Source organism: Triturus cristatus, chromosome 9, assembly GCF_964204655.1.
Source record: "Triturus cristatus chromosome 9, aTriCri1.1, whole genome shotgun sequence".
NCBI lineage: Eukaryota > Metazoa > Chordata > Amphibia > Caudata > Salamandridae > Triturus > Triturus cristatus.
Window position 1 is genome coordinate 701609606 of NC_140592.1, and position 243793 is coordinate 701853398.

Consider the following 243793-nt stretch of genomic DNA (forward strand, 5'->3'; position numbering starts at 1 on the left):
GTTCGATCAGTAGTGCCCCCCCCCCCCCCCAGTGCCTTGAGACCCTCGCGGGTATGTAGTGCGCTTAACAAATGACCGATTGATTGAATGAAATACAGGACACATTTTGAAAAAATAGGGTCAATTAACGGGGAGTTTTAGGTTTCTTTGGCTTGAAACATCATGAAATGATTTGAATATTTTAGGAGTGTCCCTTCAGAGCCCATGGATTTTTAACTAATTTATGTGAAAGTCGTGCTTCAAAATGCAATATATGGGCACATTTTTTAAAACATTTTTACCGGGGCAGGAGCCCGAAACCTGTTAGAAGAAGTCTGGCTCACTTTCTTCACTTGCTTGCTACAATTTAGGGCTAGTATAAGGCCCCAAAACTTTCAAAGATCATATCAGCACCCTAATATAGGTGGTATCTAAACAGACGTGTATGTGTTGTGCTGTTATAATAACCATGCATTTATTATGGCTTTTCAGTGGTGTCACTTATTATGATGTCATCGGTGTCACAGTCATGCGACATAAACTCCTGGAAAAATTGAGGGTCAAAGGTCATATGATGCCACTACTTGTGATGTCATAAGGTCAAAGGGCAGGTGACGTCACTTCCTCTCCCCCTAGCATTTTAGTAAAACATCCATGCTTGCTGGCTCTTTCTCATTCAGCTTTTTCCCTTTTTAACTATTTTCCTATTGTTCTCATCCTCCATTTCCTTCCATTCTCTTTCTTACTCCGGGTCAAAGTCTAATAATGAAAAATAAGTCACTGCCCTCCACAAATGAGTGCTTGCGTCCCACTGCCCACCACCTGCAACCACCAGCACAAATTAAGCACTCAATGCATGTTTCGATCACACGCGTGAGCATTACATATTGCCGGCCACCAAACATGTACTGAAGGTTAATCAGCCCTCCTCCCCGTTTGCACTGGTGTCTCCATTCCCCATCACTGTGTCTCTTTCCCTTATTTCTATCTTTCCGCCTCCATCTTCCCGTCAGTCACTTCCTTCCCTCTTCTTATTCCTTCCAACTGCCGAGTTTACTATTAATCCGCAGACACAATTTCTCTCGTCATCTCTCTGTACCTCTCCCTCTGTTGTGTACCTCTTCCATGCCTCATCTCTCTCTCTCTCTCTCTCTCTCTCGCTTCTCTTCTTTCATTCCTCGTCTCCTCCATTATCCTTCATGTGGTATAAACAAGGCTAACACCAGGTGTCTGACGAGTGAAAGGTCAGACCCTGGAACAGTCAGAGGACATGACTGTGGGACTTTCATGTTAGTCGGGGAATTTTTCTTGGGTTTCCTTCCGCTACCTCCCTTGGTCTGTTTCTTCATACATTGTATGCGAAGTGGCTGATAGGGTGTTCATCACATGTTTTGGGACTCGAAAGAGACGCTGCTGTGCGGGGGACTGGGGTGTGATGTGCACTGCTGGCCCCTGGGCAGGGCTGGACAGGCCTTTTAATCCCTGGGTGGTCTGGAGCCCCTGGAGGCCATTTTTTTAAGGACGTAGGTCCCTCGTAGTGCCTCTGTCGCTTTCCCCAGCTCCCTGAGGTTAATTGCAGCAGGCAGAGGGAGGCTTCAATAGAGATAGATGAGGGGGTAGAGAGAAAGCGATCAGAGGCAGAAGAGAGAAGGAGAGGGAAAATGGATGGATGCAAAGAGAGATTACGCAAGGAGGTGAGTGGAGCAGCGCTGGAATGGGCTGCTTTGGTTACCTAGTCTGGCGCTGCCCAGGGGCTCATGTGAGTGCTGTGCACCTCTTAACCCCAGGCTACAAGTTAGTGCAGTGTCTCATGTACATATTGTCCCTAAGTTTAACAAGAGCCAGGGCTTTAAGTGGGCCGGGTCTCACCGGTGCTGAGCACCAGCAGTTTTTTAGGTCTCGCCTAGCGACGCAGTGCATGCGCGTTGCTCGCCTTGGCGAGATCTATTGTTGTCGGTTTCTTGGTCGAAGGGGGACAAAACATGTGCGCGCCTCGACAGGCAATGTGCACGCTCACACCGTCTCTTCTCTGCCAATGTCAGCTTGGGGCCGGACAGCAGATGTGCACGCGCACCGCACGGCGTCTCTTTTGCTCGTGGGCTTGTTAGGTCTTCAGAGACGGACAAAACGTGCACGCGTACGCATTCAGGCACGAACACGCTCGTACCACTCGCGGGACGCTGCATTTGTTTTGCTTTAACGTGAAAGCCGTCCCGAAGCTGCTCCGGCCTAACCACTTTCACCGCGCTTGTTTAAAAGGGCTGCCGGCGTCGGATGCCAAAGTCTAACCCCATCCATCAGCAGGCCGCTGGCGAAAGGAGAGGTCTCTGGTTTAACGGAGGTAGGCGACATTTGTTTTGCTTTAACGTGAAAGCCGTCCCGCAGCTGCTCCGGCCTGACTGCAGCCCGTGTTTGTGTTTTCATTTATAGTTCCCGTTTCGGCCATGTGGAAGGCATTATCTTTTCAGCACGTTATAAAACCGTGAATTAAACGAGCAAGTAGGTACACTGCACCAGTGACGTCACTTCTTGAGCCAGAAATCGGTGCTGTCCCGTCCTGTGATTGGGCAAAAGTGGAGTCTAGTCCTGGTATCTGATCGCTGTGATGTCACCCCTCTACTGCAGTCGAATAGTAGCAATGTAATTGTTTATAAATTACAATCTGCTAGCAGTGATGTCACTTCCGGCAAACTGATAGTTACATAATTCTTGTTATTCGTAGTGGTCCCATCAACTGCGCTAAGATGACACAAATTATGTTGCCTCCTATAGTTGGACAGTAGCCACCCCATGGTCTGAGCCTGGACAGCCATTATGTAACATCCCTTAATACAATAACTTTGAAAACCCCGCCTGCGCTCGGAACAGTTTCTTTATTTAAAATATCTGTATTTGGTTCCTCAGTGGTTGTAGCACTATACACGATAAAGGACTGAAAACCATAAAATATAAATGTAATCCGATACCAGGGCTATGTCTTCTTGTAATCTGATGTGTGGTGCGCCTTCCTATCATAACAAACATGGTAAACACTGCTATTAAGTGATTGTTTTGTCATGTTTATCACCTGATAACGTAAATCTTGCCTCCTGTAATTCAATGACCCCGCCTTGCCACATTCTGAAATGTTATAGCTGTGATGCAATATCCTGTAATCAAAAAGCTGTGATTTAACCTTTGAATAACTGAGAGAAGTGACGTCATATTGTGTGATGGAAGAAAAGTCCATCTCCGTTTCGATTGCATCTGAAAGTGTAAATTCCAAAAGTGAATCGTTTGAACCCCTAAGACTTTCCTGAGAAGACGCAGAACCCACATGTGTACCTTACAACACATTTAGCGCTTGGTATGGATGGATTATGCCCAGGGGGAACAAGTGACTCCGATGCGACCTTGACTGCCTTCTTCAGGACTAAACCTATCTGCAGTCTTCTGGAAACAAATATGATGCAAGACCAATAACAGATGCATCATTTAAAGCATTCTGAGGACGGGCTCCCCTTCCCTGGTCCTTACCAAGTCTTCATTCAGTCATTAAACTGTTCATGGCCTCGGTATATTCCTCTGAAGAGCATCCGAGTTTGAATCGTAACAGGTTATAAGCACCATCAGACACCACACAGCGCACGATGCCAGAGTTTGTATGGGCTAATCGGGTTTATTTTTGCTGCTTCTCCAGTCTGAATACATCCACGGGGTCGATATCGTCCGAATTTCTATTTGCACATTGCAACTAAAGTGTAATTGATATTGCCTAAGTTCCTTGATATGTGTGTAATATTATGTACAGTGTCTCGAGCCCTCCCTTCAATGGCCACATTCAGAGAGAATCTTTCTTGCACCTGCGTTGAGAAAAGGAGAGAGCATTCTGGTTTACTCAATGTAGGACAAGAAAGTTTTTATTTTTGTCTCATACCCTTAAATAATCCCAGTGGAGCCAATTTGTTTCCAGTTAGTGGTGTAAGTGGGGGCCCATCATGAGTTGCGCGAGCCTTCCCCATCTCAGCAGTGGTGTGAGAATCCTCCATGGCGTCAGTGGTGTGAGTGAGCCTATCTTGAGTGGTGTGAGGGGGCTGATAATGAGTGGGGTAAGCCTTCCCCATGGCGTCAGTGGTGTGAGTGGGCCTATCTTGAGAGTGGTGTGAGGGGGCTGATCGTGAGGCACGGTCACCACAATTGTGAATATTTTGTAACAATAGAACTGGGTTTGTGAGCTTCACAAATCAACGCCATTAAACACCTTAAAACAGCGTGGGACGGCAACAACAATGCAATTTCTAAAGAGTGATGCTCTCAGCCATGTGCCCAGTTCTCCTCACTGCATAAAAGCGCGCCAGGGTCAGGATAGAGCAGTGCAGTCTCCCTCACCCAGTGGCCTTAAGAAGGCCGGCTGCTTGGAAATAATTCATGGTGGGCGGTAAGGCCAATAACTTAGCTCCTGGGCCTCAGGGTGGGCAGCCTGGTAGGACAGGTCTGAGGTGTAGACCATAAGCTGTGGAGTGCATGCACCGTATGCCTCAAATATTTCCAAATACATTCACTGCCAGTGCCGACTCCAAAAGTTGCGCTGGGCCTGGTGCGTACTTGCACACTGCTGTTATAAATTGCAGGGACTCTCCGCCTCCAGATCCACGTGACCACAGCCTGAGGCCAGTCCGCCGGCCCTGGGCCCACAGCAGGAGCTAATGTCTATAAAGGAAAATAGAGGCAAGTGCATGCATGCTGAGCCAAGCCCCATGCTGTGGTTCCTCATAATTGCCAGTGTGATGCGCCAGCAGCACAGTAAATCACAGCAAGCCGGCGGGGTTGGGTCCATTGTAGGATCATACCACAGCCGGCCGCCCACAGTACAATGCTCCGTGGTTGGTGTTAGTGCTCACTATTTGTTGTAGTACCAGGACAAAAGTGCTGTGACTGTCTGCAACGCCGTAACGGCAAGCACCGTGCAGTTCCCTGTCTGCTGTGACTGCATTCGGCTTGCACTGCTTTCAGATACCGCACTCCTGCACTGCCACGAGAGTGGCCACTCTGAGGTGAGAGGGATCACTTCACTACAACAGTACAATGCTCTGTGGTTGGTGTTAGTGCTGACGAAGTACCAGGACACTCGTGTATTTATCAGTTCTAATGTATGGCTGAATTCAGATTTTAAAACCTAGTATTCAAAACATAACAAGCATTAACAAGCATTTGCAATGCAATAGGCCTCGCATTTGCAAGAGTTTGAGCTATTGGCATTGTAAATGACAATGCTTTTTATTTATGTGTTGTTTTTGAAAACAGAAAAATAATAGGCATTGTCATTTACAATGCCAATGGCTCCATCTTTCGCAAATGCGAGACCTATTGCATTGCAAATGCTTGTTAAAAGGGCCGCGAAATGGGTTTCTATCGGGCTCTTGTTTGTGCCCTGGCACAGGTGGTCTGTTTTTTTTCCGGACTGCAGTGACAGCAGGCACATCGATGTGCACGTGCTCACACTGCTCACTTCTCACTAGTGGAGAAGTTACGGCAGGACGTCATGCCAGGTGAGCGTTGTTGGGGAAAGGAAATCCTTTAAAGAGAGTTTCTCCCTGGATTTTAGCAGCAACATTGTCGTGGTGTCAATAGGGCAATATTATATACAAGCCATAGTTGCTGCTTACTTATCTTATGCAGCCAACAACCATTGACAAAGCCAATAGTCCTGACGTGTTGTAGGTGTGATGTTACTTGTATCATATATCTGGATGCAGTGACAGAAACAGCAAAATACAAGTCGGGTGGCACACTAAGCTAAGCACAGATTTTTAGTTTACGTGTTTTTAAGCCACGTCCTTAATTACATTGGCCACGCCCCTTTGAGAGACCCCCCAGTTTTTTCATCCCACTTAAAGCTCTGACAGGAGCAATGGGCCCTGCTTGGGCTTGATATTTGTCCTGGGCACACCTTGGCCCGAAGATAGGCGGCGGTGCTGTGTCGTGATGAAAATCAGCTGGATTGCCAGGTGTTCAGTGCTTAGTTTGTAAAAGCATAAGTGCCAGGGCTCTCGTCAGGAAGCACTGCAGCTTGCACCATTCCTTGCCCCTACCAGCGCTGCTAATGAGTAACAACACGACTACTAACCACTCCTACAAGTGTGACAGTGTAAGCTATTCAAGGCCACCCAAAGCTATAAGAATGTCTTGGGCAGCAGGTATTAGTCTTTTTTAATATATATTGAATTATTAAATTGTGGTTGTGCTCATCTCAAAATTAGACGAACAGCGCCACCATGTTCCGAACTGTCACAAGTGCCGGTATTGACAATTAAGTGCTGGTGCCGATCTCCAGAAACCACCAGCTCAAATTAAGCTCTGCAGGTGCTGCTTGGTTCCATGTAGGTGCGTTTGTTTTTTAGATTTGATCTTTGTGTTTGGCACCCTTGGCCGCGTGGGTTGATGGCAGTGCTCTGTCTTGTGTGCTGCTTGTCCCAGGGATAGAAAGCAGTACTGAATGCTGCTAAGCCTTGATGTGCACCCCTGACTCGAGGCTTAACTGCGGTACTGGTTGTTTTCTGGGGTTCGGGGTAGTGCTGTGCGCTGCTGATACTAGGGTAGTGGTGTAACGCAAAATAATGCACACCGCAGGTAAAATGTGAAAGGGGGCCCTTAGTCTCCCGTATCTCACAGATACTTATTGGCTTTGGGCTGAATGAGGGCCACCTTGAAAGGTTGGGGGCTCCTGAAAGGTTACTATAAGCGCCACAAGGGCTGCAATGGTCTTTGTTATGCCTCAGCACCGGTGGTCGACTGACGTCTTGTTGCTGCTCCTTTACTCATGTCTACTTTCCCTCAACACATAGTCCACCTTGTCCGTAAATTCCCCTGATGCAATTCCCTCTCGACTCTACAGCACCCTTCAAATCCTATACCACCTCACCCCTCATTCTAACACCTCTAATGCTAAACCCAGTCTTTCACTTACTACTAGCTTTCCCCACACCCAATTCCTCTTGCTCTGTTATTCTCTCACCACAGATTCCCTTTAAAAAACTATACCAGGTGTGTAACACTGGCCCATTCAGCACCTATGGTGCAAAGGGCCCCTATCGCTTCAGGGGTCCCCATCCTTCAGTGGGGCCCTATTCGGGCCCCTTTTCATATTTTACAGGAAGGAGACTTCATTTTACATAGAGGTGGGCGAGCCACTGAAAGCTTAAGCCGGGCTTCAGCCTGAAAGATTGCTGTGGCTCAGCTCGAGGTCCTGTTGGAACCTTGAACATTGCCACCCTACTTCTACCCAGGATGTGGTTTAATGGCCAGAGCTGCCGACTTTGCAACTGGGGAATTAGGTTTGAGTAACTGCATCAGCTAAAAATCATAAGATTCTAGGCAAATCACTTAATATCCCTGTACCTTTAAAAAAAGAATGTAACCTTGTGTAATGTAACGGGTGCTCATGTAACACACGCCATTACCTTCAGGTCAAGTTTGCCTAGATAAAAATGCACACAGAGGTAAAAACAAAGTATCAACACAAAAAAAGGAAAGACATTTAGTGGCTCATTTGTACAAAGGGATACCAGAAAACCTGGATAAATTGTGGCTTACCCACTTAAATTGTGTGCACTTAGGCAATTTTTTTATGTCATCAAAACTCTTTTTCTTCACTGTCGCTTAAGAAAGCACTTTCAAATATATGAGTTCAGAACGCCAGTTGTACAAAACCTATTGTGCTTGATTTAATACACTATCTTGCTCTATAATAATCTGGGCCACATACAGAGATTACATGACAACTGTGACCTAATGATTCATGTTTTAAAACTATCACTTTTAATACGTACTCTCAGTGCAGTGCTATAATGAGACGTCTTGATGTCAAAGCTTTGACATGCCAATACACTTTTTTGAATTTTGTAGAGACTCATATTTTAAGTGACGCTTGTTGAATTATTTATAAAGCTAATATTTTCAGGGCTCGGCTCATGCATGGGTTCTAGGAGTCTGAGTCAGACCCTTGGCTCGGCTCTCCCTGTTAATTTGTTGGCTCGCCCACCTCTAATTATATGTAATGCCACTGCCCTAAACCCCTCGCCAACCCTAATTTACCATCACCTCCTCCCCTTAATTTCCTCACTCCCAATTCCCTCTCATCTCCTGATCTCCCCAAGGCCCTATTCCCCTTATCCCCCATTCTTTAGTTCTCTCTCAGATTGTAATTATCCCCCTAAAATTCTTTTTTTTTTTTTTTTTTTTTTTTCAAAACCTTTATTTAGCACTGTGTACAAGACAAATACGGGCCTACAACCATCCGGCCGGCCTCGACACTTCTGAAGCTTAATAGCAAAGTATACGACCACTCGGTGGCACGGCAGCACATAAAAGCATACGACCTATGTTACAATAAATCCACGTGCACCGAGTGGCAGGAGACAGTAAGGTTAATTTTAAAAAATTTTATGTAAGGAGATACAGAAGCTAGAACGGATCAGTGTACAGAACAGACGATCATATGATAAATGGGTAACAGCCAACAGGAGAGTCAACTAACAGTGAACACATCTAAAATGGCGGCACGAAACTATAATACCAGGATATGGATACGCAGCGAAGTGTGCCTCCCAGCCGCTACCCTCCGAACACCAGTCCCCCCCACTGACCCTAGAAAAAGACGTAAGAAAAGGACGGAAAAAAGAAAAAGAAGGCCCATAGAAACAAAAAACGTGCCGAAGAAGACCCCCCACCCTACACGCATGCCGAGGCTATGGCCTACCCCCCCCCCCCTAGCTACGTGACTGTCGCCCCATAGGAACCCGAAATGTAGAATTAAGGAAAGAAGAAAAGAAAAAGGACCATAATATCACGGTTGAACCCAGGGAGAAAAAGAAGAGTGCACTACCCTACTACTCCCAGGAAAAGGAAAAGCGGGGAGGAGCCCACCTCACTGCCGAACTCCCGGACTCCCGCGCCGCCCATACATCCTGCGCCATGTGCAGCACAGTATCAAAAGACCCACGTAAACCCGGTGGTCTCGAATCAATACCACCCAGCACTTCACAAGTCCTCCCCCCGGCAGAAGAAGGAAACAGGAGGCGAAATCACAGCGACATGTAGCAAAAAACAGGTCATTAAAAACTACTCAGCCAATATTGCAAAACGTGTATCAGTCCAGGTCCCCGTCCGCCGATCCAACCAAAGCGACAACGAGCATGCCATCACCCCTGTCCGGACCGGCAGATGTGGTTCAGGCCCGTCCATTGCTGCGAGTCACCTTCAGCCAGGACAAAGAGACAAGATGGCCGCTCTCGAGGAAAGGGGACAATGAAGCCGTATCGTACCGCAGGATCCCAAACGCAGCAGTAACATGCCACAGAAACTCCAGCGATAGGTGCATTCAGGGTAACATCTGGCAAGAGAAGTGAAAGGCTAGGTCTCAACAGGTAGCTCGTAGGCAGAGTCACAGCGTTCAAAGTGAATGGTGTCCCTGCAACTGTATCCGTGTCGATGGGTTGACGCGTTACATTGTAGCCAGGAGGACTCCGCGCCACCGTCCCTCCGCTCTGCAACATTGTTTCACCTCCAGGAGAAAACATGGGCGGCGGGGGATCCTCCAGCCGGGAACGTCCCGTTGCAAACAGTGCCTCATCGATTCTCCGGGTCAGCGCCCGGCAAGCACTCAGCATTGCCACTTTTAACGCCACGAGGGCGGCCAATACGTCCCCACAGGTCGGGTCTCTCTGTACCAAGCATCGGTCCGCCCTATCCCGCTGCTCCTCCGATGCGGCAATCAGCTCCGGGGCACATGGGCGCGCAGACACTGCGAGTCCAGGGTCAGCCAGCGTCTCAGCAAGAAGAGCAGGCGCCATTGTCATCTCCGCTGCAGGCAATTAGTGGCGGGACAAAAGTGACTATGTATACCGGAGATCCGAGGATGTAGACACCGGAAAAGCTTCGTGCTCCACTCGGGAACTGCACAGGGCGAGAGCGCCCCACGGTTGCCGTGAGGACCGGCCGTTCGCCGCAGGAAGACACTTCAAAATGGAGTCCGCTCGCTTTTCTTCAGGGTGGCGGAGGAGAGCTAGTATTAGGGGGCTCCAACGTCGTACACACCACTGCCAGCGCGAGGGGGAGTCCGACCCGGACGTAAGGGTCCGACTCCAGTCGCACAGCCAGCGTTTTCACCCCCGCGACCACCCGCAGTATTCCAGCTCAGCACCCCGTCCACATCCCTCGGCGTCCAGCAGCGGCCATCTACGCAGGGACCAGGGGGAGCGCCGGAGGTCGAAGTAAACACCGAGTCTGCTACCAAACCCGCCGACAAAGGTGTCAGGAGAACGCCAGTCACTTCAGTGCCGGTAATCCGCGGCGGTAGAGCGGCGCAGGTCAGGAGAATTGATCAGGATTAACAAAGGAAGCCAGACGGTCCACGGAGCCGGGAGCTCAAGCGTCCGTCCCGTCGGCCATCTTGGCTCCTCCCCCCCTAAAATTCTTAATCCCCCTATCAAATCCCACTCTGCTAATTACTCATAATTGCCTCTTATTTTCATCCCCATTCAACCTGAATGGTCCATCAGCCATTATTTTCTGAATTTCCTTTCACCAAGGCTGAATTGGCCCTACCAGGCATCGGACATTTCTCTGGGAGGCTAGAAGGTTGGGGGGTCAATTTTGATACTAGAGGTCGTTTTTACAGCAGTGCCACAGTTTTGAAAGCACCCATGCAGAGTTCCTTGTATATTCAGTAGTTTTCAGGCAACAATAAAAGTGTCAAGTTAACTCTGGTGATTAATGCATCAGCTGGAGAGAGTTCAGGGTTTTGTCTAGTAGCAGTTTTGACTCATTTAAGGTAGGGCAGAGGGTTAATATGCCTGCTGCAAAGGACATGTACCATGCAGAGCACAGAACAGTAGTTTATGTGCATAGCTTAGAGAGTTACTGCTTTTGTCACAGGGACCCTTTTGTTACTGTGCACTTCATAAATTACAGTCATAATCTAACACAGGGAGCTATGAAGTGTCATCAAAGAGCTACATGCAAATACATGGTATAGGCTAGAAAGTTATGTTTTTTTTAGTCTTTCATTAATTAAACGTTGCTAAAAAGGGCTAGTTTGGGTAGAAATGAATTCTTATTATTAAAGCCAACCCGAACTACTGTGTTATGTTCTAAATCCTGAGTTTGAGCTTCTACAGACCAAGCACTCTTAAAAAATGCCTACCAGTATGGATGGGGTGAATCCTACACCTTGTAGTTCCCTTTGTCTTTGTAACGTTTTGTATACACTAATTTACACATGTATGATTCATTGTCTCTGTATGTGTGTGTGATATAAAGTTCTTGGACACCCTACACTGGTATGAGAGGCGCTATAAAACAAATTAAATGCATGTGAGAGGGGCTATGGAGAGACGAGGGCCACTGTTGGAAGGTGATAGTGAGGGCATCATTAAAGGGCCCCAACAAAGATTGAGCTGTCCTGGTGCACTGTAAGGTCAACATTTACTATGCTTGAATAGCTAACACTATCGAATAAATAATTAAAAGTGCATTTCAGAATGCACCATTTTTGCCCTATGGTTCTTGGGGGGTGAGCCTCTTTGTAGTGGCCAGGCTCGCTCGCTGCACATACTCCACAGGGGCTGGTTTGATAAAATGTGCCAGGGCTGCTTTAGGTTCACAGTCCGGTCTGCCCCTCACTCAGTGCCCTCTCAACCCTAAGTGCCCCAAATGACCATAATAATTAAGAGAACTCACGTTTCGCCTTCATCCCTAATTCCCATTCACCCCTATGTGTCGTCACTCTCCCTTTCGCCTTATTTCCCATCGGCCTAATCCGCTGACACCCGATTCCCCTTCAGCACGTCACCCCTGCCCCATGTTCCTCACGTAATCGTAATCCTCTCACCTCGGACCCCCGCGGCTCCCTCGCTTCTCATCCGTCGCCCCATTCCATCACTAATTCTCTCCCCTCTTTCTTATCCCCCCACCACCATAAATCGCCTTCCCCGCCCCACTGATGACCCCCTCTTGACGCCTCCCACAGACCCCGTTTTTTAATCTCCCCTCGAGACGATTATGTCCTGCACCTCTTGTTCCACCCGAGTCCCAGTAACGGCATTCCCTTTCACCCTCCAGATCCACTTCGCCTTCCCCTGCAGCATTCCCTTCAGTCGGCACTGTACAGTTCTCACCGCCCCCTCGCACGTGCGGCCCATGGGGACCCCCCTGACGCGGACAATCCGGATATTATTCAGTGCTGCGTCAGGAAACGGCCGGCCGCTGCCTCGTGCAAAAGGAGACATTGAAGCGCGGGTCTGGGGCCTGGAGGCGTGGCCGCACTCGCTCTGCACCCACCTTCTGGAAACTTCACCAGGCTTAAGACATGGCCATGCTCGTCGACAGCCCCCCACCCTACCCCTTCACACACGTGCACACAAGGGCAATAGTACCACCCGAGACATCGGTATTATTTTATTGGGACGACCTTCAAGATTATAGGACGAGTCTACTAAAAGTAATACAAATGGGGCGTCAGTCAAATCAAGTATTGGGGACCAGCACCCCCAGTTTTGTTGGTGACTAGGTGAAGCATAAACGAGCGAAATCAAGTGTTGGGATGATACTTTCAAGTGTTGGGGGTGATTATAGGTGTTGGAGTTAGGTCATCAAGCGTTGAGTTGATGACGTGCAGTGACATCAGATGTTGGGGATAGTGCTGGGGTGATGGTATCAAATGTTGGGACAAATAACATGAACTGTTGGTGTGAGGACACCACAGGTTAGAGTGATTATATCACGTTAGGGGGTGATGCCATTACATGTTGGGAAAGAAGATATATAATATTGAGCTGATGCCACCAAATGGCAGGGGTGGTGACATTAAGTGTTAGGGTCAAAGACATACAGTGTTCAAGATGACAAAAGGTGGGGCAAATCCATATGGTAAACCATCAAATTGTGAAGGTAGGCGAAACTATGTCATGGTGCTGACGATGTCTAGTTGTGGGAGGGTGACAGTGCCAGTTGTTGAAAGGCACATCTTGGGTGATCATGCCAATGACAAAAAATGGGGGGCATTGTGTTAAGTGCTGGGAGAATGAGGATGCCGTTGAATGTTGGGGTGATTAAGTGAAATGTTGGGGTGATGCTGTGTTAACAGTAAAGATGACGCGTGCTTGGATTAACAACATAAAACGTCAGAGCAATGGCAGATGTTGGGGTGATGACCTCAAGTGTTGGGTGATAGCATGAAATATCGGGGTAATGACGTAATGTGCTAGGATTTACTACTTGTGGTGTAGGAGGGAGAAAATGCCAAGCCTTGGAGAACATGGAGGCAAAGGGTTGGAATGAAATCACAGTTTAAAGGACACACAACATCAAGTGTTGAGAATTAAGAAGAGTACACTAAGTGTCAGAGGATGACAATAGCGTAAAGTCATGGGGGGCGATTATGTCAAGTACTTGGGGAGGTCAGCGACTTGGGGATACGGTCAGGTGTTAGGACCAACAGTAAAACGTTTTGAAGACATGACATCACGTCTGCGGAGGTATCGCCCAATATTGTTTGACGACAAATTAAGTGATGTCTTAAGTGTTAGGGACAACAAAATCAGACCTTGTGGGCTGGCGGTCTTGCGGGCAATGTCACAAAATGTTAGGAAGACGATGTAATGTGTAGGGGAAATAACTTCAAGCGTTTGGGCTAATATGCCAAGTGGTAGGTAGGGCACATCAGCAGGACATTAGTGCCGCGAGGACAGGACGTCAACTTTTGGGGCACAGTTCTTCCAATCGTTGGTCAAGTGTGGGGGTTAACAATGACAATTGTTGGGCGGGGCTCCTACCACAAGTGTTGGGGGCGACGACGTCAAATGTTGGTGGGGGGGCCCTCCAATCGACTACATGTTGGTGGGGCTGCTGCTCCAATCGTGAAGGGCACTGAGATTTCTCCTCTCTCTCTCTCTCGCGCGCGCGCTTGCAGGCGCTGCTGTCATCGTTAGGGGGGAAAGGAGGGGCCGGAGAGGAAGCAGCAGCAGCAACGTGAGAGACGGCCGTGGCGGTGAGCGAGTGGCGAGAGCGCCAGAGAGCGGCAGCATGCTCGGAGTGCCCTGCGGCGGCGCGGGGTCAGTCGTAGCGACAGGGCACGCCCAGTGCACTCGAGGAGTGTGTGCCTAGCGTGACCGTGTGAATGCTGCCCCAGGACCGGTGGGCACCCTCTGAGCGAAGAGTATTACACCCCCCCCCCCCCAACAACATTTCTTCAGTCATTTCTCAACGGCTGAGGGCACTGGAGGTTCTACGGTGAGCATATTGTGTTTTTCTGTCTCTTGTGCCCCCAGTGCCACACCGGTACCCTCCCTCAGGCCGGCTGCATGCAAGCTGTTGTAAAACAAGGGTTCCCGTAGGGCGCCGCGTTTGCCTCCGCTCCTTTCAAAAGAGGGCAGCCGGCGTTAATGCCAGTGGAGCGAAACTGCAGAGCGGCAGTGGGGGGCGTCTGGCCCCGCAGGCGTCCGTTTCCCATCATCTCGGTAGCGGCCATCTCCTCTCAGACAGCCCCGGGACCCCATCCGACCCTTTCCTTGTAATCGTGCATATGGCTTTTTTTTGCTGGGCAAGACGCTTATTTCCGTTATGTCTTGAGAGCAGCAGCAGCCCGAGAGAGGAAGAGGGCAGTGGGGGCAGAGGGGGAGGGGAGGCGGTGGAAGCAACGGTGCAAAATGTCCAGGTGATGGGCACGCTATCCCAGGTGGAGGACGGGGATTCGGGGTCCTGGAGGGTCGGGAGGGGGGTGTTGAGAAAATGATGCTATAACAGTACCCGGCTTTAAATGAAAACCTAAGTTTGGTGACGGTATTTTACAGGAAAGGAAGGAGGCAGGTTGTTGTGTGTCAATGTCCCAAAGAATTGATGACCTTTGAAGGGAGGGTGTGGGGTGGCATTGTACGGACATAGTTAGCCGACAAGGTGAATGGAATGGGTGGTACAGGTCTGATTTTGAGGGAGGGGGTCTTCCTGGGTGGCAGGGTGTGTGTGTGTGTGTGTGGGGGGGGGATGCAGGGCTCGAATTGCCCAGGGGAAATGTGACTGACATATTCCGCTAGTTTTAACCCCGAGGTCTATGATATAGGGTCATCATTCCCGCCCCCCCTTCCCATCACCCCTTTCAACAAAGCGAATCAGGATTGATTTTTAGAGGAAAGGAGGGGCGGGGAGAGTGAGTGCATGCTGTCTGTGGCATCTGTGCAGCTGGCCTAGCCCCGAAGGACACGACTGGAGAGGCAGGAATCTACAGCCATGCCGCTCCGAGTGGCCATTATGCATTGCTAGGCTGAGCAATATTTTGCTATGCCGCGGTGTGCTTTGTAATGCGGTACAACAGTATGTTGGGTCAAAGTATCTTCTGCTTAACAGATATTATTCTAATGCGCTGCATTGTGCTATGCTTTGATATGCTATGGTTTCGTTTGCAGTGTTATGGCGTTCAATATCACGCGGTGCCACTTAATGGTGCCACATCGTATGTTGTGCTCATGTTACGTCACGCCCTGCTGTGTTGTATTGTGCTTTGTTATGATATGCTGTATAGTATAATATATTATGGAATGCCCTATATACTATGCAGTGCTGTGCTATATTATTATTCTCTGTTCTGCTGTGCTACTACTGTGTTGTGCAAATTGTATACTACTCTTGCACATTTTTGCGGGCTCCACGCTATTGGACAAGCCAAATGTGTTAGTGTGTCTGCCTACACTTTTGGGGTGTTTTCAGCCTGCTAATGGCAGGAATACCAGTAGTTTAGTTGCTAAATGTGTAAGCTTGAGTCCTGGGCTATAACCCTTGCATGCACATTTGATTACACTAAATTTGATGCACTACATTTGCGCCATGGCAATATACAAAATTAACATACTTTATCCCCCCTGTGCACCTGTTCCTTTACCCACAAACATTTGATAATTTTGTAAAAGCCAAAGGTGTTAGTGTGTCTAGCCTGCACTTTTGGTTTTTTTCAGCCTGCTAGAGGTTGGAATACCAGTAGTTTAGTTGCTAAATCTGTAAACTGAGCCCTGGGTTATAACCCTACCATGCACATTTGATTACACTAAATTTGCTGCTCTACATTTGCGCAATGGAAACATACACATTTAACATACTTTATCCCCCTGTGCATCAGTTACTTTATCCACAAAAATTGGATCATTTTGTAAAATATTGCTATCACTATCTGAAAAATAGATATTTACATGTGCATTTGCATTACAAAATAAATACAAAGATGCTGCAGTACTATCTTGGTACTGCAATATTTGGGCTCCTTAAAATTTTAATGATCATAACCCCGTGTACCAATGTTAACCCTAGTAACATGGCCCTGACTTGCCTTTATCCACATTTTAAGGTGGTTATGAGACAAAATTCACCAGGCCCTACCAGGTAACACGGAGACAACCAGGAGCCCGGGCCCTGTTAGTCAATCGCACTGAGTTACTTGACGATGACAGTCTGTCTGACTACTTTGAAAACAGGAAGCCAAAGAACGGCGACTCTGGTGTCCCCCAATTGGAGAGAAGTTCGTGGCTGCAGCGGAATGAGGAAGTGCACAGGGAGGGGTGTCTGGGCCATTGTCGGGAGTTGGGGAGGCTGCAGTAGGCTCTGGTTCGAGCTCCCTGTCCCTAAGGTGTGCAGACAAACCGCAGTAGCTTCTGAAGTGATGGTTTATTACTGAGGAAACAAACACTGCCTCTTAGGTGTGCAGGCACGCTGCATTACACCCCAGTGAAGACATTGTTTATGAGAGAAAATCCATGCCTCTGCACTGTGCAGACGCGCTGCATTAGGCTCTGGGGCCGAGGACGGTTTGTTAGTGGTAGGAAAGGCACCGGACGTCGGTGTAGGGCACGTGTTGTGATTAAGAAGCTCCGTGCCTCTGAGGTGTGTAGACACACACACTTCAATGGGCTCTGGTGTTAGGGATGGTTTGTTATTGATAAAGAACATGTATACATCAGAGGTGTGTAGACACACTGCTTTGGGCTCCTTTGCTATGGATGGTTTATTTGTGGTAGAGAAACTCCCTGAGTCTGAATTGTGCAGACACACTGCATCAGACTTTGATGTCGGGACACTTCGTTAGTGATAGAGAAGCTCCCTGGCTCTGACGTGTGTAGACACAGTGCATTAAGTGCTGGTGCTGGGGCACTTTGTTAATGATAGAGAAGCTGCCTGGTTCTGGCGTGTGTAGACACAGTGCATTAAGTGCTGGGGCACTTTGTTAGTGCTAGAGAAGCTCACTGGCTCTGACGTGTGTAGACACAGTGCATTAAGTGCTGGGGCAATTTGTTAATGATAGAGAAGCTGCCTGGATCTGAAGTGTGTAGACACAGTGCATTAAGTGCTGGGGCACTTTGTTAGTGCTAGAGAAGCTCACTGGTTCTGACGTGTGTAGACACATTGCGTTAAGTGCTGGTGCAGGGGCACTTTGTTAGTGATAGGGAAGCTCCCTGGCTCTGATGTGTGTAGACACAGTACAAAAAGTGCTGGGGCACTTTGTTAGTGATAGAGAAGCTTCCTGGCTCTGACGTGTGTAGACACAGTGCATTAAGTGCTGGGGCACTTTGTTAGTGCTAGAAAAGCTGCCTGGCTCTGACGTGTGTAGACAGTGCATTAAGTGCTGGGGCACTTTGTTAGTGCTAGAGAAGCTCCTTGGCTCTGACTTTTTGTAGACACATTGCATTAAGTGCTGGGGCACTTTGTTAGTGATAGGGGAGCTCCCTGGCTCTGATGTGTGTAGACACCATGCAAAAAGTGCTGGGGCACTTTGTTAGTGCTAGAGAAGCTCTCCGGCTCTGACGTGTGGAGACACATTGCATTAAGTGCTGGTGCTGGGGCACTTTGTTAGTGATAGGGAAGCTCCCTGGCTCTGATGTGTGTAGACACAGTGCATAAAGTGGTGCTGTGGCATTTTGTTAGTGATAGAGAAGCTCCCTGGCTCTGAAGTGTGGAGACACAGTGCATTAAGTGCTGTTGCTGGTGTACTTTGTTAGTGCTGGAGAAGCTCCCTGGCTGTGACATGTGCAGACACAGTGCATTAATTGCTGGTGCACTTTGTTTGTGATGGAGAAGCTCCCCTGCTCTGACGTGTGTAGACATAGTGCATTGAGTGCTGGGGCACTTTGTTAGTGCTAGAGAAGCTCCCTGGCTCTGACTTGTGTAGACACATTGCATTGAGTGCTGGGGCACTTTGTTAGTGATAGGGGAGCTCCCTGGCTCTGATGTGTGTAGACGCAGTGCAAAAAGTGCTGGGGCACTTTGTTAGTGCTAGAGAAGCACCCTGGCTCTGACGTGTGTAGACACAGGACATTAAGTGCTGGTGCTGGGGCACTTTGTTAGTGATAGGGAAGCTCCCTGGCTCTGATGAGTGTAGACACAGTGCAAAAAGTGCTGGGGCACTTTGTTAATGATAGAGAAGCTCCCTGGCTCTGACGTGTGTAGACACAGGACATTAAGTGCTGTTGCTGGGGTACTTTGTTAGTGATAGAGAAGCTCCCAGGCCCTGACGTGTGCAGACAGTGCATTAAGGGCCGACTCTGGGGCAGTGTGTTAGTGATAGAAAAGCTGTGTGCCTTTGAGGTGTGCTGACACACTACTTTAGGCTGTAGGGCTGCAGCAGTTTACCAGTGATAGGCAGTCTAGTGCCTCTGAGTTGTGCACCCACTGCATTAGGATCCAGTGCTGGGGGTGCCTGCTAGTGACAGATAAGCTCCAGGATACGGAGGTGTGCAGACACCCTGCATTGGTCTCTTGTGCTGAATTCAGTTTTCAGTCATAGAGAAGGTCTGTGCCTCTGAGAGCTGACGTCACACTACATTTGGCGCTGGGGCATGGGCAGTTTTCTAGTATCAGAGATGCTCTCCGACTCTGAGGTTTGTGACACACTGCATTGGTCTCTAGAGCCAGGGGTCGTTTTTAGTGACAGAGAATGTCCTTGCCTCCGAACTGTGCAGACACACTGCACTCCTCTCTGCTGCCGGGATGCTCTGTTGGTGGCAGAGAAGCTCCCTGCCTCTGAGGTGTGCAGGCTGCAATCCTCTGTATTCTTAGAGCTGTTTGTGAGTGAGAGAAGTTCCATTAATAGATTCAGTCGATTTTGCACGATTTACAGCCCTGAGCTGCAAGTATGTGGAATCCAGAAATTCTGGCGCCCAGGATGTGCTTACAGTTTCTGCTAGAGGTGGACCCCACAGTTTAAAGGACAATTTGCATAGTGTGGAAGATTGGATTTTCAGGAGAGAGCGCCATTAAAAACATGCACTGACAAGATAATTAATTTGGGCTTTATATTGCTAGTAGGCTTTACCACTATTGACTAACACAAGCAGCTCAAAAGCATAGCTTTGGCAGTAGCTGTCAGGCTTCCCTCTAATACAGCAGGTGCAGCATGAGCATAGGAGCAATGCTCGCTTCCCCACGCACACAACAGGGACAGTATGAGCAGAAGGGGGTCACCCCCCCACACCCACCCACACACACACACACGTTAGAATACAACCAGCAGGAGTCAGGATTGCAGGTTTTCTTCACTCACACACAGATCAGCAGTACAGTAGTAGTACAATAAAGACATTAGCAGCACAGTTTCCCTCACACACAGAATATGTCCCTATATACTCAGGTCTCTACATTGGCTACTGATTAGGAAGATACTTATCTTCAAATCCTTCCTCATAATCCACTCCTTTATCCATCCCTCACCTCCTACGTGAATGGCAGCTAAATCGCACTTCCTTCCCGTGATAAACTCTTAGTAGAAATCCTAATATGATGGGGTTTGGGAATAGAGTGTTCTCCTTCACTGCTGCTCATGGATAGACCTCACTCCCCTTTCAGTTAAGTTGTCTTTCTGCCTTGTCCATCTTCCATAATAAACTCAAAACCCACCTTTTTTTAAATTTTGCATATTTGAGTCTTTTTTGTTTCAGTATGTTGTACCTCTTGTAGTCTGCTTTTTATTAACCTGCTGATTTTATCCATAGTGTGAGGGAACTGTCGTACATGTGCGTTGACACATAACATAACAAAACACTAGGTACAGTATGTAAACAGTAGTTTAACCTTCAGTCACATAAACACTTAACACTTGCTGTAAATGCACAACACACTAAACCATCACCCAGAAACACCCCAAATCTAGTATGATTTTTTAAAGAGCTACTGTGAGCCCTAATAAGGACCCATAACCTCAAGTACAAAAGACTCATCTTTCAAGGCCTACAATTCACATCCCATTCCGTTTAGACAGCTTACTCTTGAATTACTTAAGACCTCTGGTTTCAAACACCAAACAGTGCTGATCATCACAACACACTGAGCACCAAAGAGATACCCAAAAGCAGCATACTATCCACACCTACTATACTGATGGCCAAACTCAGTCAGACATCAGACTTGTGTCTGTGATAGAATCTTCGAGATTGCAGCATGAAGGTATCCAAACTCCACCAGTGGCGCAAAAACATACTGATAGAATGCGGTGCTATACAGATCTCAGTGACTTAAAATAATATGTACTTTACACATGCTGAACAGTTAAATCCGAGGCAACAGCAGTGCACTCTTTCTTAATCCCTTGATCATTTTTGAGTTCGCACATTAGGTGACCACAGATTGTGTAAACAATATCTGATGATCTAGGGGAGAACAAGGGTAGTGTGAAGATGCAGATGGAAAGATATAACAAACAGAAAAATGAGTTTCTGTTACCACACTACGGTGTACACGTCACTGGTAAAGTCTCATGTGGCATACTGTGCCCAGTTGCGAAGGGCTCATCTGGACTATCATGTGAAATTCTCAAGGCCTCACCTAGATTATTGCTCCGGCTTTTAGAGGGCACCTCAGACCAGTTATGTCCAGTTTTGGAAACCACACCTGAATGTTTGTGTGCAGTTCCTGGAGACAACTACTGGCTTATTTGTCTAGTTCTGGATGCCACATCTTGAGTATGGCCTTCGGTTCTGGAGGACACAAATCAAGTTTTATGTATGAGTGGGTGGATGGGTGATAATGGCTATGTGAGTTTGTGGATGGATGGATAAATCGACATGGCATTAGATGGATGTGTAAGTGGATGGATGTATATGTTGATAGACGAGTGAGTGAGTGTGTGAGTTGATGGTCCAGTGAATGGATGGAGGAGTGGGTTGATGAGTTTTCATATGGGTGAATAGGTGTAATGGGCTGGGAATACTGAATTGATCTGTGAAAGTGGTTATTAATATGTGACAGTATATGGGTAGTTGCATGGTTAAGTAAGAGGGCGGGTTGAGAGGGTGAATAGAAACGGAGTGGGTGGCTTCATGAGTATGGGCAGGTTAGTGAGTATATGGGAGAGTTTGTGAAACTTGGTGGACTCATAGATGAGTGGATGGGGTTGGGTAGAGCAATAGGTGGGTCTGTAGGTGGATAAATGGGTGAACCTAGATTTCACGACTGGAGGCTCATCAGAACAATCAGCTACTGGAATCACTTCCCAGTGACAAAAAAGTTGAGCCAAAAAATGAACTGGAATTTTAAATATTACTTTTCATCCTTCATGTTTTTATATAGGCGGAAAATGCCAAATTGGTTGTTGTAGAGCGTGGACCCAGAGGTTCTGGTGAGCCAGCAGAGCTTTGAGGATCGATGCGCTGAGTGTAACCTTACCTGTTTTGCTATGAGGTTGAGAGCACAAGCCCAGCCAATCACGTCAGAGAAGCCATGCTGCTGATGCTGCAATCGGAATATGAATGGGTAGGGAGATTAAAACTCTGCCTCCATAGTGCAGCTCACACGTGGTGCTATTGAGCCTATGGCTGCCTAATGTCTCTAAATGCAGCTTTATCCTGTGGAAACTCGCTTCAATAGCCAAAGACCAATCTAACAGCTACACCACCACATTCATCGACCGCACTGCATACTGGGATATCAAAACTTCCAGTACTTGGTTCAGATTCTTCCTGCCAATCTGCACAGAGCAGTTCATATTAAGGGCCTTATTCAGCATTTGGCTGACGGGCCACTCCATCACAACATGACAAATGTCCCATACACTGTATTGCAGGTGCCACAGGCTATGTTACGCTTGTAATAATACACTGGACGGGACATCAGTCCCATTAGTGTCCCATCTGCCAAGCTCTAAATAGGGCCCTAAATCTTTTCCGCTATCATCCACGTCATGTGCAAGTCCCCTGAGCTCAAACCTCCCTGCAGACCTCTTCAACATCTATAAGCTCCCCAGACGCCATCCCTCTGCAGTCAGAATGTTGGAAACTAAAGTGCAGGCAGGTGGCAGCCAGAGCCACATCAAACTGGAGAAGCCATCTGTAGGTCTTGTAGCCCGCTAGTAGAAGTACATCTAGCACTGGATTCTGGAAATCAGCTCTGTTTTGATAGCCAAATGACTGAGATCATCACACCAGTGCCAAAATGTAACCGCCCTGAATTACTTTGTGCATCAAATGAACACAGGTACCAAAAATGTCTTCCATTGCTTTCTTTTGCTACCAGAGGACACCCCCTTCAGTCTCCGCTCTGCAAAATTAGCCTTTGTACTTGCTATCATCACAGGAGGATTTCAGTTTCAGCCAGTCCACTGGTTATGCCACGAAGAGACAGGGCAAATTGGAAAGAGTAAAAATTGTGATGCTCAGCTCAGATTTGGGCCACATTGTGATGATCACAACGGGTTATCGCTCCATTAGCTTTAGGTCAGTGATGGGACACAAATCAAGGCACTTTACATAGTCCACATATCCAACCTTGACTGTACAATAGGTGACCTGGCTAAAGCCCTGCACTAGGGCTCTAGGTGCCCGAGAACAATTTTCCTGAACCTACTGCCTGTATGTTGATTGAAGCTGAAACAATTTGGAAGTAGATCTCTCCATTTACGAGGATTCCCCTCCCGGGAACGCCATGCTTTAGCCCTTGAGATGCGAGGAGAATTTTTTTAAGGATCCAGAAAGAACAAAAAAAGATTCTCCTCCACTTGGCCTACGGCTCGTGCACAGTAGATGCAGTCTTGGGATGTTATTTAGGGATCGGTCGACGGTACTCCATTCTGCCTGGATAGCGGAGGCATATACTCTGCATTTCTGGCAGCCTACATCTCACCATATTTGGAAACCTCTGTTTGCCTGGCAGATATCTCTATCCCTTTAGATGAGCTTCAACTACAGCAGCTCATTTACATGCACTGTAAGTTTGCTCAACGGCCTCCATGTTTCATTCGGTCCCTCAGGAGTCTGTTCTTTAAAAAACTAAAAAGTAGTGGCCCTGACATGTTTTTGGGATTGGGACAGCTAGGCTTTTCCTGTCAGGCACAAACAGCGATAGAACAGTACATCAGAACGTTTACCCTAAAAAGATTGGATAGTCTGAAGTACTAAGACAGGCAGCCCAGTGTCTGTGGGACTGTCAGGCTAAGGTGCTGTTGGCGGAGCCAGCAGCGGCTCTAATGGCGGAATAATTACGGGTCGCCCAACTATACTGAGCAGGACGACAGTTAGTTTGGGACACAGGGTACTCTGGCCCGCTAGCAGTAGTGTACCTTGTTAGTGAAACTTTAAATAAGGCCCATGGTATCCAGCAACCTAACAATACCTACTTACAGCTTATCAGAGACCTCAGACTGAAGCCTGGTCACCAATATTGAGGCCCTTACCCTGTTCCATCAAACCTACAACAGAGGGACTGTCTAAATGACATGAACTTTATGGCGGATGGATCATGAACCCCCCCCATACCACCGATAGATCTGAAATCACACCACCAAGATCGTTAACAGTGGAACAGTGAATCACTCATGCCCTCTGCCTTATATTATGGTCCTTGGCACGTTGCCAGAAATGTGGCATACAACTTTCACAAAAACTTGAAGGCAGGAAATAAACACAAATAGCCAGGAACAAGCAGGAAAACGTCCATTGGACCTATGGAGTTCCATTAGGCAAGCACGTGGGCAAGCCATATTGGCATGTGGGAGAGACCCCAATCTGCCACCCTCCCCGACCATTTCTTTGCATTAATGTAACTACAAAATCTTATATACTCAACATAAAAGTGACAGAGGTATAAACTGCAGGCGTTCCAGTCTTTTGGGCTACGACACCCAGCCACTCAAGGCAACTCTCACCGCAAAGCTTGACCAGATGTCTAAAATGAGGTGTCCATTCTCGCCCTAATGTCGAAATTTTCTTTGATTTCGAAGCTTGCCCTGCTCCCGAGGTTTGTTGTTACGTCAAAGGAGACCTTTACATCAGAACAATGTCAGGACAGGTGTTTTTTTAAATTTTTCATAAACTTTTTATTTTTATTTTTTCCATCAAAAATAGCATCACACAGAAAATGTGCCAGTGTCCCATATACAACTCACAAAATCAACGCAGTAATTGACATATGTCAATCATAGCATATAGATGCTAATTAAAAAATGAAATGTGGATCAACTTCTGTGTACCTCTGTGGAGATCTCTTGACAGAGCAGTTCTCGCTTGCGAATTTTATATACCAATTTTCGTACTTTTCTGAGATTGGGGCTCAGGACAGCAGAACAGCAGAACAGCAGATTCCTTCGGAATTTACGTTAGAGACGATGATTTCATTCTTTGTTAGGGCAAACGGCACACCCTCACTCGCCATTTCCCCTTTGCGAGGCAAATGATGACTTGGACGGTTGAGACTAAAAGGTTTCAGAGTTTTAGTGTGCCCGCGGGCGTTTGGCATCGTCCCCTCAGTCTGGGTGTTCGTGTTCGATGACGTCAGGGCGTCCCACAAGTAGAGAGGTTCACGCATTGGAGGACCAGCCTGGTGATGACGCAGCCCTCGGACCGGCCCCAGCGGCCAGGCCTGACGCGGTGGGATTGGAATCTGGAGCCCGTCCACCCTGCACCCCGGGTCGGCCGATCCAGGGCTCGGAGAATAGGGAAGGCAGTGTGCGCTTTAGTGCGCGGGCGGTGTGTCAGGGGCCAGTGTGTATGGAAAATGGGATGAATGGACCGAGGATCTGTCATCTGACTTGCAGGGAGCCAGCCCTCTAACTCCCTCATTCTTTCTTCCTTTCTTTCTTTCTTGCCTCAACTATTTCTTTCTCTTTCTTTTTTCTTTCTTTCTTTCTGTCTTTCTTTCTTACTTTCTTACCTCGCTCTTTCGTTTCCTTTTAGTCTTTCACCAATTTTTTTTTTTAATTGTTTTAATTTTTGTCTCGTTTGCTTTAATTGTAATTGCATTTATATAGCGCTTAATACCCCATATGAGACGTTATAGTGCTTTTTGGCTAGTAGCACGCTAACCTGGAACTTAAAAAGTATTCGTGGTGAATTACTATAGGGATATAAGAACTTAATTTGAGTGGGGCATATGTGGGTTTGTTATTTGGTTTGAAAAAGAATAGTGCAGGGATAGAAGACGGAAGGGTTTGCATTTATATAGCGCTTACTACCCCTGATGAGGTGTTGAAGCGCTTTTCAGCGGGTAGCTCGGTTAGCACGCTACTCTGGAAGCCACGCAAGATCAGTGGGGAAATAGTATGGAAATATGAAACTAATTTGAGCAGTGGACATGCAATGTTAGTTGGTTTGAAAAGGATAGTGGAGGGTCAAGATAGTTTTTTTTTGGAGACAGCAGTAGGCGGAGGTTTGCGATGCGTAAAGGGGGAGGGAAGGGAAGAGTCAGGGAAAGGTTTAGAAAGGCTTGTTTGGGAGTTCTGAATAGTAAAAGAGGTTTGAGATGATGCAAGGAGGAGTAAAGAAGGGAAGAGTCTGGAAAGGGCTATTTTGGGGCTCATAGAAGTAAAATGGGGTTTGGGATGAGTCGAAGAGTGGAGGTAGAAGATATATTGAGAGATGCATAGGGTGTGGCCCCTCTTGATTTCAACATTTCCAATTTCTTTTCATGTTCATTTCTTTTCCCTCTCTCCATCGGCACCTGCACCATTTCACTGTATGTCTGCACCATTTCACTGTATGTGTCGTCAGATCTGCCATGTTTTGTGAACTCTTCCGAGTGCTAATAACAGCTTCAGAGCACACTCACAGGATTCTCTGCAAGCTTTCTCGTGAATGTCAGGGCGCTTTTCACACTTTGCTGGAGACGCAGCACCCATGCGCCGAACACCTGCCCCTTTCTGTCCTCTAGCTAATTTCCAGGCTTTTCTTTCGCTCTTTCCTCGCTCTGCTTTCCGGTCCTTCCCGTCCCTACTGAATAATTCATGTTCCCACATCTGTGATTACAGAGGGAGCATTCTGGTCACAAAGCCAGTGTTAAAACACGGAAGAGCTTCATCACAAAAAAAGCAGTGTTCCTGTATTCGTTCTACGGATGTGGCATACAATTGTGCAGCATTTATGTCACAAAGCTTTGGCCCTCCGTAGTGAGGTACAATTATGCATTTTGGACACTTCAGTGCCGTATTACTGTAGTAGGGTTGTAGTCAGTTACATTTCAGTGCATTTCCCATTTGAAACAATTTAGTTGTAACACAGTATACTGCAGTATTTTTTTATTATAATGCTGATGTGATTTTTTGTGCTAAAGCATTTTCATTGTAGTGGCGTAGATTTAGTGCACTATACTGCAGTAGTAATTATTGTAATAAGAATTTGACGCATTATATCGCTAATGTTTGTTGATTCAGCACGTTATATATCGAGTTATTCTAGGAATAATGCGTTGAATTTGGCAAACTATTATGCAGCGTTCCCACAGATTTGGCACTGTACACAGTATTGCTGCATTCCTGTGCTAAAGCTGGTATTTGTTACATCGCACTCCATTGTTTCTGTGGCAATTATGCTGACATGGCACACAATATTGTAGTATTTGTAGTACGTCTATTGGTTTGCTTTGGTGTCTACAACATAGAGCTAATATGATATATTATGGTGGCTTCAGGGGACAATCATAAACTGTAAGCATGAAATAATGTCAACAGTTCGGCCTGTGCACTTAAAGTGATCATCGTGCACCTAAGAGTGCATTCTGGGAGGTGATTCACATTCTCTGAAGTGCCTGAATTCATCCTTCTTGGTGGAACCTGCAAGACCCCGACTGGACCAGAACGTCCAGGTTCTATATGAAGGTGAGCTGAATGGGACTAGGGACACCAATGAGAGTGAACCTTGAACAGGTGGCCCTCTGAGTGAAAATACTCGGCTTTAGAGGGTGGGAGGCGCACACGTGCTGCAAAAAGCCCTAGGAGGTGGCTGAGGCTTGCTAGATGCTGGGCTCGTAGCCCAGGACTGTGACCCTACAGGAGTTTTTTATATAAACCTACCCCCACCCTACTCTCACACTATGGTGCAGTTGCTACTTTGGTTAACAGAGTGTCTCAAAGTATCCCCTAAAATATAAGGTAATAAATGCATCAGTTTACTTAAAAAACTAGCCTTTCACGCTGGCCTTTGCTGGCTGGTAACGGTCGCAGACCAAGGCAAGAACGAATGAATGAGTGACTCTGTGAAGGAGTTTGTAGGTGTTTGGGGATACATGGACTTTTGCCACAGCACGCAGTCCTCAAATGATCTTGTGCTGTCACATCATGATTTTTCCAAGGTGGCTCTAGCTTGGACTCTCGTGTCACCCAATCTCCAAGCTCCTACAAATCCAGACTGGGGCATCCAGACAAGTCCCAATCCTTAACGAGCATGGATAAATTACCCCTGCTGTAAATGGCCCTACACTGACTGCCAGTTGCAAGCGGAATCTCATACAAAGTCCTCTGCGTTGCCCTCTTTATGATCCATGGTTTGGCACTAATTTTTTTTTAATCCAAGCTCAAGACTGTGCAGTCAAAGGAGAAATCTCATATCTACAACAACCCGTTCCTGATATTTCATACATTCAAAAACCTCAATTGGTTGGAGCTCCTTGTATAACTATACAAGCTTTGGAATAATATCTAGAGCAAAATAAGGATCATCGGCAGTCACCTGGAAGTCAGGAAAGCAACATAGACTTTCATGTAAACTACATCATGATTCAGCTGACTTCAGGATTGAAAATATATCGGCTTGTATACCGAATCTGTGAACCCGTCACTTTTTGAATGGATGTCCCACTTTACCAACAGGTATGGACCACAGAGAGAAACCAGTTAGGAGGTAATCTGCCAATGGAGTTAGAGAGAATTGCTAGCCCTTTTTCATACATTGCTGTTTTCTCACTCTCGCCTTCACTGTTTTCCATTTGTGTTCACATCAAAGAAACCAACCATAAAAACCTATAACATTAGGGTAGAAGAACATCTAGCAACATGAACTACCTAGATAGGATCCTGAGTGGAAGACAACCAGTCTTCCTTACCTGTAATCCAGCTTCCCAAATATATCAACAGTCAAACTGGAACACATATTTTCATTTTACCACGGCTGCCTCTCACTAGTAATATCTGCAAGTTGTTGGAAATCCCCTGTTTAGAGCCTTTTCCACCAAGGCAGGTTCTGTGCTTCTAGAGTTGTGCTATTACTATTATTATTACTGTTAATTGAATGTATAGAGCCCACTGATACCGTAAAGGTGTCCCGGCCCTAAAGGTAAAAACTACAAATGTAAGCAAAAGAGGAGCAACGAAAAAACTGAATTATAAAGTGTAAAGCCGGGTTATTAATGATTTTCAACTTGACGGATTGCTATGTGGATAATGCAAAGTGATTAAACATCACCCTTTTTCATAAAGGCAGCCAGTTGCGTGCATCCAGTGCTTCTGTTGGCTAAGTATGGCGAGGACGACATATTGCTAATCTAGCTGACACCACTTGGATGTGGGAGAGGTGTTTCCAAAGATATTCTGGAGCCCCCCCAAAATGGAGTTCAAATAATCTAACCTGCTCATAATGGCAGACTGCACCACTAATGGTTGATTGTGGCTAGATAAAAAGTGGCAGAGTCACTTGGAGTAGGCCAAAGATTATGAGAAAGAGGTAACAGTAGTGTTCCAGAGGAAGAGCACAAGATTTCTGTCTTCTCCTCATGGAATTTTAGGGAGTTTTGACTGAGCCTAGAGCATACACTGGAGGAACGCCTCAAAAGGAGTGGCAGAAGTAGGGTCAAAGAGTTGGGATCCTGGAACGTGAGGGTGGTGTCATGTCATCCCATAACCACATTGTCTCTTGTAGGTCTTTCCTCATTTTCTCTTGATTCATCGGGTTTTGATAAAATCAGAAGGCAGGGTTCCCAGTTTCTATTACTTGCTTCCTTTTGGCCCTAATGAGGTAGTTATCACCTTAAAGGCAGAGGGCCATTGCCACAGACTGGCTCTTTACCCTCTGAATTGCTAGTCCTTATCAGTTCCTGTGTTTATATCATTCCATAGCTGTAGTGATTCAGGTATCCCATGGACCATTTTCCATTTGGTTGTACAATAAACACGGGGATATTGCCAGTCGAGGTGAGGCGTTAAGGTTATAAGTGCCTTGAAAGGTGCCTGATTTGTAGTTCACATTTCTAGAGAAGAATGATCCGAATGGCCATGTTGTTGCCACCTCAATGGTTAAATGTTCAGATATAATGGTAACTGTGGAAAGGGCTGCTTTGGGTGAAAGGTTTGTCTCTTGCCGTCTGCCCTTTGAAGCTTTAATTTCGTCCTTGGGATCTTCTTTTAGTTCGAATGACATTGCCGATACCTCCCTGTGAACATTTAGCCCAAAATTCCCATACAGTTGTTAACCGTTAAGGACAACTTTCCAGGTGTACTCTAGGGCTGTGAGGTTATGCCTCGGCAGGACCAGATCTTTCAAGGTGTTTTACCATCTATTTGTGGCCAATGATGAGATGTGGCACGAATATTGAGTTTAACACGATTATTCAAATTGCTCACCTTTTTAGTAAATGACCAAATTCAAACTGCGCGTCGTACAAAAGCCTTGACAAGAGTCTCTTCCTCGTGGTCTGAGTTGAAGGATATTTGTCGAGCGATCACCCGAGTACCTCTTCGGATCTTTGAAATTCACTACAGGATGCATGCTCGTGATCAGTCAGGGACATCTTTTGGTGTGGTTGATCTGCTTTCTGTTTCTCATTAGAAGGTAGATTTGTGCTGGAATTATATTTCACAGGTGCACATTTTCATTAGTTGTTACCTGTGGTTTTTCATTGATGTCTGGTTTAATTTAGCGCTAACTGCTTTCAATTTTCTTATATGGTAAGGAGTTTGTAAAGAAAGAGTGGTGAGAATTGAACCGATATGACTTATTAGTAGTCATCATTACTCCACACTTATTCTTCCTTGTCACAGTCCTTGCATTCCTCCCCCTTCCAAACTGACTTTTTCTTGTCTTCAAATACTCACCGGAAGTCAATACGTGACATTAAGTTTATTGTTGAGTGATCAAAGCCTTTTCCATGCTAGCAACCAAGCTCCTAGTCTCAGAGAGCATGCCAGTGTTTAGCCTGGTTAAATGGTTTCCGCTTTTAACTCTTCCCCACCTATTATAAAGTATATTCATCATCAGGATGTTATTTTGCCTTTTTGTAGTGTTGAATGTCTTTTATTTATGATATCATTCAGTTGTGTTTCAGAGTTATTTGTTTATGTAGGTGATACTTGGATTCAGTTCACTCATTTTTCTGCAGGCACTTAGCATGTTGCTCCACTTATGTCCAACACAATTCCCTTCCACTGCCATTTACACAGTGCACTTAATCATTTTATGTTACCTTACTACAAATGTTGGATTGCACGTGGTACATTGATCTTCGCTTGTGTCTGGTGGAGCTGTCACGAAGAAAGGATGTCTTTTCAAGGAAGATATTTGTTTATGATGACACCTGTAGTAAGATTATTTATTTTTTATATATGTCAGATCGAATGTAAAGCATGGTCCCTGTTCAATATATTGCGGACCCATCCCATATATAGTAAAGATGTTAGCCTAAGGCCAGACAAAACCCATCTGCTTTTATGAGTTTTCTGAAGTGCATGCGGTCGGTTAAGCCTCAAGATTTAGGCCAAGAACGTCCAGGCATTCACTCCAGTATTTTTTGGCGCTGGAACGTGCCTTGATTGATTCGGTGTAAGAGCCAAACCTAGGATCCTAGATTGCATAAGGCAGAGTGTATTACCTTTTCCACGAAAACAAACAACTTATTGTTTCAATTCGGGTAGAACAGTAAACATACCTTTTCTCAGTACAGTACACCCCATAGATAGACCCCTTTCTTCTCAGAACTCAGCAAAGCCCTTCCAACAGGAAAATGTGTTCTATTTGTATTCTTGTGGCTTTGACTTTGTGCAGGTCTCTGTTACCTCCGGCTAGGGTTGCCCTTGATAAATACCACTACACCCACGTACCCGGGCCTCTGCTCCAGTAGGATTTCCACATAACGCATAGAATTGTATACTTGATTATCGGTAGCAGAAGCTAGAGAAGTGCTTTTATTTCAGGATTTACGTCAACATGTTTACAGAGGTGCAGACTTCGGCTGTCTTTGCATCCTATAAATTCCTTTTTGGAAGCCATGATTTAGAGTACATCTCAATAGTCCAAGCATGTTATTACTATGGTTCTTGTCAGCTACACATGGTGGTTAGCCTGGAGTGGTGGAGGATATTCTAGAGCATGAACACCGGTTGGTTAATGCCATTAACTACACTATTAATTTGGGAAGCCAGTTACAAGTCAACAACCAAAATAACTCCCAGGTTTTTTGCCTTTTTGGTGTGGTGAGACTGCTGTTTAAAGACCAGTCATAGGCGACTGACTTGGTGTCTGTGCCACTTAGAATGAGAGCCTCGGTCTTGGCTCAGTTCCAGCAGAAAAATCCTTTTGGCATCCAATAATATATGTGATTTATGCATTTGTTGTTGTCCCTGAACCTTACAGTTTAATTGTATGTGGATTTGCTGTCATTGGCGTACACATGGAAGGGCGACCTATGCTGTTGTAAGACGTGCTTTGGGTTGCTTATAGATATTGAACAGCAGAGATGAAAATGAGGATCCATGTAGCACTTCCCATGACACCATTTGCATGACCAATTTTGCTAACTCTATCCTTAAATGTTGATTTTGTTTATGGAGAGAAGACCAGATTGACTCCAGAGCAGTATGAGTTTTTCTAACCTATTATTTGATGCTCATAAATAGAATATCAGATTATTTAGCAAAATGATTGGAATGGTCTTCTTTTGTTGATTCGCTCTGAACTCAATTGCAAAGTCTTCCATAAAAACCATAAGTCCTGGCTATTTACAAGATAAATTCTTCTGCGCTTCGCTGAGATGCTGGCATCTTAGCACCAGGATGCCTAGTTATGGGTCACAGTGTCCTTTACATGATTAAATAACTCATTCATTCATAACAAGTGGTGTGGAGCTCCTTCCTAACGTTTGACAGTGTAGTTAAATTTTCTCTCATGAGGGTAAACACTGATCGAAACCAGACTGATGATTATGACAAAGGTGGTTCTGCGCCACATATTCTTGTAGTTTTTGATTTCCTCTCTCTTTGAAGAATTATACTTAAATACTGAGGTTTGTCATTATTTGGCACTAATCTCTGGGTATCCCAATGTTTTTTAGTAGGTGTGAAGTGATCAGTTGTTTTAAGAGTCCAGAGTCCATTCCTCCTAAGTGGCATCATTTTTCCAATCATGATGCCCTCATCAATTTATTTTTAATGATTTATTTCATACAAGTTGCTAAGTGTGCATATACAAGCAAATTGAATGCCTTTTAATTGCCAGCCTCATTACTTTTTCTTTTTTGCTTCAAGGATTGTAAAGTTTAAGTGTGGCGTTTGTAGACATTGGGGTAATGGCGATGTATTTGTTATGATTAAGGTACAATGTTGAATTGATGGTCTTGTTGATTTACTATATTTTTGACTTAAAGAAAAATATTTTTGCAGTGTTGTGTGGTGTCAATTAGTGGTTGTTTCCCATTCTGTCAGGGCTAGATATCTTTGGGAATGTACAATAAACATCTTATTTTGATAGGTGCCTTGCTGATGCACCTCACAACTAGGCCTTTTCGAGTCTCCTCATGGCTTTATGAAGGCTTTTATAACTTTTCCAGTATGGGCCTTACCCAAAACCATAGACTCTGCTTCTGTCTATTGATGATATAGTTTACAGTGATGATAAAAACCCAAAATGGCTGCACATATCCAATCCCTCTGTGCTCCAATGGGCTTTCCGAAACTTCACAAAAGGTCGATTAGTTTCTGCATCTCATCTCTAGTTGCAGAATAAAAATAGTTTTGCACTTCTGCCCTTTAAGTGTGCACCTCCTCTTTATGTATCTGCCGCCACCAGTAATCACTGAAAATTTACCATTTGATCATTCGTAGACTACCCTTTGGCCCAATTAAATTATTCTTTGCACCATGCAGAAGGAGAGCACAGTTTTGTATGCTCCTTCGGTGGGCGGCAATTGGGAGCCCAACAAGTGTGGCTAAAACTTGTAAAGATATTGCTTTTTTTAAGCCGTCCTTTAGGAATGACTTGTGATGTTAAATCTACATCCCAATCTGTCTATCACTGCTTTTTTGAAGTGCCAGTGTTTGTTGCACTTAGCAATGAAGCGAGAATGCAGCAGTCCTGTTTTTTGCAAGTTGTTCTGGCACCACGGGGAATCAATTGTGATGGTCCTTGGCCTGGTTGATGTTAGTACTCTAGATATAATTCCAGAAACACGCCATTCTCCAACTCCGAGCTAATTTGTTTTTTCTACAACCAAATAGATTTTATTTTAGAAGATATGGATTCTTAGGATACAAAATCTTTAGTGACTTCCCTTTTTTGTGTCATTGGATGAGGGCTGCGACCTAAGTTGGAAATAGGGATGCATTCTTGTATTAAAGGTATGCACCATCCCTTCCATCTCTATTTATTTTTTTCTGTTAAAGAGCTTTTCAAAATGGCAGTTCCACTCCGGTTTAGCAACCTTCTTTTAGATCTGAAAGAATTTGTATTTTTGTCCAAGAGAATTAGAAACTTAAAATAACATACATATAGCTTAAGAATTGAAAGTAGCTGTTTCTGATTTCCAGGGCTGGGAGCCTTTCTTATGATATCAACTAGATATCTATTTACCCATAGAACATGCTCGAAGAGGTAGTGACCCTGGTAAGTGACACAAGACGCGATGAAATGAACCTTTTACCTTTTAATGATAATCCATTATCTTCTATTTGCCTTAAACTATATTAGGTTTCTTTCAGTGCCTAATCTGGATCCTGGATCCTCTTGGCATACACTCAAATATTGTAATTGAAATGTGTGATCTTTTACATTTTAAAAACATTTTAGGCATTGCATTTTGCCTGTCAGGCAAGACAGTAACCAAAAACTACTTGAGTTAATAAATGAGTTACATTGTTTAAATTTAGGGTGTGGCACCAGTACATAGAATGTAGAAGAGTGCCCGTAAATGCAATTTATGTTCAAAGCCACAGTGAAACATTTTGGAGAGGAAAGTCAGATTATTCCACAAGGTACTGTATTATTGCTCTTTGTAAAGGTGCACTCTGTGCAAGCTGCCCACTATTTTCAAAACTAGCAATGGTGAGATACTCAGTAGACCCAAAGGGTTGTATCATTCCATTGTTGTACCACCTTTCTCATAAATCTGTTTTCTGGTCTCTAGAGATAATGGAAGTACGCATCACTGCTTACATCATCTGTACTACATTGGCATTAGGTCATACTGCGTACAATGCCTCTCCGTCAACCAGAGTAATTTGTTAAATGCTCTTTGATAGTTTGGATCACATATCCACGCTCACTGTCACTGCTTACGTGGAGCATGCAGAACTTGGTAACAAAGTCAGTGCTGGGACCAAAGGTTTTCTTGGGAGCCTGCAGTCAGTCTGACTAATGCCGGGGTTGACGGATACCAAAGCAGCCAGTTCTTGATCCACCTCAAGCCTCTTTTTCCACCAGCCCACCCTTCCAGTCTCTTTAACCGATCCATACAGGCTCTTTTCAATAACTTATTTCTTCTTTCGTCACATTTTCCCTGTCCTATTTCTTTTTCTCGTTCCTGTCTTTCTCTTGCTCTCGGTGACTCCTATGATGAAAACAAAATCCTTGTCCCCAAAAGTGAATGCTGATGCCCACCACCTGCAGCCACTGCAACAAACCGAGCAGTCTCGGGACTATGCTAAGTGGATTCATCTTCTTGTGTTTTGGGGATCCAGACCTCCCAACTCACAGATGCCACTGCGTGCCGCATGATATGGGCTCCCTTCACACGGTCAGTATCACAGTGTGCTCTCAACTAGGCGGAAAGTGAGCAGGTTTCCAGCTAATTGTGTGGAGGCTTTACGCAAACCATGTCCGTTGCAGGGTATGAAACCTCCCTAGGACATCAGCTGCAGCCTCAGCAGCTTTGTTTTTTATGGTGCTTGGGGGAGGGAAGGCAGTTGAGAATTTAAAGTGCACAAGCCTATGCTTGGCACAAAAGCCCAGCTCCTCCAAGACCATGGCCCCACCTCACAAGGTGAAACCTTTTCACAAGTTGGCAGTCTGGTGATCCCATCAAAGCGAGTTTTCTGCCTTGTACTCTGCTTCTCGATTCTAGTTCCCACTTCTTGAATTACAATACAGCTTAAGAAAACTGAATACCTCGACTGGCACTCTAGCATATACTCCAGACCATATACCTGGTGTAATCAGGGATTTTGATAATTTTCAGAACAGCCAGTCATTAACCATTTCAGATATTAAGGCAAATCGAGAACTTAATTGACTAACCTTGATATTTGTACAGTTTTTGTGGAGAACTCACAAAAATATATTTTTCGATTGTTTACTTGTAATTGGGTAGTAGGTCATAACCAACAGTTAATGCACTCTCTAGATTTTATTATTTCTCTCAGCTTGTCAACAAACATTTGAAAAATGGCTCTTTTCCCTGGCACGAGACAAGGTCGTAGCATGATTTCTTTAGGAAGTGACTGCACGTTGCTATGTATTCGTATGATATGCTGTTCCACATCTCCTTTAACTGCTCCATCTTTGTGTATTTTGTCAAGCTGCAATCCTAACTGATGCTGGTATCTTAATCTTATCAAGCACTGCTTTAACACTATTCGATGAACTAATAGTTTACACTCAGTCCAAATTAAGCTCAAGTACTCAACAATTCTGATTGCATCTCCGATTGCTAGATCTCTGCTGAATCAACCTAGTCATAAGGGTTGTGGCGCTTATCTTGGTAAAAAATTCTAGTACCTGCATCCCGTCATCTTTACCCGTGGCTGTTGGTAGAGGTATTAGTAAAGACTTTACTTTCAAGGCCCAAACATTGTGACACAAATGTTGAGTCCCAAACATTGTTATGGTTTGTTAAGATGATTTGTATGGCACACATATCACCAGGAGAGCATCTTGGCGTCTGATGGGGGATGGGAAGTCCTGACTGGGCCTATTGGAATAACTAGGTTTTCAGTTTCTTGCAGAATTCTAAGATGGAGCTGGACATTGCAATACCTTTCTTTGCGTAGTGTTTTTTAGGCATGTGTGAGAACCTTGAAGATGATATGTTAGTGTAGAGGGAGCTATAGGAGGTGTTTGGCTATGTGAGTCCGGTGTTAGAGTTTGATAGTGAGTTTGGCCGATGTGTTTTCCTAATGACCTGGAGTCTTTCAGTGAGTTGCAAGGTGATGCTGGCGTAGAAGCATATTCCAGTTTGCTGGTGATAAGGGTGTTAGTGACAGATCTTTGGGTGTTTCACAGGAGCCGCCATAAAACTTTTTTGAGAAGCTTATGGGTGTTAAAGCAGATGGGGTGACTTGGTTGACCGGATTGGACGTTAAGATATGATTGTTGTTCATTATCCGTAGGCTCCTGGCTGATTTTGACCAGCTATGTGTCAATCCTACTTCTGAGGACCCCCAGGCCAAGGGGAGATGGTGTCTTTTTCCAAAGAGAACCACCTCTGTCTTGTTAGAGTTGAATTTAAATCAGCTGGCTCATATCAAGTTTGCGACATCGGACATGAAGCTGATGAACTTCATTGAGTGTTTGAGGTGCCATTGGAAAGGGAGAGGATGGGTACGTGTTGGTCCATGGTCCCGCATCATGTTTGCAATTGGGGTTATGAGATGAAGAGCGAGGGCTGAGCAAGGAACCCTGAGGGACGCTGAGATCAGCCTGGAGGCAGTGGAGGAATACGTGGCAAGGTTGATTGTTTGGGGGCATCCTGTGAGGAAAGAGCTGCTGGTTCACATATTCCGGTCTTGTGGCTTTGGAGGAGAGGGTGGGAGATGCTGTTGATGTCAGCTGAGTTGAATGCGTGCCGCTGTGTCCCCTTGTCCAATATTAAACAGATGTCATTGGTGGCAGCAATTATATGGTCTCTGTACTGTGGTAATGTCTGAATGCAGATTGTGAGGGGTCCAGGAAGTGGTTGGCGTTAAGATGGGCAACCAGTTTCTTGTTAATATGTTTTTCCAAATACTTTGGCCAAGTAGAAGAGGAGGGAGATGGGTCTGTAGTTTGCCATGGTCTTCGGGTCTGCTAAAGGGTTTTTCAAGAGTGGTAAGATGGTGAAGTGATTCCAGGAGTCCGGCAAGGTTGCTGCAGTAAATGAGGTGTTGATTATTGTATTTAGGGATGTGCAGATGGGTTCAAGTCCTCTGGTGAAGATGAAGTGGCGGCAGGGATCTGAGGCGGCTGCCTAGTGGATGGAGCGCATGGTAAAAGTGTGGCTCGAAAAAGTCGGGAAAGATAGCAGAAGGAAGCAAAAAGAGTGCAAAAACAGTTGTAGATTGTTTATCTTGCAGAAAAAATACCATGTCCATTTATGAGTGTAAGCCAAGTTACACAAATTGTCTTCCGGTTTGTTCTCCAATAATTCTCTAGCATTATAGGTTCTTGTTTGGTCTACAGGTAAAAAGGGTAAAGAAGGCACATTTGCTATCTTCTACCCTTTTTTATGAATGCAAAGACGCGTGGTAACATCTTGGTGTAGACATTCATTAAAATGAAACTGTATGTGTGCATTCAATATGTGGGCTGTCACATTTGTATAGTAAGTTTACTCGCACGTACGCAATTCCCAAGAAGTTTTGTGATGGCTCTTTATAAAAGATACTACTCATCTTTCAATCACTTTCTTTCACTCATATTTATGAGGTGGTAAGCACTCATCCTCATTGTCTCATCGTGCTGTCTTATTAATTCAGTTCAGTATTAGCTATTAACAATGTTTGTTATTTGTCAGTTCATCCTACACCCCTGAGGATATCCTCCAGCCTCCTTAACTTGGGTTTCTCTATTATAGTTCTTTCCAAATGTACATTCAATCCCTTCCAATCTTCAAAAACGTCTTACATATTACAGGTTATAATATATAGCTTTAGTGTAGTTGTTCTGTTCTATGCTTTTTCCCTTGCTTTACGAATGTGGTCCTTTCATAGTTGTGTGGATTTATAACATTATGCTTTTTTTAACTTGCTTCAGTTGTGAATTTGGCACACTTTTGTGCAGTAAATGTGGTTTATTGCTGTGTGCACTCTACTTTAATATCAATGGGATATTGCAGTCGAATTGTTATGCTACAAAGCAGCATTTCTGCGTCAAAGCTGCGAATTTGTCTCTCTCTCTTGTGGTGCTTTTCACCGCACTTTGGATTTGGCACACTACGGTATTACTTTAAGAAGAAAATAATGTGGTCTTGGCCCTCTTCACTGTGGTTTTCCTGTGGTAAACGTCTGAGTCTGGAAGCCTTCCCTAGACCAACTGCATTGATATATTTTACTATATCCCATTGCCAGGGAATCTATCTGTTTGTCTCAATGTTATCACTGCATAGAAAAAGAACACTCCTATGCACTTATGTCTCTTTATTTTCAATATATAGCACTGTTTCAAGCCTCTTGTACGAGTCCAGCAAAGACATTCTTACTGGACAGTACTTTGGTGATTAGCTGTCATTTCTCATCAGTATCACAGGTACTTGGGTACTGTCGTGCTGCTTACTGGGTGAAGTAGTATTCCTGGAGGGGCTTGACTGTCCGGAGAGTAGGGTGGTTGAGCAGTCGAGGCTTACATAGGAAGCAAACAAGTTTTAGAGATAAAATACTCTAGGACACAAATAAAAACGTCACTGGCCCTGATTATAAGTGCACTCATGAGGCTGCTTATCCCACTCAATACATCGAATTCCTTCGGCTCAGAATTTATCAATCATGATAAATTGCACGTTTTGCAAGTTTTTGGCAAAATAACATGAGGGTTATGGTGCTTTTAGTGCCAAAATCTGCAGGCCATTGTAAATACCATACTCTTTTCTCCAAATAAATTTTATCAGATTTGATCTGTAAAACGTTTACGAAGAGTGCGGGCTTTATCGCACCAGGCAACTACCAGGGTCCTTATTACACAAAGGACGCACTTTTCCTGTTTGCGGCACTGCGCACCTTTAAATAGGTGCGCGTGCTTAAACAGGGAAAGTCCACCCAATTACAGTGAATGTGCTGCCCCCAGGAGCAGCTGCGAACTTGTGCTGCCCAGGAGGCAGCGCATTGAAGTGAAATGTAGAGAGGCTGCTTCAAAGCCTCTCCATGTTTCCCTTTGCAGGCGACAACATGCCAGTACTTTAAAGAGGGATTAGAGATCCATGGCAGGCGGAGCAGTGAATGACTGCACCCAAAATGCAAAGGGATGGCTGGGGGTCCATGGGACTCTCTTCCTCCCTCCAGAGGGCTGCTATCAGGGGACGCGCTAACTGTGACGCACTAACACTGCACCACCTTCTTGTGACAAGGTGCACCTGACAGCTTTTTTGTCTTTGTGGCCGCATCCATAATAGCAAAAGGAACAAATGATGGACGGAATGCTGAACAATGCAAACATTCTCCCCCAGTCACAAAGATCTAGATTTAATCCATCATTCTTTTGCTCACAACGCCACTCCAGTTTGGACCTGGCCATATGCAAATCAGTCTTGACTCTGTGCCTCATGGGAACAGTCCAGCCCGAACTGCCAAGCCATGTCCTCCCTGGACCGGAAACAAGCATCCTGGGACCGGTTTTGAGGCATCACCCCTCATCAGCCAGGCTAGCTTGAATTCAGTGGTGCAGTGAGCATGAGACCCACGTTTGGGCATACCCTTCCCACTTAGGGCGACAAAAGCAAAAGGAACAAATGATGGACGAAATGCTGAACAATGCAAACATTCTCCCCAGACACAAAGATCTGGGTTTAATCCATCGTTCTTTTGCCCACGACGCCACCCCAGTTTGGACCTGGTCATATGCAAATCAGTCTTGACCCTGTGCCTCATAGGAACAGTCCAGCCCGAACTGCCAAGCCAGGTCCTCCCTAGACTGGAAAGAAGCATGCTGGGACCGGTTTCGGGGCATCACCTCTCATCAGCCAGACTAGCATGAATTCAGTCGCGCAGTGAGCAGGGGACCCACGTCTGGGCATACCCTTCCCACTTAGGGAGACAAAAGCAAAAGGAACAAATGATGGACGGAATGCTGAACAATGCTAACATTCTCGCCCAGTCACGTAGATCTGGGTTTAATCCATAGCTCTTTATTTTTTATGTCGAAACACAGATTCCTGCTGGTTATTCCCCAAAATCCCATAATTACAGGTATATCTTTCATCTGGAGTTACTGATGTCCCTAGTATCGGTAACTCTTGGGGTGATAGAGTTGATTTGTGGAATATTATGCTGTATTTTGCCTGGCTTGGAATCACACCCACTTTATACTTTTCTGCTATTCAACACATAATACAGCATTTATGTTCAGCTTTGGGATGCAGGAATAGCAGGAGGAGAGCAGTTCCAACAGATATGTTTGTTTGGGAGATGGATTCCAAAAATGAGTATTATGTTTCGCATACAACTTTCCGTTCGGAGGCCGAATATCCTGAGTAGGCCTGGGCAAAAATTTCGTTCCGTTCGCGGAAATTGCGATAATTTGACATTTTTGCGTTCCGCGGAGAGCGCGAAAATGTCAAAAATTCCGGTTTCCGCAGCTTGGCGATAATTTGTTTCTTGCTCGCGCTGTAAAATGATACATTCTCGCGCGCGCGCGATCGCCTTACCTGAATCCCTGCGTTCGCCGACAAGTTTTCTTGATCCGGTCGCGTTCTCCATGAGATGTTGTATTGTTTTTAGCCATTTGCGCTGTCTCGCGACAGTTCGCGCCCGCAGTGACGTCATGCGTCGCGCGATCACGTCTTTCTTCTCGCGATCATGCACCGCGAGAACAACTCAAAACAAGATGGCCGCGCCCGCAAGCAACCACATGGGTAAGTTGGCGACCCGCAACCATGCAGAAAATCTCGCGAACATGCCGGAAAAAAACTTCCGCATCTTTGCGATATTTCTGCTTGTTTGCGATAATTTTAAACATTCTCGCGATAATTTGCGAAGGTTAATTCCGCAAATTCCGCCCACCCCTAATCCTGAGTCACTACTTTTAACATCTTCTTTGTGAAGTTTTTTTATTTGAGCATTTGACATAGGTCGGTTCACACTGTCAGCACCTGCTCCGTTAGGTCATTAAAATGTGTGATGAACAAATGAAGCAATCTTAGGGTCCATTATTATTGTGCCATACTAACACTATCCGTGCTTTGGTGCTAGCCTGAAACACATTTCTCATATAAACGGATATTATAATCTTCAAAAAATTAGCACTATTGTTTTGTTGTAACTTGTTTCTTTTTTCTTTTTTAACAATTTTATTTTGCATTTTCAAGTAAAAGAAAACAAATGAACAAGATTCACCGCACAGAATCATCGTACATAATAAATCAAGCACACATTCAATGAGGAGAGCAAGTCACGTACTGTTGTATACAATAGGAAGCAGAAATTGACGATTACCATCCCAAGTTCTCACACAATGTTCACATTTCCACAGAGTCGATATGTTGTATCTGATTTCTAATGGACAGTGGAAGAAAATCGGTGCACAGCATAAAATGGATAGTCGTGCCGCCCTATGTTATAAAAGCAACATTTGTTCTTTTCAGCAGATTTTGGCTTAGAAGGTATTGCGGGGTACAAATGGTTGCTGTTTACTTGTGGCCCCACAACCCTGCCAACTGTGGATTAAAATAGCAGGCACAGAGGTGCAGTGGCAACCTTTGAAGGTAGTATTGCGGTGCTAAAGCAGCCAATTGAGCATGTCTGTACACAGGGTCAGTGAGATGCTTTAGGTCAGATGGGACATGTAGAGGTCAGGCGACTGACAACAAGCAAAGCGGTTCTCTTTCGCCAGCAGGTTGGGACATGTAGAGGTCAGGCGACTGACAACAAGCAAAGCGGTTCTCTTTCGCCAGCAGGTGTCTGAAGGCTGTTGTGAGCGACTCAGCTACTTACCAAATGGCTCGCCCAGTGTCGATTTGTTTGTCAAATGTGTGGTCCTTTAAAGAGGGTTTAATATTGGTTACTTTCTGTGTGTATGGTGTACTGCATAAACTGGGGGTCACTGTTCCTCAATAGGAGAGGCAAAGAGAAGAGTTTTTTTGTGAGGTTAGGGAGATAGAGAGGGACAGTCAACGAGACTGTTTCATGTTCCCTCATACATCCCGAGGAATGTCATACTTCACCACATTCGCGAGAAGCAGAGGTCCAGGGTAGGTGCGACGATCGGCTCGTACTCGGGAACCTTGAGCACTCCTGAACGTGGCACCTCTGTCTCATCCCAGGGGGCACCTCTATTCACAGGTTTAGGTTGGACAGCCAACACCGAGACTAGTAGGTACCACTCGTAGGGCACTTGTATCGACACAAATGTGAGGTAGGAAAATTCACCCATTATCTTTGTCCTAAAGAAGTGCCATAGATCCTTTTGACAATCAGGGGCACGAAACATGTTGACCAGAATTTGACCCTAACAAGAGTGAGAACGTCAAGCTACTAGGATACTTTATTACCCGATTAGTAGCAACAACCTATGAAGGGGAATCAAGATATTAAAAGTTACAGTGACATCCCCAATCAGTTTTAACTCACATCACAGCACACCCAACACCACCCCACGTAGACATTACTTGCACTCATCATATGGCAAAAAACAAAAGATCTCTGCCAAAGTGACCCTTCGGGGGAACCCGTAGGGCATTGCAGCACCGGCCCGACGAGGAGCAACCGCCCTATGATGAAGCATGACATCCCTTCGGGATGTGTGAGGGCAACATGAAACAGTCTTGTTGACTGTCCCTCTCTGTCTAACCTTGAAAAACCTCTTCTCATTCCCTCTCCTATTGAGGAACAGTGACCCCCAGTTTTTAGGTCTCGCCTACGCAGCGCGCAGGCGCTGCATTGGAGAGAGACCTTTAGCCATCGGCACAGCTTTGGGGGCAAAAACATGCACGTGTTGCATTGTTTGCAATGGCAACGCGTGCACGTCTGGCGATTCCCTTGCGGGAGCGAGCGGCGCCATATGGTGGTGCCATATGGTGGCGCCATATGCTCGCAATCATCGCACCTTGCTGCACGCTCCCACAAGGGAATCGGGCACGCCCCTCCCCCTGCTGCCGCGTGAGGCACGCGCTTGTTTAACATGGGCCTGCTAAAAGTAGCTGCGCCGCACAACCACAACCCCTATTCTAAATTGTGGGTACCCGCAGCAGAGTCTTGCCACAGCCTCGACCAGCTGTCAACACTGCCCAACCCTTGATTGACTCGGCCAACATTTTGTACAAGTTAGATCAAAAACGCCTGGAACTAGCAAACAGGCGTATTACAGGTCGGGCAGTATTTTACACACACCACTGAAAACACATGCAGAGTCCACAGCCAATAAATACTTGGAATTCTGTACAGTGCACTATGATTGGCTAAGTTTCAGCCCATGCTCGGAGCCATAGCCACTCTACTTAATACGAGTCCCTCCCACCCCTAGACAACTACAAAAGACAGCTATTGCGATTCGTTGTCTAGTGACCCGGAAGCACTAAAACAACTGCAACTATTATTTTGTTAAAGAGGCCAATCCCGGTTGTAAGGTTTAATTCACGGACTGCCCATGTAAGTAGCAGACACGTGGTCACCTTAATGTTAGGGTGTTTGTGTCTCACCCTTCCTTAGATTATACTTTGTAAAACAGGTGCTCACTGCATCCAGATATGGGGAGGGCAGGGGAGAGGGTGCCACTGGATTACTGCTCCGCAAAGACTAGCGATACAGCACGTCAGAAATGCTCAGGCACTCAGTACTTTTGAGCCATTTTGAAAAGTTTATATAAAAGGGTTATAAGTGCTTAAATTATGTTATTGCTTAATATGCAACATTAGTGCTTGAATAAGGACCCCATTTATGTGCCGATTTCTTTCGATTAATTTTGTTGATGCATTCCTTCTTTCACATCATGTATCTGATATTGCCTTTGTTATTTCGTATAATACTGTCCTCTTACGATTTTTCATCATATTCTGTTTGCTTTGTTTCCAGTTCTTAAGTGCACTGCCAACGCAGCTGAAGTTTAAATGATTCTATATCAAACAACGTAAAATAAAGACTGCAGGTGCCCTAGCCCAGTCTGCAATTCAGCTGCGCTTCTGTTAAAAGAAACAATTACTTCAGTCAGTACAGCACTGTTGCTTGTCTGTATTAATAGCTCTGCGTTAACATCCCTGTTTGCCCCCGTTATTCCTCATTTATGGTTAGTGCTTCTGTATGTCTCTTTCTCTCTAGAAATTCGGGCAGAGATAGCAAGTCTTCACGTAATTCACTGTTAAGTCTTATAGTCAAAAACAGAAAGACAATAACGTTTATTTCTCAACCCTGTGCAGCCGACTTCACCCATCCACCTCTAGCTCCAATGGTATAAGCAGCAGTGTACGATTTAAGGCTAAGAGCTTCTCAGACATGACTGACAAGGAGTGTACTGGGGTGGCGTATGTGTAAAGGAAGTAAATTGTGATCTTGTTGAGACGGTGTATTTTGTTTGTGGCGTTAATTTAACACCCAATCCGTCATTGCAGATGATTAGGTATGCCAGCGGTGACTCGACATATTTGGAGGCTTCCATTGGACATCGAAGTTCAGTCACCCATGTTAATGTGTGCCATCAGAAGTACAAATGTGTATATTCCTCTGTTGGGTGATTGTTAATGTCCGAGTTGCAAATTAATATTCTTGGTATTTGGTAGTTGAGGCTAGATGACTACCACATAAATGTATTCCCATTTATACATCGGTAGACGTGCCCATGGCCTTACAGACCAATGTATGTCTATGGCACTTTGTGAAAGCAAGAGTTGTTCGGTGCCATAATAGCTAGTTGTTGGCATATTTTGGCTTAGTCGCATGTATGTTAGTTCTGTCTTAATGCTTTCAATTGTTAGTTGTTGGGTGCCATAATAGCTAGTTGCTGGCATATTTTGGCTTAGTCGCATGTATGTTAGTTCTGTCTTAATGCTTTCAATTGTTTAATAGTGTTTGGCGTGTCCTTGGAAAGATTGCTGTTGATAGCACAATGATCATCAACTACAGGGAATATCTGTGGTGTGGAAGATGTGTGGACCTTGTCCTGTCTAACATATACTTTTGGATGTGACTTGTGTGGATCATGAAAAAGGATGCATGCTGTAGTGAGTGCAACAATACACAACTGTGTGGCACATCTGTGCTGTTTCTGATGTTTGCTGTGTTCTGTCTACCATATGCAGGATGTTATGCATCTGGCATGTAATTAAAAATAACTTCTTCAGTGAGTACGGCCATACATTACCGGACGGCGCATCTGTTTTAAGTAGGATGCTTGTGCAGCGTTTTGTCTAATATATCCTGTTTGGATAATTTGTGTTTCCCAGCCCGTTAGTTGTACTCGAAGCTTGTAGAGGGAGAGTTACAGAGCTCCAAATTTCTCCTTGGCCACTTGGAGTAGTTAGAAAGAACTATTGAAGTTTAGTGTTTTGAACTCTTTACTCAATTAAAGTGGTGAGTAAATTAATTTACCAGTTATAGATTACCTATGAATTTTTAGAAATTCTTACAGGCCTGGAACCTTTGACACATGTCAAAAATTTCCTCTACACTTTTTTTTGATATAGCACAACGAAGAAGCCAGGGTTAAGTACTGTATCCTAAATACCACACTGGATTTATAATAGTAGATGTCACATTGCCACCCTTTCAACTCTGCACGTCATTTCATGTGCAGAATACCCCTATAGGTTATTGCAAGCACAGTAACATCATAACAGGCAAGGCGGAAGCCCTCCTCAGCTTCTGAACTCAGTGTTGTCTTATAATCTTTTGGTACTACCCTGCCCACAAGTATTGGTACAGATGTAACAAATATAAATTTTACTCTAAAAGAAAGCAAGGCCTATTGGAGATCTGATGGGCCTACTAACTTTATTAAGTAACTCGAAATGAAGATCTTATAGCAGTGGATACATTTATAAAGACCTGGTATATCTGGATGTTGTCATATGTATGTGGACCAAACCAGTTCAGCTTCCTGGGAAGCGCATGTGATGAAATGGGTGTAATCCACAGGGAGCGGTTCATTTGTTATTAGACAATGTTTTAGAGGGTTCCCGGAAGTGGTTTGTTAGGAACATGGCGGATTATTCCATTGTCAAGCAAGCATGTATCAGATCTACCAAACAAATGAACTACAAGCTTCAAAGCAAGATGCAGGTGATATTTTGTAGGGACTCAGCAAGACCCACCGGTATGTAATAACAAGCATTGGCATAGCCAATAGGTCTCGCCTTTGGGACCTTATAAGTGTTTAGTTATCCAGCACAATATCCTTGGTGCAACAACATTAACTGTTGCATGGCTAAACACTTATAAGGTCCCAAATGCGAGACCTATTGGCTATGCCAATGCTTGTTGTTTTTATCTCAACCCCAGGAGCACGGGCACTGGACCTTCTTTTAGCTCCTAGTCCCTCCTCCTATTCTTTTGATAGATATGGTGTACTGCAGTCATTGGTTGGTCTACAAATGTTGTGACTTGCCATGGATGTGTGTCATTTCCATAAAAAAGTGTGAAGTGTCCTGCAGTGTTGTTTTGGTGGTTTTGTGATATTAAGGAATTTGAATGACATGCAGTTGCATTTAACTGCGCTAAATGTTGAGACACATTGTTTGTTTTGCCTTTATTGCTGGTCTGGTATCTGCTGAGAGTGTAGGAGGCTTGTCATGGTGTATTTCTGATTTTTCTCATGTTGCTCGTCAGGAAGGGATCCCCAGAAAGAGAAAGGTTTTGCTTTTTCCCTGAAGGTCAAATGTTACAGAATGTTATCCATATGATTTGGGAATGATTTCCAAGGTTTAGAAGCTCTAAATGTGAAAGAATTCCCATTCAGTTTCGCTGTGTTCAAGGAGGGGGCAGCAAGAAGCAAGGAGATGGGCTTTTGCGAAAACGATAGAACGTGGGACATTTGATTTAGGGGTTTGAAGGACACGAAATAATTTAGCGGCAGTGTTTTATCAGTAGTCTATCAGAATCCTGTCGTTGGAGGGAGTACTAGTGCGGATAAGGGGAAAGTAGAGTAAGCGGCCATCTTTGTTACAGGTTGTGCTGTTTGTGCGGTATCTACCATAGTCCATTCCGTGTGCAAGGATGCATCGTTTTATCGTTTATTTTCCTCAGATATGCTTTGGGTGGCTGGGGACGCTTGTTGGTGGGCGGGACGGGACTTGATGCAAACAGGTAGACAGTACAGCTCAAATCTGAGAGTGAAAGAGGAAACGCAGACAGCTGCCCTGCATTCTCTTCCAGGGCTAGGCCTGGCGTACGTTGTGCTCCTTGACGTAGAAACAGTGCCAGTGCTGCGTACGGGAGGTTTCTGAAAACTTTAGAGGGAGGAGGGCTGTGTCGCCGTCAGGGGCAGACAAGCAGGCAGCGGAAACAAAGAAGTGTCCTTTACTGTGCGCGCTGTTCCTGTTCCCCTCGCATTGCACAAGCAACAGTCTCATGGTCGGAAATTGTCACAATGTCTTTGCTGTTTTGTAGAAAAAAAGATAGCGTCAGAGCCCCAAACACGCTTTCCGCTGGTGCTGCCGAATGCCACTTTTGCCGAATATCAGTGGTGCCTAACCTTGACTCCGACTCGGGCCCCCATCTTCCGCTATCCTACATTTACTTTCTCCCTTACACTTGTGGTCCGTTTTTCATCCCTGCGTTCTTCTCCTTTGTCAGTTTTTTATCTAATTTGTCTTTCCTTTTCTGCCTATCTCTCTGGGTCGAAGTCTAATGTTGAAAATTAAGTCTCGGTCCCAAATATGATCGCCAGCGCCCATCACCTGCAAGCACCCGCAGGGTTTACTTTTAGGCACTATCTGTGCTGAAAAACAGAAACTTGCAGCGCTCATGTATGTGCTTCAAACACCGGCTGTGAGCCGGAATCATTGAAAGGAATGGGACGTTCACGCGCACTGGTGCGGTGTGACCATAAAGCGCCTTCCCAGGCCAGCGCTCATTATTTGCAGTGGCGGTTTGCATGTTTCTTGGTGCTCAGGGGTGATGAGGATTCTCTGCCAGGTGTCCCCCTCTGGATAGCTTGAGCCCAGCGACGGGCAAGGATCCTGTGTCATGGAGCGAGGAACAGAACGAATAATGCCTCCATGACCGACTGCACCGGGAGCAGCACCCTAGTTTTGATGCACAAGGACAAAGGACACGCCTGGCCGGCTGTTTATCTGCAGGAAAAAATGACAGAGCTTGGCGTGGAGGACAAACCTAAAGGAGTAAATATCTATAGAAAAACAAACGGGTGCACCTCTGGAGAGGCGAGGGCTGATGCAAGCGTTTGCAGTTAGTCTTCTACAGGCCCATCCTGGGGCAAAAATACTCTTTTCTGTCACTGGAGTACAGACCCTTTCTCATTGTTGAGGTGATCATGGCTGTAGTCCTGGTAGAAAAGTATAGTGTTCCTGAAACTTGAGTTGGGTCTGAGGCAGGTTTTACAGTGCGGGGCGACCCACAGTGGCTGCGTCCATGGAGGGCTGGGAGTGGGCGAGACAAGTAGCCTCAGCCCAGCAAAGAAGGCACAGCCGCAGTGAGCGCTGGGCAGTGATACTGCAGATGGTAGGCCAAGCGAGTCCCAAAAAGCAGGCATTATGGATTCCAGGGGTTGACTCTCGATGAGGGCCACTTCCAGAAGGGATTGGGACTGCCCGGGGACATAAATAGCCTGGGTGTGGGAACAAATAGGCTGCTTGAGTTGAGACCACCAAGGAAAGGTTAAAAGGTGCCACTGAGTCAGTCTTCAGGACTGGAGAACAACTTGATATCATTGTCTCGTGGGACCCTATCCCAGGTGGGTGCACAGTCCTTGTGGGGCTATGCTTGTGCTTGTAGGAACGCCATTCACCCTTTCCAGCGGCAAGGGGAAAGTAGAACAGTCTTACTTGCCCAGTTGTCCGCAGAAGTAGGCCTCTGCTGCAATTGTTCTGGAAGAGTTCTGTAAGGTCATTAGACCTCCTCACAGCAGTGGCCAGTTCAGATCATGCAGCCAGGCCTCTGTCTCGTCCATGCTCAGATCCAGGTGTGCCCCAGGGATTCTGGTGTCCTCCGTGCTGACAATGCCTTTCGTAGAACCGTAACCTCGCCAGAGTTCTGTTCTGCAGATGGATGCATTCTGTGGAGTGGGACTGAAGTTGTAAGGCAGTGTACACATCGAACCATCCTCAGGCCCTCTCACATCTCTTTTGGCTCACAGGAAAGGTGGGGAAAGCTAACTCAGCCTGCTGCCCCACCCAAAGTCAGTCGTATGCTGCCAGGCCGGTCCCTGGAGAGATAAGCAGTCGATAGATAATACCGCTCTGCTTATGTGGCTTCTAAGATCTCCCGCATAGGGACCACTCATGCATATCAAACTCTTCCTTCACTGGAGAAGGCATCATCTGTTAAAAAACTTAAACATGCTTTCCAATTTGAGGTAAGACATTTATTTACCAGAGTACCACGTCATAATGCAAGACTGTAGTAAGGTAGGATCTGCTTTTATGGTTGCCCCCACTTTTTGCCTGGTGCTAAGCTGTTACTGACTAGTCTGGCTGGAATCCAGTCTATCTGCTTTCTCCCTTAAATTTGTATGTTCAGTACCAGTGGCGGCTCACCGAGGGAGTGCTGCGGGGGTGCAGGGCGGGGCAGGGTGGGGTGGGGGGTAGTAAACTCTGCCATACGGCGTAACGGAGTTAAGTAAATAAATAAATAAATAAAATAATTTACATTGCGCGCGCTGCATCGCCGAGTTGGCGCTGCAGCTTGCGCAAAGTAAATTGTTTTATTTATTTATTTACTTAACACCGTTACGCCGTATGCCAGAGTTTACTACCACCCACCCTGCCCCTCCCCAACCCTGCCCCTCCCCAACCCTGCCCCAACGCCCGCAGCTCTCCCTCGGCGAGCCTCCACTGTTTAGTACTTAAGTACCTCCCAGATTGGATACTGGGGTACCCCTATCAGTCCCTAGAATAAGGTACTAAGGTACCCAGGGCATCGGTACCCCAGAGGTCCCACATGGGCTGAAGCATGCATTATGCCACCCATGGAAGACCATTCAAAATGGAACTACAGGCCTGCCATTGCAGCCTGTGTAAGCTGGTGCTAGCACCACTTACTACAGATATAGGTTTCCTATATCTGGGGTCACTGCACTTAAAACATATAAGTCACCCCTATAGCAGGCCTTACCAATCCTGAAGGCAGGGTGCTTGGTTCTAAGTGTGAGGGTGCCCTGCATGAGCAGGATACCCCTCCAGCCGTCAGAGTCCATTCTCCCGGGTTGTAAGTGAAGCATCCATACACTATAGAGAGAGGCATCACGTAATTATGCAATGACCATCTCGAAACTGGCTGCAATGAATGCTATCATGTTTGGTATCAAACCTGTTGTATTCATACCCCCACACCGTAAACGGTGTGGGAGGTATGATTCCAAGCACTGGAAGTCCCCTCCGTTAGGCTCTAAGTGCTCCTGGTACCAGCACAAAATGGTTGCTGCCGACCAGAGACACGATTCTGCCCTCTTGCTGCTAAGCCAAGCTCGAGCAGGGGAAGGCAGAGCAATAGGCATCCTGTCACAGAGAGTTGTGACCACCTCCCAGACAGGATTTAGTGTTTTGGGCAGGGTGGGTGCGCTTGCCAGCGCCACTCAGTCTTCATGAGGGGAATATTTGGTGTCCCCATGCATAGTCCAGTTCAAACCAGCTCTGGGAGCCATTGGCACCCGCTTTGGCGCAAAACTGGACAAAGGACATAGGAGTAACCTCCCCCTTGTCCAGACCCTCCCCTGGTAGGGTCCCCTGAATCGTCCCAACCCTTTCCTTAGGGTACTTAAGGGCTTACCTGTGGGTGGGACCCTAGATTTATCGTGGGACAAGATTGAGATCAGACACCACTTCTTCTTCTACCGTCTGGGCACTCTGGACTTCGCTGTACTTCGTTTGGGCTTGACTTTGTCTCCCTTCCAGCCTGCTGCATCGTCCGTGCCTGTGCACCATACAGGAACCTTCCAATGCCTGTGTGCATCAAAGGCACCTAAAAGAATCTCCCTTGGAGTGAAGCAGACACTCCCCTGCATTTGCAGGCAATGCAACTAAATCGACCGGTCTGCTGATCCTGAGCTCCTCTGGACTCTCTAAGGTTCTGCAACACAGGTGTTGGTTTTCCACAGCTCCCGATGCCAGCTCTGCCCTCTCACCAAGTTTGAGGGTAGTATTCCTCGTGGGGGTTGCAATAACCGAACCCCTGTGCTCCACGTCAATTTGCAGTTGCAAGGCTTGTTTGCTTCCTTCCAAGAAGATCTTCAGGCTTCAAGTAGCCCCAACCTCGAGCACCTCCAGTGACCAGAATCCGCAGCCACACTGCATCGTGTGCATCGTGGCCTGCATCTTTTGGTAAGCTGCTTGAGGTCCTCCTGTGACTCCAGTGCTTCTGGCCTGTAGGTCCAGTTGAGGGTCACCTTTGTTTCTTTTGGGCTCCCCTGATTGCTCTGGGCCTGCCCTGACTCCCCTGCTTGTGGTGAGTCCCCTGGATCTTGCTGGTCCAGACGTTGCACCTTCTTTTATGTCTGCGTTGGTTGCGTTTGCCAAGGCTTGTTGGTGCTCCCGCCGGACACCTACCCCTCAGCACTCGACATCCGACGTGGGACAGCTCGTGCATGACTCCTGGTCTTTCTCAGCGTTGCCTGGTCCTCACAGCTGCAGAGTCAAGGTCATCATCATCCATCCTGCAACACCCAACATCGGAGGGCATTCGTCTTCCAAGTCTCCTAGTCACTCCTGAGTGACATAGACTCTGTCCCCCCTGCTTGCAGGTACCTCTCATTTAGAATCCATCTTCGGATTCCACCGGACACTTTCTCCTTCAGCAGCCGCACTTTCCTGAAGTCCTCCATTGAGTTCAACAGAGGGTTCTGACACCACTTCACACCTATGCCTCATGCTTGCCTGGTGTAGGTAGCGTGGATACCGTGGTATCCAAGGGTGGGGTGGCTCTTCAACCTTCTGTCTTCCACAGGGTTTCTTCAGGGTCCACTGGGAAGGGTCCTTAATCTTTAAAAATCCAACCACGACTTACATGTAGAGTTGTACGGAGCATGCGGTCGTGTTCCCACACCGCACACTTTCTCCGTGGGGTCCCTAGCTACTCACTTTAGGTGGTTCCTTGGATCCCCAGCACTTCTATGTCCTCTCGACCTTGTCTTGACCCGAGTCATGGTTCTTATACCACTTTCTTAGTATATGTTTTGGTCCCCCTCTGGGGCCCACTGTGTATTCTGTGCTATTTACTGTGTTTCTCTGCAAAGTATTGTGTGCATTGTGATTATCTCTGGGTAGGAGATCTCTAAACCTGTTAGAGAGTATATTCTAATAAATACATATTTTTTATAAATACCTTGTGTGGTTCTTTTTCACTTAATCTATACTATAAGATTGCATTCTGGTAAAACAAGCTGCTTTACACTCCTGGTCTAAGCCTGAAGGCTGCTCTCCACAGCTACCACTTATAGAACGTTCTACGGTTGTCTAAGACCTCTTAAATCACCATAAGGGTTGTCTGGACGCGTGCAAGGTCCCCACTTACATTAGTGGACATCATATACCAGGCCAGCTTCTCACAAAGACTAACTATATACATTCTTTCTTAGCCTAGATGTTATGATTTCCAATAAACATTGAAAAGTCAGATGGTTTAGCCAGTCTTTAATTGTGATTTTTATGTTCCAATTTCACAGTTTCGATTTGTTATGATTAGACCTTTGTTTATCCAGGTCTACCAGAGGCTCACTGTGATTTTATTTGAATGATGTCTTCAAAGAGATAATTTGGGTTGGAGGTAGAACTGAACATCCTGGAATTAGTTCCTTCCAGGTTACAATTTCAGATTAATAATCGCCTACTGCATGACACGTCAAGAACAAATGAACATACCTAGTCTGAGGTTAGTCACAAGCCCAGCATTCAGTCTTTTCTCTGATGCTCGTATTACTAATCTCAAGCGCTGTCGAGTGAACTCTCTGAAGGGTTCATAGTCAAGTGAGGAAAAATTGCAAATCAGGACTTCGTTTCCTGCAAGACAATAAGAATTATGCAGAATATGTTGATATCAGTGTTTTATCTATTTCTCCTTCCCAGCCAGTGATTGATTTGGAATGGCACCAAAAATCATAGTTTTTTAACAGTTTGTAGAAAGAGGAATGATTAAACCAATTTTTACATTTCGCTGGTCAAGCATTTCAACAAGCCATCCTTGCTAAAAAAAAACATATTGCTTTTCCCAACTTCAGTGGACATAAGTCTAAACTGAGAAAGAATGTATATAATTAGTCTTCAGTTATGGGGGTGGTACTTGGAAAAATGAATTTCTTTCCTCAAATTAGAAAGCGGGTTTAAGTGTTAAACAGATGATGTCGTCTTCAGTGAAGGGAGAGTTTGGCATGCCGGAATGGTCCCTATGATGGGGATCTTAGGAGCTACATAAGCGGGTTTATAGGTAGCATCTATGGTCTGCCTCTCGCTCCGGGGACGGGACTGGCATCATACTGTTGACTTTGGGAAGAGCTATGTGCTGAACTGGTTGTCCCCACCATTTTTGTGAGCCAAGGGAGGGTGACGGGGGGTTGAGGAAGGGGCCAGTTGCACATAGCATTACAACTTTAGTATCAACCCACAGTCCAGAACACTGGAGAGGTTAGCGTTGTAAGAAGGGCGTGAAGGGATGAATGACATCCACTTAAAAGGATGGTAAATGAGCTATGCTGCAGGAGGGGCCAAACACAAGAAGTAGAAGGAAAGCCATTGGATAAGATGCAAGCAAAGGAGATTGATAAGAAAGCCAACCATTGGTAGGCAGTGCGCTCACCAAAAGCCCACTATATGTATTGGTACAGTAAAAAATACATCTTCGACAACATACAGTTAAAAGATGTCCCTAGGTGAGACTTAAAATGTCTCATGTCCTGGGTAGTGAGAGACTTAGGACTTAATCTAGTATTGGTTGAGAAGAGTGTTTAGAACAGACTTGGTTTCAGAAGGAGCGGTATCCGCACATGCTGGGTGGGGTGAAGTGTTGAAAGTAGACTGTGTGGGGAAGTGTTTAACCCGGGTGGATGGGCGTGAAGCGTAGAGCACAGAGTGTTGAGAAATATACTCAGATATTGCATCCATAGTATCGGCCATACTACTACATCTCAATGTAAGTCCGAGAAAGGCGTATGTGGAGTTAAGAAGAGTAAATGTGTACTTACATTTATGATGTAGCTGTAGACAATATAGTTGGGCAATATTAGTGTAGGTTGGTATTTTAGTTAGAGGCAGCCGTTCGGAGGAGTGATGACAGACTGACTGCTGGTTCGCTTGGTGTAGTGAGCGCATGTTGGTCATCACTTTTTGTTGTATCCAGTGTTTTTACCAGTTAGTATAGGTGATGGAGGTTGTTGGATGTTGCGGCAAAGCCCTGCTATCATAATGCAGCTATGGCTGCGGGGTGCAGGGCCTAGTCAGGAAAATCTTTCTGCTTTTGACTCTGGCCTTGTTTCATGAGGAATTTCCCTCCCCGTCCCCCTTCCCCCTCCTGAGCCTGCCAGGATCCCCAGTAGTGACATCACTTCCTGACATGCAGGAAGCTGGTATGGCCCCATTAAAGGGCACCTGCAGTTATATCTCCCTAGGGCAGTGTGTCCTTACTTCCCTCACATAAGACAAACAGGAAGAGGTGTGTGAATTACGACAGGGATCTCGTCTCGTCCTGCCTCTTTGTATGTGATTGCCCAACAACCGGCTGTGGCTGTATATGTGTGCACAGCACCTTGTCATGTCTATCCGTTTGTCCTTGTTTATTGATTTTGTGTCTGTCTTCGGCGTAACATAATGCAGTTATGCATTCTTCCCACGTGGATATGGTGTGCGTGTATCTGCACTTGTGCCATGGCATAAACATGTTTTGTCGTAATGGATGTATGGCATCATTGATGTTTAAGTATGAGGGTGCCTATCAGTGTGACGTTGTGTACGTCTCTGTCGTTCTGAGTAATATTCTATGTGGTACTTAATGCCTTTCTTTTTCATTTTATAATCTTTGTTATCTTAGTGTCTGACCAGGAAACAACCTTTACAACGCAGTCATTACATCGCACTACATTTACAATGCTGTCATTACATCGCAACATCCTTTACAACGCATGTCACTACAAGGCAGCCATTACATTGCATGTCACTACAACACATGACACTACAACGCATGTCACTACAACGCAGGCATTACATTGCATGTTATTACGACGCATACCATTATAACGCATAGTACCCCTACACTATCCAACACTTACCCTACTTTTGCACCCCCTGGAGTTAGAATAGTAAGTTTAACCCCTACACTATCCAACACTTACCCTACTGTTGCACCCCCTGGAGTTAGAAGTTAAATGCAATGGAACGGTATGCGTTGTAATGGTATGCGTTGTAAAGGTATAATGCGATGTAATGGAATGCGTTGTAAAGGTAGTTTCTGAAAATGCAATGTAATGGCAGGCGATGTAAAAGGCTGTTGCTATGTAAAAACTGCGTTGTAAAGGCATGTGTTGTAAATGTATGCGTTGTAACGTCATACATTCGGTAATACCAAGTAACAGCTACCGAGCTGTAGACATGGTATTTCAGGAGTTGTTGGCCAGATACCCTCAATGGTTATTGAGAGTGCACTGCGGCACCAACATAAGGTTATGGGGCCATTGAGAAGCAGACCTTGAGTGCTGTGAACGAATCAAGAAGATAGTAATTCTTGTTCTAGTGTGGGCATTTTTGGTATGATGGGGCTCTCCCTTGGCATAATGCTGGTCTTGTGTTGCATTATGTGAGTGGGCATCCATGGCATGATGAAGTCCACCCCTCGAGTATTAGTGGCCTTTGAAAATGATGATCATTCTTGGCATAATGTGGGTATTCTGGATACGGTGGTGCATACATCTGCATAGTGCTTACTTCACTTGGCATATTATGGGAATCCTTGGGAATAGACGACAAGCTCAACATGACGATTCAAGTCAATGCAGTGTGCACCTCCTGCTCCACACCCTACGCATGCTACGAATCATTTTCAAATGGTTGCCTCAGAACACCAGAGGGACTGTCACACAAACAATCATCACCAGCAGGCTGGACTACTGCAACACTAGATACGCAGGAATCTCCAAACAACTCCAACACAGACCATCCAGAACACCACTGCAAGTCTCATAGTTGACCTCTCACACCGCACCCACATCACACCACACCCCAGGAAGCTCAGTGGCTCCCCATTCATAAGCAAAGCCAATTCAAACTTCTCACGCACACATACAAAACCCTACACAACACACATTCAGAATACCCGAACAGCCACATACACTTTCACCAACCCACCAGACACTTATGTTCTGCCTCAGTCTCACTCGTGCACATTCCCCGCATCCACAAAAGTAAAACTAAAGGGCGCTCATTTTCCTACATCGTACGCAAGAAATAGGACAACCTCCCTCAAAACATCAGAGCCCCCTCCTCACTTCTTGAGTTCCGCAGGAAGATGAAGACCTGGCTCTTCGTATAAGCACCTCGGGGACTGCAAACCAACACACCTGCCCACGCGCCTGGATGCCCGAGCACCTGGATACCCTCTTGGGTGATTAGTGTGCTATACAACTCAATATAACACAAAACATGTAGCCTCTTGTTGGCATAATGGCAGCCTAAGCATTATTGTGCCCAACTTGGCATATTGTGGGTATTCCTGGCAACATTAGAGCCATCCCTGGAATAATGATGGAAATATTTTCTCGGAGCAGCAGGTGGGCACTGCTTGCACATTATCACTCCCAGCTGACGCAAATAGGTAATTCATGGTGAAGATGCACCCTCCGTGAAGAACAATATGAGACTGCATGTGTTGAAGAGAAGACGGTGCTGGCTCTGCACTTTTCTTCTGCAGATGCACCAAGTTTCACAGGTCAAAACTTATGATGACTGAGCGCAATCCCATTTCGAATCCCCCCCTTCCTGTTTCCTCTGCTTGTTGGCTCCTAAACGGCATGGAGATGGAAATACTGTTTTTCTCCACTCTGTATACGTTATTATGGGTCACAGTGGCTTTAATGTGCTTTGCCAGCATCATTGGGATTATGAGTTGCATGTGCTCCACATCGTGTTTTTTCCATTAGTTATGAACCTTCGACTTCACAACTGACAAGTCACTCCATGCCATGTGTGCCAGCCTGGCAGCCAGGAATTTTCAAAAAGCTGCTTTCTTTACTCTTTGAAAAATGTCATTAATTGCAGTACTACAGCAGATTACAAATATTCTCACATAAATAATACTAGTTAAAAATAGAGCACTCCCCACACAAGTTCACAACTGATTTTGGTACTACAAAAAGCAACCCTAAACACACTAACGCTATAGTCTACAAAAGGCCAATGTCATTGTATTTGTAAATGCTTAGTGATTATGGTGAGATGTCTCTTCAATGTTCTGATCTGGACACTGTGGGGCTTGTTTATGAGAGCACTGCATCACTTTTGCACCACGAAAAGTGATACATGCGTGACGCAGGGCTCTCAAGTTGATTTATGAGGCCATGCAAAGCCACAACGCATTGCTTTGAGGTGCCTCATAACTCATGAGTAAGACGGCGCAGCGCAAATCGCTGCGTCATCTTAGTCTGCACCTGTAAGGCATTCCATGGGCGTTGCAGTGGGGTTTCCCACACAGCACCCATGGATTTTGACTCTGCCCTAAATTTACAAAGTCATGTAAAATTGGGGGAAGGCTGTAGGCTGCAGAAATGGTGCCAGCGGAGAGAGCAGGGAGAGGAATGCACCGTATTCGATACATTTGGTGCGTACCTGCCCTTTCACTTTGGCATGGAGGCAGCACAGCAAGGTGTCTTTCTGACCCACCCTATGCCAAAATTCCATAAATTAGGCCTTGTGTGTACCATAGGCCATGGTGTGTAAAACCCACCTGGAGGCTGCTTAGGGGATGTAACGGACGGGAATCATAATCCATGGCTGCCTCGCCCGTGCGAGTCACTTCGCTTGTTTGTCTGGTGAGGGAAGATTAATGTTCGAGGAGCAGATGCAGTCCAGTGGCTGATATGTCAGTTGTGGCACCCCAGGGACCTGAGTTTTAAGTCTAGCTTCCTGACTTCATCCAATTTTGCGTCCCTGGGCAAATCGCTGATGTGTTTCTGAGAGAGTGCATAAATGAAATGAACAATTGAGTGCCATGGTCTAGTGAGTTGCGGCAGACAAAAGAGAGGCAGTGCTTTTTTATTATATACTTCGGGCGGCATGGTGCAAACATACTTTTCTATGCATGATAAAGGCCACGTTCATGATAACAGGTCACACACCTAAACATTAAACTAGAATAATACCTCACAACTAAATTAGCCCCACCTCACTAATATACATCTCCGTCATTTGGGGCCAGATGTATGAAGCGGTTTACCGCACGCAAACGGCCAATCGGACCGTTTGCGACAGGTAAAAAGCTTTTTAGCATGTACCAACCATATTTTGTGATCCGGTAATCTATTACCAACTTGCAAAATAGGGTTTGCGAGTCCCTATTAGGAAGGGCGTGTTAAGGGCGTCCCTTCCTAATAGCGAGTCGCACTGGTATGTGGGAATGTTTTGTGACTGGGAATGTGGTTGCAAAACATTTGCAGTTACCACCAACTTCAAGTTTGTGGTAACCCATTCGCAAATGAAAAGGGGTCCCTAAGGGACCCCTTTGTGAATGTGGGTGCCAACATTTTTGAAGAGCAGGCAGTGGTCCCATGGATCACTGTCTACACTTAAAAAATGAAAAGCTAGCTTTTCATTTTTATTTTTGAAATTCATCCCGTTTTCCTTTAAGGAAAACGGGCTGCATTACCCAAAAAATTGCTTTATTTAAAAAAGCAATGAAAGACATGGTGGTCTGCTGACCCCAGTAGGCAGCCATCCCCGTGATTGTAGCCATTCACAATGGGTCACAAATTGCGACCTGCCTCATGAATATGGATGAGGCCGGTCCATTTGCGACCCACCGCAAATCGCTTACAGAGTCAAACACACTGTTGTACATTACAGTTTGCATTATCCTAATAGGGAATCGCTAAAATTCACCATTAGAAAATCGCAAACACGCGATTTTGTACATTGGCCCCTTGTCCCCACCCATAAGCCTCCCTTTTGACCCACATCCTTCTACTGTCCAATAACTTACACTGTCCCACCGTAGTCGCAGCCTGTCGCTAACATTTCCATATGATCTTGGCCTTCCTCAGCGTTCAGAGCCTCATGGCTTAATACCGCCCTCTCCTCCCCGTACTCAAGAGCTGGGTCACTCGTCAAGTAGCCCAGCCAACCCTTTTATCTCCCAAGCACTCAAGGGAGAATTCAAGGAGCCTTTCTCCCTCCAGGCATCCCTATTAGAACAAACAGGAAATGGTAAGGGACAGACATGCCTCGAAATCTGTTGTATGCCACTATATCGTGGTTGGAATATCGACTTAAAAACTATCACAACGAGTATAACGTGTATCACAACGTCGTCAAGAATGGCCAAGGTAAGTATAAATGTACTATTCTGAACCCCACATCCACCTACCTAGATTTATCTTGCGATGAAGTGATGAGTGCAATGTTGTGGTTACAGTATTTTTGTAGGACGGCATTTCACATCTAATACAGTGGCAGAATCCCCCAGGAATATGGAGGATAAAATGCAGAAAATAAAGGCAGAGATTTACTAAGGCTGTGAGCTGGTGCTAGCATGACGCACAGCGGTGCATGCTGTTAAGTATTCAGCGCAAAAAAAATGTTTTGTGCTGGAAAGATGTACTTTTCACAGCACAAAAAAAAGCTTTGCACCACTTTGTGCTGGTTTGCACCGCTTTGAGTCTAAAGTGGGTTAATAGGGCAGATCAATGCAAACACTCATAGGTTCAGATGCAAAGCCCTATCTGGTAAGATAGCCAGATTGGTCTTTGCGTCAGAAACGAATGCCTGCTTGAGGCTGCTGCAAACAAGGGAAAATGTGCAGGACACAGAATACTCACCTTTGCACAAAGGTGTGAGGATGTGCATTGCACCAGGCAACCTGTTTCTGCACCAGCCAGGGGGATGACACTAGCGGAAGGACTATCATTGTAAAGAAAAAAAAAGAAAACACGCTGCACTTATTTTCCATCCTTGGGCAGCGCAGCACATCAAATGTGGATTCTGCACTGCTTTTCATAAAAAAATGTAAGTTATTTTTTGAGGTGGGGGTGGCGCAGCTGTGTGTCAGTAATTCCAAATGGAGGAGAGAAATACGCAGGATCGTGTTATGCTGCATCCCGCGCCCTACTGCCCAAGTTCTAAAGAGAGGTCTGCTTTGGTGCTGGTGAGAAAGGAAGATGGTCTAAGATGAAGGTTTTAAGGTGGCCGGTATTTGCTCTGTGAGAGTAGCGTGTATGAATAGGCTTGGTGGGAGGTGGAATGTTTGCAGACATACCAACCAGCACACATATGCTTGTACACACACACATACACAATCTAACTCAACACCCACAGATATGAACACACAAACACACCGACAGACACGTACCCCCATGCAGTAACCCCCACACATGCACTAACAACCCACACAGATGCACACACAGACTACGCCACACACAACTTGGCACACACTAGCCCACATATACATATTTCTCCTCATCCCTTAACCTCTCTAGTTCACCCCTGAATGCCCCCCACCCGCTTCAGTCCTTTAGTGCGTCTTTAGGACGGGAATAGTCTATTTGTTTTGGCCTTGCATTCTCGTAATAATGTAGGGTTGGTGTTAGCAGTATGTGGAGTGAACATTTCTGTCAGTGGGTTGGTTTTGTCACTGCTGTTGGAGAACGAGGTGTTTTTTCGTCAGAGTTGATGGCGCTGGGATGTCATCTACTCGGCTGGTCACCACACTGCTTATCATGGCAGACACCATGGGGCTTATTTACGAGCCCCTTGTGCCACCAGTGCGTCAATTTTAATATGAAAAAAGTGGCGTATCGGTGGCGCAGGTGGTTTGTAAATAAGCCCCCAATGTTTCTAGTCATGGGAGGCTTTTCACTGACACATGATTGTTATCAGGAGTGTTAGTGTAAAATGTTAAATGGAAACAAACCAATACTACAACACCCAGAGAGTGTTTGTTAGGTCATCATGAGAAAACTCAGGACTGGAAATATGGTGACCATGATGTCATGGATGGAGTGATTTGACCACCCAGATGTGTACTTGTACTTTTACTGCCTCCAAGGGTCTGGTCACCTTGTCAGTTTCTGAGCTTTATGCTCTTCTACTTTTGAGATTGCAGGTTGTCTACTGGAGGTAGATGAGAGCGTAGGGTGCAATGGAGGTGTATTGGTTATTTGTTTAGACTATTAGGGTAGATAGAATTCAGGAGGAAAACCTTGGACGTCCATTCCTCAAAGTGCTAGAGGAGGGGCAGTGACATCACGCACTGTTTGAAACCCAGTGACATCACAAAGTCGAACCCATATCTCAGACTTAGCCCCTCAACTACCTTCTGCTTGCTACTGGAGGGCCATGGTAAAGGCAAGGAATACATATGACTAAACATAGCACTTGGAGCCTGTGAGAAGTTGGCCTGATGTATGATGTCACTAGTTATAGTGTACACCTTATATCAGTCCAAATACCCTTATGGTGATTGGTTGTAAAGTCAACCTTATAGACCAGCTATCCTAGTGGTAGCATGGACAAGAGCAGTCTTAGGCTAAACTCTGAATGGCATGTGAAGCCAGCTGTGATACCATCTATAATCCCTTGAATACCAAATGAAAGGACACCACAACAGATATATATATAAAATAAAGTGTATTTATTCTAAGCAAACCCTCAGCACTCTTTATGAGTTTAGAGGTAAGTACAACACAGTCTTATTAATGCATACAGTAAGTCACACAGGTAAGTAATACAGTTAGGCCCTAGGGGCCACGCAAACCATATACTAAAGAAGTGGTATAAGAACCACTGTCACGGAAATAGAATAGGCCTAGGCCTAGGGAATCGCTGGGGCTACACTACACTAGCGTTAGTTAGGAAGTGGGAGGCCCACGGGATTCGTGTGCAGAGTGGAAACACTCACGCGTAATGCGTAAAAGTCAATAGCAATGTTACAGTTTAGAAATAGATAGATTTAGGACACTTCCGGAGTAGCTAGGAAGTTGAGACTTGAAAACTAGACACTAGGATAGTCACTATCCTGATGAGCACCGGAGTACCCAAGTTACCTAGCCCACAGGCTGCGGGTGCATAGGGGTGAAGATGCGTCGTTTTCGTCGTCGACTCCTATGGATGCCTGAAGAAAGATGCTGACAGGCAGTCAGGAGAGAGTGTCCGGTGGATCCCAAGCCTGGGATCAAGAAGAGAAGAAACCTGCAAGCAGAGGGGACAGAGTCAAGGTCACTAGCCAGTGACCACGTGGAACCAGGAAGGAACCAGGCGATGTCGTGAAGAGTTGCAGGTGAAGGTGAAGCTTGTCGCTGCAGCCAGGAGGACCAGGAAGCGTCGAGGACGACCAGGACCAGGAGGCGAGCTGTCCCACGAAGGCTCTTGCTGTCGGCGGCGTCGAAGTTGGACTAGGACTCACCAAGCCTTGGCAAGCGGAACCCACGAAGAACAAGGGACTTGCTTCTGGTGCAGACCAGGAAGGTCTGGGGTGCTTCTTCTTTGCAGAGAAGCGGGAGCCAGTCTGGAGGAGCCAAACCAGCGCAGAAGATTTCAGGGAGCGTCGTCACAGAGGCCACTAGCCAGCGGGCAAGCAACCGGACAGACGCGGCAAGCAGGAAAATGCTGAAGGGCCCCACGCAGGACTCGTGGAGTGTGGGGGGCTGGTCTTCGGTGCAGATGGTGCTTGGGGTTGGGGCTTCTCAATCCCCGGTGCACAACTTCGAGGGTACCTCAGAAGCTGCGCTGTAAGTTACTAGCCACTTTTCCCAGGTAGCCGGTCCCACGTCGCTCGTCGCCTCCACGGATCTCAGCTCTGCTGCAGATGTGGATGAGGGTCGGAGAAGTCTGGAAATCAAGGCTCTGGTCGGGCTCTGCAATCGGTTCCTCGTCGAACGTTTCACAAAGCAAAGGGTAGTCACTTGATGGTGCCTGTTTGCACAGGGTAGCCACTCCTTGGCTACAAGGGAGATTCTTCAGTCTTCTTCTTTCGTCGAATGTCGAAGGTCCAGAGTTTCTGTTCAGTTTTGCAGGTTCAGGATAATCTAAAGTCTTGAGGCCCAACTCCCACTCTTATACTAATCTGGGGGGCTGGGATACCTGCTAGGTCACGCCTTATGGGTGGGACCTGGGAGGGGGTGGTTACACCCACTTCCCTTTGTCCAGTTTCGCGCCAGAGCTGGGGCTGGAGTGCCCCAGCGCCGGTTTGAACTGGACTATGCAAGGAACACCTTGTGTGCCCCAGGCATGTCTCATTCCTTTCAGCCCACCCTGCCCCAATACACTAAAGGCTGTCTGGGGAGGTGCTAGCACCTCCCCAAGCAGGAAACCTATTGTCCAGGCCTCCCTGGCTGGGATCACTCCCAGCAGCAGGAGGTCAGACTTGTGTCTGTGGCAGCAGCATCCATTTTGTGATGCTGAGGCTTTGGTTAGAGATAAACAGCAAAGTATGATTTTAACATGTCTCTCCCTCTAGAAGGGGGGAATAATATCCTCATCACCAGAAATGGTATGGGGGTATTATTCCAAAGTGTTAGACACCTTACACGACATGTTTTGATACAGCCCAACCATAGTTACCATAACCGTTTAAGATTATAAGGCACTTTAAGAGTATATGGTAGGCTATATCATAGAACAGCTATAAGGACATGGTTCCGAAAGCTGCAGACAGGCTCAGCTCATGCTAGAGCACCATCTCACATGTTACCAAGCACTCTGCCTCCAGGATTGTTAAGGCCTGCCATAGGAGTGACTGATAGGTACACATGTGTCTATATATAAGGTAGGTATAGGAATACTACACCTAAGCAAGGGGTGATTACACGACCTTGCCCCAGCTGAGTGATCAGCCAGTTGTGTCTGATTGGAAGGCCAGACCAGGGGTGGCATAATACATGCTGCAGCCCCTGGGAGGCCTAGGGTACACCTATGCCCTGGGTACCTAGGGTACACTGTACAGGGTCCAATAAGGTGATCCTTACCAATTGGTTATGTACCTAGGGTACATGGAGTCCATTTTACAGAGAGAGCAGACAGCCTGAGACCCTGAATGGCAGGATCTCAGGCCAACTAAGTCGAAAAACCAGCTAGACACTAGGCAAAAAGTTGGGGGTAACCATAGTCAGATATCCACCTTCCTACAGAGCCTTCTTTACTTTCTATTCTTACTGCTGCTTACCACAGTATTCATGACCCATAGGCAGAAGCAGCACAATGTCATACATTCTCCCCAGTACAGAGATCTGGGCCTAAATCCATCGCATTTTGCTCCCCATGTCATTCCAGTTTGAACGGGCGCTGCATTCCATCCATCATTTGTGTGTCTTTTGCTTTCTTGCCCTAAGTGAACCGGGAATGCCCAGACGTGGGTCACGGGCTCACTGTGCCACTGGATTCAAGCTAGCCTGGCTTATATGGGGTGATGCCTGAAAGATATACCTGTAATTATGGGATTTTGGGGAATAACCAGCAGGAATCTGTGTTTCGACATAAAAACTAAAGAACTATGGATTAAACCCAGATCTATGTGACTGGGCGAGAATGTTAGCATTGTTCAGCATTCCGTCCATCATTTGTTCCTTTTGCTTTTGTTGCCCTAAGTGGGAAGGGTATGCCCAGACGTGGGTCCCCTGCTCACTGCGCGTCTGGATTCATGCTAGTCTGGCTGATGAGAGGTGATGCCTCGAAACCTGCCCCAGGATTCTTGTTTCCAGTCCAGGAAGGACCTGGCTTGGCAGTTCGGTCTAGACTGTTCCCATGAGGCACTGGCTCAAGACTGATTTGCATATGGCTGGGTCTAAACTGGGGTGGCATGGTGAGCAAAAGAACGATGGATTTAAACCCACATCTATTGACTGTGGGTGAATGTTTGATTTTCTTTGCATTCCGTCCATCATCTGTGTGTCTTTTGCTTTCTTGTCTTAAGTGCGCCGGGTATGCCCAGACATGGGTCCCGGGCTCACTGTGCCACTGGATTCAAGCTAGCCTGGCTGATAAGGGGTGATGCCCCGAAGCCCGTCCCAGGATGCTTGTTTACTGTCCAGGAAGGACCTGGCTTGACAGTTCGGGCTGGACTGTTCCCATAAGGCACAGGGTAAAGACTGATTTGCATATGGCTGGGTTTAAACTGGGGTGGCATGGTGAGCAAAAGAACAATTGATTTAATCCAGATCTATTGACTGGGGGTGAATGATTGATTTGCTCTGCATTCCGTCCATCATCTGTGTGTCTTTTGCTTTTGCTATGGTAAAGGCTGGAAAGTAAAATATGCAAACGTTTTTGCATCGATTATGTGCACGTCAATACTTCACTTTTACTTCTAGCCAATTGACAATATTAGCTGCATTGCCAGCATTATGCGATCAGAGAAATCATAACATACATGCATTACATTGAGGGGCCTTTGGTCAGCCTTCTACATCAATTTCTCTGTTGAGCTGTAGCTTGTATTTTGTTTACTCACACCACACAGTACAGTATGGGGCAATGGGTCAGCTCACTTCAGCCATTGACTTCCTTGCATTGCGTCAAGTGATTAAATTTTTAACCAGATCACATCTACACACCCGCCTAAAAAGAAGTGCACTTCAGTGCCTCGGCGTGTAAGCCAATAAATTACAATGATTTTAACTTTCAATTCTTCAGCCTCTTTTTTTAGGTTGAGCTTCCCAGTAAGCTCAAGTTGTCTAGTTGCTAAGGACCTATTGTGGGCTTACCAAGAACATACAGGGGCTTACATCATGCCCATTGCTTACCATTGGCTGGCTTTATTGTCACTGTTATGTGCTTGCTTCTTATTCAGTGGATTTCCTTGTCCAAGTTTGTCCATCTTGTGTTTGTCTCTCCATGAGAATAGCCTCTTTACCATCTCTTGGATTGGCTGTGTTCTGTTCTTTCTCTGCTCAGTTTTAGGGAGCTACTTTTCTCTTTTTTGCTTATTCACCATGAGAGTACGTGTGTTTTGCTCTCTTTCGTGTGCTTCTCCACCATTCCGAATACCCACCCAGCACTCTGTGTTGCTGTTTCCCTTGGGTTCCTGCTTGTGTACTTCATCTCACACCAAACACCCTCCCAATCCTGTGCTCTGTGTTGCTTCCTCTCCCATGTGCTTTTCCTATGCCCTGTGTTTCTTTGCCTCATGTACTGCTTTTCTCATCCCTCTGTCCACTTCTAGTTGCTTCCACCCACTCCTTTATTGCCCTCTATGTGCACCTTCTTTTATAAAAAGGGAGGAATGAAATGGCAGCAAATTAGTGTTGGTCCCTTCGCCTTAAAAAGAGTGCTTTCCCCCTACTTCTTTTTCATTTTTTTAAATTTACTGATCCATCTCGGATCAGTAAAGAAAAAATTGCGCCTGTATCATTTTGTAGATGTGAATGCTTAATGACGCATGCATGCACACAGCATGCACACAGCTACAAAACTGGCTTTTTTTGCACAGCACAGCATCTTGATCCTGTACAGCATTACCAAATGGCTTTGCCAATGCTTGTTTCCTCGTGGGTATAGTTTGTCTTCAGTTTAGAGTGATTCAAAGCCATTAGTACCTTTTTCTATGCACCATCAACAATGATATTTCCTTGCCATGTAAATTAAAACTAGAAAGAGTTTCTATACCATTTGTAAGTACACCTATTTTGTTCAATTAAAATACCATTCAGTGGATTAATATTTATTTAAATAATGTTTTTATTGCAAGCATATATCCTCCGCGTTTAGGCTGTTACATGTCTTTTTTCCTTTTATTTTTGTGTTATGCTTACACTGAAAAGAATTACCGTCGTACCAGCCAGCCAACGCCAAGCCTTCTGTCTTTGCAAACGCTTACTTACTTTTGGGTGTGCTGTTAAAACCAGTAAAAAGCTTATGGTAACTGCATGTAAGCCATGCACTCTCAACTTCTAACAAGTGCTAGTTCTAAAAGACGCAAATACTGTTTTTGTACGTGCTAGCTATATTGCTTTGTTTTATAGGGTGGTTTCTCAGCTGTGGTGTGGTTAGTTTGTATTTTTTATTTATTTATTTAATTTTGCTGTTAGTTTCCTTGTTTCTAGTGATTCTTACGGCACTATTACATTTCCAGTTTCCATGTGTGAGTAACTTGTCCATTCCAGTTTTTTTTTTTTGCATTCTGGGATTTTGAGTCCTGTTTGTTCAAGGACAACAACTCCCATAATACAAAGAAAAAAAAACTGGCCTTCATAAGCTACTCCTGTATAGATCTAAAAAACTTGAGAGCTCTTTTCAAGTCAAGCCTAGCCAGCGCGCATGCGCTGTCTCTTGATATGCTTTGACCACTAAATGGGCTTAGAGCCCCCCTACTTGCATTGTACTGGCAATTTACATTGTTGTTTACAAACACTTGTGTTCTGTTGGGTGATCTATGTTTGTTGTCCCTCCTTTCTCCTCCTCTTAGTTCTTTTTTAACACCCAGAGAGCAGGGACTAAGTACTGGATGGTTCCACCCACTCTGTTGTAGTGTCAGTGAGGAACTATTTCTCTTTGTCATCTTTATGTTTTTGTGTAAACTGCAGGATGTGTTAGCAGCTCCTTGGCTGAACGTGCTCTATTTAAAAAATAATAATAATAATAATAAATTCAGTTCCATGACTGCTTTTATTTTCTGTTTGGAACGAACCATGTTGTTCAGTTGCGAACAGACCTTTTTTTCATTTTGTATTGTTTATATATATATTGAAGCAACGGACCTTTGTTTGTTTATTATATATATTTATATATATATATATACTTTTTTTTATATACATATATATATAAAAGCTGTTCGATGTTTTTGCAACTCCTCGGTTGAAAGGGTTTTTTTCTGTTCTGAACGGACCGTGTTTTCCTCTTATGAACGAATTGTTTTGTAATTGTGTATTTCAGCACGGAAGGGACCGGGGAGGTGCTGCTGAAGCCACGTGACGCGGTGCGCGCAGGCACTAGGGCGCGGTATGCGAGGTCTGCACTGCTGCCCTGCGTGTGCCTCGAAATCGTATCTCCTCTGTAGGGCTGACAATCTGCTGCAAAATAAAGCTTCCCAATTAAAGTAATTCAAAATAATGGCAATACCCACCCACCCCTCGCCTCCTCTCTGTTTCACTGTAAATGTATATCATGGCATCAGCTACAACAACCTGAAACGGGCTTTCGGTCGTACTCCTACAGCAACCAAAGAAAGACCACCCCAAAGCTTGCGGCCATCTTGCCATAACGATATTTCACGGACCTCACAGTCTAGATGTTTGCCCAGAATATTATCCAAAACGAGGCTTGCACAGCACTTGTTAGTTGTCTTTTACACAGGGCTTTAAGTGGGCCAGGTCTCACCGGTGCTGAGCACCGGCAGTTTTTTTAAAGGGGGCCTTGAAACGGGTCTCTATTGGGCTCTGTTTTGTGCCCTGGCACAGCCGGTCAGTTTTTTCCGGACTGCAGTGACAGCAGGCACATCGATGTGCGAGTGTCACTGCTCACTAGCGGAGAATTTACGGCATGACGTCATACCAGGTGAGCGTTGTTGGGGAAGGGAAATCCTTTAAAGAGAGTCATTTTCTCTCTGGATTTCCCTTCTCTTTTTGAAACTCAGGAGCAGCAACGTTGTCGTGGTGTCACCAGGGCTTTAAGTGGAAGATTTTTCAGTATTTTATACAAGCCATAGTTGCTGCCTATGTATCTTATGCCACTAACAACCATTAACAAAGCCAATAGTCCTGACTTGTTGTAGGTATGATGTTACTTGTATCATATATCTGGATGCAATGACAAAAACAGCAAAATACAAGTCAGGCGGCACACTGTGATAAACAAAATTTTTAAGCTTACGTGTTTTGAGCCACTCCCTTAATTACATTGACCACGCCCCTTAATGAGACCCCCTGGTATTTTCATTCCACTTAAAGCCCTACTTTTACACAAATCACCTCTATAGTGTCTCTTTCACAAGGTTGTGCAATAAGGATGGGCGGAGTTTTGGAGTTCATGATCATATGCTAAATGAAAGAAACCTTTAGGGAAAATTCCATTCTTCCGGACCTTTTCTTGATTTATAAGTCATTATAAGTAAGTTAAGAATATGAAGCCTTATACAACCCAACATATTTACCCTCATAGCGTGAACATCAACTGTCTCCCAGGGTGCTGGGGGCATTTGCATTTTAGAAATTGCAATCTTGTTTCTTTTGCTACTAATGGTGGCATGTTGGATGGCTGGACGCCTTATATAATGCGCCTGGGTGTTAAATTGCCATGGCTGTCTACCCCTTTGCACAACACCATGAACCTACTATACGCTCCACTCAGGAATGCACCAGAATTTTAGTGCTGTTCTGCAAGCAAAATGCTATTTTGCCACACAAGCGCTTCCCAAGCGTAGAAGAAAGGTAATTATGCAGGCCTCTAGCTGTCATTCAGTGACACTACTAGTTTTAAGGACTTGCCTGAACTTAAGTGTTGTTGTATGATCTTAGTGAAAGTTGGCCCCGACTTTTAAGATGATTAACGGTAGAAGTAACTCATCGCAATATCCTTGGTCGAGAAAAAGGGGCATAGGTCAGTGGATGACCCTCTGAAGTGCTTCTGCCCTACCAAACTTGCTCACTCACACGTGCTCCAAGTTGCTTTCTCGCTGTGTTTCTCCCTTGCTCTGATGTTGCTCTCGCTCGTGTGCTGATTTTAAATTCCACCCCACACATTTCCACAAATGAGAATTCCGATTCAACCCTCATAATTCCACTCTAAACCACATACATCCCCTCCACTCCAAAACACATGGGTAAAAGACATTGTCATTTACAAAGCCAATGGCTCTAACCAGGGCTTTAAGTGGGAAGAAAAAACTGTGGGTCTCTCAAAGGGGCATGGCCGGTGTAATTAAGGCATGGCTTAAAACACGTATGCTAAAATTCTGTGCTTAGCATAGTGCTCCGCCCAACTGGTATTTTGCTACTTCTGTCATGGCGTCCAGATATATAATACAACAAGTAACATTACACCTACAAGAAGTCAGGACTGTTGACTTTGACAATTGTTGTTAGATGCATAAGATAAACAATCGACTACGGCGACTTCGCTGTATATAATATTGAAAATGCTTCAGTTCTGACATGATGAAACTGTGAAAGAACTAAAATAAGTCTCTTTGAAGTCACATTAAAGTTAGAGAAAGGTGTTACTGCTGCAGAGGTAAGATTTTTCTTTTCACCCCGAGGGCAATAATGGAGCGCCCGATATGGACCCGTCACAGCACCTGCTTTTTAGAGCTGCCGGTGATGAGCACCGGCAGGACCCGGCACACTTAAAGCTCTGGCTCTAACCCTCGCACATGCGAGACCGAGTGGCAAATGCTTGAATGTCTTGATGTGGAAAGGTCGAACTATTGTGCACGTTCTATATGTAGTTGTGGCTCTGAACGAGTCTGTGTATCCGAGCGTCTGTCTTGCCAGTTTGCATGTTATCCTAGATGCCCATGTGGCAGCGTCTCTGCCCACCGCTGTCTCCGGATGTGCCCTCGCTCTGCAGCTGCAGGCGGAAGCTGGCGAGGGCAGCCGGAGGACCAGTTCCCTCACATGGCGGCGGAAGGCCTGCTGGTGGGCAGGATGTCCTTCCTTTGTGAGGCCCAGCGAGAGAAGCCTCAACTTCCCCAGCGCGGAAAGATGCAAGGAAAGGGGCGGGCGGGAGGACACAGGGCACTGAAAGAAACCAGCGAGCAGGGACGGAGAGGGGGCAAGGAGAGATGGAGGGAGGACACGGAGCTCTGAAAGAAGCCAGCGAGCAGGGGCGGAGAGGGGGCAAGGAGAGATGGAGGGAGGACACGGAGCTCTGAAAGAAGCCAGCGAACAGGGACGGAGAGGGGGCAAGGAGAGATGGAGGGAGGACACGGAGCTTTAAAAGAAGCCAGCGAGCAGGGACGGAGAGGGGAACATCCCGTGACAGCGCCGTGAGGCCGAGGAGAGTGTGGCTGAAATGGGAAGGGAGAGGGCACGAATCACTCGTGAGGGAAACAGTCGGGGCGAGTACACACATACAGTGTGGGGCTAAGGCCCTAACACAGGCCCATGAAGTTCTTTAGGTGCAAGGATGTTGTCAACTCCCCCCCCCCCCCCCTCATGCCGAGCCCTTATAGATGGGGGTGGGGCAGACTAAGGGACATTTTAGTTTAGGCGGGCTTTCACCACACTTTACACTGAATGGCGTCATTTTGCATTATGTTGCTTTTTTGAGGAAAACGGAGGGGCATAGTTCCCAACAGTGCACCAGGTGCAGTGGCACCAGGATCCCAGGGCGTTAGGGGATTACAGCACCTCTTATATGGCTTTCACCACCTAACCGAGGGGTTCCTTTCCCTTGCTTGAACCAGGACCTCACAATCAGGAAAATAAAAAGTGGTGGATGGAATGCTTGAACTAGACTCAGCTGATGGTGGTTACTTTAGGTTGCATCCTAGGCCGTCATTGTTTGCCCACTATGCCAATCTAGACAGAGACCAGCCATATGTCCTGCTACAATAGGAACTGTCCAATCTTAACTGCCAGGCCTGGTTTCCTCCAGCTGGGGAACATAAGCAACCCCAAACCAGAGCCAGCGTATGTAGGCATCACCAACAAGGTACAGTCTGATTTAGAAAGTGGTGTCTGCCTATTAAGGCCCCCATCAGTGAGGTCTAGCCAGGGCCACTGGAATTATGCGGCAGGAGAGGGCTTAATTATGCTATAGTGTTAAGTAAATTATGTGACAAGAAAAAGCAAATTATGCAGCATAATACAAAACTTTTTTTTTTTAATAGTATTAGTTCAGTATTTTGTACTTTTTTCACTTGTTAACACTGTCTGGAATGGGGTGCACCTCATTAGTACCAGTTTAAATACTCAAATATAGCAATAAGCAAAAGAAAGGTGATTAGACAACCTTTGCAAAAGGCCATCCACTGAGCAGCAACACATGCTGTTGCGATTTTAGTAAGTTTTGAACCGTTTGAGCTAGAAACAATTTGTTCAAATCTGTAGATTATGCAGCAGATGATGGATTATGAGGCAAATGCGGCAAATCTATAACTAAGTGAAAATCGCTGCGGCCGCACAATCCCATAATTCCAAGTGGCCCTGGGTGTAGTATGATTCCTATAGCACAGAGAGCGGGTAACCCACGTCTGGGCTCACCTGTTGCACTGATAAAACAAAAAAGTAATGGGGTGATTTTAAACTTCGCTTCATGTTTGGTAATTTTTAAGGGCCGCTTTCTTTTGCCCACTCTGCCACTTCAGACATCAGACTTGGTCCTGCTCCAGTAGGAGTCCAAATTACCAGGGCAGATCTTTACGCTCGTTCAAATTCATTAGGTTTTTATAAACATTGTCAGTCTCAGTAAAAATAAGTTTTCCACAGATTTGTAGTTTACTAAAGTTTAGTGTAATAAGCGTTTCAATTTCAACCACATTTGCTGTCAGAATCTGCAATGACGCGGAGTCAAGGCAACACCAGTCCACATGCCAGCTCTTTGATATGTTTTCAGAAACCATAATTGCTGTCTCGAATACTTTGATCTTAAATCCAGAGGAAACTTTATTAACAGTCAGATAGACCGCTGCCTTCATATACCTCAAGGTTTCGGAGGTAAGCCCTCGTTTTAGCATGTTCAGTCTTAATAGCTTCTTTATTTAGGTCACAGTGCTTACTTTTCAAGACAGCTTTAAATTTCGATATAATGAGTGCCGTACCAGTCAGTAGGTATAATTGAGCAACCAAAGCCACCTACTATAGAGGGAAAGCTATTGAACCATCCTTGAGGCTTGTTGCTTCTTCAACTCCTGGTACGTATTATCTATTAGTTAACGTGCGTCATCAATCACGCAAAAGCTGATGGGAGGAATGCTTGCAAAAAGTCTAACCAATGGTAATTGCTCGAGGTTGCATTCCAACCCATTATTTATCGCCTACCGTGCCACTCTGGAAAAAGGCATGCCATATGCAAATCAGTACTGCCCCTGCTCCTCACGGGAGCATTCCATTCCAAACTGCCAGACAAGACCCCTTCCAGGAGGGAGCGCAAGCAACCTCAGGCCAGTTTCGGCCTTGTTAGGGCTCATCAATAAGGTATAGCTTGGATCCTATGGCACAGTGAGCAATGGACTCACGTGTAGGCATACCCATGGCCACTTAGGGCTTAACATCAGTCACATCATTTTTCAACCACTGGACCACTCGGGTGGGAAAAGAGCAAAGGGCAGGCATGCTCCCCTAAGCGATAGCCAGTGGGTAGACTTGTTGCAAGCCTATCGCTCATCGCATTTTGTGTCTTTGTTGTCAGTTGTTTTAAATGCCATGCTGGTATAAGATTAAACTCCAGTCAAATAACTTGTACTGGAACTCTCTTTGAGAAGATGAAGTACTCTTCTAAAGAAGCTTGCTTCAGTTGAATCAATAGACATTTAAAGTTAATAAAACCAGGCTAAAGCATTGCAGGTGATATTATTTATTTATAAAGTTTTATACAGTGCAAACATGACCCAAAAGGTTTTCAGAGCGGTTTACAATATGTCAGGAAGGAAGAAACAGTAAAACACACAACAAGATCGAGAGCTAACCAAGATGTGGCGTGTTCCAAAAGGCAGGAGGTCAATACGGGACCAAATCATCACAAAATATACAAGATCATAGGAGTCCAGAACTGAACATAGTATAGCAAATGTAGGTACATGTTGAAGGCTATTGAGGAGCATGAGCCCTAGAGTACGAACTTGCTCATTAGTAGTGCTGTGACTTCCTTTTTAGGTCTCGCCTGACCCAGCACATGCGCTGGTCTGGCGAGACTTTTAGTATGGGCTTCAAGAAATGCTGCCATGGCCGGCCTAGCGCTTGAGTGCATGTGCACGGGTGCGTGCTTTTCACTCGCCGCGCTTTGATCGCAATCCCTTTCACTTTCGCGGCCGCTTTGATGTTACGACCGCATGGCCAATGCTTGTCTCACAAAGCCTCAAACATGCACGGACAAGCTCTAAATGTGCTGCGTTTAAGCTATAAAAAAAGAAGTGCCCAACTGTCTGTCCATCCATGTATACACATCCTATCCCTGCGCACCGTCCACCGCGGCCAGACAGGCATTGTAGGACTCGGTGGCGCCTCTCTCTCTCCCTATCATCCCTTCGCCCTGATTTACACATACATGTCCTCACTGCCAAACACCACACTGCAATGTGTCTTTGTAGCGCTCTGTGCCTACAGGTAGATCGCAGCGCTAAGAACCCATCCATTCGAGGAGAGCTCATTGTTACACTCTCACACAGATACAGGTGTGTATTGCGCACACAAAGGGATATATATCAGGGGTCACGAGGACTAAGAGACAACAGCGAAAGGTGCGCCCGGCTCCGCGGAGCCCCCTTACCTCTGCTCCGTAGGAGACGCTCCGGCATGTGCAAAATACAGTGCTTCGTCTTGTCAACGATGCTACGGCGTGCAGCATCCACAAGAGACACGCCAGGGAGTGGGATCTGTTGCTTGTCCGCCCTCCTCGTCTCGGGATGTCTTCTTATTCCCCCTATTTTTTGGTGCTGTTGTTTCTTTTGGGGGATGTTACCGGCACCCCTTTTTCGCATAAGAGAGAAGCCGAAAAACGTGAGCGTGTTGTGTTACAAAACGTAATTTTTTGATGGTTCCAGAGTACCGCTTATTATAGCCCACCGAGCGCCCCTCATCCTTCGCCCATTTTTCATTAACAAAGGTATATAATAACAAATTGTAGAGTGTTTTACCCAAAGCGCTTTACAAAGAGCACCTTTCTGTGTCCAATTATCACTTGCTTTGAAATGGTACTCATATCGGCCTCAGGAGGATGAAAAGCAAAGTCTCCTCTGCTGGCGTTCAAACCTATGACATGTAAAATGTAGACACACACCTCAGAATAAGGTGCATAATCTACTGAGCTATCCTCAGGAGGTATCTGCTGAGGGCAGCATAGCACCAAAAGGGGTGGAGGTAGGCTCTGAAATGGGCAGAAAGGTGCTTCCAATTATGAACATCTGTAAACGTTCTCTTTGTTGTATGTAGCACTAGCTGACAAAGCCTCACAGCTTCACAGCGCTATAAATAACGTTCATTTTACTCTACGACTGGCGTTCTTTTCCTTAAGCTAGGAAAGATGAATGGTTGTGTCTGTTCTATCGGGTTTTGAGCCTGCAGTGTGCAGTTGAAGACAGTTTTCTCCAACAGGTGCTTTAATCCACGGAGATACTCTGCTTTCTTTCTATAATTTTTCCTTTCGCTGTTTGGTTCAATCATTTTTTCCTCACAGGTCTCCACTCTTTATTTGCTTTATCTGGTTCTCTTCATTCCTTTTGATTCCCCTCTTCATTTACTAAATGATTTATTACTCTTCCTGCGCCCTGTCACTCCCCAGGAGTGAATGGGCGAATCAGAAGGGGAACGAAGGATTGGTGCCTAACAGCCAGGAACCTCGGCATTAGAAGGATGAGTGGTGGGGTGAAGATGGCAATTAAGCTCTAGCCTGCAGAAGCCACAACCACACGCACACAACTGCAGCAGGTGCATTAGCCCAGCGATCTCACCAGCTTTAATCCTTTCCATTCGATTGGCTGTACTCCTTTGCTGTCTTGTGGAATCTCCTCTATTTCATCAGTTTAAATCCTCGTTTCTCCACCTACCCATATCTGCATTCCATACCGTGTTCCATTCTCCTTATACCCATTTCACCATTATTTTCTCTTTTTTCTCTATGTTCTTTCCTTCATTTTCACCATTCTCTTACTCTTTATTTCACTATATTCCTCCCTAGTTCTTGCACCCTTTCTGTCCTTCGTTCACCCGGCCAACCATCCATACTTTGACCCCCCTCATCCTCTCTTGGTCATGTTGACATAAAAGGCGCACTTGTAGAATTGAGGGAATCTGCTGGAGGGTCCCCACAGATAATGGATGGTTATTGCTACTCCATTCAATGGCAGTTGCTTTTTCGACCTCAGAAGGATGAAAAGCTAAGTGTACTGGGATTCGAACCAGCGACTGTGTGCTCAAACACAAGGCACAGCTTATTTCCTCCCCTCCCCTACCCTCCCCCCCTTCTCCTCCCCATTTCTTTTTTCCTCTCGTTTCTTTCCTCTTCCCGTTTCTTCTTTTCTCTTTCCCGCCTCGTTGCCCTCCATTACTCTTTCAATGTCTTTCTTTCTTTTTTCCTATTGCTTATGATGAGATCTCACTGGCAGTCCAACATTCTTGGCATGTAGTGAAACGAAAGCTGGCATGGATTTGAGGAGTGGATTTAAGAACTGTCACATATTTATCAAATGGGATGTATTTTATTGAATTCACACTGTGCTGGTGGAGGTAAATATCATCTAGCACTACACGCCCCAACTAACATCTATGTATAGGGGTAGATATTATAAAACTGTAAAAAAAAACAAAAAACATTTAAATGGAACAATGTATAAAACAACCACCTTTTAGCAGCATTTTCAAAGATAATTCCACCCTTTTCCTAGAGCCAAACTTTAAAGTGGACCTTAAAAATGTCAAAGTTTTGCGGACTGAATGCCTGGCGTCTTATGGATAACTCCTTTGAGGATACTCCGAGACAAATTGAAAACACACTATGCGGAAGACAAGGTTATGGTGAAGGAAGTTTTCTTGAGACATGAACATCACAAGAATAAAGATAATTTCTTTATTTCTACATAAAACATAATGCTCTAAAGTTATATTTAAGTTTAAAAAAAATCTGCTGGCGAAACACACCTTGCTCCACAAGCGCAAATCAAAGTATTTCAGTTTTTGAACACGGATATAAAAAAGACAAGCATTGGCATAGCCAATAGGTCTCGCTTTTGGGACCTTATAAGTATTTAGTTATGCAGCAGAATATCCTTGGTGCAACAACACCAACTGTTGCATGGCTAAACATTTATAAGGTCCCAAATGCGAGACCTATTGGCTATGCCAATGCTTGTTAAATGATACAGGTGAGGGGTTCAGCCTGATTTCAGGGGGCAGGGGGTTCCAGATCATTGGGGCAAAACCCGAGAAAGCTCGATTAGATGTTTTCTTTATACAGAATTTCTGTGGTTTAAGAGCAGAAAAGCACCCATTTTTCATATTGAATCAAAAAAGAGGGGTTTGACTATTAATAGTTTTGGCCCTTCTACATTGGAAATCCTCGAACCAGGACCATAGCCAACCAACTGGTGGGCCAAGGTATTTTTACTCTCTGGAAATTTGCTTCATTAAGAGACCAATTTAATTCCTGATGGACGGTGCCAGAGCACATGACCTGTAATTTAGTCAAGTTAATCGGTTAGATGTTGCGATCTGCATGTCCGGATATAATACCAAGTGCACAGTGTATGTCAGTCACATTGTGGTGTAGCAAAACGATATCGCCAGGATAGCCGATATTGCTGACTTTCATAGAAACACATTTTGGAGGACAAAAGGCTTTCTTCTAAGTCAGCATTCAAATCACATATTGAGATTAAACTTCAGAGGAGTGAGCACACAGTCTGGTCTCACACCTCTGTTGCAACTCATTTTCTTACTCGGTTGACAGCAATGAGGTCTAATCCTACCCCAGTTTGAGGAGATACAGTAGATTAATACTTATGGCAAGGCAAGCACTGGACCCACACATGGGCATACCTTTTGCACTTAGGGTGTTGTACTGAGAAAAACACAACTGTGATAGGTGGAATACCTGAATTAATCTCAGCAATTGATGTAGCTCATAGATGCATGCAGGCCATATTTTTGTTGGGCCAGTAGGCCACTCTAAATATGGGTCAGCAATGTACAAATCAGCTTTGGTCCTGCTCCAATAGGAAGAGTCCGGCCCGAGTTGCCAGGCCTGGTCCCATAGAGATGGGAAAGCGATCAACCCCAGACCGACTTCAGCCTATTTAGGCCACATCTGTGAGGTATGTCTTTGATTCTTGTGGCACAGTGAGCAAGAGACCATGTCTCAGCATGCTTGTGTTTATCGCATATGGGCCTATGCCACTCTTGCTCCACTACTAAGGAAACTTGTGAAGAGGGGACACCAGATACAGAGAGGGAATATGTGGTCACTAGTAACAAAAGTCAGGTTGGAAGAGGGTAAAAGGGAATAATGAGGAAACATGCATTGAGAAGGAACACAGGATGCAGGGACAGTGTAAGCAACCAAGGAGAAGGGAGATAGGACAGTTTGGGAAATGATGGGGGAGGGCACACAAGGGCAGAGAGAAAGGGCTAGATATTGGATAAAAGGGGGTTAGCACAGGCGAACAACCATAAGGGAAAGGTGTGCTGGTGGGTAATTGTATGAAATGTATGTATAAGCTTTTCAACAGACAGTGACAGTGCTGTACAAAAGGGCCAACCTTGCACAGTTACCAAGTACATTGGATATTTGCAGTGTCTGAGAGCATCTTCCGGCACCTCAGCTGGCACAAAAGGGCAAAGTAAACACATGGCACATGCAGAGCACTGCTGCTCCCCAAGTGTTCTTTCACAGACTGTCTTAGCTATAACATTTTACAAGGTGCCTAATGCTTGAAATCTGAACAGTGTCCCCCCCCCCCCCCCAAAACAAATGCATTGTCTCTAACAAAATGTAGTATCAGATGTGTGTATTGTCTAGCTGTTAGAGCGCTCATAATGCATCTTTGCCTTGGCCAGCAGTAATGTACTGCGCCCCACTCGCATCACTGATCAAGTAGAGTTTTGTGGATCACACGTACAAGAAGTTCTAGGACATGGGCCCTAACTATCTATAGAAACTGTTCTCCTCACTGTGTTTCATCCAAGACCATCGACTATACACAGTTTCAGACGGAGGAATGGGCGCAAAGTTTTGCTGGAATGCCAAATGGAGAGAATCCTCTTGTTTCATCACTGAGGCAGATCAATAGAAATGAAGAGATACCCAACCAGTTCTGCTTGACAGACTCACCGTCTCCCTGCCTGTCCGAGGGCCCTGGGGCATCACGCAACCTTGGAACACAAAGCTGGTCCAGCAAGTCCTTCATTTTTATCAGCCTGATAGGCTGCATGTAATATTCTACATTAAATGAAATTCATGATAAGTTCCTTGATGTTAACAGTACCCTTGTCTTCCTTCCCTTTCCTTTCCCTTTTCTTCCTATAGTGTGTGTTCTTGTGGTCTCCATTACTGACTTAGAATGTGCTTTAGAATGATGACAGTGTTAGGCCGGATACCTGGGGAACCAGTTTTGAGTCTCAGCATCGGCTCAACATCTTCTATTTCTGGACAAATCACTTAATCTCCCTGTGTAATGGAACTGGTGCTCATGTTAAGCGCTTCAATATCTTCGGGTCGAGTTTGCACTATGTAACATTGCAAAAAAAAAAACAAAGAAAAATAGGGGGTTAGGGATTGCACGTCAATCCTTTGGTAGTTCCTGACCTGAGGCACAGTAAAATCAGGTTATTCCTTACCTCCGCTTCCTTCCTGGTAGCTTCTTTGGCACTGAGGATGGGACTAGGCCTAGTACTGAGCCCTCTTCCTACCTGCCTCCGCTATACCATCATAAGATCATTCTAGACCGCATCTTAACTCTGTGCTGCTCAGCGTTTGATTGAAATTGGCGGGGGCAAAATGGACATGAAGTGCTCCTCCGGTAATTGCTGCTGAGGGAATATCCTTGCCATCACATCACCGCTTGTCTCACCGACTGATTCAGGCACTGACAGCCTGTGCAGCAGATTTTGTGAGGAGAAAGCTTTGGCAGGGTCGGACTGGCCTCTGAGGCAATCAGGCGGTGCTTGATGGGCTGGTCTCACAGTTCCGTGTGTGGGTCGGTTTTTAGCAGTTTGTGGAAAAGTTTTATGGTCTGGTGGGCCGTTTTTGTTTCACTGATATTACCACAGGCATTGCCTGCAGCAAACACAAATGCATGCAATCTACCATACCTAGAAGAATAATCATTTCAGCGTCTTCGCAAGTTCAAAAGTGGCCTGATTTGCAAATGTGGCCATCTCCGCAAGGCCATCAACATCTCCTTCGAGACCAAGACCTTCCCGGAGAAGTGGAAGCACGCCGAGATCAACGCCTTACTCAAGAAACCTAAGGCAGATCCGAGGGACCTTAAGAACTTCCGGCCCATCTCCCTGATCCCGTTCCCGGCGAAGGTCATCGAGAAGACCGTCAACAGACAACTGACCCGCTACCTTGAGGAGAACAGCATCCTGGACCCATCCCATTCCGGGTTCCGCAGCAACCACAGTACCGAAACTGCCCTCATTGCCGCCACCGATGACATCAGGGCCCTGCTGGACAATAGCGAAACCGCGGCCCTCATCCTCCTGGACCTATCAGCCGCCTTCGATACTGTCTGCCACTGCACCCTACGCACGCGCCTCCACAACGCAGGGATCCGAGACAAGGCTCTGGAATGGACCACCTCCTTCCTCTCCGGCAGAACCCAGAGCGTCCACCTACCCCTTTCCGTTCCGAAGCCACCGAGATCATCTGCGGCGTACCCCAAGGATCATCCCTCAGCCCAACATTGTTCAACATCTACATGGCACCGCTCGCCCACATCGCCCGACTGCACAACCTCAACATCATCTCTTACGCCGATGACACCCAGCTGATCCTCTCCCTCACCAAGGACCCCCTCACCGCCAAAACCAACCTCCACGAAGGAATGAAAGCCATCGCCGAGTGGATGAACAACAGTCGCCTGAAGCTGAACTAGGACAAGACGGAGGTCCTCATCCTCGGCTCCACCCCCTCGGCCTGGGATGACTCCTGGTGGCCGACCGCACTGGGAGCAGCACCAACACCCACCGATCACGTACGCAACCTGGGGTTCATCCTCGACTCCACACTCTCCATGACCAAGCAAGTCAACGCCGTCTCATCCTCCTGCTTGAACACCCTCCGCATGCTCCGCAAGATCTACCGGTGGATCCCCACCGAAACAAGAAGAACGGTCACCCAGGCCCTCGTCATCAGCAGGCTGGACTACGGAAACACCCTCTACGCAGGAGCCTCCGCCAGACTCCTGAAACGACTACAACGCATACAGAACGCCTCTGCACGATTGATCCTCGACATCCCTGGCCACAGCCACATCACACCCCACCTGAGAGACCTGCACTGGCTTCCCGTCAACTGGTATCCACTTGGCATCATACAGAAATTGTACATACATTGAGAATAGCTTTTTAAGACAGACTCTGGGTCTCCCCTCTAGTACCCCTTTAATTCCGCTGAGACTCGATTTGGGTATTAGGCCAATAGGAGATGAGGCTGCATTAAGACCTCTAACCTTCTGGCGAAGACTATGGGTGACCCCAGAGTTGGAAGCATACCGGTTAGAAACAAAAGAACTTATGGGCTTCCGGGGTGGAGAGAAAAAGATCCCCTGGTTTGCGTACCTAAAGGAAGAGTGCAGCAGGATAGGTAACCCTAGTCTCTGGAGCGACCCCGAGGTAGCATGCTTGGCAACCTCGCGTGTGGAACTGGTGAAAACTCACCGATTACATAAATTGGCAGTTATTTGTGGGAAGCCGGGCACGGGCCATCTCACAGCAGATTTTCTTAAACACAAAGTTCAATACAAATTTGAGCCTTTCCTGGACGATATCTTGCCTCCCCTAGCAAGGAAATTAAATCTACAGTTTAGATTCGGCACCCTTCCCCTCTGTACCTTTACTGCAAGTTGGTCTAGTACTGCCACGCGAGAGTGCCCCATTCATAGACCCCAAGAGGAGATAGAGCTTCATATTTTATGTTTTTGTCCAGGATACAAACTTGCTAGGCAATGTTGGCTCAAACAGTTGTGTAGGAATCTGGGGTTTGTGCATTGTCAGGAGGCATACAGAGTGTTAAAATCTAATACCTCCAACCCATTGTATTTGGAGTATCTCGATTCCTAAGCTCAATGTGGCGTAGGCGCTGGATTCTTTTAAAAAATGATGATGAAAACTTAGAAACTGCTTCCCTCCTCTCGCCCCAGACAGTTACTGATTTTATTACTTACTAACCATGTGATACATGTTGTGAGAAAATACATAATTGTTTTTTATATATAAATGGGAGTAGTAATGATCAATTAGATTGTAGTCTAGAATATAAATGTCAAACAGGACAATGCCTCACATAATCATCTGGTACTGGGCGGCCTCTTTTCTAATAACTTTTTAACCTTTTTATTATTAGGTGTTATTTATTGTATTGTATATATATTTTTAAGACCTTTGGCCTGAACTAAAGGTTATAACAAGCAAATGCTCCAGACAAGGCGGTGCCAATGTAATGTTCATTTTTAATTATGTTTTATTATACAAAATGTATGAATGTTATTATGCATCTTTTATGGTTTTTCTGAACCGAAATAAAGATTACTGATTCGAATCGAAATTGTACAGCTCTGGGCAATGACTTCCCCAAACAAGCAGTTGCAATGCAATACATCTCGCATTTACGAGAGTTTAAGCTATTGTCATTATAAGCCCGCATGGCGAGGAAACTGCCTGCAGTAGGAGAAACTCATTAAAGAAAATAGTGCTTGAAGACTAAATAGGACATATCGTGTCGCAACAGAAGTTAAAGGGCCAGTCTTCATGGGAGGTTACAAATGCAGACAAGGCAGTACCAAGGGGCGACTAACAAGCCTAATAACGACTCGGAATCCAGCATTTATGAAGGACAATGACACAAGCCAATTAAAAATATGGGCGGAGAGGGGGCGGGGTTTCGAAACCATACTCCACTACTGCATGCCTCGCAGTAGGGCATGCGCTGGCCAGGCTCGGCCTAAAAAGGGCATTTTTCAAAGATGTGAAGGGCAATGACCTCACCAAGAGAGTATTCACTGTTGGTGAGGAAGATGTGACATGTATGGAGTAGCACGTAGAAGACCTAGTATTAATTGTGTAAGCTTTAGTGAGATTAATGATAAAAGCCAACTCAAATCTGGTCCAAATCAATCAGTAGGGTGTTGAGGTGTTTTTCGACACTGGTTTGAGAATGACTATAATGTCAGTAGTGTCCTACAAAAATCTACAATGAAGGAAGGACTACAAGCAGTTGCATAATATCAGGCACCTATGAAGGACTCAAAATTAAACGAGGAGTTGTTTAAGCGGTGTTAGGCTTTGTAGGTAGGTAAACTTACAGCAAAGGCCTACGTACTCTTTAGTGAAGTAAACATTCTTGGATATACTGAACAACAGACTCTCCAAAATAAACCCTTGTAAAGCGCCATATCTGTTCAGTGCAATAGAAAACAAGCATTGAAAATGCAATAGGTCTCGCCTTTTATTAAGTTAAAGCCATTTGCTTTGCTAATGGTATTGTATGGCAAAGCAAATGGCTTTAACTTAATGAATGGCGAGACCTATTGCATTTTTAATGCTTGTGTTATGGTACGAATCACGAATGCAAATAAAATATTTCAGTCAAATGCCTTACACTTAACTGTACCCTAGAGCTGGTAGCAATTGTGGTGCTGGTTATTAGCGAAAGATTTTGTTTGCAGCTACATCAGTAACTATGACGAGCCAATCAGGTTCTGGTGCCTGCCCCGCGTAAGCTAAGGTTCTCTATAAACCCACCAGCAACAAGCTCAAAGAATGGCGCTCGCGCCCTAGGACAGCTCTCCACACTTCTCACTATATTTTGTGTACCATATAGTGCTCCGTGAAAAAGTTTGCTACTTCATAGAGCTGCAAGTGATAGGGGTTACTATTTCACTGTGACGGTCATTTTCATTGACCTCTGGATGATGCCAAGCTATGGAGGCCGTGCCAGGATGCAAGCTTATTACAGGGACATCGCACCGAGCCTTGGTAGTGTCACCCCTGTGCCCAGCAAGAAATGGACACCTTGTAAAATCCATATTTAAATAATCAGTACCTCAGATACATTCGACTCGTGGTTAAACTTTGTAAAAAGTAAACTGGGAGAATTGTAAGCCCGTAGTACAGCAGTGATGAGATGAAGTGTAGTGTCTATGTTTTCAGCTGTGTTACAGGATGTAGAAATGGAGGCACGGGCCAGCGTGCCGCCCCATGCAGGCCACCGTAACATGGAAAAAGCGAAACTACAAGTCCCAGCATGCACATGCTTAGTGTTCTTAAAAAACACTCACTTTTTGAAACTTGCCGTAAGCACATAGGGCCAGATAGCAGAGATATGGGTGTTCCGTGCCCCCTTTTACAATTTGGACATCCTACGCCGATTGCTTCACTGAGGATATAAATTATTTTTCGAAAACAGATAGAAATCTGTCTAGATGAAAACTGGAATGCGCCCAGCCAAAAGCAGTAACCACGAGAGCAAGCCATCAACAGAAAAAAAGAAGCAACGACCACTCCTGCCCTCCCCTGGCCGAAATAAGGTGGCGTAAACTCGAGACTTCGCCCCGGCCCGCCCGGACCATGGCAAAGCTCCACTGTGTACTGCTCTGACCCGGAAACACAGACCAGGGGCAGCTGATACCGACCCAAGCCGAAAGCCTCTGCCTGCAGCTTACTATCTGAGGGCATAAAACCGATCATGAAGTTGTTCCACAGGCGCAAAAACTCAATAACAAGTTTAAATAATTGAACAAGTTTAAATAATTGCATGGAGCGCGATGCAAAAATAAACACGCACCGCTATTGCCAAAGCCCTTAATGGGGTAAAAAGTCCTCCCACAAGTAAACAAAGAAGACAGTATCATGCTGCCAGTACACGATCCAATCCCGGTGGGCGTGGCCTAAAGCGGACAGGGTGGCAACCAGGAGGGTCTAAACGCCCTCCGATGCAATCAAAGAAGTCTGTTTACCATAAGTAATGACGAGAAACGACGCATGCCAATGGAACTTGCAGGCGAAGCGGACACAGGACTTCTGGAACCATATCGATTCCAAGAAGCCCTCGCATGGCGAGAACAGCGCATGCGCACTGCTAACGCCAGGCGAGACCTAAAAACCTGGACACAATCACATGAGGTGATGAAAGTGTATTCAAATGCATGCTTTAACGGTTGAAAGGATGTTAACATCACATATTCCTTAAGGTTGAGGGCAAAGACAGTCAAACAAAAAGTGGGCAAAATACTGCTGTCTGTCTGAAAGAAGTAAAGTATGTCTTAGATCATGGGTACTCACAAACTTTCTCTCGGGGGCCAAATTTACAGTGTGGTTTGTGGCTGAGGGCTGCACCGGTGGGGGCGGGGGCAGTGGGGAAGGGGGCGGGGCTAGGGCAAAAAAAAACTATGACAATGAGGTTGAACAAAGGCCCCTGCAGCCACCAGACCTGGCATACACACATCTATCTATCTATCTATCTATCTATCTATCTATCTATCTATCTATCTATCTATCTATCTATCTATCTATCTATCTATCTATCTATCTATCTATCTATCTATCTATCTATCTATCTATCTCTCTGTCTCCCTCCCTCTCTCTGTCTCCCTCCCTCCCTCTCTCTCCCTCTCTCTATCACTCTCCCTCTCTCTCTCCGTCTCCCTCCCTCTCTCTATCTCTCTCTCCCTCTGTCTCACTCACTGTGTTTGTCTCCCTCCCTCTCTGTCTCTCTCCCTCTCTGTCTCCCTCCCTCTCTGTCTCCCTCCGTCTCCTTCCCTCTCTCTCTGTCTCCCTCCCTCTCTCTCTGTCTCCCTCCCTCTCCCTCTGTCTCCCTCCCTCCCTATCTCTCCCTCTGTCTCCCTCCCTTTGTCTCCCTCCCTTTGTCTCCCTCCCTCTGTCTCCCTCCCTTTGTCTCCCCCCCTCTCTCTGTCTCTCTCCCTCTCAGTCTCCCTCCCTCTCTCTCTCTCTGTCTCCCTCCCTCTCCCTCTGTCTCTGTCTCCCTCCCTCCCTACCTATCCGTCCTTCTCTCCGTCTCCCTCCCTCTCTCTCCGTCTTCCTCTGTCTCCCTCCCTCTGTCTCCCTCCCTTTGTCTCCCTCCCTCTGTCTCCCTCCCTTTGTCTCCCTCCCTCTCTCTCTCTCCCTCCCCCTCCCTCTCTCCATCTGTCTCCTCCCTCCCTCCCTCTCACTCACTCTGTTTGTCTCCCTGTCTCCCTCACTCTCTCCGTCTCCCTCTCTCTCCCTCTCTCTTCTTCCCTCTCTCTCTGTCTCCCTCCCTCTCTCCGTCTCCCTCCCTCTCTATCTCTCTCTCTCTCCCTCTGTCTCACTCACTGTGTTTTTCTCCCTCCCTCTCTGTCTCCCTCCCTCCCTCTCTCTCTGTCTCCCTCTCTCTCTGTCTCCCTCCCTCTCTCTCCGTCTCTCTCCATCTCCCTCCGTCTCCCTCTGTCTCCCTCCCTTTGTCTCCCTCCCTCTGTCTCCCTCCCTTTGTCTCCCTCCCTCTCTCTCTCTGTCTCCCTCCCTGCTCTCTCTCTCTGTCTCCCTCCCTCTCTCGCTCCCTCCCTCTCTCCGTCTGTCTCCTCCCTCTCTCCGTCTGTCTCTCTCTGTCTCCCTCCCTCCCTCTGTCTCACTCACTCTGTTTGTCTTCCTCTCTCTCTGTCTCCCTACCTCTCTCTGTCTCCCTCCCTATCCCTCTCTCTCCTTCCCTCTCTCTCTGTCTCCCTCCCTCTCTATCTCTCTCTCTCTCTCCCTCCCTCTCTTTCTCCCTCCCTCTCTGTCTCCCCCCTTCTGTCTTCCTCCCTCTGTTGCACTCTGTCTTCCTCCAGCTGTCACCTCACCCGCTGCTCTCACTCCCTGCTGCCCTCCGTCACCTCACCCTGCTGTCCTGTCAACCGCTGTCACCTCACCCCGCGCTGAGACTGCTTCCCGGGAGCCGCCGCACCCAAGTACTTCACAGGTCTTTTAAAGACCATTCACTTGTTAATGAGGCTTTGTTGTATTTCACCTCTTCTTAGTGTCCCTGCATCTCCACTCAATCAGAGTGGAGATGCAGGGGCGCTAAGAAGAGGTGAAATACAACAAATCCTCATTAACAAGTGAATATGCTTTAAAAGAATCGCCCGGCCCCCATAGTTCTGCGCTGCTGCAACCTGCGATCCAAAAAAACACAGGTACGATGTCTGCAAGGTCCGCCGGCCGCCAAGGAAGGCTTGCCGTGCCGCTGGCGGCCCACGGGCCGTACTATGAGTACCTGTGTCTTAGATAAATGGTATGCTAAGGCATAATGTAAGTAACCACATCTTATTGACTGTCTCCTGTTGTTGAAGCAAGTAAAGAAATAAGACTTTGCATCGATCTCAGAAAGTTCAACTGTTAGATCTTGGTGGAGTTACAACCATTACCTCTTATCCACAAAATGGTAATGACACTTGGGAAGGCAAACATCTTTACTACACTCAGTTCCACTGCCACCTACCACCATGTTTGCTTGCACAAGCAATCAAGAAACCTAACAGGACTCATTACCCATGATTGAGCATTCCAATTCTTTTAAACACCTTTTGTTTAAATTCTGCCTCTGCAGTGTTCCAAAACAACCTGGTTGTCCTCCCAGCTAACAATCATATTAGTTTAGAATGCAGAAGGCATATTTTAAGTGGCACATTGACAATTCATAAGGTCCTCTAAAATCCAATTTAAGTGATGTCTTGGGTCAATCACTCTAGCCCTTGCATTACGGCCAATCTGATTGGATATCCAATAAGGCTGGTTTAAAAATCACTGTGAAAACAACAGTTGATGGACAGAATGCAGAATAATGTCATACATTCACCCCAGTACAGAGATCTGGGCCTAAATTCATCGTTTTTTTGCTCACCATGCCGTTCCAGCTTGAACCCAGCCATATGCAAATCAGTCTTGACCCTGTGCCTCATGGGAACAGTCCAGCCCGAACTGCCAAGCCAGGTCCTCCCTGGACTGAAAACAAGCATCCAAGGACCGGTTTCGGGGTTTCACCCCTCTTCAGCCAGGATAGCTTGATTCCAGTGGCATGGAGAGCACGGGACCCACGTCTGGGCATACCCTTCCCACTCGGGGTGACAAATGCAAAAACAACAGTTGATGGACAGAATGCAGAATAATGTCATACATTCACCCCAGTACAGAGATCTGGGCCTAAATTCATCGTTTTTTTGCTCACCATGCCGTTCCAGTTTGAACCCAGCCATATGCAAATCAGTCTTGACCCTGTGCCTCATGGGAACAGTCCAGCCCAAACTGCCAAGCTAGGTCCTCCCTGGACTGAAAACAAGCATCCAAGGACCGGTTTCGGGGTTTCACCCCTCTTCAGCCAGGATAGCTTGATTCCAGTGGCATGGAGAGCACGGGACCCACGTCTGGGCATTCCCTTCCCACTCAGATTGACAAATGCAAAAACAACAGTTGATGGACAGAATGCAGAATAATGTCATACATTCACCCCAGTACAGAGATCTGGGCCTAAATTCATCGTTTTTTTGCTCACCATGCCGTTCCAGTTTGAACCCAGCCATATGCAAATCAGTCTTGACCATGTGCCTCATGGGAACAGTCCAGCGCGAACTGCCAAGGCAGGTCCTCCCTGGACTGAAAACAAGCATCCAAAGATCGGTTTCGGGGTTTCACCCCTGTTCAGCCAGGATAGCTTGATTCCAGTGGCATGGAGAGCTCGGGACCCACGTTTGGGCATACCCTTCCCAGTCGGGGTGACAAATGCAAAAACAACAGTTGATGGACAGAATGCAGAATAATGTCATACATTCACCCCAGTACAGAGATCTGGGCCTAAATCCATCGTTTTTTTGCACACCATGCTGTTCCAGTTTGAACCCAGCCATATGCAAATCAGTCTTAATCCTGTGCCTCATGGGAACAGTCCAGCCCGAACTGCCAAGCCCGGTCCTCCCTGGGCTGAAAACAAGCATCCAAGGACTGGTTTTGGAGTTTCACCCCTGTTCAGCCAGGATAGCTTGATTGCAGTGGCATGGAGAGCACGGGACCCACGTCTGGGCATACCCTTCCCACTCGGGGTGACAAATGCAAAAACAGTTGATGGACAGAATGCAGAATAATGTCATACATTCACCTCAGTACAGAGATCTGGGCCTAAATCCATCGTTTTTTTGCTCACCATGCCGTTCCAGTTTGAACCCAGCCATATGCAAATCAGTCATTACCCTGTGCCTCATGGGAACAGTCCAGCGCGAACTGCCAAGCCAGGTCCTCCCTGGACTGAAAACAAGCATCCAAGGACCGGTTTCGGGGTTTCACCCCTGTTCAGCCAGGATAGCTTGATTCCAGTGGCATGGAGAGGACGGGACCCACGTCTGGGCATACCCTTCCCACTCGGGGTGACAAATGCAAAAACAACAGTTGATGGACAGAATGCAGAATAATGTCATACATTCACCCCAGTACAGAGATCTGGGCCTAAATCCATCGTTTTTTTGCTCATCATGCCGTTCCAGTTTGAACCCAGCCATATGCAAATCAGTCTTGACCCTGTGCCTCATGGGAACAGTCCAGCCCGAACTGCCAAGCCAGGTCCTCCCTGGACTGAAAACAAGCATCCAAGGACCGGTTTCTGGGTTTCACCCCTCTTCAGCCAGGATAGCCTGATTCCAGTGGCATGGAGAGCACGGGACCCACGTATGGGCATACCCTTCCCACTCGGGGTGACAAATGCAAAAACAACAGTTGATGGACAGAATGCAGAATAATGTCATACATTCACCCCAGTACAGAGATCTGGGCCTAAATCCATCGTTTATTTGCTCACCATGCCGTTCCAGTTTGAACCCAGCCATAAACTGGTCCCAGGATGCTTGTTTCCGGTCCAGGGAAGACATGGCTTGGCAGTTCGGGTTGGACTGTTCCCATGAGGCACAGGGTCAGACTGATTTGCATATGGCCATGTCTGAACTGGGGTGGTGTAGTGAGCTAAAGAATGATGATGGATTAAACCCAGATCAATTGACTGGGGGTGAGTGTTTGATTTGCTCAAACGCTCCGTCCATCATCCCCTTTGGTTTTGCTGTGTTCGCCCTAAGTTGGCAGGGTATGCCCAGACGTGGGTCCCTTGCTCACTTTGCCACTGGATTCAAGATAGCCTGGCTGATGAGGGTTATGAACCCGAAACCGGTCCCAGGATGCTTGTTTCCAGTCCAGGGAAGACATGGCTTGGCAGTTCGGGCTGGACTGTTCCCATGAGGCACGGGGTCAGACTGATTTGCATATGGCCATGTCTGAACTGGGGTGGTGGAGTGAGCTAAAGAATGATGATGGATTAAACCCAGATCAGTTGACTGGGGGTGAGTGTTTGATTTGCTCAAACGCTCCATCCATCATCCCCTTTGGTATTGCTTAAAGATCCCTGTGACCATAATGGACTGGGTTTGAAGTGAGTTAAGGCCTTGTTCTATCTATCAAGAAATCAGGGTTGGTAAAGCATGGCTACTCACACGTGAGGTTCAAAAGGCGCTGGGTGGGGCTGCTGATCCATCTGCACTGTGCTGTGAGTCGAAGAGCCAGGTCTTTTTGTCCTTCCTTAATTGGGTCAGGGCCGGGGATTGTCTGTGGTGGGTTGGGAAGGGTGTTCCAGGTCTTGGCAGTGAGGTAGGAGAAGGATCTTCCTCCTGTTCGTGTCTTGTGGATCTGAGGGACGGTGGCCAGGGCCAGCTGGGTGGAGCGGGGGTGTCTGGTGGGGATGTGGAATGAGAGGCGGTGGGTCAAGTATGGTCGTCCTGCATCGGCAAGGGCTTTTTAGGGGTGCGTGAGGAGCTTGAAGGTGATACTTTTGTTGACTGGGAGCCAGTGGAGTTCTCAGAGGTGTTCGGAGATTTGGCTGCCGCGATGGATGTCGAGGAACAACCTGGCTGCAAAGTTTTGAGCCTTCCGAGGAGTTTCTGGGTGACGCCGGCATAGGGTGTGTTGCCGTAGTCGAGTCTGCTGCTGATGAGTGCATTGATGATTGGTTTTCTGTTTTTTTTTGCGGGGATCCATCTGAATGTCTTTCGAAGTAGATGGATCGTGTGGAAGCATGATGAAGCAACGGCGTTGATTGATGGTTCATTGTGAGCGAGGAGTCCAGTATGATGCATAGGTTTTGTGCTTGGTCTATAGGGGTGGGTGAGGTTCCCAGTGTGGAGGGCCACCATGAGTCGTTTCAAGCTGAGGGTGAGGGTCCTAGGATGAGGACTTCGGTCTTGTCCAAATTCAGTTTGAGGCAGTTGCTCTTCATCCATGTGGCAACGGCATTAATTCCTCTGTGGAAGTTGTTTCTGTCGGTTGTTGGTTTGTTGGTGAGGGAGAGGATCAGTTGGGTTTCATCGTCATAGGATACGATGTTGAGTCCGTAGTTCCTGAGAATGGTCGCGAGGGGGGTTATGTAGATGTTGAAGAGGGTGGGGCTCAGGTAGGAACCACGGGGGACATCGCAGCTGGTCTCCGTATAGATTTTATTGTTCGCAGCACAAGCCTTAACAATACTTACAATAAAAACATTGAAAATCCCATTGTATCACGTCAACAAATTCTAAATTACATACATCAATTGCTACAATAAACATTCATAAAAACGTACAATCTATCCCACTTTTCGCTAAAGTGAACACAGATAGCTTTGGATTTACATATATGATAAAAATATTTGTTAGGAGAAAAAAAACGCTTTTGTGTCCTAAGATATCTCAATGGCCATACTTCATCTGATGCTCCAGCTAATATGACAAATAAAGGAAGTAAAAGGACACCTCCTGTAGATTGTCTTGCTTAATATTGAATCTTAGGGACTAGTTTGGGATATAAAGGTAATAGCCCACCCTGACAGTGATCATTACCTACATGAATCGATCATAAAGGCATCCCTCTTATCAATTTCAAAAGTTCCAAAACATCAAGGTGATGCTAGACAGTATGGTAACTGGTTTGAATAGGAGAGCTGGACTAGGAAGGTGGTCAGTCACACGCATTGGTGCAACGTCATGAGCCAATAGAAAGGGAGACAGTCTTTGTTAAATTAAGACACAATTACAAAGCTTACTATAAAAGAAGTTTGCTAGGCAAAACTGTGTTTGGGAACATACTAAACAAGCCACATCTGAGAAAAACTCAGAAAGATTTTGGACACTTATATGTAGATATTGCCAGGACGTTTGTATTGGGTAGTAGAAGTGGGTTTGGCTTTTTACCAAGTCTTTACTTATTGTGTAATCGAGATTGCTTTTACAGAAAACTGGAGTCGATCCTGCAGTTTTCTAATGATAATTTGGACATAGCTTTTTCGGGGTAGGAGCACACAATAGTGAGCTAACAATCCAGACAAAGCCCCGATCCTTGTTCTAGTCAACTTATTCAAAATTCAGGCAATGATATGGGCCCCAGTCCTTACTAAAGTTCTTAATTATTTTCTGTTGACTGAAATGACTCACAATTGTTTCAATACACAAGAAGGGTATTTGAATGGATTCTTCCAATTACCATCCCATATAGTTATTGGACAAGGTTGGTAAGATTTATGGTTGGGTCTTCATCAATGTTATATAGAAGACTAGGCTGCTATTGAAAGCATGCTTCCCGATATTCAGACAGGATTTCGGAAGGGTATTGGAACAATCAACCTAGCTGTGCATCTTTATTTGATTTGCACAGAGTATGTTTGATTAAGAGGAACACCAAGATATTGAACTTTTATGGATTTAAAGTCAGCTTTTGACTTGGTCTCCAGGGAGCAATTGCAGCTCTCATTGGAACACAAGGTTTAAGGGGCATATTAACAAGCGGCAGCGATAATTATCGCTGGCTGCTCTTAGCGAGAAAAACGTTATCACCGGCTATCACAGAAAATTATCGACATGCTAGCACTGTATTAACAACGCATAGCGCAATAGCAATAATTTCCCAGCGTTAGCGATGTTTTCCATGGAACATCGCTGGTTTTCCAGCGATGTTCCATGGAAAACGGCGATAACCTTGCTGATACGACCCCGTGGTCGTATCTGCATAATCCACCCCCAATGATAAGTATAGCTAAGTCTGCATTTTAGCAGACATTAGTTTTTGGAGAAAACCGCTGTTTTCTCCAAAAACTAACGTCTGCTAAAATGCGTGGGCAGCCTTGTAAATATCGCGATGTGCACATCAGCGATATTTACCAGGTTGTCCTTCCGGGGTACGCCAAGTGACATCCACTTTGCATCTCATTAGAGATGCAAAGGGAGGCGTCGGGTAAAAGGGTGCTAACATGAGCTAATGCATGTTATCACCCTCTTGTAAATAGGGCGATATTTTTATCTCTGCTTTTTTGGCTTTAAAAGCCAAAAAAGCAGAGATGAAGCCCTTGTAAATATGCCCCATAGTCATTGCCTGATATGCGTTTTGGAGAGTCTCCACACGAGTATACCAGCTAAACTGTGTTATGGGAAATCCACTGAGTGTTTTTCGATCTCCACAGGCATGCATCAAATGTGTCTTAAGTCCTCTAGTTTTTTTCGTTTTTTTTTTTATGATGTTGACCCACACCTGCAGGGCTTAAAGCTCAATAATCCAAGACTTTGTAATAAATTAATTCTAATATTAGTTTTTGCAGATGACGTGGTACTTCTGTCATTGGCTGAACTTTCCATGAACAAACCTTTACAAAGTATTGTTTTTTTTAAAAAACTCATAATAAATATGTCAAACACAAAAAAACACGAGCAAGAAATCAAGTATTATCCCAAGGCAACCCTTTCTGGCCAGCAGTGAGCCTCTACAATGGGTAGATACTTGTGACAACTTGGAATTTCGTTTAGATACCAAGTTGACTTGGAATCAACTTATAGACACAGTGGTGACAATTTTGAAGCAATCAAGGTCGCAGTTATCAGATGCAAACAACAGACTGGAGGCCAGTCTCTAAACACTCTTCTCAAGGTATACAGGGCTAAAGCACTAACCTCAGTTACTTATGGTGCCAAATTGTGGGGTCACCAAGCCGTCCCTGCATTGCAGATGGTGGAGTATCACATTTTGAGGTCACTGCTGTGATTGGGCTAAGGTACACCTCTGACCCCTCTTTATTTGAAACTGGGTATTAAACATATCCTCTATATCTTACTCCAGTTTTGTATTGGCCGTCCCTGCACAGGAACCAAAAAGCAGACATGTACTTGAAATCTTTGACGAAGAAAGTTACTTGTGCTGCACTAAGTACGGTGCAATGGTGGTACCCCATCCGAAATACCTTAGTTACTCAACCTTGAATCTATTTGTGAAAGTCAGGCTACAATTAATTCTATACAACTAGAAGAATTAAGGAGGCATGCTGACAGTATAAAATCAGGGATATTTGTAATAAAATTAAGGGATGATTATCTGGTTAATAGATTTTCTTTGCTACTCACCAAAAAAGCGCTTTGACGCCTCGTCAGGAGTAGTAAGCGCTATTTAAATGCAATTACAATACAATCCAATCAAGATCAGATTGGTTTTGAGACCTATTATAATCTATTTTCAATTTATCCTGAATCACGGCATACTTGTGTGTTAAATTTAGGCTTTGTACATTTATATAGTTAAGTGGACAAAGGATAAAACTTGTGAAGACAATTCTGATTTTGGCATGGGGGCAGCAGTGAAACAATTTAGCATTTTATGCTTTTTTGTCCTAGGACAATAACCGCCCATGAGAATTGGCATGTACCTTTTTCAAAATACATAAAATATTTGACTGCAATCATGCTTTAAGAATGTGAATTAGGATCAACAAGCCAGAGATCTCTCATGTGGTTCCCTCTTACATTTTGATTGCCTGGATAATGTCTGGTAAATACCATAACTGAAAGCTCTGCCGTTTTTAATGAACGTCTGCCGATGGCATGATGCTTGCTGTATTGTCAATTTCTCGCTGTTATGGGCAGTGCATTAAGTGCATCATAGAAAAGTTAAAGATGTATAGTTTTAGAGTCTTATTATCTATTACTATTTAGCTATATATGTTCAAGTGGTTGTGTGTCTTCTGGGTGTAACAAGCTGGTCAGAAGTTCCTGTGCTACTGAAAAGGCACAGCGGTTAATGTACCTACGATTGAAATCTATCTGCAAACTATAGGTGATCATTTTGATACCAGTAATAAAGTTCATACGGTTACATAGTTGGTGCAGATATTTATGTTGAATCAAAAAGAGGAGCTAAAGAGGGAAGACGTGCCAGAACACCCTCCAATCAACTATAGTTTCAACACAAAAGTACTGGCACCCAATAGCAGACATTTATTTTTGATTTGGAATGGGTGGGAGAGAGAATGCTTTGTCAAAAACCTCCAATGCTCATTGTATTGTATAGTATCACCCCATCCAGTATGCTACAATATCAAAAATCGTGTAGGTCAACAGAGAAAGGGGAAACAAAGAAGTGTGAAGTCAGTCCACAAATTAATTAACTCTACACACACCCTCAGTCATGAAAAGAAGAGGTGAAAAAATGTGTAAAGAAAGAGAAAGTACCTCACGTGCGCACCACCAGAGGAGCTACTGGTTGGTTCTCACCAGCTTGCCCACGTCTATTTCATCATTGGTAACTTTCTCTTAAAAAAAATGTGCAGTGTCCAGTGCAGAAAAAACACATAACAAAAGGAGGTGTATTGTGAAAACAAAAACACAAAAACTGTGCCAACAAAGACAAAAAAGGGGTTAGACTCTCAAATATTTATTTATTCTGGTTAGGAGTCTATCCCGCTGTTTAAAAACACAGCATGTTGAATACCTTGGTAATGACGGCCAACATGTTTCATTGCCAGTTATTTTGTGGCAAATTCATCAGGGCAAGAAGGGGTCAAAGATCACCTCCCTGGACACACACCATTAAAAAGGACTAGTTGGAGCTATGGGCCCACATACCAGCCACCAACCAGTCGCAGGGGCGTTTTAACGTGTTTACTTTCGCCTCCCTGCTCAGCAAAGCACGACCGTTGCTAGTGCCTGCGTCATGTAACTTTACACCCGGGCGGTAACTCAACACTTTTTTGTCTTTGTTGGCACAGTTTTTGTGTTTTTGTTTTCACAATACACCTCCTTTTGTTATGTGTTTTTTCTGCACTGGACACTGCACATTTTTCTTAAGAGAAAGTTACCAATGATGAAATAGACGTGGGCAAGCTGGTGAGAACCAACCAGTAGCTCCTCTGGTGGTGCGCACGTGAGGTACTTTCTCTTTCTTTACACATTTTTTCACCTCTTCTTTTCATGACTGAGGGTGTGTGTAGAGTTAATTAATTTGTGGACTGACTTCACACTTCTTTGTTTCCCCTTTCTCTGTTGACCTACACAATTTTTAATATTGTAGCATACTGGATGGGGTGATACTATACAATACAATGAGCATTGCAGATATTTATGTACCTGGTAGGTCAGAGGGCACATCCCTGTGAGTTAGCTCATGGTATTAATGTGCAGGTTGCAGAGATCTGTGTGTATTGTGATAGACACGTATCCCGATCCCAGCAGGACTTGCTCAGCCTTTTTATCTGTTCAGTGACCCAAGAATAGAAACCTTTGCATTGAGTAATGGCACTTGCTGGAGCACCGGTTGGAGCACTTCATAAATAAGGCTCCCAGTATTCCATTTTTACTGTGAGTCTTAGTGCTTAATTTGACCCAGTGTTTTCCAGTGCTCGGCACTGGCACTTAATTGTCAACTCCGGTGCTTGTGACAGTCTGCAACAAGGTGGCAATATCTTGCTAATTGAGAGATGACCACAACAACAGTTAATTATTAATTCAATATACTTTAAAAATTGCTATTACCTTTCGCCCAAGCCATTCTTACCGCTTTGGGGGCCTGAAATAGTCCGAATTGTCACTTACATATAGGAGTGTGATGGTTAGGAGTTGTGTTGTTACTATCATTGGTAGCACAGCAGGAGCAGTGTGTGGTGCAAGTTGCAGTGGCCTCCTGACGAGAGCCCAGGCACTTATTCTTTTACGAATTAAGCACTGGACTGATTCTAAATGCTGACAGTCATGACATCCAGGCCAATGGGTGTGCAGATTGACAGGTAAGGGAGTCAAAAAAGAGAGAAAGCTTCTCAGTGAGGCTTAAACAGCTGTAGATGTGTAGAAGGTTGATACTAAAATGTACATCTTTTCATACAAGTGCATTGATTTATGATTAATGGTTATACATTTGGAAATATACGACTTTCAGTGTATTTTTTTCACAAACCCCAAAATAAATATGGATAATTACAGAAAAATTATAACATTTTACATAAGGATAAATACCGATGGAAATGTCAAGAAATAAGTATCATAAAACTGGAAGCCCTATTCATAAACATGCATTATCATTATTATTATTAATAGTATTATTGGTCTCCTAAATCGACCTCTATTTTACCATGTCAAACAAGGGGGTGCCTTTTGCCCATCCCTCATGCCCGCCATCCACGAATCATTGACCGTTACGTGGGCAAACGCAAAATAAGTATACACGTTCAAAATCCAGGCTGTTCTCCCTGAAGATGGACATCTGGGAAGCATGAAACACACATGCAAGGATGGAGTCATTTCTGCTGCAGTCGGGACTCCACGTTTCAAAACTTCGACATGTAATGAATGCCTGTGGGCACGTGCTGCATCCCCCCACACACGTCAGCAGAAAGACGGCTGCTCGTTTAACTCTCTCGTCTAAAGACGTATGTAAAATACATTTTGTGTTGCAATCTGACTGCCAAATGGTGTATGAATACTTTCCACAAAACCCCAGAACTCCACCAAGGAAAAAAATAATGTATTGTTTCAGCCTATGACCACCGTTCCACCATATGTTATCGCCCATCCCCCCACCCCTAATAAGGCATAAAAACCCACCGTTGGCATTTCTTGTTTTCGACCCCTCCCCAACGCAACAGTAGGGCTATGGCTAAATCCTCTACTCACTCAGGAAGGGAACGGATAAATACACTCTATGAATTGTTTTTTTCTTCTTCTCTCCTTTCCAATACTTCTAAAACTGAATCAGACTTCCCGTCTTACGCATTGTGCGTGTGACCCTCTGACTCAGAAGAACACAAAGCGAGCACACACCTCCCTCTGCTCTCAGGACAGGAGGCAGAGCACTGTTCTGACACCAGAGGGCTTGTTTACAGCAGCAGCACTTAACTGCGCGTTACCTAGGCCGAGCTGCCAAGTGCCCCAACGTACCGTGTGACACCTACAGCCAGCCATTGCACTCAACAGCACTTTGCATGCTGGGCCTTTTAACCGAAAGCAACAGTTAACAGACAAAGTAACCGTCTCAGGGTGCACTATGCAGCTGCCTAAAAAGCCAGAAATGTCTGAGGTGCCGCATATGACGTGGGACTACTAGGCGGATGTGAGTTCATGTAAAACCAGCCTTTGTGTTTCTCTTCACCTAACAGAGCCAAAGATCATAGTTGTGGTACATTTACCCGGTCACTGACATCAAATCCCAATAATGGAGACCACACTTGTGAGTGGAGTAGAAAACTTTATTCGGTAGCCAAGTACCATCAAAGTATACAAAAACAAAGCAATGCAATACATTCATCAGAATACATTCTAAAACATTGTGCGACTCAAGCTCATATTAAAAAAACCAAATGCTATTCAGAAATCTTTCCTGTAATCATTACTTGCGTACAAAACAAGGAGCAAAATTCAGACAAGGGCTATGTGCAAAACAAGCAGTGAACAGCATGAAAACACATGAAGTTTATCCTTTTGTCTTATATGAAATGGGCGTTTTTAAAATTGAATAGTAGATTAAAAAGTGACCTAATTGCTGGAAGTCACAGTCTGTAATCTACCACGTTTATGCCACCCTGCCTGTAAAAATGTGCTCATAGCAATGACAACTGCAGTGGTAGTATCACTGTTTAAAATTCTAAAAGCCACTAAATGTTTTGTCATCTCGAGATTGCGACATAGAGGAATAATCCATTTCCGGCGTAGGCCAAGATAGCTAGGACAGAAAAAAAGTAGGTGTATCTCATCCTCATTTTCCAAGCCACACACCGGGCAAATACTAGGAACTGGGTCCTTGTGCCATTTATTGGTAAAGGACCTCAGAGGTAAAGTGCCAAATCCAAAACAAATATAAAGACTTTTGGCTAGGGGGGAAGAGACAAAGTCTAAACATTCCTCAGAACAGGGGAGTGGTTTAATATCTAGACCACACTTATTTGATAAATGCCGCAGCATATTACTTAGAAGAAAGACTGGAATGTCAGATCATTAAGGAATTTGTTTAATGCTAATTATTTCAGGAGAAAGTGAGGTGTTTAGCTCGTTGAATTGCATTTTATGTTAATTTTATAAGATCTATATCTTTTAGAATATGCTGCTTACTTAAAAAGTTTTTTTAATAGACATAGGGTTTATTCATTTTTATAGCCTGCACACAGAATGTATTTGCTTCTTGGCTCGAGAGCAATAGAGGCATGGTCTCATTGATATTTTAAAGCAGTGCATGGTTACATTAGCAATGCTTGCAGTTTGCCAAGGCATATAAGTAGTACTTAGTGTACATATGGAATATTCTGCACTGAACTTGTTACAGTTATTGTATGGAGGACATATTAGCATGGACTATGAAAGTTGGAGTAGTGGCCTGCATGGCACCGGTCCCCAGTTTCTACGTGCAGGCCAGGGTCTTTAGCATTAGAGTCAGTTGCAGTCAACACTTATGACATTAAGCAACAATACTGTAGCATCCAGGTTGCCCTATTCCCTGTATGTCTGACCTAGTGAGTGGAATGCTTAATGTGAATGATGTAAAAGAATGTTGGTGTGTAGCATAGAATGTAAGCTATAGTATGGACCAGTTGGAGGAAGGATGGAGCCCTGACAGGACCTGTCTGCTGTAACCTAAGGGTCAAACACGAAATAAAGAACCTCGTACATGACAGCTCCAGACAGTTTTATGAAGTTCGTGCTCTCCAACTTCAACATTTTGGCGATAAGCTGTTAAGGACCTGTGTAAAAATGCAGCAAGACTCTGGCGGCTGTTGGAAGCCATTTCTAGCAGTGGAAGAGGCCTGTTGTGAGAAGATGGATTTTGATCATGGAGGACTAGTCTGGGGCCGCCGACCTTCAAATTCCCCGACAAGTGGTGTCAGCTCAGGCTGCTAGGACGATGGAGCCCAGGGAGGAGGCTGGGCAAGGTCTGGCAAGGGTAAGGAGTCAGCTGAGGGGAGTTATAAACTGAGGAGATATGTCCCAGTGTATGGCCCGCGATTGCGGACAGTGCTATGGAAATAGTATTATAAGGACAGCACTGTGGAGACTGTAGTAGGAGACAGAAAACATAGCTGGGAAAAGACCTGTGGAGTTTCAGGTTGTAAGGCATTCAGCGGTGATGGAGCAGCATTGGTAAGTGTGCAGTACTGTTTCTCAATTACGTTGACTCTGGCACGGGCCTTTGAAGAGTCCTGTGTGCATACTGCATATTTGATAGCACCCAGCACTGAGTGACCAGAGGACGCAACAAGACTCCTGCTAGTGCTTGATTCGGAGAGATGGAGAGTGGTCTTGTGACAATGCAGAGCCCCAGGTAAATGGCGACTTCCCTCTCTAGCAAGAGTTAGTCGGCACTGGAAGAAGAGGGTATGATGTTTGGGGCATAGCAGCGTAACTTTCTCATGAAAGAGCCTCACCAATGCCTTGGATTTCAGACATGGGTGTCGTAGTGAAGGCACTGGCTATGTAGACTTTGACATCATGAAGGAGAGGTAGTAAGCCGAAGTTTGATTGGGACAGGTTGAAGGAAGACTACCCAAAGCCTCCTGGTCAATTTAGAAAGAGAAGTATGACTATCTTAAATTACATTAGAGATAGAGAAGAGACTATGTTGTTTAAGGTATACTGCGTCCTGTAGTCATGGTAAGTCAAACATTGCCTGCCTGTCATTTGTCAATTGCATTGTTAAAAAGTGTAACATTCAGTTAATTATTCAGCGGGTTTTTTGGCAGACGTTGTTTGTATTATTCTATGTATTTATGTTAGGAATTGTACACTGATTCCCACTATCTGAGAGGTTCATTAGGTTGGGGAACAGTTTGGTTGATAATTCTTGAGTATTGACGTGCATTATGTATCTTATTGTTAATGCATTTGTTAGCAGAGCTGACGTTGGCATCATCGAGCATGTCAGCGTAATGGCGCTTGTTTCCAGCAGCAGGCACCTGCTAGTGCCAGTGAGAAATTAGTCCCCCAGGCACCAGGCCAGGGCTGGCAACATTTTAAATCAGTACATCTTTCTCAATAGAAATATAGAATTTGGAAATATGTAGAGAGTGCCTCCTAGCCTGCCAAAAAATCGTGTCTACAACAAGACTGCTCGCTTTACTACTAGTGAACAGGTAGATTTCACCATATTGATGTATGGAAAAAAAATTAAGATCGCAAGCTAAGCCCATTGGTGACACTGGTGACTGTAATCCCCACCTGTTGACTAGAGCCTCATATTGATATACGGCACCCAACTACCAGACAACAAAGATACTACAGAATGGTGGAGGCAAAACAACTAAGCAGTGAGCAAATGTGGGAAGGCAAAACTCGGAAAAGTGAACCCAGGTGACCACATACTGCTGAGGAAGTGGTAGAAAAGCAGCAAGTTCAACTGTGGTTGGTCGTAGCAGCAAAAGAGACCATGATAACCTTCACTTATGGAGGCATAAAAGTCATTCAGAACAGTACCAAGCACAATGCGAGAATAATGTCTCATTCAACCTACCGGATGGTGATGGGCATCCTGCCAAATCCCAGGGCCTGAACCACCATCAATTCAGGAGTCAACTCCAGCACTTTAACATCACTTGCGACAGTGCCTCCACTTTTAGCCAAACTTGTAGTCCCCAAAACTGGCTGAGCGCAAATCCACAACCATTCCAAAGATACAAAGACTATAAAGAATAGATTGGAACCAAATGTCAAGCAAGACTGTTTTATTTCTGTCAGTATGTTTGTTTGTGTTTTGTTCAATGTTTATTCATATCTAAACAGTAGGGGGGTGTAGTGTCATCTGCCGGGGAACACCCTACTCAGTCACGCATCTGGTAGAAAGCAAATATGACTCTGTAGAACAAATAAGTAAACATGCCCCACCTGCTCACACTGTCTGGTGCTGGACCACCAGTCCTAAATGTGTCTCCTTTAAATTGTGCTCCTGTGTACTTCGAAACAGATGAAAGGGCCTCCACTAACACCATTGCCCCTTGGTACCACTGTGACTATTTAAACAGTTGAAAACTTCTGTCCTTTCCAACCATAAAGCCACCTCTGTTTTGAGGACGCACGTAAGCCTTTGGAGTTGGGAGGTGGCATGAGGCAGCCCATATCTGTCAAGAAGTCATATACCAAAGTCGGAAAAAACAATACCTCTTTGGCTGATTCAAAGCAGTTTCAATGGGAAAATGTTGACTATACAATGGGCTTTTAGGGGCAGCCGATCATAGGGAGGTTTACCCCCTGGGGAGTTTGGGACAATGGTACAGCCCGGGCTACATTTGGGCTTCTTTGGGCTAGAGATGGGCTAGGCTATGTTGGGCTTCATTCTCATTATATATACAGCCATTTTATATGGCCAGTCACAATTTTGGTAGGTGACAAGTTGACAGTTCAATGCCAGGGTAGCAGTTACAATTCCAAAATAAAGATGTTTAGAGGGGTGGAAGAGTTAGGGGTTGGAGGTAGGGGAAATTAGGTGAAGTACTGTATAGTGAGGCCTAGTTTTGTGAGGCCAAGATCTAGGGATATTTGATGTGATGTGCACCTGTCTTCAATAAAGTGGCCTTTTTCACACAAGAAGCGAGTATGTGATCTGCGCTGCCCCTTTTGGGTCCTACAGGGGGGGGCAGCACAGACCACAGGCTAGCTTGTTGGTGTGAAAAAGGCCGCTTTATTGGAAACAGGTGCACCTTACAATAAGAACATCCCTTGGCCTGTGCCGTACAAAACTATTCCTCACTAAATATAGCCTTCCTATCTGACCCCCCCACCCCCTCCCCTAAAATTGTTTCCCCCCTGCAACAATCATAACACAACTTACAATTCCTAACTTTCCTACCCTACCTAACCAGGTAACTTCCTATGTCCTACCCCAACGTAACCATAACTCAGTATATAGCCCCCATGACCTAGGAAAACGCCCCCAAATTCTAGCGCAGCACACCAGCACCTGTTCCAGCTACAAATCCCCCACACAGCATCACTCCCCGATGGACCTGTCCCCAAGAAAACCACCCCGGCTTGCAACCAGAAACCCCCCCCCCCCAACCCCTAAAAGAGGGGTGGGGGCCCACCAGCTCATAGGGAGGGAGGGCGGGACAAATCTCGCACCACCACCCCCCAGCCGGCCGTTGTGTCACGATCCACCAAAATGGCGGGTCGCCACACAAAATGGCCGGCTATAATCCCCACCAGACCAAAAGGAGCCCAACCAGCCCAACACGCACAATGTAGCCCAAAACCGGAAGTCCGCCCCCCGTGCTCTGGCTGCCCCCCCCCCGGCCCAAAACCCCCCGGGAGGGCGAGCCTCCCGCTGGTCGGCCGCCCCCCCAAAGCCCTATTGGCCCAAATGACTCTTATATAATATAACGAAAACAGGAAGTCTGTCTGAGACTCATGGGTTTTGGGGTTCGTCATCGAAATAACTAAACACTGAAAACAAACAGACAAACCTAGCTGTGTCATTTAGAGTGCAAGAGCACTGTGCCTCACACCGCCCAAGCCGCAAGTTGATATTTATATCAGTCTCCATTTCCTCGTTGCCTTTTTGTGACTGTCGTCCGTGACGGCCCAGACGCCTCCACCCTGCACCTTGTCGATCAGCAGGAGGAAGCTGCGGTTTCGCTTCCCCTCTTAGAGCGCCATTCTTTTCAGTCTGCTGCGACAACCTTCCAATGAAAGGTCAGCACCTTGCCTCCAGACAGCATGAGCTGCAGCACAATGCATAATACCTTTCTTCCCCTCTGCAGGCTTCTCTTGTTTGGGCCCCTTCATAACAAGGGCAACCAAATAATTTTGTGTTTACATTCTTGGCTTTTCAACTGGTAAACCAGCGTATTCCGTGAGTTTTAATAATGCTGGGTCACCATTCAGCCATTTGCATTACAAGTGCCTGAAAACAGTGGATTGTGAAAGTAAGCCATTCCAGTGACACAGAGTCCTACAGCCACCGTTGCTGGCTGTGTATGTTTATCCCTCGTAACTTGCCTGGTCTTGTGCTGCATGATGAAAACAAACAGGGCTTATTTATGAGAGGGTTGCGTCATGTTTGCACCATGCAATAAGGTATATGCGTGACACAAACATCTAAGTCAGATTTCTGAAGCCATGCAAAATTTCTTTGCGGGGCCCTGAGTTGCTTAAAAATTTGGAGTAATGCAAAGCAACGCAAAACGCTGCGTTGCGTTACTGTGCCGTGGGAAGGCGTTCAGTGGGCGTTGCGTGGGTGTTACCATGCAACTCCCGTGGGTTTTGACACATCCCCAAATTTCCTGTGCAAAAATCTTTCACCTTCCCAGGAAAGGTGTAACAAGGAGAAATCACTCTATTTTTCCTCGATTCTTCATCCTTCTATGCATGCTGCAGCACACTTAGAAAGAGGAATATGCCTCCTAGGATAGTTTTTGTGCAGATGTCCCTTCCTGCACGAAAACAATCTTGCTTACAACGCAGGCACCCTTGCACCATGGTAAGGTGCCAAGGCCTCACATTCTTTAAGATATGTGCTGGTGTGGACTTAGCCTTGAAAATGCCTCTACTAAGAAACTAATAGAAGAGGGCAATAAAAAAAATGGACACTTTGCAAAAATCAGCATGCGAGAACAAGTGTATTTTTTTGAAAATATATGCAATCAGGTGAAACTTCAAACCTTTACCTGAAATGTCATGTCGAGAGATTTCAGTTTTAGAATTAAATATTATTAATAGTTACTTTAAAATATATATTTTTGTTGACATATGAGTGAAGAAAACAATCATTCTTCTGTATGTTTCATTATACTATTAGTATTACATAATCATTATTCTCTTCTTCAAATAACATTACTTTTAACATACTACTGTCAGCACTAATAGCATGGAAATACGGGTTCAGTGAAATAGTTGCATTTTGTACATTTTTGCATTAAGAAGAATTAACACTGGTGTGGTTATCTACTTTCTTCAGTAATAATTATTATTATTTGTTCTCAAATTATAGCAATATTAGCATGTTTTATACTTTTGCTAATATTTTCATATATAAAGTAATATTGAAGAAATGAAAATGGCCAAGTGAGCCATTGGAAGAGGCTTATCCGATGAAGTGCATAAATTAGATGGCAACCTCTGGTCAGTGTTGTTTAGCCTTTTTGCTGTCTACTCTTGGGTGAGAGCTTCCATTTTGGGTAAACAGTGTTTGGCAGTTGTAGTGGTGATCATTCACTACTCATGTACTGATCAGAAAAATATCAGATGACTCTAATCTCTACCAGAACCACCAACCATCTCCCCATCACAGCAAGCGCGCAACTCCCCCTTTTTAGATGTCACTTGCCACACAGCCTGTTGCAAGACATATTGAGGGCTTGGAGCCTGCCCAATCCGTGGCAATCGTTGACTTTCCTGTCACTCTCATTTGTCTGTTTCTTATTTGTGTCACAGCTGTTCAATTTTATGGTTGTGCCTCCCTCCCATGGAGCATTGCGCGTTTACCATCTCTTTTGGTTTTCTGACTTCTCTGCTGTCACCTTTTGCTTTTCAAGCACTACTTTTTCCTTTTGGTTAAGCATTTCATAAGAGTCCACAATGTCTCCATGTACTTCTCTGGCCCTGCTCACCATGTTGTTGTCTGTTGCCTGTAGGCTTCTTGTCTGTTGCCTGTAGGCTTCTCCTTGGCCCCCTCAATGTTGCGCACGCCCTTACCCCCGTTGGCTTCTCGCTCGTGTTCTTATCCTTGGTTCATGTTGCTCTCTTTTATGTGTTACCCCTCTAAGTGCTCCACTTTGTTCTTTCTCTATTTGCTTTCCTCCACCCATGCCCTCATTGCTTCCCCCACTCGCCCCCTTGTTGCGAGCCCCGTGTTGCTTCCACGCCCTCACCTGCCCCACCTCCAGTGTTGCTTTCAGCCTCCCTTGCTGCTTCCTCCCCTCATGTTGTTTTCTCTCTCTTAACTACAAAGAAAAAAACCCGGCTCCGTCCTTTTATAGGCACATATGTGCGTGTGTGCCTACAAAGTGACCCTGCTGGCTGTGTCAAAGGCTTTTTAAAAATTCTTTAGCCATGCTGCACACTATTGGGAATGATGTCCATCATGATGAAAAACCATTGGCTGAGACAATAGGTCCCAAAGACTAGACAACTGTAACTAGTCACATCTTGTTACAGTTGAATTCAACACAAAAGTGTTTGTGTATACAAATAAAAAAAGAAAAAGAAAAGTAAATAAAACACAACAGAACAGCACATGAGCCATACATTAATGGCAAATCTTTACCAACTTTATAGAATCAATTAACTCACCTGATACTTTTTTGGATACCTTTATGGGGGGAACTTAAAATTCTCCAATTTCTGGTTGCAACTCTTAAATCTGGCATAGATATCATCTACTAAATTTTCCACACCATAATGATGGTATTTTTGAGGAAATTTGTCTGGTGGGCTCTAATGAATATTTAGAGCTTCCTCCACAAATTAGCTACTCGGTTTATCTGGGCTTTTCTGATGGTAACGTCTAACTGCAGTTCATTCATCTCTAGAATATTTCACAGAGGCCAGACAGGATCCAGAAGATTTCACAGCAGTGCCCCAGAGCGCCCATAGGTGGCACCCAGTGGTGCCACATAGGCCTCGTTCCATCCTAGATGTGAAAGAGAGAGGAGCCGCGTATAAGTGCCACCCTTCCGTGCCAACATCACTTTGTTTCCTTCGCACCTTTGAGATGGATCTAGAGCTCTGCTCACTTGTTTGTCGGTTGATGATTTTCTCCAAATTGAATTCCAGTCTGCAAGGCAATGATGTCCCACCCAAACACTACAGAACTCAAACCATTCCATAACTGTCAGAAACAGATGCCGGTAATGAACACGCAAGAGGTGTGTCTTTGTTGTTTTGTATCAGGGCAGGATTCTGTCATGCGAATGATATGCCACATGCACCTGAAGATGATTCAGGACCATGAAGTGAAGCTGTATGTCACCGAAAATTAAAAGAATTCACAGAAAGCGCATTAGTCCCACTCAAGCTCCAAGTTGAGGGCCAGTTACCACTCTTAATGCAGCTCCCACAACAGGTCTTCTTTGCAGTCAAAGTCATCCGGTAAGTCGAATTCAAACTCAACGAAAAAGCATAAGATGTCGAAGTGGGACTTGACCCCATTCCGCAACTCTCGGACTAGGTAGAAGTCACAACGGTGTCAAGGTGCCAGTTGATCTTACTTACAATCCTGATTTAGGAGCCGATTCCGCTACTGGTCCCAGTAAGCCCTAAATTGCCCATGCCATCGGCAATGCTGCAGCAGGTTGAGGCCTATAAGGAGGCAATGGTGCGCAATTTTGGCACTCTTCTGTTTCCCTCTGGTGCACCTTTGGACCCCAGATATCTGCATGGGGCTCCAGTTGTCACTGTCCGAGCCCTTTGAACCTGCTTCGGGTTCCACACTGTCTCTAGTGCCAACTTTCAATCCTAATTCAAGACCTGTGCTCGTCCCTTTTTCGTTGATGCCGTTACCAATTTTCACTAGCGTCGGAGAAGGATCCTGTGCTTAGTCCAAGGTCTGATTCTGTGCTAAATCCATCTCGACCCCGAACGAGGTCGTGCTCCGATTCCACTCTGGAGACGAGAGTGCGGATGACGATGGGGATGATCTACACCTACATTTTGATGATTTGGGCTTGATACTTCCCCTGATACAAGGTTGATTTCGCCCCTTGCACCCTCAATGTAAGATAGTGCTTCTTTTGCTGTACTAATTAGACAAAGCAAAACCAAAGGGGATGATGGACGGAGTGTTGAACAATGCAAGCACTCACCCCCAGTCAACTGATCTGAGTTTAATCCATCATCATTCTTTAGCTCACTCCACCACCCCAGTTCAGACATGGCCATATGCAAATCAGTCTGACCCTGTGCCTCATGGGAACAGTCCAGCCCGAACTGCCAAGCCATGTCTTCCCTGGACCGGAAACAAGCATCCTGGGACCGGTTTCTGGCTAATCAGCCGTCATCATCCAGGCTAGCTTGAATCCAGGGGCAAAGTGAGCTAGGGACCCACGTCTGGGCATACCCTGCCAACTTAGGGCGAACAAAGCAAAGCCAAAGGGGATGATGGACAATGTTGAACAATGCAAGCACTCACCCCCAGTACTAATTAGACAAGCAACTGAGGTCCCGGACCTACAACTGCCGTCCGTTGAAGTCAAGACATATGTCCTTACTGAAGTTTTGCACCATGGACGAGCCTCATTGAGCCCTTTCTTCCATTTATTGAAGCCATGACTGACAGCTTTATGTGCACTTGGTCTAAACCTTGCTGTTGTCCACTAGTGAACAGGCAAGTGGTCAGACACCACAAACCCACACCAGGCAACATGTTTTTTCTTTCCCAGAACCCTACTCCCGAGAGTTTGGCGGTCCATGGTTCCACCCTCAAAGTGAATCCTAATGCTTTCCCGTGCACCTCCAGATAGGGCATCGAAATGTATTGAGGTGTTTGGGAAACAAATGCTCTTGTTGGTCATCCTAGCCTTGAGGTCGGTTAGTGAGTTCTGCCTATTAAGTCATTATACGCACACCCTCCGGGACACTGCCAGCAAGATCTTGCCAGCTGTCTCTGGGCAGTATAGAGCCTCATTCAGGATAGTAAGGATGCAGCCAGAAATGTGTTTGGGGCTGTAGTGGATATTACTAATTGCTTGAGTCGGGTGGTTGACACTAGTGTTGTGTTCTGTTGCCATGTTTTCGATACAATCTTCAGGCTTTTTTGGTGATATGTAGGCAACCCTTATAGATATGCCTTTTGATGGTTCCCGCCTTTTGGCAAAAAGGCTGATTCTCCTCTTGAATGCTTTAAGGAAAGCAGAGCTGAGCCTTTCCACTCCTGTCAAATAGTTTCCTCATCAGTTTCGACCCTTCTGAGGCTATGCCAGATGGTTGGTGTATAGATAAAGCCAGGTCCCATGGACACTACTCTTCTGAGTCCATCACCCATGCAGCATTACCTCCCAAGCCACTTTACTTTGCTCTTAGTGGTCTATGACCACGTGAGGGAGAGTGGATCAAACATTTCCTTCAAGGGTGACCATCTATCACATCTGACAGAATGGTCCTCCAGATCATCCAACAGGGCTATACCTTTCTATTCCTCTCCGACCTGCCGCAGCGTCCACTCACATCAGAGTGGTTTTTAGAGGAATACGTTTCTGTCTTATTCCAAGAGGTGCAAACTTAACTGTCCAAGGGGGCCATTGGGGAAGGTTTCAGGCTTGGAAATAGAGAGAGGATAATACTCCTCTTTCCTAGTGCCGAGGAAGGATGGAGGCTTTCGTTTAATTCTAGATCTTTACCCTCTAAAAGTCTTCCTGAGGAAGAACAAATTGAAAATGCTCACACTGCCCCTGTTTTGTGTACCCTGGATCTGGATGACAGGATGGTAGCCCTGGACCTGCAGGATGCATACTTTTATACACCCATCATGCAGTCCCTCAGACGTTTCCCACGGTTCAAGAGCATTTTCGGTTTGCTGTGCTCCTCTTTGGCCTTACCAGTGCCCCTTAGGTGTTTACAAAGTAATTGTGGTGCTTGCTGCTCATTTTTGGAGGTTGGGGATACCAGCAGTCCCCTACCTTGATAACTGGTTCTTGAAGGCAGACTTGCTACAGTGAGTCGTAGACAACCTTCAGATAATGGCGAACCTCCTGATATTGTTGGGGTTTTCTATCAATGAGCCAAATTCATTGCAGACTCCTTCGCAAACACTTGCTTTTATTAGAGCTGTTTAGGGCACAGTGCAGCTCTGGACCTTTCCCCCACAGCTTCCAGGACATTCGGGCTATGATTCTTATGGCTCAGCCTCAGTCCTGGATTTTAGTGAGTGCAGCTCTGAGAGTTCATGCCTCGTTGGCTTTGTGCATCGTTCGTGTTCACATTGCCAGTTGGCATGTGCGAGTTCTGCAGTGGGATCTGCAGTCTCAGTGGGATCGGTACCAATGGGACCTGGCGGATGTCATCCAGGTTTCGGAGAAGACTCCACAAGATCTGCATCAGTGACGTGACAGCTTGACCGCAACCTGACCAGTGACAGACCCCTCTCCTTTTCCCACCCATAGCTGTCACTGCTTGGTTGGGGGGGCCATCTGGGTGTAGTAGAGGTCAGAGGCGTCTGGTATCTGGTAGACAGCCACCTCCTCATAAATATGTCGGAGCTGCAGGTCATACTCATGGTGTTGAAGGCCTTCCTGCCATCCATCAAGGTAAGGCTGGAGCAGGTTCTCACAGACAACACTGCCATGTAATTATGCAAGAAACAAGGCAGAGTAGGTTGCACCTCTGGAGTTGGCTTGAGTGTCACAGCATTTATCTGATCGCAAACCACCTACGGGATCTTTAAACACCAAAGCAGACGAGCTCAGCCAGCTATGCCTGGCAGATCACGAATGGAGGTTGCACCGCAAGATGGCGCAGGGCAGCATCTGACTGTAGTAAGAACCCCAGCCCAATGGTTAATCGTCCAAGTTTCTTGACAACAAATCATATCAAAGTCTTGTATGATATTTGTCCTGTGCTCGTTAATTAATTTCTGTCGCATCCCTGCAATTTTCCATGATGAGAACCGAAACATCACAGGAGACATAGGTACTAATTGAACTCTAGACTGTCTCGCAAGTGTCTGAAATGGGATGGAGAATCAGAAATGAATGTCGGCTGACTTGAAGAGCAAGGGGACGGAGGGCCTGCCTAGCTGGAAAACTGCGACCATCAATCAATGTCCGATAAGCTTTGAAGAGGGTAGAAGCAATTACTAATCAGCACTGGGGCCGAAAGTGCTATGATTTGATGATTGATGTTCCAGCTAGATCCTCGCCGGCTGTTGGTCGTTGCTACTGAGGAAGTTGATTGTTAAAGGAAGCCTAATGGTAAGGCTCGAATTTTCGATTTTTGGCAGGTGTGTATGCTAGGCAATTCAACAAAAAACAAATGATCCCTGGGGCTTTAAAGTTCATGGCCACACAATCCCCACAAGAGTTTTTGGGGGAAGAGCCCACCCACCTCACCCTACGAGCCATAATGATTTTTATCTGCCAGGTCAAACTGACACTCACCATTTTGGTTACACCAATGGGCTGCTTTTCACTTGAGACTTTGGGTATCCTCCTGGGCATTATACTCTAGTGACGGACCTCCTTCCAGGACCATCACATATGTTGTGCATTCCGGGGGCAGATGAAGACTATCCAACTGTCGCCTATGACAGCCGAAGATGGAGGGGCGTGCGGAATCTGAGTGGGAGGCTTAGAAGATGCTGAAATTATTTGACAGATCAGTCCTTGAGGGCACGGAGGAGTGACAAGTTGCGTTCTTGCCACTGAAGAGGAATGTTTGAGAGTGAAGGGTAGCAGCTCCTGGAGGCCCAAGGGCACCTTGGGAAATCTTAAGAGTCTCAGTCAGAGATTGGTTGTTGTCTGTCAACGATTTAAAAATGCCTACCATAGCCTGTTGGAAAAACTTCTGTACAGCCTCTACTCCTGCCACACGTTGCTGACTCCATGCCTGGAAATCTATGAATAATTTTGCCAGGACAGTAGGATCTGTGGAATTGTTTTCCCCTGTCTGTAGTGGTTTCCGGACCGATGGCGCCCCAGTGCTGTCTGTTTGTGTCAGAACTTGGGTACAAAGCACCTTTGATTGCGGTGCGCTGGGGTTCCCCTCTCCACGTTTCCTTTTGGGGGGCGGTGGGCTATTTTCAATAAAAGAAATAAGATCAGGAGATCCAAGGTCTGAGATGCTGGCATCGTCATGCACTATACAGGGGTTTTTGGTTTTAGCCCTATTCTGTTTCTTTGCTTTTGCTGGCACAGGAGAGATCGGCAACACAGTGTTGGGATACTTGCTAGAATCAGACAGGGGGCCCAATGATTGAGCTATGCTTTGTGAGGGTGGTCAATGATCAATTTCTGGACTGCTTTAGTGCGGGCTTCTACTAGGTTCGATTCACTGGAAATGGCACCCATTGCGTTGGTAAGGTAAATAGTGATAGGAGGTGTCCCCCCTTTTTTCACAGAAATACACTTCTTCCCCATTGTTGAAGGTTTAACAGCTGCTCACTCGACTCTTGACAGGGTTAAACAAGCATTGGCATAGCCAATAGGTCTCGCCGTTGGGACCTTATAAGTGTTTAGCCATGCAACAGTTAATGTTGTTGCACCAAGGATTTTGTGCTGCATAACTAAATACTTATAAAGTCCCAAAAGCGAGACCTATTGGCACATTGTGGCACATTGTTCGGAAACAGCGAAGCAACTGCTCCTGAAAAACTTATTGACAGATGTTTTGAAATATGTCATTATGGACATTTGGGAGGCATCGAAATCAAAGCCATGACAAACGGTGGCCAGGGTTAGACAAAGACACAGAAAGGGTAGTAAGGGAGTGCTGTGGGTAAAATAAACTCAGAATATGCTCAGTCTACTTTCAGACCACCTTTGTAACTATTAAAATGCCAATATGTCTAGGGAAATAATTTGTAATTATATCCTGGGCCCAAAACACAAGAGAGAAGCGTACAAGTATCCTATTGTGATAACTGATCATTTTTCTAGTAGGCCAGAAATCAATTTGGTAAACAAAGCAGATACTGAGGCCATTGTAAAGTTCTTGGATGACGTGTGCTTAAGAGAAGGCTTCCCAGAAAAGCAAACGTATACAGTATGTCAAATTGCAGATTCTGTGTCCAGGCACAGAGGACAATAATTACAAAAATCAGCTGACCTTACAATAAGCTCTCCAGAATGTTCCTTCACATTATGGAAAACTTCGTGACAGTCGCAGGAGGAAGTGTTTTTCAGTTCACCTTTCCCTGCTGTTCTAGTTGAAATTAGAATGCGCTGGTAGTCGAGAGTACGGGTATGCGAAACTGCTTACATTTCCCCCACAAATGTTCTGAACAGTTCATGAAATTATGCTTTTTAGTACAAGATGTGGTTTGTCAGTATTTGGCAAATGTTTTGGCAAAAGTTTTTTATGAGAGGACATATCTCTTATTGAAGAAAGTCACACAGGATACCAGCCGAACACTGGTTCAAGAATGTAATGTCCCGGGGAGGTATTTCCTGCTCAAACATATATTTCCATGCATAAACAATTTTGTGAAATAGGGCAATGTGAAAGTCTGCTAATTTAGAATTTAGAATAACGTGCAATGTGCGTGTTTCACGCAGTTCACCTGCGAAATTAAAGTTTCGCCAAGACATATCCAAGGATTGGGAATTGTATATTACATAGACTGGGCTTGGTCTGGAGACAGATGACCTTTACCGTTATCATGTTTTATGTTATTAAAATTTACCCTACTAGGAGTTGTTTCACCGTTATCATATAGGACCATTTTCTGTAAAGATTTTATTCAACAGGAATCAGCCCGCGTCTCAAACTCTGTTCCCGCACTCAAGTACCCCTTACACACTGACAATCCCTCATCGCGATCTCGATCACAAAAGCGAAAGTGATCGCGATGACGCACGCTAGGGATGTGCGCGCAGCAGCGGAAGGAGGGGTATGGTGCTGAAGGCTGGCGCAGGAAAGGCAGATGGCTGGGCGAGAAGGGAGGGGGGAATGCGGGGAGCAGCTGTGCGCGTGCACACCATCGTGCACTGTAGCTTGTCGCCAGCACAAAAATGTGGGTAGCACTCTCTAAACCCACCTACTAAATGTCTCGCCAGACCAGCGCATGCGCTGGGTCAGGCGAGACCTAAAAAGGAGAAAGTAACAAGGTGTGACATGCTATTCCACTATGCCGCTTACAGTGTTTCAGAAAGCATGGGGCAGGGCAAAAAGCGTAAGTCCAAACACTGATCTTGCCAGAAATCTTCCGTCCTGAGTCCTGCTGGCGAACAGTGACCTCTTCTCTTTCATACGTGGAGAGAAGCAAAACCAAGAGCCGGGGCCCAGTCCAGCCCAGCCTCATCCGGCTGCGGACAGGCACAGGCAGGCCCGCCCGTGGCGCTGCAGGACTGCTATGGGCGCTTTGTAGCGTGTTGTGGTAAGCCCCGTCCCTTCCAAAAGCCTCTCAGCAATGGAACTTCCTGGCGCTAAGGGAGCAGTGCTTTGAAGTCCACTGGGTCGCGGGTGACAGTAGGGGCCAAAAGCCTCTTGCAGGCAACCGTGATGTGCCCAATGCATAGTGTCAAAAACGTCTGCGCATCGAAGTTCCCACGAACACCCCCTCTAGGAGATGCATTCAGGCTAGAGTGGAGCAGGTGACTCCTGTATGGCTTCCTGTCTCTGCCTCTTGCCCTGAGTCCTGAAGAAGCTCAGGAACAACCAGGCCCAAGACTTCTTAGTGGTGATTAGACCTGGAGAGTGTTGTACCCAGAACTTGTGGACATGAGCATCTGTCCTCCGATCAGCCTACAACTTAGGGAGGATCTCTGCCGCAGCATCAGGGCAGGGTTCCGCACCCATTACTGCGCAATCTACGCCTCAATATCTGTAGATAGGGCCGTGGTAGTTGACTGCTTTTGATCTCTCACCTGAAGTTGCGGATGTCTTCTTTGCGGCCCGTGTTCCTCTACCAAGTACATTTACACCAGGCGCTGGGACAAAACAGTGGCCTGGTGTGGAATGTGCAACACTTACACGTCAAACTGACGGATGTTTCATTGTTTACTTTGTCTTTGTCTCAGCAAGGTCTTGCAGTTGCCATTGTTAAAAAAAATATTTGGTGGCCCTTGCAGCCCTTTTGTTGTTTGCCGAACCAACTTTTCTTGTTTAAATAACCTGCTGTGATGTGGTTTATTGAAGGTTTGACGCACATGTTCCCTCCCTAACAGTTTGCAATACCACAGTAGGATCTTAATTTGGTCCTGATATTCCTCATGTGCACCCTCTTCAAGCCAATGCACAAGTGCATAGCTACTTTGTGTGCCTTCTGACGCTCAAAACCTTCTTCCTCATTGCAATCACTTCAGCTCTTAATGTGAGTAAGGTCCAGGCTCTCTTGGTGCATCCGCCCTACACCATGTTTTTCAGACAAACTGATATTGAGGACCAGGGCGGCCATTTTTTGCCAGCATTTTGTGACTCGTTTTCATGTTGGGCAAACCATGAGCCTCCCAAAATTCTTTGCTCCATCAGACCTATTGAAAGAGGAGGCAAGACTCTGTTGGCTGGTCCACAAAAGAGCCTTAGACCTTTACATTGATCTCACCAAAGATCATCTGTGGATGATCAGCTTTTTTGTAGGGTTTTTTTGTACAAAGTTAAGGCGGTGCAGTAAAGTACTTTGTCAAAGTGGATAGTCCTATGCTTTAAAATCTACTATGACTTGGCTAAGAAACAGCTTCCTGAAGGACTGAGGGGTCAGTCCACCTGAGCCGACTTCTACCACCTATTTGGCACTGGGAGTGCGTGTTCTCGACATCTGCCAGGACACAATGTAGCCATCAGTGCACATGTTTACGAAGCACTACTACCTTGTCAGCCGGGTCCTACGGGAGGGCACTTCACCTGTTTGGTCCTGGAGGACTTATTGGTTTGAGCCCACTCCACGGTACCTTGGGAGGTTGCTTTGGTATCTATTCTAAAGGTGAGGAATCTGTGTTAGAAGTATCCATCAGAAGAACAAGTTATTTTGGGTAATGCTCTCTCAGGTGGATACTCCGCCTAATTGCAGAATCCACACTGCCCTCCAGCCTCTAAGGTCTGTGGAGTGGTTCTTTTAACCAGCTAAAACCACATTATATCTGCATACTGATTTTTTTTTTTAAACATAGTTTATTTATTTTTTGTTGCACAGCCACATATAAAGCCTTCCACAAGTTGTTTCACCATCCACCCTGCAAATTAGGCACAAGCCCCCCGCCAATCCTACCCTACCTAAAGCAGGGTCATAAAAGATACCAACATTTTTTATGTTCCGCGATCGAAGGTGCAGAAAAAGTTAAGCTGACGAGAATACACAGGGGTGGCGCTTATATGCAGGTCTGCTCTGTGACTGTCGGGCAGAACAAGGTCATCATAGTGCCGCACGGTGCCACCAAGTCACGCATGGGAGCACTGCTGTGAAAACTTCTGCATCCATTCTGGCACCTGGTGACTATCCTTAAGCTGAGTAATCTGCTGTTAGGCAGTGTATCCGCCAGAAAGAGCATTACCAAAGGTAAGTAACATGTTTGAGGGCGCTATTAGGGGACACATACTTTTGCCAGCTACACCTCTGCATGCTCACAACATGACAGCATCTATCACCAGGACCCCTTTGACATGGCCAACAGTTTTACCATCACCGTAGTATCATTCGATATATATAATATAATTAATTCCTTTGCTACTTATTTGTCATGCTTCACATTAACATACAACATTCTTTTAAAGCCAGACTAATTGACATTACTAATACCTTGTTCGTGTTTGTTATTCTAGTATTAGTTGACAATTGCTTAGTTATAAAGACCTCTTTTGCCCATGTGGCCAGCTCTGCTGAAAAGCTTGCATATATAAACACCACCACTTTGATTTGAGCTGTTTTGTGGAATGTCCAAAAGAGGTTTATCTGCCGGCACTGGTTGCACTTCCATGAGTCCAACCATTTAACCTTGATAATTAGTACATCTACCACCATAACTTTGATGACGATTACTTAGACCAACCATTAGTGCAACATGGCTCGTGCTTAAATTGGATATGTGTTAGCGTAGGAAATCAATCAATTTGAAGTTAAGGCTGGGCCGAAGTAATGATGGTTGGATTTAAGGTGGGTGAAGTGGTTACAGAGGTGACAGAGGTGTTTTAAACCATCGGGTATTGCACAAGGCCGCTTGCCCTGGGGAGAATGTAAGATATCCATACATTTAAGATGTAAATCTTTGAAGGTTAATAATATTACATCTTATGTTTTATTCTCTTCTATACAGCCTCTGAGATTCAGCTAATGGTTTGTGGCAATGCAGGTGAGAAGAAACAAGAAAGAAAAGAAGATCATGGTACGACTTGGCTGCAACCCCCACCATCCTTGATGGTTATAACTCTTCCACCAGTGGTTCAGAAAGGTAGAGGAGGACAAGCAACATGATTTTCCATCCTTTGTTCCAGCGCATTGCTGTGGGCTGCAGACATTGCTAAGTGTGTCCTTGCTGTCCCCCAACCCCATGATGGAGTTTGTGCCAGAGACAGAGGAGGACGAAGGATGGAGTCCATGCTGCGGGTTGTGTAACATTATGCCAACAGGAAAATAATTTCTGTATTACTTATTTTCTTGACTATGGAGTGAGCTATGTTGATCATCAGCTTTGATTTAAAATGGCAGCACACCACAACTGACCAATAAGAAATCTCAAAAGTGACATAGGGAGGCGTGGTCACCAACAACCAACCAAGAAAAAGAGACAAACAGCGGAGGGAAGCCAACGGAGCATAGGCACGAAGTTGCAGGAGCGACGGGTTCCAGGACTAGTACTAACCACACTTAAAATGGATGCTCTTACTACCATTGGAATGTGTTCAGCTGGTGCATGTTTCACAAACAATTGTTGTTGACTTTAGCTTTGTGGAAGGTCCCCATTGATTTTTGGGTGCCTCAGAGGCCCCACCCTTTGAGGCCAGACAAGCACCACTATGCAGTCGGATGACCTGTTCATCCGGAAGATCCGCCGCCACACCAATCGCCCACCCCTCTCTTCCGTGGCATTTGAACCTAAGGGCACCCCTACAGTGACTGCCATCCGTGCCCGTGTTGACTGGCCCCCCAAAAAAGAGCCACTGGAGCAGAGGCCTCAGCCAAGTGCCGTGAGCCGGGGCCACGGGGCGCACCCAGTCCTGCGCGCTTCTCCTGGACGGAGCTACCTCATGCATCGCAGTAACAGCGACATCACTATCGGGGACGCAGAGGCTGAAGTGGACGGAACGGTGTCCTCTAGTCTGGCAGGGTCTCCCAGCTTTGGGGACACACTCCACCGTGAATATGGAAGCCTAACATCTATTGAGAAGACACCAACCAGCTCCCGGCCCCGTGCTCACAGCCACGAAGAGCACCGCTGCTCCAGCCCAGCGGCTCAGAGGTTCAGGAACCCCTTCCTGCTGCTTGGGCTGCCTGGTGATGTGCCTGAGATGGAAGCCCAGCTGGTAGACCTTCCCAAAGACAGTCCAACTGAAAGGACCCCTGTGAAAAGCGAGGGCGGGGAAAGTATGACTGCTTGCAACAGTCAGGGTCAGGAGGTCTTCAAACCAGGTCTAACTGCCGACTATCTGCCTAAGACATGGGTCAAGCAGTTTGCCCACTTCGATGTCCAGAGCATTCTTTTTGACCTTGGTGAGGCGGCGAGCAAGCGCAACAGCATTGGACGCCGAAAAAACATCACCACGGGGGCGTCAGCTGCCTCTCAGCACCATAATGTGTGCACTAGTACTATTTCCAGCTCCCCCTCTGGGAGTGCGGAGGACCTGAACTGCCACGAGATCAACCTGGCTGACGAAGGAGACGGCAGGGACAATGAGCTGGTCCTAAGTTGTCCGTACTTCCGGAATGAGGTGGGCGGGGAGAGAGAGAGGAGCCTGTGCCGACTGGAGGCGGGGCAGGAGTGGCACAGGAGGTCCTTTGAGCCTCACCTGGCCTGCCGCTGCCCCAACACAGCAGTCTCGGTGCTGGAGGAGCCACGGGAGAGCTACACCAAGAAGGTGAATAAGGCCAGCCATTTCATAGAACACGCTGACCTAGGGGCCTGTTACTACAGAAAGTACTTCTTTGGAAAAGGTGAGATGGGAACATGCCATTCTCAGTCACTTGCGGGCGGGAAAACAATTAATATTGTGTATGGTGGTGTCAGGGGCAAATTGGTGTCATCGCATTTCAAGTAACAGAATACTATCACAGTCTGAAATAATGTGTTTATAACTTTATCCTACTGCTGATCTCTCATAATCCACTTCAACTCTGGTTAAAAGATTCATTTTGAAGTATATCACTTGGAAAATGAACAGTGTACTTTTCTACATCTCTCCTCCTCACTGTTACCAACACACCATCACTAGGCCTCCATGGAGCTTAGTTTATGCTGGGTAGATTGGCGGAATTCCTGATTGTGTGTTGGGTAAAGTTTAAAAAAACATCTTGATATTTTGTATTACATGATTTCGCATAATTTTCAGCTGTGGAAAACTGGTTCATGCAGATAATGTCCCAAGAGAGACATTTTTGCCGCATCCAGTCTCCTTCTGGTATCTTGTGTCACTTTTTAAAGCAGTTGGACCTGCAGCCACCCCCTGCGCTTTGAGACCCTTAAGGGTGAGTAGTGGCACTTAACAATTACTGATTGATTGAAAGCAAAGTGTGCCTTTGTCTGAAAAAAAGGTCATGTAAACCACATGCTGCATAAAAAATCATCAGTTTTTAAAATTTCTTCAAAAATGTCCAAAACCTAATAACAAAATAAGCCATTTTACACCTGATGCAGCGCGGCTATTACAAAACCTTCCTTATGACACAAACCCAGAAAAACCCTTACACCATTTGTTCATCGGTGGGGCCCATAACACCGAAACACACATTCGCTCAGTTTTTCTGGATCAGTGACAAGTAGACGAGCTGCAAGACATACAGGGTACCTTGTTAAAAATTTTATCTAGCAAATAACTATATACATTATATACATTTGATTTTGGAATTGTCAGTTCTAAACATCAAGGTACTCCGCTATTTTGGTCGATGGACCAACTAGTAGGAATCAGTTGATGGCGATTAAGTTCAGCTCAATCACAATTAAAATCTTTTAACAATTATTGATCATTACTTTAATTCTAATAACCACAGACTCAGTTTTGAGTTAGCATGAAATTTTATCAAGATTCATTGAATAAATTGAATAAGTAAAGTTTTGTTAGACAAATATTCTAGACATTATTACATAAGCTTTTAAGTAAAGATTGAAATAGAAACGGAAAATACTCATTACCCTTGGCCTTAGGGCGATGACGAGAATGGTTCACCAGAACATGAACCGAAGATCACAGGATAGGTTCCCAATACTGACTGACTGTCCCTCTAACCTCCTCGGACGTAATCCCTCCCGAGACAGAATCCCGCAACGGTCTCGTTCCTTTTCCCCATCAACGTTCGAAGTCCAAAATTGACAAAGTCTTTTTCAGCATCAGAAAGAAAAATCGTCTCAACAGACAGTGTGTCGTGTTGAATAGATCAATGTAGAATAAGCGAGCATTATCGTCATTGTAAGCACAAGCTCTTTTATACCCTTTACACTAACTTGCTATACCCAAATTTAAACCTTTTAGGGGCTACATTCATTCTGATTGGTCCATTGGAGGGGTGGTGATGGTCACCTCATCGTCCTCCTTGCCCGAACCGGTTCCGCAAACAATCAATGCATACAATAGTTCTTGTGATTCATCAAGTCCAAATGTACTTTAACTTTGTTAATATATTTGCAACATTATTCGACAGTCATTAATTAGTTCATCTTCTGGAGTTCGAGTCTCCCATCCGTTCCCATGCATTCATGCTGAACTCTCGGCACAACTCTTGTTTTAGGTCAGACTGGCCTTGACATCTCTCACTCCGGGCATAGGCCACACACTCATGAATGGAACTTCCACTCTGCTCATGCGCCATCTTTATTCTGCGCACGCAATCACGTCTCTCTGCAGCGGCCATTTTTGAAGCGAGGCCTAGCAGGCCCGAACGGAACTAATATGAAAACAACACAGCAGAAATTAGACATAGAAAATAAGCCTTTCTGTTTACCACCCACCATTCTAATGAGCCGTGGTTAATGTCACTTATTCTAGGTGTTACCTAGAATAAGTGACATTTAAAGCCATTTTACTTACGATCTGCATTCTTTGCCACAATATAATTTTGCTACAAACGAAATACATGCAATTTACGTCTACTTTATACACGAATCACACACCTATGTTAATTTAATTTCACATTTGTAAATAAATTAGATTTTTGCCATGCCAGTTAGTTTCCCGTGTGTAGTGTCTAATTAAAGGTGCATTTGATGATTAATACATGCATTCAAACAGTTAGTATTTTTAAAGTTATGAGGTCATTAACTTCAAAGGGGTGCAAAAAATGTTGTATTCCCCCTGCTCCATCACACCTCACTATCACAGTATCACAGGTTCATGTCTGGTGCTGTGTATGGGGAACTATTGTGCATGGCGAGCACAACCCTTCTTTACATTTTCATGACTTCAGTATTGGTGTTGTCATATAGTCCCAGCTAGTCTGCAAGACTTAGTAAGCCTATATCAGATCATCTATAGTTCCAACAAGTATACACATTTCCTGTGATGTGTACAATCATTGATTGAAAACGTTATGGCACTTCTCATGACTTTTGCAAGGTCACTGATGTTGCAGAGAAAACCTACTGCTAACAAAAGTAAGACAGCAGGTGTGCCCTACTGGCCAGATCATGGTTATTGGCTCAGTAATGGAAAGCTGGGTCATCAAAGCCTCCCTAATTGAGCATTGGGCCTACCGTGAAGATGAAAGAAGACAAAAAGTAACACATTCATGAAATCACAATAAAGATGCAACCAGCCAGTCTCATTTCTTTGAAAAAACAAATTAAACTCTGAGAACACCTTCAAATTGCCACACTCTAAAAATTTAAATCAAATGATGAAAAACAGATTTGTCGAATGTAAAATGTGATTCTAAAGGGAGATATCTCTTGGGGAAGAAATTCCACTGCAGGATCCCAGTAACTTTGGGAGGCATGGTCTGTCTCCTAATTTTAAGGGAAAGACTCCCAAAGATACATATGACTGATATTTCAAGCCATGATTGAGGTATCAGCACCAGGCTAATGGTACTGATTTCAGGGGCTGGATGTTCAGAAAGGCGTTTGGGTTTGAATGTCCCAGATTTGAAGATAGGGCTATCTCCTCCGGAAGTCACTTTCCTGTCAGTGAAGGAAACACAAAGCTGGAATGTGCCAGTGAAAGAAACACCCTCAAAGGAACTTGTCTACAAGGATAGTACTAAATACAAGTAGAAGGCAGGAAAAGGAAGAAGCTACAAACAAAGATCTGGACTAATACCTGAGAGTGCCGTGACACACTGGATGAATTTTCTGCTGGTTTAAGTTCTGTGTCTTGAACTGGAAGGAATCTTGACCCCACAGGAAGTAGAGGCTTCATGTTGTGTTGGGAAACTTCCATTATAACCTCTGGGACAGTGGCCATGATAGGTTTGGTTGAGGACTAGGAAGTCCCACCCATGGCACCGTCATTTCTTGTTCCATTTCCTCTCCTGTACTGGGATGAGCATGAGGCCAGTAATCTTCCCTCCCCCACATAGCAGGACGAGTACAGCACTACCCAAGAGCTGCAGAGGGAGAGAAGGAGAGTCGCAAGGAGATCTGCGCACCTGCGGTAAGTCTTCACGAGCACGCCCGCTACTCACTGGAGGACGTGCTCCACAGACATACCTGACTGCTAGTGAAGGATGCAGCATGCAGGCTTGCTCACCAACTAAACACTTGGTGGGCCTCTCTCAAGCTGGTGTGGTATCAGGATGGGCTCTGGTCCTTGGGAGTAATTCGCCACAGGAAAAAGGGGCCCATACGTGATCTGTTGGACCACGTCTGTGACCTTTAGGGCCAGTTAGTGCTCAGACCAATTAGATGTTGAACCTCTTCCAGCCAAGTAAGGTCATAGGATGCACAAGTCTGGTTCAGGGATACTTCCTCTGGTGCCTGTCCTTAAAAGCTGGTCCAAGCCACACAATGCAAAGACAAGTGGGGGCGCAAAATTGGACAAAAGGGAACACCCCATCAAAGTAGAGTAGCAAACTTTGGTGTACAGGCAGTGTGCTTCCTAGGCAGAGTCATTGTGGCAGTACTGCTCCCTGCACTTGAAGACATTTTTTTCACACTGCTTCTCTGGTGATGTGTTCTTGGATGGGCTTCTTGGCACACTGAGGGAATAGTGCTGGGGATGCTGATTCAGCTGGGACTTGCAGGCCCAGCAGCAGAGCAAGCAGGTCTGCCTGCAAGAGAATGACTTGGATTCAGGCCTAGTCCTAGCCTTCAAAAGGGGCTGTTTCAAAATATCAAGAAAGACATTAGCAAGGCAATGCAGATTTTGTTGAGGAGAAATTATTGAACAAAATGGAGTAAGGTTTCATCTTATATTGCCAGTTTGTGGCAGCTCCACACTTCCAATCAGAGCCAGTGCATCTTCACATTCACATCCAAGAAAGTAGACTCTGAGTTCTCAGGCATTTGTCCAGTGTCTAGGAGCACAGTGGTTTTAATGGGCTAAGTTGGCTTGTTCCCACAATTGGCCATAACCACTTTTCAGTAGAGGCATCATCTTCCTCAGTGTGGTCTGTATGGGGTCTCTGCTTATACTTTGAGGTGGCACTCCTACACTTGTAAAATTAATTTCTCTGTCCTTGGAGAGAGACGTAGTGATGATAAATGTATGACCTTGGAGGGAAAAGTTCTCAGAGATACATTCCTCAGCCTTCTTTTCTAGTTCGATGATATAGACAGCAGCATTGGTATTGTTGTAATCAGTCGATCTCATGTCACCAGCCCCCTAATTAATGTGACGTATCTGTGCGTCTTCTTTCAATCCAAAATGTCTAGAAGACTTAGCAAGCATCTTCTTTTAATATGGAAGCTCTTGCCTGAACAAACATTCATGAAGGGAGTGAACTGATTATTTAAAATTTGCATAGTTCAACAGACATTATATATGTTCTTTGTGCTTCCTTGGTCATTGCCTTCTCACTGTTTTCAGACGTTTGATAGTCTAGTTTCTAGTTTTATCTGGAAATAGACAAAAACAAGCACCTTCTTATGTAAACATAGAGAAGCTAAAGGATATATTGATCTTACCAGTCTTTAATTACACAAAAATTGCTTTTTCAATTCAACAAGGGCCTTAAATGTATTCTTATCTAACATGTATAGATCTTTAAAAAAAAATTGGTGTACATATCTACTCTGCCAGAAAGAATGGATATCCTTTAGTAATACATTGAATAGAACCCAATAGTATTAGTCACAAAACAAACTCTGTTAATATTGTATGTTCTTCTGAAAATCCAAAATTCGTGATATGTTACTTTATTGACTAACTCTTGTGGTAAAATATCCTGTATGGTATTGTATTGCCAAGAATGGCACGTTTGAGATAGTTTTTTAATTTCTGATGTCCTGACTTTTAATCAGCAAATGAACAGTTGTGACTTTGCTTCGAAGAAATGTGCTCATTTCTTTTATCTACAGTGTGCAATGTTTGCATTTCTCCAGGGTTATTAAGATGAGCTGCTTCTTAAGCTATCAACAATAAGCTAATTATATGTCACACCAGTGATCAAGTTGCCACCAAAGTTTAACCTTAGCACAAAGATACAAACGCATATGACAAGTTACGTTTACATTCTAAGAAGTCTATGCTAAATAATACTATTTTTGAGGAGGATAACTGGGATAATAGAAGAGCAAAGTTTTATATTTCTCGAAATGCCCTCATTATTTTACATAATACATGTTTCAATCCCAAGAAAATCTTTGAAGCTAAATAATTAAGATTTCTTAATTGTTAGAGATGTGAACCATTTAAGGGTTCCTTATTTCAAAATGCTTATTGTACATTTTTATGTATATATGTAGCTGGGTATTGGAATGAAATTTGTTGGGAACATTTGTGTTATAATACCAGTAAAAAACAATTGCATTTTATCATCTGTTTTGAAGACTGCTTCCTCATAAGATGACTGCACTTTATTTAATGTATTTATAGGTGTGGGGATGAATCAGTTACTTCATATTGGAAATCCTCGGTTGGTCTGTCTTTTGCTTGGTGGGAACAGATATATTTTACTACCAGACAGAATACAAATACTCTCTTTGATATACTTTTAAAAATGTTGATCTAATTTGGGTTTAAGATTATATAAATAAGTCATACGTTTTTTAAATATTTTTGTTCTCTTTTTGAAATGTAAAAATTAAATAGGTTGTCTTCTGCTATTCTTTTTTTTGCTTTCTAATCTGTCCCTTGTCCTGTCGTTGGAGTGCTGGTTATTTTGTAATGCGTTTCTGTTATGAATTTCCATAACATAGGAGAGATTCTTTATTGAATATGTTTTATGGTTACTGTTGTAAATTAAGATATGATATACTAATATTTAATTTTCTGTTTATATGACATGTTTGGTCTAAGTGTCTGGTTAGTGTAATGTAACATAATTGTCCAACTTACAATTAAGTTTTTGAAGTGCTAAAAATCGGATGCTGTACATACAGCAACATTAAGTTTGTGGAGTCCAGTTGAAACCAGCTTTCAGAAACCAGAATGTGATTGGGTGGGTATGCAATAGAGATCGTATTACAAATCACACTGTGTAATTAGTTTCTATGTCATACGTGTTTGCACATTGCACAATTAAACACATTTACATTTCATTAGACATTCAGGGTTTGAGCACATTAAGATACAGTGATTTGTCTAGAATCACATATTATTTGGTCAAGTGAAGAAGCCAGGTTTAAAGGCCACAACATAGACCACAGACAAGGCTTTAAGTGGGATGCAAAAAGTGGGGGGTCGCTACAGGAGGCGTGGATAGTTAAGAGCGGGGCTTCGACAAGCAAACTAAATTTCTTTAAGCCCTAAAGTGCCACCGACCAGTATTTTGGTGAAAAACTAAGTGAATTGTGAATTATAAAAGGGAACTAAATCAGTGATACGGTTTACCTTAACATCTTCTACATGAATTGTTTAGAAATTGATTTGTGCTGTTTGGCAGTAAAGTTAATGACGTGAATATTGGACCCATTAGGTACCTGTTTCAATGTCTGTTTTTTTTATTTTTATATTTCTTTTTATTAAACATCATCGACAGAATTCACCATTGACACTTACGAGCAAGAGACTATACAAAATGCCAGATTACAATATGAAACACAAATCACAGTGTATACTGTAGAGTAAGTCAAGGGGTTTCAGGAGTCCCAGTGTCCTGCATAGGAATTGGTGGAGTACAGATGTCCCCTCTGTAGTGGTTCCATGGTCCCCACACTTTATTCCATTTCCCCGGGCACCCCCTTGCAACATAGACCGATTTCTCCCTGAACCTACACCAGTCTAGTCCCTCCTTCCATTTTCCCAGTGCAGGTGGCTGACGTGCCCCCCAGTACTGCGCAATATTTCTTTTTGCGATCATTAATGCCAGAGTAGCCCACTGTGTAGAATAAGAGGTGAGGTCTGTAGGTTCCCAAATAGTCAGGAGGCAAATGAGGGCCTCCGGCTGTAGATCAATAATTAGAACTTCTCGCAAAGTGCAATGTATTGCTTGCCAATAAGACTATACGTGTACACATTCCCATATGATGTGTATAAACGTGCCAATCTCCCCACACTCACGTCTGCACTCCCCCGTTTCTGCCCTACCCATACATACCAAGCCAGGCCCTGTGTAATAAATCCGGTGCAGGATTTTGAGCTGTACCAGTCATAGTCTTGCCTGGACTGCCACTTTTCTCGGGGAGGAGACCGCCTCTTGCCAATCTTCTTCATTCATTTCCAAGCCGTCTCTGACCCATTTCTCCTTTAGTGATTGCAAGGGATCTTCCATATTGTTAATCATTTTTTTGTAAATCAGGAAAATGGTTTTCTCAGGGAGGTGGCCATCTAATATCCTGTCCTCCAATGGAGAAGCCTCCGGAATTGCGGATTTGCACGGGTCGTGGGTGAGCAAGGCATGCCAGACTTGAAGATACCGAAAATGTTCAGTGTCTGCCAGGCGGTATTGCTGTTGGAGGGAGGCGAAGGGAAGTATAATCTCTTTACCCCATGTATCTTTGATCTGTGAGAGTCCAATAAGAACCCATTCATCAAAGCCCTTGGATTGCCACAGGCTTCCCAGCGTCTCAGAATTCCACAGTGGAGTTGCCAGGGTAAGTCTGCGATCCCATCCTAGCTGTTTGTAAGCCACATGCCAAACATGGACCGAATGTGCAGTAGGTCCTGTGAGAGGATACCTGCGGGGCTTGGCATAGAGCGCTCTGGTGTATTCACCCCCAGGGAGCAACCATTTGTCTATGGCATACCCGGGGTCGTCTGGTTGACCGTAGATCCCCTGGTTGATAGCTGCCAGGTGGGACGCCCAATAGTACTTTTTAACATCTGGGAGGCTGACGCCCCCATCGTACCAGTTAAGGGTCAATTTGGTGAGGGCTATGCGTGGCTTACCCTCCCATAGGAGATCTCTTTGAAGATTCTCTATGTCTTTGAAGTAAGAAGGGGGAACCGGGTCCATTGAATTCTGGAGAGCATATAGGAAGCACGGCAGGGCCATCATTTTAAAGAGGACCGCCCTACCTAACAACGAAAGGGGCAGTGACTTTCAACGCTTTACGTCGCTTTTTAGCCTCTGGAGGAGTGGCACCGGGTGCGGGCAAAGCGGAGCTCCGCATTTAGCGTGATAAAAATTCCAAGATACCGAAAGCCGTCCGATGCTATCAGCATCAGGCAGCCCCTTGGAATGTTGAGTGGTGCTCCCTGTAGGACATACATCACTGATTTCGACCAGTTTATGGTGAATCCGGAGTATCTCCCAAACACCGCGAGAATGTCCAGGAGGCCGATCAAGGAGGCTCTTGGAGAGGTCAGGTACAGCAGAATATCGTGTGCGCACAGCGATATTTTGTCTTCCCAGCCCGGTAACCACTGCATCCCGCGAATCACTTGATCTCTTTCGGACCCATGGCGCCAGGGGCTCCAAAGGTAACGCAAAAGGAGCAGAGATAAAGGGCAAACCTGGCACGTGCCACGGCTCAGTTGAAAAGCTGGTGACTTACGGTTGTTCGCAACAACCTGTGCCATGGGATTAGAATATAACAGGCGGACCCAGCTCTTAAAGGTGGGTCCAAAACCCAGTTTGTCTAGCACGGCAAAGAGGTAAGGCCATTCAACCATATCAAATGCCATGGTAGCATCCAGGGATACCAGCATGGCGGGTTCCAGAATAGTTGGTACCCTTTCCCAGCACACCGTGTAAGCGGCGTAGATTGAGAGCGGTATTACGATGTGGCATAAAGCCTGACTGATCAGGGTGTACTAATGTGTCAATTACCTTAATCAAGTGCATAGCTAATAGCTTAGCAAGAATCTTGGGTTCTGCATTCAGCAGTGATATGGGTCGATAGGATGCACTGCTGGTTTTGGGTTTGCCCTCCTTGTGAATGACTGCAATATTTGCAAGCCGTTGGTCAAAGGGAAGCTTCTAATTGTCTCTGCTCTCCAAGAACAGCGATCGGAGGAACGGGGCTATCTTATCTGGTCTCAATTTATACAATTCAATTGGGATAGATGCCTTTTCCGAACGCACCCCACTTATCGCCTGAGCCACCTCATCGTCTGTGAGAGCTGGCTCGAGATACTCATTATTTTCATCCAAGAGGATGGGGCGCCTGATATCCCTAAGCAATTCACTATTATCTTCGTCTGTGTAGTTGCCAGTAGCGTGGTATAGCGTTCGATAATAGTCAGCAAAGTGGGTAGCTATTTCCTGGGGGTCGGTTATGGGGACTGTGTCTTCACCGTGTAGCTCGGGCACTAAGGGGGCCGCCCACTCCCTCCTGTCCAACCATGCAATTAGCTTCCCCGCCTTATCACCATGTTCATAGATTCTGCTCTGCGTATCTCTGCCCTGTGCCCTGGCTCTATCCTCGGCTATGCTTCTGTACTCGTCTTGTTTCAAGTTAAGGAAATAAAACTTTTCGGTGGGCACGGTCTGAGCTAATTCTTACTCCACTCTCAATATTTCCTCTTCTTCTCTCACTAACTCCGCCTGCTTATTCTTCTTCTTTCCCGCTATGAGGGATAGCGTTTCCCCACGAATTACTGTTTTGTAAGCTTCCCATGATGTCTGTGCTGAGTCAACCGTCCCCTCATTGTCTTGAAAATAATTGTCTGTGGCCTGAGCTATTTTCTTCTGGGTTTCTGGGTCCCTCAGGTACCATGAATTGATTGGGGCTATCTTCCCAGCGCTCATGTGACCCAGGACTATCTGCATCCAGACCAGAGAGTGGTCCGAGGTACCGCTATCCAGGTGACGAACCTCCCTGATATTGAACGCCTGTGCCGCTGGGACTAGGATTCAATACGGGAGAGACTATTATGGGCTCCCGACAAGAACGTGTATTGATTTCTATCGGGGTTGTGGGTCCTCCAACCATCCACCAGACCCATTGACTCAAGCAAGTCCGGTAGCCACCTCTGTGATGGTCTAAGTTCCCGTGGGGGATGCCGGTCAAGCGTTCCAGACTGCACTGCATTAAAGTCTCCTCCTATCACAAGGAGGCCGACAGGGAATGCCAGGAGGATACAACCCAGATCTTGTGAATGTATCATTTTGAAGGCCGGGGGGAACATACACTGAAAGAAATGTGGCTGTCTTGCCCTCCCACAACCTCGAGACCCTGAAATACCTACCCTGAGCGTCAGATCACGTCGTTTGAATCGTGAAATGGAACGTGTTTTTGGTTAATATTTCCACCCCTCGCAAACCCGTCGTGAAGCCCGCGTGTGCCACCAACCTATATCCTCCCTTGTTCAGAGCCTGACATGCGTTCCCAATAAGGTGTGTTTCCTGTAGGAGGATGACATCTGGGGCGTGTCTCCTGATGTACTGGTTGATCATCCCACATTTAATCTTGTCACCCAGGCCATTTACATTCCAGCTGAGGACTCTAACCCCTATATCTCTGTGTGTACCCATTGAAATGCAGACACTGTAGCTGCTCCTGCTCGGTGATTGATGTTTGCGTTGTCGAAAAAAACATACTCCAGACTCATTTCAAACTCTAAAAACAGGAACTTCCCCTCCCAAGCTCCCCCCTCCCTGCATCCCATGCTCAGAATTGTTGATTGGACTGAACCTGCAAAAAAATCGTTATAATCAAACAACAATAACAACCCCTCCCAACCACCCCCACCCTCCTCCCCTGCACTCTGGGCTTCAAACTGCCCATAAATAAACATGCAGAGTGCCTGTCGCCCCACCAACATGACTAAAAGTAGAAAATTGGGGTACGTGGTGCCACTCTCCCATCCCCTCCCCTCAATAATACCAACACTCGATCGTCTACAACTCACTCAAGGATATACCCTACAACTGGTAGTGAGAAGGGTCCAGGATAAAGAATGTCTCTCATGGGCGCACCCAACCTTTAGGTCAATATCCCAATCCGACCCGTTTGACATAGAGTCCCAGATCAGTACATCCCCCAACCCCTAGCGCTCCCCCCCCCCCCCAATCAACTTTACCACATCGTCCGAGGGAAACTCCGTCAGCGATTCTCCAGCCACTCCGCTGCCGACTCCGGATACTCAAAGAACCAGGCTCGACCGTCCGCCTCCACTCGGAGTCTAGCGGGGAAGAGCATGACGTACTTGAAGCCTTTATCCCTCAGTGTTTTTTTCATTCCAAGGAACGAACGTCTCTGTTTCTGAACTATCAGTGTGAAGTCTGGGAAGAACGATATCTCAGCATTCTCGTACTTCAGGAGTGGGCCCGTCCTAGCGTGCTGAAGAATAACATCACGGTCGCGGAAGTTATGCACTCTGGCTAGGATTGGATGAGGGGGGGCCCCGGCCTCGTTCGACTTCCAGGGACCCTATGTGCTCGCTCTATGACGAAGAATTTCCCTAACCCCTTGGGTTTTAGATGGTTGAGGATAAGGTCCTCCACGAATAGATCTGTAGCCTGCCCTTCTGATTTCTCCAGAACACCCAGAATACGAACGTTGTTGCGACGCAGGCGTCCTTCATAATAGTCCAACTTGGAGTTAGCGAATTTCCGAAATATTTGTAAGTCCTTGACTTCTAGTTGCAATTAAGAAATGTCTTTCACTAGGCTCGTAGTGGTTAATTCCACTTGCTTCACCCGCTCATTATTTTTATTCATGTCCGCCCGGAGCAGGTTGACCTCTACTGTTATGGCGTCCATCTTATGCTCAAGGGAGGTCTTGATACCCGCAATTGCCTCCAGGACGTCCTTAAGCGTTGGTTCCAGTGTGGCTTCTCCCTGTGTTGCGCCACCCTTGCCTACAGGGGAGGAATCAGGCAGTGATGTCTTGGGGAGCGCGTACCTGTCCACCCGATTCTGCTGCACGGACTTGGAGCCCCGAGACGTTGACATTGTGGCTGCAGCGCTGTTTCAGATGTTATGTCTACGGCGCACCACCTCTCAGGGCGCCCGGCCCCACGATCACCGCTTCCGTCTCTGCTCACTACAACCCCCGGACAGGCCTCAGGTCTGGCGATTGGGTAGCTGGTCGCCCACAGTGTCCAACCACCGCACACGATGTCAGTGGACGCCCAGCCAGTAGTACTCACTTCATGCCCTAGAGGTGTAGGGCTGATGGAATTGCGAGCAGGCCACCGCACCCCAGTACAGCCAAGTATCGCAGGTATCAATGTGCCATTGACAGGCCTGCCAGGGGAAAGACAGGCCCAGCGCTATGCCAGCAGCGGACGGGAAAGCTATCCACCACCCACGCTCTCACCACAGGAGTTCACAGCTTGGTCCACCGCAAAGACTGCGCAGGGCGGGCACCGGCAGGAACAGCGTCTACATCGAGTGCGGCGCTCCGTCAGCAAGTATGGAGCGTGGTTATCAGAGGCGTCCCCACACCCCCGCGATGGCAGCTCTGTGACTCTTCCCCAGGTTACCTTGAGCCAGCGCATCAGCAGCAGGGAAAATCACCGTGTGCGAAGCCTGCAAATCTTGGTCTCCTGAGGGGCTCGGGCGAAGCAGGAGGTCCGCACCCCTCCTCTTCGGGTCTGCTGCTGACGTTCAGGCCGGCCGAACCTCCGGAGCGGCGCACTGATGCGCCACCTCTCGGGCCCGGGAGCTACCGCCGCTGCTCCAGGGACGCCTCTGGCAGGGGGTGAGGAGTTGGCCAGGGATGTGTCTCAGCCGCTGTGCTACCAGTCACCGTGGAGCCCTTCGGCGTGTAGTTCAGCGCACCCGAGGTCCACAGCCAACCGTCTCCGCAATCAAGGCCCGGAGCCCACGTTGTTACCGGGCTCCGGGGATTCCCGGGCGCTCCTGGGTTCCCTGGCCGATGTCGTGCTACATGTGCTGCTGGGGACTCTGAGGATCTACTCCGGTTCGGATATCCGGGCGACAGGTCCGCCGAGATGGTGTCTGCGTGCAGGTCCCGCCGACACTCGAGGTCCCGGCTTCTAGGCCACGACCAGGTCTCGCCTCAACACCGGCTCGCTCTCAGCCCCCGATTGCCGCTTGAAGCTCGGAGAGTCCGATGTTATGCCAGGCGCCTTTCCCTTAGGCAATCGTGCGGTCGAGGTACGGATACTTGGGCCGGACAGACGGGGGATATGAGGGTTTGGCGGAGCTCTGCTAAGCTGCAGCCATCGCGCTTCGTGGCTTGGCCACGCCCCCTCAATGTCTGTTTTTAATTACTGATGGGTTTGATGTTCGGAGGGACCCAGCCCACGTAAAGCTCTGAACCTAGACCACATCTCCTCTTCATAATAAAAATATTCCTAAAATATGCTTCATCTATCTTCATTGTAATTTTTAACCTTAAGATATACAACATGGTTTATGATTTTATTAGACAAGATTGAATGTGCCCATTTTTAGATAAAAACATCTAACTTTTTAAAGCAAGTCACTGGAGGCCGTGCTATTTCCTCCAGAAAAACAGACTTGAGTGAGGGCATGAGCAACACTTTCAGCACAGAAAATGCACAATAAATCTGTTTGTGTTTCAAGTATTTATTTGCTAGATGTCTCAGTGAGTTATCGCTCACCATTGACATCTGTAGAGATATTAAAATCGTAACAAACTCAGAGGAAGCAGTATGCGATCAACCACCAAACATGTGTTAGCTTTAATTACCCTAATACCAAAAGTAATCCTAAGCCTAACAATAAGCTTTCACTTTACCTGGTCCTAGCCCTAACACTGAACCTAATACTAACTCTTACTCTAAGCCCAACAATAAATTTAAACTTCAGGCTAAACCTAAACGTCCCAGACGTAACCCAAACCCTAACACTAATCCCTTAACTTAATCCTAAAGCTAAGCCTATCCTCTAACCTCACACCTAAACCAAACCCTAAAGTCAGCACTACTCCTAATCCTTAACCTTACCCCTTATTTTAATCCTTAGCCTTACAATTTTATGGCAAGGAGGCTAGCATTATGCATTCACTCGTATTCACTCCTGGGCAGCAAACACTTAAAAGTTCCAAGAATCAGAACACTAAACTACCACACAAAGAAATAGAACTCTCCAGTCCTATATAATCCTTTTGTCCAACATTTTCTTCCTCTTCTGTTTCCTGCTTCTGGGCAGATAAGTATCATAGATATGAATGAACAGATATTTGTTTTTTAAATATATTGAATGCTTGAAAGGAATTGGTGTATGTGAAATACTAATTTTTGGGGGGTAGAATGACTTTTTGACTAAATGATTAATATATATAGGAAAGAATGTTTTATTTGCACTTAATTTCCATTATAGTAAAAAAAGTTTGTTTTCATTGGAATGCACAGGTATATTTCACAATTTATTAAGTAATCTTTAAAAGAGTATTGGTTGTGATTTATGGTAAGTAAGGACAAATTGATATTTAACTGACGGTAAGTTTGTTTACTGTGATCTGCATCGGGGGAACCGTGCATCCTTCGAATGAGGAGAGGGCAGTTTAGCTTCAGTTGGGAAGAAGAAGCACTTAGCTGCCATATTGGAAAAGGGCACGCTTACGTGTCATAATTTCTCATCAGTACACGTCTTTGTTTGAAATAGATCTTGATTTTTAAACAATAGGCTTGTGTTTAAGGGCTTTTGGCGTACAAGGCAGGCATCCTAGCAGCGCTCATTTTGACTGTAATCGTTGCAGGAATCTGGGTCTAGGCAGTTGAAAACAGTAAGGAGGGGTCAGGAATATGACAGGAAATAAATTAATTTTATTGGAGTACTGAGGAAATATTATTTTCAAAAGTAGTAAGTTTGGGGGTAATGATTGATGACAGTGGCAGAGCAGGAGTCTGGTGAAACAAATGCAAAAACAACAAATGATGGACAGAATGCAGAACAATGTCATACATTCACCCCAGTACAGAGATCTGGGCCTAAATCCATCGTTTTTTTGCTCACCATGCCATTCCAGTTTGAACCCAGCCATATGCAAATCAGTCTTGACCCTGTGCCCCATGGGAACAGTCCAGCCCGAACTGCCAAGCCAGGTCCTCCCTGGACTGGAAACAAGCATCCTAGGACCGGTTTCGGGCTTTCAGCCCTCGTCAGCCAGGATAGCTTGATTCCAGTGGCATGGAGAGCAAGGGACTCACGTCTGAGCATACCCTTCCCACTCGGGGTGACAAATGCAAAAACAACAAATGATGGACAGAATGCAGAACAATGTCATACATTCACCCCAGTAAAGAGATCTGGGCCTAAATCCATCGTTTTTTTGCTCACCATGCCATTCCAGTTTGAACCCAGCCATATGCAAATCAGTCTTGACCCTGTGCCCCATGGGAACAGTCCAGCCCGAACTGCCAAGCCAGGTCCTCCCTGGACTGGAAACAAGCATCCTAGGACCGGTTTCGGGCTTTCAGCCCTCGTCAGCCAGGATAGCTTGATTCCAGTGGCATGGAGAGCAAGGGACTCACGTCTGAGCATACCCTTCCCACTCGGGGTGACAAATGCAAAAACAACAAATGATGGACAGAATGCAGAACAATGTCATACATTCACCCCAGTACAGAGATCTGGGCCTAAATCCATCGTTTTTTTGCTCACCATGCCATTCCAGTTTGAACCCAGCCATATGCAAATCAGTCTTGACCCTGTGCCCCATGGGAACAGTCCAGCCCGAACTGCCAAGCCAGGTCCTCCCTGGACTGGAAACAAGCATCCTAGGACCGGTTTCGGGCTTTCAGCCCTCGTCAGCCAGGATAGCTTGATTCCAGTGGCATGGAGAGCAAGGGACTCCCGTCTGAGCATACCCTTCCCACTCGGGGTGACAAATGCAAAAACAACAAATGATGGACAGAATGCAGAACAATGTCATACATTCACCCCAGTACAGAGATCTGGGCCTAAATCCATCGTTTTTTTGCTCACCATGGCATTCCAGTTTGAACCCAGCCATATGCAAATCAGTCTTGACCCTGTGCCCCATGGGAACAGTCCAGCCCGAACTGCCAAGCCAGGTCCTCCCTGGACTGGAAACAAGCATCCTAGGACCGGTTTCGGGCTTTCAGCCCTCGTCAGCCAGGATAGCTTGATTCCAGTGGCATGGAGAGCAAGGGACTCACGTCTGAGCATACCCTTCCCACTCGGGGTGACAAATGCAAAAACAACAAATGATGGACAGAATGCAGAACAATGTCATACATTCACCCCAGTACAAAGATCTGGGCCTAAATCCATCGTTTTTTTGCTCACCATGCCATTCCAGTTTGAACCCAGCCATATGCAAATCAGTCTTGACCCTGTGCCCCATGGGAACAGTCCAGCCCGAACTGCCAAGCCAGGTCCTCCCTGGACTGGAAACAAGCATCCTAGGACCGGTTTCGGGCTTTCAGCCCTCGTCAGCCAGGATAGCTTGATTCCAGTGGCATGGAGAGCAAGGGACTCACGTCTGAGCATACCCTTCCCACTCGGGGACATGGCTTGGCAGTTCGGGCTGGACTGTTCCCATGAGGCACAGGGTCAAGACTGATTTGCATATGGCCATGTCTGAACTGGGGTGGCGTAGTGGGCAAAAGAACGATGGATTTAACCCAGATCTCTTGACTGGGGGAGAATGTCTGCATTGTCAGCATTCCGTCCATCATTTGTTTGTTGTAACGCTTTTCGCCCTAAGTGGGATGGGTATTCCTAGACGTGGGACCCGTGCTCACTACGCCACTGGAGTCAAGCTATCCTGGCTGATGACGGATGATAGCCAGAAACCGGTCCTAGGATGCTTGATTCCGGTCCAGGGAAGACATGGCTTGGCAGTTCGGGCTGGACTGTTCCCATGAGGCACAGGGTCAAGACTGATTTGCATATGGCCATGTCTGAACTGGGGTGGCGTAGTGGGCAAAAGAACGATGGATTTAACCCAGATCTCTTGACTGGGGGAGAATGTCTGCATTGTCAGCATTCCGTCCATCATTTGTTTGTTGTAACGATTTTCGCCCTAAGTGGGATGGGTATTCCTAGACGTGGGACCCGTGCTCACTACGCCACTGGAGTCAAGCTATCCTGGCTGATGACGGCTGATAGCCAGAAACCGGTCCTAGGATGCTTGATTCCGGTCCAGGGAAGACATGGCTTGGCAGTCCGGGCTGGACTGTTCCCATGAGGCACAGGGTCAAGACTGATTTGCATATGGCCATGTCTGAACTGGGGTGGCGTAGTGGGCAAAAGAACGATGGATTTAACCCAGATCTCTTGACTGGGGGAGAATGTCTGCATTGTCAGCATTCCGTCCATCATTTGTTTGTTGTAACGCTTTTCGCCCTAAGTGGGATGGGTATTCCTAGACGTGGGACCCGTGCTCACTACGCCACTGGAGTCAAGCTATCCTGGCTGATGACGGCTGATAGCCAGAAACCGGTCCTAGGATGCTTGATTCCGGTCCAGGGAAGACATGGCTTGGCAGTTCGGGCTGGACTGTTCCCATGAGGCACAGGGTCAAGACTGATTTGCATATGGCCATGTCTGAACTGGGGTGGCGTAGTGGGCAAAAGAACGATGGATTTAACCCAGATCTCTTGACTGGGGGAGAATGTCTGCATTGTCAGCATTCCGTCCATCATTTGTTTGTTGTAACGCTTTTCGCCCTAAGTGGGATGGGTATTCCTAGACGTGGGACCCGTGCTCACTACGCCACTGGAGTCAAGCTATCCTGGCTGATGACGGCTGATAGCCAGAAACCGGTCCTAGGATGCTTGATTCCGGTCCAGGGAAGACATGGCTTGGCAGTTCGGGCTGGACTGTTCCCATGAGGCACAGGGTCAAGACTGATTTGCATATGGCCATGTCTGAACTGGGGTGGCGTAGTGGGCAAAAGAACGATGGATTTAACCCAGATCTCTTGACTGGGGGAGAATGTCTGCATTGTCAGCATTCCGTCCATCATTTGTTTGTTGTAACGCTTTTCGCCCTAAGTGGGATGGGTATTCCTAGACGTGGGACCCGTGCTCACTACGCCACTGGAGTCAAGCTATCCTGGCTGATGACGGCTGATAGCCAGAAACCGGTCCTAGGATGCTTGATTCCGGTCCAGGGAAGACATGGCTTGGCAGTTCGGGCTGGACTGTTCCCATGAGGCACAGGGTCAAGACTGATTTGCATATGGCCATGTCTGAACTGGGGTGGCGTAGTGGGCAAAAGAACGATGGATTTAACCCAGATCTCTTGACTGGGGGAGAATGTCTGCATTGTCAGCATTCCGTCCATCATTTGTTTGTTGTAACGCTTTTCGCCCTAAGTGGGATGGGTATTCCTAGACGTGGGACCCGTGCTCACTACGCCACTGGAGTCAAGCTATCCTGGCTGATGACGGCTGATAGCCAGAAACCGGTCCTAGGATGCTTGATTCCGGTCCAGGGAAGACATGGCTTGGCAGTTCGGGCTGGACTGTTCCCATGAGGCACAGGGTCAAGACTGATTTGCATATGGCCATGTCTGAACTGGGGTGGCGTAGTGGGCAAAAGAACGATGGATTTAACCCAGATCTCTTGACTGGGGGAGAATGTCTGCATTGTCAGCATTCCGTCCATCATTTGTTTGTTGTAACGCTTTTTGCCCTAAGTGGGATGGGTATTCCTAGACGTGGGACCCGTGCTCACTACGCCACTGGAGTCAAGCTATCCTGGCTGATGACGGCTGATAGCCAGAAACCGGTCCTAGGATGCTTGATTCCGGTCCAGGGAAGACATGGCTTGGCAGTTCGGGCTGGACTGTTCCCATGAGGCACAGGGTCAAGACTGATTTGCATATGGCCATGTCTGAACTGGGGTGGCGTAGTGGGCAAAAGAACGATGGATTTAACCCAGATCTCTTGACTGGGGGAGAATGTCTGCATTGTCAGCATTCCGTCCATCATTTGTTTGTTGTAACGCTTTTCGCCCTAAGTGGGATGGGTATTCCTAGACGTGGGACCCGTGCTCACTACGCCACTGGAGTCAAGCTATCCTGGCTGATGACGGCTGATAGCCAGAAACCGGTCCTAGGATGCTTGATTCCGGTCCAGGGAAGACATGGCTTGGCAGTTCGGGCTGGACTGTTCCCATGAGGCACAGGGTCAAGACTGATTTGCATATGGCCATGTCTGAACTGGGGTGGCGTAGTGGGCAAAAGAACGATGGATTTAACCCAGATCTCTTGACTGGGGGAGAATGTCTGCATTGTCAGCATTCCGTCCATCATTTGTTTGTTGTAACGCTTTTCGCCCTAAGTGGGATGGGTATTCCTAGACGTGGGACCCGTGCTCACTACGCCACTGGAGTCAAGCTATCCTGGCTGATGACGGCTGATAGCCAGAAACCGGTCCTAGGATGCTTGATTCCGGTCCAGGGAAGACATGGCTTGGCAGTTCGGGCTGGACTGTTCCCATGAGGCACAGGGTCAAGACTGATTTGCATATGGCCATGTCTGAACTGGGGTGGCGTAGTGGGCAAAAGAACGATGGATTTAACCCAGATCTCTTGACTGGGGGAGAATGTCTGCATTGTCAGCATTCCGTCCATCATTTGTTTGTTGTAACGCTTTTCGCCCTAAGTGGGATGGGTATTCCTAGACGTGGGACCCGTGCTCACTACGCCACTGGAGTCAAGCTATCCTGGCTGATGACGGCTGATAGCCAGAAACCGGTCCTAGGATGCTTGATTCCGGTCCAGGGAAGACATGGCTTGGCAGTTCGGGCTGGACTGTTCCCATGAGGCACAGGGTCAAGACTGATTTGCATATGGCCATGTCTGAACTGGGGTGGCGTAGTGGGCAAAAGAACGATGGATTTAACCCAGATCTCTTGACTGGGGGAGAATGTCTGCATTGTCAGCATTCCGTCCATCATTTGTTTGTTGTAACGCTTTTCGCCCTAAGTGGGATGGGTATTCCTAGACGTGGGACCCGTGCTCACTACGCCACTGGAGTCAAGCTATCCTGGCTGATGACGGCTGATAGCCAGAAACCGGTCCTAGGATGCTTGATTCCGGTCCAGGGAAGACATGGCTTGGCAGTTCGGGCTGGACTGTTCCCATGAGGCACAGGGTCAAGACTGATTTGCATATGGCCATGTCTGAACTGGGGTGGCGTAGTGGGCAAAAGAACGATGGATTTAACCCAGATCTCTTGACTGGGGGAGAATGTCTGCATTGTCAGCATTCCGTCCATCATTTGTTTGTTGTAACGCGTCTGGTGAAACAAACCAGGAAAATATCATAAGGAGAATTTTATCACAGTAATTGGAGGAGGCAGTTCAAGAAACAGTTAGGAAAGTGATCATAAATATAGAAATTTTGTAAATATGGATGGGAAAGAGTATTTTTCAATTTCTGAAGGGGAAGATTGAGTAAATAGAGAGGTCCAGACAGTGAGTGTAACAAAAAGAGAATGGATTGGGATAATGCAACAGAAAAGAACGGAGTCCAAAGCAGCTCAACTAGATTAGGTATCCAAGGCGGCACACAAAATGGGCAGTTTAACTCTGCAACTTAGTAGAATCATCTCAATGTTTTGGAGCAGATGGAAGATGTAACAGATTTGAATGAACATATTTTGGATCTGAATTATAAGGGTTCCTTAGATGATGATTTTGGAGATGGTGTGAACTTTAAGAGTAAATAGAAAAGTTCAATTATGGATCCATTAGGTGAAAAAGTGTTTGATCCTAGGCAAATAAGAAACCCATTGGTAAGGAATGGTGGCCATTAAACCTTGTAGCAGATTATATCAAACACTGGTTAAGAAGGCCACTGGAAAGAGAAGAAAGAAACATTATGAAGGTTGAATGCTCTCACCCTGCAATAGATAAAAGGATGACTATGACGCCAAATTTTGATCCAGAATTAATAACATACCTTTTTAAAATGGGCAGAGACCCTAGGGAAGGGTTCGAAAGGTCATTAAAACAGTGCCAAGATATGCTTATAGTGTGCTGGGGCCTTTAGCTAGAATTTTTGATTTAATTGAGGAGGCTTGTTTGAAAGGGATTGATTTGGACATTCGCCTACTAAGAGGTTGGTGTAAGTGTGCAATTTGTTTATTAGGAAATGCAAATGCTGGTATGTAAGCAGACAGACGCAAAGCAGTTCTTTTGCATATTAGTCCTAAATTGGGAGATCTGGCAAAAAAGGAGTCTAGTGGGGAAGTCAGAGGTTTACTGTTTGGTGAATGAATAGTTGGGACAATGGTAAAATATGTGCAGATGTTTACAGCCTTGGACAAGGCCCGGTTTTCAATGCGACGAGTGTTAGCAGGGAATACTTCTTATGGAAGAGCTGGGAGGAGAGGACAACCTCTCCGCTGTGGACCTTATACGTCCTTGTACAGAAGATACTAAAATGTTGGAACTTTTAGAGGAAACCAGGGCGTGTCCAGTTTCTTTCCCCAGTGAGGGAGAGGAAGCAGAGTTAGACTATCTAGGGGTCGGGAACAAAGTGCCAATCCAGGGCAAGGTGAGAGTGAAGGCCGTTTCCAGTACTATCCAAGGAAAATTGGAAGAAAGATTGAGATTTTATCTGGAGCAATGGAGGAAAATTACAAACTATCCCTGGGAGTTATCAACAGTAGAGGATTATCAAACAAAATTCAATTCATAGCCTCTCCACACAAAGGGACCAAAGGAGTTATGTTTTCAAAAGGGTTTGAATACTATTAGGAGGTGGCACGTATGTTAGCAAAAAATGCAATAGTTAAGGTGGAGGAAGGCCAGGTCAGTTATGTATTTACTCTGTTTCCTGTGGAAAGGAAGGACACGTGTTGGAGACCAGTAATACATTTGAGAAACATAAATTATTTTGTGACCTACAGACATTTCAAAATGGAAGGTTTTCACATTTTGAGCTACATGTTACAGTAATTGGATTGGATGATGAAAATTAATCTCAAAGACGTTTATTTCACGATTCCATTAGCCTTAGAGAGTCAATGCTATTTGCAATTCAGATGGAATGGTCAATTGTACCAGTTTCGATGCCCTCCGTTTGGTTTGTCTGCATCTCCTTGGTGTTTAATGAAGGTTTTAAGACCAATAGTGAGATTTGTTTTAAAAAAGGGGTATAAGATTGATTGTTTATCTGGACAGTATACTGATAATGAATCAGAGTTTGGAAGAGTTGAAGAGTCGATTAATTTTGAAGGATTTGTTGGAATTACTACGTTTCATGGTCAATTTGGAATAGTTGGTCCTAGTGCCATCTCCGAACATGAAGTTTCTGGGTTGTGTAGTAGACACCGTAAGGGCTCAGTTGTTGTTGCCAAAAAAAAGGTCAGGAAGATTAGACAAGAAGTGAGTAATGTGTTAAAAAAGAAGAGGTGAAATTGAGCGGTGTGATCAGTCTATTATCCTCTTCAATACAGGCTGTGTTTCCAGGTCTTTTACGATACAGGGTCTTACAACGTCTGAAGACATAAGGTCTTTTGAAAGGCCTGTGGTACGAACACAAAGTAGCTATGGCTCTAGAAACGAGGGAGGAGTTAAAATGGCAGATGGAAAATTCGGATGCCTGGAACGGTCAGGCAATATTTGGATTAAAACCAGATTATGTTCTGGAAACAGATGCAAGCCAAACAGAATGGGGGTGCAATGTGTTCAGGACAGGAGACAGGAGGAGTTTCGCATGGGTTGAAGAAGAAAGAGCATATAAATTGCCTGGAGAGGAGAGCAGGGATGTATGCCCTATGCAGTTTCTAAATTCAGCTTCAAGGAAGTTCGGTTTTGTTGAAAATGGACAATGTAGCAGCAGTGACATATATAAACAAATTGAGAGGAAATAGATGAAGGAAATTGTAAAAGTTAGCTTAGGAAATGTGGGAGTTTTGCTTGGAACACAAGATTGGTTTGAAGGCTGAGAATTTACCTGGGGTAGACAATGTAGGTAGGGGCTTATTCAAATTTAATACATTTGACGGATTTCAGCTATTGGAAATTGAAGGAGGAGTATTTCCAGAAGATGCAGGAATGTATGGGACCATTTGGGGTGGATCTTTTGCATCCCTGTTGAGTTTCCAGTTGAAACATTACATCAGTTGGAGACCAGATCCAGGGTCCCTTAGCAGTAGATGTTTTCGTATGGGATTGGAGAGAGATGAAAGTGTATATGTTTCCACCTTTTTCAATGATTCAGAGGGTGTTAATTCAGCAAAGGAGACAGAAGTGTCTAATAGTATTGGTTACTCTGTTTTGTAGAAACCAAGCTTGGTTTCCAAAGGTTATTCAGATGGTGATGAACATTCCTTATCTGATCAGGTCATGCAAGGGTCAGTTAGGAAGAGTATAGGTGGTAGAACATCCTTTAGTAGAATCTGGTTTGCTCAACCTTCTAGTTTGGAAGATTAGAGGATATCAAGAAGATTCCAAATCTACAAGGAACAGCTTTAGGGTCGCTCAATTAATCATGGGCTCCAGCTACTAGAAAGAGATATAGAATGCATGGGGAGTGTGGCTACATTGGCGCATGGCAAAAGACTTGAATCCTGCGGAGGCTAAGGTAGAGGTGGCAAATTTTAGGGCAGATTTATTTATGAAAGGTTTGCCATACAGAACAGTAAATTGTTATGGTCAGCCATTGCAACTGAACATTCTTTGATTCAGGGGATGTTGATTGGTAGGAGTCCATTGAGTTGTAGAGTAATCAAGGGAATTTGTTTAAAGAGACCACCAAGGCCTAGATATGAGTCACTTTGGGATGTGGATTTGATTTTAAAGTTGATTGAAAGATGGCCAAGTGATACATTTTTGAGTGGAAGAGAGTTAACATGGAAATTAGCTACTTTGTTGTGTTTGATTTCTTGCAGAAGGGTGTCAGATGTTAAGACACTGGAAGTAAGTAATAGATGTTATCAACCAAATGTGGTTCTTTTTGAGATTTGGAGGAGGACTAAGACTATGTCTGGTTCTATTTTCACCCAACATTTGATCATAAAAAATAAAAATAAAACTAAGAATATTTTTGGACATAGATAATTTTGTTTTCAGAAAATAAATAGAAGTGAGGAAAGTTCAAGAGGATAAGGAAGAACGATTTAGGAAGAAGCAGAAAAAGTGGAAGAAAATGTGCTGACAACTGGAGCATTTGTGGCCAAGAACAATATAGTATGTGCCTGGGGTGGGGGGCACCCCCTCCTCGATTGGAGGATTGGAAGTCCCATCTGTACTGGTGTCAGAAAGCTGAACGAGCGGTCTATCAAAGCAGAGGCTAACCTAAAAAAATGGGACAAGGTGTGGGGCAGCTGGTACGCCTACTGTGGCGAATGATCAAGATGGGAGGGGGGGGTTAGGATGAATTATGGATTTTGTCCAGGTTTATATTCATACTCTGTGACTGTCTGATGTATTGTGGTTGAGCTTGATTGAGTATGTTTCCCGCACCATTATTGTCTGTATTCTTCCCATGTCTTCATTGCTGCATCTATTGTACCGTGAGCATATGTTTTTTCTTGCTCTAAATAAAAAGATTTTTTTTAAATGGTGGACAAAACGATTATGTAGGACTGGAGGATTCTACTATTTTGAGTGGTAGTTCAGTGTTCGGATTTCTTGGAACTTTAAAGTATTTGCTGCTCAGAAGGAGTGAATGCAGGTTAATGCATAATGTTAGCCTCCTTGTCTTTAATGAAATCGCCATTCTTTATGCAGTAAACCTATAAGAATCGACATTACCCATGTATCTATCGTGTTCAATGTAGCTGTGTTTTAAGTAGCGATTTTATAACAGTGCTACTCTCAGGAGTGGTAGTTTTGATGTAGTCCCGTATATGTAATGGTACATGAATGTTGTTGGTTCCTAGCACTCCATCAAACCAGTGTGCCCCTATGGACATGGTTGACACACAAACACGCACACACATGCACACCTATTCATTTCTCAGGTTTGCCACCAAGCTGAGCTCTCTCGTCAGCATTACCCCATGCAAAACTCTTAGTATCAACCCCAGTGCTTAAGCAATAAAGGACTCTTACCACTGTTGCTCCAATCTTTCTGGCTAGTGGGGTTGGTGTGTATCAATATTTTCTTATCCTTTTATTGCATTTAACACAGCATGTTTTGCTTTCTTAGAGCACCAGAACTTCTTTGGCATAGACGAACGGTTGGGCCCAGTTGCCATCAGTCTGCGCCGGGAAGAGAAGGAAGGGGCCTGTAGCCCACAGTTCACCTACCGCATAATTTTCCGAACTACTGAGGTATGTCCTGTTTTTTATCACAAGATGAAAGAGAGAATCCAGTCTGAACAGGGTGAAACAGATAGACACAGCATAACTGACCTTTCATCTCAGGCCGTCAGTTAAGCAATGTGTAGAATTTCATTGGCATATCAAAGTTTGCTTGGAATATGCTGCTGGTTGCAGTTCAGTTATGCTTGGGCAGATGTCAACCTAAAATGATGGCAAGACACGTCTCATTAAGGGTGTTGAATTATTTTGTTTAGAATTAAATGGAAAACAATTTGACACCAAGAAAAGTCAACCACCGCCACAGAAAGCCAGTGCAGAGCCTAATCAGGACAAAAACAGTTGAAGCTCTGCTTAGGAACACCGACCTTCATGACTCGTACTGATGTTCCTTTTAGCCATCCCTCTGGGAAAGGACCTGGAAGATACAAAATGGCCTCTATCATAGCCCTCTGGAAACTGTCAACTATGAACAGTCTCCTAGGTTGATGGAGTGACTACAGTGCACTTATTAATATGCCAACCTTGAAGATATGCCTGACCTCTCTTTCTTGAAGGGCACTTACATTGCCCTGATAGGAGACTACGATACTCGTGTTGAGACAGCTAGCTGAAGACCAGGCCTGGGTCTTAACAGAAGCACGTTCAAGGGGACATCTAATTATGGATCAGTTCCCCAAGTCTGTCAAGGAAGGAGTTGATATTCCTGGAAACTGATGCGGATGTAGGCCTTCTCAGACCAATTTGATGTGGGTGTACAACTTATCTCTCCTCTTACCCTCTCTCTGGCTTCCAGATAAATCCTTGTCTGATTGATGTTACCCTTTAAAATTGTATTTTTGTGTTTACACAGCGCAACGTATCAAAGCTCTTGGAGTATGGTTAGCAAGCTGTGACATAGCAGATGCAACAATGTGTACGTAGGTCGCCAAGTGCTTGACAGTTGTGGTTAGAGTCTGCTTGGCGTGCAACTTCTGAACATGGATGAAATGTTGAATGCTCTTTAGGGGTGGATATTTATTTAACAAGAGTAAAAGGAAACTTCCTATGTTATTGTGCCCTCAAAGTTCTGTTTGTGCCGAGTTCATTAGTTAGGCTTGTATCTGTTGCTTCCTGAGAGTGTTGCATGCTTTCCTCTAATAATTTTTTTACATTTAAAATTTTCAGCTGAAGACCTTGAGGGGCTCCATCCTGGAAGATGCTGTGCCTGCTGCTGCCCGTCACAGCAGCCCACGCGGGCTACCCCCTAAAAAGCTTCTAGAGTATGTGATCCCCGAGCTTAACCTGCACTGCCTGCGCCTGGCCTCCAATTCACCCAAAGTGCCCGACACACTACTGAAGTTGGATGAGCAAGGGGTGAGTGGCAAGAAGCCAGATGGTCAATTAGGGGGTTAGGGAGAAGGTTTTGGGCCTATCAGGAAGGTTAGCGTGAGCTTAGTGTGTGGGCCACATGGTTACAACATAAAGAGTGGGAAACTCTTCCACGTGTGTGGATGTTTATTTGCCTGTATACTGTATTGTATTGTAGGTTTATTTTGTGCTTACATACCTCAGCGAGGCGTTCACTCGCTTTAAAGGCGAGTACCATGCTACTTTGTGGAGCCCAGACTTGCTTTGTAGTGTTAGTTGTAAGTGTTGCAGTAGCTGTATATTTTGCAACAGTATTATAGTTGATATACCAAACAGTTGAAAGCAGTTTCTAGTCCAGAGGAAAGTTATTTGTTAATTGTTGTTATTGATGCGGTACTCCTATTATATACTCGATTTGTATTTCTAATTATGTATGTGATTGAAGGGAAAGGGTGTTAAAGAACACTGTTACTGAATTTGGGTAGTATTGTTAGAAAAAACAGTTTCGGTGTACTTCGGGTTATTCGTATACACAGTAGATCAGTGAGTCTGGCGGAAAGACCTATATACTAGTAACTAACGTGTCTGTGTGTTTAGTGTTAGATGTTGGTGTAGTAATGCTGTTGTGTGTGGTTCATGCTTTGTTGCTGGGTATGATTGTCCACGCATGCTTTCTGGTTGTTTTGATGTTTTTGCAGAGCTCAGTATTTCTGTGGCGATGTTGTTTATTATATTTGATAGCCAACTAAAGGCTGTGATTTGTCTTTGTCAATATGTGCAGCGGTTATGTCTGTGTGGATGGGCAGTGTACTGCATGGAGTGCTTCTGCATCTACTCGCATGTGTACATCCCAGCATTTCCTCTTGCCTTCTAGCCTACAAAGTCCCCACTGCACATTCAATTTCAATATGCCATTTTCATTAGAACATTCATATTAACCTCTTGTCTTCCATTAACCCTGTACGTTACATGCCCTGATCTAATCCAGACTTACAAACTCTCCTGTAGGTATGCAACCACCACAGTGCCAAAGGCAAGCCAGCAGGTGTTGTATAACTTTCAACATCACACTCACACACCTCGCCTCCTTAGGCCTTTTCCCACCACCTCACATGCGACAACATGTCCCACATCATGACCTGAAGAAGTATGTGTGATAAATGTAAATGTGCAGATATTTATATAGCGCAAATCACCAACCGGTCTCTAAGCGCTTGCTTAGGGAACCCGTCCTGGTATTCCCCTGTGAGATAACCCAGCAGGGCATCCACAAGGTGAAAGCCATGCATCCCGCCGCGAGGGGCCATTGTGGAGATTAAGCAAGCTATTGCCCAGAGTCGCAGAGTGTGAACCCATGAATTGAGTATGCACTGGAGCGAGAATTATCGAGTCCATGGACAATTTATGGACTCAAGACCCAGCCAAGCCGGGAATTGAACCCTGGTCCCGGGCTGACCTCTGCTTCCAGGTCTGCCTACTCTAACCATTGAGCCACACTTCTCCACAAGGATGAGTATGTGTGATATCATACCCTACATGCTCACTTGTGTACTTGTGCTAACTTGAATGTTGTCACCGCCATTGGTGCTTGCTTATCAGCCAACGAAAGCTGTGCAGCAGCACACACTCAGCCAGCTATGACACTGTCAGTGATATAAGTATATTAGTGCATCTGCGCCCATATTGGGAGATGACAATCAGAAACAACAAGTACGTCAAATACCTGCTAACACTGGATTGATTGTTGGTGTCCCTAGCACTACCTTGCTACCCCTTGACTCAAGGTTATGAAGACATCACCTGGAGCAGAAAGTAGACAGAGCTCAAAGAGTCCTCAGTCTCAGTAACAAACCGGATGCTGTCGAGTGTGAAGGGTGAGACAAGGTGACAGCCACTGAGGTGGACAAAGAGTGCATGATGTTACCTCCCCTTCCGTCTGGGAACTGGATGAATCAACATCCATAGTAAAAAGCCCATTACAATGGCAGGCATTCCCTTTACAATTAGTGGTAATTGAGCTTAACATTGTATAAAGTTGTGTATAGTGACTGTGGTGTTCACACGGTGTGTATTTTTGAACAGTGACATAATGAAAGCCTGGTGTTAGGCTGGCGTGATTAAAAGGAGATGTATCATGAATGTGCGAGAAGTGAAAAACAAGGAAAATGTGTCTTCATATGAGCACATTGTGTGTATTTGTAGCTCTGTGTGGAAAGTGGCAAAACACAGTATGTGTCATGAGTGTGGCTTAATCTTAGTGAACTGTGAGTATTTCAAGTTTGTCTAAGCATGCCTATACATTTGCAGGCTGTGATCTCTCATGTCCCATACCCAGAGCCACTGGATAATTGTGCTTGTTTTGTTGCAGTGTTTTCCGTATAAATATTCATTTGCCTCACTCACCACATAATGCCCTATCTTTAGTACAATTAATGCATTTTAACCCAAAAATTGTTTGTAGCTCACATGGTTCAAAAATCATTTTTATCATTATTTGTATTTAATTGTTATACCCTGAATCATTATGTAAAACAAAGATGAACGAATACAAAGTATAATACTTTTAACTTTGTTATCTTGATTTTAACTCATTGAAATATTTGGTGAAAAACGACACAAGTGTACAATTAGATTCTCTCCGATTCAAAGAGTAGTAACCCGTAGATTCAGCTTTTAAATGACATAATAGTGGAACTATTCTCGTTACTTGCAAAGTGTCACGTTCAGGAACAAACACATTTCGTGCTCAGAAGTTTCAATTTCAGTGTGACATAAACCACGATTTCGATGATCTCTCTATTTTCACCCTTCCACACACGGCTAGTTGCCAAGGAGGGTATTGCAATTGCAGTGAAGTACCAGACACTTTGAAATTGCTAACCAGTCACCTCTCCGCTGTTACAACTGGTACCTATTTTGTCAGGGTGATGTTAATTAGCTTCCGCATTTGAAAAACTTTAATGCAATTTAAACATGGTGGGAAGATTGGCTCCTTCTTTGTCGTTAAAAATGTTTATTTCGCTTTTTATACCAAATTTGCAATCGCATGACAAAAATGTGTTCTTAAAGCAGCAATTATTTCAAGAGGGTACTAGGGCTTCAACAGTATACACAATTTTTTGCGTCGCTACCTCAGTTATGCCTTTAATCTTGGAGTGAGAAAATGACATAATAAATTAGAAATGTACAGTACTAAACACCCAATACATGCAGCTTCACAAACAAGGGAACTAACAGACAGAGGTCATTGCAAACTACAGTTTTGTTACAGATGGGTCCCATGTGGAGCCGCTATCCTCAGCAGACTGTTCTAAAGGCTGTTATTCACTGAAATTATGTAACAGCAGTGGAAACCAAAACTTGATTTTCACTGCTGTGACTTTAACGACGGCCATTGTCTGTTTGCATCTATTGTACCACTGTATTTCCGTTGTATGGGCATAGGTAATTGTGGATAAAGAGAAGGTTTTTCACATTGGAGTGTTGAGTTCTTCGCACTCGTTCCCTATTTGATGTCACTCAGAACCCTTCAATGAAAAACATCCCGTTATTTACAGTTACCCATCTATAATTCTGTAGATTGTAAGTTACACCATTTTACACAAAGATGTAATCTTAGACAATTCAAAGTGCAGGGCAGAATGCCAGTCACCAGGGCATCCTTCTTAACAGTGAAAGCCTGGAGGGCGCGTTTGAAAGGAGGTTCTCAGTCGTGAGACCGAGCATGGAATGCGTTCTAAACGTAGCCGTTTCTGGTTTTAGGGCCTTCATTGCATGACCACTATTGGCCTAGAACAGTGTGACTCAAAGTACAGCCCGGGGCCGCCTGAGGCCCTCCTGACCTTAAGATGCGGCCCCTGTTTGAACAGCGGCACTATGCTGCTGTTTACTTTACAAAGCGCTAACACTCATAAAGATATTAAATAAATGTCAAATATTTATTTACAGTTGAACTGAAGTAAAAAAAAAAGTGCAGAAGCTGTTCTGCACCACTTAACTTTAAGAACACTTTAATTTGTAAAAACATCTTGAAACAAACGTGTAAAAATATGATAAGTCCCTTTAAAAATTCCAAAAAGCATATTTCACTAACCTGCAGAAGCGTTTCACCGTAGTACATCAAATTCTAAAAGTGTATTGCATTTTTTTACAGTGGCAGTTTTCAAGCATGAATTTAGATACACACATCTCTCCAGCCCCACCCTGACAACAATGCCAATAGGCAAAGTGAAATCAAACAAATGCCTAGGATCACACAGTTTGGTCAAGTGTGGAAGCTGGGATTGATCCAACATGCAAATAAACCACTAGATGTACATGCTTTGCTTCCCCTATTCCCACTTTACACCTCCCACTCCCCGACTGCCACTATGCTTGCATCAATGCTGCCCTCAGGCACAGCACAGATGAACATTTTGGCCCCTAGGAAAATGTCTGTGAGTACCAGGGGCCTAGAATGTTTCCTGGGAGATCTGTGCCAGTGGGTTTTGGTGATTGGGCAGTTCCAGAGAAGTTTGACTGGTAGCTTCAGGATAAGGGGAGGAGTTGTTTGTTAAGTAATTTGAAGGAAGATCTATTAGTCCAGGAAGAGACAAGAAGCCTCGCTAGTGCCTTTTGCTTGGGTTGTATGACAAAAGAGGGAAGGAGTTGCAAAGGGAGGAAGGCTAGATTAAAAAAGACCAGAAGATAAACAAGCATTGGCATAGCCAATAGGTCTCGCCTTTGGGACCTTATAAGTGTTTAGCCATGCAACAGTTGCATAACTAAATACTTATAAGGTCCCAAAAGCGAGACCTATTGGCTATACCAAGTGATCGCGATCAAACATCAAAGCGGCCGTGCGGCCGCGAAAGTGAAAGTAATCGCGGTCAAGCGCGGCGCGCGTGCCCGCACACATGTACTGTAGCTCTAGGCTGGCCTGGTAGCACTTTTTGGAGCCCTCTCAAAAAGTCTCGCCAGACCAGCGCATGCGCTGGGTCAGGCGAGACCTAAAAAGGGGTATGCACTTGTGTGCAAAATGAATTAAGCCTTTTTTATTTTTATTTACCATTGTGAGATGGATTGGTAAATAAAAAGTAATATCAAAAGTGTTTTTTTTTTTTATTTTGCACTAAAGTGCTTTAAACAAAACGAGGGAGTGGGGTTGAGGGGGGAAGCGGGCATGGGTCAAAGCAACACAGAGAGGGAAGTCTGGGGGAGAAGGACACATGCAAGAGAGAAACAGGAGCAGGGAGTGGGTTGCAGGGTTGCAACAGGCACAGAGGGTGAGAAGTAAAGGTCAGTGGTGCAGTACATGAGAGAGAAAACGTGAAGCGCTGGCAGTGGGCAGAGAAGCACACTATGAAGGTAGCTGGAAAAGACGTGTGACAATAGGAGAAGCCACTCAAAGAGGTGGTAAACAAGCTAAGCTGTAGAGGAAGGACAAAGACAAAATGGACGGGCTAAAACAAAGTCAGTGAGTAGAAAGCGAGCTAATGTGAGAGACAAAACACAAACCCAATGGTAAGCACTGGGTGGAATACATTCCTAGGCAAGCTTTGAGCATGTCCCCACAATCTCTTTGCCACCAGCCAGCTGTGGTGTCTGGTAGGCTTCGACCTAAAATGTATTACTTTCTGTATATAATTCATCTATGAGATAATGCATCCAATGTGGCGTGTATTTTTGAAATATAAAATAGGCCCTTATACATTTCACTGCAAGCACTCCATATGAGGTGGAATGGTGCACTAAACAGCCAATAGCATCATGTGAGAGGGTAATACTCATCTGAGTGGCACCAAAGCAGCCTCTGTGTTTATTTTAAAGTATTGGTAATAAGTGGTCTATCAGACAGTGGCGCTGCCAAGCCAGTCCTGAAAATGCAATAGAGTAAGCAAGAAGGTAATAGCACATTCTTGGGCTGAAATAGACCCCATTTTGTAGCTCCTTAGAGTGTGGCATTAGAGTTTCTAGGACATGGGTTGTTAGGGCAAATGCTATGCTATGTACTGTTCTACTGTTCTAGAGTAGATTCAGGGCTCTTCGTGACTTGCTGTGTTATTTATGGGCAGAGCTTTTTTTGCAGAGAATACACTTTTCTTTTGCTAGAGATAAAAGATACAGTGACTCTGACCATGTCCTTGAAAGCAGTTCAGTTTCTGCACAACAGACCCTTTCAAGAGATTTAGATGTGGGAGCTAACTTAAAGATTTAAAACGGTTCCTAAAAGTGTTCAGCCCAATGTAACCCACCACCAAAAACTGGAACACGTTGCTGTCAAGAGTTCTGGCATCAGAGGGTGCTGGTTGCCACTTAGACCAGTCAAAGCAGTCCAGTTAATTGTTCACTGGTTATGTCAATCTGTACAGGACGTGGCATAGTCTTTCACAGTTCATTGTCCAGTAGGAGATCCTAATTGGATCCTCAAAGTCAGTCAGTTTTTAAACGTTTAGGAGATCTTGCAGGTGGTAATGTCCTAGGCCAGCAACCACAGCGCACTCCCATGCTGTGGTCACGTTTTGGGGCATGCCTCATGTGAACGGAGGGTGTTGAAGTACCCACAGCTCCTAGGGTACCCACTGAATACCAATGCTTGGCAAGTTGTGATCTAGAATTGAAATGTAGGGTAAGAGCATAGATCCCGAAAATAGGGCTGTATCTCCTTAACCATAAGGTCAAGAAAGATAATTCAATTGATTCAAGTACCAGTTTGACTGCCACTGATTAGAGAAATACGCTCTGATAAGGGTGTGAAGGTGCAAGTCCTCTTGGCCCCACTTGGACTGTACAGAACAAGGGACAGAATAGTTTGTGGATAAAGCACCCAGCACACGATGGTGCAGAGGAGTCAATAACCCGCCTGATATTGTTTTTTGGTCTTTGTCTCTTCTCCAGAGCCAGACTAGCTGACCGACAGCAATGTATGAAGATGGGAAAGAGGAAAGGCATAGTTTGACTTCAGCAGGGGCAGTCTACAGTAACAAAGGGAATGGACTGGCAGCCCCCCTTTCATGGACGAGGTCCTCAGCAAGAGCATACACAGGGCGGCATGTGCAGCCAGGAGAATGACACCCTGTATAATGGAAAGATGTTAAATGGTAGCGGCAGTTTCAGTTGATAATCTTTCAAGTATTTGCCCGGCGGTAATCGCCTCTCATACCACTCGATAATTTACCAATAAAAGAGGCAGGCGCCGGAGACTGGAAGGCAGGAAACAAAGTTTTATTCCGTCGGAGCAGAACACATCAGATCAGACAGCAAGGTATCGTCACGAGGTGCTCTAACTGCATCTCTGAGACCTGGTCTCTTATACACTGGTTTATTGCTTTATTACACATAGTACATTCTTGAGATTCCCTTGATGCCTGAAAGAACATCCCCTGAAGCCCCGGCTCAGATCCGATCCCACACATAGATACAGTAGAAGTTCCCACCCTACCCGCAGTGGGAGATGGCTATCGCGCAGTAGGGAATTCCGCTAATTCCCGGGGGTGTGTGCAACTGGCCGGGTCTCAGGGGGTAGGGGCTTTGATCTACTGTAATCCCTTTGATGTGGGGTGTTTCCCTTACAGTAGGGGCAGTAAACTGCATCCGCAGGGCTAGGTGATGGCCTGGGACCAGTTCAGACAATGGGGCGCAGAGGAAGGGGGTTATCAAAGGAGAGGCATGACCATGTATGGGTTGTCGGTTGGAAGTGGTTCCGTAGCAGGGTCGCGCAGAAGGTGAGGGTTTATGGCCTGTATGAGAGAGCGGGGGTGGCCGGCGCGCGGGGGATGCTTGCAGCGCCAAGGGAAAACGCTGGCGGTCGAGAGTGAGCGGGGAGAGAGCGGGGTGCCTAAAATGGCGGCCGTGCATTCGTTGTGCGTGGCGCTGGGGAGAGGCAAGATGGCGCAGATAATGTTCAGTTTGCACGCTAAATTTCCACAGTCCTCCCTTTTAACATGTCTCGCCAGCTTGCCTAGTTTGGATCTATCCCCATAATACCCCGTACCTCCACCTCGTTCAGAGCTTTCATCCGCTCAGTTTCAAAGTCCAAAGTCTTAGGGCAGATGCAGTTCATAAAAAGCGAACATAAAGGTGGCAGACACTGAATCCCCAAGCAACATCCACATAGTAACACAATCGGTATCAGGATAAATGAAAACAGTCTCCATCCCCAACCTTTAATAGTGTCCCAAAACCAACTCCCCAGTGACCATTCTTCTTGTTCTTGATGAACCTCTGCGGACAGTCTGTGGAGATGTTCTATTGCTTTGTAGACTGAGGGTGAGTTATCCGGTACGTAGGTACAACAGCTGGACCCAATGATGCGGCATGCTCCTCCACGATCTGCCAGAACCACGTCTAGAACAAGGCGGTTCTGGAGAGCCACCAGGCGGACGGCCTGAAGCTCAGCGGTGTTGTTGGCGAGGGCGCCAGCTGTAATGTTCATTGCCGTTTCGACTGCCTGGGTTAAGTGGCGGATGGCACGGCTGTTTGCCATCGGACCCCAGAGTGGAACAAGGCCTTTGACTGCGTCCATGAACTGTGCTCCGGTGGAGTCGGCCTGCACAATGTCTTTGGCCCGTTTCTGTCGGTGATGGTTTGCTGGAGCCACATACGTCGGAGGAAGGACAAAGGCGATGTAGCAGGTGCCTCCCCAACCTTTCGGAAGCCAGGTGTAGGCCTTAGTACCACAGACGAAGTACATATTCGGGGAGGCAACAAAGGAGGGTGGGTCAACTGAGTCCAATGTTCGGGTGATGAGGCAGGAGCTGTGGCCCACCAGCTGTGCCCCCAGGCCTTCGAGGCATACAGACCCAGTGATGTTGATGACGGACAGGGCCACTGTTAGGGTGGCGGCCGTCCGTTTCCGGAGGTAAGAGAAGGTGGGTCTGGCTGGATTGTTGAACACTTGCATTTCAACTCGTTCTTTGGCAGGGATGTCCATGTGAAAGGAAGTGTTCGATCTCAGAGGGCAGAAGAGGGCAGAAGTTCTTCCAGTTTTGTTCAGCCAGAACCCATGGTAAAAGTGTGACATGGTTCTGCCGGAAGTGGCATTGTCCTTGTAGCTTTCTTGCAGGAGGATTAGCCAGGCGAGGCAGGAACCATGGACAGAAAAAGGTGAAGGGATGAAAGGGATAGAGTGTCCAGTGGCATGTGGTAGCAGTCCACAGATCCAGCAATTAGTGGCGTTGGTAGCAAGATTGTGTTGGTGGAGCAACTGCACAAAAGAGTTATTCCAGAACTCCTTACGCCTTTCTCGGAGTTGGGGTGAAAGCGAGATCAGATGATGTTCTTTCGTGGTGGTAGGTTGAACGGTGGTCAGTAATGTCTTATGAGCGGGTGTGCTCTCCTCCATGATCCAGAAGGTGACCATGAGGAGAAGGCAAAAGAGAAGGGTAATGAAAAGTGCAATAGTCTTTAAGCTGTGCATTCGGTCAGTCTTTGGGTTTCTGTAGTGGATCTTCGGACGTCCGGTTGCTTCCATCATCTTCATGTCGGGCGCTTCCATCACCTTCAAGAGACTCGGTAGCGGGCAGAACCACAGACTTTGTTTTAGTTTCTCTCCTGGTGGCCTTTTAGGTGACTAGGCTACCGTTCTGAGATTTCCACTTAGCCTGTGGTCTGCTTAGCCGAAGTTCTCTCCTTTCGTCGCAAGTTATACCCTTCTTTGGATGGCACAGTGGGATCGGGATATTCAATCAACTCAAGTGTCTCTGTATCCGGGCCGCGGTTCAGGGATGGTCGGTCTTTGTCCAGTAGTTCCTCTTGGGTGGTGATGTTGTCCGTGGTTGTCAGGGTCGGTGATACCTTCTTGCAGTGGTGTGCATGCAGCCAATTGCGTTTCCCCTCCACTCGAAGAGCTGTTCGGGTGGTGATCAGGACTTGCAGGGGGCCCGTCCACCGGGGCTCCAGACTCTTGGTGCGCTGGAAGTTACGCACTAAGACGAAGTCACCGGGTTGGATGTCGTGTCCCGGGCCCCTGGAAACATCGGGAATGGCGTGCAGCACCTGCTGGTGGATAACAGACAACGTCTTAGTTAGGTTATACAAATAGTCAGACATGAGGACGTCCGGGACGTCGTGGATGGATGATGGTTTTGGTGCAGTCCAAAGGTTCATGGGCCGCCCAAAGACGACCTCGTAGGGGGTTAAGTGGTGTTTGGTGGGGGTGGAACGCATTGATAGCAATGCTAGTGGGAGAGCGTCTGGCCATCTTAGTCCTGTGGTGGCGACTATTTTTGCTATCTTAAGCTTCAATGTGGCATTGTGTCGCTCAACCAGGCCTGCAGATTGGGGATGGAAGACCGCATGGAACTTCTGTTTTACACCCAACCCTTTTAAGATGAGTTGGATAACTTCGGCTACGAAGTGGGGGCCATTGTCGCTCCACAAAATTCGACAAAGGCCGTATCGGGGGAAGAATTCCTTCAGTAGTACTTTTGCGGTAGTCATAGCGGTGTTATCATGGGTCGGGTAGGCTTCCACCCACTTGCTGAAGGCACATACAACGACAAGCACATACTTTAAACCTTGGCACCTTTCTAGCTGGACGTAGTCCATTTGTAGGACTTCAAAGGGGTGATTGGGGACCCCAAACCCTCCCCGGGGTACAGCAGTTCCTTTCCCAGGGTTGTGTTGGAGGCATACTAGGCATTGTTGGACCAGACGTTTGGCTGAGTCTGGTATTCTGTCGTTGTGCCAGACTTTGGAGATGAGTTCGATCATGGGGGCAGACCCTATGTGTGCGGGGGAGTGTGCCATGGTCAGCATGGGGATCAAGTATGAGTCGGGTAGCAGCCATTTGTTCGAGTCTTTAGTTCGCCAACAACCGTCATCGTCCTTCAATCCTACCCGGGCCCATTCAGTTAATTCGTGTGGTGTGCTGGCTAGTTGGATATCCCTAATCGTTTCCCTAGCATCCTTCCATTTCTCAGTTTGTGACCTGGTCACGTACATACGGGTCGTGGACCTATTCTCGGCTGTGGTTCGGGCAGTAATGTCAGCTAGTGCATTTCCCTGACCTATAATGTCTGTCACCTTCTTGTGTGCCTGGCATTTGATCACAGCTAACCGTGTGGGGAGGAGGACTGCTTCGGTCAGGGCAGAGACTAGGTCTCCATGCAGGATGGGTGTGCCATGAGAAGTCAAGAATCCCCTCTCCTTCCATAAGAGCCCGAAGTGGTGAACTACCCCAAAGGCATACTGACTGTCTGTGTAAATGTTTGCGGTTGTCCCTGCTGCCAGGATGCAGGCTCGTGTGAGGGCAATTAGTTCAGCCGCCTGTGCGGATCGCTGTGTGATGCGGGCTGTCTCAACGACTGTTCGAGCTGTGGTGACTGCATAGGCAGCTGAGGTGGTGCCATCAGGGAGCTTGATGCATGAGCCATCCACCCACAGTTCTCCGTCAGGGTCCGGGAAGGCAGTATCCCGGAGGTCAACCCTACTCTTGGTTTGTTCGTCGGTGAGGGTCACGCAGTCATGTATAGGGGATGCATTGGGGTCAGCGTCAGGGAGAGGTAGTAGAGTAGCTGGATTCAGAGTGGTGCATCGTTTCAATGTGATATGGGGTGCAAGCAGAGTCAGTTCATACCCAGTCAGTCGTGCGCTAGTCAGGTGTTGAGTCTTGGTTTGGTTCAGGAGGGTATCAACAGCATGGGGTACCAATACTGTGAGGGGGTTCGAGAGCACGATCCCCTCACTTTGTCGGATAGAGACAGCAGCGGCGGCTACTGCTCGAAGGCAGGCGGGCAAGGCTCTGGCTACGGGGTCGAGAGTGGCAGAGAAGTAGGCACAAGGGCGTTGCTTAGGACCTATGGACTGGGTTAGGACAGACAACGCACATCCCTCCCTTTCGTGGGTGTAGAGGGAGAAAGGTTTAGTGTAGTCTGGGGTTCCTAGGACTGGGGCCGAGCAGAGGGCGTCTCGTAATTCTTTGAAGGAGGATTGGCATTCGGGTGTCCAGGGGAGGGGGAAGGGGACATCCTTAGCCAGCAGGGAAAGCAGAGGCTTTATGGTGAGACTGAAGTTTGGCAACCACTGTCGACAAAAGGAAGTGAGGCCCACTAGGGATCGTACTTGCTTCTGAGTTTTGGGAACAGGGGTTTCTAGGATGGTTTGAATTCGGTCAGGGGTAAGTTTCCTCCCGTCTTTGAATAGTAGGTGGCCTAGATAAGTTACCTGGGGCTGGCAGAATTGCAATTTCTTTCTGGAGACCTTGTGACCGTTCTCCGCAAGGAAGCGGAGGAGGTGAATGGTGGCTGTGACGGCAAGAGGAGTGGTGTCGGCCGCCAAAAGAATGTCATCGACGTACTGTATCAATACCACTCCATCGGGCAGTTGGACTGCATCCAGTTGCCTCTTGAGGGCTTGGCTGTAAATACTGGGACTCTCAGTGTAGCCCTGGGGTGCCCTGCAGAATCTGTACGAACGGGCTTTTAAAGTGAAGCCGAACAGGTAGCGGCTGTCTGGGTGGATGGGGATGGAAAAGAATGCGTTCTTGATGTCAATAACAGTAAAGATGGTGGCGGTGGATGGAATCAGGGTGAGGATGGTGGTGATGTCTGAGACTACGGGGTACTGGGGTATGACTACTTTGTTAACCTCTCGCAAGTCAACAATGAAACGGTAGGCTTTCTCATCCCCCTCGCCTTGCTTCTTTACAATGGGTAGGATAGGGCTGTTGCAAACATTACTCACTACTTCTTCTACCACTCCTGCCTCGACCAGGGACTCGATGATTTCCACCAATGCCCTCTCGCCTTCGGGTGATATCCGATACTGTGGAAGCTTTGGGAGCACTGCGTCCGGTCGGACGGTTATGTGTACCGGGTCGATCACCATGCGCCCTACATCTGAGTCGGTTTTAGCCCATAGATGTGAAGGTAATGTGTCGAGTAGGGACATATCAGCATCGGTTATAGAGAGCATACGCCGAGTGTGACAGGGTCTGGACAGATCTGGGTTATCGTGTAGGATGACTCGAACTCCGTCTGGGGAGCATCTGATAGTGGCTCGAAAATGTTTTAGCAAATCAAGTCCCATAATAGCATCGGGGGTGTTGGAGGAGAGCAGAAAGGTCGTGTCAGTGGTGTTATCTTCTAAGTCAAAGGAGATTGGTGCTGATAAGGGGTTAGTGGAGGGCGTTCCGTCAAAGCCTATTGAGGTCACGTGTGAGCCAGACAAGGGTGCCCTAGGAATCAGTCGTTTAGATAACGCACTACGTGTCGCCCCAGTATCTACCAGGAATGGAGATTTTGTGCCCAAGACCTTAGCGGTGACGTAAGGACCTTGCTGGTCAACACGGAGTTCGACTGGATCCCTCCCTTGCCCCTGGCGGTCCTATGCGAAGTCATGAGTGCTCTCATAGTCGGACTGCTGACACTGGTTTTGGCGGGGGCGATCAAAGGTGTTTGGTCTGCCTGGCCTGTCGTTGATGGTGTTGTTCGTGTGCCCTCGTCCCTGTCCTCTATTTCTGTGGTCGTATGCTGCGTCTCTGGGGTCCCTATTCTTGTTTGTTTCCAGAAGGACCGGGCACTGGGATTTCCAGTGTCCGAACCCTCTACAGAACGCACATTGATTTCCATCTAAGTCTCTCCGTCCGTTGTAGGGTGTAGGTGTATGGTCTCTAGGGGGTAGCTTTCTAGGGGCGGTTGGTTGGTAATTCTCTTTTGGGGGTTCCCTTCCTATGGTCACCCCTTGCAACTGCGCTATCATCACCCTCTCCTTTAATTCCTTTTTCTTCTTCTCTGACGCCCTATCGTTCTCGTTCTTCTGATTTTCGTAGTATTGGGCCATCTGGAGAATTGCTGCGGGTTTGGAGGCTGCCCAACTACTCTCGCTGGTCTGTAGCTTCTGGGAGACTTCTTGAGACAGACCCTTTACATAATTCTGGACAAAGAGGTGGTGTCCGGTTGCGGTGGTCATGTCTTGGCCACTGTAATCGGAAAACACAGTCTCGAATCGGGAGAAGTATTCAGACACATCCTCCTGGGGTTTCTGGCGGCAAGCCGTCACTATCGACCAGTCTACCTTTCTTTCTGGGATTAAAGTCTTCAGCTTTTGTACAATCTTGTCTGGGAGCTCTAAGATGGCTTTCGGGGGTTTCTGTCCAGGTTCTCGCTGTTTATCTATGGTATCGAGTTGTACCCAGGTATATCCGAACGGCTCAGCGTGGTCAACTTTCCGGATTTGTTTCCACACATCAGCCGGCAGACATAGCCCAAAGAACAAGTCGATATCTGCTAACGTCATTATCGTTGAGCCTAAGGCTGTGCCTAATTCAGTGTAGAAGGCAGTCGGGTTCTTTCTCAAGTCGGGTAGGGTCTTTCTAAAGGTCAAAATATCTTGCCGGTCCCACGGCTGGTAGACCCAGTTATATACAACCCTTCCCTTCGCATCTTGGTGGTTGATGTCGTCGTGCGTTCCCTGACCCCGTGGGGGGACCCAATAGGGGGCAGCTTCTTTAATGGGCATCATGGCATCGGCCCTTCCTCCCTGGGGCTTAGTTGCTATGGGGGTTTCTGTTTTGGATGTCTGTCCATGTTCTTTAAGGTGTCGGTAGACCTCGAGTGTACGAGTGAAGAGGTTCGTTACATCGCCCTCTCTTTCTTCCCCAATGTCTACCTTCCTATATAGGGCCGCTAGAACTTCGGGACCTTTATCGTGGTACCTATCCTCATATGTATTCAGGGTGTGATAACAGAGCCGTACGACGAAGTGTCGTCTGCGGCTGTCGGCATACGATTTATACACGTCCGTTATATACTCCTCACTTTCTTTTCGCTCCACCAGCGTCCCTACTATCTTGTCAATTCCTGCTCGTTCATCTTTAGTTAACCGATTCATTCTGGTGGACTCTTTCTTTCCTATCTCATGGTCGTCTAGCGTTGTAGTCGACGTTAGGTTCAGTACAAGAGGCTCAGCCGGCGCGGAGGCCGTGAGGGCCGAGGCCCCTGTACTGCTTTCGTTCGTGTTCGGGGGTTGTGGGTGTTGCACTACCGATTGGGAGGGTGCATACGGAGGGGGCATGTAAATGGTCGGGGGACCTAACAGTAATTCGTCATTCGTTTGCTGCTTGGAGGACAATACAGGGTAGAGCAAAGAAGGGGTCCTAACAGCGTACTGGCCTGAGGTTTCGGGCTCCTGTCTTAGTTTAGTTTCCCTTCTCTCCTTTATGTCTTCTTCTAACTTTTTAGCGGCTAGGTGAGCTGCCTTTCGTAATTCCTTTTCTGCTTTTACTTCTTCCCTCTTTTTCCGTTGCGTCGCTTCTTTGCGCCACATGCCAATACTGTCAAGCATAGTAGGCGTCGTCTTATTGCTACGCAGAGCTACTTCTAGCGCTTCTATCTTGCGGTCGTCGAAGGATCCCATCAGTGGCCACTGACTTTCGGGGTCCTTCTTGGTATATTTATGCCACAGCTTGCTATAAGCTACGGCGACTAGTCCATATTTAGTGAACATGTCCTTATTAGGGGTGCCTTCCAGTGGAGCCGGATGGTTCACCTCTAATAAGCGGTCCGGGCAGAACCAACTACCAATCAGTGGGGAGAAGATAGGCATGACGGGTTTCAACGGGGACAAAAGTCAGCACTACCTATCTTTTCACTGCTTGCAAAGACTAGACAGAATATCTCTATTCTTCGTTATTTGTAAGCAGAGAATACCTCCAAAGAACCAATATCGAACAACTAGTGTTCGGACAATCAATCAATCAATCAATGGGGAGATAAAGATAGGCACGACGGGTTTCAACGGGGACAAAAGTCTGCGTTACCTACCCTTCACTATTTGCAAAGACTAGACAGAATATTCCTATTCTACGTTATTTGCAAACAGAGAATATCTCAAAAAGTACTATTCTTCAAAACAATCAATGTTCGGACAATCAATCAATGGGGAGATAAAGATAGGCACGACGGGTTTCAACGGGGACAAAAGTCTGCGTTACCTACCCTTCACCATCTGCAAAGGGAGAGAGAGAGAGTATTTCTACTCCTCCCCGTTTGTAGACAGCGAATATCTCAAAGAGAACAATCAATGAGCACAATCAATGAGCAATACTAGTATTCAAACAATCAATCAATTATTTCGCACTTTTGTCGTATTTCACGACCTTACCCGGACCGCGTGGACAGTTTCTCGTCTTCCGCCTCCAGCGCCCGATCGTCCTCTATTCTCCGTATTTGCCGCGGCACTCCTGATGGTTCCCAGTCAGGACCGTAGATCACTCGAGAGAGGTCTGCTCGGAACCAGTGAAGTTCGGATGATCGGCTGCCAGACGAGGGTCTATTGGGCAGGAGCTCTCCCGATCGTTGCAGTCGTTCACTCTGTCGTCGGGACCTCTCCCACTGGATCCACGTGTCGCTGATGGGCCCCACGTTTGGGACGCCAATTGTTAAATGGTAGCGGCAGTTTCAGTTGATAATCTTTCAAGTATTTGCCCGGCGGTAATCGCCTCTCATACCACTCGATAATTTACCAATAAAAGAGGCAGGCGCCGGAGACTGGAAGGCAGGAAACAAAGTTTTATTCCGTCGGAGCAGAACACATCAGATCAGACAGCAAGGTATCGTCACGAGGTGCTCTAACTGCATCTCTGAGACCTGGTCTCTTATACACTGGTTTATTGCTTTATTACACATAGTACATTCTTGAGATTCCCTTGATGCCTGAAAGAACATCCCCTGAAGCCCCGGCTCAGATCCGATCCCACACATAGATACAGTAGAAGTTCCCACCCTACCCGCAGTGGGAGATGGCTATCGCGCAGTAGGGAATTCCGCTAATTCCCGGGGGTGTGTGCAACTGGCCGGGTCTCAGGGGGTAGGGGCTTTGATCTACTGTAATCCCTTTGATGTGGGGTGTTTCCCTTACAGTAGGGGCAGTAAACTGCATCCGCAGGGCTAGGTGATGGCCTGGGACCAGTTCAGACAATGGGGCGCAGAGGAAGGGGGTTATCAAAGGAGAGGCATGACCATGTATGGGTTGTCGGTTGGAAGTGGTTCCGTAGCAGGGTCGCGCAGAAGGTGAGGGTTTATGGCCTGTATGAGAGAGCGGGGGTGGCCGGCGCGCGGGGGATGCTTGCAGCGCCAAGGGAAAACGCTGGCGGTCGAGAGTGAGCGGGGAGAGAGCGGGGTGCCTAAAATGGCGGCCGTGCATTCGTTGTGCGTGGCGCTGGGGAGAGGCAAGATGGCGCAGATAATGTTCAGTTTGCACGCTAAATTTCCACAAAGACACCATAATTTTGTTCACGCACTTGGTGTCCAAATGGATTCCACCATTCATTCTATGCAAAGCATTACAAACGTACAGTAGCGGCCCATGGAGGTAAGAACGGTGAGGCTGGGTTGGGTGGGGGATTCGACATACAACCACAAGGGAAAATTAAATTAATAAATCATTTTCCCTTGTCGTCGTCTGTCAAAATCCGCCAACCCACGCTCCCCACCACCGCTCTTACCTGCACGGGACGTTGCTGCAAACGTACACAGTTTCAGGTCTTCTCCCATACTTAAGAAATGTAAGGGAGCCCAGTTAGTGGCACTTGGCAAATCTTTAGCTAGGGAAGCCAATAGGCATTTACCCCACAAGGATAGAAGTAAAAAGTTCTTACCACTAGTAATTGCTGCAATGGCATAGCCCTGGGCCTTGGGTGCCCCTCGATCATCAGAGCACAACTTTGTAGAGAAAGAGGAAGAGAACCAAGAGTCCTCGGTCTCAATAACAAACAGGGGATTCAGTGGGATTACACGAGTGTTGCACCCACTGGAGGAAAACAGAGGGCTAGTCCAGAAAATTAAAAGACGGGGCCATACACCTTTCCCATCCCATGCAGAGGATGTTGGTACCAATATCCTTTCCCTATCAGAAGCAACCAAAACTAACAATAAACTCATATAATGACTCCTTGGGTGGCATTCCTACACCTATGTAAACCCTACCGTGAGGAGTTTCTCTGTCTCGCCTTTGTCCATGACATCCTGCTTTTCCTAAACGTTCTACTCTTTCTCTCAATTCTGTCTGTTAAACTCCTCTCTTAATGATAAATGTACACAAACCCTTTAGAATTTCTCACTCACCTCTCTTCTTGCGGTCACCTTTTCTACCCCTGTCATTTTCAATCATGTCACAGCTCCCCTTTCATTCCACCGTATCTATCACTGCCTTCATCTGTGCCCACATGTCCTCTCTTAGGGTGGAGTGCTAGCCTCACACAGTTACCATAAACTGGTTTATATGCCCCAATTGTTCGCTTTTACGCTTTAAACAATACAAATTCACCCTCTCCGACCACACCCTCATAGGCTAAGCCATTTATAAGCCCTTGTGGGGAGAGTTTTCTGTTTGCCAGCCTACCTAAAGAGTGAAATGTCCATCTAACCATTTCCTGGCCGCCATTTTCTTTTTGGCTTCTTCCCTTTGTCTGACACCATTGGGGCAGAGGGTGTAATGTGTTTTTTAAGTTCGCGCAACCCCAAGCCTCGGAGCAGTGCTCGATGTGTCTGCTGCAAACTCCCCAAGCCCCAGTTCCCCTGGTCGAGAGGTGCCATGCCCGAGTTGGCAGGTTCTTCCCCTCTTGTATGTCAAACAGCCCCTCGCCTACCCTCACCACCCTTCTCTCAGCTGCCATGTAGCGCCCCTTCAGAGGGATGCCACCATGTTTACGCCGCCAGAGAACCCTCACCCACCCTCCGCCACGCATCTATCCAGAAGAGACTCCTCAAAGATGCTTTGAGCCCGCACCCGCACCCCTCCTCTCACCCCTCGCATCCGCCTTCCCAATGGCCGAGTCAGGCAACGCTCCAGCTCGCCCAGCAGTCCAGAGAAGGACAGGCCAGAGCTGCCATTACACACAATTAATTGGGGCGGACGCGAAGCTCAGAGTGCTGTGAAAGGCCCCCGGGGGCCCGGCCCCTGACAGCTTATCTTCGCGCAGCCACTGAGCTCAGCTGGCACCGTCAGTGATGCATTAGCATCCAGGCCCAGCCCGGGCCTTATCTGCTCACTCAAGAAAGGCACCGAGCCATCTGCCCATGCACTGCTCCGACATGCAGCTGAGCTGCAGGGTGGGCGGGAGAGATAAACACATGCGAGGTCACTGCAGCGCCCAGAGAAACGTCCATATGCAAATCCAGGCCTACTGTGCATGTATAGGTCGCTGGCTTGTGTCGGTACGGGCGAAATATATTTATCGAACAAACACGCAGCAGCCTCCTTTCCTGTCCATAGGGGAGTCAGGGCCGTGGAGGAGAGAGGTGCCTTTCTGTTTCCGGAGCATCGAAAGGTTGCACACAGGGGCAGGGGGATACTATCCTCTGCACATCGGCCCTCGTACCACTCGAGAAACAGTGCCTACCTCACACATTGTGACCCAGCAGGAAACATGTTTCAGCGGAAATAACAACACCACTTTTGCATATTGTGCCTGTAAGAGTAATGCCCGTACGCGTGCCATGGATTATCTCACATTAGTTGCGGTGCGAAAAAGAAAACCAATTATTGACCATGCTAATGGTTTTGGCTTTGTATAATTTAAAGGTCTTCTCAGCCTCAGTAAGACACGGGGAACAGGCACCAGATCGGCATCAATAGTTCCCGCACACACAGAACACACCCTGTCATGCTGCACCCAACTAGCATTAGTGTATCACACTTCTGTCACTTGTATGGACTCATAAGATACAGTGTAGGCAGCAGGAGAGGAATATCTCGCCTCCACCTCAACATACACAGACAGAATAGAGAACCGGTATTGGCTACATAGCAGCAGTGCAAGCACCTCACACAGAACATTGTGCACTATCTGTGAAAGCTTCCCTCAAATACACAAAACGGAGTCTGCAGAGGTGTGTATCCTCATGTTGGCAAGTAAGTCTCACATCATGCCTGTAGCCACCCCGGGCTTCAGTCCGTGGTGGGGTTGAAGTCAACCCAGAAGTAGCCACTGCCGCCATAAGGTCAATCCACTCAGAGGCCCCATAGGATACGCCTTCTCCTGAGGACTGCAACCCATCAGCACCTTGCTCACACCCATTCTGGATGCCGCTACCTCTTACGCGACCTTCCCAGATGCTTTGAAATGCACAGCTGTTCTCCCATTGATGAAGAAAACATCTGTGGACTATTCATGGCTTGCCAACTATAGAATGATCTTCCTGCTACCATTCCCAGACAATGTCTTGGAGAAAATCATCAATAGACACCTCACTGAATACCTCAATGACCATCAACTCCTCAACACCCACTCAGTCTGGTTTCAGACCCAACCACAGCATGAAAACAACCCTCATCGCTGCAAAGGATGACATATGCATGACTCTGGACAAAGGAGATATGGCGACCCTCATCCTGCTGGACCTCTCAACAGCATTTGACACAGTCTCCCACCTCAACATCATACAACACCTACACTTTGTGACTCGTTGCACAAGTCCTCCCTGGTGTTCTGCATGACCTTCGCCCTGCTCTTTCACAGTCAATTTTTGAATGTCATGATTAGGCCAAGTTCACAATTAGTTGTGGCTTGGACATCATCGACTCTGTTGGGGGGGTGGGGGCTATAGGTACTAGTATTGCCATTCGTCACCATGAGTGACTCTGATCAACTGGGGTCTCGGAAGATGTCCAGTCCTCCCTGATGGACAAGTCTTTCAATGGGACTCAGAGACATGGCTGATTCTGCCCATTCTGCCCAATAACTTTTCAAGGAAAGTAGGGCTAACCCTCACTCTCTGGGTCTCTCTACCCATCCTTGCCAGCAACAATTCTAGCATTCCTTTTGTAGCTTCGGACTAGACATTCTTTACCGCCAGCCAGTCCCACCCCAGCAGGGAACCCAGCAGGTTTGCAGGAGAGGCTGTGGTGAGCAGTGCCCCTGTGGCCAAGGTTAGCATGCCTCTCAGCCCACCATCCCCACTCTGCTGCCCCGCCTGCCAGAACTCCTTAGGGTGCTCTTACAGAGTCAAAGCCACCCGATGGGATGTAGAATTCACAGATTCTATCCGGTTTGGCAAGTGACCACATCGGACAGGTGGGCACTACAATTATTCGCAAAGGCTACGCCTTACCCTTCCTTTTGCCCAAGCTGCGCCTTGTACCTTCTGCCCAACGGGTGATGGAGGACCATCTCTCCATTTTGCAGCAGGAAGTGCAAGCCCTTATGGCCTAAGGGGCTCTTGAAAGGGTGCCAGCCCCAGCAGTAAGATATGGTTGTTATTCCCACTACATTCTGGTGCCCAAGAAGGACAGAGGTCACCCTGGCCAAGGTCTTGTCTGCCCCCGACCCTGGAGACTGGATGGTGGCGTTGGACCTGCGGGACACCTATTTCCATATACTCGTCCTTCAGGTCCATCGGTGCTACCTGCAATTCATGGTGGGAGAGGAGCATATTCAATTCGCTGTGCTCCCCTTTGGTTTCGCCAGCACCTCTCAGGTATTCACAAAAGTGATAGGAATGGTGGCAGCATCCCTTCTGAGGTCAGCAGACTACCCCTACCTTGGTCATTGGCTGGCTCGCCCCAGGTAGTCATCAACCACCTCTAGAGTACGGCAAACCTTCTGTAATCTTTGGCGTTCACTATAAACGTGCCAAAGTCACACCTGACTCCTTCCCAGATGCACCCTTTAATCTGAGCTGTTATGGACATTGTTTGGTTTCGTGCCCCTCTGTCCTTGAAAACAGAGTCCAGGACTTTCAGGCTATGATCCCAATCTTTCAGCCTGTGTCCTGGATTTCAGTGAGGTTTACTCTGATGCTGCTGGGACTGAGGGCCTCCTGTATGCTTCTGGTCAAGCACACCAGGTGGCATATGCAGGATCTTAAGTGGGATCTGAGAGTCCCAGTGGGCCAACATCAATGCGACCTCTCCGACAACGTACAGATTTCAGAAGAGATGACGATGGATCGGCAATGTTTTCTACTAGATTGTGACTGGGAAAGTAGCAGACCCCTCTCCCTTCCTCACTCAAAGCTGACAGTCGTGACCGATGTGTCGCTTTTGGTCTGGGTCAGCCACTCGGGGGAGGTTGAGAGCAGAGGCCTCTGGTCCCTGGCAGAGTCCCAGCTTCATATCAACTTTCTGAAGTTGAGGGTCGTTCGCTTGGTGCTTAAAGCCTTCCTGCCATCCATCAGTGGGAGGTTAGTACTGAATGGGGTGCGGTCACGCACCCTGTGCCAGGAAGACTTGCGCCCTGGAAATGGCTGGACCACCAGGAAATCTTACTGGTGGTTAACCACCTGGCAGGCTCATTGAAAGCTAGGACAGATTAACTGAGCCGCCAGTGCCTAATGGTTCATGAGTAACAGTTACACCCGGAGGTGGCGCAAGGTCTCTTCCACGAATAAGGAGAACCTTGTCTTGATCTGTTTGCCACCGCTGAGAAAACGCAATGACACCACTTCTGCATTTTGAAGTTTCCAATGGTTCTCTTACTCGGAGACGCATTCCTCTTCGAGGGGAATTCAGGAGTCCTATATGTCTTCCCGCCAATACCAATCCTGTCCCGAGTTTTCAAGAAGATCAGGTCGTACTGAGCCAAAATCGTCCTAGTGGCTGCTGACACATAGAGAGTATGGTATCCAGAATTCTTGGGCTTGAGCATCTGCCCTCCAATCAGGCTGCTCCTCCAGGAGAATCTGCTGTCTCAGCCGGAAGGTTGAGTTCTCCACACGCCTCTGCAACCTCGACCTTCATGCGTGGAGATTGAGCGGTGACAGCTGATCACCTTGAACCTTCCTCTGAAGGTAGCTGATGTCATCTTGGCATCCCTCAATGAAAATTGTATACGCCTGTGAATTTTTGTTATTTGGTCTCTCTTGCCAGGCAAGGTTTGCTCTGGGCACAGTAAAGGGTTATCTTTTAGCCACTTGAGCTTCCTACACTTGCCTCATCAGTCCTTTTTATTTAAATCACCAGTTGAAATGCGCTTTTTGAAAGGACTGCAATACGTTTCCCCCTCCTCCATTTGTGAAGCCCTAATGGGACCTCAGTCTCGTCCTAAAGATATTTAATGTGCACTCCATTTGAGCTGCTCCACAGCTTTCCTTTATGGTTTCTCACCATCAAAACTGTGTTCCTGGTTGCCATCACCTCAGCCCATGTGAGTGAGCGTCAGGATCTGTGTGTTCATCCACCATAAACCACCTTCTTCTTCACTAAGTTGGTTCTGCGAACTAGGGCATACTATCTAGCAAAAGTTGTGACGCTGTTCCATGTTAGTCAAACCATCACCCTGCCAGCATTCTATTCTCCGCCTCACTCCTCTAAGAAAGAGAGACTCCATCACTTAGACCCCGAAGGTGCGCTCAGCTTCTACATCAACTTCTACATCTTTCTTACAAAAGACCACTGTTTGGATGAGCAGCTCTTTGTGGGGTTAACCGGAGTGAAAAAAAAACAAGGCTTTGCAGAAGCGTACCATCTCAATTTGGATTGGGCTCTGCAGTAAGGTCTGCTACGCACTGACAAAGAAGCAGCCTCCAGGAGGGCTGCGTCGCCCATTCTACCAGGGCCAAGTCTAATACCACTGTTTTAATGCGCAGAGTCCATGTCCGAGACATATGTTAGGCAGCTATGTGGGCACCCCCTCCCACATTCACGAAGCACTATTGATTGGACAGTATAGACTGCTGAGAAGGGTACCTTGCCCACTTGGTCCTGCAAGACTTTCTGTTTGAGTCCATTCACAGGACCACCTCCAAATACATAATTAAAAGGAGAGGAATCTGTGGCTACAAGTCTCTATCAGAAGAACAAGTTACTCATTTTCAGTAGTGCTCTTTCATGAAGAGACTATCTAGCCCCCCGATTCCTCACCGACCCTTCCATCCTCCCTGTTCTGTGCCTGGGCTGTACCCATTAATAAGTTACCAAGTCTAGGAATCTGGGGTTGTAGACAGTCTTGAAATCAACTGTCATCAGCTCGCATGAATTGCGCCTATAAAGGCCCCGCATGTCACTTCCGTAGCAGAATGGCATCAGTACGGAGTCCCACGGTACCACCTTCCAGCACGCAGAGGTACAGTGGTACATTTTCCAGACCCAGTATGATGTCTGTGGAATATTCAAGTGGTGATGAATCTGTGGCTAGATACAGTCTCTACCAGAAAGAGCTTTACTGAAGGTAAGTAACTTGTTCTTTATGTACCCAGTACTTTGAAGAGAGTCAGAGCACAAGGCATGAAACGGTGAATTCTAGCATCAAATTCTATTGTTCTCAATAGTGCAGATAATGTATTGTATTGCAGGATTTATTTAGCGCTTACTACCCCTATATGGGGGCTCTGAGGTGCTTACATACATGGGTAGCATGCTACACTCTGCAGGGTGTGTGGGTGTCTGTTGTCTTTGTTTTGCTCCTATGTGGGAAGTGTTTCCATGTCGTGCATGATGACCACCGAGGTGCAGTGATCGGGTTATGCAATACAGCGCAAAGCAGTGTGGTGGATGATGAAGTGTGAGAGACAGGAACTGTGTGTCGAGAACAGCTTCAGGACAAGAGGGCAAGTGTTAGTGGTTAAAGTTGCAGCAATTGAAGAGATTATATTGAAGAACATCTTAAAGTTTTCTGTATGCTGGTAGCTTTGTACATCTCTGCAGGTCCCTTTGTGTTATTTCTTATGATTATAGTCTCCTTAGCTTTACTGCACTGCATTGTTCAATTTGAGATTTTGTGTAGAGTTCTGGTCCAGATGTTTGGCGGGAGAGAGAATTTGGGAGATCTGCTGGGATGAGCATTGTTATTATCATCCCATAGCTGATTGTCAGTGTGAGATGAAAAGAAGCGGGCACAGAGTAAAGATATTTTGGATCTGTGGTGGTATACTATATTGAAGTCCTCTGAATTGTCCAGAAGTGTGTGACACATCTCTTCAGTTATTCCATGCCTGATCATTTGGTGGTCTGCTTTTTTGGCTCTACAGTACTGGTGATGGACAACCCTCGCAGCAGATATGTCTATATATGTGCGTATGCAGTTGGATATTTGTGCTAGTTTGGTGCCTATTGCAACAACATATATTTAACCTCATTCAACAGGGAGCCACGAGGAAGGTTGAAAGCTAAAGCCCTTAAAAAGTGAAATAAAAGTGTTTATGTTCTTAGGAGCACATTGTTTAAATATGTGCACCAACTCACATACTCATACTTAATGGTTTCACTAACATGTTTCTAATTAAAGCTTCAGGGCATATTTTGGAAATATTTCAAAGACAACACGTTTGTTAACTGTATCCATTAATAAAAAAAAAAACGCACCGCAGGACATAAACATTTAATAAATACATATCAGTTATTTGATCCAGTGAGAGGAACTGGATGAAGCAAATAGTAGTTTTAAGGGTTGACTCACACGTCAATAACCAAAGCATTTGATTAATTGACTAATTCAGTGGCCACGCGGTTGACGTATTTAATGTATTTATCCAGATCTCGATGAGATTATGAAACATTCAGTAACAGAGCTATTGCCGTGAGAAGAGAGGTGCACATGATAGGTGTTGAATTAGGGGGGAATAGTATGACTATTGCTTGATATTCCTACAATAAGAAATCTCACTATGGGATCTGTGCATCGGCTTGCAGGTCCTTGCATGACCGGGCTGCGGACAACTCCTTCGATACCCAGTGTTCTTGGATCAACTTCATTTCAAAGTTGTTTACCACTCTTGATTCCCTCATTCAGCTGAGCTTCCAGCGGAAGATTGGGATCATGTACTGCAAGTCCGGCCAGAGCTCAGAGGAAGAGATGTACAACAACGAGCAGGCCGGGCCGGCCTTTGAGGAGTTCCTGCAACTATTGGGCGAAGAAGTGCGGCTGAAGGGCTTTGACAAGTACCGGGCACAACTGGACAACAAAAGTAAGTTATTCAGTAGCCTGCCAAGAGAGGAATCACTACAAGGGGCACAGAAAGCATGGCAAACCTGGCATGAGTAAACTCAACATGAGGGATGCTGTGCATGAGTAGACACAACAGATGGTGACCCTTTGTCAACTACAGCAGAGAGGCACACTGTCAGTCACAGCAGATCAGACACTTTGTCTGTTACAGCAGAGAGGCACTCTGTCAGTCACAGCAGATCAGACACTTTGTCTATTACAGCAGAGAGGCACACTGTCAGTCACAGTAGATCAGACACCTTGTCTATTACAGCAGAGAGGCACGCTGTCAGTCACAGCAGATCAGACATTTTGTCTGTTACAGCAGAGAGGCACGCTGTCAGTCACAGCAGATCAGACACCTTGTCTGTTACAGCAGAGAGGCACACTGTCAGTCACAGCAGATCAGACACTTTGTCTGTTACAGCAGAGAGGCACTCTGTCAGTCACAGCAGAGCAGACACCTTGTCTATTACAGCAGAGAGGCACACTGTCAGTCACAGCAGATCAGACACTTTGTCTGTTACAGCAGAGAGGCACACTGTCAGTCACAGCAGATCAGACACTTTGTCTGTTACAGCAGAGAGGCACACTGTCAGTCACAGCAGAGCAGACAGCATGTCTATTACAGCAGATGGAGGCACTGTCAGTCACAGCAGAGAGAGAGACATTTTCATAATTATGGCAAGGGACACTCATGGGTACTACAACAGAGAGAGAGAGATCAGTGCTAGTTACAAAAGAGAGACATTCTTCGGTGATTACAGCAGAGAAAGACAGTGTTTGGAGCCCTTCCAGCTGAGGGAGGCACAGTCAAGGCAATCACATCGAAGGGAGACATTGTCTGCACTATTGATACCAGGGGAAAGCACTGTTTGTAAAAAGTACAATTGTTACAGCTGTGGTACTGGAACCATTCCCACAGTGATGTTGCTGAAGTCAAGCTTTAAACATGCAATGAAGAGTACAACCATGGGTCTCGATTTTTGTGAAACTAGCGGCTGGGGGTCGAGGTCTCTGACACCCCTGCAACTCTATTTCCAACTAATAAAAACACTCCTTGTTTAATACATCAGAACTGTCATTTTCCAGGATAGTTGCATCACAGTGAGTGGGTAACTTAGTTTGTGATAATATTTGTGACGCAGTGTTTTTTGATGTGCTGTCTGTAGGCACTATTTGACAATTGTAGTCTGTACACGAAATAAGTGCAAAAATGTAACAGGGAAGAATTGCGTTAGAGATCAGACAATAGCTGAACATAGAACACTGAAAGAAATAAAATCCCAGAGATGACAGCGAGTTAGAAAATGATGCACAATCAACAAAAGCAGAACAGCAGAACCTCAAGAAAAACCCCGAGTCAGTGTAATAGCCGAACGTAGGCCTTGATCACAATCGAGCTGCAAAATGTAGGTGCAATAAGCAGGTGCACAGTTTGCACCCGATTCCAAGTTTCACGCCTCAGAATTATCTATAGCATGAAAATATTGCATGTCCTTTCCCTTTCCGAAGTGCGTAAACTTCACTTGTGCCCTCTATTCTGGCCTCTGTCACCAACTCATCCCTGAACTCCAGGCCTACAACCATGAATTTCAGAGAGTCCATTCTTCACCCACTGCTCAGGAAGTCTCATTCTGCTAATGGTTTCACTCTTACTATAGCCCAGAAATTTGTACGTAAGAGTCTTGAATGTGCTGAACTATAGCACTGAAGCAAAACTAACTACATTATATGTACCCTGCAAGCAGACTTCTGTCCCAGACCAGGATAAACATTATTGTTCGTCATGGGGGTTGGCTACCTTTCCACAACAAACAATCACATCTTTGTTGGCCACCTCCGGAACAGTCATACGTGAAACCTGGTGCGTCAGGAGCCTCGTGCAGCGCTGCAGAAGTTTCCATCTTTTGACGGCAACAGAAAAGTGAGTCAAATTATCCACCTTCCCATCGAAAGACACAGCAGTCACCGTCTAAGTTTCACAACAAAGTGTGGTTTGAAACATTTTGCTTTATTTGTATTAAATACAAAGGCTCACAAACAGGAGGTAAGCTCAGTTAAAGTCCATTGCAATACCTCATTAGCGGAGTTAACGTGTTAGTGAACACACAACTCTCACTTGTTTCTTCCTAAACAGTCCTGCATGCCTGCACCACCCCCATTTCTAGTTTCTCCTCAATGGACATTTAGCCCTTGTCATGCTAAAGAAATTCACCGCTCATCATCTGCACAACCCCAGGGAAAATAAGTCATATCCTTATCTTTCTTTGCCAAAATCTTTCTGCCCTCCTTTCAGTTTCTTCGCCATCTGTAGGAGGTCCTCCACTCTTTCTGAATCTCAGCAGATGCAATCCTTACTGACATGTGCCTCTATAAGTGAGACGGAAAAAGGCTAGGCATGCCTTCACCACCTTGTGCCGTGAACTTTTTTGAACTACCTTCAAAGCTTCGGTTCCTTTATAGTGTCTGGTGCCAGGTTAGGGAATAGTAGGATTCTCACCCCTTGATATTGAAGTTCTCTCTTCAGTTTTACAGCTGTCAACAGCCTATCTTCGTCCATCAATTCCTTTTTCTGGAAGATCAAGTTTGAGCACCCAACTCCCTCTTCTCTTGTAGCTTCTAAGCCGGTCGTAATCCGACAGCATTTGTTCATATATGGAGCATTCTTTTCTCTGTCAAGGTCCAGTGTGTATCTGGTTAGCATTAACGGTCAGCTGCCACTACGTGTCCCGGCACCTGAATATGACATTGCCACACATCTTTTCCAGGCTTTAAGGCCTGCTGCAGAAGGCTCTGTTTACCTTGATGATTCAACAACAATCCTATTTATTCCATCTGCTGCTCCACATGCACCATCTCACATAATGATCCTGGGATCTTAGCCACTCCAACATCTCCACCCCTGACAACACCCAGCGGCACCTCTGAACCCAGGCACCACAAGCAGAAGAAGCGATCTCAGGAATAGGTAGACTAAAAACCAATAAATCTCCAGGGCGAGGTGGGTTCACTGTGATGTTAAACACAACCTTTTGCAGAGTTCCAACCTCAATTCTTTCTCACCTAATCAACTCCGGCACCTTTCTAAAATTCATGATGGAAGCCATGATTAGTTATTCCCTAACCAGGCAAGGAGCTTACGTTATGAAGCTCATACAAGCCTATCTCATTATTAAATGTGGACACATAACTCTTCACAGATGTGCTGGCGGATGAATTAGGGACAGTTTTCCTGTGTGGGTTTGATCCAGATCAATCCGACGTGATACTGGGGAAGATTTGTAGTGACAGCACTAAAAATCCTGCATGTAATAGAGAACATACATCAAACGCGGATGAACCCTGTACTGATTTCGCTTAACACTGAAAAGGCCTTTGACTGGGTTAGCTGGCACTTCATGTATGAAACACTCAAAGCTTTTGGCGGTAGGCCTAGATTCCAGAGGTGGGTGTTGTCCAGCAATAATCAACCCACTGCCTCTGTCAGAGTTAATGGGTGCTGTTTGTGGCCCTTTGAGACTCTAAGAGAGGGACTAGACAGTGGTGCCCTCTGTCCCTACTGTTGTTTGCCCCCTCTATGGAGCGGGTGGCAGGGAGATTTCTAAGAGATTAACTCATTAAAAGGGTCAAAGCAGGGAGGGATGAATACAAACTGACTATGTATGCAGATGATGTTCAGATGTCTATAATAAATCCTGTCGACTCTATAACCCTTTGATTATATTGCTAGAAGACTATGACAGGCCATTCGTATTCCAGGTTAAAATGCAGAAATCACGAATACTGAACATTTCCTTTACAAGCGATCAGTTTCTGAGCTTAAGGTACCAAATAGCATTCCACCCGGCCATGAATCCATCCAACTATCATATCATCCGCTGTAACAAGCGATTAGGAAGGAGTTGTAATCTTGGAGTAGGGGCTAGGGAGCACTCTACTGTCTTGGTAAACTGGTGGCAGTCAAAACGACAATCCTGTGCAAAAAAGTATTTTTGATTTTCAACCCCTGCCACTAATCACACTCAAACTTTGGAAATCTGGACCATATTATATGGTCAGGAAGAAAGGCTAGAACTGTGAAACAGATATTACCTCAATCACCGAACAAAGGCGAATTGGGGTCACTGCCAAGTGGCACAACTGTGATTCCTAATAGAGTGAGGGAGAGCAGAGAAAGAGAAGGAATTGTGCTTTACACATCAGACCGTTGCAGGTACAAACTTCTGAAAGATAGGATGTTTGTGCAGACAATGTGATCGTCTGCACTGTGGTCACTAGGTATACACTGGATGTATGGGATTGCGTTACTAGAAAGCTGGAAAGTACATGCTTTCCCTCTCCTCTAGCACCCACTCTAGATAACCCCGACTTCGGCCCTGCGAAGGACTATAATGCCCTTATTGGGTGAAATGCAACCATCGAGTTAGGCTGCGTGAGCGGTTTGATGACATCAAACCCTTTGATACTATAAGGAAGGAACTGGGTTTGGTTGTATCATAGAAATATAGATGCTATCAGGTATGTATGTCACCTGGGCATTCAACAACTACTCGAACCCGACTCTAGCAGCACAGTTATACAATCTGAAAAATGTGTACTTTCAAACTGTGGAGATAAACAAGGTATCTGAGATGTATAATCACCTGATGAACTCGACTTGAATCGAAAAGTCACCTTGCCAGAGTTGATTGGGAAAAAATCTGGAGAGACTTCTCACCAAAGGTGAATGGGAGGAAATGTTTATTAGGAGGTACCCCACAACTAAGAGCTCGGCAGGAAAGAAGCAATTAGTAAAATCAGGCTATACTAGTATCATACCCCGGCAGACCTACTTGCATTTGATATTCGTACATCAGATGGTGGCTGGCGGGGATTTGGAGTCCAGGTACACTGGCGCCTCCTTTGGCAAAGTCCAAGGCTTCATTCCTCCTGGTAGCCAGCGCTAGATGCAATTGATAATATATTTGACACCTCCATCCTGAGATCCCCAGCATATATTTTACTGGGTCTACCCAACAGACACTTACCCCCTGTTCTCCTTACATGGAAAGCCGATAGCATTATCATGATGCACGGATCGACAACGTATCACTGCACCATGAGAGGGAACCAGGGTTCTAGAGTGCGAAGATTGGTCACAGAGGTTAATCGACTCACTGGAAATAGAAAAGATCGCCTCCATGCTGGAGCATAGCAAGGGAAGGTATGAAACTATTTGTGCACCCTTGTTAGGGTGCTTGTCCAGGGAGCTTACATGCCTTCGATTCTCAAGACTTATGAGAATTATTCAACCAAAGCGGTCTTTTTTTCTTTCAAGTATGATAGGGGCAAGTGTGAAAGAGAGAACGTTTTCATTAGTCTTGCAATCTCAACATAAGGAATAAATTCACCTGGTCTGACATTCATTTTCTCTGTTATATAATTCTAACCCAGCAACTGTGATTCCTTGGGTGTATGGTGGGGCTACGCAAGATGTTTAATGGTGAGACCTATCTGTGGATTGCTATCTCCTCGCTGGTCTCTGGATGTAGGCAAGTGTATGTGTAACTACCCGAATAGCTTTAATAATTCTGGGAAAGCCATTACCTGCTAAAAAGATTATTAGGGTATGTGCATTTAATCTTGTTGTCCTACCCCCATTTCTCATTTTCTTGTCTCACCTCTTCCGTTCCGTTCTCATCACCACTCCTTCTTTATCCTTGACCCCTTCGGTCTCCCACTGTCTATGCCGCTCTAACACTCTATTTCTATGCTTGCAGCGGACTCCACTGGAACACACTCCCTTTACACAAGGTACCAGGAATATGAGATAATGTTCCATGTCTCCACATTGCTACCTTACACTGCCAACAACCGACAGCAGGTGAGTCCAATGGTAGCCACATGCCCTGGTGTGAGAAGCACTTGCCTCAGATGTAGACCTGGGCGGAACTCGGAGAGTTTAACAATGGAGTGTTGTGTTGGCAAGATGTGTCTTGGGGTGACTGGCTGTCTCGATTGTTAATGAGAGAGCTTTTGGGTTCACAAAGCCTGCCTGGGGTTGGGTACTGATGTAATGGGATTGTGAAAATGTTTTTTGATGAAATGGGAAATCTTGACGTGGTGAGGATGGTCTTGAGTTGACAAGTTAAGTACTAGGACAACAAGGGTGCTAGATCTGTAAGGTTCAACAGGGATGAGTATACTCTTTATTTGCTATGAGACTATTAGAATGCCTGTAGGATTTGCGATTAGTTGAGGGGAGGAGGGTCTGTAAAGGTGAAAGGTTTAGTCTTGGATAAGGGTATTCTGCTTTTGCAACCAGTTAAGGTGAAAGCACAAAGGTAACTGCTGATTTTCTGGCTGGCATTGGAAACTCATCTTTTCTGAGTTTAACATTTTGTTTTTTCGTATTAGGAGTGTTGATGCTTCTGGAATTAAAACACTGTCTGAGAAAATGGATGAAGATGATAGTAATGAATTTAGATCGTTTGTGTTGCACTCAGAAGACTTGAGATGGTCAATGCTGCTGTTATGTTTCAGGGAGCTTCAGTACAATTCAGTGTAGAACTGCAGGAATGTGAATTGATGTATGCCTTCCCTAGGCAAGGAGATCTTCATTGCTACCCTAATTCCAGGTATTTCCACCTGTGTGATCTGACAATCGGTCATTTTTAGCTTTTTAGGTCGAGCCTAGAGCAGCGCTTGCGCTGCTGCTTGACTTTTAGTAAGGAACTTTTCAAAGTGCTACGCACAAGCTTTTCATGGCATAAAGCTTGCGTGCACGCTCGCGTGCCCGTGCGCAGCCGCCATCTGCCTTTCTTATCTCTTCCTCTGCATCGCTGGCCTAATTACTTTCACTTTCGCGGCCATTGCTTGTTTTTCTCCTGATGAGGTGGAGCGCACGCAGTTCGGGAGCCAACGGCGTTTTTTTTCCCCAGATCAGATAATACATTATATACATGCATGTAAAACAAAAGATAGTCTGGAGGAAATTAGGGGGTGCTCCGGTTTAATGTATTTGGCTTTTCGCCAGGGATACATTATCCAGCTCGAGGGGGAAGAACTCGGAGGGGACAAGAGGCCAAATTCTGACACAGCTATTCTACTAAACGTCTGGATTGTGTGTTCTCCTTTTTCCCTTTATTATATGTACTTTCCTGCTCTCTCGCTCGCTCCCACTTTCTCGCTCTCTCTAAAAGTCTCAACGTTCTTCTCTCGCCCAACCTTCCTGAAGCTGTAGCATTGTCTCTCTGAAGTTCTCTCGCGATAGCAGCATCTTTCTCTTTATACATCTCTGAATAAAACTCTATATCCCTCTTCCTCCCAAACTTTCTTTTCAGTTCTTTGTCTGTCTTGTGCCCTGCCCCTCTCTATAGACCTCTCCTCTCCAGCTTTCTCTAACGCGTCCTCGTTATCTTTAACATGGATGTCTCGTACATTCTCAGTTCCTCTAAATGCGTGTCTCTTTCCCAAAAGCTCTTACTCTTTTTTTTTCTCTTCCTTCATCTGCCTCTCAGTTCTCTTGACTGTTTTCTGTCTCTCTTTGTGTTTTTCCTACTATCCTTTCTCGTCCATCCACATATTTCTCTTTCCTCTGTCTCACTGCTGTCTCGTTTCTTTATCTATCTTTCATGTTTCTCTTTTTTCTTCTCTTTATTTTCTTTCGCTCGTTCCTCATCTCTTTCCCTTCTTACTCTTCCTTTCCTCAATCTCTTCATCTTTCTACTTTCGTTAGGTTTCTCTTTCCTTTTACCAATATCGGCTTCTTTTAATCGTGTTTTCATTTTCTTCGTTGATCAGGCACACTTCTCTAGAGCTCTTTCTTTATGTGGTTCCTCTTTTTGTCACCGCAGTTGTAGCCTTCACTCTCCCAATTTGTTGTCACTTTCTTTTAAATTTGTAACACCATGAATTTAAATAATATTTATAAGGTGCATCCTTTTGCATCTTTTTCCTTGCCCTGCCTAAAGCTAACTGTTAGCTGAACAGGAAATCTCCAGACATTAAATTCTGTGATGCTGGCACAAATCCTCAGCTTTTATGAAGACCTATCCCCCAAAACCCGCCATCTTCGTTGAATTTTCAGGAGTCTGGATTCATCATGGGAACATACAGCCAATAATATGTCAATTGGCTGTGTGTCTTAGTGCTTGGTTATGGCCTTGCAGTACTCTGGATGGTTTGCTTGTGGATGGTATACCAAAACCGGATTAATGGTGTACAGCTGTGTGAGATATGTCGCGCTGGAGGACTTGTCTACTATGTCCAAGGCTTAATGGTAAGCCACACTTAGATATCTTTAGGGTACCTTGCACTGTGATGGTTTTGAGACTGCATGGTGTGGGCAAATCTAAAATGTGTTTGTTACAGTGTTAGACTGTTTGTTGCCCTCTGTGATACATTAGTTATTTGAGCTTGCTGGCAAGTGTGTGGATTGTGAACTGGCATGTATAAAGTACAAACATAGCCAAACGTACAACAGGGCACGGTAGGGACGAAGCATATTGGTACTTGCTCATCTATGTGTGAAAATAATTAGGTGGTGCAAATGCATTTGAGTAAGGGAGTGGCAATATCCGAAACAAGGTCCAGAATATATCATACTTGAATGCTAGTAGGACAACCGATAATTCAGCCTCTATATAAGCTCTGACAAGATACATCAGCTCACAGAATTCCACTGATGTTGAAGTGTTCACTTTTTGAACGAAAGGATAGCCTTGGATGACTACCATGCCAGCATCAGACACTTTGACCACTTCCGCTTTGTCTGAAAAATGTAATACATTCTAGAGTTGCCTGGTTCAGTGGTTCCACCAAATATTGACTCTTTTAAAGTGCAGCATAGACTGGTCACCAAACTGGTGGTACATGTGTAAGACACTGCTCTAGAAGGCATGTCCTGGTTACCAGCACTCTACGTCACCTCTCTGAAAAATGTGCGTACAGACCATGTGCAACCAGTGGTACTGCCAGTTCTGCGGTTACCTTTGATGAACAAAAGGAAACCGTGTTGTCATTGTGATAGTTCATACGCAAGAGGCTATCAGAGTCCCTTACCTGTGCAAGTGCAGTTACTGCAAGAGCACCATCCACTCCGCCATAGTCTGACGTTCTGCCGATGCCCTTTGCATCCAAAACACACACACGCCACATTCTACAACACGTCCACATTGGATACCTAGATAACTATATAAACTTGCACCACACAATCTTCAGATTAGCTTCACCTCTTCCAAGCAGTGTTTTGTGCCCCCAACTACCCTAGAATGAGGAACTCCACATATTCTGACCCCTTTCTAGAGGATCACTCCTCCAAGCCCACAGTGGACCTAAGTGAAGAATACACAAGGGCCTTACCTTGGAACACCTATGCTGCATCATGTAAACACTCTGAGAGCTGCAAAGCGCTCTTTCTCAGGCCTTTCACTAGGAGGTGGAGACCCCTTCGACAAGGATCTGTTCTAATACGCCCACAGGTGCACCCTGTTATGTAATTACTCACCTACAAGCTGCAACGTATGCAGCGGAAAGAGCACTTTACCACATGGGGTATGGCGGCAAAGATCCTCCAACAACAGAGTATCTAGCCTTGAGCAGTCTCGAATAGTCAAGTTTTCACTGTCTTCTACTAAGTTGATTTTCAATAACCTGGATAGAAGAAGCAAAGAAGTCAACAGCAGAACACCCTGGAAAGCCAGAGAAGTGCTTATGAGTAGACTTAAGGGAATTTAAGTGAATTAGCCTGACCTGAGGCGGATTCATATGCATTGGTAACTGCTGGAAATCTTTCTAGGCTGCTGAGGGCTTCCGTATGGCCGTGCAGATAGTCTTAAACTCCAACCATAGTTGCTTTTGGGGAAATAGATTCTTGATGCACATACTTGTATGTAAGAGCTGTTTAACGTGGGGCCTCTGGTCAGGAAAACGTCAGTGGAGAAGTGTTGGCCACCATTAGATACAATAGCTCTATTGTGCCTCCACCGACAGCAAGCATGCCTTCTTGCATCCAATGATACATTTTGTTTAAACAGGCACTGAGAGCGGCCCTAGACTTGTTTCCCACCTCAAACTGAATGTCTAGTTGTGTATTGTCCGTGCAGAGGTGGAAATCTGGCATGAGAATCTGATTGGTCCCGCTAAGTCTGGCCTACCCCCTTGAACAAGAGGGAGGTTATGGCCAATCACTGATGGACCATGTAACTAAGCTTGGCGGCCTAGAAGAAAAACAAGCATTGGCATAGCCAATAGGTCTCGCTTTTGGGACCTTATATGTATTTAGTAATACAGCACAATATCCTTGGTGCAACAACATCAACTGTTGCATGGCTAAGCACTTTTAAGGTCCCAAAGGCGAGACCTATTGGCTATGCCAATGCTTGTTACAATTGAAGGGGGCATTGTTTGAGAGTATGGTTCTTTTGTGATTTTACTGTGGACTTCTGTTGTAGTAGTGGTGGGTAGAAACTCCACCAAACATGCTAGAATATTCAGCCGACCGCCATTTTGATAGGTTAGCGGTCTAGTCCCCATGAGAAAGGGCTATAAAGATGTGGACGATGCACTGCCGCACCAAAGGCAAGCCGGTCTGCGACCAAACGGGACCAGGGGCCAGGAACCCTTTCGGCTCTAGTACAGATTGACAGGTAAACACTTATTCTCGTGAAATGCTTATAAAATTTAACAATCTCTGTTATAATGACTCATTGTGATGGAAAGGTTTTCCTGCCTTTACATGAGGGCCTTTCTCCTGCCTCAAATGCAAATGGGACTGATGGGCAGTTGAGAAGCTTTTTGGGTACAGGCTATTGCCCGCTACAGAGACTACCTTAAATTGTCTACATTTTAATGCCAGGTCGCTGCCGAAACATTGCATTGAGATCTGGGAGTTTATCTCAGACTTGGACCCTGATTTGGTATTCATCACCGAAACCTAGCTGAAGGCATCTACTCTACCAGAAATTTTGGCAGCTATTCCTGCAGGTTATAAGATGTTGAGTTGTGACAGGAGTACCGCCCAAGAGGGGGTATAGCCATTATTTAGAGAGAATCCCCCACATGCTGAGTATAACTTAAGTCCATGTCTAAGAGCTGGGAGATTTTAGCCTTCCAGCTCAGCCACAAAGACCGACAGTGTTTTGGAGGTATGGTTCTCTATAGACCTCCCGGTTATGTTCCCCACCTGACCAGTGATCTTCTTGCCCAGTTAACCGAATTAAGTGTAAAGTATGATCACTATTTAGTCATTGGAGATTTGAACTTGCATTTTGAAAAGAAAGGTGAAGATGTGGTCTGCATGCAACTGGAGAAGGATAGGAGTATACTTGACTGAAACAATGGATCAGTGGCCCCAGGCATAGAGCAGGCCATACCTTAGGTATTTTATTCTCCAATATTCAGACCATACGAATTTCGGACACCGTTCCATTAATTTGGATGGACCATTTTTTAATAACATTTTCTGTCATACTCCTTAATGGAAAACAACATCTGGTAGAGTCCTCTTCAATCCCAAAGAGACCTTGGAGTCACATAACTGAGGATACTTTCTCCAACCACTTTATTCCTCCCTCCCTCGAATAGTAAGGAGTAGCCTCTCCGCAAACAGATCGAATCTTTAAACGTGGTGATTTTAAGCTCATTGGATAAATGCGCTCCTTTGAAAATCCAAAAATGTTTTAAAAGCCAGCCTTCTGAAAAATGGGATGCTTCGGAAATCAGAATAATAAAAAGGAAATGTAAAAACCGGGAACAGAAGTGAAGGTGTTCGAGAATTGAAATAGATCTCCTAAAATTTAAAGAACTGAACAAATATCGTAAAGCGCTTAGGAGAGCCAAAAAGTACTATTTTATTAATAGAATTGAGGAAAATAGCAGTTCTTTGAAAGAACTATTTAAAATTGTGAAGCAACTCACTCAGCCCACTTGTTTGTCCCAATCAACTCCCAATATGGAAGTTCATTGTGAGGCAATAGGAAATTAATTCACTGATAAAATTAGGAAGATATACTCATTTTTGAGCTGATGATAGAGGTCAAATCCGGCTCTCCCCTGGATCACTGCCCACATTTTAGCTATCCTCGGTTAGCCACTACTATGCCCCCATTTTACTCAAATTTTTAACCAATCCCTTGTAGAGGCAACTTATCCACAAGTTTGTAAAGAAGCAACACTATTACCTCTAGCAAAAAAACCTGGAATTGATGCTTCCATTCTTGCTAACTATCGGTCGATCTCTCTTCTCCCATTTATTTCAAACATGTTGAAAAAACTGACGAATAAGCAACTAACTAACTTTTTGAAATGCAGCCATTTATTGGATCCTTCATAGACTGGTTTTTGAGCAAACAATAGCACCAAGTAAACACTGTTAGCTGTATTGGATGATATTAGATTGGTAGTTGATCAAGGGGAAGGCCGCTGCCCTGATCCTACTAGATCTTTCAGCCGAATTCGATAGTGTTTCACACCGCATGCTGATTAACAAACGTTTTGATTTTGGCATTCATTCCACAGCCCTTCATTTGTTTGGCTTCTTTCTATAGAACAGATCAAACACATTCATCTGGGTACTCTGGGATCTCGCTTTCACCAATCTGAATGTGGGGTCCCACAAGGATCCTCTGAGTCCTACCCATTTTAATGTTTATGCGGCCCTACCAGCCAAAATTGTGAGGAAATGGGGCTTTAAGGTCTGCTCTTACGCTGATGATATGCATCTGAATATTTCTCTGGGTAGGACATGGTGTAATTCAAGGCAATCTACATGGGCGCCTCACCGAAGTGGTAGGATGGATTACCAGTCATTGTCGAAAACATAATACCGACAAAACGGAGATCCTGCTGTTTGGTGGGGCCTACTTTATTTGGGAAGCCTCTTGGTGGCCAGAAACTTTGGACAATATGCCCACTCCAAAGAAATCAGCGAGGAATCTTGGAATCATCATTGCCGACCCCCTTTCAGTGCAGGAACACGTTAAAGTTACCTGCTGGAAATGTTTTGGAATCCTCAAATTGCTGACAAGGTTATTTAAGTGGTTGCTATTAGCTTGGCTGAAAACCATCGTCGAGGCTTTGATCACCGAGCGCCTGGACTGTGGTAATGCCGTCTTTGTGGGCATACCAGATTACCTGTTTTCAAGATTGCAGGTGATTAAGAATGCCGCAGCCAGGCAAATCTGCAACATGGACAGATTTGGCTCCGCTTCGGTATGTTTGTACTCTTTACGTTGGCTACCAATGTGGAAAAGAGCTGGTTTCAAACTCCTATGATATACTCATAAAGCCTTGCATAACAAAATTCTACAGGCCAAAGTGGAATTTTACCAACCATCTCGCGATTTGAGATTTTGCAATCTAGCTTTAGTGAAAGCAATCCGAATAAAGAAAGCTAGAACAGGAGGTCGCTCTTTTTTGTATTAGGCTGCAGCCCAGTGGAATTTGCTATTCCTGAATCTTTGCCTTACAGAGAAACATATATGGCTTAGAAAGAAACTGAAAACCTGGTTATTCTCAAGTTAGTGCTTTTCTGCATATAATACTTCTTATGAAGTTCTCTCAGCTGAACGTTAGGGAGTCGTACAGCTCCGTGATACCCCTAGGGGATGAGTGTCGCGCTTTATAAATATTTAAAATAATTAAATAAAAAATGTAGACGGCAATAAGGAATGCCCAGAATGGTGCAGGAAGACACAAGAAGGCCTCTCTTGAAAATGGAGATCTCTGGTCTGCAGTTGGACTCTTTGTTTAAGGATTGACTCTTGCAGGCCCTCTTTGCCTGACAGAGGAAATGAGAATGAAAGGAAAACTTGTAGTAACAAAGTGAGTGGTGAGTGGGTGTTAAACAGTCAGAGGATCAATGGACATGTGTGCACCCATACTTTCCCAGATACAGCTTCTGTAGGGGGTAAGTATCAGTTATTACCTAACAGATGCATTAGGTGCTGTGCAACAGGTAGCAGTGTAATGTCGGATCAGGAATAAAACTCCCCGGTCTTCAGCGGGCCACAATGAGGTCTGCAAGAGGCCATGGGGCTGTGTTTAAATTGGAATCTAACTGCACCACTAATGCAGATACCTCTAAGTCAGTCTGCACTCGCAGTCGCAATTTAGTCAAGTAGGTTTCTCGGACTAGAAATTACAACTCTTATTAGTGATAGTAGGGGGCATAAGCACTAGTGCTTATTCTGGTACGACAGCAGAGAGGACAATGTATTCACTTTGGGAAAAATGTTTCCCTAGGATGGGTTTGGAGACGGAGGATGGGGTGGCAAGGAGGATCTTGCATTGGTAGGATGAATTTGGTTGGTGTGTTTGCTTACTAACAAGTGCTTGGGTTGTATGAAAGGTGAAATATTTGTGCGGAGAGTCTTAGGATGGTGCAATAGATCTTTGAATTGTATGAGTGTATGAGATTTGTGAGGGTGTCTTGTTATGATTAGGGGTGTCTGAAATTTGTGTGATTTCCTATTTATTAATTGCATGAAATTCTGTAAAAATTATGTGTAACCAGCATTAACTGCTATATTTTAGTGTGGAATGCATCCTTGCATCCATTTTGGTTTCGAGGGATTATTTTCGTGCCCCCAAAAAATTGTGCAGGAATCGTAAGTGCTGTAAACAACAGCCACTAGCATTCAGGTCGTTTACATCGTTCCCATGCTAAAATTATGCAGGGAAAATAGTGTAATTACACAATGTAGCATAATGGTGTTATTTGGGGAATCTCACTCAACAAGCAAAATTTGAGAAATCACGCAATATTACACCAGCATCATTAAATTTCACCCGGCCCGGTCCTCCTTATAATTAGGAGGTGGGTCTAGTTGGGAGAGGGCTTGGGTTGGTGACGTAGTCTTGGTATACTGAAGGAGGGTTTTGTTGCGGAAGGTTTCATGGTTTGGTTAGGAGGGTCTTTGGTGAGAAGGATAGTTTTGGGATGGCGAGAGAGTTGGTTGGACTAGAGGGCCTTTTGTTGGACAGGAGAACTGTGGATGGGTTGGAAATGGGGTCTTCTGCAGAGATGCTAATAGTCTCTGGCTGTCTAATAGTTCTCTTTCTTCCGCTTCTTCTCACTCATGAGGACAGCTGCTAAGAAAACGCCACATTGGCAACGACATTGTCACCATCGTCTTCCAGGAGCCAGGAGCTCTGCCCTTCACGCCCAAGACTATCCGCTCACACTTCCAGCACGTCTTCATCATCGTGCGAGCCCGCCATCCCTGCACTGAGCATGCATCTTACAGGTGAGGAGGTTAAGGTGGCCACGAATTCATGGGGATGAGCTGGGGCAGGCTTGAAAATCTTGTCTAGACACAGAGGTGTGTTGCATACTGTTTTCAAAGTAATCAAGGAATATAACACGACTAGGGAATGCATGTTATATGCGTGTGATTTAATTCTAGTTGACGAATTATACCAGTAAAGACACAGTTTATGAAGATTATACACACACTGTTTTTCCCTTGGTACTTTCTAGTAGGTGTTAATTTATCCCCAACTCAAAAAGTAATTCTTCTGAGTATTTGATTGTCCTCAGAAGAATTTAAGTTTCAGTTAGCCTTGCAGGGATTCTGGTGAATGTTCAGTAGACAGGAAGAAGGCCTTTGTAGCTGGTGCACACCCAACTGAGCAGTCTTTCCAAAAAAAGGAACCCGTGACGCGTAGGTTAGCCTAGATCCTTCCCAGCAGACACATAAACCCACTAAGGGCTCTTACCTGAATTTACACCTGTGACCTTCAGATTAAAGGATATTGTTTCAGACCCCAGGATGGGCAGCTTGTGCTGAAGGACTACAACAATAATAAATCTAGACAACAAATCCCACGGGCAGTCTGTTGGAAGCGCTTTCTCGAAAAGCTGGACTACTGAAAACTGGTGGTTACCAAATCATAGCACAAGGACTAATTTGACTTTCTAGTTCTCCGCGTTGACGTCAACAGCATCCCCGTAAAGTATGCTTAACTTCACTTTCCACACAGGGCTGTGTAACAGTCATACTAACAACCTGAGCTATATTACCAGTACTGGAAGCTGGGGCCTGTTGGAAAAGACCTTCTCAGCACACACATTATCAGCGCATAGAACTGACCAACAGATACAGCCATGAAGATAGCACAGTGGGTCAGAGCTCATAATAAAGATGCCTGTGGGCAACTTCAAGGTCTGTGGTTGAGATTTGATTGTGCCTGAGCCTGTCATGGTACATAAAATGAATTCCACATAGTAAGTTAATTAAAACCCCTATGTTTACAGTACTATAAAAATAAAGTACAACTGGGGATCTGTACACTCACCTGGTGACGTTATAGACTCCAACTCTGCCCGAGCTTAGCCCTAGTCCTCGACATTGGAAAAGTAGTGGAGTTGGTGGAGTTACATACATGTATGTTGGGCGGGTACGCGAGAGAGACCTGGTATACCAGCTCTCAGCTACCCTTCCTGTTCTTAATCCGCTTCTGTTCATTTCATGCCTGCATGGAGGAGCTAAGTGACGAGGGGTTGAGCTGAGAAGTGATGAACGTTGCTATTTGTTAATCAAAATGAGTGCAAAATGCTGGTTAGATCTTGAGGGGACTAGCCAAGATTTTACGCAACATTTTTAAGTGACCCTCATTTGGATGGTTCAATTCCAATTTGGATCACTGAAATGGGGAGAGGGAATGAACTGGGGGGGGTCGCAGTTAGAAGGCAGTTCCTTTTTGCTGAAAACTGGCTGACCAGTATTTTACACTAATTTGTAATGAAAATATGAGCATTCCCTGCTCTCTCATTATCCCTTCCCTTCAACGTACTTCAGTAGACAGTTCAAGTGTGACCAACACGTTGATGCCAGAGAAGATATCCCTCATTAAAACTCTGAAAGGTTGAGGACTAAGTGGCAAGAAGTGGAAGCGTATGATGAGTGGAAAAAGTGGCGGGACTGTGGATGGTGAGCGTTGGCCTAGAGCGCTGTTGGTGGATTGGGTGGTCTGGGCCTGTTGGGGATGTTTTTCCTGTCTGCTGAGATATGTTTACTTGTGAAGACCTGTACATTCTGCATGTACTTCATGTACAGTACTAAAACCTATAAGTTATTTTTAGATGTGCCGTGTATATGTTAAATAAATAACGTGGTGCTTTGCTAATTTCCGTGATTTCTTAGATGGTCATGGAACATTAGAGCGAGAAACCTGAGCATTAATCCCTAAACAACCTAAGCACCAAAGTGGCGCTTGTTTTCTAGCACAAGCACTTTCCCCTTTATAGGCACAATCTATGTACAAATTTCAATTCCTTTTAATGATCCTGTTTTTAAATGTCTTTTTTAACCAATTTTTTAATGTACATTGTTCCTAAAAAAAAATGTGTATCTTGGAGAATTGTAATTATCTATTTGGGACTGTATTGCTTTTAAGATATTTTTTTATCGAAATAAAGCTCATATTGATTGATAATCTTTGTAGAAAAAATTTGAAAAGTTATGATAAACTGGGATTTTTTCAGATATAAATGCCATACCACTCATCCACTTACGTGCTCTATAGGTGAGGAGAAAGACAGTCGGTGAGAGGGGATTCAGAACAGGCGTGGAATGAGGGACACCATGTACATAGCAGACAACACAGAGGACAGGGTGAGGGAGGAGCACCGTGTGCTAGATTCATTGTGAACACAGAAAGCTAGAGACCTCAGGTGACAGAAGGTGATAGGGGTCACATAAGCACGGTGTACAATGAACACCTGGGGACGCTTCAGCAGTCAGCAAACGGAATTGGCTAGACATAGATGGGTAGAACCAATCTGGGACTTGCATCTCCTTTCTTTGGCTCTTGATAGGATACTACACTTGCCACAGGATACAGGCTACCTCTCTTAGAGGGAATGGGCAGATTTTTAGGTGAGCCTGTATTTGCAGTGAGTTTAAACAAGTAACCTGGAAAGCATTCATTTTACCTGCTATTCCTTGAATTTGTTAATTTGTTAGGTTTATGAGCCTCAGACACTCTCCTCTGCCCCTAAACTGTGCACACCACTCCTTGATTTCTAAAATTATCTTTAATGTCCATGTTCTTCGGACACATTTATGCAAAACTGAGAAAACTGCCATTTACATGTCCAAAAAGTGCTTGCATTGTAAGCGGAAAGCTATTAGGCAAGCACCTTTCTTGTGCCTTCATCTCTGAATGCAGTGCCCTGCATCTCCAGATATTTCTCCATTTGAATAGCTTCCTTTTCAGGCTACGCTCAGGGCGCAGGCAGCTCAGTGGCTATTCACTGGGACATTCCCATCTTGTTTGTCTGTAAAGCAGCCACTTGGGATTCTATGTATACCCTTTCTGCATGTGCCATTTTCAAGATTCTCTCTAGCTGTTGTTTGTTGTCAATGGCAAGGTGGAAGCCAGAACACGGTAAAAAAACACAACTGTGTGACTTTCACCCAACATCTGTCTTCTGTGAAAACTGTCCCCAAAACTTGCCAATAAAGGGAGGGACATCTTTAAACATTTTTTGGGGGGATTAAGGCGTTCTCTAAAGAAAGGAGACAGACTTTGGAAGTCCCTACCTGGCCTCATTAATTTTAAGCCGTACCTCACTTCTGACGCTGGCGAATTATTCCCCACCCACAGTTTGGTAGTAGCAGGGCACACGTCCTATAAAAAGAAGTGGGGGGACTGACCAAGTTATACACTCTGCAAGTGACATCATGACGCCTGCCATCACATGACTTCACGACGTAGCACTATAAAAGAAATAAACTAGTGCTGTTTATTTGTGTAAATACTGGAACAGACCAGGGACAGAACAAAGGCAAAAGCACGTTTTTCTTAAATACCTGTGAAGAAATAGCAAGCTGTGTGCCTTTGTTTCCCTCTGTGGCATTTACATTTAAGTGTGAGGTTCCAGAAAGGAGGCCTGATAGCCCTTTAACTTAGGCCTAGCTGGAGTTGAAAAAAAAGCCCCCTCACTGCCTGCACCTTGCTGCTGGAAATGGAAAGCAGACAACATGCAGGCGCTGTTGAACGTGTCCCGGTGTCTTACACCGGGACAAGTTCAACATATTTCTGTGGGGTCCAACTTCTTGCTGGGGGGACGGCGTCCATCCTGTGAAAATAGTGGGTGGATGCCGTGGCCCTGCGTGTACCCCCGACTTGTGCCCTGTGTTGGGGCCAGAGGTTAAGCACAAAGACTGCAATTCTTTTATGTTCAATGTAGTAATCTCTTTTCTGGAGAGTTAGGTTGGGGTTGTTAAGGTTGTAACACAAGTCAGCACAAGGTAATGATATGCAGGCGAGGTAGGTAGAGATAAGTCTGGCACACGAAGGGTTAGCACAGGCAAGACTGCCATAGCATGTATCAAGTGACCTGGGGAATTAGGCAGTTCTTAAAGATAGCTACAAGCAATAGTAATGTAACGCATTTTTCCTTCCTCTTCAGTGTCTCAGTCAGCCGCACCAAGGACATTCCCCTTTTCGGGCCTTACATTCCTGCCGAGAACGTCTTCCCGCGCTCAGCGGCCTTCCGCGACTTCCTGCTGGCCAAGGCAGTCAATGCCGAGCACGCAGCAGAGAGGTCCGAGAAGTTCTATGCCATGGCCACGCGCACGCGCCAGGAGTACCTGAAAGACTTGGCTGACAACAACGTCACCACCGCCACCTTGGACTCCACCACTAATAAGTTTGCCTTGCCCTCACTAGGGGGGAAGAGGAAAGAGAAACAGAAGGGGCCGCGGGGGGCAGAGCTGCTAAGCGCCGGGGCACTGGTTTGGAGCGTCGGCGCCTGGGACAGCCAGCGGCGGCGCGAGCTCCGCTGCTACCTGGGCGTCTCAGCGGAGTTCCTGGTGTTGATCGAGGGCCGTGAGCGGCGGGTGGTCTTCAACTGCTCCTGTCGGGACATCCTGGCCTGGACATTCGGCGAGACAACTGTGGACATCTACTATGAGAAGGGCGACTATGTGTCGCTGAAGGTTGCAGAAGACCAGGAGGAGGACATAAAGGAGATTGTTCACCGATTGCAGGTGAGCGCGGGGTAGGGCACTTCTGCTTGCTCGCAGATAGCATATTATAGGAGTTATGGCTCTAAAGTGGGCATGGTCCATGATTGCAGGTTCAGAGAGAGCATGTTGTGACATCACTGCCTCCGGCTGCACACAGCTGAGCAGAAGCTATGGGGCATGTTGCCAAAACATTGGCTCTGGGTGACCAAGAAGTCTGGGTAGGAGTGGCATGGTAGGGAAGTGCTAAGCCTTTGTGGGCGTGGCACGGAAGAGAATCTTGGTTGTGTGGGCTTGGGTGTGGCTCTGTATGGGATTGGGATAAGAGCGCTGGTATCGAGGGGACTTGGTGTAGGACTTCGGAGTCTGAGGGACGTGGAATAAATTAGCTCGATATCTATATGCATAGTTTGGTGTTGTCTAGAGGCTGTCTAACGTATAAGGTCACGATGCTAGTTAATTCTCTCCTTTCCTTTCTTGGGCAGCTGGTGACCCGTGGCTGTGAGACGAGAGAGCTGACCCTGCTCAGAAATGGCCTGGGCCAGCTGGGTTTCCAGGTGGACTCCCAGGGCTTCGTCACGGAGGTAGAGCGATTCACCTTTGCTGAGAAGGCCGGTCTGCAGCCGGGGGCCCGCCTTGTGCGCGTGTGCCAGCAGCCGCTGGTGTGCCTCACGCCCCGAGAGACAGCTGAACTCCTGCGTAACGCCAAGAAGGTCACCATCACCGTAGTCCCACCAGAAGAAAATGGCAAGCCAAGAAGGTGAGTCACCCATCGCTGAACCAGGCAGACTACGTCTTGGACTGTGAATCCATGTGTCATTCTCTTAGGAGACTTCTCTTGTGTGTGAGGGAATCTTGCAAAGGTGAAAGATGCCCTTGCCATGGCTGTTCTTTGAGTGAGAGAAACATGCATTGCTGCAGCCTGAGCCCTACTACCCTTGTCGTATGTGTGAGAAGCTTGCATTGCTTCTGCCTAAGGAGCACATGCTCTGTGTTTGAGAGTAGTTTGCACCGCTGCTACCCATGCTCTAACCGAGATTTGTGTATAAGGGAAGCTAGAAAGACTGCTTGATGCCCAATACTTGTTCTGTGTGTAAGGGGTGCTTGTACTCCTGCCAAACTGATTATGCCTAAGAGAGAGTCTGCACTGCTGTTGCCTGTATTGCCTCTTTTCTCTGAGCCACGGATTCCCGAGTAAGTCTGGGCAGTGAACTCCGCTCCGCTTGCAGAGTTTGCAGAGTTTTCAGCGTTACGGGGAGCTTGTGGAGTTCCCAAAAGCTCCGCTCCGCAGAGTTTTTTTCCTCGCTCGCGCTCATCAACATGAAGTTGGTGAGCACAAGTGAGGAAAATCCACCTCCCGGTGAGATTTTTCCCCATTCACGCTCATCAACGTCAAGTTGGCGAGTGTGAGCGAGGGAAATCAACCAGCAGGCGAGTTTTATTAACACGGGAGGTTGGATTTCTCAATGCAAGTGGCCGTGCATGCTTGCGACCGCTCGAATTGAGAAACCGTCTGTTCGCGTTGAGAAAGCTGCCGCTCGGGTAGAAAATCTACTCAAGTGGTACTAAGGCAGGGCTGGACTGGGAACCAAAACCGGCCCTGGCAAAGTACTCGGCTGGCCCCACCCCGGCCTTGGGGGAGCCGCCGAGCTCTTTGCCAGGGCCGGTTTTCAGCCGATTTTGTTACAGGGCCGATTTTGCAGCTATGCTGCAAAAACGGCCCTGTAACAAAAACGGCCCCCAGGGGCCCAAAACCGGCCCCCACCCGTGCGGCGCACCGGGGGATTGCCCGGTGCCCGCTACGGCTAGTCCGGCCCTGCACTAAGGAAACAGCGCCCGCTTGCGCTGTGCATGGTGCCGATAATTTCACAGCGCGGACAAACACCCTGCAATGAAAATGATTGCGAACTGCATTTTTTCTAACCCACTCTGCCGCTTGCGGAGCTCCGCATAGAGTGGCAGAGTTTTTTTTGTTGCACTTTGCGAAGTTCTGCCCAGGCTTAATCCTGAGATGCTTTCCCTCATGCCATGCTATATCTAGTTTGTATATAAGGGACACTAGAACGGATCCTACCTATGGCACCCCTGTTATGTATGGGCAAATGAAGTGTACTCTTCTGCTGACAGCACAAACATGACTTTTGATTGAAATTAAATGCACCAACTTCATGAAGCCACTGGTCTCATCTCTTGAGTCATGAGAGGCACTCAGTTGCAAGCCACTGGTACAATCTGGGCAGCTACACACTGCTCGTCAGTCATTTTACACCCGGATATTTTGCTTGATGAAAACAGGTGAAATGCCTGGGTGAAAGTCTGCCTGAAAATCAGCATGGAAATACCGGTCCCAGGTTCTTGTCCTACTTTCCAGATGGAAAACTCAGAATGGCCTGGTGCAGGCTGCTAATAGTAGCACCTCGCCTGTACTGCTGTGCTCCCTGTACCTGGCCACTTGTGATCAGCCCCTCATTGTTAAAATGTTCAAGCGCCAGATTTAGAGTTTGGTGGAGAGATACTGCACACAAATATGATGGATTTTCCATCACGCCTTATTGCATTAGCATTAGGATACAATGCACTTTAAATCAGGCTCAAAGTCGTTTAGCATGTTGAACTCCGTGTAATGTCACCCCAAAGTTTCACCAGGGTCCCCTGGTATATTTTTCTAGGTTGTTATTGTTACTCATGGTAAATGCTAGCAATATCAAAGCGCCACCTTTAATTCTCTGTACTACGCGAGTTAATACTTGTAAAGTATGATAAAATAGTTAAAACATATGGCAATTGCACATTAATCATGGACAACTAACATTGAACAGTTAAAATCACTATATGATGAAAAACATTCCATATGTCAAAATACAAAAACAATCTGTGTTCCAAAAAAAACAACTACAATGCAATTGCTCCTCTTGTGTTACATGTTTTCAATTTCGGATTTATAATGTGTATCTCAATCATATGACTAGCACGGTGCTTAATTTGTGCCGGTGGTTGCAGGCGGTGGGCATGGGAACTCTTTTTTTGGGACCAGGACTTATTTTTCATCTCAGACTTTTCTCAGAGGGAAAATGAACGTCGAAGAGAAAGATTAAAAACAGTGACAAAAGGAGACTGCACGGATGAAAATGAACTAGCAAGAGGCAGATAAAAAGAAAGAGGAGGTGAAGGGTAGGGGTATGAAAGAAAGAGGCATTAGGTTGAATGAAGCCTAGGCACCCTTGATATTTGACACCCCAGAATTCAGCAGCGCCAGCAGTGGAAATAAGACAAGCATTGGCATAGCCAATAGGTCTCGCCTTTGGGACCTTATAAGTGTTTAGCTATGCAACAGTTGCATAACTAAATACTTATAAGGTCCCAAAAGCGAGACCTATTGGCTATGCAAAGCGGCCGTGCGGCCGTGAAAGTGATCGCGATCAAATATCAAAGCGGGCGTGCGGCCGCAAAAGTGAAAGTAATCGCGGTAAAGCGCGGCCCGCGCACATGCACTGTAGCTCTAGGCTGGCCTGGTAGCACTTTTTGGAGCCCTCTCAATAAGTCTCGCCAGACCAGCGCATGCGCTGGGTCAGGCGAGACCTAAACAACTTTGGGGCTTTCACCTTTTTTGAATTTAGATTAAGCATTGGACTGCCACACTTACCCTTTACAGTCATAAAGCAGATTACTTTAATCCTCTCCAAAGCCTCACCAAGTGGTAATGGTTTTTGGAAAGAACTAACATAGAAGTCCAAATTCTGGACTGTCAAATTCACAGAAATATAATGGAAGGCCATGGCAGCCAGCAGTCACAGGCCACCTCATACATACAGCGCATCCGAGCTACAAGCAGGTCACAGTTAGCACAATATGAATACTAGAGCTTCAACAGTGAAATGCCACGCAGGTGACGCTCCAATTTAGGCAGTGCCTATTAGAAAAACAGCATGTCTAGGAAAATATTTTATGATAAATGTAAAGATTTCAAGATGCAGGTAAGATATCTAACCATACTCATGCACCACCAACCCATGATTGTCACCAAAGAGGACTGTGAGGGAAATCCAAGGCTTCCCACACTTCAATCTTGAGGCGGCAGGTCGCATTCTATTACTACATACAGCGCATCCGAACTACAAGCAGGTCACAGTAAGTGATATGCATACTAGAGCCCAACAGTGAAATGCCTCCCAGATGCCTCTCCAACGTAGGCAGTGGCCATTAGACAAAGGCAACCTGTCTAAGAAAATATTTTACGATAAGGTTTAAGCTCAAAGTACAGTTAGGGCTATGGCAAAGTCACTCACTAGTTAGGCAAGAGCCATCATAAATGAACCTTTAACTGGGTGAGGGCAAATATTTCCTTGGGAATCTGCTCAGTTTGAGTCCCAAGATGGCTGCCAACACTTCCTGGTTGAAGTGTTGGCAGCCAATCAGATCTCATCATGAGATCTGTGCAGAAGCTCCGCCCAGATATCTATATTTCTTTTTCTTTAATAACTCCAAAACTTCTGAACGTTTTTACACCAAATAACAAAAAAGAGATCTTTCTGGACCAAGAGCTAGCTTTCGGCCAAATTTGGTGTAATTCCGTTTAGCGGTTTGGCCTGTAATTGTGCTAAAAAAATGCAAAATCCCATAGACATTGCATGGGGAGAAAGCATTTTGGGAACCCCCCTCCCTTTTTCTCAGTCCCCGCTTGACAGATCACCCCGAAACTTTCCAAACAGCAGCTGAAATGACCAGTATACTACTTTGGAAATGTCTGGAAGATTAGTTAAACAGCGCTAAAGTTATTCACAAAACAAAAAACACTTCATCTTTTGGAAAAATGGGTCTTAACTAGCCAGTAGGTAATAATATATAAAAGGCAGCAAGGAACTCTGTGTAGTTCCCAAGTGTAGGATGAGAGCAGCTTCTGTAGAGAGCAAGTTTTTAAGCATAGGATTAGCACAGTGCCATCCGCGCTGAAGACTCTGCAAAATTGGCAAAAAAAACATTGTCACTTTCTAGCTCTGCGTGGATGGCACTGTCCTAATCCTATGCTTAAAAACTGTGCTAGAAAAACAGACATTTGAGATGAGCAGATTCAGAGTGTTGCTGGTGTTGTAGGGTGCTCTATACAGGAGCTGCTCTCCACCTTAAACTTGGGAACTACCCAAAGAGTCCTGCTGCCTTTTTTCATAATTTATGCGGCACTCTATGCCTGAAAGGGTATTGCCAAAACCTTATTATAAAAATGTTTAATGAAGTTTTACTTTAAAAAAAATCAACATGTCTGTGAGTCTTTCTTTTAAAATGGTTTTTATGATTGCATTTTGTGGAATGAATAATGTTAAATGAAAGACGCAGAGACTTTATAAAAAAAAAAAACAACATGGCTCTGAATCTTTCTTTTAACATTTTCAGCCTATGACATGCAGTCATAAAAACAACCACAAGAGGGTCTTGCACTCCAGCTAGGAGTGCTTTAAACAAATATTCTAAGTTCTACTGGGAACATGGATATCATATGCTACACTCCCTGCAGCCTTCCACAACATTGAAAAAAATGCTTGGCGGTGCTCCTGCCCCTTGTAGGGACACGATAAGCTAAACAAAAATGTTAATAGCCCTCGCAGGGCATTATGGGGAGCTCCTTCAAGGAGCAGCAAATGATAAATGATCAGCATCTGCTGCTCATTTATTATTCACTTTTTTTCTTTTTGAAAATATTTTTTTTAGTGCCTGTGCCCACTTGGGACACCCACATGTGTTATTTTCATTGGGGGTTGTGGGGGGAGCCCTAGAGCCCCTGTAGCCCAGCCGAATCTGTTTGAGGGAGGCTGCCACTTTTTTATTGTAGGTGGGTGCCCCGGTGCCCACCCGGGCCACCCACACTGCAGGGTTCCCTCTGGGACCCCCCCACAATTACTAGGGGGGCAGGGTATACCTACCCTGCCCCTTATATCTTTTTTTTAAAACATTATCAGGATAGGGGACTGAGTTCCGAGTCCTGTCATGGCTGCTACAACATATTTTTTTCATCTTGCAACCAGCCGATCAGAGCTTCACTCCTGTGTGAGCGAGATGGCCCAAGTGAAAAAAGCCTCCTTAGCCAATCAGAACGCTCTATTATTTTAAGTTGAGCTTCCGGGACACTCACAAGAGTCCCCTTAACCCAATCATCCAAATGTAAAAACATTTGTGTACCTTAATTTCTCAAAAACTACGGATTTACACCAAATAAGAAAAACAAACTCTCTGGACCTAGTGTAATTCCAATCAGCAGCTTTTGCGGTAGCGCTGTTCTAAAAAGTCTATGAAAAATGCATGAGGATTTTTCTTTTTGTGATACCCCACTTTTTCTCTGCCCCTGCTTGACAGATTGCCCCGAAACTTTCCATGAAGAAACTAGGCAAAAAAGAGCACTTTTTTGAAAAAGGTTTATGAAGATTCGCCAAACAGTGCCAAAGTTATTAGCAAACCAAAAAAGACCTAAGACAACGCAGACCTAACTAGGTTTGGATTTGGGACTGGTGATGGTAATGGCTGTAAACCATTGGATTAAATAGGCCTTGTAAGCAATTTCCTAGAGTGCAAGTGAAATTCTCTTTGTGGTCTTTATATTAGCGGAATCCGACTCCTTTGCTGCTTCACTCGCATCGATCGCGAGCGTGCTGTCAAAGGAATCATTTGGTGGCATATATATATTCACTGAAAACAAACGATCTCAGGGCCTTAGGCCTTAATAGGTCCCCAAGGCCCTAAATGGGCTATATATATATATAGGCCACCGTTTTGTTTTTGTGTCGGGGATTGCAGCAAGATTTGTTTTTTTTATTTTGCCCCCGGGGTGGGTCCTTCTGGGTCCCCTGCCCCTCCCCCCCCCCCAATGGGCCCGTGGCGGGGGGCAGGTATCCCTACCCAGCTTCCTTATATCAATTTTTTTTAAACTTCAGGATAGAGGACTAAGTCTGAGTCATGTAATGTCTGCCAGCAACATTGTTCTCGAGTTGCTGGCAGCCAATCAGAATACTCGCGGACCAAGATCTAGCTTCCTGTTAAATTTTAGTGCAAATTGGATCAGCAGTTTTTGCGGTAGCGATTCTCAAAGAAGTCTATGAAAAACGCTTGTGGAAATTTGCGTTAGGGACGCCCCCCCCCCTTTTTTTCTCGGTCCCCGCGCACACAATAGAGACTTAAACTTGTTTCATCAATTTGAGTGAATCAAAAATTAGCTAGCATTCGCGCCAAAAATTTTCAATTCTATTAAGGACACGGAGGCGAGGATTATGCTTTCTCCTTCTTTACTGTATCAACTCACAGCAGCCAATAAACATACAATTAGTAACACAACTACATTGTCCATGTGACTTTGCGTCAGCCACGCCTCCTTAGCCCTCCATAAGAGCCCTGGTCACTGTCCCAGCCTCCTCTTTCTTTGCTCGAACTGTGTAAAGTCTAATAATCCACAACTTTCACAACCTCTTCCAACCTGGAAGTTTAACAGGAACCCAAGTCCTCCGCGCAGTCTTCAACGTGAAGATATCCGCTTCCAGACCTTCCGTCTGATCTGAACGATTAACCGGAACACAACTTCCTTTCAAAAAGCTTCAATGTGAAGGCCTCTTCATTCAGACTTCTTGTCTGCACCTAGGAAAAACCAAACATGAACAACCCGTAAACACCATTTACCACAAAGGTTCATATAATCATCAACGGGTGGGTAAACATGAACAATCATATTGTACATAGCCGGGTGGGATAATCCTCGCCTCCGTGTCCTTAATAGAATTGAAAATTCTTGGCGCGAATGCTAGCTAATTTTTGATTCTATTACAGGACCGGAGGCTTCGGATTATGCTAGTTTAACGCTTATTAAATACCACAGATGTTATATCTCCCACCGGCTTATAATAAAACTGTTTGAATGTTGACTCTGAAGACCAATCCGCACAATGCATAATGTCCTGAATACTAGAACCTAGCATAAATGACTTTGAAGCCATTGCACCTCGCACAGAATGTGCGCCAAACATTTGAACATCAACACCTGCTTCTTTCATAACATAACGCAGCCATCTGGCTATAGTTGCAGCAGTCACTGGTTTAAAAGGTTTTTGTATTGCAAGCAAGAGCTGCGTAGAACCCTCCGACCTCAAAGGTCGGGTACATTCCTCATAGGTTTTCAAGCATTGGACCACACATAATTTTTCGTTACTAGGAAAAGCATTATACTCAATGTGTCTAGACAGTGTTTTAGTACGACCCGTGATAGTAAAGGAAACTCCCTCTGGAGTAAATACTCTACCTGTAATATCCAATGCCCGCACATCCGATGAACGTCTACAGGCCGATAGGCACAATAACATCGCCAATTTTGCGAAAAGCTGTTTTCTTGACAACTGACTATTCACTGGCCAACTGTTGAACAAAGAAATGACTAAGGACACATCCCATAAGCCCGAATATTTGGGCTTGGGAGGATTTGCCATCCAAATACCCTTAAGAAGCTTGCATACCATAGGATGCATGCCCACCGGTTTTCCATCCACCGGTGCGTGCCCCGCCGAAATGGCTGATCGGAAATTATTTACAGAGCGATAGGCAAGGCCACTCGCAGCCTTTTCCGAAAGAAAATTCACAATATCGGATAGTCCGGTCCCCACGGGATCCAGACTCCGTTCCACGCACCAACCCATCCAGCTTGTCCAGGCTGATGAGTATCGCTTCCTGGTGGAAGGAGCCCACGCTTGCCTGATGAAGCCTGAAGCTGCCTCCGAAATTCCTGGCATTTCCCACTGTTGCCGGAAATTCTCCATGCCATCAGCGACAACCTCTCCGATGTGATCAGAGGATGTTGCTCCCCGTGAGGTCCCAGGAGGAGAGACTCCGACCAAGGGAGTCTCCTGGGAAGATCGCAGCTCATTTCCAGCAGTATCGGGAACCATGGTTGCGATTTCCACCGTGGTGTCACTAAGATCACCTCCGCTTGCTGCCTGAGAACATGAGAGGTTACTCTCGGAATGAGGAGGAATGGCAGGAAGGCATAATTCACTGCTCCCGACCAATCCTGGAGGAACGCGTCCGTGGCTTTCGCCACTGGATCCGGTCTCCAGCTGAAGAAGTGGGGAATCTGTCGATTCAACCTGGAGGCAAACAGGTCCGTTTGACACGGCCCCCAAAGCCTCTGCAGCCAGTGAAACATGCTCGGCATCAACTTCCAGTCGCTGTAATCCCTCAGATGTCTGGAATTCCAATCCGCTATGAGGTTGGACTGCCCCGGAATATACTCCGCTATTACTGTTATTTGGTGATGCAGGCAGTAGTGCCAAAAATCCTTGGCAATCTCCACTAACAGGGGCGATCTCGTTCCCCCCAGCTTGTTTATGTATCTCACAGCTGACACGTTGTCCATTCGTAACAGAATGCAGCAAGCTGTCTGTTTGGGCGACAGCGTCCGAATTGCAAAGGAGCCCGCTAGGAGCTCCAGACAATTTATGTGCAACTCTAACTCCTGGGGAGACCATCTTCCGCCTGTGGAGATGTCGCCACAACGCGCTCCCCAGCCCCAACGACTGGCGTCGGACTCGATGACTACTTCCGGTATGGAGCCGAAGATGGCCCTGCCGTTCCATGCTTCTACGTGCCCCAGCCACCATTGCATCTCGTCGCGAACCTCCTGAGAGATCGGTACCAGGTCCGAATAAGCTAGACCCTTCTGAAGGTGCTGAATTTTCAGTCTCTGCAATGCCCTGTAATGCAGTGGTCCCGGAAATATTGCTTGTATGGAGGATGCCAATAAGCCCACTATTCTGGCTATGGTCCTGAGGGACACCATCTGCCTGTCTAACATGGCTACTATCTCTTTCCTGAGATCCTTGAGTTTCGCTTTGGGAAGGTGCAATTGCGCCTTCTTGGAGTCTATCACAAACCCCAGGAATTCGGTGTTGGTGGACGGAATGAGAGCAGATTTGGTCTGATTGATTACAAATCCTAGACTCTGTAAGAGAGACATTGTCATTTGCAAGTGCTGCAAAACTAGAGTCGGGCTGTGAGCCATGATCAGGATATCGTCCAGGTAAATGATCATGCGAATCCCCTGCTCTCTCAAATGCGCGACCACCGGCTTCATCACCTTGGTGAAGCACCAGGGAGCCGAGGAAAGCCCGAAAGGAAGGGCCAAATACTCGAACCACCGACCTTTCCACTGAAATTGTAGGAAACGGCGGTGTGGAGGAAAAATAGGGATGGACAGGTAAGCATCTTTTAGATCCAGCCTGACCAGCCAATCTCCCGGTTTCAAGAGGTCTGCCAAAAGGTGTATCCCTTCCATCTTGAAGTGTTTGTATACTAGAAAATGGTTGAAATCCCTCAGGTTCAAGACTAGTCTGTATCCACCTCCCTTTTTCTGGACCAGAAACACGTTGCTGCAAAAGCCGTGAGGTTTGTGATCGCACAAAGCTATTGCGCGCTTTTGCAGCAAGGCCTCTATTTCCTCGTCTATAAAATTGCATTCGTGTTGGGAAAAATGGAGAGGCCTGGGCCATGTGTCCTGACAGGGAGGCTCGTAAAATTCCAGATGGAATCCCTGAACCGTCTGAAGCACCCACGCATCCTGGGTCAGAGTGCGCCAATTGTGTAGATAATACTGAGTGCGACCCCCCAATGGCAGAAGAGACAAATCTGTTACACTCACCTGTGGAACTTTGTGCGTGGAAGCCTGCTCTGTTCCCGCCACTTTGGAATCTGCGCTTGTTGAAGCGGCGGCGGGTGGGGTAGAAGGTACCCCCTCTGGTAGAATCCCAGTCACCTCTTCCGCGTCCGAAATCACCTCTTGGGGGACCTTGGTTGGCGAAGCGGCCTGACGAGCGTCCCCTACCTCGTCCGGCCCTATTGAAAAGGCCCTGGGTAAACACCCTCTTTATCCCCGATTGGGCCTTGTCCAGCGACGTGAAAGTCCCTACATACTTTGACACGTCCTTCACGAAACGGTCTCCGAACAAATTGCCCTCCGCAAGCGGGCCTGGCTCAGCCGCGGCCAAATCAGTGAGATTAGTGTCCATGCGCATGAGCAGGGACTTGCGCCTTTCTGTTGATATGGCACAGTTGGCATTACCCAGCAGGCAGATTGCTCTCTGTGCCCACCCGGCTAAGATATCCGGATCCACTGGAGCTGCCGACTCTTTGGCCACCAAAGCCATTTCTAGAATCCTCGCGAGGGGACCCACGACGTCAAGCAGCTTATCCTGACACCCTCTCCAGGCTCTGTCTATCCCCTTCTTGGGGTCTCTTGCGAACTTTTTCAAAAACGTAAGCAAGCTTACGTCTATCTCCGGTGTCTCCGCTACCTTATCCGGAAGATCCGGCCGAGGGCATTCCGACCGAAGTCGATTCCTGACCTCCTTGTCAAACCCTTTTCGAATATTCTCATGTAGGTAGTCTATCACCTCCGGTGCTGGTGCCCAGTCAGTAGACCTCGGGTGCACTATCTCGCTAGGGTTGAAAGTGAAAGGAGTAGTGGACGCCGTCTCCGGAGGAGCCGGAACCACCTTCTTAGCCCTCTTCTTAGGGGGAGACTCCTCGTCCGTGGTATTGGTATCGGTATCAGTGGTGGTGGAATCAGTGTCTTCATAGACTCTCTGCTTACTTTTGGCCTTTCCGCCAGCCGAATACGCGTGGTCGCCACCCGCGGGTGGAGGAAGAGTATCCAGGGTCGTGGCATGTGGCCAGCGGCGCACTTTTGCCAGCTCTGTGCTCGAGCGTCCCCCGTGTTTCCCTTTGGTGAAACCATGGCGTTTAGCAAAACTCTCCAGCTGCTTGGTAATTGGTTTTAAAGCAGCTGCCAATGCTTGATGTACAGTCGAAGGAACTGTAGTCTCCAGTGCCCTGTTGACAGAGGATTGGACCGACGCGTCCAGAGCCTCTACAATATCTTCCTCAAGGACAGTCTCCTGCTGTCCCTCATAATAGACATCCTCCTCATCCTCCTCGTACCGTACCCACTCATTCATGCTTGCAAGGTGGAGGAACTGAACCAATCCACCAGCGGTAGAAGAGCCAATAATTATATATTCCTGGAGGAGTAATGGGGGGGGGCCAGCCCAGGTGCACACAATCAATCTTGTACCTAGCCCCCTCAGCAGATGCTGTATTTAATATTCTTACAGACTTTTCCGGCGTCAGAGCCAATTTTATCGATTTTCTGGAGTGTGTGCTCACTCCTAGGGCGACTATTCTTCCAGCCAGTCAGGCGTCACAAACACGGAGCGAAAATGCGCTCCTGAAACCCCCCGGAAGCCGAGATCGGCGTGTGCAGCCCAACGCGAGCCCAAATCCTACTGAAAACCAGCCCAAATGGGCTTCGCGTGAGCTGCACACGTCGGCCGGTAACCATCCGGCTCTGCGTGTCCTCGGGCGATGAGGGAAGCCCTCGACACCGCGCTGAACGCGCTGGGCCTTAAACGGCCCGAAATTATGCCGCCCAGCGGCGCGGTACAAGCGTGTGAAGCTCGCGCTCCTTAATGCTGCAATCTACATCGGGAGAGGATTACCATCGATCCCCCGCTAGCGGCGCAGTGCGCCCCTCCACCAACGCTGAAATCGCGTATGAACAAACTTCGCTACCAACCATTACAAGTAAGCAATGACACCTGGCAAAGCGCAGCGCGCTGAAGCAATATTGCGACTAAATCGTCTCATATAAAATAATGAAAACGAGGGGTACTTATCTCATGCTGTGAGCAGCAAAGAAAGAGGAGGCTGGGACAGTGACCAGGGCTCTTATGGAGGGCTAAGGAGGCGTGGCTGACGCAAAGTCACATGGACAATGTAGTTGTGTTACTAATTGTATGTTTATTGGCTGCTGTGAGTTGATACAGTAAAGAAGGAGAAAGCATAATCCGAAGCCTCCGGTCCTGTAATAGAATCTTAAACAGCCTCCACACATGCTGTACTGTTTATGGAAGTGAGTCAAGCATGCAAGGCTGCTGCAACTGTCTATGCTGTATCAAAACCTTTCACAGTTTATTCTGAAACAAAAAGATCTTTTTCTTCCAGGAGCTTTTCTGAACTTTACCTCAAGTCTCTTCAGGAGCAGAACCGGAAGTCTGAGCCGCTAGCTGGGGTAGACGTGAGGCCCCCGAGCTTCCAGCATAAACCCGACCCTGCACTGAAGCCAGCCACCCTCCAGCTGCTCCGGTCCCTCTCCCTCCAGGACGGTCCACAACTCACCCTGGCGGAGGAGAGGACGGAATTCCTCAGGTGCAACTCAGACGGGAGGGCTGAACATACGGATGGACGCAAGTATGGGATTCCTCAGTTAATTAATAATTAACCTGGCTTCTCTCTGCACAAGCCTGAAACTATTCTCTTATGGTGTGGCTGTCCAGGGCCTCTCAAAAGGGTCCCAAGACGAAGTTCTAGACCTACAGTATTTGAATCCTAAGACATCCCTCAGCACAGAACACTGCCTTCCGCTCACTCGGCACGAGTTTCAAGTTGCAGCACAGGTGGAAACGTGCTCACTGATTAAAATCGAGCTATAGTCCATTTTAACACAAACGATAACATAACAATGTCAGTAAACCCGGGAAACAATTTACATTTTGTAAAAATCTAAGGCCTCCCTGACAAGTTTATGTCTCTGAATAATATAGATGCGCTACTGAAATGTCATGTAACAGGAAACACGTGGGGGCAAGCAGAAGGCTGCCTTCCATGCTGTGTTTTCTTATACAGTGCACAGTGTCAACTCATTTGCTAATTTTGAGAATAAACGTCGTGACTGGCGTTCGTGGATGGTGACGAATTGAGGTCGCAGAGCAATGTAGATTCCCACAGCCTCAAACCTTTCACAGTCCAGCAGTCCATTGATAGACATCCAGATCGGTGAGAGCTACGTTGAGACCCTCTTCCAGTACAATCCTTGGTCTCTCTGAAGGGACTGACATAAGAGGGGCAGTTTTGGGCCCACTTTGGAAAGTGGGTGTGTGATTATGGTAGCTATACGACCCATCACAAGGCGCAGCAGCAGAAGTGAACAGGACAAAGGTTTCCCAAAATATTGGAGAAGTGAGGCCAACAGATGAGTTCAAGTCTGGGTACTGTTTTCTTCGGTTTGCCATGCGTCACCACTATTGAACATCGCGCATTTGATTCGGGAGTTCCCTAAAAGTGGGGGAAGTAAGAGGAGATACAACACTCAATCACCCAACGACTCTCAGAATGTCGAAAATAGAAAAAGCACATCCAACCATCAAGTACATTGTCATTCACCCTTGTCTCTGGCACACTCACCCCATGCACACCCTCTGCACCTGCACCAACATCTCCCTTCAATGGACTCTCCCCCTGCACAGATATACACACACACCCAGCACAGATGTGCACATCCCCTTGTGTACACAAACACACCTGGCGACACCACCTCCCATACCATCACACACATATGCCCCCTACACCGAGATCCCCCTCTGTAGACAAGCACCCTTGCAGAAACACAAACATATCACTGCAGACACTCAAAGGCCTACACAGACACACACTCAAACAACGTGTGGGGATGCACACCCTACAGATGTGCAGACTGTGCAGACACCTTTACTCGGCACCCTTTCTACAGGAAACTCATACCTCCAAGTAGGCCTACCGTGCAGCAAACCCACCACCCAAAGCGTTCGACTGCTGCCCGGCTAGAAGCACCAGTACAGAGTGGAATGGGTGCTGCTGTGATGGGGCTGTGACTGAAAATCTGCTTGAGTGAGGTGTCCCTCAAAGCCTCTTTGTGCTCCCCATTCAGGGTGCAGATTGCTTGCTTGTTTAATCCAGCTGTCCTAAAGGCTTTGGGGGCGGTCTCCAGCTGGTTGTGGGCCCACCATGGCAAGTGTTTGCATCTCTGATGCTAAAAGCCTGTTTCCAGGGACGTTTTGTTCTGGACTCCTGTGCTGCAGTGTCTGCCTCCCCGTCACCCGGTGTACAAGCACTGGCCTCTCGCAGGCACTCATTCACAGATCATCATAATGATACTGGCTGCTCGAGGCTTCCAGTTCTGCCTCTGTTTCCAAAGCTGAATTATCAATTAATCAGCTTCATCGGCCCAGGGGGACCAAAGTTCTGAGGCCAGGGTGTGAGGGGAAGGGATGGGTGGACCAGCAGCAGGAGAGAGCCTTGAGCGAGACCTCAGGGGCGACCATTAGAGGACCCCGGGGCAGGCAAGAAGAGGGCCTGGGTGCACCATGAGTGTGGGATGGGCACCAGGCTTGTCTTCAGAGGTCATGGGGAAAGTTACGGCTAGACGCCCCCTTTAGTGCCACCCCCCATTACCAGCTAGCGGAGGCGGCGAGCTCTAAAGAGCCGTGCTGTCGTCTCTACACACATGCTGTAGCTTCTCTGGCTCTCCCAGAGGGTGCCTCGGCTGTTGACCTCTGACACATGCAAGTGTTACATGCGCACTCCCTCGGCCAATAGACGCGCACAATGCAGCCTTTAGCCCTCGCCTTTTGTCTTCTCCATCAGGAAGAAAGAGTTTTGCTCGAGGTGGGCTCAGGATACCCGCAGGCAGGCAGCTCCTGGCTAAACTTCCGGTATGGCCTTCTTCCCAATAAAAAGACTGCACACCTTTGCCTTTGTGATTTGTGTCTGATTTTCTGACTGGCTGTGCGCGCCGGAGTGCCACATCCCCGTCCACTGCAATTTAGGGTCTAGATGTCAATCGGAAAAAATAGTCATTAAAACTTCTTGTCACTACAGAAATCAACAAAGTCCACCCCCCAGCGTTTAGGTAATATTCGGTGCTTTAAAAACAACATAAAATGGCTTTCTAGTGTAGTGTAACACATTTACAAACACTTGCTCGAACAAGTTTGTTCAAATCTAGGGTTTATATTATTGTCTACATAAGTAGACAGTAGTTGACAGAATGAGCATACCTAAAGGTCCAGAGAAGACGGACAACTACTTCATGAGACAGGAAACTGTAACCAAGACAACGTTTTTTTTGTTTTACTCTATATAGTGCTAAAATCCACTGCCCAAACATGATAGAAGCCCAAAATAGCGTTATTATGATGTAACATGTATGTAACATGCTGCTTAATTAAATAGAGAAAACTGATATGTTGAAACAAAATGGTTGATCAAACCACAAGCCTTTACAAAGTAAAAGGATTTCAGTTTACTGTGTTTCCTGCTGGAAGAATAGCTCCAAATTCCGTTGGCGGGGGGGTTGCCAAATGGTTTTCCCCGACATGGATGTATTTGGTATTTTTGGATCAAGGCCGATAAAAAAAATCGATAATCAGCAGAATATATTTTTCCTCTCTGAAATATAAACTGAAATATGAACATCTAACTGCAATATTGTTTTGTTTTTTTATCCTCCGAAGAAACTAAGAATGTGATAGCTCCTCAAGAACGTGATAAAAAAAATCCTAAAGACAATCCCTCTCAGTATTGAAAACGCACTCTATGTGCATTGTTGCTCGGAGGGAACTGACAGACGAAACAGAAAACGATCTGGTGCACAGTACCTTAAGAAGACTAGTTTTGCACTTTTTTTGCTTGATTTTGATCATTTTGGAGTTATATTTATATATTTTTTTTCACCTGTAGTCTGCCATTTTGTGTACCTCGCTGTTCTGATGACATTACAATTCGACACTGATAATCAGTGGTGGCAGTTAGCTGACTGGCAGTGTTGCTAAAGAGGAAGAGTCTACAGTTGTGCTGGCATCAAAGCGAGGCCCACAAAATGGCGGCATCCTTTGGAGACCAGGAGGCTTCTAACAGATGCAGAATCTTCAAAATTATTTGTTTCACAAACTTCAAAGTCAATTTAAACTTAGGGAGCATTACTCCGAGATACATATGGTAGCACGTTATATAGCCACACCATCCAACAAAACACTCACACAGTTAGTTTATTCAATCAATTCTAGCTCATGTCTTGCATTATTATGATCTTCTCATGCACAATTGTGTAGTGTTGTATTGATTCTGTTAACTTGAGGATGTTAAGACGTATGCCAGTTAATGATACGTTTCACGCTAATAATCATATGACCAGCATAGATGATGTCACTGACGTGCTGTTCGTAGTCTGATTGGCTTGCTTTCCTCCACCGTCCTTCAGACCATTATTATACACCATGATTAATTATAGAGTAGCCCGGGTTGCCCTTCATGAATACGGTCGGTTACCCCTTAGTAAGGATTTCTGAGTGATTGCGTTAAGCAGGTGGGTTAAGGGTGAGCGTTCACGTGCTAGGTTTTGAAAGAGGAACAAATGCTGTAGGTTGTGTGGCCCTGACTTGCAAACCTTCAAGCACATGCCTGAGTCACAGATGCACAGTCTAAAATGCTAGAAGATTACAATGTAGGCCTGACATGCAAAGTTCATGTGCAAGCGTAATCAACACACACATTACAGTTTCACAGTTGTTAGTAAACATTTTGTTACAGATGTAAGTCAGATGTTGTGTCTCAAGAGAAAGTGTCTGTGTTTATGTCTTTAGTCGGTATTTGTAACTTCTGCGTGGTTGCTAGATCCAGGTTTCGGCTGTGTTGACATTGGAGTTAGGACATCATAAGTCTATCAGAAAGACATGGATGGCATTTGTGCTCATCTGTCAGAAGTAAGTAGTTGAGGGAAGCGCATGGAATCTTAATGTTCATTTATTGTGGTGGGTGGCATAGTGTTCTTGTATATGTTTTATGTACAGTTAGGTAGGACAGAAAAGCCAGGTCTTCAGCAGCCTCCTGAATCCCAGATGATTATTAGCCAGCCGTGTCCTAGCCTGTAGCGGGTTCAACGGTTCAGCTGCTTGGGCGGAGAAAGATGTGCTGCATGTACTTTTCTTCTCGTAAAAGTGTGGTTGTGCGAGTGTGGGCTAGAGTCCTTTTCTGAGAGTACATTGTAATTTTTGTCCGTAGGAAGAGAGGTCTATTTCTTATGTGTTATGTATAATATTTTGAAAGTGGATCTTCTAACAACGGGGAGCCAGTGCAGGCTGTTCAGCCGACAAGAGATGCGATTCCGTAGGATTATGTGGATTCATCGTCTTTTTGCATCGTTCTGGATTCTCTGGAGGTGTCTGGTGTTGGAGATTGATACGCCATGACACAAGCCGTTGGCGTAGTCCGTCTCAATATGACCAGTGAAATAGTAGCCTGAATCTTCAGTGGGAATCCAAGGTGTGGAAAATAAACGATACCTGCATGGGATTAAATGTGGATTTAGTTACTTGGTTGACCTGAGGAACTGGAGAGGGATGAGTACTTGATCACTGATAGAATTCCTTTGAAGTTGTTAGCAGTCTTCCACGTTCATTGGGCCTTTTACTATTTGGATCACAGCTTTTCCATTCTCCGCAAGTTCGAATCTCAGTTTTTGATGCTTTGAGTTTGAGGTGGTTTGTTATCATCAAACATTCAGTGAAAGGTTGGCTTACACAGTACCTTTTGTCCCATTTTTTGGGAGTTTTATTTAGTGCAGACTCAACTCGAAGGTATCAGTGCATTTACATGAGCACCAGGTGCGTTACACATGTACACATTCATTTTGTTAAGCATAGGGAGATTAAGTGATTTGCCCAGAATCACAGGATGCTGCACGTCCCTGCCAAGACTCGAATCCGGGCCTCCAGCTTTGTGGTCGGCTTCTCTAGCCGTTAGGCCACATCCATAGTAATCCTGCTTTAGCAGTGTGACACTAGTCACAGCAGTTGCCTATTTCTCTATCTTGATTCAACAAGAACTATATATAGTTGAAGAAAATCGTCCTGCCCTGACTACAACGCTGATGAGACTCTGAGTGGACAAGTTATTTTCATGCTTAATTCTCTGATAAGAGAGTATCTTTCCCTGGTTTACCTGCTTGGAAGCTTCAGCCTCTACTGGCCAAAGAGGGGGGCACCAGAGCCATACTGGTCGAAACTCGTAGATCTAGGCGTACCTCTGCTTCAGTTGCCTCATAGTAATTGAAGAAAGTAGAGTATCTGTAGTACAGGTTCTGGTGCCAGGCCAGCAGTCTGGGTTTTCCGTCGAGAAAAACACAGGAGTATGCAGAATGAGGCAGACTTAGGTTCCTAGGTATTTTGAAATCTCTGTACACTCCTCCAATCCTGAAAAACGTTTATAGGAGTTGTTTATGCTTGTCACACAATTGTTCGGCCCTTCATCAGTCCCTCTTTAACATTCTTAGCTCTCGATTCTGGTCCCCCATTGCAACCATGAACTCTACTTCGTCTAGCACACAGCTTCTCTTGTCACCCAACATTCACCTAATTACAGATATGGGCTCCCTATTTTCGTTTCCATTGTTACAAATCTGTGCTCCTGACTTGTATTCCATCTCACACTTACATTCAGTTTTCCAATTTCTTGTGTCTCTCTTTACTATTCCATTTGAAGAATTCTGGCCTCCTCTTCACCTGACTCAAACTTACTGTTATATTCACTCTCTCTCACTCCTCACATCTGCAGTATTCCTCCGTTTGGAATCACCCCATACTGCGGACTGTGCTCATATCTACCAGTGTCAAATTTCTTCTCTTGGCTTGTTTCAGGATTGTGGAGTGTGAAGATCAGCCTGCTTTTACCGGCGCCGCCCCAGATCTCATTCCTAAATCCATTCCTCATCGGGATCTTGTGGTCAGCGAACAGGTGAGGTGACCTTCCCTAATCCCAACCCCACTACCTGCCCTCCCCTACCTGTTGCAAGTGAAAAATAACTTCAGAAACATTATTATTAGGGGTAGGCGGAATTTGCGTAGTCGCCTAACGCAAAGCTCCACGAAATGGTAAAAAATCTCCACGAGTACGCAGATATTCTGCGAACATGCGGAATTGCATGTTCGCGAGGCTATTTTCCTGTTTGCGAACGCTGTATGCGTGCTCGGGGGGAATTATCTTGCGAACACGCATTTTGAGAACGCGAACAAGCAAAAAATTCCGCGAAGCTGCGGAACGCAGAATTTTGGGCAAATCCGTGTTCTCCGCAGAACGTGAAATTACCCAAATTCCGCAAGTGGAACGGAATTTACCGCCCAGGCCTAATTATTATTAATGGCCACCTATAGAAGTGGAAGCATGTCACAATATGGAGGGACAAAATATTGTCCTGTTATAATAAAGTCTTCCCAAATATCGACTGTGATACTCGATATTCTGGAAGCGATGTTTGGGAAGGACAACATTTAAACATGAGGTCTTGATTTAGAGTTTATTTAGAGTTTAGCCAACAGATTAATGTCCTGCGGACAACTCTGTACATTGACAGGAGCTGCTGTCAGGGTGTTCCTATCAGTCTATTAAAGTTTGATGGAGGGCTCTGTTAACCATGAAGGCTGTGGAAATGTGGATTTTCCTGATCAGTTATGTCCCCTATCTTGGACCCCAACGGTTCTATATGCATGTTACAAGTACATGTATGTTCCCTCCAGTTCCAGTTTCTAAGACGCAAACATATGTGTGTCTACCGTCGACATGTTCTCTGTCAGATCCGCCATCAATGGGCTGGATATTCGATTCCTAAGCATGAAAGGCCACCGACTTTATATGGCTAAGTTACTCCATTTTTACAGTTCAGGCAAGTAGGCCCGATTCTGTCCTCAAAGCCTTTCCCTGCTCCCTGTCTCTGACAGCTTCAGCTTGAGCTCGCATCTGTATCCATGAACTTTGTCCTACTCCCTGTGCAGCTAACGGTGCCTGCCTCGGCCAGTTTTCGCCTGCCTGCCAAGAAGCTGTATTTCACCTTCGAATTATCTATTTTGCTCTCCAGCCGATGCATTCCTGTCTAGTGATTTAGGTAAACATTTCCTTTAGCTCACAAGCAAAGGACTCAGCCTTTCCGTCCTCCTGCAAGTGATTCATAGCCCTGCTGCCATGGAAAGTTTTCTGCCCCTCGCATCTCATATAGACACTTAGGCGTTTGTGCACGCACACAGTCAGTATAGACTAAGATTCTGTTCGAGAGTCCTTCCTTGTGGATAACATAGTTCTCTAAACATAGGATGTTAGATATGATTTGGGATTAGGTTGACTTGACCCCCCAGACTTCTCGTCTCCACATGTAGAGCTAAATGTCAAGTCCCCTTCACCCCCTAGTTGCACGTCACTCACACGTCATGCTGCTGCGCGCGCATCTATGTCAAGTATTATCTTATAAGATCCACCTATGTCTGATAATCCTAACCAATCATGTTTCTTTTATTCCTTATTACGCCTAGTTTCGATTACGTACCTGTTATGTCACTTTTCTTATCAAATGTTACGCCTTCTACATTCGTTTCATTGTAATGTACTTATTATAAAAATGCATGTCTGTCAATAAAGTATTGTACTTCACTTCCTGAACCCTCGTGGTGACGGAACCTGAAGGCCGCGACTCGAGTCGGCCATTTTTGATGGAATAAAGCCCATTTAGAAAACCTCTTATACCACGGATTCTGCCTCTTGTTATTTTGAGCTATTTTACTTTATTTTAAGATCCCGTATGAAATTCAGTCCGGTAAAGAAGATTTTATTTACCACATAATGGCGCCCGAACAGGGACACTTTCTCATCTCACGCGCCGGCGGTGCGTTGCAGGCCCGGTCTCCTGCCACAGCTGGACGGACCATAAACGCGTACCAGCAGGATTTCCTGTAAGCTCCCTCCGGTCAAGCGGGGGCGACTGAGGCTGCGATCAACCCAGACGAGGCGGTGAGAAGTGCGAAGTATCCCGACCAGAGCCTAGCTGAGAGAGCAAGATCCGAGGTATACAGAGGCCCACCAGGTTCCTCGTAATCCCGATGTCCAGAGGGTCCGCTGTCCGCGGTCATCGAGTCCTGTCCATTCTCTGGGGCCTTCCGTTTCAAGGAGCTACTCGGTGAGTACCATCGCCGGGGAGGCGTGTTGACGCGCACATAGGTTGTGCCGGTCAAGACGGATTTGGGTACACAAATCCGGTCTGCACTGTTTAGCAGTGTATATGTACTGTTTAGCAGTATATCAAGTATTCCGAAGTATGCAGTTATTGTCAAGAATTCAGCGTGGTGATTAGTTAGGCAGACTGTCATCATTATCGGTCATTGTTAAATGTTTAATGTTTAATGTTTTCAGAAATGTCTTGCATATTGTGGTATGAATGATTGTTCATTGTACACTGTTCATTATTGGGGTTTTTTCGTATTAAGTAAGTTCAAGAGTAAGTATCAGATCAGTTGTCAATATGCCGCTCTTCTCGAAGTTAAGACAGATTACTACCAGAAAAGGGGTGCTTGAAGAAGCAGTTCCTATTCCTCCTAGGGACACTCCAGGGCATTTTATGTACCATAAGCATGGCTTAGATGCCATATTGTTTCTTGATCTATGGGTAGATTATACCAAGGGATTGCCGGAAAGTCAAAGGTGGCCCGTAGCGGGAACCTGGGATGCAGAGTGCATCATGAAAGTGGAGGAAGAGTTATGGAAAAGAAAGGTCAGACAGTCACAGAAAGACGCTGTTGAGTTATGGCGTAAAGAATCTCATAGACGAACAGAAAAGGCACGTAGACAAGAAGAGAGGAGTAAAGAAAGTTCAAATAAAGCTCAAGAAAATCTATTAATTGAGGAAGGTATCCGAGTGAAATCAGAACAAGTAAATAGACAAAAAAATGCTCTTATGAATGGTATGTATCCCCTTCTAGCCGAAGGACTACCTAAGGCTGCTCCGGAGATGCCAAAAGACTTGCCACCCCCATTATTTCCAATTAAGGTACATCCAAAAGGGCATCCCAGAACCGCAGAAGATGTTTTTCTTTCCTCATATCTAGACGATGCAGCTCCCGAGTATGCTAACGCCACACCACATAGACCGTCTGGCGGAGGGGTTCAACGTCAGGATCAGGTATCTGTACCCGTGCAACAGCAAGTCCCGACGCCAGCGTCGGCAAGCACATCTGTCTCCGCATCTGTCCCCGCAGTCGATTCTACAGGGGTGTCGACGCCCATAGTTGCTGTGTCACGTTCAACGAACCCATTCACCCCCGACGCCCCAGATGGGGCCACGGGAGGTGCTAGCATTACCTTTACACCACCTAGAATAAATAAACTTGTCTTTCAAGAGTCAGCACATTCACGTACACCTAAATTCGTAAGTGAACGTACGCTTAAAGAACTCCTTGTAAATTGTAGATATGACCCGGTGGTTGGTAAAGAGGATGAAATGGTCCTGGCATCATTACGTATCAGGCGAGCCGCAGAGTATTTAGCAAGGTTACCAGGAATGACTACGCATCTAGATAACATATATCATTTTGTTTAAACAGGACGAGATCCAGGATGTATTAACAGAGCTATGGAATTCCAGAAAGTAGAGATACAGGGGGAACTGTTACGTTTCCTCATAAACTGTGTGATCAGAAATCAAGACCGCCCGGGGGTAGACCCGAATGACGTAAGCAGTATGTCCTTTTTGTAAGTCCGGATTCTCTCTCGCTGCCCCGCAGAGAAAGAGCGCCGTACTATATGGATAGACAAAATCCCCTACGAGAAGTGCACCCAATAAAAGGCGAAGACAATGAGTTTCACCGTGTATTTGTTTACACACCCATATCAAAAATGGAATTATTAGAAATGAAAAAAGTAGTACCTAGTCATGACAAAGACCCAGCGGGTTTCCACCGAGAAATTAAAGACATGTTACTGATGGGAGAGTACACCTTTCCTGATATTATGACGATATTAAAGGTGCTTTTGCCTGCTGGCATTTATGAAAAACTGAAAGAAAAAGAGTGGGAAGTGGGTGACCAAAAGATAGACTGGACAGCTTTAGCAGAGGAAGAAAGGGGCCGAACTGCAGGTTCAGGGCTCGGGGATAAAGTTAAACTGCTACCAGGTTTACTAGTACAGGTACTGCCACGTTTATTAACTACAAAAAAGGAAGATTGGGGTGCAATCACAGCCTGCAAACAAAAGCAAGATGAAGACACAAGCGATTATTATGCTCGATTTGAAAAATGTTTTGGTATAAATAGTGGTATAAAAGCAAGTAGTGACTCATATCCACATTTATTTGTGACAAAATTAGTGGAAAATGCATTGCCTCCAGTAAAGAATAGAATATTGAAATTCGAGAGTACCTGGCAAAGTAACACTCCGTCGCAAATGCTACAAATGTTACAGTATCATCACAATAGAATTAGGGATGAACAAGAACATGAGCATAGACGCATGAAGGATACAAAAATGAAAATGCTAGTTTCTCAGACAGTACCAGCAGATGGTCACAAAAAGGGTGTGACACATTCTGGTGATTCTGCAGTTCCTGTAAAGGGAACCTGCAATTACTGTAAACAACTGGGCCATTATGTACATGATTGTCCAGTCCTGAAACGTAATATAGCTACAGGTATTGCAAAGGAGAGACCACGATTAGTTAGACAAGATCAGAATGAACAAGGAGCTATGCAGCATGGACAGTCCATGCCAGTTCAACAACAGTCCATGCCAGCCTCACAGCAACCCATACAGTTTGTGCCAGCTGCACCACCGTTGCCTGCTACTGCCACACAAACCACAACACGACAAATGTATCAGACTGCACAGTATGAATATCCTGAGTATCAGCGTTACGCATGAACAAGCCTAGAGAGGGAAGTTGACTTACCGCTTATCGAGATTCCTGTAGATCAAGAAGGACCTTATGTACATAGTGAATTATTAGGTCAAGATAGAAAATTCTTACTCGATACAGGAGCAAGTCGAACAACTATAAAACGTAGTGAAGTTCCAGGGGCACCCCTCTCAGGCTCTCAAAATGTTTCCCTTGGTTTTTCAGGAAAACCTATTGTTAATGAAGTATCACAGCCTCTACCACTTACGATAGGACCTTTGACACGAACTACAGATTTATTGCTTACTAAGTCATGCCCAGAAAATCTGTTAGGAATTAAAACTCTGAAAGCACTAGGAGCCATAATATGTTGTTCTCCGGAAGGAGTAAGGTTGTTTTTACGTGATTTTAAAGGTCACTATGTGTCTAGAGACATGGATCCCCGACTACAGACTTTACCAGTACATCTATGGGCACAAGGCCCTACGGATGTTGGCTGCATGAACATTACACCCTATCGAGTCACACTGAAAGCAGGAGTGGTACTACCACGAATGCGACAATACAAGTTACCGCATGATGCTGTAGTGGCTTTGCTGAAAATCATTGATGAGCTGATTGCCCAGGGAGTAGTTGTAGAAACAGACTCCAATGTATGTAATTCACCGATAATTCCGATTCTTAAACGAACTGATCCTACTGCCCCACCAGTGTACCGATTGGTTATTGATTTGCGTGAACTAAACAAGTGTATTGTACCACAATTCCCTGTGGTCCCTGATATATCTTCATTGTTGACAGCAATTGATTCCGAAGCAACATTCTTTACTGTAATCGATCTCAAGAATGCCTTTTTCAGCGTCCCAATAGATCCGGAAAGCCAATACTTGTTCGGATTCAGTTTAAATGGGCGCAGCTTTAAATTCTCACGCGCTCCCCAAGGATTTACAGAAAGCCCCAGCATTTACAGCCAAGCACTGAAACGAGAACTTGACAGTATCCACATGCCAGTCAATACTGCATTGCTTCAATATGTCGATGATCTGCTGATCACAGCGAGAAGCGAGCCAGAATGTGAAAAAGCTTCTCTGACAGTTTTACATTTCCTAGCCGACAAGGGGCACAAGGTGTCTCCTTCTAAGCTGCAATTCTGTGTCCAGCGAGTTATTTATCTTGGTCACTCGCTGTCCAAGGAGGGAAGGCAGCTTACACCAGATCGCATCCAGTTAATTGCTAACATGTCAATACCCCAGACACAAAAGGAGGTGCGGGCTTTCATAGGCCTCACTTCATATTGTAGGCAGTGGATCCCTCAGTACGCATTTCTAGCAAAACCACTCATTCAGTTAACCACACAGGAGGCAGCCACATCGACTGTTCTCCCTTGGACTCAGGAACATACACAAGCTTTTGAAAGCCTAAAGGAAGCTTTATGTCAAGCACCTGTTTTAGCAACACCATGTTATAGCAAACATTTTACACTCTTTGTTACAGAACGCGAAGGTACTGCCTTGTCAGTACTCACTCAGGATCAAGCAGGATCACGCAAGCCATGTGCTTATTTTTCCAGTACATTAGATCCCGTAGCTCAGGCTTTGCCTGCATGCCTGAAATCAGTGGCAGCAACAGCTTTAGCAATCAGACAAAGCGATGCCATAGTGTTAGGACATCCATTGACAGTACAAGTACCACATGCAGTAGAGGTTCTTGTGAACCGAACACAAACACAACACTTGACCATAGCAAGACTTACCGGTTATGAACTGACATTGTTTCAACCACACATAGAGATCCGACGGTGTAATACATTGAATCCTGCGACACTATTACCTGTAATTGGAACAGACCCACTAGCTCATGATTGTGTTGAAATCATTGAAATAAAGACGAAACCTAGACAAGACTTGACAGACGTTCCATTGTTAGATCCAGACCTGACGTTGTATGTAGACGGATCGTGCATGAGAACAAGTACAGGAGATTTAGTGGCCGCGTATGCAGTCACAACAGACACTAAAGTTATTGAGACAAATTGTATAGATACTTTGTCAGCCCAAGCAGCAGAACTTATTGCTCTAACACAAGCCTGTATTCAAGCCACAAATAAGAAAGTTAATGTATACACTGACTCACGTTATGCATTCGGAGTTGTACACGACTTCGGCGTGCTGTGGCGAGAGAGAGGTTATTTAACTTCCCATGGTGCCCACATTCAGCACGGACCCCTCATTCATGCTTTGTTAAACGCGATACATCTACCCACTGCTATATCGATTATGAAATGTAAAGCACACACGAAGGTTACTGATACCATTTCTCAAGGCAATGATTTAGCTGACAGAACAGCTAAACAGACTGCTCAGAATCGCACATTAGACATGACAAAGCCAATAGTTCAGACACCAACACAGTGTATGACAATTAAGGATCCCGCACTTGACGTAATTGACATACAGACACATGCCACAGCAGAAGAAATAAAGAAGTGGACTGAACTAGGAGGGATCCAGACAGATCAAGGATGGATGACGAAGGAGAAATCTGTATGGTTTCTCCCTGATTCCATGGTTCAAGCCATTATAGCTACAGTTCACAGTCCAGCACATTTAGGAGAGAAGGCTATGCTAGACAGCATTCAGCACATTTGGTTCAACAAACATTTACGAGCAGCAGCTAAACAAAAAGTTCGTACCTGTATGATATGTTGTCAGTTTAATCCAGGAAAGAGTGTTCCCGTAGAGCAGGGTGGATTTCAGCCTCCTGACCATCCTTTTGAAGTCCTCCAGATGGATTATATTCAGATGGAACGTTGTCGAGGATTCAAATATGTTCTCGTAGTTGTCTGCGCTCTCTCCCGTTGGACAGAGGCGTATCCCGTATCAGATTACACTGCCCCGACTACTGCCAAGCAGCTAGTTCGAGAATTCTTCCCACGGTACGGTTTACCACGTGTTGTATATTCAGATAACGGCCAGCCTTTCTCATCCGAATTAATGAAACATGTCTCGCTTTTGTTGGGATATCAGTGGAAATTCCACTGTGTCCGACACCCCGAGGCAGCAGGTCTCGTGGAACGACATAATCAACTTTTAAAAATCAGACTGTCTAAAATATGTCAGGAAAAAGGTGTGGACTGGATAGTAGCTTTACCAGTTGCGCTATTTTACATGAGAATGGTAGCACACTCTCGAACAGGGCTATCCCCTTATGAGGTGATCTTTGGTAGACCACCGAATATGTGGGGGACGCCTATACCCCGTAAAATAACTGATGTTGACTGTAATATGCTGACAGATTACCTGGCTTCCTTGATGTCTGCACTACAATCTTGTCGTTCACAGGTAGTCGCAGCTTTTCCCGACAACACCGAGGTGAAACCTCATGACGTAATTCCCGGTGATTATGTTCTCGTCAGGAATTTTGATCGGAAAACCCAATTGGAGCCAAGGTGGAGGCTTCCTAAGTTGGTCCTGCTGACGACCAGAACAGCTGTGAAGATCGAAGGGAGAAAAGGCTGGGTGCATTCCAGCCATATAAAGAAATTTCATGGACTTCCTCCTGACACAAACAGTACTCCCCGTGTGTCTTCCCCCATTGACTCAAAGCTACCCTTGGCTGAGGCCAGTAGCACCGAACTCTATAAGCAGAAACTCAGGTCCAGATCCAAACTGTCGGACGATTTGATTGTTTAAGTCCTCTCCAAGGTGAAGCGGTTGAATCTGTCCCGACATGTATCCCTTAGGTCTGAATGATGTAGAGTCCAGAATCATAATGAAACGACATGCTTATTGTAAATTACTGCGTAGCCATTGTATTGTGACTTTATTAATTTTGTTTTCCTTGAGTTTTTTAATAGTTACTGCAAGCATATTGTTGCATATGTATTATCCTGTTTCTAAACGTACTTTCAACATAACTGATGAACATTCTTTTAGTGAATTACCCCCACATGAGTTGTCCTATAGACTTGCGCTGCGCAATAACACATTCATTAGTATGTTACATCATTCCCATCAGACTAGTAATGCCACCAATTGTTGGGTGTGTGGCCGACTCCCTCCCTATCAGAATAACAAAGGAGTTCTGCCTTTCTTCCCACATCCGTTCACACACAATGGCTCCTGTGGAGCATGGTTTAGTTTATTAAATTCCATAGACCCAGACACAGCAGTTTATCAACAACATTGGATATGGGGAAATCTGAATCTAGTTTTATTCAAAGTCTGTCACCCCAATAAGGAGGGTCACCCCAGCAGAACAGGAACTGATTTAGAAAATGAAGTGTATAAATTAGGTAATTTTACGCCTAATCTTATGATATTAAATATCAAAACCGAAGTTGAACTAATTCTGCCCACTATGTCAGTATTTCCAGTTAAGGGTGAATTATGTGTAAGAAAAGTTGGTTCCATACACATGGGCCATAGCCAATGCGTTACTACAGTAGAATATAGTGATCAAGGTAAATCTTCATTTAGAGCTTCTCGCCATTCTTACTTTATATGTGGTCAGACGGCATATATGCGTCTGCCTCTAGGTTGGGATGGTACCTGTTACATAGCATTCCTTTTGCCACCTGTTTTCCTAGCTCCCCCTGATTATTATCGAAATGTTCATTTAGTACACAAAAGAGAGCGTAGAGATCTCCTAGTTGTCGATTATACTGAGACGGCATGGGACAAGTATGTAGATTTCAATAAAGGTATCTTTCCCTATATAGGTACAATATCAAATAGTAAGCTGATACGCAGACTAACCAAGACTCTTGAAGCTGTAGTAAACGAGACTATAGCCGCCCTAGGCAATCTGACAGAGGAACAATCAGTGATGAGAATTGTTGTTCTCCAGAATCGTCTTGTCCTTGACGTCATCCTGGCCGATAGGGGCGGAGCTTGCAGGGTCATCGGATCCAGCTGCTGCATATTCATACCAGAAAATTCGCCATCTGTATATAAAACTATAACACGCCTTCATAAGATTGTAAGCCAGATACACGAGAATCCAGGCACTTGGACGTGGTCCGGGTGGTTTTGGAGTGTGATATCAGCCTGGGGATGGAGAGTTCTATCCTTCCTAGGTATTGGCCTTCTTATGCTCTTCAGTTGTTGTTTATGCTTGCAATGTGGACCAGCGATTTGTGGTCTGTGTGCCACATCATGCATTCCATATCACAGTTCTCGTTCAAAATACCGGAAGAAGAAGGAAGAAGAAATGATGCTCCATGAGCAAATCGATGGAATGATGAAGATTGATATCTCTTGAAGGGCAAGTAGGGGACAAGGAGGGAATGTGGAAATGTGGATTTTCCTGATCAGTTATGTCCCCTATCTTGGACCCCAACGGTTCTATATGCATGTTACAAGTACATGTATGTTCCCTCCAGTTCCAGTTTCTAAGACGCAAACATATGTGTGTCTACCGTCGACATGTTCTCTGTCAGATCCGCCATCAATGGGCTGGATATTCGATTCCTAAGCATGAAAGGCCACCGACTTTATATGGCTAAGTTACTCCATTTTTACAGTTCAGGCAAGTAGGCCCGATTCTGTCCTCAAAGCCTTTCCCTGCTCCCTGTCTCTGACAGCTTCAGCTTGAGCTCGCATCTGTATCCATGAACTTTGTCCTACTCCCTGTGCAGCTAACGGTGCCTGCCTCGGCCAGTTTTCGCCTGCCTGCCAAGAAGCTGTATTTCACCTTCGAATTATCTATTTTGCTCTCCAGCCGATGCATTCCTGTCTAGTGATTTAGGTAAACATTTCCTTTAGCTCACAAGCAAAGGACTCAGCCTTTCCGTCCTCCTGCAAGTGATTCATAGCCCTGCTGCCATGGAAAGTTTTCTGCCCCTCGCATCTCATATAGACACTTAGGCGTTTGTGCACGCACACAGTCAGTATAGACTAAGATTCTGTTCGAGAGTCCTTCCTTGTGGATAACATAGTTCTCTAAACATAGGATGTTAGATATGATTTGGGATTAGGTTGACTTGACCCCCCAGACTTCTCGTCTCCACATGTAGAGCTAAATGTCAAGTCCCCTTCACCCCCTAGTTGCACGTCACTCACACGTCATGCTGCTGCGCGCGCATCTATGTCAAGTATTATCTTATAAGATCCACCTATGTCTGATAATCCTAACCAATCATGTTTCTTTTATTCCTTATTACGCCTAGTTTCGATTACGTACCTGTTATGTCACTTTTCTTATCAAATGTTACGCCTTCTACATTCGTTTCATTGTAATGTACTTATTATAAAAATGCATGTCTGTCAATAAAGTATTGTACTTCACTTCCTGAACCCTCGTGGTGACGGAACCTGAAGGCCGCGACTCGAGTCGGCCATTTTTGATGGAATAAAGCCCATTTAGAAAACCTCTTATACCACGGATTCTGCCTCTTGTTATTTTGAGCTATTTTACTTTATTTTAAGATCCCGTATGAAATTCAGTCCGGTAAAGAAGATTTTATTTACCACAAGGCTGGCAATCAAACTTTTCAAAAGTGTTTTGTTTATCAAAAGCAATGACCCCCCTCTCCCCCACACACACCCTGAGAGTCTTTTCCCTGGGTTTGCGGGTCACTATCTTTCCCTTGTTGGCAGGTATTTCCCTGGCGGTGAGGGACAGTCAAAAAAACCTTTAGACTGACCACCCTAAAAGAGGGGCGGACGGTATTTAGTCCTTTCTCTGACAGCCCCATCTCTGTTGAACTGTCAAGAATTATTCCGTCGACAACCAATGGGGCTTTGTTGACAGAATACTGACTCTAAATGAGGCGGGTGGACCATCAGTTTGGCAGACTGAAAGTTGACTCACCCAAATGCAGATCCTCTAAAAAAACGTAACCTAGCTTTGTGTGAAATCCAGCTGTAAACAAGGGGCAAGCAGGATATTGCATGTTAATCCCATGTATAACATTTCCAATTGTTAAAAATTACAAATCTTGTGCAGCTTGCCCTATCTTTGATTTTGGACAGGAGGGTTTCCCGCAACAACAAACCTCATGCAAAGCAGGGCTGGTTACCCTTGCACCCTAGCGCAATGCTTAATGTCGCAGTAAACCAGCTTTATTTGACATTAGATGGCATGCAACTCTTTGTAGATTTCATATTACACAATTTTCCTTGTTCACAAAAAGCTGCAATTCTATATGCAGCGCTCACTTGCACGTACAATAGTAAATGTAGACAGTGCTGTACTGGGGTATGAAGACACTCCTAGCGACCCTTAGAAGAGTATATTTGACACATGCGTTCCTATTGCCTAAGCAACAGATTGACAATGGTTCTCCACAGCAGGTCTGTAGTGTTCTTCAGTCTAACATAGCTTTTGTCACACTCCCTGTACTTAATCCACGATTCCTTCCAGGCCCTAACATGAAATTGTATTTCCTCACATAAAAGTTTGGGAAATTGCATTTTTTTATTTGAGTCGCCTTTCTCTGGTGTCCTCTTCCCTCCTTTGAAGTCCGAAATACTTTTTCTTTTAAATTTAAAAATGAATACCCCTAACCAGCCTAACAAATTAGACTGAAGCAAAAAGCCAGAACCAATGTTTTCGCCTCCGGGATTTTCCCATTGTGGAAATGGCAGTTTTTCTAAAAGTTTGGTTACGCCATTTCGCGTGCGTGGGAAGCTACCTCATGAGGCCGAGTAGCCTGGCCCTCATCCGGCTTTTGAGGCTCAGTGCCATATTTATAGCAATGTCATTTGCCGCTGCGAGCTTGAGACACAGGCCAAATAACCCTCCTGGCCAACCTTCTATGAACCCTATAGGAATCCTGGAATCTCTCATGAATGGGATACTTGCTAACAACGTACAATAACAGGAAACACGAATTCACGGCCGTTGTAATTAAATGTTAGATTTGAGATTGAAAGTGTATAGGACAGGTCATGGACTGCTACTGCCCTCTTGCGGCTATTAGGAACACTGCACTATATTTAGAAATTGCCACCGCAAAACGTGCAAAGGTTACATTCAGACCTACAAGCAACACCTATTCTCTATAAGTAGTTTATTCAGAACCAGGTGGCTCCAGTGCCCTTCCCATTCCCAATCATTCACAAACAGATATGCCCAAGGCTGAACGGAAGTACTTAATTAAAAAAAAAAAAAAACTGACCAAAAAAACATAATTACAGATGGCAGAAGCCTGTAGTTATTCTTAGGCGACAGGCGCTGCCAAACGCCGGGTTTTCGATTTTTTTGGCTACCTAACCTTGATTCCACCTCATGTCTAATTCTTTCTCCAAAACCTTGCACTTTCTGTCTATTTATTTCACCACCGCTGCCTTTCTCTCTTTTGTTCTGAGTCATAGTCTTATAATCAGTGATTTAAATGGAAAAAAATAAGTGTAGGTACTCATTAAACTGAGCTAGGGGCGTGGCTAAGGGGCGGGGTTAGAGGTGGGGCCAGACATGATGATACTAAAACATTTCTATCGAGTATTCATTTTGCCCGTGCATTTCCTTTGATAGTAGTTTCAAGCTTCCCATATATGCGGATTAACAGCTGCATATGATAATAGAGTGGTGTGAATACCTGCTTGGAGCAGGTCCTAAAATCATAATAGAAGGAGCTTTTAAATGAATGCAGTCAAGCCATCAACAACACTATTCAGGCTAATTATCAGTGTGCCTCAGAACAAAAGACAGTTTGGAATAGCAGCATTAATAATGAGTACTGCGCCAGTTGCAGGACATACCAAAACATTTGAGAAAAGTATCAATATAAACAAAACGTTTTAAACTCATTACATAAAATAAGTACCTAACACGATATGTTAAGATTTCCTTCTTTTGCAATATTTGCAGCTTCTCACTGTCATACTGTTTCTACTTGGTTGCTTTTGGCACAATACTTCTAATACAAACAGAAACAAGCAGACAATGCACACACAAAAACTTTTCACGCATCTCTTTAAAACTACCTCCTGAGTGTGTCCAGATTCTCTTCCTCTCTAAGCTCGCTTTCTCTCTCACACTCAAACATACACAGAAGCAGGCAAATGTGCTCTCTCTCTCTCTCCCTCTCGCTTTCTCTCCCTCTCCCCCTCTCTCGTTTCCTCTCCCTCTCCCCAAAACGTTCACTTGGGATGGTTACAGCACAGCAAGCACAGTGTGAATGTGATTGACAGAGAAGGGCCTTAATGGGCCCTTCTCTATCAAACACAGCAGGGCGTGAATATTCCAAACAGGGACACCCCTTGCATAACGCACGAGCCGCTGCTGAATGGTTCAGCAGTTACTCACCTACGAGCTAGAGAGGCGCTTTGGCTGTTAAGAGTGCAGCAAAGATCTGCTCCACTCTGACTGCCTCGAGCTCCCCAGCACTAGCACCAATTAGCTTACCTTCACTGAGTGCCGGTACTCTCCTTGGCAGTGGAAAAGAGCCGGTACTCTGATCGGTAAAAACATTATAAGCACTGCTTATAATGAAAAATAAACCCCCATCCCAAAACAAGAGTTCAGGTGCTCACCAAGCAAACACCTGCACAAATTAAGCACTGATCAACATATGACAGCTTGTTCTACCACCTTGTAGTGGAGGTACATCTGCCACAACGGGGGACGGAAATTTCTCCTGCAGAACCCTAAATCAGCTCCTTAATGTCTTGGAACTTCCTCAGGTCCCTCATTTGTTTAGAAATGTTTTCATCTGAGAGACTGTATGTGGCAAAATCGGCACCGTTTTAAGTTTCTTTCCTGGCTGCAAAACATTTCTTTTCTGAAGAAGTTATCTTTGTTCTTTAGTTCTTCTTGTGAACTTCGGTGCCTTCTGACATATCCGGGTGTAAGCCCTGATTTTGCATCTGTCCATTCATTAAACCTTTGTGACGTGTGTGGTCCGATCCCTTTCTTTCCTGGCGTTTTATACCTCCCAGTGGTCGATTATCTGTAGGAAGCGATAGTGGGGGTCCTTTAAGATGAGCTGCTCTAGCGGAAGCAGCTTTCACCAGCTAATTCTTACTGAGCTCCACTTCTTTTCTAAGGTGGGAAAGTAATGGCCAAAATTTTGAGACGTCGGCCCTCAGGTGGATTACTATTCCGCAAGGTTGTTGATTTAGACCTCATCCGAGATCAACAATATAAAACGTTCAGAATCAGTGCAAAATTATAAAATGATAGACTTGATAAAAAGCGTCTTTTAGAACAATGGTAAAAAAGTTTTAAAACATTCATACAGTTTATAACACACAAATTCATCAAGTGGTGTTCAAATTAAAACGATCGGCTCTTTAATGATGGATAAATTATATTTAAAACATATGGGGGCATATTATCAAGGACGATGTTAAAATTTATCGCCAGTTTAGCGGCAGTTTTCTGCCACTAAAGCGGCGATAATGGGCTTGATAATATGCCCTTGAGAATTCTAATAGAAGTCCATGTTCTGGTGTGAACATGGGCTTCTATTGGAATTCTCAAGGGCATATTATCAAGCCCATTATCGCCGCTAAACCGGCAATAATTTTAACGCCGTCCTTGATAATATGCCCCATGGGTTTTTATCCAAACAGCCCTAAGACCATCCTTCAGCGCCCCCCCCCCCCCCCAAGCTCTGTTTCCACCTTGAACCTCAAGCGCTGCTGCAGCAATATGCACTTCCGTAGTATGAACCAATGCGAAGAGGGACAAAGAACAGGGGTGGGCTGCAAGTGAAAGAAAAAGATGGCGAAAGAGGACAGTGTAAGACTAGGACAGAGAAAAAACTAAGTGAAAGTCAAAAGAATGGAAAAAGCAAATAAAATAGCCCAACGAAAGGTCAGGAAACAAATATGGTAGCCAAGGAATACAAACTTGGAGAACACATCAGAATGAAAAATAATATGTCAGAAATTAAGTAAAGGTTAAGAGATGAAAGGGGAGAGAAAGGCACTGTAAAAGGCATAGAAAGACCTGCAGAACAAAGCAAAATAAAACAAAAAAGATAAAACGTTTGCTACACAACAGAAAGCAGGGGGAAAAGAGACAAAAAGGAGAGACTGTAAACAAAAAGGAAGCATTGCTTGAAAAGATGACAGGGAACGAAAGAAATGGGATAATAATGAAAACATTACGTAAACTATCGGTAGAATAGGATGGATCTCAGTCTTTCAGATTACACTGTAAAATGGACACTACGTTGGGTAACTGGGGAATTGGGCTAAGAGCTCTAAACATTAATTAAGAAAAACATTTAGTTTATAACTTCTGGTTTGGACAACATGTGTCCCAAAAAAACATCCTGTTCGGAAAGAAAAGTTTGAAATTCAAAATTTGACATTGAAATGTCTTCGACTGGAGTAATAACAAGAAGGCAAGGTATTAGCCAAGATCGAAGATGTGGCCATGACTACAATGAGGAAATTTTAACATTGTTTTCAATAAATGTTTTGCAGGCTAAATGTTTTTGAACTAAATGCAAAATATAAAGACAGTTAATAATTTTTTTTTAAGTTTAAAAGAAAATGTATTTGTTGAAAAGAGAAAACATAATACAATTCTACTAAAGAGTCAAAACCCTGGTACGATGGGAGACTAAATGATGACAGACGCACTCTCAGATTACTGGAACGTCGTTGGAGAGCTGACCCCTCTTCTCATCACCTCAAGCTTCTCAGACTCTCCAGAAACGCTTACTTTAGGAAGATCGGAAAAGCGAAAACCGTCTTCTTCAGATCACAACTAGACGGGGCCAGGAACCGCCCCAAAAAGCTTTTTGATCTTATCAAAACTCAGACCAATAACCCTCCCAATCTCCCTAACCTGATCCCACCCTCTCTTCCCAATTGTGACGAATTTGCCACCTTCTTCGCGACCAAGACGGAATCCATTAAATCAGACCTAAGAAAAGACCTCTTAGTCATTGCCGACCAGAGTAAGAACCCAGCTCTGCCCTTGGCAGAGGCTCAAGAAAATGGCCTCCCAAAATTTAAATTAAAAAACAACGCATCATGGTCCAACTTCAACACCTACAGTGAAGAGCACATATTAAAGACGCTAACTTCTCTGAAACCCTCCAATCACTTCTTAGACCCGCTACCGGCCAATTACCTAAAAGACTTCATTCCTCTAGTCCTACCCCTATGGACTAAGATCATCAACTCTTCCCTTCTTCAAGGATCCATCCCGGACAGCCTGAAAACAGGGCAGGTCTCTCCGATCCTTAAGAAACCTACAGCTGACCCTTCGGACCCAAACAACTATTGCCCAATCTCCAACATCCCATTGCTGGCCAAACTCCTGGAAAAATGTGTTAATTCACAGCTGAACAACCACATTGCTCAATTCAACCTACTTAACCAGTTTCAATCAGGCTTCCGAGCTGATCATAGCACTGAATCGGCCATGACACATATTCTTGACGACGCGCTAAAAATCCTAGACCAAAACGAAGCCTGTTTACTAATTCTTCTCGATCTATCCTCAGCTTTTGACACCGTCAAACACGACAACCTGCTCACTCTCCTGAAAAATAGAATGGGAATACCGGGTTCTGTTTTTAACTGGTTCACCTCCTTCCTGCAAAAGCTTCAAGGTCAACCAATCTCTGTCCAACCCCATGCCAGTCACGCTAGGAGTTCCACAAGGCTCTTCTCTCTCTCCCACCCTTTTCAACCTCTTTATGGAACCACTCACCGATCTTCTCAGCCTTGCCAAAATTCACTTTCACATGTACGCTGACGATACCCAAATATACATCAAGATTCATTCTCTGGAAGACATCAAATCACTCAAATCCACACTAAATAAACCCCAAACCTGGCTGGCCGAAAACCACTTGAAACTAAACTCCCTCAAAACTGAATTCCTCCTAATCGCTCCCCCCAACAAATCTCCAATCATACTGGAATGGATGAAACACCTTACAGCTCTTAATGGTCATCCGCTAGTCGTGGACTCAGCAAAATCTCTGGGGGTCACGCTTGACAGTAACCTAAAGATGCAGAAACATATCAGCGCCGCCACAAAAGGAGCTAACTTCCATCTGAAGACTCTTCGTAAACTAAAACCCTTTTTACCGGCCCAAGATCTAAAACTAGCGGTCCAAGCTCTATTAATCCCTCGTGTGGAATACGGGGCAGTTACCCTTTGCGGCCTTCCGAGAACATCGACAGCCCCACTAAGAGCCACTATCAACTCTGCTGCGAGACTCATCACGGGCTCAAAGAGAAACTCCCACATTTCACCAGACTTGAGAGCACTCAACTGGCTTCCGTTTGAAGCCAGAATCCATCTGAAAATCGCTTGTATGACCCACAAGGCCCTCCACCACAATACCCCCCACTACCTAGCTCAGAAATTGGTGCGCTCTTCGGGCAACAGAGCCTCCAGGAGTGCCAAGACTCTTCTTTTGAAACCACAAAGATTTGCCAAAAAAAAACCTATAACCGATCCTTCTCGGGCATGGCTCCTAGGATCTGGAATGCCTTATCCATTGAAACAAACAAGAATGAACCCTTCTTCTGCCGCATTCAAAAAAGAAGTGAAAGCGATCCTCATGGCTAAACTCACATGAACTTTGTTGCAGTTTTCCGTATATTATGTTTGGTGTCCGTTTGTTTGATACTCTTTAGTTTGTCCGTATGTATAGCTTAATCTTTATGACTTTCAGAACTGCACCTATAACCTGTTAAGCGCTCTGTTACTCGCAAGAGTCTTGTTCGCGCTATATAAAACTTCAAAAACAATAATCATAGCATATTACATAACTATAGAATAATATTGCTTGATCATATGGAGGGAGGGAGAAAGATGAAAGTGAGAAAAGAGAGGGGGACAGAAAGATGGAAAAGGGAGAGGGAAAGTAAATTCCATGTTGACCCTTATAAGCAAAAACAATAGTTATGCATGAAAGTTCCTGCTACATTAAATTAGGCTATAACCATAAGATACAATTATTAAAACCAACAGTATTTATAAAGTCAAGGAGGTTTGGACACTTCCTCAGTGGAGGGGTTATGGGAAGGTGACATTTTAGCTGATACATCTAAGAACTCAGTAACGGGTAACCAACATGTATCCCTTTTAATAGCAAGGAGTGGGTGCACATAGGCCCTATCTAATCTATGGTTGTAGCAAACTGCATACCACCATGCTTGAAAGGATACAGCAGAGGTATCTTTCCATGACTTAGTGATTTGTTGAAACGCAACAGCTATGAGTAGATCAAGAATACAGATATCAGTGACATGAGAGGGCCAAACTTTGGAGATGCTACCTAGAAAAATATGTGAAAGAGAGAAGGGAATATGGGTGTGACAAATAGTGTTAATTTTTTGCCAAACTCAGGTCCCAAAAATATGAATGGTTGGCCATTCAAATAACATGTGTTTGAGATCCGCTGATAAGGCAGCACAAGACCAACAAGTAGAGAGGATGGTAGAGTCAATAGTATGTTGTTTAGCTGGGAGTTAACAATTTTTAAATACAATCAGAGAGATCTTTGTATATGGTTAGCCTCTAACCCTGTTTCTTTCTCGATTTTTATAATCACCTGACTGTAGACTAAGACGGTGAAAAATTAATGATTGTGTTCCCTTAAAAATGATCAGCCAAGACTCATGTGCACGGCGATACAGCCAAAATCCATACAAATGAAGACAACATTTTACTTGTACTCCACCATGAACTATCTTGAGAGGCCACTTTCCTGGAGTTCTCTACAATTACGGCGTTGGAAGGAGTTTCTTGTTTAATTCATTGGTTTTTCTGTTCAAAAGATAAGCATGTTTTGCCAATCGTGCTCCTAATCTAGGAAATTGGTTTACAACATTTTCCACAGTCTGTAAATCCCTTGCCGTGATTTTCCACTCCAGTGTAGAAAAAACCATAATTTTAAAGCCAAAATCGTTCTGGTCGTCACAGCTGCTATCCCATGATTGTTGTTCATGCTTGGGCATGTTTCCTCCTTTTGGGTAGTTTGAAAATCTTCCCATAACAGTGAGCACAAGTCATTCCTTGGAGTAATTGCACTACTCTTAGTAATGAACCCCATTTCATTCCCACTTGCACAGCACTCCCTGTGTTGCATGTAAATCTGTGTATCCTGGTTGGCAAAACGAAGGGAGTGAGGATGAGCGGGGATGTGAATGGCTGGGTGCTCGGCGTGACACCTTGTTGACATCCACTCAGCCCTCGTATTTCAGAGCTGTGGCACATCCATAGGCCCTGAGGACCAGGAAAATAACTTTTTACTAATTAAGGAACCAGAGATTAAGAATCGGGTGTAGTAGAATTATTGCAACAACTTTTTATGTTCTTCTTAGTTTGCGCCAGCAGCATTGTTTTTGGCTAGGCGTATGTCAGATTATCAACAAGAATATCAGTGTGCAAAAAAAATTGTAAACTAAATATCTACTACCAAAGTATTGTGACGGTATTATAGATTTATTATTCGTAACTCCAAATTCAAGTCACTATGGGCCTGATTAGGAGGTCAGGTACCGCCACTGACAGGGCGTCGGTGGCGGTCTGTCAGACATCCAGAGTATCGGTCCGACCGCCGGATTACAATGCCAGTGGTCAGAGCGATTTGGTCTGGGGGAAAGACTGCCGCCTCTGACGGGCCTAATGAGCCTGTCGGGGCTACGGTCGGAGCCTAATCCCTACAATGGGGGCAGTGCCTGTGGAGGCAACACAGTAGGGATTAGGATGTTCCTTTCACTCTGCCTTTACATGGTGGTCCGACCGCCATGTAAAGGCAGACAGAACAGGATTTTGGGGGCCCCTAGCAGGGCCTCTGTCCCCTGTGGGCCTCTCCTATAGGGCCAGGGGGTACATGTGGTGCCCCCCACCCCCAACATCCATGCATGGTGCCTGGCACACGGCGCATGGCTGTTTGTAAACATCCCTTTTTCTACTGCAGCTTGTGCTGCAGCCCTTTTTTTTAAGGCCGCAGCACAAGCCACATTAAAAAAAGGTTTGTTTATGACCCTGCACACCCGGTCGTATTGTATGTATGTATGTATAGATATATATATATAGAGAGAGAGAGTACTTTTAATCTCTGCACATTGATTCCTTTAGATATTGTGGTAGTATACTGCACTGGCCACGATGTTGTTTGTGAACTGAACTCCTTCTCTCTTCAGGAGCCACAGGAGGAGCTTCCCTGCACCTTCGCCTCCTCTCCGAATCATGTGGTGGAAACTGCTCAGCCTCCTGCTGATCTGAACGATCCGGACAAGTGCCTTCCGCGCACCATCTCCCTGCGCAACTCCATTACCAAAAGTAGGAGAGCCCTAGGGATCCTTCCCTGTCTGGCACTACCTCTCCCCTCTGTTCTAACATTGCTCTTTCTGCCCAGCACCACTTCTGCTTATTTTTTCAATCTCCGTCAGTAAAGTTGAGAGAGCTACAGTATTCCGTGGGCTGTGGAGCTGCCTCTCTCTCTCACTACCTCTCTCATCCTCCCTCCTCCTCCTCAGCTCATCTCTCCCACTCTACCTACATCTCTCCCCTTGATTTTCTTCTCTCTCTATCTCTCTCCTCTTCCTCTTTCTTTCTTTTAGACCATCCCTCGCTCACTTCTTTTCCTGGATGTCCCCTTTCTTACCCTCTCTTCTTCCTTCTTCCTTCTTGCTCTTTTATTTTTCCTTTCTATGCCACACTACCATGAAGCATAAACTACCTCTGCATCAATGTCCTCTTTCATTTTGATCATATATTTTCTGCGTCCCAACTTTCTTCTCTTGTACTTGGCTTCTCATCCCAATATTGTGCCTTCCTCTCTCCTTCTGCAGTCCTGTCCGAGGCCCCTGAGCCCTTGGAGGAAGAGTGGCAGCGTATTTCCGACCTGGCGCTAACTTGCAATAGCATCCTGGAGGCCATGTCCAAGGAAGGTAAGTGGACGAGAGGACCCCTTTTCACCAAATGGGAGACTTGGATCAATCCAACTTGTGTGGATACAGTTGCAGCCAACAGGTCCACTTTACCATGACACAGATTCAGTTACCTTTGCCATGACCAGCAGATTCAGCTGCAGATAAACCGGATTAAACCCAACTGAAGTCAATATCGTTCGACTTACCTGTGCTCTGTCTCTTTTCCCTGCACCTCCCTCTGCCAGCTTTTCCTTGATTCAAAAGTGCTTTTCATAGACGTCTGTGGTTTGTTGAAGTACGTACTTTCTCCAGACCCTAATTTTGTCATTGTTTCTAGTGGTCGAATTTGGAGATTGTTTTTCTATAAATAAGGCCCAAAAGCAGTGTTTTATCCTAGTAACACTATTGAATTGTTACTTTTTGAAGTGATAAATATAACAAAGTTAGGTAATGTCTTATTTCGTATCCAGAGCGGTACCGGTGATGTGCCAATTTCAGATTGACCTGAAAGCATTTTGGCTTCATTCCACTGCTTCCTAGTTGGAAAGTTTTGGCTGACATTGTGCCTAATGTTGCTATGAACTTGTTCAGGTATCTTGCCATAGATTGTGGTATGAGTTATTTTATTTGAGTGTTTCTTGCGAACAGATATTCACTATGAAGTTAAGTGACATGACTTTTCCAGATACATTTTAATGCCTTGCTTTTTTTCCAATGCCAGGGCAGCAGACAGATGTTGGAGATGCAATACCGACGACTGGCGGGAGAGCCCCTGTGCAACGGAAGCCGAGGGACGAGTATGACCCTCATTCTCTTTTGACCGTAGACACAGCAAGGCTTCCCTTATACACAAGGCCAGCTTTCCTCAATGGACTCTGTGAAACGTCTTCCATGGGCACAGACTTCCCACTCACAGAAGTGACCAGAATTCTCCTCTAGAAACTATAATTCTCTTGTAGTTATAGCAGGCCAACTGCATAGACAAAGTTATAGATCCTTTCTTACCAGACATGGTCATCTAGATTGCCCACTAGCTTAGACAAAGACTGCCATTTCCTAATGAACAGTACCTAACTTCACAATAGTTAACTTTCAACTTTCCATATGTATGCAACCAGACATCCTCATGTACGCTGACATTCTTCCCTTAAGGTCAGTTACTCAATATGTTCATAGCTAGGGGGCTATATGTAAATGGCCAGAATCTCATTTAGACTTGAGCAGGACTCCTTTGTAGACATGACTTTGCCTTCCTTCCTCTACCGTCAGCTAAAATCTCCCTGATCAGTATAATGACTTGAGCTGCTTCCCCTATGGATATAGAAAGAATACACAGGAAGGTGACGGTGAGGTTTGGTGTAGGTGGCAAGAGGGCTAGGTCCGAAATTTATAAGAACCATTTGACTCAAACTCAGAACAGACCTTCCCCTGGGATGAACGGCAAGCATTCTACGAATGAATTAATGTATGCAGGAATTCCATAGACACTCCTGTCTCACGGAATGTTTAGGTTCTTTGCAGACATGTTATACATTTTCTCCAGAGATTCTACAATAGACATGGTTAAGTGGGCCCTATAAATTCCATTGGCACATTCTGCAGATAGGATCAGTTTTCCATTATACCCACAACTGGGCTCCTGCAGTGTCCTTGTACTGGGCCTCTCTCAAGTACACTCATTCCGACCTTACCTCAGTGGATCCGGCCTATACTTCTCCCACTGGGGGCAGCCTGAGCTTTCCATCACATTTTCCCTTGATGGACAAGGGCTGGACTTCTCCCAATGGGTATTGATTGTGATGGTCTTCCATTAGCCTACAAACAATTGGCTCCCTGCAATGGTTACATCCTAGACGTCCTTCAAATTACATAGCCTGGGCATCTCCTAATATATATAGCTTATCTGTATCTCATGCTGTATCTCATTATTTTAAGTGCTTCCAAAGTCAGGATGTGGCCTATATTCTGACAAAACCTGTGTTAATATGGAGCCATAATTGGATCAGATACAAACTCATACGGTAGCACACGTTTTAAGAAGAACTTGGCGGCTGGTTGAACGAGTTTCCTCCGATCAAGACATCCTTTTCCCCAAGCCCCACTTTGCCCATGAGTCTTAAACCCATCGTATATGCATTTTTGCTTTTTTACTTCTACTCAACGCAAGCTCTTGCATCCACTTTTGATAAAAGAGGGTGTCAGCCAAAGCAAATCAGATTTTTCCAATTTTTATTAACACTACCTAATCCACTATTTTGCTTTTTGGTTTCAATATTCCTTATTACAGGACTTCATTTGAGGAAGTTTTGTGATAAGTATCCTTGGTGCTTTTGTTTCTGAAAAAAAAAGATAATTTTATCTTTATGTGTAGCGTTACCAGAAATATCCCAAGAAAGAGTAACAGAACATGAGAATCGTCATATGGAGTACACCAACTGTCATGACCAATAATGTAGCACTTTGAATTTAAATACTTTATCATTTTTATAGATTTTTAAAAACTTTGTAACGTATTTTATGCTGTGTTTTCATAATTCTACAAATTTAAATTAACAGTTTTAATGATGAGATATTTCCCAGTCCTCCCACCACTACCTCGCCAAACTACTGCAACTTTACAAGCTGTTCAGCCGGTGCACTCCCACTACATCTGAAGTCATTACATCCCAGGCACTGCATTGGTAGTCCCTATAATATATGTATAAATTAAAACATAATACTTGAAATAGAGGTAAGGTTTACAACATAAAAAATAACATTGGCAATTAAAATTAATTGAAATATAAAAAGTATTAATTGAATTAATATATTATATTAAGTAGGTGGTGGGTGTTCCCGCCCATAACAGAAAAAAGGGGTTGAGGGGGGCCAAGTACAAGAACATTAATAATTTAAAAAATCTACACGCATATAAATATAATATATTTTATATTTAATAAAAGGAGTTATTATTCCCTCCACCTAATACAAACGTGTTCACTCCAAATGTATTCTTTAATGCGATGCAGTGACATACAAACGTTGAGTTACCTATAGAAAAATCCCTAAAAGTCTTTTCATCTGCCTGGTGAAACAAAAGCATTTTTTTTGCTACGACACTACATTTACTCATCTCCTTCTTTCAAACCACCTTCCACTACCTTTTTGTCTACAAGATACCCATGTAAGATTTCAAAAACACACACATACTGGAGTGTTCTGCCAGACTTATGGTCCAAATCCCAGATAGTTACCAAGACAAATCGCAAAAAGTCATCACTCCTAGCTCTTCACTGTTGTTTTTGTATACCGTAATCTTCTGTAACTCCTCCCCTTATGCAGCCCCCTAAGCACAAATTCTGTGGAAATACAATAAAATAAAATAAATACAACCACTAATAAAGCCTAGTGTACCTTAGTGCATTACATTGCGTTCTAAAATCAGGGATGCACTTTTCAGTGTTCTGGCCTCTTACTGTGGACTCCTTCTCACCACACAGTAGTCAAGGTTTTTCCACGAGAGACCAGTGTTGCCGACTTCAGTTGACATGAGGAAGCCCAATACTGTGTAGACTAGATACTATTCTGCCATCTTGACTCTGGCTGATCACCTCTTGCCCTCCTCTTCCCTCCGACAGGACTGCCGCCAAGAACCTGTCGGAGAAGGTGTCCCAACTGGAGACAATGCTCAAGAAATTGCAGATCGACCTGCAGAAGGTATTGAGGGGATCAATGGGGGAGCAGTGGGAGATTGGAAGAGGATTATGAGAAAAGAAAAATTAGGCATAAGGGAAGAAGAGAGAGGGCTTTTGCACAGAAGAGAGGGAAGCACATGATGGGTGGAACTGGATAGTTTTTCATCGGGTCTAGTATATTTTATCGCACACCCAGGCTTGGCTTGGAGTCCCTGCGTTAGTTCATTTCCCTTGATTTCCTTGCACCCCCTTAGTTGTTATGCCAGTGGGCATTTGCAGCTCCTTAGTTAAAAATCTTTGATGGGGGGATTCTGTTTTTGCACATTTGCTGAGGAATCAAGCAATTGAAGGAGGGCTCCATGAAGGGAAGGAATTTAGTGCAACAAACTACATTTTAGACAAGGTGTCATGTAGAAGTTTACAGATGTCTTAACATGGGATTGCCAGCATGCTAACCAGAGCTAATGCCAAAGTCAGAAATGAGATTCCTTTTTTAGAAGAGGGTGATCAGGAGTGAAGCACTGTACTCTGAGCTTACAGAAGACAGGCAGAGATGCTGAGGGTGGTACACCGAGCATGCATGATGTGTTAAGAGTGAACTGAAAGTGCATTTCTCAGAAAGCCAGCAGCTCTAGTTCTGGCATGGAATGACTCCAAAGTGGGTCTAACCTGGTCTTGAAGATCCAAGTGTCAGCTCTGCTTCCAGGGGAGTGGTTGCAGACAAAGAACCAGTTCCGATTTGCCAACCCCTCCGTGTGTATGTGTTTAGCAGGGGTTACTGGATCTGCCTGTCTGTCTAAGAGTCCCTGCTGTGTAGCACAAACTCATCTTCTCACCATGCCTGAGAACAGCAAAGATGCTTTTAGACCTCAGGTTAAGGACTCTTCCGTGATAGAATAATGTCTTAAATGGCTGACCAGCTGGTTATATCGTTACCTGGTTAGGACAGCACAACAAAGGAGTCGTAGTCAGCATCTGCAAAGCACGCTCGTTCATTTCAGAAGGGTCATGGGGCCTCCTTTTCTCATATACAAAATAGCTGCTGTGATGTCCTTGCCTACCAAGGGAAAAGGCAGGCAGTGGAAAGGTTGAACAGTGTGAACTTTGGCAAAGAGCCATTCTCTGCTGGAGCACATCATTTAATGGCTAGTAATAGTTTCAGTGCCCCACACAACATTTTCAGGGGTGATAGCTGCTACAATAGGGGCTGGTAGGGGTTTGGTGATATACCTATATTTTAAAAAAACGTGAGGCTAGCTGCATCTACTAGACATCCAGCTGAAAGTTTCAGTAAAAGGAAAACAACTTTCATCATGTACAAAAATATTTAAATTCAAAATATGACCCTTATCTATGATAGAATCTTGATCTATCAATTCGACCTCCAGACAATACCACAGTAGCGCAGAATAGGAAACGCCTCCTCAAGGCGCTTGATTAGGAATAGGGATAAGGGAGATGGTGGGGGAGAAAACAGAAGAGAAGAGATGGCAGCGAGACGTTGATGGAAAAGCCTGAGGACAGAAGGAAAAAGTTACTTTTGAATTGATTTAAAAAAGGAGAGTATTAATATAGTACAGTCTGACCTCCCCTCCCCATTTCTCTCTCCCCGGGGCAGGAGAAGGAAGATAAAGCCCTCCTTCAGGCTGAGGTGCAGAGCCTGCGACAGAACAACCAGCGACTGGAGAAGGAGTCACAGAGTACTGCTGCCCAGCTTGTCAAAGTTACAGAGATGCTGTGCAGCTCTAGCGGGGGTAAGGAGCTCTGAGACCCCCCTGGCATTAGGTGGTGAAGGACAGACAGGACATAACACATGGGTCCACAAGACCATGTTCGTGTGGGGAAGAGTTTACTCTGTCTATCACAGGCGGAAGGGAAAACTGGGTCCACAACACCCTTCGAAGATGCTGGACTTAAAACTACCACTCTCGTGCCACATGACCACTGTATGCAGATCAGTTAACCACAAGATGACAGCAGTAGTTTAAAAGTGGCACAGGGTGTACACTTTGGACATTTACCCCATATGTCATCCATCTGAATTAGTCAGAATCTGCCATTGAACTTTTTGGCCATGAAGTAGAATGTCTCATGACAGATTGCTTAGTTCTGGCCAGGACATCCTTGTGAATGCGCATGGCTGAAACATATAAACACCTATATTGACCAGACACCATGGAAAGAGGGATTCCAGGATCATCAACTTACTGTTTCTTCCTCCTCAACGGAATGGTCGGTGGGGAACGGTGGAACTCATCTCAACCCTGTCTCCTTGTGAGGCGGTATCAGAGTTTGTATGTCTCCACATACGAGGGTCTTCTTTTGTTTCTTCCTCTAAGATTCCTGTGGAGCATGGGATGCACTGGACCGAAGGCCCTTCAGCCACTCTGTTAATGTCTTGATAGACCAAAACATTAGCGAACAAACAACCAAGGGTCTCAAGAATCACAAGAGATCCCCTGGAATGTCATCAGACTACATGCATACTCAGGGAATCTTGCAGCGTCTTGTTGACACCCCAGGGCACCTTGCCGGGTAGGTGGATCATCTCAACGGGGTTCACTAAACCTAGAAACCTGTATTGAATCATGACATGTGGGATCTCCTGATCAGAGGTTCCATTGTGATGTTATATTTTGTGGTTGATTTTTGGGGCCATGATGGTTGGGAGGTTTCAATGATTTTGCCTCATTGTTGTAGGTTATCTCGCTAACTCGCAGTACACTGATTATTCACTGGGAAAGAGATTCAATCTAAATTAGCCAAATCATTGCTCTCAATGAAATTAGGATTATTTATGGCTGTTTAACTGAGCTAGGGACCTAGGTGACTACCATAATATTCCAGAATCTTTCAAAGATTTCCTGTCCTTCAGAACATTCCACCTCCTTTAGAGGAACCTGTTACTCTCAGAGACATTGATCTCACTTCAGCATCCACCAACCTCTAGAGGAGTTGTGACCTCTGAGGGAAAGTGGGCCTTCGAAAACTATTTGAACTGAGTAGCCCTGGTAACGAAATATCAACGGGTGCTGCAAATCGGGACAATGGGGCAATGGTAGAGTTATATGTTGGTTCCAGTACTGGGATAGAAGAGGCACACTAAGTCAGTATTGGAATATGGGTCAGGACTAAGACACATTGGTAATGCAGGCATTGGGCCGCCCTGCCAGGACATAAGCCTCTGGCATTGGGTTGAGGAAATTACACTAGAGAGCAGGTCAGGATTAACATACACTGTTAGAGCACCATGTGGGGCCAGTACTATAAAGGCATAAAATGCTATCGATCAGGAACGAGGTGTATGGGCAGGGCTGTATGTGGGTTCCAGTATTGAAGTTGCAGGGGTTGGACGGAACAGAGGTGACCCGCTGTAGATATGTGCCCAACCCATTATGAGAAAAGCAGGGCTGATGCGAGTGGTGCTGGAAGGAACCAGTCCACAACCCGGTACTGGAATAGCAGGATTGCTGCAGACGTGGATTGAGGTGCACTGGTCAAGCGTGGGGACCCAGTATTGGAACAGCAGGGGGTTGCTTCGGGTCATGATGCGAACCAATCACCCTTGTTGGCCGACATTCATATATTAATTTTGTTCCAGCTGTTAGGGAACCACTATTGACAAAATAGGAATTTGAAGGTCTGGGTTAAGTTGAATTGATGAGTTGTAAAGGTGGTATCAGTAGTACAGTAGTACATATCAAACTTGATGTGCATTGGTTCAGGAGTGTGTGTTCCAGTACTGAAAAGGTAAGTTATTATAGGTGAAGAATGAGTTGCTTTGGCAGAGGTGTGTGCAGCTCACTTTATTGGAATTTCAAGGAAAGCAGAGGGTCACCATTGTGTGCACTAGCAGGGCAGTGCACAAATGTATGATGTTTCATCGTGGTCTTCACACCACGATACTTTTACAATGCAGTAATTACAGCGCAAGTCATTACAACGACTTGCGCTGGTGGGCGCTGGACTTAGGAATAGTATGATTTACTATTCCAACTCCAGCCTACGTAACAGTAGAGAAGGTTTTGGAATAGTAAATCATACTGTTCCTTAGTGTATAGCGCCATCCAGCGCAAGTCGTTACTACTTGTGTTGTAATAGCCACGTTGTAAACGTATTTCGGTGATAAGATCGTGTTGTAACGGATGTCTCCCCAGTGCACGGATCAGGGGATGCTGCAGTCCACCAATGGACGCATGAGCTGACAACTTGTGCTTCCCATTACTGGAAAATGAGTGGTATTGCAGGTAAGGACTAAAGAGCATTGGTAGAGCTGTTTATGAATCCCAGTAGTATAGAAGAGGGTTCTTCAAGGCAGGACTGAGAAGCATTGGCTGAGATCTTTGTGTAGCTCCCGGTATTTGAAGAGATATTGCCGGTCACGATTTGGGTGTACAAGCAGAGCTTCATGTCTACCCCAGTACTGGAACAGTATGGGCACTGTACGTCAAGATGAGGTGTAACAATCCCCCCCTAACCGAAACAACTCAGTTCATTAACATTAGTTTCTATCCATCCGAACAGTGCTGGATCTGAGTTGAGCTTGAAAAAAAGGAAAACAATTGTACAGGTGTATAAATGTGGAAGCTGTGATTCCGAGGAAGTGGACCTTCGAGCCCTCGGCGTACATTACTGTATGTATAGGTCATTGTTTGTACATTCAAAAGTGTTTAATATGAGGAATTATTTTTTTTAAGAGAGAACAATATGTGGTTTGTTTTGCAATAAAACTGGTTTATTTTGCTGCAGCTGTCTGGGGCGGAGGGAGCCATTTCCCCTTGAAGCAAAGATCCATCACCCCTAGTGGCCAGATGATTCCAAACTTGGCTTCGGTGGTGCTTATGGTTCCATTTGGGCTATGCTTCCCTATTGGGTTAGGCTACAGAGGTCAATTTATGCCACTTTTAGGAATACCCTGGCTGCATAAGGATAGGGGGAATTGCTTTGGGGAGCCCCAGTCAGTGTAACTCTGGCTCTCATTCACTGTGAATTTAGTGACAGTTGTGACGCGACCATCTCTCTCCAAGATTGCATATCTTTTGTCAACAGACGGCCTGTAACATGCCCTCCATTATTTTACATACTCCTCTCCCCTCCTCCATTCCCTCACAAGCCCTCCCTTTCTCCTCCATTCTGTCACATTCCTTGCCTATCTTCTGCTATTTCTACCACACATTTTGACTTCCTTCTCTTACAGACTAGCCCTCTCAATGTCCATTTTGTAACAAATACTTCTCCATTCCATTGCTGCCCCCTCCCTTCTATCACACATCCACCAATCCCAGGCCTGCCACAGGTTTTTTGTGTGCGGATGGGGCCTGCGTGAATACTAAATGCAGGGTCCACTTCTTCCATTTATGCCAGGTGGCACGAGCACTTGACTCTGAGTATAACAAAATGTCCTCCAGGGGAGGTGAACACGGCAGCCACGCCATTTGGCACCATCCAATGGCAGCTCATCATTACACACAAAAAAATCAGGCTTGCTTTAAAAATCTTTAAATAGCTTTTGCAGTAGAAGAGTAAAGCAGGGTAAAAGTAGACCTTGGGACTCAGTGCTCCCTTTGCCCAGATCTCCCCCTTGCATTCCCTCACACTCTCTCTCCCCTTTATTCTTGAAACCCCCCCTCTTCTACTTTGCACTGTCATACACCTCTGTTCTTCCATCAACCGTGCATAGTGTCATGCATCCTGCATCTCTCCCACTCTTTCACACACCCTCTCTTTCGAATCCCCTATTCAGCCCCCCTCTCCATTCTTCCACACATCGGCCCTTTCCCTCCTTGATTCTCTTAAGCACCTTCCATATCGGCACTCCCACTCCTCCACTCTAATAGACGCCCTCAACTAGCAGATTAGCTCCCTGTGTCTCTCTGGTTCCAAACACCATCAAAGTATCAAAAACTACTTACAGAAACGTCTTCTAGGTCGGTTTTAAATCGTGATAGAATGTTAAGGGCCTAATCAGCCCAATACTGAGAGTGGGTCAGCATTCTATACCCACTGGTCTCATGGGGACTTCTATACAAGTCCTTTCGCTTTTAAAGTGGGCACTGGATGATCCCTGGCCTTCTTTATGGGAGTGATCGAGACTGCAATGTCAGCATATTGCCTAAATAATGTTAGTAGGGCAGCTTGGTATTCCAGGAGTGGAATTTGGGTATTCGGCTTCTGGCCTCGTCCTCCGCCTGGAGACGTCGCACTGTCACACACTGTGTAAATAGGGATTTCACCTGTTATTTTTTTTACTTTTCAAAGGCTTTGATAAGGGCCATTTTTCTTAGAAATTAATGTAATGATATTTAAGATGCTTCCCTGTGCAATAAAAGGTCAATATGCAACGTCATTCGGTGTCTGTCTTGTGGTCTTTTGCACACGCTGTACTCTAATTTGCAGATATAAATACTGATTGCAAGCCATGCCATGGGACTGGACAAGTGTGCAATAAGTGTGAGCTTTACTGTGATTGCGGGGAAAAAATCCTTGAACTCACTGTTATTTTATTGACAGAAGGAAGTGGTGATTGTAAGCCCAACACCCATTAGCTTAAC

General features: G+C 45.6%; 1 protein-coding gene across 2 annotated transcripts; it reads left to right on the forward strand.

Moving 5' to 3' along the window:
• The first annotated feature begins 13977 nt into the window (after positions 1-13977).
• SIPA1 (signal-induced proliferation-associated 1) lies at positions 13978-243588 on the forward strand. Of its 2 annotated transcripts, none has more exons than XM_085625838.1 (16): positions 13978-14247; positions 117568-119402; positions 144962-145086; positions 146242-146430; positions 172073-172247; positions 178030-178133; positions 187340-187497; positions 191670-192249; positions 192711-192985; positions 205246-205491; positions 211752-211848; positions 232837-232975; positions 233488-233586; positions 234290-234365; positions 237186-237264; positions 238861-243588. In XM_085625838.1, exons 2-16 carry the CDS (start codon positions 118268-118270, stop codon positions 239008-239010), a joined length of 3627 nt encoding a protein of 1208 aa, XP_085481964.1. In that variant the 5' UTR covers positions 13978-14247; positions 117568-118267; the 3' UTR covers positions 239011-243588. The 2 variants fall into 2 exon arrangements, with proteins under 2 accessions (XP_085481964.1, XP_085481965.1); XM_085625839.1 differs by having other exon boundaries at positions 238867-239152.
• The last annotated feature ends 205 nt before the right edge of the window (positions 243589-243793 follow it).

What these genes read in the sequence shown, in the direction of transcription:
- SIPA1 (XM_085625838.1), top strand. Translation starts at nt 118,268, where the DNA reads ATGCAGTCGGATGACCTGTTCATCCGGAAGATCCGCCGCCACACCAAT. An exon ending in TAATTTTCCGAACTACTGAG is followed by an intron (nt 145,087 to 146,241) that starts GTATGTCCTGTT and finishes TAAAATTTTCAG; the next exon opens with CTGAAGACCTTGAGGGGCTC. An exon ending in AGATTGTTCACCGATTGCAG is followed by an intron (nt 192,250 to 192,710) that starts GTGAGCGCGGGG and finishes TTTCTTGGGCAG; the next exon opens with CTGGTGACCCGTGGCTGTGA.